At 52.1% G+C, this 282,161-nt stretch overlaps 5 protein-coding genes and 2 non-coding genes across 27 annotated transcripts in view; 5 read left to right on the top strand and 2 right to left on the bottom strand.

Annotated features, from left to right (window-relative positions):
* The window catches only part of PRRC2B (proline rich coiled-coil 2B), an 84,754-nt gene extending 28,312 nt beyond the window's left edge, over window positions 1-56,442 (top strand). Inside the window, 31 exon segments of the mRNA XM_043916570.1 lie at window positions 611-788; window positions 2,812-2,914; window positions 5,185-5,257; window positions 9,244-9,387; window positions 11,248-11,489; window positions 11,947-12,068; window positions 12,513-12,655; window positions 16,292-16,382; window positions 18,741-18,933; window positions 22,972-23,287; window positions 25,301-25,497; window positions 27,891-28,083; window positions 32,523-32,739; window positions 33,376-34,657; window positions 34,659-35,443; window positions 36,732-36,928; window positions 37,495-37,640; window positions 38,127-38,268; window positions 39,751-39,833; window positions 40,139-40,327; window positions 40,471-40,668; window positions 41,222-41,308; window positions 41,884-41,988; window positions 42,139-42,331; window positions 43,084-43,181; window positions 44,101-44,228; window positions 44,625-44,865; window positions 47,375-47,551; window positions 48,004-48,095; window positions 50,778-50,859; window positions 52,076-56,442. Coding sequence (XP_043772505.1) covers window positions 611-788; window positions 2,812-2,914; window positions 5,185-5,257; window positions 9,244-9,387; window positions 11,248-11,489; window positions 11,947-12,068; window positions 12,513-12,655; window positions 16,292-16,382; window positions 18,741-18,933; window positions 22,972-23,287; window positions 25,301-25,497; window positions 27,891-28,083; window positions 32,523-32,739; window positions 33,376-34,657; window positions 34,659-35,443; window positions 36,732-36,928; window positions 37,495-37,640; window positions 38,127-38,268; window positions 39,751-39,833; window positions 40,139-40,327; window positions 40,471-40,668; window positions 41,222-41,308; window positions 41,884-41,988; window positions 42,139-42,331; window positions 43,084-43,181; window positions 44,101-44,228; window positions 44,625-44,865; window positions 47,375-47,551; window positions 48,004-48,095; window positions 50,778-50,859; window positions 52,076-52,210 — 6,572 coding nt within the window. The 3' untranslated portion in view covers window positions 52,211-56,442.
* Window positions 42,797-42,882, top strand: LOC122704150. The gene has a single exon (XR_006343770.1). It is a non-coding gene; the product is annotated as a small nucleolar RNA SNORD62 (small nucleolar RNA).
* LOC122704148 lies at window positions 46,741-46,826 on the top strand. Its single transcript, XR_006343769.1, has one exon. It is a non-coding gene; the product is annotated as a small nucleolar RNA SNORD62 (small nucleolar RNA).
* A 1,517-nt stretch (window positions 56,443-57,959) lies between the features above and the next one.
* POMT1 (protein O-mannosyltransferase 1) lies at window positions 57,960-76,165 on the top strand. 3 transcript variants are annotated; one of them, XM_043916563.1, is made up of 20 exons: window positions 57,960-58,155; window positions 58,810-58,965; window positions 60,072-60,178; window positions 60,560-60,610; window positions 61,164-61,310; window positions 62,036-62,147; window positions 62,481-62,546; window positions 62,633-62,726; window positions 63,008-63,163; window positions 63,942-64,072; window positions 64,552-64,647; window positions 68,146-68,238; window positions 70,323-70,419; window positions 71,767-71,859; window positions 72,073-72,193; window positions 72,485-72,582; window positions 73,096-73,209; window positions 73,890-74,016; window positions 74,759-74,936; window positions 75,410-76,165. In XM_043916563.1, exons 2-20 carry the CDS (start codon window positions 58,844-58,846, stop codon window positions 75,582-75,584), a joined length of 2,178 nt encoding a protein of 725 aa, XP_043772498.1. In that variant the 5' UTR covers window positions 57,960-58,155; window positions 58,810-58,843; the 3' UTR covers window positions 75,585-76,165. The 3 variants fall into 3 exon arrangements, with proteins under 3 accessions (XP_043772498.1, XP_043772499.1, XP_043772500.1); XM_043916564.1 differs by having other exon boundaries at window positions 58,008-58,204; XM_043916565.1 differs by lacking the exons at window positions 57,960-58,155; window positions 60,072-60,178; window positions 60,560-60,610 and having other exon boundaries at window positions 58,830-58,965.
* On the bottom strand, window positions 76,162-81,654 carry UCK1 (uridine-cytidine kinase 1). Of its 3 annotated transcripts, none has more exons than XM_043916566.1 (7): window positions 81,443-81,654; window positions 80,897-81,082; window positions 79,940-80,036; window positions 79,634-79,776; window positions 79,444-79,538; window positions 77,804-77,852; window positions 76,162-77,364 (listed from the first exon to the last, which is right to left on the bottom strand). In XM_043916566.1, exons 1-7 carry the CDS (start codon window positions 81,570-81,572, stop codon window positions 77,183-77,185), a joined length of 882 nt encoding a protein of 293 aa, XP_043772501.1. In that variant the 5' UTR covers window positions 81,573-81,654; the 3' UTR covers window positions 76,162-77,182. The 3 variants fall into 3 exon arrangements, with proteins under 3 accessions (XP_043772501.1, XP_043772503.1, XP_043772502.1); XM_043916568.1 differs by having other exon boundaries at window positions 79,634-79,707; window positions 80,897-81,056; window positions 81,443-81,653; XM_043916567.1 differs by having other exon boundaries at window positions 80,897-81,056; window positions 81,443-81,651.
* A 7,400-nt stretch (window positions 81,655-89,054) lies between these two features.
* Window positions 89,055-109,843, top strand: PRRT1B (proline rich transmembrane protein 1B). The gene is made up of 4 exons (XM_043917963.1): window positions 89,055-89,261; window positions 104,449-104,912; window positions 105,589-105,732; window positions 107,091-109,843. Exons 1-4 carry the CDS (start codon window positions 89,252-89,254, stop codon window positions 107,238-107,240), a joined length of 768 nt encoding a protein of 255 aa, XP_043773898.1. The 5' UTR covers window positions 89,055-89,251; the 3' UTR covers window positions 107,241-109,843.
* Window positions 109,844-126,138: 16,295 nt separating this feature from the next.
* On the bottom strand, window positions 126,139-261,263 carry RAPGEF1 (Rap guanine nucleotide exchange factor 1). Of its 17 annotated transcripts, none has more exons than XM_043916546.1 (27): window positions 260,959-261,263; window positions 192,180-192,319; window positions 191,499-191,612; window positions 186,950-187,128; window positions 182,030-182,186; window positions 169,419-169,507; window positions 168,603-168,755; window positions 168,027-168,150; window positions 167,434-167,617; window positions 165,852-166,352; window positions 161,317-161,519; window positions 158,962-159,261; window positions 147,241-147,513; window positions 145,711-145,791; window positions 144,069-144,157; window positions 140,279-140,387; window positions 138,716-138,791; window positions 135,886-135,970; window positions 133,881-133,973; window positions 132,913-133,098; window positions 132,284-132,368; window positions 132,053-132,147; window positions 130,767-130,845; window positions 130,584-130,685; window positions 129,605-129,702; window positions 128,471-128,599; window positions 126,139-128,287 (listed from the first exon to the last, which is right to left on the bottom strand). In XM_043916546.1, the coding sequence occupies exons 1-27, from the start codon at window positions 261,017-261,019 to the stop codon at window positions 128,137-128,139; spliced, it is 3,936 nt and encodes a 1,311-aa protein (XP_043772481.1). In that variant the 5' UTR covers window positions 261,020-261,263; the 3' UTR covers window positions 126,139-128,136. The 17 variants fall into 17 exon arrangements, with proteins under 17 accessions (XP_043772481.1, XP_043772488.1, XP_043772480.1 ...); XM_043916553.1 differs by having other exon boundaries at window positions 159,103-159,258; XM_043916545.1 differs by lacking the exon at window positions 260,959-261,263 and adding an exon at window positions 236,764-237,170.
* Window positions 261,264-282,161: the final 20,898 nt, after the last annotated feature.

Below are 282,161 nucleotides of genomic sequence, written 5' to 3'. Positions count from 1 at the left end.
GAATGTCGGGGGCCCTGCTCAGGCTTGGCTGAGTCCCCGCAGTCCTGCTGTCACGAGCCCAGAGCAGTCTCCCCTTGCAGAGGGCTGGTGATTGTGTGGGATGGAGGTTTTGGGGCCTGGCTTTCCACTGTGTCCTAAACTTAAACTCCCTGAGCCTACTGCCCACAAGTAACCGGAAGCTCCGCAGTGGCTTCAGCAGCCTGTGTCTCTGAAGTCCTCGGTGAAGAGCTTGTAAATGACTACAAGTGATGACCAAGCACTTTTGTGTGTTTTTGTTTTTTAAATATTTTCATTTATTTGGCTGCACTGGGTGTTAGTTGCCATATGCAGGATCTTTAGTTGCAGAATGCGGGCTCTTAGTTGTAGCATGTGGGATCTAGTTCCCTGCCCAGAGATTGAACCCAGCCCCCTGCATTGGCACTGCAGAGTCTCAAGTCACTGGGCCACCAGGGAAGTTCCTTCTGTGTGTTTTCACGGCAGATCTGTCCCTTGTTTTTGTTTGGTTGCCGATGTCATCATCGCTTAGAATTTAGGCTAGCAGCTGAGTGAACCCAGCATCTCTGCTTCAGTGACTTCTGTGCAACATCTCTTTCCATCCCTCCCCCCGCAGTTATTCCTCGACATGGCTTACAAAGTCTCGGGAAAGTTGCCACGGCCCGGCGCATGCCACCGCCTGCAAACCTGCCAAGCCTGAAGTCTGAAAACAAAGGAAACGACCCCAACATCGTGATAGTACCCAAGGACGGAACAGGATGGGCAAACAAGCAGGACCAGCAAGACCCAAAGAGGTGAGAGCGAGGGGTGGGTGGTAGGCGGGGCTGGAGGACGCCTCTCCCACCTCGACGCCTGCTGCTGAGTTGTTTCTCGCTTCCCGGCTCCTAGAGCCACAGAGGCAGGGCTTCTGTGAGCCACCTTGTCCCCCAGTGATCAGTGTCCCTTGTGCCTTATTAAGAAAGCCCTCATCACTCCCAGAGGAGCTTAGGCAATGACTCGAGCCAGTTCCTGCATGAGCCACTGTGGACAGAGCCGAGCGCTTGATTCTGGTTGGGGTCCCTGGGTGCTGGGCCCCAGGTGGAGGAGGAGGAGCCTTCCGGGCTGTGGGACTGCAGCGCCCCACACAGGTGGCTGCCCTGCTCCCCACGACGGTCACTGGAGAGAGCCACCCCGGGCCCAGGCGCTCCGGGTCAGTGCGCAGCTGCCCTGAATCAGGGAAGGGCAGGAGGGCATCAGGGAAGGACAGGGCCTCACTGACGCCGGCTGGCAGAACCCGGCTGCTGGGGTTTGCTTGTCAGGCAGTGGAAATGGAGCAGTCTGGCCTCGTCCACCTTTGTGCCGTGTGTCCCTGAAGTCTGGCTGCTGATACCCTGGACCCAGAAAGTAAAGGTGACCCAGATCACGGCCTGCCAACAAGGGTCCTTTTCTCTAATTGAAAATAGCCCAAAGCTTCCTGTAGTTACTTCAGACAAGATATAGAGAGTGAACAGATTATTCAGCCAGGTAATCGATCAGTAATAACCAAATATTGTAAACATTTCCTAACAGTCTGTATAGGGATCGTCCCGATTCATGGTATAGTGTGACTTGTGGAATCAGACACTGCTGTGTGATTTCTAGCCAGGCCGTTTATTAGCTTTGTGGATACTGGGGAGCCATTTGACTTCTGACCATCAGTGTCCTCCTGTGAGGTACAAATAACCCCTGGCTCCAGGGCTGGCTCCAGGAGAGGGATGAGAGGACACGGGTCACATGCTTGGCACAGGGCCTGGTGGTTGGCAGATGTCAGTGTTAGTGTCATCATTCCTGTCAATCATAGACACTGCAGCTTCTAATGAAACTGATGCTACACATTTCAGTGTAAGCAGTGAAATGCTTCTGCTACTGCTAGCTCTAGAGAGAGAGGACAAAACCTCACTCCTTGCTTTTATCCGGTCTTAATGCTCCGTCGGCACAGCATCAGGCGGCTTGAACGGGGCTGGTGTGCTGAAGCATGTTTGCCAGCGAGAGGTGAAGAGCGGTGGTAGAGGCAGCAGGTTGCCGGCGCTGCGTCTCTGCCGCCCTCTTCCTGGCCGTCAGGGAGGTGGCCGAGTTGGGGGGGCGGGGCACACCTGCTGGGACTCAGTGTTTGGAGTACACAGAAAAGTTTGTGTGGTTTTATCTGTCATGGAAGAGAATCTGGAGATTGGCACATTCTAGGCCATCCCCCTGTGTCGTTAGAAGAAAGCAGTGGATCCACGTGTGTTGTCATAGAAAGATGTCGGGTATTGAGTAAAACACAAGTTACTGAGGTGTGTGTGTGGTGTTAGCCTACTTGTGTTAAAAAGCACTGTGCTAACATGTGTAGAAAAATGTGTTAAGAGTTTCTCTCTGGAGGATGAGATGGTGACACATTCTGCATTGTATGTATTTATTTTTACCTTGAGCATATATATTTTTTTCATAAACCCAATAGGTTAAAAAAAAAATCTCCTGTTTCAGAGTGGTCAGCCCCTGAGGAGCTGTGAACCCTTGGTCAGGAGTGAGAGGCGGGGGCCCTCCACCCACTGTTGTAGCTGCCCTTGTGGCAGATCCTCGTCTCTTTGTTGTTCTCAGCGGGCTTTCAGTCTTTGCAGGCAGAAGGCTCTGCAGGAAGGCAGAGGACTGGCCGTCCTGTCAGGGGTCGGTGAGCAGACCTCACATGCTGTCCAGTTTCTCATTCTCTTGGCCAGCCTAGGAGTCTGTCGAGGGGGAGGTATTTTTATCCGCCATTGGAATGTGGAGGGACCCTGAGGCCATGGCCTGTCTGATCCTCACGTGTGTCCTGCCTTTGTCCAGTTCCAGTGCGACGGCCTCTCAGCCGCCGGAGTCGCTGCCGCAGCCGGGTTTGCAGAAATCTGTCTCCAATTTGCAGAAGCCGACACAGTCGATCAGTCAGGAGGTAGGTGCTGGGGACCCTGTCGCCAAGAAGGGTGGCTCCATGTGACCTGCCCGTTCCAGAGACCAACCTGAAGAGTGACTTTCAAGAAAGACCCCAGATTCGGGATAGAATGTAGATGCCTAGTTGGATTCCTGTTGGCTTAGCTCAAGGTGAGTCAGTTGGGCAGCTGCATGCTAGATCGGGGCCCCCCAGTGTCTCCCCGGAAGCAGGAGCCATAAGCAGACAGCAAGCATTAGGCCACAGAAGGTTCAGCAGGCTGGTGAGTTTGGAAAACAAAACAAAGCAGGCGCCTTCACTGGGTTTCTCAGCGTCAGACTTTCTGTCTGTGGCTTCAGTGTGCTGATGTGTCCTGGGTCTCCAGGTGAAGGACATTGTGGACAGCAGGCCCCGAATTTACTTGTCCTTGGAAATGTCTTTTAGCAGACTCTCTCTGGGGACTAGTGTTTCTCAGAACACACTTTGTGGATTAATGAGCTATAATCCTTCATTTGTTGATGCATTTCAAACACTTCTTTAAACAGAAAGTCATGATTAATCAAGAGCTCGTATTGTACTTGGTCCGTCAGCGTCTGTGGGTTACAGAGGCCAGCAGCTGGTAGCTGGAAATCTGGACAGATACCTGGCACTCGCTGGCTCTCTTGAAAAGAACCACTCTGTGGGGAACGTTCACGGCTGTGCCAGAGGGACACCCTCCTCCAGCCAACACTGAACTGTGCTTTTAAATCAAAGGAGAAGAAGGAAAAAAAAATCCACATTCATGTGAGATTCCATGTTTACCAGCCTAAGTCCACTGGGCCCTGTTGAACAGTGGGTAGCGTGGAGTTCATGTCTCTTTCCCAGATTTGAGACCGAGTGTGGTTAAGGGGCCTTGGTTGTTTCTGCAGCCCTGGTTCTATGTCAGAGCTGGCTCTGCGAGCCTGTTGGAGATGAACTTGCTGTGTCCCCGCTGCGCAGGGCCTGGGCTTCCATGGAGAACGGGTGCTGTGGGACTGTTGGGGTCGGGCCAGGCCCTGTCCTGGAGCCAGCCTGCGGCCCCTCTGTCCGGTGCTTCCTGGCTTTCCTCTCCTGCAGAGATGGTGAGGGGAAGAGACCCCCAGTGTTTTCTGACTTTGAAACCTCATCTCAGAGGCAGTTCGACTCTGGGCATGCGATTTGCTGCAGCGTTAGTAACCCTTCCTTGGCCGGCCCCATAGGCCTTCTCTTCCAGTTTGGTGCCCTTGGTGGGCGAGGGCCCGGGGCCCTGTGACTGCAGACCCCAAGGGGGCGGCTGTGGGATAGCAGTCACCCGGGGCCTCTGCCTCCTGGTCTGGAGGCCCACCCCCCTCCCCAGCTGTTCAGACCCCCCAGGGCCTGTGGGCATTCCAGGCCACTTGGGGAAAGTCTGTGATAAATGGGTTGTTGGACCTGGTGAGCTCTGCCTTGGAGGCTGGAGAGACCGCCGTCTACCCTGAGCGTGTGTGGAGGTAGCAGCAGGGGAGGACAGGAGGAGGGAATCATTTGATCTGGGATCCAGTCCAGTGGGTGATGAGACGTCACGCTGCATCAACTCGGTTTTGTGTATCTCTACCTTCAGTTGTTAAGGCATGTTGCTGGGAGAGGCAGCTGGCTCAGTGATTGGGGCCCTGACGGGGCTTTGGACCCTGGCAGGGTGGGAACAAGGCCTGGCCTCCCTCCCTAGCTGGGTGTCTAACCCAGGTGACCCTGGTGTGCCTGGCACCTGGCCTGCATGTAGGGAGCTTTCAGCAAAGGTGCACTGAGCCAACGAGCCCAGATGCGGGGGCGCGGAAGGCTGGGCTTGGGGAATCGGTCCTTGGAGGATGACAGTAGCCGTGGGAAGTGGTGCCGGGCCGGCCAGCGACGCAGCTCACTGTGTCGACACAGGCACGTCAGCTTACCCACGTGTGTATTCTCTTAGCAGCGGCACAGTTTTTAAGGCACGCACTGGAGTTGGGGGTTGGTCTTGTCCCTGGAGCAACACACAGGATCTCTGTGTGGGCACGTGTTCCGGGGTGCAGCTCCGGCTCTGCTCTGGGACCCTGGACTGGCTGCTTGCCCTCCGGCCTGCTCCGCATTTGTCATGTGGCCAGTGCTTCCTGAGCCCGGCTGCTTCCTGAGTGGAAGGCTGTGTGGCAAGCACGTGTGCTTGGGTCTGCCCGGGTAGTGGTAGTGGGTGCAGTGATGTAGCCTCAGCGCACCTTGCTGTGATGTGGTCGGGGCGTGGACAGCGGCCCGCTGGGCTGGCCCTGTTCTCATTCTCTTCCTTCTTTCAGAATCCAAATTCAGCTCCAGGTGGACCAAAGTCATGGGCACAGCTGAATGGAAAGCCAGCAGGACACGAAGGTGGTGAGTGTGCGTGTGGTGTCGCACTGGGCCGTGGGAGGGACGCGTACCTTTCCTGGACTGTCCCAGTTCAGTCCAGGCAGTCTTTAGCCTGGAGCTTTGTGGACTCCTCGCCAAGCGAGGTGCTGCCTTTGCGTGGAGGCGCTGATTCTGCAGACCACGTCAACTCTCTGGTCTCACTGAACATTATCGCTGAAGACAATCCCCCTGGTGTGCGAAGGAGACCCCAGTGCTGGCCCTGCACACCCCGGGTGGCTGAGCTAATGGAACAAGTCCTTGCTCAGCAAGCACCTGCCTCCTCCCTCATGGGGCGAGGTGTCGTGTGCGGGTGCGCTGGCTTGCGGCCGCGCTGGCTTGCGGCCTGGGTTTGTAAATCAGCAGGCCTGGGAGCTGAGCTGCTTGCTTTTGGACGGTGTCACCAGAGCCGGCAGAGGTTACGTGGGGTTTGTTGCCATGGTGTCCCTCCTGACACAGGGAGACACACTCAGATACTGTGGCGGTTCAGCCCAGGGACGGTGGAGGGCGCGTGGGAGGAGGAAGTGTCTAGAGCCTTAGGTCAGTGCCGAGTGGCGCGCTGAGATGGCTCCAAGGCAGGCCGGGGTACAGTGGTTGTGTGGTGGTGCCGGGGAACCTGGCTCCCTTGGGTCTGTGGGCCCAGGGTCAGCAGGTGTTTTTGCAGGGAGCCAAACATTTGGATTTCTCTCTGGACTCTCCTGGTTTTCTAGTGTTGGGGGCATGTTTCTAGCATGACGCGGAGACAGCGCCAGGCAGCGCCCCGAGCTGGAAAGAAAGGGACGGAGGTGTGAGCGGCTCGACCACAGTTGCCCTTTCCTCTGCGACCAGCACAGGCCAACGTCTTTACCCTCAGCCCTGTCCCGGCGTTGCCGCTGTCTTCTGCGCATCCGTGCCAGCCGAGGCCTTGCCAGGCCTCACATGTCATGGTTGAGAGTAGATACCAGCTCCACACACCAAGTGCCCTGCACAGCTGGCTGCTCTGATGCCCTGAGCACGGGCCCTTCTGGGTCGGGCTGCCGTGCAGGTGAAGGCTCGCACTTCCTCCGTCTCCAGTGGGGATGTCAGTCAGTGTGGCAGGGGACACGCAGCTCCAGGCGGAAGGGCGAGGTGGAGGGAGCCAGACAAGCAGAGAGCGGTGGGTGGGGGGAGTGACAGGGCCTTTCAGACCTAGACAAGGTCCTTCCAGAGGCTTTGTGGAGACCGTTCACTGGGCTGTTCACAGTGGGTCTTTGCTCTCTGTAGCCTCTTATTTCTGTGAGGTTGAAAAATGTAAATTCAGTATATTTGTTTTTAATTAACAGGAACGGTAGAGGTTATTTGAATTAAAGTTGGCACAGCTCTTATGGAGGGCAGCCTGGCACTGCCTATCAGTACCAGCCTGATACCCTCTGACCTGGCAGTTCCACTGTGGGGGGCAATCACCCTGCAAGTGATACCTGTTACAGCTGAGTGACACAAGATGACTCACTGCCACGTTGTAATCGCAAAAGATTGGAAGTAGCCACTTGACATGTCCATCAAATAATGGTACTTAAATGAAATGTTGTTTGGCTAGAAGGAAAAAAATGCAGTTTTCTACTGATCTGGCAAGCTTTCCAAGACATATTCTTAAGTGAAAAAAGTGTAGAACAGTAAAGAGTATTTTACCATTTGTGCAAAAAATCAGGACGAGAGAAAATATGTTTCTAGAAAATGTATGTGCATTTAAAAAAAAAACCTCTGGAGGGAAACATAAGAGGAAGGAAGGGAGGGAACAAAACAGAAAAGTGTATATTTTGTAAGGACATTTGATGTAGATCAGGGCTTCCCTAGTGGCTCAGACAGTAAAGAGTCTGCCTGGAAAGCTGGAGACCCCAGGTTCGATCCCTGGGTTGGGAAGATCCCCTGGAGAAGGAAATGGCTACTCCAGTATTCTTGCCTGGAAAATCCCATGGACAGAGGAGCCAGGCGGGCTATAGTCCATGGGGTTGCAAAGTCCCACACGACTCACCAACTAACACTTTCACTTTTCTTTGATGTGGATATATGGGGCACCTGGGTGGGAGGAGGGCTTCTGTTGATTTTTCTTTAAGGCTTTTTACCTTTGAACCTTTTGATTTACTTATGGAAATAAAACTTGGTTTAGAAAATAATTCTAAAACACAGTAAAATATCCTGTCAACATGCAGTAGCTTGTCTGGGAGGCGGCAGAACCCAGTAGCCCAAGAGAAAAGAACAGACGTGTGCTGACTGTGACCCCTCCTGCGCGGGGGTTACAGCCTGTGAGGCTTCCAGGGCTGTGCACAGACATTTTCACGACTTTGGAACTGTTGAGGTTCTTCCTGAGTTGACAGACTCTGCGTGTGGAGGGTGGTCCCTGGCCTGTTTCAGCTGGACCAGGCCCAGGCCTGGCTGTGGTTCAGGCAGAGTCTGGAGGTGTGTGACCTGCAGGCTCTGCTGTCTGAACCACCAGCAGCTCCCTCTGGGGCCTTGCAAGAAGCCTCTGATTGTGCTGCCTCCATTCCTCCTGGGAGAAGAGAGGGCAGGAGGGAATGTTGGGTGAGCGTTACAGGGCATCGAAACCTTAGGAATACAACTTTGCTGTGAATGTTTGAGTTCTTCACTTTGTCCTGTTTATCTGTGGAGGGTAAGTTTTATTCATGATTAGAACATCACCTTCATGATTATCAAGACAGGAAAAAAGTATTAGGCTTTTGTTGCTTTTTTGGTTATTACTTTAACTTCAAACTGTCTACCTTTTTTTGTGTGTGCGCCCACACGACATGTGAGATCATTCCCTGACTAGGGATGGAACCTGTAGTCCCCTGCAGTGGGAGCTCGGAGTCTTAACCCCTGGACCACCAGGGAAGCCCGTCTATTCATACTTCTATTAAAATATTGACTTTCATATTTCACTCCTGCCAATGACCTTTTGATACAATGAGGCAACTGTGAGGGCAGTGGTGCTCCTTTGTGACACCTGGCGATTACCTCTCAAGTGAATCATTGGTTAGTAACGTGTCCGTTTACCCCCCCCAGTGGGTTCATTTAATCCCCCTGGACCTTTTTACTAAGGGCGTTGGTGAACGGATGGCCACCTTGAGCTTCTGCACTAACCCTGCTGCCTCTTTCTGACAAAGCCTGCTGTCGTCAGCAGGTCCTCTGATCAGTAATACCTAGGGACAGACTTGGGTGTATTGCCTGGGAGTCAAGGTGAGTCACAGTTGGATATTTTACTGTGTGATGTTGCTGTTGCTAAGTTTGTGTGGTGCTGCACATGTGCTGTGTTCACTGAAGGGACCAGATCCCACTCCAAGCCCTAAAATGCATCACTTGTCAGTACCCGTTCATCGAGAGGTAATGGCAGGGTCCCAGTGCTCCTTGCTCTGAGTGATAGGAGCATGCTCAGGAAAGGCTGCTTCTCTGCAGGGGTTGATAGTGTTGGGGGCTGATTGAGAGAACAAGGAAAGAAGTTGTTCCCAGGATTGTAAGGGTCAAAGTGTTTGGCCTTGCAGGGCTTGAGGAGCTTTGTAGGAAATGGTTTACTGGAGTGGACAGACCAATCCAGGAGGCAGTGTGAGCTGTGAGGTGTTGGGGAGGGACATTACCTCCACCCAAAAGCCACTGACCTCACTGACAGTTTTCCCCAAAGACCATGCTTGTCTCCGCCCGCCCAGGACCACCACTGAAAGGATGGTACTGCCTTCCTCCAGGAGTGGGAAGGGAGGCTCAGACTGCAGTAGTTGCCGTACCCGACCCCTGCCATCTGTGACCAGCTCTGGCAGGGGGCCTGCTGCGGTCTGCGGGCAGCCTCCCATCGTCACCCTCGGGAAACCCTGGTGCTACTCTGTGGGCACAGAAGGCCAGCCCAGACGGCACTGCGGGAAGCAGCGCCCTTCAGGGTGGTGGGGCCGCCAGTGTGCTCCAAGGCTGACGCAGAGAACCATGGACGCCAGTCTCATCTGCCCCCTGAGTCTTTCCGATTCTCTTGACAGGTTTAAGGGCCTCAAGCCGACTGTTATCCTTCTCTCCCGAGGAATTTCCGACGCTGAAAGCAGCTGGAGGGCAGGACAAGGCTGGCAAAGAAAAGGGCGTCTTAGATCTGTCGTATGGGCCAGGACCAAGCCTCCGCCCTCAGAGTAAGTGAGCTTCAGCCCCCGTCTGGAAACAGCAGAGTTTCCCTTCAGCTTCTGCCCCTCTTAGACACAAGCCATCTTTCAAGCAGCCAGGCTCCCTGCCTGGAGAGCACGGCTGGCGATCTTGTACCTGGGTCCTTGTGTCTGTGGACTTACTCCCCGGGCTGAACTGGAGGTCACGCCTCCCTTCCTGTTCTTTGGGTCAGTCCAGACCTGTCCACCTTCCCAGCAGTCACCGGAGGCTGTGCTGTGCCTGGGTGGTCACGGCAGGGACAGCTGGACCAAGGACGAGTTAACTTGATTCCCAGTTCAAGAGCTTATTTTCTAAGCAGTGGTTTCCAGAGTCCTGTCAGAATCACTTGGGCGTTCGTTAAATCTGATTTCCAGCCCTCTCCCACCCCCCAGCCGAATTAGAATCTGTTTTGTAACATGTTTCCCTGGTTGAGTAGCCAGCCCAGCACTCATCTCCATGGCCCCTCATCTGGGGTCTGGCCAAGGGGTAGGCAGGGTTGTGTAGCAATTCTTACTGGTAATACTTTTTTTCATCATGGCCTTGGGTGGTTAAAATTTAAGGTGTTGTTTGGAAATGGGATTTTCCATCAGTTCTAATCACGGATTCTGAAATAGACCTTGGGGTGGGGAGTTGATCAGGTCTTGAAATATGAGAGACTTTTTTATCTGCTTGTTTTGATTAATCCCCAAGGTATCCCAGAGTCAGAACGGATATCCTATAAATGAAATGATCACCGTGCAGCTCTTTAATAAAACATACTGTCTTCTCAGTGGTCTATGCTGGGTTATTTTGTTTGTTCCAAATATATAATCAAATTCCTTAGGCCAGAAACATCAACTTTCTGGGATTAAGTAAGATGAACTGCTGTAGGACTGTAACAATTTAGAACTAGAAGAGGCTTCTGGAATCAGTTCTGTTGCCTTGTTTGAGAAGATGAAGAAGCAGATGACCTCGGGTGACCAGGGCTTGGCCAAGGTCATGTAAAAGGTGGCTGAAGAGTTGGGAGCAGTGTGACTTTGTGGCTTCGATCCTGGGTTCCATTCTCTTAGGGGTCAAGTACTCAGGGACCTTTCATGTTTCAACTTCTCTAACTATAAGTTGAACGAACGAAAAGAGGAGTGTTTTTGGCTCATCTGATTCCTTGTTGGCCTGTAATCCCACCAGGCTTTGCCACGTTGAACAGGAGAAAGTGTCATCTTGAAACGATGGTCAGAGAGGATTGGCAGATTTCAGTCTGTGGCCTGCAGGAGGTCCCCCCAGGCCACTGTGGGAGCAGGTGGGATGAGGCCTGAGCAGGGGGGCCCAGACTCTTCCAGCCCCTACTTGAGGGGGCCAGTAGCTGTTTTCTACATTGCAGCTAGGAAGTCCCTGACTAGAGTTGGCACTGCTGAGCAGGGTTTGAACTTGGGTCAGGAACTCTGGTTCCAACATCAAGTCCAGTGCCAAGCCCGGTACCAGCCCCGATGGGACTGGGTTAGTGTTAGTGGAAACAGTGACCCAAGACTGCTCTTTTGGGGCCTTCTGGGTCTCTTTGGGGTGTTAGGTCTCAGGTTGTGCGGTCTCTTGAGTTGATGAAGGAAGACTTACACTTGCCTTCCCTCTGAGCAGACCATGTTTTGTGTTTCTCTGACAGTCAGACACCCTCAGCAATTTCATACTCATTGGCCAGATGTCTGCCCCCCACCTTCCCTGACAGACTTGACCAGTCAACTCAATTCTTCACTTTTGGGTGTTTTTTTTTTTTTTTTAATTTTTGGTGAGTGAGGGGGGTCCCTTGACCTTCAGAACCTCATAAATCCCTCCTCCCCCCTCCTCTTTCCTCTCCCCTTTTGCCCCCTTTCAATTTCCAGATGTGACAAGCTGGAGGGAGGGCGGTGGGCGAAACATAATTTCTGCCACGTCTCTGAGCGCCTCCCCAACTGAGCTGGGCAGCAGGAACTCGAGTGCGGGAGACGGAGCCCCCTCCTCGGCATGTACCAGCGATTCTAAGGACCCCTCTCTCCGCCCGGCTCAGCCTGTCCGAAAAGGGGCTTCACAGTTCTTGGGGAATGTATACCACCCACCTACATACCATGACATGCTTCCTGCTTTTGTAAGTCTTCAGAGTGTGCATTCTGTCCCCACAGCGTCAGATCGTTCATGTCCGGCAGAACCTACTTCACGTGGTTGAATGTCCACTGTGGGTGTCCCCCCCCCATCCCACCCAGTCTCTTTGCCCTGGTACCTTACCTTGGAGGTTTCCATTACTTTTGCATTTTCACTCCCCCTTTTCAAATTTTAAGGGCCTCTGGCTTCTTCCCTGGTGATGTGGATGTTATCTTAACCTTGGTTCTTTTAGAAGAAGGAGAGGCAGGTATTCCCCAAGACACATGTCCCCAGATTTGTGTACTGATGGCAGGAAAAATGGGGGAGATGGTGCTAGGATTAATTGGGAAAACCCAAGACTTTCCTATTTCTGTTTCCCATTTGCCAGAACAAGTTCTAATGCCAGTGGAACTTAGACTCTGGGCCATTATTGGAAAACCCTATTCATTGATGTTATGTTTCAGATGTGTTCACCACAGTCATCAGAGAATCAGGGTACAGTGGAACGAGGATCTTTTCCCCTTCCTCAGCTCCGTCTTGAACCCCGTGTTCCTTTTAGACAGTTCCAGATGAATGACCAAGACGGGTAAGGCCATTGCATTGTAGTCATGTATGTAGAAGTCACCCTGGTTGGTGATATTGGGACAGTACAGTGGGTTTACATAGGGAAGTGCTTTGACTTCTGGAGACCTCAGAAGCTAGAAACCAGCCTGATAGCCCAGGGTGTGTGGGAGGGCTGGCCTCTGGGGCAGGATGAGAGGAGGGGTTGTGAGTTCAGGTTCTGGTAGCTGTTTATTGATGTCACCATAGATTTAACACCGAGCATCTAAAACTGCAAAAAGAAGCAGAACTTCTCTTGAGGATGTATTTGTTGATTTTATGTTCTTTAAAAGGGGGGGCGGATTATAATATCAAGGGCACATGTGAACCTTTGCAGTGGGGGGACATAGTTTTAGAGAAGTATTTGGGTTTGCTTCCATCTGTGTACGTGACACCAGCTCAGCATCTTTACCCTTCTCTCTGTCATCAGAAAAGAAAATAGACTGGGAGTGAGCCGCCCAATCCGTCCACTGAGGCCACTGGTGGAGCGGGTGCCACGACCCACCATCGTCAACGCAGAAAACCTGAAGGGCCTTGACGACCTGGACACCGACGCCGATGATGGATGGGCAGGTGGGTGGTGCATTTGCCGGTGGGCTCTCAACTGACGGTTCAGCAGGCGGGGACCACACTCTTGTTTCTGCTTCTTGCCAAGGTTGGCAGTTCCTCTGATACAGAGTCTACAGGGACCCCTGGGGGCAGGGAGCAGCAGACAGCCTTGGGCCCTGAGAGATCCTTGCTGGTACCCTCACACAGCCACGTTGTCTTTGTCTTGGTCTTTCGTCTTACTCTTGGAGGGAGAAAGAATTTTTTTTTTTTTAAATTTTTTTTTTTTAGAAAGAATTTTTGTAACGAAAGAGTTAATTAAGCCAGGAGTGTGATGAGCCCCACATAGCGCCCTGTCACTGCATTTCAGCAAGTTCCAACATTGTACATTATCATAATCACCCACACTCTCAATCTGATTATTTTCTTTTAAAATTCTTCTGGACGTTTGTTTCCAAGTAAAAGGCGCACATTTAGTTGTATGGGTTTGATAAACCCACGTGCTTGAGCAGCACAGCCACGTCAAGACACAGTACTGACTCTGTTCCTCCCTAGCCAGTCTTCCTCCCGACTGCCCCAGGCCTCCCCCTTCTGATGAATCCTAACTGCAGATGGATGATGGAGTGGTGCAGCTTTCCTCTGTAAGGTTTGCGAGATCCATCAGTGTTATTACATGTGTCAGTGGTTGCTTTTAATTACTGAGGTATGTGTCATTATATCAAATCCTGTAATTTGCCCGAAAGTTTTATTATGGATGCTGTTCTCATTTCTCTTGAGTTCCTGTCCAATAGTGGAGTCGTTGGTTAAAGCGGAGGGGTGTGATTAGGTTTGTCAGAAGCACCCAGGCCTCCGTGGTGGCTGGCTGGTGTGTACTCCAGCGGCAGTTCTCAGAATTTGGCTCTGCATCCTCACAGTGCTCTGATGTTGGTCTCTTTAATTTTAGCCATTCCGGTGGGTGTGTAGCATTAGCTCATTGTGCTTTTAATTTGCATCTTGCTGATGAGTAATCATACACTCGTTTTCATGCCAATTTGGCTACTGGTATCTTTTTTTGAGTGTTCATATACACATCTTTGGAGACTTAAAAGTTTTTTCCCACTGCCTGCCTGATCCATTTTCTTAGCACTGCATTTTGATGGGCAGAAGTTTTAAATTTTGATGAAGTTTAACTTAAAGATTTGTGTTTTTTATGGTTTTTACTATTGTGTCTTTTATAAAAATCTTTGTCCCTCCTGGTGGCAAAGATACTCCCTTATGTTTTATAATTTTAAGACTGATTCTTAGATGTGTGGTCCATGTTAAATTGTATATGGTGTGAGATGGGAGTTGGGGTTGATTTTAATCCAACAGGATACCCAGTTGTTCTGACCGTTTGTGACAAGACTTCTCTTTGCCTGTGGCATTGCTTTGACACCTTTGCCAACAATTGATTGATCACCTAAGTTTGGGTCTATTTCTGGACCCTGTTTATTCTATTTATTCATCCTTATGCCAGTACCACACTGTACCTTTGTAGTAAGTTAGTGTAAGTTTCCCAGCTTTGTTCATTTTTAAGATTATTTTACTCTTCTAAGTCCATTTTCATATAAATTTAGAATCTTTTTTTTTTAATGATATATGTAAGATTTGTAATGATATAGGTATCACTCTTTTTCATCCCTGATAGTTAGGTAATTTGTATTTTTTTCTCTTTTTCTTGTTTACTTCTGCCAAGGGCTCATTAGTTTTACTCATCTTTACAAAGAACTTTTGGCTTTAATTTTCTCCGTTGTTTGATTGTTTTCTAGTTCACTGATCATTTTAATTGGAACTTTGTAGATTTCTCATTTAATTCCATTGTAGTCACAAGGGCATGTTCTGTGTGACTTCTGTTCTTTCCAGTTTATTAAGGCTGGTTTTATCACTGGGATATGTGGTCTGTTTTGGTGAATAGTCTAAATGCATTTGAAAAGAGTGTATTCTGTAGTTGGATGTCACATTCTGTGTGTATCAGTTTAGTCAAGGTGGTTGGTAGTGTCGTTCAGGTCTTACGTACTAACATTTTTGTCTAGTTCTATCAGTTACTGAAAGTAAGGTATTAGACTCTACTACAATTGCAGGTTTATCTGTTTCTCCCTTTAATTCTGTCAGTGTTTGCTTCATTTATTTTGAAGCTGTTAGACACATTTTTTAATTTTTATGACTGATGTGCTGACCATTTATATTGTTCTCACATACTCTTCATCTCTTCTAACACGTCTTGTCTTGCAGTCTGTTTCGCCCTGTGTCAGGTCATTGTTCAGACAGTGTTTATTGTTGTCGTGCTGTGTTTTCGCATCCACACCCTTCAGCCCATTTGTATCTGTATGCCCTGCGAGGCTCTGGGAGATAGCGTGTGATCACACTTGCTTTGTCGTCAGATCTAACTCTTTAACTGGATTGGGCTTTTAGTCACATCCCTTTTGTGACAGATTTTCGTATTATATAAAATTTGTCCCCTTAAAGTCTACCATTCAGAGACGATTAGTATATTAACAAGTCATCCCCACTGTTGAATTCCAGAACATTTCCATCACCCACAGACGAAGCCCCGTACCCATGAGCACTCACTCCCAGTGACCCCTCCCTCCACACACAACCTCTGGCAAGCGCATCTACTTTCTGTGTCTGTGGATTTGCGTGTTTTGGACATTCTGTACAAATGGAGTAGCACAGTAGGATATGAGGCCTTTCACACCTGGCTCTGTCACTCAGCATGATGTCTTCAGGGGTCATCATGTTGTAGCTTGTGTGTGAACTCTTTTTTTTTTTTTTTAATATGGCTAAATCCTGTTCCATTGTGTGGATCTACCACATTTTGTGTACTCACTCATCAGTTGATGGACACTTTCTGCCACCTGAGCCACTTGGGTTTGGGAGGGCCCTGGGGCAAAGCAGCCACTCACAGATCTCACTGCTCAGGAGAGAGTGTTGGCTGGGAGGCCTCCTGGCTCGTGTCTGCCTGCTTCTGCTCACTCCTCACCTTCTAACATACTTGCAGAAAACTTGGTCTGCACAGATTTAAGGACTGTTCTCTTAACGGAGTTAATCTAACCAGAGAGGCTACTGTGCTGTGACCAAAGCCAGTACTGTCTTTCACTTGTATTTTTGTTGTTGTTTGTTTATTTATTTTTTAATTGAAGGATAATCGCTTTACAGAATTTTGTTGTTTTCTGTCAATCCTCAACTTGAGTCAGCCATAGGTATACATCTATCCCTGCCTTTCTGAACCTCCCTCATCTCCCTCCCCATCCCACCCCTCTGGGTTGATACAGAGCCCCTGTTTGAGTTTCCTGAGCCAGACAACTATTCCCGTTGGCTGTCTATTTTACATATGGTCACTTGTATTTGTTTTAATATGATTTTTATTTATTTATTTGGCTGCATCATGTGTTACTTGTGGGATCCAGATCCCTGAGCAGGGATCAGGCCTGGGCCCCCTGCACTGGGAGTGTGGAGTCTTAGTCCCTGTCCTCCACTTCTCTCTGCAGTGTGTGTTCTGGTGGTGGCAGCCGGGGGTGCCCCTTAGCCAGGTGGGTTGGCGCCCTTCCTGCCTGGAGGCAGCCCTCCCCCCTCCCCCAGCAGTGCTCTTACCACTGTTGGGATGTGCATCTTGTCTCCTCGCTGGCCCTCCTCCTGTTGCAGGCCTCCATGAAGAAGTGGACTACTCCGAGAAGCTGAAGTTCAGTGATGATGATGAGGAGGAGGAAGTGGTAAAGGACGGCAGGCCAAAGTGGTAAGGGCCCCATCCCTGCTCATAGCACTACTCCCGGCGTGGGAGTTGGTGAGGGGGGGCATGTGACATTTAATGGATATAGGTGCACTGGTGTTCTCTATGAGCCATGCGTGTCCTGGTCACCCCGGCGACCTCATGTGGGCAGATACTGTTACCATTTTGCAGATGGAAGGACAGCTGTTTGGGGGCGGGGAGCCAGGGTGGGCATCAGGCATGGCTGGCTGAGTCCTAGCCATTTAGCCACCGTGCCCGCATTTGCCCCCAAGTGTGTCTTGTAGACCGATTGTTCTGCAGATTGCTTTGAGAGTGGTTCCCCTAAAGGTTTCTTTGGCCAAGCAGATTTGGGAAACTGCCTGGGTTCAGCTCTACTCCAAGGGTGCCCAGAGCCTAGGGTGTGGGTGCCACAGCCTGCTGGGAATCTGGGAGTTGGGGGAGAAACCGAAAGCAGGGTATGCCATGTTGCCTAAGCATATTTGACCACTTGAATCTTTTCTCTCTCTTTTTTGGGATCATTTCGTTGGACTGACTCTTGCTCCCAACACCATTTGGAAAATACTTAAATTGTAGTCTAGCTGGTCTAGTTTTCAGCAGAATACCAGTAGCATTGGCTTGTGCTTTTAAAATAGTATCTATGGTCGCTTTAACCCGCGTGCCCACCCCATACCACCCCAGTATTGGCAAATATGGATGCTTCTCTTTGTATGGAATTGCCTGTTTCCTTTGTATATATATCTGTTAGACTTACTGTGCTTTCTGTGAAAATGTGATTACTGTTTTATAGTGCTTAGATAGTAGTGCTTTGGTATTTTTTTTCCCTTTGTCTGTTTTACTGTCCGTAATTGAATGTTTATGTAGTTGGGTCTGCAAGTCTTTGTTGTGTCATCTTCGGCTTCACAGCTCCTTTTCTGCAGGGAGCTGGTAATGATCTTCTGTCACTCCTTCTCAGCTGGCACACAGACAGTTAGCTAATTGAGGCTTCTGTAATTTATTTTAATGCTGCTTGATTTCAACTGAATCTTTGGATGCCCTTGGGAAATAAATATCTATGGGTCAGTTTTTGGAACTAAGCTCAGAAGGAGATGTGATCCAGAATTTAAATCAGTGGAAACGTGAAGCTTTGCAGATTCATTGGAGGAACTCTGTTCCTCTGTCTGAGTTGATGTGACTTGACTGTCCATCTAAAAGAATTAAACTCTGGCTGTAGCGACCAGGGACATACCACACTGAGTCCCCAATCTGGCCACCACTCAGCGTTCTCTGAGCTGGCTGCACGCCCCCACCCATGATGGGCTCCTGAGACTTCCCTGGCTCCATCCCTTTCTGTTCACTGTCTCTGGGGCCACTGGGACCTGCATCCTTTCCTTCATGCACCATCCAGAAGCTGGCTGGCTGGTCCCTCCTTCCCTGTCACCCTCGCCCTGTGGTCTGGTCGTCATCTTTGATAGACTCGGGTCTCTCCTGGCAGATCGGGAACCTTTTGTGGGCACCCCGCCTCCTGGCTTGCTGTCAGGAGGCGCTGGCAGTCATTGCCCTGTCTCTGGTCTCCTGACCCTCCTGCCCTGCCTCACCTCCCCCCACCTGCAGAGCGTGTGTGTGTGCGTGTGTGCGTGTGCATGTGTGTGTGTGTGCGTGAGCATGTGTATTAGCCAGGCCTGGCTCCCGGCTCTCTCTGCACTCCCGCTGGGCTTTTGGGCACCACTTCTGCAGTAGGAGAGGTGCGCGCAGGTGGGCGCGTGTTTTGTCACAGAGCCTCTGTTTGCACTGCAGCGTGTAAGGGTGAGCACTACTCAGCAAGCCTTCCCGTAGCCTCTGCTGAGCGTCTGTCTTCTCCTCCTCAATCCAGTGTGTGCGTTGCTCCTCTTGCCTTTTCTAATGCGTCACTCAGCGAGCCCTCTTCTGCTGTTGTGAGCAGCATTTGTTCATTCCTGGGATGGGGCTTTGGCACAGACAGAAGGGCCTGCGGTGGGAGTCCTGGGTTCAACTCTATCAGCTCTTTCTTGTGAGCAGCTCCCCCACCTCCCGGAGGCTCAGTGACCAGCTCTTTAAAATGGAGGACGTAGAGACATTTTTGATGGACGAAGTAGAGGCGTTTTTGTTTGTTTTTTTTTGCAGTAGATGAAGTAATGGGTGTGAAGCATCCTGCCTGGAGCTGTGTGTTTAGGGCTGACTTGGTAAAATGGGTGCTGGTGTAGGTGCTCTGGGCGTGTTCTCTCACCCATCAAGGGGGTGTGCGGTGGGTCTTTTATGAAGGAAATCGGTTTGTAGAAGCTAACTTTAGAATTCCTAATGGTCTGACCGGGAAGATGAGACCGTGCCTGGGGCGACCAGGAAAACCAACTCTTACACGGTTTGTCCTAGGAACAGTTGGGACCCCAGGAGGCAGCGGCAGTTGTCCTTGAGCTCTGCAGACAGTGCTGATGCCAAGCGCACCCAAGAGGAAGGAAAAGACTGGAGTGAAACAGGAGGCGTGACCCGTGTCGTCCGGAAGGTGCCGGAACCTCAGCCGCCTTCCAGGAAGCTGCACAGCTGGGCTTCGGGCCCTGATTACCAGGTACCGTGGGCGCTGGGGGAGGGCTTCTGTGCCTGCCTGGCTGGGCGACATGCATGTGCGTCAGCGCACACAAGCCCTTTCCAAGTTCAGTTGACCAGAGATCCAAGGCAGAGACTCCAGCAGGTCACCTGAAAGGCTGTTCTGTGCATTTACAATGAACAGGAAGGGATGAAGCCAGGGAGGTTTCAGGAGCCCATCGTGGGTGGGGGCGTGCAGGAGGAGTCTCAGCCAGCTCAGAGAACGCTGAGTGGTGGCCAGCTTGGGGACTCAATGTGGTGTGTCCCTGGTCACTACAGCCAGAGTCTGACTCTTTCAGATGGACATTCAGTTAGGTTTCACTGAGTTCAGTGGTCTGGTTGGTTTTCTGAAAAAGTCTAAGCGGACATTTCTCTCTCTCTTTTTCTAAGTTATTTTAAATTGGAGGATATTTGCTTTACAGTATTATCTTGGTTTCTGCCCTACATTAACACGAATCAGCCATAGGTATACATATGTCACCTCCCTCTTGAACCTCCCTCCCTTTTTGTTTGTTTTTTACTACACTGTGCAGCATGTGGGATCTAGTTCCCTGCCGAGAGACTGAACTCGAGCCCCCTGCATTGAAAACGCAGAGTCTTAACAAATGGACCTCCAGGGAAGTCCCTCATTTTATTTTTTTTTAAAGTTAAAAATTCTTCTTTTTTTAAAAAAAAATTCTTCTTTAAAGATTTTGAGAACAGTCACAACTTACAGAAAAGTTGGTGTAATGCAAAGAATATTTTTTCCTGAGCCATTTGAAGAGTAAGTTGCTAGTCCAATCAGGCTCTGTCACCACAGAACACTTCTTAGGTAAGCACAGTCAAATCCAGGAAGCTTGCATTGACATACCACTGCCTCCTCGTCCGCAGACCCCGTCCCACTGCCCCCACTGTCCAGTTGATGGTCTTGATGCACAGGGATCTGGGTCAGGGTCAGGCATCCTTCAGTGTGAAGCAGACCCTCAGCCTTTGCTCAACTTTCCTGAGGTTGACGGTCTGGAAGATCAGAAGCAACTGCTTTGTACAGTGTGCCGTTCGTCTGGAGCTTCCTCATGGTGGGGTTCAAGGCTTCCCTTTTTTGGCTAGAATCTCTCAGAGCTGGCACTGACTCTTCTCATGGCTCCCGCCTGGGTGACCCTGATCCCTCTCTGCCCGCTGTGACAAGCTTACTTTAATCTCAGGATTGAGGTGCTGGCTACCGGGTTTCATAACATTGAGCTTTCACATGCGCTGCAGATTCGTAATTGATAGCAGTTTTGTGGCTAGTTACTTTAAGACTATGAATATCCTGTTTATCATCAAATTTTTAATTAACTCATATTGTTTCTTTGGATGTTCCAGTTGTCTTTGGTTTGGGAGCTTCAGACTGGCAGCTGTGTGCTTTTCACTGTCTCCATTCTTTTTTTTGAGGGATTCCTTGCTTTCTGGTAGAACAAGCTTTTCCCAGCTCATTTTGTCCTTACCTGGCCTTGGCCCTGGAGTCAGCCTTTAATGACACTTAGAAATCAGTACGTGGGCACCAGGAGTGCCGCTACTTCTGGCCTTTTCCATGGATAGTTGGGGAATGTGTGTGTGTGAGACACGTGTGTGAGAGACAGAGACACACAGACGCACGCACACAGAGTTAGGGAATGTGTGTGTGTGAGAGAGAGACACATAGACACACACACACTTCATTCTGGCTGTTTCCCGTTGTCTCCCTAGTCTCCCTGTTTCTACCCTCACCCTCTCCCTTGCACAGGTGCCCTCTTCAGCTCCTCAGATGTCAGCCCCTCCTCTCCCAGAGACCCTGAATTGCCCTGCTGAGCCCTCTCTTCTCACCCCACTTGATTGGGCTGCACCTTCCTCGTCAGCCACACCTCCATGAGGACGCCCTGCTCACCTGCCTGGGCTCTGACCACCTGCCCTGAGCTGCCTGGCCCCCCGGCACCGGGTGCAGGCCTGCTTCCACCACAGGGTGGAACTGAGCAGGGAGGGCAGAGCTGCAGAGGGGAAGGCATTAATTTAAATAAACTTGGCAGACTTGCCGTTTTCAGTGCACTTTGCTATTTAAAGGACTCCCGTTCCACACCTTCCTCTAAAGTGAAAATACCCTTTATCTTGAGTTTTTTGTGCTGAGCACATATCATATCTTGCTAGGCATTGTGCTCGGTACAGGGGACACAAGAATGAAAATAGCCACAATACAGCTCTTATAAATTATCTTGCGATTAACCCAGATTTCATTCCTGTATTGGGGTTGCTCAGTATTCAAAAGAAGTTTTTTTTACTTTGATCTCCTCATAATAACGCTGAATTATCTTGAGTGTTTTTATTATTATGTAGAGTCAGCAAAGATAAAACCTCTTATCATTTCATGAATCCAAATTTCTGAAAAGATTGTCACAGCTTCAATGTTTTGCAGAATATTTAGTTTATAAAATGATAGCTCACTTCGGGCAGTTTTGAAAGGCACATCTGTAGTTTTCATGATATGCACATATCCTTTGATTCTGGTATTTCATTTCTGGGAAATTGTGAAGGGAATAATCAGGGGTGTGCCTTAGGGATCATCCAGGTGTCTTGAGCATCAGGGGGTGAGACGTGTCCTAGTGGAGACTCGAGGTGAGACAGTACACGGCTGTTATGGTGCCTGGACAGATGGCAGTGGTCGGGGCAAAGTAAAAGGAGAGTGAGTGCACACTTGGCCCCAATTATATTATGTAAAAAGTACCTTTGTGCTTCCAAATTAGACATTTATAATCTTGTAGTAATTGTCTCTGGATTATAAGAAGTTAGTTTTTAGGAGAAAAATCACTCTCTACTGTCACTGCTACTTACTGCTTTTATGGAGGTGTAATTTACATAAAGGGCTTCCCTGGCTTCTCAGTGGTAAAGAACCTGCCTGCCAGTGCAGGAGACATGGGTTCGATTCCTGGGTCAGGACTGTCCTGTGGAGAAGGAAATGGCAGCTCACGCCAGTATTCTTGTTTGGGAAGTCCTGTGGACAGAGCAGCCTGGCGGTCTACAGTCCATGGAGTCACGAGGAGTCAGACACAACTGAGCGACTAAGCTTTATTCTAAACCTGAGGCAGCCTTTTTCTTGAACCTTATAGTCCATGGGGTTGCAGAAGAGTCATACAAGACTTAGCAACTGAACAGTAACAATTAAAATACAAGAAAAGACACAACAGATCTTGGTTTTATATGTCTGATGACTTTTCAACAGTTACATTCATCTGTGTAACTATCCCTCAAAACAAGAAGTTGTCTGTTTTTCTGTCAGTTGTATGTCATTAGACTTCCAGTGGCCGGGGTCCAGGGACCCAGCCCATCCTTTGTACTGCTGGATATTCTGCCTGCAGTCTCTTTTCCTGAAAATCAGTGAGAAATAGTCCCAGAATTGAGAGGTTTTCACACTGCATCTCTGGCACCCTGGTGGTTGTCTAGTAACTTAACAATCAACTTGAGACTTAAAAGTAGATAAAATACCTTAAAGAGATGCTTTTAGAGATGCTGTTTTGTTTTTACATTTAATCAGTTTGAAACCTCACTGTGAGTGTGAGTTCTGGTATCTTGGGGCTCTTTGTGTCAAGAGGTTCATCTGCTGTCGTGGGAGGAGCAGTAGGGCAGTTCTGTGGCTGAGAAGTGATGAGCATGTCGTTTTCTGCTCCTGTTCTTTAGCTGTGGACACCCTGACCTTGCGTGCCCAGAGATGGCTGCAGGAGCGCCCATTCTCTTGAGTGTTTCCTGCATTTCAGTCATGGTGTTAAGAGGTTTGCAAACGATTCCGTGCACCTTTACAACTTGGAGGGCTTCCTTGTTTATCAGCAGTTTCCAAAAGAGAAATTAGGGTTTAGACTGTTGGTGCTTGCCCAGCCCTCTTTCCAAATACAGTGTAGGGCAGAGCAGGATTGAAGCCCAGGTCCTCTTGCCAAAGGCCTCTTGAAGGTACCCAAGGGTCTTGAGAAGGGAGCTGACCCCCTCCAGGGGGTGACCTGTCTCTGAGTTGTGACATCCTCTGACCGTCTTCTCTCAGCAGAAGTCCTCCATGGGCACCGTATTTCGGCAGCAGTCTGCCGAGGACAAAGAGGACAAGCCCCCTCCGCGGCAGAAGTTCGTCCAGTCGGAGATGTCCGAGGCTGTGGAGCGAGCCCGGAAGCGCCGGGAGGAGGAGGAGCGCCGGGCACGTGAGGAGAGGCTGGCTGCCTGTGCCGCCAAACTCAAGCAGCTTGACCAGAAGTGCAAGCAGGCTCAGCGTGCGAATGAGGCCCAGAAGCAGGCAGAGAAGGAAGCTCCCCGCTCTCCGGGGGCTGAGAAGGTGGCTCCCCAGGAGAATGGCCCTGCCGTCCACAAAGGTGAGCCGTGAGCCTGGCCCCTGACTTGGAAACAAGGGCTGTGTCACTGGGCATCTCCTGGCTTCTTAGCACGAACTGTGGCCAATGGGTGGACACACAGGGATCCCAGTTGTTAAGAGTTCAGGCCTGGATCAGGGACCTGGGTTCACATCCTGTTTTCACCACTGAAGCCAGCTGGCCATGTGCCTCCGCTCTGACACCTCCCCTCTGACTCCCCACTTTCCTTGCCCGTGAAGTGGGTTGGAGAGCATTTGTACCCACCCCCGCCCCCTGGGCTCAGGGTCCTGGGAGATGATGTCATGAAGCACGTGGCACATTTCTAGGTGCAGAAGCACCTGCCTTCTCATGGTATCATCACCGTCGTCGTTACCACTGCTGCTCAGCAGTGGGGATGTGGGTGCCGGAGGACCTCCGTAGGAGCACAACGCTCTCTGTGACACTGAAGGAAGCCTGCCCGCTTTTTAGAATACATTTTCCCTGACATTAATCCTAACAGGACTGGGTCACATGGCTGCAGCAGAGACACCGAACAGTGTTCAGTGGTGGAGGGTGTCTCTTGCTCTAGTTTTTAATAACATGATCAGAAGGGTCCATCTGGTCAAGGCTGTGGTTTTTCCCGTGGGCATGTATGGATGTGAAAGTTGGACTGTGAAGAAAGCCGAGTGCCGAAAAATTGATGCTCTTGAACTGTGGTGTTGGAGATGAGAGTGCCTCGGACTGCAAGGAGATCCAACCAGTCCATCCTAAAGGAGATCAGTCCTGGGTGTTCATTGGAAGGACTGATGCTGAAGCTGAAACTCCAATACTTTGACCACCTGATGCAAAGAACTGACTCATTGGAACAGACCCTAATGCTGGGAGGGATTGTGGGCAGGAGGAGAAGGGAGCGACAGAGGATGAGATAGCTGGATGGCATCACTGACTCAATGGACATGAGTTTGAATAAACTCCGGGAGTTGGTGATGGACAGGGAGGCCTGGCATGCTGCGATTCATGGGGTCTCAAAGAGTCGGACATGACTGAGCGACTCAACTGAACTGAACTGACTGATGTTCTTTGTGACTTTGTTAAATGAACTCAAACCAAGTCTCTAAAGTAGAGAAGGGCCTGATGTTAGTTTTAGTTGCTGAAAGCTTCTCAGATGGAGGGCGTACCGGTGACCTGGTGGTCGTCAGCGCCCTTCTGGCCAAGGAACTCAGACCCTGGTCCTTCTGTAAATGTCGTGTCACTGAAGTCTGAGTGAAGCCTGGGCCCAGTGTCAGGGACTTACTGAGGAGGCAGTAGAGAGTCAGGCAGTGGACGGCAGGGTGCAGAGTGGGCCTGGGTGTGGGGTGTGTCCCCAGCTCTTCCATACCCCCCCTGCCCATCAGCATTCCTCTGGGACACTGCCCCCACCCCCAGGCTTTGCACTGATGTTTGTTCTCTGCAGTAGATTTCTTAAGAATGCAAACGTCAGTTATAATAAAGCTGGAAAAAAGAATGCAAAAATGGGATGGGGAAGACAGCAGGGGATTCCAAGGGGCACAATCTTGAAGACCGTGGGGAGCATTTCGTTTGAAGCGCACTCTGTGGACCGGCCCAGTTAATCCTCACAGAAGCCCCATGGGGTAGTTGCAGCTGTCATCCTCAGAGGGGCTGTCTGGCCAGCCTGACTCACATAGCTCTGGGTGGAGGTGGGGGCACGTGGGCTCTCTTTGAGGCCTCGTCCACTCTGTTGCGCTGGGTCCATTTTAATAGACCCTCTCTCACCTGGAATTGTATCCCAGCTCTACTGCCAACCGTGCGACTTCAGGCAGTTCATCTAATCTCTCCACCCTTCGTTTTCTCATCTGTGATGGGGGAGGCTGTGAGCTCGGGCATGGGAGGTGTTAGCCCAGTGCCAGGGTTTGGGGATGCAAGTAGTTTAGCAGTGGAAGGTATGTGCCAACAAGAAAAAGCATTTGCCATTAAATATTCACTCAGCCAAGCTTTCATGAACTCAGCTGGCCGCTTTTCCACTTACTTGTTCTGTAGGCTCCCCTGAGTTCTCTGTCCAGGAGACCGCCAGCACGTTTTCAGAAGAAGTCCCCACAGCTCCTCCAGCAGTGGCTCAGAGCGGTGGCAGTGAGGAGGGGCCCAGGGAGACTGGGTCCCCTGCGCAGGAATTCAACAAGTACCAAAAGTCACTCCCTCCGAGGTTCCAGCGCCAGCAGCAGCAGCAGCAGCAGCAGGTAAACAGGAGACACTTAGCCCATATTGTAAACAGGCCTGCCCCTCCGTCTCCCAGGCCCCTTCAGTTAAAGCAGACAACACCCAGCCTTCTGTACCCCAGTCGCCAGCAGGGATGTGGAGAGTGGGGGCCTTGGAGATCAGCCCTGGCCTTTCATTTCTTCAGGTAATTCATCCTCTGGATGAAAACCTTTGTTGGTAGTTTGTGGACCCTGTTGTCTAGTGTTGAAAGGAATGGTCGGTGGTGTCTGAGTGGTTTTTTCATTGAGAGTTGTACAGTGTGGCCACTCTTCACACTGACAGCAGCCCCGCCGTGGAGCCTCCCCGGGAGGAAGAGGCCTGGGGGCCGTGTGGAGAGCACTGGAGAGGCATGTTGGCTTTGAGTTAAGGGCGGAGGTTTGTAGGTTTTGCGTCTAACAGCTTTGGGTTCTGGTGCTAACGGTGCTGCTTATCTAGCTGTGTGGGGCCTTGGACAGGTCAGTGTAAAGCAGAAGGAATGAAGCCCTGACTCTCCATGGCGGTGAGGGGCCCTGCGATGCCTGTAGACTAGTTTATCGGTAGTCCAGTAGAGTCGTTATTGGTGTTCCCTCAGTGTTCTTAAAATATTGAGTCTCTCTCTGTTTTGGCTGTGCTGGGTCTTCGTGGTGGCAGGTCAGCTTCTCCAGTTGCAGAGCATGGGCTTAGGTGCCCTGTGGCATATGGGATCTTAGTTCCCTGACCAGGGATCAAATCCACATTCCCTGCATTGAAAGGTGGATTCTTAACCACTGGACCCCCAGGAAAGTCTGGTAAATTATTGTTAGTAATTGAAAACGTTCCAAAATGTGGGTGCCCTGGGGAAACAGATCAAATTTTACACCTTTACCCAGAATTTTTTAAAGTTGCCTTTACAACCTTCACCCCAGACCCTATTTTCCCTGGGCTCCTAGGAAGCATTCCAGAAGCCCACCGTGGCCTATTTTCTGGACAGTTAGGTACATTCATGGTGCTACTGTAGTTTTGTACCACGAGCAGGTGCCACTCAGTCACTCCTGGGCTTGGTGAAGATTTACTGCCGACTGGAGAGATCTCTGGAGTCACTCCAGCCAGACACAGTCGTAACAGCTGCTCTAGGGATGTCTTCTGGGGAGGGTGGGCATGGGCAGTGACAGGTAAATCCTTCCTGAAGAGTAGGAGGAAGTCTGAACATGCCAGAGTAGCCTGAGGGAGTCTGGCAAACGGACTGTCTGGTCAGCTTCCCTGGGGACCTGGGGTCTAGACAGGAGGAGGAGCTGTGGGCAGAGCCCTGGAGAGCTCCGCTTACTGAGTGCCGAGCGCTCCTAAGAGGTGCTGGGAGCACCGGCAAGCCGTCCAGGGAACCCAGCCGAGGCTGGAGTTGAGCCAGCCGGCTGGTAGGATAGGGTGTGCCGGGTCAGCTGTCCTGCTTGTTTGACTGCACCTGTGTCCGGCCAGGGTGCTGGTTCGGGATGCACTTGTAAGGGAAGCCCTGGGGGTCATCGGTGCTGTGGAGCAGGGTCTGAGATGAAGTCTCACTGAGTCTAGGTCCTTGATTTTTAATACTCTATTGATGTGTTAGTTCATCCATTCATGCAATGAGCTTTTTCTGTACCATGTCTGATGGTAGAGGTAAGTGGACTGCAGTGAACTTGGCACGCGATCTCCTGATACAGGGAGGGAGGCAAATGCAGGAGAAGCACCAGTGCTGTGAGAGCCGAGAACAGGGGACCTGATCTTCCTTGGAACTTGTGGCAGGCTTCCCAGAGGAAGTGCTCTTTAAGCTGAAACCTGAAGGAGGGGTGTGGGTGAGCAGGTTTGGGGCCCAGGGAACAGATGGCCCAGAGTGTTTGCAAGGCCTGAAGCAGGCGGGCAGGCAGGTGTGTAGACTGGAGGCCAGGGCAGTCGTGGGAGGTGATGCTGGAGAGGCAGATGGGTCAAGACCCGCAGGACCCTGTAGATCACATGCAGCCCTGTGGGATTCCGGCTGTTGGATGGAGAGCTGTGGAGAACCCAGGAAGACTCCGGCCGTAGTCAGGGCATCAGAGTGTGGAGAGTGGATTGAAGGGACAGTAGGGGCTGGGAGTGGGGAGGAGCATCGGGGAGAGGTGCTCTGAGAGGTGTGCTGGTCACGTGTCAGCTCCAGGAGAGCCTTTGATCTGTTGAGCACCTAAGCTGTCGTGTGTAGTGGAGGAGCCCGAGGGCCCCGTGTGACGATGGCATGACTGTGCATCCGTCCTGGGGGAGGGCCCGGGCCTGAACATGGTCATGCATACACTGGGGCCTCCCCTCTCTGGTCTTCTGTCTGGGTGGGTTTTCCCCGGAAGCGTGTGTGTGCGTGCACGCGCAGCCTGTCTGCTCCGCAGCACCTGTGCAGCCAGATCTCTGTCTCTGCCAGGAGCAGCTGTACAAGATGCAGCACTGGCAGCCGGTGTATCCTCCGCCGTCCCACCCGCAGCGCACCTTCTACCCGCACCACCCCCAGATGCTGGGCTTCGACCCCAGGTGGATGATGATGCCCTCTTACATGGACCCACGGATCCCGCCCGCTCGGACCCCAGTGGATTTCTATCCCTCGGCCCTGCATCCCTCGGGTAAGCCCCAAAGTGCAGTTGAAGGCCAGGGTATGTGGTGTGGTCAAGGGCGTTGCCTTGGGAGGTAGACAGACCCCACCTGGATTCCAGTCTGGCCTCTTTGCAAGTCACATATCCAGTCTGAGTTTTAACTTCCTTGTTTACAAAATGAGGGTGTAATAGTACCTCCCACAAAGAATTGTTAGGAAGAGACTTTAAGACTATGAATCATGCTGCTGCTGCTAAGTCGCTTCAGTCGTGTCCGACTCTTTGCGGCCCCATAGACGGCAGCCCACCAGGCTCCCCCATCCCTGGGATTAATTGTCTAAATTTTCCTATCTCTGCCATGTAGTTTTGTCCCTCTTTCCATTCTTTAGTGTTCTTTGTGTTCTCTCTTTTCCTTGATTAGTATTTCCCAAGGTTTGTTGAATGCCATTTTTTAAAAAGTATCTTTTGAGGTTCTTAATTCCTGTCTTTTATTTGCTTTTTATTTCATTAATTTCTGCCCCCCCCCCATTATTTCCACTGAAATTATTTTGTTCTTTTTCTGATTATGTTGGATGCTTAATTAGATGACTAGTTTCTGAGTTTTCTGATGTATTTACATCTCACCTGATTTTATGAGCCACTGAGTTTTAAAATAACATTTTTATTATTATACAGTATTAAATATTAGTCTGATTTTGAGTGATTTTTAATGATATGTGGTAAAATTTCCAAATACAGAGTTTTAATATCATCCATATGTTGTTAATTTCTACTGTGGCTGCCTTTTGGTCATAGATCATGGTCTGTATGATATAGACCAGCAGTCACAATTTTTTTCTATTAATACCAGATAATAAATATTTTAGTCTTTGAACTGCTACTCCAGTTTTGCTGTTGTAGAACAAAAACAGCTATAGACAATAGTAACTGAATGGGTATGGTTGCTTTCCAGTAAAACTTTATTTTTAACAAGTGGCAGATCAAACTTCACTCAGGGGCTTGAAAAGAATATATTTTTCTGTTGGACATGGTCCATTAAAGTGTGCTTGCTAACTGTGCTGTATAAATATATATCATCACAGTTTTTTTTTTAATCCCCTTGATCAGTTTCTAAGAGGTGTGTGAACATTTTCCACCATGATTGTGGATTTGTCAAATCTTGTAAACCTGTCAGTTTTTGTTTTACCTACCTGGAAGCACATATGCTTGGGATGACTGCATCTTGTTTCTTGTATCTTCGTATAGCACCTTTGTTTCTTGGGTTTTCTACCTTTAATGTCTACTTTATCTGATGATAATTTCATTCCAGTTTTCTTTCAACTAGTATTCGTGTGGTATCTTTTTACCCCAACTTTTTATTGTCAGCCTGAGCCCTTTTCAGAGGAGAATATCTTTGTACATTTAAGATGTGTCTGGTGTGGGTAAAACTGTGACTTTAGTTACCAAAGTTGTTCCCTTTAGATTGGGGGAGTGGGTATCAAGTTTTCCGATTCTTTTTGTTTTCCTTCTACATTCTGTTTCTACTGTGAGTGGTTAGGTTAAATTCTAACATGCACCTTTGACTTAACAAAGGCTAATCAGTTTAACCTGAACCTGAGCTCTAATTCAGGAGTCTTGTAATTTTTGCCTAGAATTTTAATTCTTCCCTTGTTTTCATGCTTACCAAATTATTATCTTTGTTGTTTTATTCAATCTATGCTTGTTCAGATCTGCCTGTATGTTTACTAGTGTCTTTGTGGCTTATCCTTCCATCTGGGTTCCATTTATTTTTTCAGAACATATGTTCTGTCAAGGCCTCTACGAAAGTTTTTTAGCAATACATGTTCTTCACATGGGGCTTCCCAGGTGGCACTAGTGGTAAAGAATTCGCCTGCCAGTGCAGGAGACATGGGTTCCACACCTGGGTCTAGAAGATCCCCTGGTGGAGAAAATGGCACCCCACCTCAGTATTCTTGCCTGTGAAATCCCATAGACAGAGGAGCCTGACTGGCTACAGTCCATGGGGCTGCAAAGAGTTTGATGCAACTGAGCACTGTTTCTCACCTATGGCAGCCTTTCTCTTGAACGATAGTGTAGCTGGGTGTAGAACTCTAGGTTTGCAGTTACTTTATTTTGGGACTGTGAAGGTAGTATTCCTTTTCTTCTGGCTCCTGTGTCTGGTTTGTGTTGCTTTAAGATCTCTTTGTCTTTGGTCTCCTGGAGTTCTTCTCAAAATGCTGTGTCTAGGTATATATCTATATCTATCTTTACTTTATTCTGCTTAAAACTCATGGTGCTCAAATCTAAGGTTGTATCGCTTTCATCACTTCTGGGAGTTTCTCTTCTAATTATCGTGTTAACTATTTGCCCTTTTTCATTCTTGGTATCCTTTCTTCCCAGGTCACCCACTTAGATTATTTGTAGTGATTGTGCTGTACAGATGCCCGCATCATCATGATTCTTCTCAGTTTGCCTCCAAGTCTCTTGAATATATGAGAGCTGATTTCTGTGGTGCCTTCTGGGAAAATGCTTGGAATTATTTTCTAATTCCATGTTCTCTCCAACTGTATCTAATCTGTTTTTATTTTACTGTCCAGTGGGTTTTTAATTTCAGTGACTGTATTTTTATTACTAGACTTTCTCTCTCAAATCTTTCTTTTTTCTTGTGTCTTGTATTTTTTGTGAGTTTTCAATTCCTTATTTGCTTTTAATCATGTAAACCGTAATTCTCTGGTGTTTAACATTTTGATCTGTTTCTGAAGTTCTTGGGGACGGTGCATGATCCTGTGGACTTGCTATGGACTTGTGGTGGATTGCTTTCCCCGCCAATGTTCTGGGAGTTTTGACTCATGAGTTCATTTCCGGCAGAGCTATTCTTAACTTGGGGATTTGGTGTAGCTTGGTTTGAGAGCTTATCCCTCCAGTGTCGCTCTGTCTTTTCATCTGCCAGCCTAGAATTACCTTTTATTGTAACTCAGGAAGTTTTTGGAGAATTCTAGGGGTGTAAATCTGAACTCCACTCTGCTACCCCCAAGCCTGTGTGAAAGCTGGCACGTGACCATGAATTCCTCACTGGAGATTGTTTTCCCTGACCTGACCCTGGCCAGGACACTAGCTCAGTCATCTCCCTGTCCTAAAGAGTGTGAGGTTTTTCTGGTCTGCCTTGTAATTGAATGCATAGCCCTTTGAGGGTCTTTGTGTAAGCAGCACCTCAGCTGTAACTCTCTGCCTTGTGCAGAGAAGCCCCATCTCTTTTCGGGAGGGGGTGAGGGGGTGGTGTTTAGGAACACGGCTGTAGGTTACTACATCTGACAGATGTGTCCCTGGCTCGTGCCTCTGGCCCATGGCTCTGGCCCATGGCTGTGGTTTCCGCTCCCTGGGGGTTTCCTGGTTTTGGGGAGCAGAGCTCTGCAAGCGAAGTGTGTGTAATATGTTTTGTGCAGCGTTTTTGTGACAGATTTTTTTCAGGTAATGTGAGCTGCCATATTGCCAAAAACAGGTCTGTGTAGTGCTGAGCAGTCTGCCTACCTCATGATCAATAACTGGGTGTAATTTTAGGATTCCAGAGAGGGTCCTCGCCACCACATGACTCAGACCACCTTTGTGCCGGAGTCATATATTGGTAACCTTTGGACAGAGCATCCACAGCTGAAAGAAAGTATAAAACCACTGGCCTGATGCAGAATCATTTTCCTGATCAGATTATCTCTGCTTTAAAGCACAAAAACATTGGTGGCCAGTAATTAGCTTTGTGAAATATCTGAAAAATCAGACCCTCTTTTCTACACAGACTCTGGCCCAATGGGAGGCGTTTAATGTTGTCTACAACGTCCCATGTGGTAGAAGTGGACGGAGGGGCCCTAGTGAGGGGGTGCCATCTCCCAGGCTGGTTTGTATCTGGTTGGACCGAGATGTCAGCTTATCCCTGTCTCCTCGGGCCAGTTAAGAGTTGAGTGTCATCTGTGTGTTCCCTTCTCCCCTTCCCTGGAGAGAATGTGGATTATCACTATAAGCTCAGGGGCAGAAACAAGCAGAGCTGAAGCCCAGACCCCTTTCTGAATCTTCTTGCAGGGTTTGGAAGCAGGCAGACGCTGGCTCCTTGGTGCCTGTAGGCTCCCTGGAGCGTAGCTTATCTTCCCTGTGTCTGTGCAAGAGACCCTCGGGCACCTCCCGCTGCCAGTTGCCTGGCCTCTTAGCTTTCTGCTGCCAGCCGTGAGCTCTCTAGTTGGTTGTGTCCTGTTTCCATATGCCAGTTTTTTATATCCTTCAGCATAGGGGCTCTTTGTCGGGAACTAAGATTGGACCTCCAGGGTCTTTGAACAGGCCTTTCAGATGGCGTGCCTGTGTGTTTTCAGAGGTTCTGTGAACAGATGATGTGAAGCAGGTGGGGTGCTGCATCCGTGTGATGGTCGGGGCAGCTTGTCTCCTCTGGGCCTGTGGGCGACCCATGGCTTGCTGAACGAGGTGACCGATTGGCTGTTTGCCTTCTTCAGGATTGATGAAACCCTTAATGCCCCCGGATTCCCTCAGTGGGACCGGCTGTCGCTCTGAGGACCAGAGCTGTGTGCCCCCGCTGCCGGAAAGGAAGGTGACCGCCATTGACCCCGCCCCCGTGTGGAGCCCTGAGGGTTACATGGCATTGCAGAGCAAGGGCTACTCGCTGCCCCACCCAAAATCCAGCGACAGTTTGGCCATGGACATGCATGTCAGGTGAGGCGATGCTTGGTCCTGCTGCCCTGCAGCTGAAGGAGGAATCTTGGTCCTCAGTGAGATGGGCTCTGGGAGGAGGCCCTGTCCCAGGAGATACCACCCTTAGGGAAGGGGCACCTTGGGAGGGACCAGTGTGCTCTGGGGAAGGAGATTGAGATGAGGATGGCTGGGTGCTTTCATGTGAGAGGCTCTGATGGTGACTGAAGGCCCAGGAAGAATCCTGGGGTCAGAGGCAAATCCCACAGAACCTTGGGCCAGGGCCATGGGGTGGGGTTGAGCACGTGTGTTATGGCTCCTTCCTGTGAAAGTAAGGCGAGCTGGCTCTGCCAGCCCAGTACCCCAGACTCTTCTCGGACTTCCCGGCTCCAGCGTGTTTGAACCAGAGGATGCCCAGCTGTTCATGGAGTCCACCAGCCACTGATCATCACTCTGGACTCCAGGGGCCGCCACCAGCCCATGGCCCAGCATCTCTGAGGCCCGTTTAAAGATAGAGCGAATGTTCGTGCCTATGTTTTTTTCTTTTTCTTTTTAAAAAAAATTTTTTTTCTTTTCTTTTTTTTTTTTAAACTGTGTTCAGCGTGGAAACCAGGAACCAGGCTCCAATCACATTGACTGATTTTTCTGGTTCCTTTTCAGGAGTGAAAGCTCTTACTCTGCCTCCCCCGGAAGGTCAGGGGGCATGAGTGCCCAGCGCGAGCTCCTTGAGGAGAGAGGGCAGGAGTACTTGAGCGCTTCTGACAAGAAGGCCCCAGCAGACTGTGACTCCCGTGTCTCCTCTCAGAGAGTAGGCCAGGAGCTTTTGTTTCCACCCCAAGAGAATGGTCAGGAAGCAGGCACTCCTGTGAGTCACACCCCAAACCTCAGGTGCTCCCCACTGGAGCCCGACTTTGCCCCCACAGAGAAAAAGCCCGAGTATGGCGACTGGGACGTGAACCACCAGTCAAAGGTCACCGACCCAGATGCTGCGGTTGAGAAGGAGGTACCGCGGGAGGAGCCACCCTTCAGTGTCTCCTCCTGGGAGAAGGAAGGGAGCCCGAGTAAGCCGGCAGCTCTGGAGCCCGAGTGGACGCCAGAAGCCCGGGGCACCAGCAGCCAGCACCCAGAGCAGACCGGCAGGACCCGTAGGTCCGGCCCCATCAAGAAACCTGTCCTGAAGGCCCTCAAGGTGGAGGACAAGGAGAAGGAGCTCGAGAAGGTAAAGCCGGAGCTGGCAGAGGGGAGCACCCGCCTGGCCCGGGGGACGGGGCCTGTCCACGAGGCAGCTGAGGACGAGGACCAAGAGAATGACCCTGCGCTGGCCAATGCGGCTCCGGCCACCTCGGAGGACCAGGGCTCAGCCCGTGCCAGCTTGGGCCGTGAGACCAGCCGTCCTGAGGAGGACAACAAGCCTGATGGGGCCCCAGAGGCCAGACCCTCCAGGGAGGCCAGCCACACACCCCCAACCAAGAGGAATAACTGGATCTTTATTGATGAGGAGCAAGCCTTTGGGAGCCGAGGGCCAGCCCGGGGCCGCGGCCGCGGGTTCCGAGAGTTCACCTTTCGTGGGCGACCCACTGGTAGTGGCCTGTGTGGCGGGGGTGTCCTTGGGGCACGGGGCCTCTACAGCGGCAGCCAGAGGAGTGGCCGGGGCCGGGGGCCACGGGAATTTGGGCCGCCAGATGACTTCCCTCGGGCCAAGCCCCGGCGGAGGATTGCCAGTGAGACCCACAGCGAGGGCTCTGAGTATGAGGAGCTTCCTAAGCGGCGGCGGCAGCGAGGTGCTGAGCCCGGGGATGAGGGTGCACTTCCGGAGCGGAAGGAGGCCACGGGAAGGAAGGGCGACTTCAGGGAGTCCTGGCGGTCTGGCAGGATGCACCCCGAGGACCACGGCGGGCCTGAGGCCAAGAACCGAGGCCCCCGGGCCTTCGGCCGTGCCCTCCCCCCCGCGTCTGAGCAACTGTGCGTACGGCCGGAGAACCTTCGCGGCCAAGGAGGTGGCCCCTTGGCCCAGCCGGGGTCCTAGTGCCTCCTGGCAGGAGCCTGGCCCCCCTGATGCGTGTGGGGCCCGGCGGCCCTTAGACAGAGACTACATCCCAGACACCTACAGACGCCCCGACACCTTGGGCTCCCGGGGCTTCGAGGATGGCCGTGTGGAGGACAAGAGGGCCTTCTTCCAAGATGACCACGCAGCAGATACCGAAAATGCAGAGAACCGGCCCTTCAGGCGAAGGCGGCCTCCACGCCAGGACAAGCCCCCCCGCTTCCGGCGCCTCCGACAGGAAAGGGAGGCCCTGGGCCTGTGGGGGCCGGAGGACGAGCCATCCCTGGCAGCCGGCCAGTGGCCGGGCCGTCCCAGACCCTGCCCTGGGGACAGGAGCAGCGCCACAGGCCGCAGGTCCCCTGAGCTCGCCTATCAGAACTCCTCTGACCACGCCAATGAGGAGTGGGAGACGGCGTCCGAGAGCAGTGACTTCAACGAGAGGCGGGAGCGGCGGGCCGGCCCCGAGCTGGACCCCCAGGCCGATGGCGGCCCCCCCGGGGTGAGCGCAGGCGAGAAGAAGGAGCTGGCCAAGCGGAGCTTCTCGGGCCAGAGACCCCTGGTGGACAGGCAGAGCCGGAAGCTGGAGCCGGGAGGGTTTGGGGAGAAGTCTGTTAGGCCAGGTGGCGGTGACACTTCTCCCCGCTATGAGAGTCATCAGAACGGGACGCCTCTGAAAGCCAAAAGGTAAACCAGAAGCAGAGTCCCGGGTTCTTTTTTGTTGCTGTGGTTCTGTTAGCCGGTGTTTCCGGCAGCACCTCACGCATGCTGTCCCGCCGTGTGTCAGGGCCCCGACTCCTTCCCTCTCGTTGTGCCCCAGGGCAACCGCCTGCCAAGGCCATCACGTGTGAACACCTCCATCATTGCCTCTCACCCTGCTATCTGCTTCTCTTGTGGTGTGTTGTTGTTATTGTGGCTTCAGAACCGAGACTAGAGGCCCCATCTGGTAGTCCCCTATAGTGGCTGTCCCAGTACCACTCAAGAGTTCAGTCTCTGTATGTCTCCTCGGGGTCCAGCCAAGGGGCCACCACCGCAGGGTTGGGGTCGTTCTCTGTGCGTGGCACCTGCTGAGCGCTGGCCTGTTCCCCAGACTCCCTCGCCCTCGACTGTGCCAGGCAGTTTCTTCGCTGGGGCGTTGCTGGCCTCCTGGTCCTGCAGAGAGAGATGCTCCCTGAGTGCCTTTGCTTTTCCATGAAAGACAAGCAATCCCACTCTGAGGATTCCCCCCACACACTTGGTGATAGCCAGGCAGTAAGCAGGGGCTGTGAGTGACTCCTGAGGCCCAAAGGGCGCCTCTCTGGACTCAGAGGCATTGGGGTGGGTGCCCTGTGCTTGCTGCCTGCTCACTGCCCACAGCTGGCCTGGGATCAGGGTAGGGGCAGAGCCTGTGCAGCCCGCATCCCTGATGTGGCTCAGGCCCCCACCAGGTGCCGAGGAAGACAATTATGCTGCTTCCCGGCCTCAAGAGTTCAGAGCACAGAGGCCTGGCCTGTAGTTCAGTATCTCTGAACAAGGCACCACAGGAGAATGTGAGTTCTTGTCGGTGTGGATCTAGAGGAACTTTCTAGGGCCCAGATGGCAAGACCTGTCTTTACTTGAGTTTCTGCCCCAGGGGAGTGGCTGTGGAGCGAGGCCTGGGCTCCCTCTGCGGCCCGGTTCTAAGCCTTGCCCCTTACCTCTTTACCGTAGCCCTACTGGGTGTGGTAGGCAAAGGGAAAGGACAGGAGACGAGCTCGGGGGGGGGGGGGGGGGTGAGGACAGAGCAGCTTCTCAGGGGCTTTGCTGGAGCAGTGGTCTGGGGTGGCCTCCCCACGGGCTCCCGGCAGCATGTAACTAGCCACTCCTTCCGCTGGGTGGAGGGGACACCAGGAGGAAATGACGGAGACGAGGGCTGAGCTTGGTGTGTGCTGGGTGTGTATGCGGCTTCTCCTTCTTGGGCCGCTTCTGAGCTGACGAGATCCTCCTTCCTCTCTAGGTCCCCAGACGAGGCCTTGCCTGGAGGTCTTGGCTGTGGCAATGGGACTGGCCACTACACGCTGGAGCGGGCAGCCCATGCTGCCTCTGATGTCACTGAAGCCTCCTGTGAGAAGGCAGAGAAGGAGGCCAAGCTGGCCACCCAGAGGTCAGGCGAGCAGGGAGAGACCATGAAACCATTTGACCTGAACTACGGACGTGAGTGTCAGCTCACATCTTCAGGGGAAGAAGGATCCAGATAAAATGGGGGGCGAGGGGGGAATGGCCACTGCCATGGGTTGCTGAGTTTGCCCTTTCACTGAATATCTTAGGTTCTGGGCACGTACTGGGTTAAGAGCAAAACAGGAAGGATTCCTGCCCTCGTGTTGCTCACAGCCCTGCTGCACTCCCATAACAGCCCTGCAATGTCTCAGTTTTAAAGATGGGAAGCTGAGCCCCAGAGAAGTTGAGTGGTTTGTCCAGGGTCACACTGCTGGTTAGGAGTGGAGCTGGGACTTAGGTGTGTGTCTCTCTGAGGCCTGTTTTCTTAACTGTGACCTGTTTGGTTTGAGATAACAGTGCATTGCAGGGTTGTGAGAAGGGTGTAGAAATACTCTCTGAGTTTCCTAGACCCTGGTGATGGTGAATATGCTGAGGCCCAAGCCAGCTAAGTGCCTGGCCTTTTGACCTGACTCAGTGCTTAGATATCACGTGTCTGTAGGGTTAGGTTATCCTTAGCTTTCAATAAATGGAGCCATTGCCCTTCCTTGTGAATCTTGGTTCAGACGCCATCATTGAAAATTGCGGATCCAGCCCTGGGGAGGAGAGTGAGGTGGGCTCTCTGGTGGGCGAAGGCTTCATTGAGGTCCTGACCAAGAAGCAGCGTCGCCTGCTGGAGGAGGAGAGGAGAAAGAAGGAGCAAGCTGTGCAGGTACGGGGTGCGCTGTGAGGGGACGTGGGTCTGGGACACAGGGACACCTGTAGCCTGCGGTGTCAAAGTGTTCTGAATTCGGCCCGGGCTGGGAGAGGAAGAAAGGCATGCTTGTAAGCAGGCGCTGCCTCCCAGGGCCCACTGTCGCTATGCTCCATGGGGTAGATGGTGTGATTTCCCTGCTCTCAGAGGGTAACTGATCCTTGGTGACACCAGCTGAAACAGGCTGAGCAGGACCCAGACCTCTGTTAGCCCCTGAAGTCCAGCCTACTCCTACTGTGGTCTCAGATCTCAGCCCACTGGGCACTTGCAGGGTGGTTTGGTTGGCACTGCAGTTCCCGCATGGTTGAGGTCTTAACCGACGGTTGGTGAATTCTCTGGAGCAGTTTCCGTGTGTGGTTTTGGAGCCCACAGTCGTCTGCCTGGGGGGAACTCATTTTTCATGTCTGCTATCGAGGCTGGACCCTATCACCCTCTTCTCCATAGGTTCCTGTCAAAGGCCGGAGTCTTTCCTCTCGAATTCCTCCTCGGTTTGCGAAGAAGCAGAACAACCTGTGCCTGGAGCAGGGTGACGGGCCGGTGCCCGGCAGCAGCCTGGGCACCGAGATCTGGGAGAGCAGCAGCCAGGGTAAGAGCTTGTGTTCGGACCCCGAGGCTCGGGCTGCCTCCCAGGCTTGGGGCCGTGAGCATAGGCACAGCACTGCCTGTCTCCTGGCTTCCTCTGCCGAGTCTAGGGTTAATGCCGTCTGAGCACCACGTGCCGCTGCAGCCTCTGAGCGGATGTCAGAGTTTCCTTGCCTGAAGCGTGGTGGCGGGCAGAGCATTCTGCATCCAGTGACGGGAAAGAGGGGTCCCCACCCCGCCTGGCTGAGGTCGCTCAGGAGTTGGTTTGACTGTTGCCCATGTCAGTTATCCTTCCTTCTTACCCTGAGGGCGAGCAGCAGACGACTGTTTGGGAGAACAGGAGTCCACTGCTTTCCTGTCTGTGCTGTGCGCCCTTTCCTTGCCAAAAGGTTTCTGTCAGCTCCTTCCCAAATGCTGCTTAGACTTTAAAGCAGACTAGGGTGGCCCTTAATTTATAGAACATCTGTTTCCCCGAAGTTAAAAGAATTTCTTATCCAGTGGTATTTTCCTGGTAATTCATTTTAAAATATAAAACCATTTTAACTGAGCAGATTGTTCTTGAGTTCCTGCTTTGGGCAAGGGCCTGCAGGGCGGGCAGCAGGAATTTGGTGAAATCATCCATTGCTAGCTCTTTTATTCAGAGCAGCTGAGGCTTCCAGAGTGAAGTGACAACCCCAGAGCCATGTGACAGACACCCAAGAGCCTGGTTCTGAGCCTGATTCTCTTAGTTCTGCCACAGAGCCTGTCTTCATGTTTCTGATTAAAACCTTGATTCTAACACATTTCAGTGTAATATTGGGAAATTGTCAACTCTGATTGAAAGTACAATAGCCTTTTAGTAAATTTTGGTATCAGTCAGTTTGGTTTTGTGAGAGTGGTGGGTGTCGCAGTGTAAATGTCCAAAAATACGTACTTTCTAGCTTGGTCAAGCAGGGTGGACCAACTCAGGAGTCGCCCCTGGCTATCCAAGGTTTCCCTCCTGGATTGTGCAGTGTCTCGTGGTTGCTCAGACCAGGGGTGTGTGGATGGCTTCAGAAGGGCCCTGGATCTTGGAAAAGAGCTTGGGAGGTTTTGTGCACGCAGAAAGGGTCTGTGACTTTTATTGGATTTTCAAGAATGGTTGAGCTAACAATAGTTGAGTAATAATCAACTTGACTCATTCAAAGACCTGTAGAGAGGTGCCAATTTGCAGAAGTAAATAGTTAGCTTATGTGAAAAATGCTTTATCACAGCAGAGGTAGTGATACGGAGTTCTAATCCCTATGAGTGAGAAGCTGCTGGTGTGTTTACCTGGAGCTCATCGTCCATGAAATCTCAGGAAGCTCATTTATGGAGATGTTTCTGGGAACGTTGGGAAGTCGAGTGAAAGTGTCAGACTGAGGAGGGGGGTGGTTTGAACACTTGAGTTTATGTGAGCTGCCTGTGGTCGTATTTCTGGCTTGGTGGTTCCTCTTTGATGTCCTGACTCTGTCTTCCTCTTTGGCAGCCCTCCCCCTTCAGGCCTCAACCAGTGACTCCTGGACCAAAGCTGCCACTGCCTTCACCAGCACTGAGCCTGGCTCTGCTGAGGTGAGTGGCCCCCAGGCACCAAGCGTGTGCTCATAGTCCAGAGCCGTCCCAGCGGCCTGCCCAGGCTCTCCCTGGCCAGGTGGTGAGCCTGGCTCATCGCTGGTCTTGTCTTGCTTTCAGGTGTGTGGGAGGGAAAAAGAGGGGATGGCCAGGGAGTACCCACTCTGGGTCCTTGGCATCTGGCCGTGCTCACAGTGCAGGGGCCCACATGTACCAGGGATCACGGGCTCGGGCCGGGAGACATGTCATGCCCCAGGTCTTGCTCTGCGAGACTCAGGTGCTGACTGGCCGTGTGTCCTGCACAGCAGGGCTTTAAGAGCAGCCAGGGAGACAGCGGTGTTGACCTGAGCGCCGAGTCCCGAGAGTCCTCAGCGACCTCCTCGCAGCGCAGCTCCCCATATGGCACCCTGAAGCCCGAAGAGGCAAGCGGGCCTGGTCTGGAGCCCAAGGCCGACGGCCACAAGGAGCAGACTCAAAAGCAGTCAGAGCCAAAGGTAACCTGGAGCCTGGCTCTCAGGGGCCAGGCTAGGCAGAAGGGCTGGTGTCTTTTGTCTTCTTTTCCGGCTCCCGGTTCCTTGGAAGCTAGAGGTCAGGGTCACTCCAGACTGTGTCTCAGCCTCTTTGCTTTTCTGTCAAGGATTCAGAACAAGGCTCAGGACAGAGCAAGGAGCACAGACCAGGACCCATCGGCAATGAGCGCTCTCTGAAAAACAGAAAGGGCTCCGAGGGGGCCGAACGGCTGCAGGGGGCTGTGGTTCCCCCTGTTAACGGGGTGGAGATTCACGTCGACTCTGTGCTGCCGGTACCACCCATTGAATTTGGAGTCAATCCGAAGGTGAGGCTTGAAGTGTTTCTTGTACCCACCTCCTCAACCCTCGTTTTTGGTGCTTAGGAAGGAGGGGCCTTTCCTGGAGGAGCGGGGTGGTAGGTGCTGGCAGCACTCCAAGGGATGTTGTGGGATGGCGTCGTGGGTGAAGAGCTGCTGTGGGCTGGTTCCGTCTCCCTGCCAGTGCCAGGCAGGTTCTCAGACCAAGCAGGAAGCCAGGCAGAGAAGGGGGTGGCTGCCTTGCCTGGGGGCTGTCGGGGAACAGCTGGCTGTTTTGTTCACGTGGTGAATACTGCTTACTTATTTATGTGGCTGTGCTAGGTCTTAGTTGCGTCACATGGAGTCTTTGATCTTTGTTGCGGCATATGGCATCTAATTCCCTGACCAGGGATTGAATTCGGGCCCCCTGCATTAGGATCCCAGAGTCTTAGCCTCTGGACCACCAGGGAAGTCCCGTATTGGGTTTTTTGAGTTGCTGAGGCTATGGGTCCCTTTCACATGTGTCTCTGCCAGAAGGTGAACCAGGGTGATTTCTGTGGCTTTGTTCCCCTTTTTCCCCCAGGACTCTGATTTCAGCTTGCAGCCCGGCTCTTCCTCTGGCCCTGTGGGGAACCCAGTTGTCAAACTTCAGGACGCATTGGCCAGTAACGTAAGTCTGTGCTTCTGCCGCCCGGCTTTGTGGCCTCTGTCCCAGCAGGCCCGTGGGAAGAGAGCCTCACCAGTGTGCTCTGGGGTTGGGCCGGGCAGTTTGTGTCTGGGTGCCATTTCTAGTTATACGCCAGTGGCAAGTTGTTCCATGCCCTGGTTTTGTGAACTTAAAACGGAGTGGTGTAGCTCCTAAGGTCTGGTGTATTTGGCACTTTGTGATTCAGAACTTTCCCAATTCCACGGTCACACACGTTTGAGAATGCTGTGCTAAATAAACAAGTGTCTTTACTCTGCAGTTTCTCAGAAATCCTGTAACCTGCAGGTGGGCGCCAGGCATGGCAGGAAGGGGGTCTAGTGCTGTATTTCTGACCAAATTTCCAGGGCCTCTTTTTCACGGTTTGGGGGAAGGGGCTAAGACAGGAACTGGGACCTCCACGCCTTGCAGTGGGGCCTGCCTGCTGGCCGCCAGCCGTGCTTCTGTTGCCAAAACATGGCGGCCCTGCTGGAAGGCTGGGTCCGGGCAGGAGGGGTGTGGCTCCCCCGCCTGCAGGTGTCCCACCGTGTCCTTCCCTCCAGGCCGGGCTGGCCCCCAGCATCCCCATCCTACGGCGGGACCATCACATCCAGAGGGCCATCGGTCTCTCCCACATGTCCTTCCCCACCGCCGACCTCACTCTGAAGGTAACTCGGGGCCCGGTTTGTGAGGGGGCAAGAGCAAGCAGACCCCACCCCAGCACACACACCCCAACCCCACCCCAGGGCCTAGCTTTGTGCCACCTGCTGCCTTCCCGGCAGTAACTTCCATCTCCCCCCACCTCCTTGCTTCCGAAGATGGAGTCTGCACGCAAGGCTTGGGAAAACTCACCCAGCTTGCCGGAGCAGAGCTCGCCAGGAGGCGCCGGCTCAGGCCTGCAGCCCCCATCCTCCGGGGGGGCCTCCAGCGGGGTCAGCTATAGCTCCTTTGGCGGCGTCTCCATGCCCCCCGTGCCTGTGGCCTCAGTCGCACCTTCTGCATCCCTTCCAGGTACCTCTCCCCTGGTCCAGCTCAGAGATCCTTATCCATTCCCTCGAGGGAAATACAGGGTTCATAGCCCTGAGCACCCCCTGTCTTGACCTAAGGAGCATGTTCCTGGCTGGGGGCCACGGGTTCCTGTGTGCTCTGGTCTCTGGCACTTGCTGCTCTCCGCTTCCAGCCCTGGGAGGAGACAGGACTCTGTGACCTCAGCAGGGCTCTCTCATCTCCTGGAGAGAGGCCCCAGCAGAGACTCTGTCACATGAGCAGCTGTCTGAGCTTTGTGAAATAGCACAGGGTCGTGATGGCTGGGTATGGGGTCACCACACCGATGAGATGAGCTCACACCCGGGAAGGGGTTTGTATCAACTGAGCCTCAGTAAGCGGGAACCAGTTTTACCCCAATTGTCACTGTCCTTGTCACGGTATCAGTGCCCGAAGGAGCCTGTGGGGATTCAGGGGGCCCAGCTGCCAGCGTCTCAGTGATGCGATTCCAATAGATCCTTCTGACCCTCCACTGTGGACTCAATAGCAGGGAGATGAAGAGGACCATGACTGAGAGACCATGGCAGCCTCCTTTATGACCGAGCCCTTCCTGGGCGTGTGGGGCGGTGGGTGAGAGGGGAGGCCGGCTGCAGCGGCCCCTCCCCCCAGGCTGCACAGGAGCCCAGGGCCAGCTCTGCCACGTTCCCTCCCCCACCGCTTCGCGGGACCTGGGACAGCGAGACTTGATCCTGTTCCCCTGCCTTCAATTCTGTTTCCAGGCAGTCACCTGCCACCTCTCTACCTGGATGGCCATGTGTTTGCAAGTCAGCCCCGGCTGGTTCCTCAGACCATACCTCAGCAGCAGAGTTACCAACAGGTGATCCCATTGAGACAGGTGACCCAGAGATAGAGGGGAGGGTGCAGCACAGGGCGTGATTGGCTGCTTCATGTACCTGTTCACGGCTTGTCTCGTGTTTTGCACCCCTCACGTTACTGCCCCGTACCTGGCACGTTACGGCAGCCAGTGTTTCCTGAGTGAACGCGCGAGAGCCGAGGAGGAGGGATGGAGCTGAGTGCTCTGGACTGCTTAGCTTTCCTTTCTTGACGCTCTCCCTCCTGCACCCTAGCTGGGGAATTCACTGAAATGGGATTCTCTTTGGTGATCAGGTATCCTTCTGATGAAGAGAAGAAAGGCCTAGACTCCCAGGCATGGATGCGTTAGAAAGAGGTAGTTGTAGAAGTGAGCAGGTGTCTGTGTTCATGCACAGTGGGTACACTGCTGTGCTGCCAGGGGCTGCGTGTGGGAGTCTCCTCCTGAAGCTGGTGCTGGGCCTTCCACGGGGGGTCCTGTACCTGCAGAAACCAGGGTGAAGCGCCGCCCCAGGGGCAGAGGACACGGCCTGTCCTGGTCTTTTCAAAGCGTATTCTTAAACATTATGTCGTTTGGTTCTGCAAGGTCTCATAACTGGGTCGTAGCGCACGTCTTCCTATGTCCGTGGCGTTTCCCATCCACTGTTGGGTTTCTAAACCCACCTCTGTTGGATGTGGAGCTCAGGCTTGTTCGTCCTGCTGTGCCGGGTCAGTGTAGGGACAGTTGTGCTGGTCTGGGGCTGCTGCTAGTTCTCTGTTCTCTCCCGAGAAGGAAGGAAGCGCAGGCAGGCTGTGTTGAGTTTGCTTTGAGGGCGGTGTTGGCTGCCCTGGGGAGAAGGACCGGGTGGGGGTGAGGGGGTGCCGTTGGCGGGCTGGGAGAAGCAGCTTGCAGGACAGCGTGGTGACCGCCCGCCTCCCGTCTGCAGGCTGCCGCTGCCCAGCAAATCCCAATTTCCCTTCACACATCTCTGCAAGCTCAAGCCCAGCTGGGACTGCGGGGCGGGCTGCCCGTCTCCCAGTCTCAGGAGATCTTCAGCTCCTTACAGCCCTTCAGGTGAGGAGCCTGGGTGTGGGGGCCTTGGCGGCCAGTCCCGTGGCCACTGGCGGCTGTGCGTGTGTCTGCGGGGTCTGGGGTCGGGGTTGAGCTGGCCCGCGCGCTCGGCGTGTCTGTCCTGTGCTTTTGGCCCCACAGGTTTTCCTGTGTCTCATACAGCCTGTATGTTTGCTTAATATTGTGATGTTCAAACTGGGGTCCCTAGACCAGCAGCAGCAGCAGCAGCAGCGTCTAGGAGCTTATAAATGCAGGTTCTCAGGTCTCATCCCAGGCCTCTGAGTCATAAACCCTGGGGCTGAGCCAAGGGCCCGTGTGGGAGCGAGTGCTCTGGGGTCTGAGGTGAGTGCAGCCGGTACAGCCACCTGCCTGACCCAACCGTCCATCTGGCTTTTGCAGGTCTCAGGTGTACATGCACCCCAGCCTGTCACCGCCCAGCACCATGATCCTCTCTGGAGGCACAGCCTTGAAGGCCCCCTACTCGGCGTTCCCAGGCATGCAGCCCCTGGAGATGGTGAAGCCCCAGTCCGGCTCGCCCTACCAGCCCATGAGTGGAAGCCAGGCCCTGGTCTATGAGGGCCCGCTCAGCCAGGCGGCCGGGCTCGGCGCCTCCCAGATGTTGGACTCCCAGCTCCCGCAGGTCAGGAATTCAGTCATGCCTGCCTCCAAGCCCCAGATCTCTTTTCTTCGTGACCCTTTTCCCTTGTATCTGCCTCTTGACTCGCCCTGGCTTCCATGTGGCTCGTGGCTGCTGTGATTAGTGTCTGGGCTCAGGCCCGGGCCAGCTCCTCCACCAGCCATGAACAGCCCCGAGACCTGGATTCTCCTGCAGCCTCTCCCCCTACCCAGGCTCAGGGGTGCTGAGTGTCCTCTCTCGTGCTCACTCATGCTTCTAGACCCTCTAACCCTGGTCCCACCACCAGCCCCCATGTGCTGCAAGCACCACGTGACAGGATCTCTGGTTCCACGTCCTCCTGCCCCCTGGGCACATTAAACTGTTCTGAGGGTCACTCCCTTTCTTTGGACCCTGGATCAGTCTTGAGCTCCACTTCCATGTGGTTCTCAGCAGGGTGGACATCTCTGTGGATGACCCTCCCGCAGCCTCCTCACCCCCAGTGCTCCACTCACAAGTCCAGGGTCTGGACTGGTCCCTGCCCACAGCTGCACCTCTCCTATCATCTTGGGCTTAAGGGTCCTACCCAGTCACTACCTTGAACTTTTCACCCCCTCCCTCTAGTGACCAACTACCTCCAAACACCTTTTAACGCTCCCTCCTACTTCCCTACTCCTTGTGAGGTGGGGTGCACTGTGGCTTGTAGGATCTTAGTTCTCTGACCAGGGATTGAACCTGTGTAGTCTGCAGTGGAAGCATGGGGTCCTAACCACTGGACCACCAGGGAACTACCCCCTCCTTGTCATTTGCACTCCGCTTCCCACCCCCACCTCTGTGCTCACCCATGTTAAACCCTGGCTTGCCTCTGCTCATCTGCCTGTGGATGGATTCAGGCTAAATACAGACCCTCCAGATGGCCCTCCACAGATACAGGGCCCTCCCCACCCGACGCACAGCCCCCTGGATGCACAATTCCTGATGGCTGGATTCAGACTGAATACAGATCCCTCCAGATAGCCCCTTGCAGTCACACAGGGCCCTCCCTGCCCGTCGCACAGCCTCCTGCATGCACAGTTCCCGATGGTTTTGGTACCTCGCCTCTTTATTGCCTTCTCCCCCACCTTGATGGTGCCTCCTGTGTCCACAAAGAAATGTGAGTCATAACCAGGAAGAGACCATCTACAAGCTCCCAGCACCATGACTCTGAAGGACGGAAGGGGCCCTGGGGCGAGGGCAGCAGCTGTCCTTATTTACCCGGGTGCTGCGGCAGCACGCGTCAGCGCCTGCCATACTCAGCTATGAGGGTCTTCCACCCTGCGCCTGCATCCCCAGGCAACCCTGTCCTTCCTCTTTCTTCTAAAAAAGGAAACCCTTTAAGGGCATTAGCCCACTCCATATTACTGAACCTGACCTTCATCCTCCTCCTCCTGATCGGTCAGTAGCATCTGACGCAGGGGTCATGCTCGCTGGGCCACGGGGACTCTGCCCCTGGTTCTCCTCCCTCCGTGAGGCCGTCTTTCTCAGTCTCCTTTGCCGTTTCCTCCTCGCCTCCCTGGGCAGTAAGTCACTGTGCCTCCTGGGCTCTGTCTAGACCTGTGCTTCTGAGCCTTATCCCAGCACAGCTCTCCCTGGTTCTGTCTTCAGTCCAGACCTGTCTCTTGGAGTTGAACTCAGGCCCAGTGGGCTGCCCGCCGTCTCTGCTCACAACTCACAGTATCTCAAACTTAAGGGAAGCAAACTTCATGTCCAGCAGAGTCATCTTTGGGTTCCTGTTTCCCCCAAGGCCCTATTGATGCTTAAGCCCAAAAGTATTCAGAGTCTGGGCCTTTCTCGTCCTGTTTACCCCGCTCCCACCCTCACCCCCGTCAAGGCTCTGCACGGCTAACGTGGGACTGCCACTCGTCTCAGTGATGCAATTCCAATAGATCCTTCTGACCCTCCACTGTGGACTCAATAGCAGGGAGATGAAGAGGAATGTGACTGAGAGACGCCACGTGGTGGCCCCCGGCCCCCACTCCTGAGGGTCTCCTGACCCACCTCCTTGCTCTCTCTCACCTCGTTCCAGCATTTAGGAGCATTCCCTTGGGCCTGGTGGTTCCCGCCTCGTCCTGTCATAACAGGCTTCAGGAGGATCCAAAGACACTAGGGACCCTAAGCCCCAGACCCTAGTTTTCTGTCACCTTTGGAGGCAAAGCATAAAGGACTCCTGCCTTTTTATGCCACAAAAAGGGGCACAAAGATACCTTTGCTCTCCAGCTCCCCTCTTTGGGGGACTCACTGGGTCACTACTTAGGAGGAGGTCTCTGGGCCTTGCTGACCTTTCTGTCTTTCCTCTCAACCGCCGCAGCCAGCCTGTGGTTCTTTCTCCCGCTCTCCTGAGAGTGTAAAATTAGGGTGATTTCTGCTGCGGTCTGTCGAGAATCTGTCCTTCTGGGGAAGAGCCTTGCTTCCTCCTCTGGAATGAGAGCCTGAGCGCGACACAGGCTTGCTCTCAGACATGCATGCTGTCCTCCTGACTGTGCCCTTTGCCCAGCAGCTGACGATGCCCCTGCCTGGCTCCCAGCTGCCTCTGCCCCGGTACGGCTCCGGGCAGCAGCCCCTGCTCCTGCCACAGTCCATCCAGCTGCCCCAGGCGCAGAGCCTCTCGGTCGGGGCCCCCCGCAGGATCCTCGCCCCTGGGTCCCAGCCTTCGGTCCTCAACACCAGCAGAGAGGTGAGGCTCACTCCCATCTTGCTGTGATCCTGGGATGCGGGGTGGGGGAGTCTTGGCTTTGGGGGACCCTCCTGGTAAGTCAGGAGCCATAGCTGTCATGCAACGTGGAGGCTCTCGGCCTGACCAGACAGCTGGCTTCCTGCTCTTTGCCAAGTCCTCTCGGTCCCAAGGCAGGAGCTCCTTGCTCACGTGTCACCAACAGCATGGACAGGCCTGGGTGCGTGGATCAGGAGGGCCTTAGGGGGCTGCTGCTGAGGTCCAGGGCCAAAGTCCTCGCCAGCTCCAGGGTTCCACAGAAGGTGGCCTCAGGCTGGTGCGCAGTCCATCCTCCCCATCTCATGGCACCACCACCCCCACCCCGCAGCCCCAGCTCTGCCGAGGGTGGTGGTGTGGGGGCAGCTGTCCCCAGGGCCCTCCTGTGACTCTGTCGCTTCCCTTCCCGGTGTCTGTAGTCCTCTCAGATGGAGATGAAGGGCTTCCACTTTGCCGACAGTAAACAGAATGTTCCTTCAGGAGGCTCTGTGCCGTCGCCGCAGACCTACAGGTAAAGCGCCACCCTGGAGCTGGGTGCCCACGGCCGAGCCCTCAAGGTGCAGTCACGGGCCCCGGGAGAGCAGGGCGAAGGCAGGGCGCTGAGGCGGGGTCGCCTTTGTCAGCCTCCTGTCACCAGGAGGCTGCAGTGCGGGGATGCAGGAGACTTGGGGATGGTTCTGCTTTAATCATTATCATAAGCTGTTCTGATGCCGGAGAACTTTGTGGAGAGATAGGGAAAGGAAAAGCTGATGTTACAGTAACATCAGGGTCGACTCTGGCTACTGGCAACCTTCTCACCAGATTCTTCATAAAAGACTCACTGGCATGGGGGGTGCACACTCTGGAGCAGGGATTCCTCTCCTGGGGCCACATGTCCCCCATGGGCTTCTGACCCACCAGGGCTTGCTGCTCTGGGCTCGTGGGCATGAGTGGACCTCCTTTGGATCCACCTCCACCTCTAGTAAGTGTCCCAGGTCGCTTGCTGGATTCAGAGGGGGCTTGGTGTATGTAAGTCATGGGCTGAGTTATGGCTGACCCTTGAACAATACAGGGGACAGGGGTGCTCACCTCCCACGTGGTTGAGAAGTCAAGTATAACTTCACAGCCCTTCATATCCATGGTTCCATATTTGAGGATTTAGCCAACTGTGGGTTGTGTAGTACATGTATATTAAAAAAAATCTGCATGTAAGTGGACCCCATACAGTTGTTCAAGGGTCAGCGGTTCTTAGTATGTTAGAAAGTTAGGGAGCGTCCAGTTCTGACAGCGTCTGCACTGACCGGGAAGGCCCCACACTCTGGGGTCCGGCCCGAGGGTTGGCACAGCCGACTCTTGTTAACCGTGGAAGGTTCCTGGCATTCCCTCCTATTTGCCCATGAGGAACACAGGTGTGCGTGACCTGCAGTGCCTGTGCGAGGTGACCGCGTAGCTGTGGCTGAGCTCACCTCCAGCACAGCCAGCCGTGTGCCCCCTGACCCGGAGTGTGGAGGCCGAGTCGCCCTCCTTCACGTCAGTCCTTCTCCAGCTGCAGTTCCTGAGAAAGGGGTTTTTGTCAAATCGCCCCGTTCCATTATCTTTCCTGTTCTTGTTTTCACTCTCTTGGCTTGATTTTTTTCTGTTTGTTGTTTTCGAGTATATTTTTCATATAGGCCAAAACTACAGACCTGTAAAAAGTATATATGGGCAGCAGCAGCAGCAAACAATGAGTTTGATTGGGAAGAAAAAAGGAAGCTTCAGGCACAGATTCCCCTGCTGCCACAGGCAGGTTTTACCCCCGTCTGATTGGAGAGCCTTCCTTGGAGGCCAACCCGGAAAAGGCACGCTCACGTAACAAGAGTCGCCTGTGTCCATTCATTGTCGGCATGGCAGCAGCAGCTTTGTTTTTGGGAGAATGCTTAGAAAAGACGAGCGTAGCTGGTAGCCTTTGTTGGTGTCTTAGTGAGGTTGGGAGAATAGGAGTGGTTTACAGTGCAGTGTTGCCCAAATTTTCTGGAGACAGGGCTTTGGATGCATGCCCTGTCAAAGAAGGGTTCCTTGACCAGATACTTGGGCGGGGGGCGGGGGTGATGTGTGAGCCCAGGAGGGCTTGCTAGGGGGTCAGGGTGCACCTCAGCAGATGGCCTGCATTCCCCTGGCCCTCAGGGGGTCTTCTTGAGCTCCTCTCATGACCTTTGACCACAGAATCCTTTTCCACATGTTATTTAGTCACTAAGTGGTGTCCGACTCTGTGGCCCCATGGCCTATAGCCCACCAGGTTCCTCTGTCCATGGGATTTTCTAGACAAGGATACTGGAGTGGGTTGCTATTTCCTTCTCCAAGGAATCATCCCTACGTAGGGATTGAGGCCGCATCCCCTGCATTGGCAGTTGGATTCTTTACCACTGAGCCACCAGGGAGGCCTTTTTTTCCACACGGCACCTGATTAATTAACATCCTTGGAGCTAGTTGTCTGTCAGTGGAATACATGTAGAAAGGTGATTTACATTTTTAATACTTTTGGTATTATTCTTTGCTACCCACCACCCTCTACTTCCCAAATGAAGACTGGAAGGATACTTGGCATAACTCATGTATCAGGCTTTTAGGGGATGGGGGTGGGGCACGCTGTGTAGCTTGCAGGATCTTAGTTTCCCAGCCAGGGGTTGAACCTAGGCCCCAACAGTGTGAGCACCGAGTCCTAACCTCTGGATCACCAGGGAGTTCTCTTCTTTTTAAAGTCTGAACTCCTATTGGAGTTTAAGCTCATTTTTATTTTTTATTTATTTCATCAATTATATATACACATATGTATCTGCCGTGGCACTCAGCTTGTGGGATCTTAATTCCATGACCAAGGATTGAACCCAGATCCACGGCAGTGGAAAGCAGAGTCCTAACCACTGGACCACCAGGGAATCCCTTCATGTGTCAGGTCTTGTAGCCCTTTTGTCTGGAGCATCAAGTTGGTCCAGACCCTCCAAACCTGAGAGACGGTTGGTGACCGTCTGTCCTTTGGTCGGTGTCTGCCCATGGTGGGGACCTGGCCACCGCCCCTCAGGTGCGTCCCTGTGAACTGGGTTGGAGGTGCCAGGGCCCCATGGCGATACCCTCGCCCCCTGTGCCCTGGCTGTCTGGGTCTGTGTCCTCTGATGGAGGCTTGACTCCGTTTCCATGGTGACGCGTGTGTTCTCACCCCCTCCTTTGGTTTTTTCAGGCCTAGCTCTGCTAGCCCCAGTGGGAAGCCCTCTGGATCAGCAGTTAACATGGGCTCTGTGCAGGGACACTACGTTCAACAGGTAGAAGATGGCTTTCCAGACCCTCCAGCCCCGGATGCTTAGGCCCGTCTCCAAGTGCCAAAAGAGGAGGGACTGTCCAGCCCGTTTGCGTGCTCCTCTTAGAAAGAGACATGCCCTGGCGCTTAGAGAGTGGCGCCGGGAGCCCGCGTCCCTCCCGGAGAAGGTGCTTCTCCTTTTGCCGGGCGTCTGGATCCTTCCTTGTCCTGCTGAGAAGGGAGGATGCGGATTCCTCAGAGGAGGTGACGCCGGAAGGGGGACTCTCCCTCCGTAACAATTGGGCTGTGAAGGCGCTGGGACCCGGTTAGGCCCAGGGGTCAGCTCTAGAAGCCGGGGGTATGCAGGCACGTGTGTGCCTGGCGCATGTGCCTGTGCGTGCTGGCCTAGTAAGTGCTGTGTCTCGTCCCTGTTTTGGCCGGGTGGGGTCCAGACGGATTGACATTCTCCCATTTATAACGACAGGGCTCGCTCAGCATCTTTGCCTTCGGCACGATCTCTTCAATCCTCTAAAATGTGACCGAGCTCCAGAGCTCAGACAAGTCAGGTGTGGGATGTTAGCGAGACAGCCTTCCTGGCTGGTGGAGGTAGAGGCTCTGTTGTTCAGTTCACTTCTCCTAACTCAGTTCCCCAAGGGTCACTCTCTGAGTTGCTAGACCTGAGCTTCTAAAGCTTCCTTGAGAACTCACACCACCGTGTGAGGGGCAGAACCAGGCTGCTCACTCGGTGACACCCCTCAGTGTGCAGAGCTGCAGCATAAGGGGGCCCTGGCTGTGACTCTGGAGGTCACACTAGGGGCTTGGAGAACGGCTCCCACAAAATGGGAGTCGGGTGGGTTGAGGATCTGGGAGGCCGAGTTGGACGAGAGGCCCCATGCCCCTGCAGCACGGACGGGGGTGCGTTGATTTGAGAACGTCCCTGGGGCGGCCTTGGGTGGGCCGCTCCTGCAGAGGCCCCCGGGCGGCACAGATGCTTCCCCGGGACCCGGGCCTCCTGCCTCTCCGAATCACTGCACTCAGCGCCCTGGGAGGGAGCAGAGCCTTCTCAAGCCAGGGTCCTGCCCAGGAGAGGCATTTCTGAGTCTGGTCCTTGACTGAAAGATGGGCTTCTTAGGGTAGCTTTCCTCTGACGCAGGAGCAGGAAGCAGGTGGTGGGACCATGGGTCCTGGCAGGTATGTTTGCGCAAGGCTGACTTCCTCTGTCTCCATCCATCTGTCCAAAGGCAAAGCAGCGAGTGGATGAAAAGCCCGGCCTGGGAGCCGTGAAGCTGCAGGAGCCACCCTCAGCCGCTTCCCCGCTGAAGCGAACCGGAGCGATCAAGCCCCGGGCGGTCAAGGTGGAGGAGAGCAAGGCCTGAGGGGCTGGGCCCGTCCTGCCCCGGAGGACTCTGCCCTTGGCCTTGCTGCTGCCCGTCGCTGGGGAGTCTCGCCGAGGGATCCCCCATCCACTCACCTGGCCCAGACTTCGAGGTCTCCCTTCTCTCCTCCATTCCCGAAAGCTCCGTTGTCCAACTGGCTTGCACCCGTGGATCTCTGGCATTGACCTGCTTGCTTTAATACGAAACGAACAAGCAAACGACTCCATTCCCATCTCCTTTCCACCATGACTGCGGACTGACCGAGCGTGGAGTGACTGAGCGTCATGCCGTGCAGACTAACCCCGCCCTCCCCCGCTTCCACCCCTCCCTGCCTCCCGTCCCCGGGGCACCGTGGTCTGGCAGCAGGGCCGTTTTAGTTTGAGGCTTTTTGTTTTAAAAAGCAGCTACAGGTTTTTACAAAAGAGAAAGGAAAAGAAAACAAAAACACAAGCTTTGTATAGCTGGACTTTTATCTGTCCTTTGCCACCCTCTCCCTGACCTCCTCCTGTTGCAGTGGTTTCCTGTCACCTCCCCTGTTCAGTGTGGTAGGTCACTGCGGTACTGGTAGGGGTGATGCTTGGGAGCACGCCTCTCCTGCTCTCTCTCTGCTGGTTACTTGCAGAAAGAAGTGGTTTCAGACACTGCTCCTGAGCTCGGGAAGCGGTGACTTGCGGGGGCGGGGAGTGGGCAGGTGGACTGGCATTTCAATGGCTTCCAGCCTCTGGGCTGATGACCACAGGGAGCTTATGGTCAGTCCATTGACGATGATGATGTTTTTAGCCTAAGAATGACACAGAACTTCTGTCTCAGACTCTCCCTAAAGCTGGTGGGGACACTGCTGGGAACGTGAGGTGAATCATGGAAATAAAAGGCAGTGGTGTGTTCCCGTCTTGACCGGGGCGGTGCGAGCTGACAGCACCACCACCCCCCACCACCCCCCCCATCAGTGCCGGCTGCACCCACAGGGCCTGATGTTTTCTCATGCTCCCTCTTCTCCGAGCTGCCTTGTCTCTCTGGGTCCTCCTGTCCATCCACCTCTCCCGCAGCTCGGCACTGGAAACCCTGCTGTCCTCTGTGGCGACAGGCGGCTGGACCATTGTCACTAGAGATGACGGGTGTGGTCGGGTCTGTTGCTGCGGCCCGAGCTCTGGGAGGAGGCAGGAGGGCTTGCTTCTCTCCCTTTCTCCCCTCCCAGCCACAGGCCCAGGCTGTGGGGCCAGAGAGGCCTGAGCAGGGCAGTGGGGTCTCCGGTCTTTCCAGAGACCAGAGCAGGGCCCAAGGGGAGGTGGGCGACTGCAGGGCTGGCAATGCTGCCAAAACAGCCTGCCTAGCCTTTTAACGTGTGCAGAGCTATTGCTGTCCAAATGTGGGGGCATTTATGCTAAGTCTCTGCTTTTAAAATAAGTACTAGAAGGAAATCATCCTAAACTCCAAGGAAAGGCGAGGGGAAATGTGAAGTTTTGCCTATGCTCTTGAGAGAACTAAGCTGCCATCAGCCTGCTGTTGCTGGCAGGTCTAGGGGAGACTTGGCTGGAAGGATGGGAGGCAGGGAGACGGCACGGCCCACAGAGTCCACCTGCAGTGTCGCCCCAGGTGGTGACGGCTACTCGGGCTGGGACTGTAGGCTCTGGCTAGTGTGGAACACGGAAAGAAGGGCCTTAGGAACCGCTGGGGTCACTCGTTGCTCTTCGCTGCTTTAAGGAAGCATGGGAACAACAGCCTCTGGCAAAAGGTGCAGGGTTTCAACATTTAATCAGTGGTGTCCAGCACTCCCCTCCTTGCCTCCACCCTCAGACCTTCTCACTGGCGTGTGTTTTTGCCTTTTCTTCTCTTTCATCCCCTGGATCTTTACTCTGAAGCCCTTTCTTGCAGGGCTGCCACTGGACAGAGCTCTCTGTGTGCTCACCTGCCCTTGTCCCCCTCCCCCTGTGAGCGCCTGGCTACTGTCCCCACTGACGGGGCTCCCTTCCCCTCCGGTAGCCCCTTCAGGGCCTCACGCTCTCAGATAGAAACGTGGCCAGACCCCTCACACCTGATTCCAGTGCATATTATCAAAAGGAAAAAAGGCTTTCTCGTTTTGAAATTCAGCAGGACAGGCCTGGATGCTGTTACAAACTCTTTTAAGATGTGTCCCTTCAGGTGAACCTGCCCTCAGAGTGACAGTACTTCCTGTTTGAGAAAAAAAAAAGTGAAAGGGTCACCTGTTCTCCCTTTTCTCTACCTACCCCTGTATTCCCCCCACCCCCAATAAAAACAGAAAACACTAGGATTTATTTATATGTATTGATGTCGTAGGTCTAGGTGGAAAAAGAAGTAAATGTTTCACTGCTCTATTTATATATAATGTCTGAATTATTCTGTGCAGGAAAGGCCAGGAAAATTGCATGTGAAGTTCAGTGCGTTTACCACCTTCGTGTGCCCAAACTGCAGTCTCTTTCCGGATAAGACAGATTTTACAATGAACTCTGGAGGCAGAGGGTGGGCCCTGGGCCCACCCAGCACCCCATCCTTTCCTTGGTCTGATGAAATGCAGTAATTACTGCAGAGATGTCTTGGGGGGCAGTCTCTCTCCTGTCATGTGGTTTTGGAGCCAGTCTCCAGGTAATAGGACTTGGGGTCATATTTTGCCTTCATATTCCCATCCTCAGAGTGCAAATCCACACAGAGGCCTCTGCCAGAAAGCCTTGGGTCAACCAGCGGGAGGGAACACGTAAAGACTAGCACTCAACAATTTTCTGCTCCTGGGCAGGGGCAGGGGCAGGGGTCAGAGCCCTCTCACTTTGCCTTCAGCTACTCAGCTTACCCTTCTTTGCCATGCTGGCTGCTCCACCCTGGCCGTTGATGATGCATCCTGTTCCTCGGCAGCCAGTGACCCTGTAGTTACTGTGTGTCGTCCAGCATCAGTTCCTCTGTGGGGTAAAACCCAAGAGCGTGAGCTCATGTACCCGTGAGGCCTCGTCCACCCCTTGAAGGCTTCTTTGCCAGCTGTATTTGGTCTGGTTTTCGTTTCCTGTTTTGAATTAATGTTACTGTTTTCAAACTTGGAATTCCTACACTTTGGGCTCCAGGTTCCTTCAGGGAGAAAACTAAAGAGTGACTGTTACCCAGAAAAATCGGTCGGTCCGGTTCCAAAGCCATGGTCATTGCAGCAACTTCTGGGGACACTGGGGTATCTTGTTACATACCGACATCAGTTCTCTCCAGCTCTGCCCTCACCCTCCTGTCTTGTAGATCTGCCTCCTGGATGGTTGATGAGGTTTGTCAAGGGCTGTGGAGGCTCAGAGTGTGCACTCACAGGCATGGTCTCACTCAGAACTGGCCCGCTGAAGCAGCGTGGGGTCAGCAGCTGAAGCCCCCTCCCTCCTGTGTGGTTCCCCTCCGCTGAGTAGCTGCATGTTACCTCTCAAATCTGTATTTGTCCCATTTTTCTTGCAGAGCTAGCCTGGGTTAGAAGGTCTGCTGGAAATGGCCTTTGAGCACCAAGGACACTAGGGTACTTGAACTTAGTACTATTCTGTGATGACTGGGAAATGCAGACTTCAGAAAGCTGGCTCTTCCAGTTTGAAAAGTGAACCGGACCTAAGACATCACCAGGACAGGAGCGGCTCAGTGTTGGGGTCGGACACTGTTGTCCAGCCATGTCCTCCACCGGGACCACCAGTGCATATCTGGCCAGTGATCTTCCAGGCATATCCAACCTGCAGTTCACCATTTCTCCACCCCAGTTAGGTGACCTCCAAGAGGGAGCAGTGTCTCCGAGGCCCTGCCTTCAGCATGTTACAAAGCCTCAGTGCGGAACTTTCTGTTGAGGCTCTCTGTGGACGACCTTCCGTTGTGAAAAGGGGGCCCTGCACACCAAGCTTTTGACCTCATGCCTTGCATAGTAAAAAGCGTTCGGGTTTTTTGTTGAGAGGGTTGTGGTTTTTGGTTTTTTTTTTTATCTTATTTTGGCCTTTCCTCTCTTTGTCTTTTCATGTAGACCAGATATTTGAAAGGGCAGACGATGGCTAAAAGGTGTAACGTGCAGCTTGTTTCTACGTTGTTTGGGGGAGCTTTTACCTTAGATGGGAAAATGGAACCCTGGATTCACCAGGCCATGGTGGCACCCTCCTCCTTCACCCTTCCCTCCGGTTCAGTACCTGTTGTTTCTCCTTTCAAATATGTGATTGTACTAGCTCTTTCCATATGAAAGAATTCTCCTTATTTAAATAAAAAAAAAGTTTAAAAAAAAAGACCCACTGAAACCAAACATGCTTTGTTAGGCTGTGTGTTCCTCGACCATGTCATTTGAGTAGAAATGGAAGAGTTCCGCTTGTGTAGAAATTAAGAGACTGGGCAACGTGAGGTGAGGAGGGGCTGAAGCCTGGGGTTATTAAGGTGGGTCTTCCCAGTGGGTGGACGTTAGCACTGCCTGCCCCCTGCCCTTCCTCACCCCACTCCCCTTGTGAAATGGCTGGGTCACAGAAGGTAAGTGCTTGACTTGTGTTTTGTTGCCACTTCTAATGTCCCTTTTGTTTTGCTGTAATAGGAGAGGTAATAAAGTACAAAGTTTTGCGGTACTTTGGGCTAGGAAAGCAGAGCAAGCCAGGTGTGGGCCGTGAAGGATGGAGAGCTAGGATCTGGGTTTGAGTGGTAGTCCTCGGTTCTGCCCTCCACTAGATGGTCACCTTGGGAAAGACACCACTGCCCAGAGCCACAATTTTCATAATTATAAAATGTGGGTTGTAAACAGTACCTACTGGGCAGGGTACTGTGGATGCAGAGGCCATGGGAGCGTTCAGCACAGTGCCTGGCCCCAGGTGAGGATGTAGGAAACTTACACATTCAGTAAGTTTAACACTTTCCAAAAAGAAATCCCGGGCAGGCGTGGCCCCTGGGTTCCCTGCTCCCAGGAGCCTGGCCTTGAGGGAGCCTGTGGGCCAACAGGAGGGAGGCCCTGGGTCCTCCGGACCAGAGGGCCCCTACTTTGAGAGCCCAGCCCCACTCCTCTAGGGCCTAGGACGCCCTCTGGCTGCAAGCAGGTGAGCCTGCGCTCCCTCCCTCTACATAGCCCGTGTGAGTCACCTGCACTACCTAATGCTGGGTGACGGGGAAGGCAGGAAAGAATCGTAATTCGTTATTAGACTTGTAGTAAGTACCCTTCCATCTGGGAGTTTAGTCGCTAGGTCGTGTCCGACTCTGCGACCCCCATGGACTGTAGTCCGCCAGGCTCCTCTTGTCCATGGGATTTCCCAGGCAAGAATACTGGAGTGGGTTCCCACTTCTTTCTCCAGGGAATCTTCCCCACCCAAAGGATCGAATCGCCTCTCCTGCATTGGCAGGCCGGGTTCTTTACCGCTGAGGCACAGGAAAGCCCGTCCAGGAGTACTGACTCCCAGATAGAAGAAGGTAGGCTAAAAAGCAGAGCTGCTTTCCTGCCCGTTAATCGTTGGGTCATTCGCTTGACCGGAAGACGCCGTGTCCCGCTGCAGAGCAGGCTCGGAGGGGCCCCTCGGGCCGGAGGGTGGGGGGCACCGCCGGGCCGGGGATGGGCCTCCGCGTCACACCGATCGAAAAGCCGATACGGTCGCACTGTGGCGTTTAACAGATGTAGCCGTGTATCTCGTGGCGCAAAGGAACCTGGACTCCCCAGCCGGGAGTCATAGGCTTAAAAGACTGACAACCCTCCGGGATATCGCACATTCTTTGAGCGCCGATCTCGGCTAGCCCAGTGCGCGCGCGCGCGCGCCGTCTTCGCCCAGTGCGCAGGCGCGCTGCACCCCGCCCCTTCCCGCGCCCCGGCAGGCCCCGCAGGCGCGGCGAGTCGAGCGTCGAGCCGGCCAGTGGGCAGCAAAGAGTGCCGAGCGGCCTCGCCCACTACCAACGGTCGGCCTCACCGCTCACCCCCGCCCCCAGGAAGGTCTGAGGTGCAGGGAGCGGCTCTGCGGGGATCTGAAGAAACAGCAGTACGTTTGTGGCGCCGGGGCCCAGAGCCCAGTCGGGTCCCCCGGGCAGGTGAAACCCTCCGGAGAGAAGCGGAGTGCCGGGCAGAGGAGCGGGGCTCCCAGGGCGCACAGGGTCCCGGGAGAGAACGGGGTGCCCCGGGCCGACGTAGCGGCAGGAGGGAAGCTTGTCGCCCTGAGGATAGAAGGGGGCCGCCGCAGGCCAGAGGCGGCGTTGCTGTGAGAACGCGGGGGAGGGGGTCCCCCACGGCACCGGCAGCCTCCAGAGAAAAGTGGACCCGAGGGATGGGGGGAGCCTCGGGAAAGAAATGGGGTGCCCGATGTAGACGCGCCCTCAGGTGAGAAAGGGGGCGCGACGGGAGGGCGGCCCTTGGCGCAGACGGTAGGCTCTGAGTCTCGGGGGTTGGGGGGCAGACGGAGGTCACCGGCTGTAAGCCGGCCACACTGCTCAGGTGGACAGGGGCCCGGGGGTCCAACGCTGTCACTGACCGGAAGGGCTCCTCAGGTGGTGTGGGAGTGAGGGACTCTTTAGTCCTGAGGCGGCCACCTCACCGCGTGTGACTGCCGGTGAAAGAGGGTCCTGATGTCACAGCCTCCTCCTAGCCTGCAAGGGAGCCACCGGTGTTGTTGATGATAGCTTTTCCTCTGCTTTTCCAGGGCATCCTCCTCCCCCCGCCTGCTTTTCTGCAAGATGTTGGGATTCTTGCAGCACCCTGTGGTGGTGACCGCTGAGGTGAACTTGAATATGGTAGCTCTGACCGCGGTGGGATTGCTGAGCCGACTGTGGCAGCTTGCCTATCCAAGGGCCGTGGTGTAAGTCAAGCAACTCGATTCCGGGGGCTTCCAGAAGGAACTGTAATTTTTTTCAGTGCATTGATGGCTGGAAGTGCCTTTTTGAGCCCCATAAAATGGGAGAGCCAACTTCTGGGCTTCCTTGGTGATGGATGTCTTGGCAGTTAGAGGAGAGACCAGCTTGTCCCCAGGACAGCCCCTGCAGAGTCCACCTGTTCAGTCTTGCCCCGTAGGTCAGTAGTAGGTGCAGTAACCATGATGGGTGACCTTTGACAGTCCGGAGAATGGAGGGCAGAAGACTGAGGAATTTGGAAGCAAGTCCTCACTGATGGTAGAGTATGTGTTCTTTGTCATAATGAGAAATGATTGTTGTTATTACTAAAGGGCTGTTAATGATCTGATTAATATATGTGTTTCTTTTCACTTAACTTTTTATTATGGAAAACATCAAACATATACAAAAGTACAGAGAATGATATATTAGTCACCCAGTTGCAACAGTTACCAGCTCATAGCCAGCTCCCTCCCTGCAGTGGGTTTTTTTGAAGCACATCATAGACACTATATTTCATTCATTGATCAATTTAGTATCTTTAAAAGATCAGGATTCTTGAAAATCACAGGATCACAGTAGCATCATCATGCCTAGGGAACTGACAGCAATTCCTCTGTGTCAGCAAACGTCCCTGATTGTCTGAAAGAGGTTTGCTGCAGTTGGCACCTCTCCCTTTTGCACCTGCGACTGTTTTGTTGGGTCACCAGCTCTGATTCTGACTCTCAGCTGCAGACACGCAGGTAGACAGCCAGATCAGCTTTGTGTCCAGGAGGCCTTTGGTAGCCTGGCTCGTGGTACATCCTAACCTATACGCAGGGAGAGAAGTAGAATCTGTGTCAGAAAAGCCTCCTGAATGCCCAACTTCTGGGGGGCGTTTCCCCCCTATCCTTGTGGATGTGTGGTGCTGCACATGTGTCTTAATATTTAGGGATGCCATGCAGTTGGGGCAAAAGATCCAACCTTGACTGGTCACTCTCCAAAGTCATTTGGAAGCAAAGGTGTACATTGATCCTCATACCTTTTGTGTACAGTTAAGATCTCTAGCTGAACATAACATGGGTTTGCTTTGCAGTTTTGATGAAGTGTATTACGGGCAGTACATCTCTTTTTACATGAAGCGGATCTTCTTTTTGGATGGCAGTGGACCACCGTTTGGCCACATGCTTTTGGCCTTGGGAGGTAGGATTCCTTAGTAAAAGAAGTGGCTCTTTAGCACTTAAACATGGAAGTTCATGACAGCAGAAGCAGTGTCTTATTTTATTTATTTATTTATCTATCTGGGACTGCCCTGGGTCTTCATTGCTTTGCACCGGTTTTCTCTAATTGTGCCGAGACGGGGCTAGTCTTCATTGGTGGCACACAGGCTTCTCATTGCCGAGGCTTCTTGTTGCAGGCTGTACGCTGCACAGGCTTCAGTATTTGCTGCACACAGACACATGGGCTTAGTTGCTCCATGGGTCTTATTTTTTCTTTATCATTGTTCTCCTGATGCCTGCTGCAGTTTGGTGCTTCAGAAGTATTTACTGAACAGGATAGTTATTGATTCATCTTTTGTTTTAGGTTATTTAGGAGGATTTGATGGTAACTTTCTGTGGAACAGAATTGGAGCAGGTAAAATATCATTGTCCTCTCCCTTACTAATGTGCACGTATTAGAATTGAGAGGAGGTAACTATCCTAGAGATTAACAACTACGGTTTATTCATCTGAATCCAGGGTATGATAAATAGTTTGGGTACAAGAGAAAGAATTTCAAAAAGTCCAGTAAATTCCTTAGTGCTTACTTGTAGTAAGTATATTTTCCTTGGTCTTTGGTACACATAACACACTGTACATGGCATCTGTACATGCCACTGTATGTGGCAAGTACCTTTTGTACATAAACGTGTGTTGCCGCAGTGCTTTTGGAAACAGATTGGGTAAATCTGTAAATAAGCGTTAACTCATTTCCGAGTCCTCAGCATCATCGCATACTTACTGAGAACCGGCCCTCGACCACGTGAACCTGTGGCCTGCACACTTGGTCCCTGATGAGACCCATCCTTGCAGACTTGTGCTGTGGTCCATGGGCACGTGTGAGGAGGCTCCGTGTGAGGAGACGCTAAGGTGTAGGGAGGGGGGCTGTGTGCCCTGTGCGCTCAGCCACGCTGTGCTTGCTCTTCCAGAATACAGCAGCAACGTGCCTGTGTGGTCCCTGCGCCTGCTGCCGGCCCTCTCGGGGGCCCTGTCGGTGCCCATGGCCTATGAGATCGTGTGGGAGCTCGGCTTCTCTCACTGTGCCGCCACGGGGGCCGCTCTGCTGATGCTGATCGGTGAGGCCCAGGTGTCTGCCTGCTCCGGGGGGGCCAGGTCGACCCCAGCGCTGACCTCTGTCTGCGTCTCTGTGGCCCAGGAGGGCTCGAGGTTTAGTGGACGTGCCCCCTCCCATGTCTGCTACTCTCAGGACAGAAGGAAGCACGTCTAGGCTGTCCAGATCAGACTCTGGGAGTCACCCCACTCTCAGGCCGGGGGTTGTGCATAGGACATAGTTCAGACTGTGACATTGTGGAGGGGCAGCCAACATGTAGCGGGGTTGCCCAAATGATGCTCCTATGTACGTGCCCCCCACCCCCTGACCATAGCCCCTGGTAACCCAGTCTGTCCTTGAATGAGAACCTCCCCTGCCCCCCTACCCACCTTGACCAGTGGAGACAGAGATTCAGGAATGAGTGGATATACCTCAGAGGGGACTCTCTCAGCCCACGTCTGTGAACAAATGAAGTTAAGTCAGATGAAAATAAACCAAATTCATGTCTGTTGAGTGACAACCCTAACTGGGGCCCATGCCCACAGAGTGTTAGAATGTCCAGGCACCCTGCAGAGGTGGTATTTCTCCTACAGATGAGGAAAACGAAGGTTCAGGAAGGGCCAGTAATTTCCAGCCAGGTCGAGCGCCCACTGCCCACCTGCACACTCTGGGACGTCTGGCAAGGACCATCTTTTGTGGACAGTCACCCTTGTTCCCTGACACCTGATGCCCGTGTCCTTTTCCCAACAGAGAACGCCCTCATCACTCAGTCAAGGTTAATGCTTTTGGAATCAGTGCTGATATTTTTCAATCTGTTGGCTGTGCTGTCTTACCTGAAGTTCTCCAACTCCCAGAAAGACAGGTATGGAGAATGAGGCAGAGGAGTCCAGGGGCTTGTCCACCTGAGCAGGTCTGATACCTTTCCACAGGGGACAGCTGCCCCAGGCACCTCCACTGGCTCTTGGCTCCTGACTTCATGAATAATTCTCATCTCTCTATGATGTAAACCAAGTGGAAACATCTTCTGACCCAAAGGAGAAGTTGTATCAGGAGGACTGCTCTTCGGGGAGATGAGAAATCTTTCCCTTGTACCCGGAGCTTGGCACAGCCAGCTGAGATCTCTGCGGCCGTGCCTTCTCTGACCTTCAGGGGAAACGTTCCGAGGCCTCAGCTCTGCTTCTGTGCTTTGCTCCAGGCCCTTCTCCCCGAGATGGTGGTTTTGGTTGGTGCTGACGGGCATGGCCTGCTCCTGTGCAGTTGGGTGAGTCTGGTGCACTGGGTCTGGGGCGGCAGCCACGCCCCCCACGTGTGTCTCGTCTTGACTTCCTCTTCACCCTGTGTCTTTAGCATCAAGTACGTGGGTGTGTTCACATACTTGCTGGTGCTTGGGGTTGCCGCTGTCCACGCCTGGCACCTGATAGGAGACCAGACGCTGTCAAACGTAGGTGCTGATGCCAAGGGGTGGGGTGGGGCTGGCCTGGGGGCAGGGCTGGTGGGGATCAAGGGTGTAAGTCTGGGGTCGGAGTTAGGCTGATCCTGGGGGCGCAGGAGGCAGAGCTGGGGTGGGGATGGAGCTGAGGGCAGGGCAGAGATATGGTGGGGTCGGGGGTGAGGTGGGGCTGGCTGTTCGGGGGCGGGGAGCAAGATGAGAACCCTGAAAGGACGACTGGCCGGGGCCCACCTTCCCCCGGGTCGGGTGATGTCCCCTCCATCCTCTGGCAGGTCCGTGTGCTCTGCCACCTGCTCGCCCGAGTGGTGGCCCTGGTGGTGCTCCCGGTCCTTGTGTACCTGCTGTTCTTCTACATCCACCTGCTGCTGCTCTACCGCTCCGGGCCCCACGACCAGATCATGTCCAGTGCCTTCCAGGCCAGCTTGGAGGTAAAAGTGCCGTCCTAGAAAGAAGGCCACACTAGACTCAGGGTTTTCTTAACGTAAACCACCCCAAGTGAGCATCAGAGGAAAAACCAAATTGTGGAAGTGAGGCATGTCTTCACTCTCTCTACACTAATTCTGAACGTGCTAGTGGCGTGGGAGGGGACAAGGGGTCCGCTTTCCACAGTGTGACCTGCGGGCAGGTGCCAGGCTGCACGGGACAGACATATTTCTGGTGTTCATGCAACTCACTTTGCAAAAATAAAAACAGGCTTCAAATGAGGTGTCAGGAATGTAGAGCCTGAAGTCGGCAGACCTGCTCTTAAGGGCCGGCTCTGCTGATGGCAAATTCTCTGAGTATTCGGACAGATTTCTTAACTCACCCATGTCTTGAGTTAGTCAGATGTAATTGTTATCACGGGCTACAGGTAAGAAGTAAATGAGGACGAGTGCGCGGAGTTCCCTGGAGGTCCAGTGGTTAGGATTCTGCACTTTAACAGCCAAGGCCTGGGTTCAATCCTTGGTCGGGGAACTAAGATCTCGCATGCCACATGGCATGGCCCCAAAATAAAATAAGGACAAGCAGGGGAGGGTGAGGTGAGCGCCTCCCCAGTGGCCACCTCCAGTCGCTGGTAATGTGTAACGTGCCAGGATTATGTCACACGTGACCATAGCTGATGGTGTGACTGTGGCCCAGATGGGAGGGGCTGTCAGGGGGCTGGCTCGGGTGTCACATCTGTGCTCTCTCTCTCCCTCACTGGCCACCCCTGTGCTCCTGGCTCAGGGTGGGCTGGCAAGGGTCACGCAAGGCCAGCCTCTGGAGGTGGCCTTCGGTTCCCAGGTCACCCTGAAGAACGTCTTCGGCCAACCCGTGCCCTGCTGGCTTCACTCTCACCAGAGCACCTACCCTATGATGTAAGTAAGGAAAGCCATGTTTTCAATCCAGAGGTTATAACATGTTTGTTTGTTTGTTTGTTTTTCACATTTTTGTTGTTACCAAGAGCTTCTGAGATTGAAAGAAATGGAGCGGGGATTTCTCTGGTGGTCCAGTGGCTGAGACTCCACACTCCTAATGCAGGGGGCCTGGGTTCAATCCCTGGTCAGGGAACTGGACCCCACATGCTGCAACTTAGATGGAAGATCCCTCAAGCTACAGCTAGGACCCAGAACAGCCAAACAAATAATAAATAAATAAGATAAACCTTTAAAAAAAAAAAGAAATAGAGCTCTCAGAACCTGGTGTCATTGAGTCTCGTTATATACCATCGCTGGAGGGACCAGCCCCTCTGGGATGGAAACATATCTGACACCTCGCTGGGTGGCATGTGTAGGGACCTTGGGGGGAGGTTGTGGGCCCCTGACTCCCCACCCGCAGGTGCACCCTCTTCTTGCAGATATGAGAACGGCCGTGGCAGCTCCCACCAGCAGCAGGTGACCTGCTACCCCTTCAAGGACGTCAACAACTGGTGGATTGTCAAGGACCCCGGGAGGTGAGTACAGGTCGGGGGACAGCCTGGCCTCAGTCCCTGGCCTCCTCGTAGCTTCGGGACCAGCTCTGTGCCAAGAAGCCCATGGTCAGGGACACAGCAGCGTTCCTAGCAAGTGCAGTACAGTTAAATTCAGTCGCTCAGTCATGTCCGACACTTTGCGACCCCATGGACTGCAGCACGCCAAGCCTCCCTGTCCATCACCAACTCCTGGAGTTTACTCAAATTCATGTCCATTGAGTCACTGATGCCATCCAATCATCTCATCCTCTGTCGTCCCCTTCTCCTCCTGCCCTCAATCTTTCCCAGCATCAGGGTGTTTTCAAATGAGTCAGCTCTTCACATCAGGTGGCCAAAGGATTGGAGTTTCAGCTTCAACATCAGTACTTCCAATGAATACCCAGGACTGATCTCCTTTAGGATGGACTGGTTGGATCTCCCATACAAGGGACTCTCAAGAGTCTTCTCCAGCACCACAATTTGAAAGCATCAATTTTTTGGCCCTCAGCTTTCTTTATAGTCCAACTCTCACATCCATACATGACTATTGGAAAAACCATAGCCTTGACTAGACAGACCTTTGTTGGCAAAGTAATGGCTTTTTAATATGCTGCCTAGTTTGGTCATAACTTTTCTTTTCTTCCAAGGAGTAAGCGTCTTTTAATTTCATGTAGTCACCATCTGCAGTGATTTGGGAACCCAAAAAAGAAAAATCTGCCACTGTTTCCACTGTTTCCCCATCTATTTGCCATGAAGTAATGGGACCGGATGCCATGATCTTAGTTTTCTGAATGTTGAACTTTGAGCCAACTTTTTCACTCTCCTCTCTCACTTTCATCAAGAGGCTCTTTAGTTCTTCTTCACTTTCTGCCATTAAGGTTGGTGTCATCTGCATATCTGAGGTAATATTGATATTTCTCCTGGCAGTCTTGATTCCAGCTTGTGCTTCATCCAGCCCAGCATTCCTCATGATGAGCTCTGCATATAAGTTAAATAAGCAGGGTGACAATATACAGCCTTGACGTACTCCTTTTCCTATTTGGAACCAGTCTGTTGTTTCATGTCCTGTTCTAACTGTTGCTTCCTGACCTGCATACAGGTTTCTCAAGAGGCAGGTCAGGTGGTCTGGTATTCATTCCCATATTGTTCAGAATTTTCCACAGTTTGTTGTGATCCATACAGTCAAAGGCTTTGGCGTAGTCAATAACGCAGAAGTAGATGTTTTTCTGGAACTCTTGCTTTTTCAGTGATCCAATGGATGTTGGCAATTTGATCTCTGGTTCCTCTGCCTTTTCTAAAACCAGCTTGAACATCTGAAAGTTCATGGTTCACATATTGTTGAAGCCTGGCTTGGAGAATTTTGAGCATTACTTTACTAGCGTGTGAGATGAGTGCAATTGTGCAGTAGTTTGAGCATTCTTTGGCATTGCCTTTCTTTGGGATTGGGATGAAAACTGACCTTTTCCAGTCCCGTGGCCACTGCTGAGTTTTCCAGATTTGCTGGCATATTGAGTGCAGCACACTCATAGCATCATCTTTTATTATTTGAAATGGCTCAACTGAAATTCCATCACCTCCACTAGCTTTGATTGTAGTGATGCTTCTTAAGGCCCACTTGACTTCCCATTCCAGGATGTCTGGCTCTAGGTGAATGATCACACCATCGTGATTATTTGGGTCATGAAGATCATTTTTGTGTAGTTCTGTGTATTCTTGCCACCTCTTCTTAATATCGTCTGCTTCTGTTAGGTCCATACCATTTCTATCCTTTATTGAGCCCATCTTTGCATGAAACGTTCCCTTGGTATCTCTAATTTTCTTGAAGAGATCTCTAGTCTTTCCCATTGTATTGTTTTTCTCTATTTCTTTGCATTGATCACTGAGGAAGGCTTTCTTATCTCTCCTTGCTATTCTTTGGAACTCTGCATTCAAATGGGTATATCTTTCCTTTTCTCCTTTGCTTTTCACTTCTGTTCTTTTCACAACTATTTGTAAGGCCTCCTCAGATAGCCATTTTGCCTTTTTGTATTTCTTTTTCTTGGGGATGGTCTTGATCACTGTCTCCTGTATAATGTCATGAACCTCTGTCCATAGTTCATCAGGCACTCTGTCTATCAGATCTAGTCCCTTAAATCTATTTCTCACTTCCACTGTATAATCATAAGGGATTTGATTTAGGTCATACCTGAATGATCTAGTGGTTTTCCCCACTTTCTTCAATTTAAGTCTGAATTTGGCAATAAGGAGTTCATGATCTGAGCCATGCCATGTAGGGCCACCCAAGATGGATGGGTCATGGTGGAGAGTTCTGACAAAATATGGTCCATTGGAGAAGAGAATGGCAAACCACTTCAGTATTTTTGCCTTGAGAACCCCATGAACAGTATGAAAAGGCAAAAAGATAGGACACTGAAAGATGAACTCCCCAGGTCTGTAGGTGCCCAATATGCTACTGGAGATAGTGGAGAAATAACTCCAGAAAGAATGAAGAGATGGAGCCAAAGCAAAAACAACACCCAGTTGTGGTTGTGACTGGTGATGGAAGCAAGGTCCAATGCTGTAAAGAGCAATATTGAGTAGGAACCTGGAATGTTAGGTCCATGAATCAAGGCAAATTCAAAGTGGTCAAACAGGAGATGGCAAGAGTGAATATTGACATTTTAGGAATCAGTGAACTAAAATGGACTGGAATGGGTGAATTTAACTCAGATGACCATTATATCTACTACTGTGGGCAAGAATCCCTTAGAAGAAATGGAGTAGCCATCATGGTCAACAAAAGAGTCTGAAATGCAGTACTTAGAAGCAGTCTCAAAAATGACAGAATGATCTCTTTTCGTTTCCAAGGAAACCATTCAATATCATGGTAATCCAAGTCTATGCCCCAACTGCTAATGCTGAAGAAGCTGAAGTTGAACAGTTCTATGAAGACCTACAAGACCTTTTAGAACTAACACCCCAAAAAGATGTCCTTTTCATTTTAGGGGACTGGAATGCAAAAGTAGGAAGTCAAGAAACACCTGTAGTAACAGGCAAATTTGGCCTTGGAGTACAGAATAAAGCAGGGTAAAGGCTAATAGAGTTAGGCCAAAAGAACACACTCATAGCAAACACCCTCTTCCAACAACACAAGAGAAGACTGTTCACATGGACATCACCAGATGGCCAACACTGAAATCAGATTGATTATATTCTTTGCAGCCGAAGATAGAGAAGCTCTATACAGTCAGCAAAAACAAGACCAGGAGCTGACCGTGGCTCAGATCATGAACTCCTTATTGACAAATTCAGATTTAAATTGAAGTACAGCACAGCTGTAGTCAATGTGATGATGGCAAAGGGTGTCATGCCAGGAAGCGTGGGAAGTGACCCGAAGTTTCAGAAAAGAGTTAAATAAAACGTGTACGTTCACCTTGTACGAGGAACAGGCTGACAGGGTGGCTGTGAGACTCCACAGAGCCTGAGCGAGGAACCCACGAGCCTGGCCACGCTGTCTTCCAGGCATCAGCTGGTGGTGAACAACCCCCCGAGGCCTGTGCGGCACGGCGATGTCGTGCAGCTGGTGCATGGCATGACCACCCGTCTCCTCAACACGTGAGTCCCTGCCGCTGCTCAGAGCAGGCATGCCTGCATCACCGCCTCGGGTCCCGGTCTGCAGTAGGTGTCGAGGGTGGGGAGGGGAGACCTCAGTGATGGCGCATGGGCTGGAAAGGAGAGTCCCATCCAGAGTGATGTGTGGGGTGCCCTGGCAGACAGGGGCACGTGCTGAAAGGAGAAGCGAATTCAAGAAGGCCATGAGTTGGGGGGCAGAGCACCTGACCTCTGGGCCACCTCTGCTGTCCTTCCACCTGGCCTCTTGGGTCAACCACGTGGCCTTAGGGACCCTGCCCTCCCCCCTTGGACACCTGGGCTCTCCACGCCATGTCCACCTTGTCCTCTCCCCCTTCTGCCATCCCTGGGTCGGAAATCCACGGGGCTCCAGTCCCTCCTGCCCTCACTCCCAGTCCCGCTGGGAATCGCCCGCCCTCTGCAGACGGCAGGCACCCTCTGCAAAACAGAGGCAGTTTTCCGTCTGAAAACTCACGCTTGACCAACCTCACGTCTCTGCCAAGAGCCTCCAGGGATATCCAGCATGACTGTCACACTCAGAATAACTCCCCACTCTCCCCTGGCTGCCGGCCCCCCTGGGACCCAGCCCACGAACTCCTTGGTAGACTTCATGCCAGTCACCCTAGCCCCCTGCTGTCCCAAAATGACCCCGTGCAGCCTCCCTGGGGCCTTTGCTCACTCTGTCTGCCTGGAATGTTCTTCAGCTCAGACCCCACTGCCATCCCCACTATGGCCCACTCTTTCACTTTTTTTTTTTTTTTAAATTTTTTTATTAGTTGGAGGCTAATTACTTCACAACATTTCAGTGGGTTTTGTCATACATTGATATGAATCAGCCATAGATTTACACTTATTCCCAATCCCGATCCCCCCTCCCATCTCCCTCTCCACCCGATTCCTCTGGGTCTTCCCAGTGCACCAGGCCCAAGCACTTGTCTCATGCATCCCACCTGGGCTGGTGATCTGTTTCACCATAGATAGTATACATGCTGTTCTTTTGAAACATCCCACCCTCACCTTCTCCCACAGAGTTCAAAAGTCTGTTCTGTATTTCTGTGTCTCTTTTTCTGTTTTGCATATAGGGTTATCGTTACCATCTTTCTAAATTCCATATATATGTGTTAGTATGCTGTAATGTTCTTTATCTTTCACTTTTTTAAAGAATAATTTTATTCATTTATATTTTTGGCTGCACTGGGTCTTCATTGTTGCCTGCAGGCTACTCTCTAGTTGTGGTGCTTGGGCTTCTCATTTCGGTTGCTTCTCTTGTTCCGGAGCACTGGCTCTAGAGCTCAGGCTTCCGCAGTGGTGCCGCATGGGCTCCGTAGTTGCAGTCTCTAAGCTCTAGAGCTTGGGCTCAGTTGCCCTGCAGCATGTGGGATCTTCCTGGAGCAGGGATAGAGCCCGTGTCTCCTGCGTTGGCATGCAGATTCTTTACCACTGAGCCGCCAGGAAAGCCCCCATGTAGTCACTGTATTCAGGGGTCAGCTGAAATGTCCCTGCACCAAAAGCGTTTCTTGTGCACTGTGCCCACCGGGGTCAGTGTTGTTTGTGGTGCTCACAGGGCCTGCAGTCATATTTGACTTTTCCAGTGTCATGAGGGCCTCTTCCTTACTGCTCACTGTGGGTCCTCCCCCAATGTGGTCCCGTGCAAAGTCCGATCAGGCATGGTTTCCCTGAAAGTGAACAAGGGGAACTGATGTCCCTGGGCGCTTGTTTTGCAACAGTATTCTTGGTGCCCTAGCCATTTCCACGACCTGGCGTCAGGGAGCCCCCAGTGGTCAGGCTGTGCGCCCGGCTCAGTTTATCCTCTGCAAAGGGGATGGTAAGCCCGTGGTTTAGATGGACGTACCCCTGCTTCCCCATCACATGCATCCCTGGAGGCATGGTCGCTGCAGGGCCTCTGCCCTCCATGAGGGATTTAGCGCCCTGGGGAATGGCAGCCAAGGTGCTTGAAGGTTGAGCTGGCTTTGTTTCCTGAAAAAAAGTGGTTTTTTTCTCCTTAAAGAACAGTGAGTGCCTTTCAGGAGAGCTTGGGGCGCCCCCAGCAGCGCTGTTTGGTTTTCCAGGCACGACGTTGCAGCCCCCCTGAGCCCCCACGCGCAGGAGGTTTCCTGCTACGTTGACTACAACATCTCCATGCCCCCCCAGAACCTCTGGCGGCTGGTGAGTTCCTGGCCTTCTTGAGCACGGGCATCACGGCTCTTTCCGAACCGCAAGTGGAACAAGTGACCCCCTGTTCTACAGAGAAGGGGAGCCAGGGGGTTTTCCTGTGTCCAGGAAGGAGCTGCAGGGTAGTGGGTGGGTCTCAAAGGGCTGTGGGGAGGAGGCCCCTCCCACAGCTCGGCTCAGACCAGCTGCCTGGGCACCCCGGGAGTCTCTTTAATCAACCCTTCCCTGGGGACAGGCAGGGCCATGGAGGAGCAATTTCTGGCACTGTCCCCCTGGGCCCCGGGCCCTCCTGCGGGTGAACCATCGGCTCTTCTGGGTGGCACACTTCGTCCTGGGCCACGCCGCAGGAGGGAAGTTCCGAGGCTGGGCTGCTGGACCGTCTGAAGTCAGGGTCATGAGTGCAAAACGCAGCAGCAGGGCCGTGATCGCACTGGGCTTACTTTTGGGAGAGGTGTGCTCCCCTTCAGCCTCCATGGCCGCTGCCTCGTACCACCAGCCCCTCAATGAGTTCTCAATGCTGTGATGCAACGCCAGGGGCCCTGAAGGCCGCCTCTGTGTTTGTGCACAGCGGGGCCCGGGTGCTGGGCGCTGCACACGGGTGCGCCGTGCATCTGCCTCTGCCCCTCCCCCGAGGCTGCTCTGATGTGGTTGTCACCCCAGCTCCTTGTCCCCAGGATTGTCCTGAAGGTCCTGCCTGCTCCCCTCTCTGGTGAGGCCCATCGCTGACCCCTTCTCTGTGCCTCAGCCCTTTTCAGCCCCACCTGCCCCTGTTTCAAGGACCTGAAGCTCCATGATGGGCAGAGAGGATGGCCAACCAGAGGGTGTGGCTTCCTTGTCCTGCTCCTGCTCAGCCCCTCGGGTGCTGGCTTGTCAGTAGCCATTGGACCTCCCGGGGTGGTGCCAGGCACCCGTAAGTTAAACCCGGCAGTGCTAAGCTCTTCCAGTGTCAGTTCTTTATTACCCATCACCAGGAGACCCCGCTCAGGGCACAGTCTTGCGGGGACAGTCTCTGACCTTCCTCTGCACTATCTTCATGTTTGGCCCGAGGTCTCAGGGAGTAGGCATCACAGAAGCTCAGGGAGGAGTATCATCCTTAAATCCCCACTGGAAACGGTATCTGCTCTGGGGGAGGGTGGTGTCCCCACCCCCACCCCCCAGCACCTCGCACAGACCTCTGGAATAAAGTCGACGGCACTGTCTGGGACCAGCCGTGTCAGCTTCCCTTGGGGGACTGTCCCCTCATATCAGACCAAACAGTCTCACCGTGGTGACTGGTCTTTATTTTTACATTTAAGGAAATCTGACAAAGAGTGAACTAATGGCCCAGACCTGCTTTTACAGGACATTGTGAACAGGGAGTCAGACACGGATGTCTGGAAAACCATCTTGTCAGAGGTCCGCTTTGTGCATGTGAACACCTCGGCCATCCTCAAGGTCAGCGACACTGCCTCCCTGGTCCTGCCCAGAGGGACGGACTGAAGGGGGTTGTGGGGGGTTGCGGGGTCTCTGTAACTGCTCAGAACTGAACCCTGGCACGAGCTCCCCAGAGGAGAGCTGCTGCCCTTGTGGGTGACCTGGGGTGGGGTCCCCCCAGCTGGGTGGGCCCAGGCCCTCCATCACGATCCCCCCACCATCTTGCTTTGCCAGCTGAGTGGAGTGCCTCTCCCAGACTGGGGCTTTCGGCAGCTGGAAGTGGTCGGGGAGAAGCTGTTTTGGGGCTACCATGAAAGCACCGTGTGGAACGTGGAGGAGCACCGCTACGGCAGGAGTGAGCACTCCTGGGGGCGGGGCAGCCCGCGGGCTCCAGGCCCCACTGCGGACCTTCTCCCTCCCTCCCCCACTCCCTCGCAGGGCTGAAGCGGTGAGAGCTGTCTGGTGGGCGAGGGGGGCAGTGCCACCGGAAGGCAGGGCAAGGAGAGCTTTTGACTGGAAAGATGGCCAGGCGGGTGGGGGACCGCGGACCGTGTCTGGTGGGTTCTTTGGAAAGCAGCGGCGGCTGCCCTGGGCGGCTCCCTGACCGGGTTCTGCTCGCGTCCTCTGGTCCCCGTGTGCCTGCCAGGCCAGGAGCAGAAGGAGAGGGAGCTGGAGCTGCACTCCCCAACCCAGGTGGACATCAGCAGGAACCTCAGCTTCATGGCCAGATTCTCCGAGCTGCAGGTGACGGGCGGGCAGAGGGGCGGGTGACCTTGCCCCTCGCCAGGAAGGCCACGCGGTCTGCTCAGCATCAGCCTTCAAACTGGGACCTGACTCGGCAGGGAGGGCTGCTGCCCTCTGTCCTCTGTCTGTGTCATGCCTGGCACCGTCAGCCCCCGGCCCCCCGGACTTCCTGCCGTGTGGCTTTGCTGGCAGTAACTGTCAAGAGGCGAGGAGACACGCAGCAGTGGCACTGCTCCCAGGTCAGGTCGACACGGCGCAGCCCCAGGGAACTCGGCACTAGGCACTCAGCGTCTCCAGTGTCAAGGCGCCCTTACCGCCCCATCCCATCCCTTAATCCACAAACTAGAGCCCGGCAGAGGCACCTCCTGGGCTGCTTCTGCGGGTGACCTGAGTGAACTTGAGGTTGGACGCCCCCATGAAAGGGGCAGCGGTTTACTCCGCCGCCTGGCAGATCCCTTGCCATGAAGGGCATCTGGCTGTCCGGTGATTCCCGGTGGCCTCTGCTGTCTGCAGTGGCGGATGCTGACGGTGAGAAGTGATGATTCAGAACACAAGTACAGCTCCACGCCGCTGGACTGGGTCATGCTGGACACCAACATCGCTTACTGGCTGCACCCCAGGACCAGTGTAAGCACAGCGTCTGCGGGCAATTGGCCCGCGCCTGAGAGGCCTGTGATGTTAGGAGTAGCCACTGCATCCGCCCAAGCCCCGGCCTTCCTATGCCATCCTGGTGAAAGCCGAGGGCTTGCTGTTCTCCGAGTGCTCTGGCAGCACGGGGCCCGAGCTCCCCCGAGGTGCCGAGGGGTCAGGTCCCCAGGTGTCTGCAGGGAGGGACCCGGCTTTGCTGCTGCCATGGCAGCGTGTGGTTCCCCATGCCCGGCCGACGTGGTTTTTAAAACCATCCCACTTGATTTCCCACCTGGCACCTGGTGTCCAGGCCGGTCAGTGTTCTGCTTCCCTGTCCAGCGTGTCTTCACCTGGAGGGGCAAACACAGCATGTGGTCGGCGCCCAGTAATGACTTAAGCTGGGGGGTGCACTCCCCTTTCCCCCCCCCCGGACGTGGGGGGCCGCGGCTTGCTGAGAAGCGGGCACTTGAGGACATTCTGGTCTCAGCGCCTTGCTACTCTGCATCAGCGTCCCTGTCCCCCTCCTCTCTGCTGTCCAGAAATAACCCTATCTACTCCTGGCTCTGATTCCACTTACAGAGCTGAGCACCTTTGCACGTCCGTCCTGGCTGTGAGGGCTGAGGGTGGGGCAGCGCCCGTGCCTGCCCTGGACCACACCACCCAGCCTCTCCCTTCCACAGGCGCAGATCCACCTGCTCGGAAACATCGTGATCTGGGCCTCGGCCAGCCTCGCCACCCTGGTGTACGCCCTGCTCTTCGTCTGGTACCTGCTCAGACGCAGAAGGAGAGTCTGCGACCTCCCCGAGGGTCTGTGCCGCGGCCCACGCGCCTCTTGCACCCCGTCCCTCTGGTTCAGGCCAGAACTCCGTGTACTTCGGGGCCGCATCAGGAAGTGCGGCCTTGGGGCCACCTCTTGTTTCTGCCCCAAGGGCACTTCTGTCTCTTCCCCAGAGACAGGATGCTACGCTCCAGTCCCCGTGTCACCCTCAAGGCTTCTCCAGGGCCATGCGGGTGTCGGGCCTGAATTGCTCCCTAACCCCAGCACCCCTGGAAGTGGCTGATGGGACAGAGCTGCCAGGAGGCACGGGGGGGAGGGGGCTGGTTTGCAAGAACAGAAACCCCCTAAAAACCATCCTGATACGGGAAAGGAGCCAACGCCGGGGTGGGCCGCAAAGGCCGCCAGGGGCGGGGAGGCGCCCTCTCTGGGCTCAGCTGAGCTGGTCGTTCTCCCCACTAGTCCCGGCTCCTGGGCAGGTGCATGGTGCAGGCCCGCCCCTGCCCCCTGAGGAGTGAGACCGGGAGACCCTCAGGGAACCAGGAGTGAGCTGAGCCTGGCCCAGGGCTGGCGTCTCAGGACGGGCTTGGCAGGGGCAGCGGGAAGTCCAGGGGGTTCTCGGGACACAGTCTGCTCTTCCTCCAGAGGCGGTGGAGGGGCTGGGACAGGAGACAGAAAGCAGGGGCCGCGAGTTCACGGGCTCGCTTGTGGACGACGAGGTGAGCCTGCCCGGCGGCAGAGAGCCTCCTGGCTCAAGACGGCCTTCCCCCGCAGACCGCTGGCTGCGCTGGGTGCTGGCTGGGGCTCTGTGCGCCGGTGGCTGGGCCGTGAACTACCTGCCCTTCTTCCTGATGGAGAAGACACTCTTCCTCTACCACTACCTGCCGGCACTCACCTTCCAGATCCTGCTGCTGCCCGTGGTCCTGGAGCACGTCGGCGACCACCTGTGCAGGTAGGTACCAGGCCTTGGCAGCCACGCGCCCCGGGTCGGGAGGGGGGTGGGGTCCGGGGGAGTCACGAATGGTGATTCCAGCGTGGTGTGGATGGGGTTCCAAGCACGAATCTAAGGCTGGTGGGAGGTGAAGCTGGGGGATACGCGCAGGGAAGGACCTGCGGCCTGGAGGACACCAGAACAGAGAAAGGGAAGGGAGGCGTGGGGCGGCCAGTGGCTGGGTCACGTGGGGCCCAGCAGATACACAGGGGGCCTGTAAACCAGAGGGGGCCTGGAGCAGCTCAGGAGGAGCTCTGTGCTCCTGCTGCTGAGATGGGGCAGGAGCTGGGGTTCAGGAAGCAGAGCGAGTGAGGAGCGGCGCTGAGTGGGTCTGGCAGGACTTGACGAGGGCTGACACTCTGGCCGGGGTGCCGAGGGGACCTCGCATGGGAAGGGCCAGCCCCCCCACACCGTGCTCTGCTCCGGGCCGGCAGGTCCCAGCTCCAGAGGAGCCTCTTCACGGCCCTGGTCGTGGCCTGGTTCACCTCCGCCTGTCACGTGTCCAACATGCTGCGCCCGCTGACCTACGGGGACAGGTCACTGTCACCCAGTGAGCTCAAGGCCCTTCGCTGGAAAGACAGCTGGGACATCCTGATCCGGAAATACTAGCGGGACGTGGACTCACCGACGGGCAGCAGGGCTGGGTGCGGACAAGGTCTTGGACGGGAGTTTCCTGCAGGCAGGCGGAGCCACTCTGAGCTTGGTGGAGACATGGGCTTGGCTGGGATTCTGCTCCGGTCTCGAAGAAACGGCCCTCTGACAGGCACCTCCTTTTCAGCAGAGTCTGTTTTCCCTGATCATAAAGAGCACCTCTTCACTGCCGCCTTCTAAGAGCCCCGTGCGCTCACCGAGTGTGGAGCTGCTGGGTGGGACTCGCCACCGCCGAGAAAAGGCAGGGAGGGGCTGGTTCTAGCGGCCCAGTCTTGCTCACAGAGGCTGGTGGTGGGCTCAACCCGGGCCCCTGCTCCTGCTGACCTAGTGAGGCCCTGGGAACTCCCCCTCATGGTTCAGTGGCCCGTGAGCCCTGGAACGCCAGCCTAAGGGGGCTGGGGGAGGCCGGCCGTGACTCCTCTTGGTGATCCCCAACCCCCACCCAGGGAGCCTGCCGAGAGGTGAGCTGTCATCCACACATTTCCTGGTCCTGATTCTGCCCTTTTTAATGTAATTAAAAAGGGACAAACTGGAATTCACATTTGGTGTTGTTTATTGGTTCTCTCTCCAAAAAGAACAGTAAACTTGACAAAACCATCACAGTCATCAGAAACCAGCCCTGGAGCTCAGCCAAGCGCACCTGACGTCCCTGTGTAACTAGTTAGCACTCGACAGCTGGCGGCAACGGGGAGGGACCACTTACAGGAACAGCTGCCACATGGAAGGGGGACAAACCAGGACAAGACCACCAGCGTCTGGGAGGCAAGGTCACTGGGCAAGCACAAGGGACCGGCCACTGTGGGCCGCCTCCCCGAGCCACACACGCCTTGGCCATGGGCGACACTAGGAAGGGCCTGTCCAGATGGCATCCCGGGCTCTGGGGTGCCGAGCCAGACGCTGTGCTGGCAGGAAAGCAGGCGGGCTGGGCTGGGCTGGGCTTGGCTGGGCCAGGGGGCCCCAGCTATGTGTGTGGTGCTGGTTAAGGAAAAGCTTGCTCCCCAGGGCTCCCTCCTGGCTCTGCCTTCGGAGCACAGGCCAGAAGGAGGGACGCCTCTCCGTGGCTCCTTGCGTACCAGATCAGTGTGTACCAGGATCATGACCCGCCAGTGGGTCATGAAGTTGGGTTACTAGGTCACAGCGAGCATGGTGTTAGGAAACCAGAGTAAACAGAAAACGTGTGGTTGTGTAACAAGTAAAACGGAAGAGGCTTATCTCTTCAAACTTGTGTTCCAGTTACACGTGCGTGAACCAGGTCACGCTAGTCTCTCTCGCCAGGGGTTCACCGTCAAAATCACGGTGACTGGGCTGTTTCTTCATCGTTCCCCCAAACATGGGCCTCGCGTACCACACATTCTGTGGCCATTCTCAGCAGCGAAGAGCACTTCCAGCCCCCGTGACATGAGGAAGCGGGGGAGGAGGTCAGGGCCGCCGGCAGAGAACCTGTCACACGGTCTGGACGACTCGTCCAGGTCTCCCAAGTTAACCAGGACCCCGACAGCGCCCCGTCCTGGCCGCGTGTCCTCTCCGGGCCCGCCGGGCGCCGAGCAGCCCGCTCCTCAGTGGGGCCTGCTGCTGGACTCCAGGTGCGAGCGCTTGCCCGAGGCCAGCACTGCGGGGTGCTCCCCCGGCTCCGGGAACGTCCTCTTGTGGCTGCGCCCGTTGGCCCCCGTGCGATGCCACTTGCAGATGTCGCCGTTGAGGATGTCCTGGATGTGCTGCACGATGAGGTTGATGGCCACTGCGGGGACACGGGCGGGGTCAGCCGCCCGCCCACCCAGCTGCCACCCGCCGTCACCCGCGAGGCGCATGCTTCCCTCCGCGAGGCGTCCGCCTGCCACCGAGCCTCAGCAGGCAGACTGGTGCCCGCTGAGGCTGGCCTGGTGGCGCGGGCTTCTATTAACTGACCCTAGGTGTGATACTTCTGCCAACAAGGGGCTCCCTGTCAAGCAGTCCTCCGTGTTTTTTTTTTCCCTCCTTTACTGAAACTTAATTGACATTGTACGTTGTGTCACTTTAAGGTGTAAAATGTGTTGCGTGTTCTAAGTGTGTTGTAAACCTGCGCCACACATGTATGTGGATGGGCCTACCCTCCGGGGGCGTCTCAGTAACCTGGACGGGCTGGGCCGTGCCTGCTGCATGGCCCTGGGGGGTGGGGGCGGCACAGGCCTGCTCCTTACCCATGTTGTCAACCCCTCGAGGGATGATCACGTCTGCGTACTTCTTTGTCTGCAAGGCAAGAAAAGGAGGGTCTTGTGAGATTCCTTTGGCGTGCCTGGGCCTAGATGCGGGGCGCACGCGCGGGCCACCATGAAGGGTGAGGAGGTGGGGGCAGGGGCTCAGGTGAGAGACCGCAAGCCAAGAAGGGAGGGAAGCCAAGCGGAAGCAGCGGGAAGGGATGGCGCGTGTCTGCCGGCCGCTCCCAGATGCTGGTCTCTGTGAGCACCGCGGTCGGGGCCAATTCTCTGCGCTGACCGCCTGGCGCTCCGGGCCAGCTGAAGTGGGGTGCCCTCCCAGTGCACACAGGGTGCAGAGCCCTGCAAGAGCAGGGCTGCGCCCCAGGCAGGGACGTCGCGGGACCTGCTCCCCTTCCTGCCTCGCCCCTCCTCTGCTCCCCCGCCGACTAGCCCACTCCTGCCGGGCACCTATGGTGCCTTCGAGGAGGGACCCCAAGTGCTGCTGGGGGGGGGTGGGGGGCACCTCTGAATGAGCGGAGGGAGGCCCGCAGACTGCTGAGTGCCGCCGGGGTGTGGACCTGGGCCAAGGAGGCCTGTCTCAAGAGATGAGCCGCGGCGGGGGCGGGAGGAATGGGGACAGACTGGGTCCCCGGGCAGCCCTGTCTGCAGGCAGAGGAGACCCAGGGCCAAACTCCCACGGGGCTGGGCCACTCTGCTGGCTGTGGGGGCAGGCGGGGGGCGACCAGGAAAGGGCTAAGAAAGGTCCTAGGGGGCGGACATGGGTAACTCAGGCACCTCGCCGTGGCTCCCCGTGAAGGGGAGGGGCGGGGAGGGACTGCCCGAGCACACTTCTGCCTCCATCCAGGGGCACCCGGTCACACGTGGCATCCAGAGCTTCACGGTAAATGACCTACTTTTCAAAAGCGTCTTTCTGGGGATAAGAGGCTGCACAACAGTCAATTTCCTAATCATTTTCTAGAAACTCCAAGACCGTGAATGTAAAATAAAATGTTTTCATGAACTAGCAAGAACAGAACTCCTTTGTCCCATTTATCTAAAGCAGGAATCCTGCTTCTAATTCCTCTGTGCCTCACTTTTCCCTTTAGGAATCAAAATATTGTGAAATTTCCCTTTAAATCTCTCCATAATCTTATCCAGTGAAAAGGTGAGGTAGAGGAAAAGACAGATGGCCGCACACAGTGAATTCCTCCTCTGCACGCCAGCCGGACCTTCCCCCATCCCAGAGAAACACACGGTGTGGAGGAAGTTTTTAAGCACCTAGTGTGCACCAGACAGCACTCTGGCAGCTGACAGAGACCCCCACCCCCGTTCAGAAGGGCTGGGGGGAGAAGAGGACAGTGTGGGCAGTGGACGAGCAGTGCCCTGGACAGATGCAGACAAGAGCCTGGGAGGAGGTGATGCCGGTGCATGGGGTGAAGCCTGGCACGGGGAGGAGGGGTGCGAAGGACAGAGGACCCACTCCCAGCTGAGAACCGCTCCCCGGGACCATGAGCACGAGCGGCTAACTTCTCCACGTTTACAGCCGACTGCGTCCGTCCACGACTCGGCTCTCACAGAACGGGCACCGGGGGGCCTTCTGACAAGGGGGGGAAGGAGGTCCCCGGGCAAGCGGAAGGCGGTACCGGCAGGCAGAACTCCTCGAAGGCCGGCTTGACGAAGGTGGTGTACTGCGTCAGGATCTGCTCCAGGTCCCGGCCCCGCTGCACGTCCCGGAGAACTGCAGTGACAGGAGAGAGCAGGGGCCTGCAGACGCCGGGGGGCGGTGCCTGGGGCTGGGCCGGCCAGGGGCAGAGGGGCCCGCGTCTGCCTTACCTCTCCGAGATAGCCTGACGTCGGAGTCGGTGTCCACGAAGAGGCGCAGGTGGAACATGTCCCGGATCTCCTGACTGTAGAAGACAAGGATGCCCTCGAACAGGACCACGTCTGCGGGGTAGACCACCGTGGTCTCTGCGAGCCTGTAGGGCGGGCCAGGGGAGGGGCCTGCCTTTAGTGTGAGACCCTGGCCCCGGATGAGGGGGGCTATCCCGGGAACCAGTGGGGTGCAGCCCCAGGGCGGGGAGAGGTGTCCTCACCAGCCCCTTGCACACAGCCCTCTCCTCCCCAGAACCGCCCACTTACCTTGAGTGGGTCACAAAATCATAGGTGGGGACCTCCACTGTTTTGCCCTCCACAATGTTTTTCAGAGTCCTGTGCATCAAATCGTTATCAAAAGCATCTGCAGGGGTGGAACAGAAGGTAGGACAAGTCCTTGTGCTGAGAACTCACTCTGCCCCTGGGGTCTGCTGGGTGCGGGTGCGGGTGCTGCCAACGACGCTAAGGAACATCTGGCCCAGGGGAGCCCCCATGGCTTCCACCTGCAGGGCCCTCTGCAAACCACAGGCTGGACCTATCCTTGCTGCCTCGGGGCAGTGCCACCACCTGGGCCGCTGTCCCACCCACAAGTCTGAACACACGGATCTCCTGATCAGCCAGTTCCGGCAGGTAGGTGAACTAGGCGTCTTGCTTCTAGTTCTGGGAAATAACAAAGACTAACGCTCCTCGGACCTTCTCCCCATGTGTCCCCTGGAAAGGGATGAGGACCGGAGCCGGCCACTGGGCAGAATCATCTACTAGCAGCAGGGAGGGGCAGCATGGCTATCCCCCTCACCCACCCCCTCTCCACCTGTTCCCCTGGCCCCTGACCAGACCAGGAAAGGGAGCTTCAAGGCCTCTGGTTCTTGTTCACCCACTGCTGGCCTCTCGAGGACCCTGCCCCAGTGGACACGGTCTGCATAGCAGGCCCCTGATAGCAAGAAGACGTTTAGGTTTCTCCACGACCACAACTGTGGCAGAGCAATGGGCCTGAAGGCCCTTCTGAGGTGCACACTTCCTGACCGGCTCCAACCGATGGAGCCTGGAGCTCCTGCAGGGCCCAGAGGGCACAGAAGAGACCCCCCGGCTTAACCCCCAATCCGCTCCACAGAGGTTTAACCAGGGACCAACCAGCCAGGCCTCTTCCCCATCCATGGCCAACTCTGGACCCAGTCTCCGGTCAGCCCTCCTCCCCCACTCCCTCCCCACCTCCACGGCCTCTACCTGGGTGGTCGAAGTTGTACTGTCCCTTCAAGGCCTTGGCCTTCTGCTCCGCGGTCAGGACCTTATAGAACCTGTCTTGGCTCAAGATGACCAGCTTGCGCTGCCGGTGGTCCACTTCCTTCTGTCCCAGCAGCTCCATGATCTTCTCACACACGGTGGACTGGGAAACACAAACAGGAGCCCCGCCTGGAGACGCCCACCCCGGCGCATCAGCTCCCGAGGGGCCGCCAGGTCAGCGGCTGCGCCTGGCGGGGAGGGCGCTGGGCTGCATCAGCGGGGGCAACGCGGACCCGGACCACGAGCGGTCAGGCCAGCCGGGAGCTTGCGGGGGAGCCTCGGAGTCCAGCGACCCGCTCCCCGCCTGGCCCGCCGCGGCCGCAGCCCCTCCGCCCCCGGCCCTGTCCACGCCCGGGAGGTGGGCGGGGGGACACCTCGTGGCAGCTAGAGGCGGGGGCCTCCCTCTGGACTGAGGCCCGACAGGCCGCGCGGAGTCTCGGGGGCGCCCAGGGTGACTCGCAGGCCCTGCCGCGCCGCCCAGCCCCTTACCTTGCCGCTCGCGGTGCCGCCGCTCACGCCGATCAAGAAAGGCCGCTGGTGAGGGCGGTCCGCCTCGGGCCCGGCGCCCTCGCAGTCGCCGCCTCCAGCCGAAGCCATCTCCGGCGTCGCTCGACCGCATCTGGCTCCCGGCTCCCGCCGCCGCCGCCGCTGCGCAAAGGTCGGAGACGCCCCCAGCCCGGGGCTCCACTTCCGGGAGGCACGCGGCGCGGCGGGGGCGGGGCTATGCGCGCGCGTGGCACGGCGGGAGTTGTAGTCCTGGTTGGTGGCTGAGAGCGCCGCGCATGCGTGGGCCTGGCCGGGCTCTCCCGCCGGGCCTGGAAGGCGGCCGAGGCACGTCGACCCGCTGCCGCGACGCCGGGTTGTTTTTTATTATTTGCTGCAAAAGCCAAAAGCCAATCGGTTTCGCAACTGGCTGCAGAAGTCTCCAGATGTCGGGCGGCCTCCGAGAAGGTTCCTTCTGCCCGCATCTCCGCACCTGCCTGCCTGGGGTGGCGGTGGGGGGGGCGTCGGAATGATCCCCCAGGACTGCAAGGTCGGGGTGGGGTGCTTGGGCATAGACGCGGGTCAGACTCCTGAGCCCCGTGACCCGGGTCGGAAACTAGAACCGGTTCTGCAGCCTCGTGTGCGGTCACCTAAGAGCACGCCGTCACCTCCGCACCGGGCCCGGGTGCTCAACCCTTGCCTCCACCGCGTGGGTCCAGTCCTCTTGCCTGGGCACAGGCTGAGCCCTGCCCCTGTTGGCCCTCCACGTTATCCCTCCCTTCCCGAATTTCTTAACACAACCCTCAGCCTTCAGTGGTCCCCCACTGCCTCTGGCCAGCAAGTTCCTGACCTCCTCAACCTGCCCCTTACATGGTGGGCAGAAGTCGTGCGATGACTTTTTGACTGAGCCCTAGAGGAGCTGGGAAGAAGGGACCCTGTCTGCTGGATTCCACCTGTGCCCCTGGTCCAAGAAGGCAGGTACCGACCCATTCCTGTTGTGAAACGCCCTCAAGGCATCAAGTCTCTCTGCAAGCCTAGCTCCTGCTGCACTGTGAGCCCGCTATGAATATTTGATGAAACTGAAATATGATGCAGGAGAGACTAACGTGGAGACGTCAGGCGAAGTCACTGTTTATGTCACTTCCGAAGCATTAACCGATTTCAGCAAGGGTTACAGGACGGTTCTGCTGGGGGGTGGAGCGGAGAGGGGATGATGAGGGGTTGGAGGGGGGTGGTTGGGCCTCCTGGGTCCTGAGGACCTGGGCAGAGGGAAGTGGATGAAGGGCGGCTGGGTCAGCATGAGAAAGCACCGCCCCCCGCCAACTGAGCTTACAGGGAAGCTCAGACTAGGGCAGTCACATGTTCACAGAGGGCGTGACAAGGTTGGGGACCAAGCGCCAGGGCGAGTTAACAGTGACTGACCGCCATGTTTCCCTACTCCCCAGCTGTTAGGGGGGACGTTGTGACTTTGTGAAATTAACGTATGTGAGTGAAGACAGGGCAACTGATGGCCAGTGGAGGGTCAACAACAGAAACGGAAGTAGAGAAATTTATTACTCACAGGTCCCGGAGGAGGTACACCGCACGCCTGGAGGGGTCACGCAGGAGGTCTAGGCAGGGTGCGGAGAAGCGAGAGAGGCAGGTCCTGGGGCGTAGTCCTTTATCAGGATCCCTGGGTGGAGTGCTTTGGGGTTCCCAGACAAGGGCTGGATTGGTTAATTCAAGCCAAAAGAATAGGGTTTGCTCAGCCCTACGGGGGTCTTATCTCTAGGGCACTCAAGACATAGAGGCACTAGAAGGCAGGGGGGAGACTCTTGATCACAAGAGCATGTGTTTGCTGGTGAAGAGGCTGCTATCTAGGGTGTGCGGGTGTGTGAAGGGGCTCGAGTCCGTTTCAGGTCTCTGCAGGCAGTTGGCCAAACACAGTGGCTACCAGGCAGCAGAACGATGGAGTATCTTAATGAACTCTCATCAGGGAAATCCCATGGTGAGGCTGCCATGCTCAAGGCACACAGAGGGCCTGGCATAAGGCCCGGCTCTGAGGAGGTGCCAGTTCTGTTTTCTTCATCTCTGCACTGGCCTATTTGGCATCTGTTTCTCACAGGGCCAGCTATGTTAACTATATTTTTTGTATGTGCATGTGTGCTCAGTCGTGTCCGACTCTTTGCAACCTCATGGACTGTAGCCCACCAGGCTCCCCTGCCCGTAGAATTTTCCAGGCAAGAATACTGAAGTGGGCTGCCATTTCCTCCTCCAGGGGATCTTCCACACCCAGGGATGGAACCCACGTCTCCTGCATTGGCAGAAGGATTTTTACTGCTAGTGCCACCTGGGAAGCCTATTTTTGTGTGTGTATATTTGTATATATTTAATACTGACACTTTTTTTGGGGAGGGGGGCATGCTGTACAGGTTAGGATCTTAGTTCCCTGACCAGGGATTGAACCCTGGCCCTTGGCTGTGAAAGCTCAGAGTCCTAACCACTGGCCTGCCAGGGAATTTCCGTTATTTTTTGTATTCTTCTTTTTAAAAAAGTTATTATTATTATTATTATCTTTTGGCCACGCTGCATGGCATGTGGGATCCTAGTTCCCCAACCAGGGATCAAAGCCACAGCCCCTGTGTTGGCTGCTCAGAGTTGGAACCACTGGTAGTCCCTTCTTCTCTTTTTTAATATTTATTCATTTGACTGTGCCAGTCTTAGTTGTGGCACTCAGGATCTTTGATCTTTGTTGTGGCATGTGGGATCTAGTTCCCTGACCAGGGATTGAACCTGGGCCCCCTGCATTGAGAACTCAAGAGTCTTAGCCACTGGACCACCAGGAAGTCCTTATTTTTGGTATTCTTGTTGCTCTGGCACAAGGCTAGCCACTGGTGAGGGACAGCAAAGGGAGCCCATCTTTCACAAGCAAACCAGCCCACCCCCAACCAGCTCTCATCTAACCGTACATGCTCCCACCAAGCCCCAGGCCCACACGCCCTCCCAGACCTCCCACCCCGCCCTCTGCCCGGCTGACTCTTCCCAGCATGCCCTGGTCCTCTCCCACAGCTGGACCAGGCCAGCTCCTCGATGTTCTCCGTGGAAAGCATGGACCACAACCGCAACTATGGAGCAGGTTTTGCAGTCACCTGCTTGATGTTTGTCTCTAGAGCTGAGCCATGAGCCCAGTGAGGGCAGGGCTGTGGCTGCTTGTTTGGCCGGCTCTGCCATGTGCAGGAAGCATCTGTCGTTGCTGAATGAGCAGTGGGGTTGAGACTCAGCCTCGGTTTTCTCAGAACCAGGTGAGGCAGAACTCTGGGATTCTTGCCCCCATCTTCACCATTGCCCCACCAGGTCAAGTTCACAGGAACACAGGAAACATAGCTTTCCAACGTGGCCCTTCTCCCCCATCCCCTTAGCCAGCCCCACTGCCTGCAAAAATTGTCGGTTCATCCCCGCTTAGGTCTTTAAGCTTTTGTTGAACACAAGTTGGTGCTCAGCACTTGTGACCAGGTGCTTGACATTTTAAGAGTATTTATTGCTAGTTTCCCAATCCCAGGTGTAACCCATGCTCACAAAATATATACACACAAACATGCACACAAAACTAAAATCAACCATAACCCCTCACCCGAGGAAAACCGTGGTATTGTATTCTGGTATTTGCTTTTCTGATCTGATTTGGCCGCAGCTAGATAGTGCAAAGTTAAACAAGGTTTGGTTATATATCTTGAATAGGAGTAAGGCTTTATACAACCTGTCAAAACTGCAGAAATAGCAGGAATAAACCCACGAATCATTAAAAGCGTGTGTGTGTGTGCGCCTGCTCAGCGTGTCCAGCTCTTCGTGACCCTGTGGACTGTAGCCCTCCAGGCTCCTCTGTCCACGGGATTTCCCAGGCAAGAGTACTGGAGTGGGTTGCCATTTCCTACTCCAGGGGATCTTCCTGACCCAGGCATCAAACCTGTGTCTCTTGCATCGGTAGGTGGATTCTTTATCATTGCACCACATGGGAGCCCATGAATAGTTGAAGTGGTAACTGTTAATAGTAAAAATTGATTGTGCAAAAGACAGTTCTTGAACAAAGAGCTCGCAAAGCGTAACACAGAATAAGGCTCAGGGTGTGTTATTATAAAGCAGCTCAGACGGTGAGAGGCTGTATTCTTTGCTGTGATTGGTTATATTAATAATGTTGGGATTTTCTTAAGTGATAGGGAATTGGTTCCTTCACACCAACTCTGGGAAACAGTTTCAGCTATGCTTATGATTTCCAGAGGCAGAAGGAAGGAATGACCCCAGTCAAGCTACTCTTGCAAAATAAGCTACATTAAATTTTGTTTGTGTGGCTGAACTGTCACCAAACCAAACCTGAGTCTGTTTGTCTGAACGTAACAAAGCCAATCTACTGACACCAGGTTGTGGTGAAGGAAAATGGAGCGTTTATTGCAGGTGCCAAGCAAGAAATCCAGGACAAGCAGTGCTTAAAAGTCCTGAACTCCCCAAAGGCTTTCAGGGAAGGGTTTTTAAAGACAGGGTTGAGGGAGGGGGTCGTGCGATGCGTGATCAGCACTCCGACATTCTTCTGATTGGTTGGCGGTGAGGTATCAGGAGTCAACAGCATCAACCTGCCAGTTCTAACTGGCCTGGAGTCTGTGTGCTCATGGGCAGCAGACAGTTAACTTCTTCCACCTGGTGGGGATTTGGGTATCTGCAAAACAGCTCAAAGGACACAGCTCAGAATGTTAACTATAGCCCTGGAGGAGGAACTAAAGGTCCTTGACTTTAATAGCTAAACTATTATTTTGTCTTGCTTGACTGTTTTTCTTTCTGCATTTTCTCACTTCTCTGATTTAATGTACTCTTTAGAACTTGGGGTTCCCTTGTGGCTCAGCTGGTAAAGAATCCGCCTGTAATTGGGAGACCTGGGTTTGCTCCCTGAGTTGGGAAGATCCCCTGGAGAAGGGAAAGGCTACCCACTCCAGTATTCTAACCTGGAGAATTCCATAGACTGTACAGTCCATGCGGTGGCAAAGAGTTGGACACAACTGAGTGACTTTCACTCACATAGGACTTGGGGAAGGCCTAGGATGCTAGTGGTTTTTCTGCAGACAAGAGGCAGGTGGAGGACATGGCGGGGGGGGGGGGGGGTTGGGGTCTGTTCTGGGAAGGCCCCATAGGGTCCTGCTTGGTTACAAAACTGGTTTTGTCTACCCAGGGAACGTTCAAGGCTGGCCTTCATTTGTTTTTTATTTTAACAAACCCATTTTCTTGATGGGGAAATTGAGAAGCAGAGAGATGACATGGTTCACCCAAGGCTTGTGGCTGCCAATGGACCTCCAGTCAAGAGAGCCGAGACAGCACGCTCACACACATACACGCTCCAGACATGGAGGAAGGCGTTGTCCGCCAAGACAAGAAAGGGAAATACGGTATCCAGGCCTTGGGAGAAGGCTCTCATTGCCAATGGTTGAAGCAGAGTTGCCCATGACAGGGCCAGAACCCAGTTGTGCCTTGGGGGCTGGGAGTCAGAGTCACAGCCCCACGCACGGTAGCAGGTTCTAGAACTGGCCCTCTGCATATGGCTGGAGACTGAAAGGGACTGGTGCTTTTGTGAGACTGAAGCAAGCCACTACCCCAATGACTCTGGCAGAGTCCTCCCGCAGGAAGTGGAACGGGCCTTCCACGTGGTGCAGAAATGCCAAGTGGAGAAACAAAAGATGGTTCGCTGGAGGAGCCACCTGACTCGTGTTGCAGGCGCACGTGTGGCTCACGCAGGGCACCTTTGGAAGTTTACTTCTGCTGACCGTGAGCTCGTGATGATGCGGAGGCCCGCGAGGAGACCTGCCTCTTGTACGATAGCAGGTGCGGCAAATGGGCCGATTCGTATCTGAGAAACTAGACATATTACCACAATTTGAAAAGAATTTAAAACCAGGTCTATACAAGTGTTTGCAAACATGGCAACCAAATGCAGCATGTAATCTTGGCCTAGATTCTGTCCTGGCCAAAAAAAAACACACTAGAGAAGACAGGAAAGTCTGGTGTGCTGCAGTCCATGGGGTCTCTGAGTTTGAAATTACTTTCCAATAAAAAGTTTCAAAAACCATTTGAGGAGAAAGCACATGGACTAGAGACTTCTTGTTCAGTCACTCAGTCATGTCCAACTCTTCACGACCCCATGGACTGCAGCATATCAGGCTTTTCTGTCCTTCACTATCTCCCAGAGTGTGCTCAAATTCATGTCCACTGAGTCATGGAAGTGGTGATGCTAGCTAACCATCTCATCTTTTGCCTTCAGTCTTTCCCTGCATCAGGGTCTTTTCCAGTGAGTTGATTCTTCATATCAGGTGGCCAAAGTATTGGAGCTTCAGCATCAACCCTTCCAATGTATATTCAGGGCTGATTTCCTTTAGGATTGACTGGTTTGATCTTGCAGTCCAAGGGACTCTAAAGAATCTTCTCTAGCACCACAATTCGAAAGCATCAATCCTTCAGTGTCCAGCCTTCTTTGTGGTCCAACTCTCACATACGTATATGACTACTGGAAAAACCATAGCTTTGACTATACGGACCTTTGTCAGCAAAGTGATGTCTCTATTTTTTTTTGCATCACCACAGAAAATACATTATGAAAAATGTACAGATTTTAAAAGGACCAGGTGAAAATTCTAACTGCGAAAAGTAAAGACTTGACACATTTTGCAGGGACTCCCCCGGTGATCCTGTGGTTAAGACTCCACACTGCCAACGCAGGGAGAGCATCTGTGTGTAAAACTCAAGCCGTAGACCACTTCCCTGGTAGTTCAGCGGGTAAGGAATCCGCCTGCAATGCAGGAGACCCCGGTTCAATTCCTGGGTCGGGACGATTCCCTGGAGAAGGGATAGGCTACCCACTCCAGTATTCTTGGGCTTCCCTTGCGGCTCAGCTGGTAAGGAATCTGCCTGCAATGCAAGAGACCTAAGTTCGAACCTGGGTTGGGAAGATCCCCTGGAGAAGGGAATGACTTCACCCGTTCCAGTATTCTGGCCTGGAGAATTCCATGGACTATATAGTCCATGGGGTCACAAAGAGTCAGACAGGACTGAGCGACTTTTCACTAATAATGACAGATCACTGAGGCCACTAGTCCACTACAGGGCACAGACAGAAACCACCCTCCTTGGTCCTTCAGGGTTTCCCATCTTCAGGGTTTGCCTCCTCCTCCTTGGTTCCAGGGATCTCTCTTCCCATCTTGGGAGCTCAGCTAGGAATTGAAATTGCTGTCTGGCTTGTGGGTGTAGTTTATCTAGCATTTCTGGATGTTTGGAGTAGACCTGCTTTGAATTCTCCAATCTGGCAAGTCTCAGGGAACAGAAGTGTCACACGCATTGTTTTAAACCCCAGGAGACTTCATATGAAAATCTGCACTGCTGGCTTCCCTTGCTGGGAGACACAGAAGGGGAGACTGGGCACTCCTCGGACCCGCAAGGCTCTTGTCGGCCACCAGGGCATCCGCTGGGCTCTCTGGCCGGCCGGTCTCCCGCGCTCCTTCACCGCCGCCGCCTCCAACCGTTCCCAGCTGGGCCTGGGCTGCGCCCCTCCTCCCACCCGCCTCCGACAAGGCCCGCTTCCCCGGGCCGGCCGGGCGCGGGTCCTGCGGAGGCGGCCAGGCCGCCTGGGTTCGGGCCCCAGCGGCCGGGGCGCGCGAGGAGCCACCTGTTGACCCAGCCGCGGGCAGTCCCGCGGTCAATGATTAACCGGCCGCGCAGCGCGCACCAGGAAACCCGAGCGGTCCGCGAGAGCGGAGCCGGGCCCGACGGCGGCGGCGGGAGGCGTGCAGCCTGGCTGGTCGCGCCATGGACGCAGGTAAGGGCGGCGGTCCCGGGGAAGGCGGGGACGACCCTCACCCCGGGCCCCGAGGCTGGCTCCGCGGGGTCCCAACCTGGCCCTGCTCTGGGACCCCTCTCCCTGCCGCCCGGGGCTGGGGGAACCGGCGGCTGCCGCGGGAAGTTCGGGGACCTTGGCCGTGCCCCCCTCCGCAGGGCGGGCGCCCCCGCGGGAGAGCTGGGGCGGGGCACCCTCGGCTTGGCCCCTGGGCGGGCAGCAGATGCCCCTGCAGTGGCGATCTGGGGGGTCGTGTTCCCCCCCAACCCCCACGCCCCGTCCTTCCTCTAGTAACTTTCTTCGCCCCTCTAGTTAGGCTGAAGTCTTTGGAGCGGGGGAGGGGCGACCCTGGCGGGGTGGGGGGCAGAGACGCGGAGCGATGGGGAGAGCCCCCGCAGACTGAAGCAGGGACCGAGGGGAGCGGGACGGGAGCGCGAGCTAAGAGAGCTAGACGGACTGGGTGGGGGCGCGGGAAGGCCCCGCAACTTTGGCGTCCGCGGCGCAGCCAGCACTGGGGGCGGGGGGGCGCGCTGATCCGAGAATCCCCCGGCCCCGGCCCCAACCTCGGGAGTCCCAAGCTGGCGAGCCAGGGGCTGCTGGTGACGGCGGGGGGACCGGAGCCGCGGACGGTGCGGCCGGCCTAACAACCCCCCCCCCCAACCACCAACCTGGGGCGGGGGCGCCCCTAGGTCTCTTCTGCAAGGGGCTCCCAGGGGGTTGCTGAAGCCAAGAGGGACCGGGCCCGCCTGGCTGTATCTGCCGCCGCCACCCCAGACCTCCAGGAAGCGCCCTCTTCCCCACCTTCGAGCACCTCCCACCCGGCTCCCGCCACCCCCACTTCTGGCTGGAATGTCCCGGCGAGGCTCGGGTGTCAAGAACTCGAGAACCTGAGGCCGCGGCGCGGCAGCCCCGCCAGCAAATGTATTTACTCTGCAGCTCTATCTCCGCGCCATCGGGCCAGGTATTTGTCCAGGCCGCCCGGGACAGCTGCGGTTTTTGTTATGATAACTGGGGCAGGGGCTGGCGTCTCCGCGGGGCGCTCGGTGCCCGAATTCGCGGGGTGGGTAGGTTCAGGTTACTGGCTGTGAACCTCAGAGAATGAGGCCCACCTGGGGCTCCCCTGGGACACTCCTGTAGGAGGCTCTCAAAACAGAGCCTGGCCATGTGTCCCCTAGTGTTATCTTTAAACGATCCTTTTACTGTTCTTGTCCCCATTTACACGTGAGGGAAGGGAGGATGGGGAGTTTAAATCTCTTAAGTTCGCACAGATGACAAAGCTGGCTCTTTTTTTTTTTTTTCTTTAAAGATAACTGAGACACTCAAAAAAATTTTTTTTGGCTGCGCTGGGTCTTCCTTGTGCCGGGGCTCTCCTTGCAGGCGCCTGGGCTCTCTCGTTGTGGCTGGGGGAGGAGGGGATGCTATGCCTTTCTAGTTGTGGGGTGCCAGCTCTCTCTAGTGGTGGTGGCAGGCCCAGATAGTTGCCCTGTGGTGGCATGCGGAATCTAGTTCCCTGACCTGGGATTGAACGTGCAAGCCCTGCGTTGCAAGGCAGATTCTTATTAACCACTGGATCACCCTGGCTCAGGGTCACTGCCGAGGTAATTATTCTCAGGGCCTGGCACCTGACAAATGCTTCAAAACAGTAGATGCTCATTTGAACATCTTCGTGGCAAAGCTTCATCTACTTAGCAGCCGTACAGGCACCTAACCTTGCTGAAATGATGGTATTTTGGTAGGATTTGTTGTACAAAATTGTATTTTTTTCTCAAGTATGGTCGATTTCCTGTGTTGTTAGTTTCAGGTGTAATTCAGGTATATATCCGCTCTTTTTCAGATTCTTTTCCTTTATAGGTTTTTACAAGATACTGACTTTAGTTCCCTGTGCTATAGGTCCTTATTGTTTATCTATTTTATATATTAGTAGTTTGTATCTGCTAATCCCAAACTCCTAATTTATCCCCACCCCCAATTCCCCTTTGGGAATAACAAGTTTGTTTTCTAAGTCTGTGAGTCACTTTCTGTTTGTTGTCTGTTTTTGTAAATAAGTCCATTTGTATCATTTTTTAGATTCCACATGTAAGTGATATATGATATTTGTCTCTGTCTGACTTACTCACCGAGTGTGATCATCTCTCCGTCCATCCCGAGTTGTATTTCTGAGCCTAGAACACAGTCCACTGGAGTTGCCCAGTGACAATGTGTGGGACTGAATGGCTGGCTGGCTGGGTGCCTCCACCTAGTCGCGTATTCAGAAGGTGGTTTGGGGGCTTTGTGTACCAGGGGAGGTGGATTTTGGCTCAGAGCTTGGTAAGTCAGCCAGCCAGTGACCCCTGGGCTGAGAGGACAGCCCTCTGGTGTGGACAGCAAAGGCGGCTTCTCGTCTTCGTCACAGTGTCCCTTTTGTTGTCGTTGCCTTGATTATTTAAAACCTCCAGCCCTTGGCGGGGTGGGTGAGGTTGGGAGCTGCCCTGGTGCCTCCCCCAGGGATATTTGGGCCAGCCCGGCCCTCCAATAGATCAACATCCCTGAAGCGCCCCCCCCCCCCCCCGCCCCAGATCCTTCTGGAAGAGCCCAGCTCTCTGGGTCAAGCTCAGAAGTCACAGGTCTTGCTGACGTTGTGTGACCTCATTTCTCGATGGTTTTCATTTCCCTGCCTCTTGCAGATTCCTCAGACTGGCCAGAATACCTTTCCAGTTTCTTCCAGCTGCTTCCTAACCTCAGATCACAGAGCCCATCTTAGTTGAGGGTCCAAGCACTGCCCACCCGCACACTCATCGCATTCCCACGATGACCCCGAGAGGCAGTGGTGTCCACATTTTAAGGACGAGGAAACCGAGGAGGTGCCGGGAGGGGAAGCAGCCCAGGCAGTATGGCCAGTGAGCCCGAGCTCCTGGTCGTGACGGAGACCTTCATCCAGGGACCTCCCTGGCGGTCCAGTGGTTAGGACTCCACACTTTCACGGCTGGGGCCCGGGTTCAATCCCTGGCCAGGGAACTGAGATCCTGTAAGTTGAGTGGCACTGTTGGAAAAAAAAAGACCCTCATCCCATATCTGGGATGCCACATCTGGGGCCCAGCTCTGCCCCAGGCACTGAGGGAGGAGGGAAAAGAGGCGTGCGTTCTGTGCCTTGTCACTCTTGCCAGCTTACTTCTCCTCCTCCCCTCTGGATGCGGTCGGGCTGGGTGCACCCCCACGGTACCCACCAGCCCCCCAACTTGCCTATACCCGTCTGGCCCTCAGCCGCCTTTCTGGCTCGGGCCACTGCGGCCTCCCCCTTTATTCAGCCTCTGCCTGCCCCCCACTCTCCTGCCCTCATCCCGGTCCTTCCACTGCTCCCAGAGGAAAGCTTCTGTATCAGTTGTCAGCTGGCTTTTGTTGCGGAACAAACCAGCTCAGAACTTAGTGGTCTAATGCAGCAGGCGTGTGTGGTCAGGATTGTGTGGGTCTGCAGGGTGGGGCCGGCTCCCTGGGCCTGAGTGGTCTGGGGGCTGGCAAGGCATTGTCTGTGGGTGCCCCCATTCTCCTCCTTGGGGCCAGCCCAGTGGGTGGCAGAAGGATTCCCAGCGGTGAGAGAGAGCAAGCCCCATTGTGCAAGTGTTCAAAAGCATGTTTTTTTCTTTAAAGAATGCCATCACTTTATTTGGGGTATAATTGAAGTACACCAAGCTGCCCGTATTTAAAATGTGCGTTTTGATCAGTTTTGACATATTGTGCATCTCTTCAGCAATCAGTACATCAAAATAACAATCTTCTTCACCCCCAAAAGTTTCCTTGTGCCCCTGGTTATCCCTTCTTGCAGTTATGAGTGGCTCTCTGTCCATCTCAATGGCACATTATTCTAGGATTTTATATACATGGAATCATATAGCCTGGACATTCTTTGATTGCCTGCTTGTCCGTGGCTTAATGATTTAGGGATCCATCCACATGGGCTTCTGTGCACATCCAGAGTTCATTCCTTTTTACTGCTGAGGAGTTGTAACTGTTAAATTACAGGTGGTCCCCAACTACAAATTACAGATGGTTCAGTGGTCTGGTTTTCAACTTTACAGTCGTGTGAAGGTGATGTGCATTTGGTAGAAACTTGACTTTGCGATTTGAATTCCGATCTCCGCCGCCCTGGCAGCATGCAGTCTGCTTCTCCGTCACAATGCTGGGCGGTGGCAGGGCCGTGGCGCCCCGTCACCCACTGAATCACGAGGGCACATTGCAGCCATTCTGTACCCACTCAGCCATTCTATTTTTCACTTTACAGTGTTCAGTAAGTGACAGGAGATACTCAGGCACTTGACTGTCAAATAGGCTTTGTGTTGTTTTGCCCAACTGTAGCTGCTGTAAGTGTTCTGAGCAGATTTAAAGCAGGCTGGTCTAAGGCTATGATGCTCTGGAGGTCAGTGTACTAAATACACCCCCCCCCCCCGCCCCAACTGCATGGTTTATGGGATCTTAGTTTCTCGACCAGGGATAGAACCCATGTCCTCGGGAGTGAAAGTGCAGAATCCTATTCACTGGGCCACCAGGGAATTCCCCTAAGTGCATTTTTGACTTAACAATATTTTTAACTTTTGATGGATTTATCAGGATATAAGCCCCATTGTGAGTCGAGGAAGATCTGTGCTCTCAACACTTGGGTGTTTTTTTTTTTAATACAATTTTATTTATGTGTTTACTTATTTTTTGGCTGCACCGGGTCGTCTCGCTAGGAGGGCTTTTCCCTGGTTGCGGAGAGCAGGGGCTGCTCGTCATCGCGGTGCAGTCTTCTCATTGCAGTGCCTTCTCGTTGCCGAGCAGCGGCTCTAGGGTGTGTGGGCTTCAATAGCTGTGGCTCCCAGGCTCTAGAGCACAGGCTCAGAAGTTGTGGTACATGGGCTTGCACGGGCGGCACGTGAAATCTTCCCGGAGCAGCGATCAAACCCGTGTCCTCTGCATTGGCAGGCGGACTCCTATCCACTATGCCACCAGGGAAGTCCCCAGCATTTAAAGAAGCCACATTTTAAAGAATCCGTACTTATTGCCGCGCAGTCTGGTGTGGCTGGGCGGGGTGCCTGTGTCTTGAGTGTCTCCTGAGGTTGTAGTCAAGTCATCAGCTAGGATACAGTCACCCCAAGACTCAGCAGAGGCTGAAGGGCTGCCTGCAATCTCAGCTGGTGGTCCGCAGGTTTCGGCGCCTCGTGGGTGGTCGGCTGTTGGATGAGGGCCTCAGCATCCTGCCATGTCACGTGGGCCTCTTCCATCATGGCTCATTTCCTTCTGGAGTCACCAGAGACACAAGGCAACTGTCAAGAAGGCAGGAACTTTTTAAAACATAATCTCAGAAGCGACCGCATCCCTGCTGCCTAGTCTCTTCACTGGAAGTCATGCAGGGGCTTCCCAGGTGGCGCTAGTGGTAAAGAACCCACTTGCAATGCAGGAGACGGAATAGATGGCGGGTTCAATCCCTGGGTCAGGAAGATCCCCTGGAGAAGGAAATGGCAACTCACTCCCGGATTCTTGCCTGGAGAATCTCCATGGACAGAGGAGCCTGGAGGGCTGCAGTCCATGGGATTGAAAGGAGTCGGACTCGACGGAAGGGACTGAGCACGCATGCAGGGACTTGCGTGATGGTCCAGCGGTGACGAGTCTGCCTTGCAAAGTGGGAGACATGGGTTTGATCCCTGGTGGGGAAACTGAGACCTCACGTGCAGCTACTGAGCCTGCGTGCTCTGGAGCCAGTGTACCGCAGAGTTTGTGAGCCACAACGAAAGAACTCCCGTGAGGCAACTATGACCCAATGCATCAGATAAATAAATCAGAGTGTGTGTGTGTGTGTGTGTATTTTTTTTTTAAAGTCACTCAGTGTGGTGGACACTCAAGGGGAGAGAATTATGTATTGGGGGTCAGGGGTCATAGAGGGTGCCTCCTGCAGACATGTTCCAATGTACGGACACAGCACAGTTGCTTTATCCATTCATCGGTTGTGGGCTCTGGGTCGTTTCCAGTTTGGGTCTATTGCAAACAGAGTTTTCTGTAAACATTTGTGTGGTCATACGTTGTTTGTATTTCTCTTGAGTAAATACCTAGGAGTGGAATAGCTAAATCTTAACAGCGTACATACGTTTAACTTTTTAAGACATTGTCAAACTATTTCCCAAAGTGGTTGTTAACTGTTTTATTTTCCTATTTGCAGTGTTTGAAAGTTTCCATTGTTCTACATATTTGCTCAAGCTTGCTAAGGTCACATTGGTTGGTTTTCTTTTCTAATTTTAGCTGTCCTAATGGGTGGTGATAGCTCGTGGCTTTAATTGGCGTTTCTAATTTTTAAACAATTTTACTTATTTGGCTGTGCTGGGTCTTCGCTGCTGCAGGGGCTTTCCCCTAGTTGCGACGAGCGGAGGCTACTCTCTAGTCGTGGCGTGCGGGCTGCTCGTTGCGGTGGCTTCTCGTCGCAGAGCACAGGCTCTGGGGCGCTCAGACTTCAGTAGTTGCTGCTCCCAGGCTCTGAAGCACAGACTCAGTAGCTGTGGCTTAGCTGCTCTGTAGTGTTTTGGATCTTCCCAGATCAGGGATTGAACCTTTGTCTCCTGCGTCTTAACCAGTGACCCAGCAGGGAAAGCCGGCATTTCTAACTTTGATGGCATTTCTGATGACTGAGGACGTGGAGCATCTTTGTATGTGCTTATTGGGCATTTGAATGTCTGCTTGGAAGTGTTTACAAGTATTTAGTCTACTTTCTTATCGGGATATTTGCCTTATTATTGAGTTTGAGTTCTTTATACAGTGTTGATAGAACCCTTTGTCTGATAGATATGTTATATTTTCTTCCACTCTGTGACTTGCCTTTGTAATTCTTCAGTTCAGTTCAGTCGCTCAGTCGTGCTGGACTCTTTGTGACCCCATGGACTGCAGCACGCCAGGCCTCCCTGTCCATCACCAACTCCCAGAGTTTGCTCAAACTCATGCCCATTGAGTCGGTGATGCCATCCAGCCATCTCATCTTCTGTCGTCCCCCTTTCCTCCCACCTTCTGTCTTTCCCAGCATCGGGGTCTTTTCAAATGAGTCAACTCTTCGCATCAGGTGGCTAAAGTATTGTAATTCTTAGCGATGTCTTTAAAAAAAAAATTAGTTGGCTACGTGGGGTCTTGGTTGGGGCCTGCGGGATCTTGCGTTGTGGCACATGGACTTTCTAGCTGTGGTGCGTGGGCTTCATTGCTCCATGGCACGTGGGACCTTAGTTTCCCCCACCAGGGATGGAATCTGTATCCCCCGCATTGCAGGGCGGATTCTTAACCACTGGACCCCCAGGGACGTCTCTGCATCTCACACCTTGATGTGTTCTTTCTTCGTGGTCACCCAGTTCAGAATCACTTTTCAGTTTACCTCGTGACTTTATTTTTGGTCCATGAATTCTTTAAGGTATATTATTTAATTTTCAGATAGTTGATATTTTCCTAGATACATCATTAGTATTGGTTTCTAATTCTGCAGTGGTCAGTAAATGCAGTAGGGATGATTTCAGTTCTTTTCACATTGATTTGTTTTATGGCCCAGTATGTGGTCTCTCTTGGTAAATATACATTGTGTTCTTGAGAAGAACGGTGTCTGCAGTTGCTGGGTACCATACTCTATAAACATCTGCTGGATCAAGATGCTTTATTGTATTGTTCAGATTGTCCGTGTTCTTACTGATGGTTTGTCTGGTTCTGTCAACTGGCGGATGAAGGTATTAACATCTTCTATAACTGTACATCTTGCATGTTTCTCTTTAACTCTACCAACTCTGTTTCATGTAAATTGAAGCTCTATTAGGTACATGTGCATTTATAATTGTTAATGTCCTCCTGGTAAATTATTCCTTTTATTATTAGTGTTTCTCTTTATTGCTGGTAATACATTTTTGTTTGTTTCCATTTTTTGTTTGTTTTGGCCATACCATGCAGCTTGTGAGATTTTAGTTCCCCAAACAGGGATTGAACCCAGGCCCACGGCAGTGAAAACACCGAGTCCTAGCCATGGGGCCACCAGAGAACTACCTGGAGTCTTCTTCGTCTGTCTAATCTGATTAAAAGAGCCCACTCCCGCCTTTTTTGCTTAGTTTGTTTGGCCTATCTTTTCCTACCCATTTATCACCTCTGTGTGTTTTAAGTGTTGTCCGTTGTTATTTGCTTGTAGGTCTTGGTTTTTATTTGTTATGTCAATCTCTGATTTTTAATTGGAAAGTTTAGATCAGCATTTATTGTAATTATTGATATGCTTTTTAATTATTGACATGATGTGTCATAATGTGTTGCTGAGTTGTGTCCAACTCTTTGAGACCCTGTGGACTGTAGCCCGTCAGGCTCCTCTGTCCATGGAGTTCTCCAGGCCAAAACACTGGAGTGGGTTGTCATTCTCTTCTCCAGGGGATCTTCCTGACCCGGGGATCGAACCCAAGTCTCCCGCATTGCAGGTGGATTCTTGACCTTCTGAGCCACCAGGGATGCCCGTTGATACGATATTTAAGACTAATTTTCTTGTTCTCACTTTGTCGCCTCTGTTTTGTTCCTCTGGTTTCTACCCCCTTCACTCCTGTGCTGTGCCCACTCCCCAGCTTTGTTGGGTATTAATTTGAATATTTTTTAGTATTCCATTTTAATTTATCTCTTGGTGTTTTTGCTGCATAGTTTCTGGTTATTTTTTTAGTGGTTGTGCTGTTCCAACCAGGGATCTTGGCCTTCTTCGTCAGTGAAATTGAGTAGAGGTCAGACACAAAATTCAGGCAAGGCTTTACTGAGGGTCCTGTTGCGGCGGGGATGGGGTAGTGAGAGCAAGTAACAGGTTCCCTTGCTTGCTCACTTGTGAAGAGGGGGAACAAGCTGGTTCCTCATGTGGGGTGAGGGTAGGGGTGTCCAGGGGTCGGGCTGGAGGGGTGGCTTATGTGGCTTGCCCACTGCTGAGGTGGTCGTGTGTGCAGAGGGCCTTCACAGGACCATGCTTTTGCTCCCAACCCTCTGCTTTTGCTCCCAGGTTCTTTGAAACTGGCAGTTGGGTTGTTTGGCTTTTTTTTTTTAACCTCTTTGTATCTTTTTGTCCAGAATTTGCCCTAACTGCACATGCGTGCAGTTATTTTTAGTCCCATATGGTCTCTTTGTATTTTGTTGTTGGAGGAGAGGTGTGTCCAGGTGTAAGCATTGAAGCAAAGGCTCCCAGGTTCCAGGCCTGTCTGAGGCTTAAGGATTAAAATACATACCTAACTTCTCACAGTCTCCTTAGAATTAGTATTGCATCACTTTCAGTAAGGTGTAGAATCTTGTAAATTTATAGATCTCTTTACCTTCATCCCCATGCATTAAGCTTTTATAACTTTAATAAGTGTTATAGTTTTCATGTGTACACATTGCAAACTCATCATAATATGTTATAATTTTGGCTTTCAACAGTCATACATTAGAGGACTTAAGAGGAAAAAATTATCTTATATTTACCGCAATTATTATACATCTATTGTTTTTCCTTTATTTCTCAAGTTCCAAGTTCACCTCTGATATTATTTCTTTTCTACCCAGAGAACTTTTTTTAACCTCTCTGTTACTGAAGGTCTCTGGTAAGGAATCCTCTGAGTTTTCTCCCATCTGAGGATGCCTTACTTGCGGTAGGCAGAACTCTAAAGATGGTGCCCATGTTTCCCTTCCCTAGTTATTCTGCCAAACACTAGTATAGGTATTGCTGTGAAGGGATTTTTGCAGATGGAATTAAAGTCTCAAGTCAGTTGATCTTAAAATACAGATTTTTCTGGATGGGTCCGGCTCTAACTGTTGCTTCTTGACCTGCATACAGGTTTCTCAGGAAGTAGGTAAGGTGGTCTGGTATTCCTGTCACTTTAAGAATTTTCCACAGTTTGTTGTGATCCACACAGTCAAAGGTTTTAGCATAGTCAATGAAGCAGAAGTAGATGATTTTCTGGAATTCCCTTGCTTTCTCTATGATCCAGTGGATGTTGGCTATTTGACCTCTGGTTCCTCTGCCTTTTCTAAATCCAAATTATACATCTGGAAGGTCTCGGTTCATGTACTGCTGAAACCTAGCTTGAAGGATTTTGAGCATTACCTTGCTAGATGTGAAATGAGCTCAATTGTGCAGTAGTTTGACTATTCTTTGGCATTGCCCTTCTTTAGGGTTGGAATGAAAACTGACTGTTTGCAGTCTTGTGGCCATTGCTGAGTTCCAAATTTGCTGACATATTTAGTGCAGCACTTTAACAGCATCATCTTTTATGATTTGAAATAGCTCAGCTGGAATTCCATCACCTCCACCAGCTTTGTTTGTAGTAAAGCTTCCTAAGGCCCACTTCGCATTCTAGGTTGTCTGGCTGTAGGTGAGTGGCCACACCATGGTGGTTATCTGGGTCATGAAGATCTTTTTTGTACAGTTCTTCGGTGTATTCTTTCCACCTCTTCTTAATCTTTTCTGCTTCTGTTAGATCCTTGCCATTTCTGTCCTTTATTGAGCCCATCTTTTTATGAAATGTCCCATTGGCATCTCTAATTTTCTTGCAAAGATCTCTAGTCTTTCCCATTCTGTTGTTTTCCTCTCTATCTTTGCACGGTTCACTTAAGAAGGCTTTCTTATCTCTCCCTGCTCTTCTCTGGAACTCTGTATTCAGTTGGGTATATCTTTCCCTTTCTCCTTTACAGTATTATTAGAGATTCACCATGCTATACACTACATCTCCAGGACTTATTTGTTTTATAACTGAATTTATACCTTTTGACCCCCTTCACGGATTTTGCCCACCCCATCCCCATTTCAGACAACCACGGATCTGTTCTCTGTATCCATGAACTTCGGTTTGTGCCGAGGTCCAGCCCCGGCAGGACCAGGTATACCCAAGGGATGAGTGGCGTCGGTGAGGAAGACAGACAGCAGACACACACACAGAAGGTTGTGTAGAAGAGGTAGCTTTTTTTTATTTTTAGGAAAGCTCAGTTTTTATAGAATGAACATTACCTCCCCCTTAAGTCACCACATATTACATCAGATATTGTTTTGTGCTTCTGTCAATATTTTTCTTTCCCATGTTTTTCCCCTATGCATTCATCTAGAACATTTCCGATTACAGGGTTTATTCTTAAATGTCCTGTACATAGTCTTGCCTCAATGGCCTAACATTCTCACTCTAACAAAAACAATGTTCCACAAGTCTCAGGTATAGTGTAAATTCTTTGGACAATAAAACAATACATGGGAAGGGTCACAGTAACATGTTTGACATTTCTGAGAATAGTACCATGAGAAAAACCTGATGTTTTTCTTTACCTGAAACCACAAAATCTCAATTTACAACGATTAACTATTAAACAGCAAAAACACCTCTATTAATAGTGAGATAATGGCAGTGAAGCTGGTTAATATAAATCTTCTATTGAAATCCTATGTACCCCATTTTCTAATTCTACAAAAATACCCATAATCTCCCATGTTGTTTAAAGACAGGGAAACAATGAACAAATAGCGGCAAGGAAATAGCAGTAGTGAAAACCCTCTCAACCAAGGAGCAAGTAAACTGAAGCAGTATATCTACTTCTAAATCTAAATGCATCTACTCTTTTCTATTCTAGAACATTATAATCTTTTAAGCAAGCAGCCAAACTATACCTGCGGCCTTTTCTTTTTTGACTTGATGTTTATGGTCGTGTCCTGAGCCAGAGCAATCATAAGCATTTCCAAAAAGGCTTAGACTTTTCCAGGGAGGCCTTGTTACTATCTATTATATTTCCAAAAATTAATAGAAAGCCCAACAACAGAAAGACAGAAGGAAGAAAGGGACATACCAGGCCCCCAGGACAACCTCGAGGGGAAGAGCTGCCTTGCAGGTTCCCTTCTGGTCCCGGCGGCTCCGGAGGGGACATATTGGGCCCCTGGGGCAGCCCCATGTGAGGAAGAGCTGCCTTGCAGGTTCCTCTCTCGTCCCATGACCTTGTCACGGACTGGGTGCATCCCGGTGGCTCCCGACAGGTTTGTTTTTTCCCGATTCCACATTTGAATGAGATCATGCACTATTTCTCTTTCTCTGTCTGACTTATTTCATTTAACATAATACTCTCAAGGTCCATCCACGTTATTGCACATGGTAAGATTTCATTCTGTCTTAATGGCTGAATAATATTGTAAGTGTGTATAACATATTTCAAGGCAAGATTTTTGTTAATATGTTTACACACACACACACATATCATTTTCTTTATCTGTTCATCTATCAGTGGACACTTAGCTTGTTTCCATGTCTTAACTACTGAAAATAATGCTGCAATGAACATGTTGAGTGCATATAGGTTTTTGAGTTAGTGAATTTTTTTTTTCCTTCAAAGACCCAGATTAGAATTGTTGAGGTATACAGTAGTTCTTGGCTTCCTTGGTGGCTCAGTCAGTGAAGAGTCTGCCTGCAACGTGGGAGACCTGGGTTTGATCCCTGGGTCGGGAAGATCCCCTGGAGAAGGGAATGGCAACCCATTCCAGTATTCTTGCCTGGAGAATCCCATGGACAGAGGAGTCTGGTGGGCTACAGTCCATGGGATCACAAAGAGTCGGACATGACTGAGTGATTAACTTTATTATTATTTTTTTTTACAGTAGTTCTATTTTTAATTTTTTTCAGGAATCTCTATACTGTTTTCCATAGTGGTCACACCAATTTACATTCCCACCAATAGTGGACATGGGTTTTCTTTTTTCTACTTCCTCATCAACACTTGTTATTTCTTTGCTTTTTGATGACAGCCATTCTAACAGGTGTGAGGCGATAGCACATTGTGGTTTTGATTTGCATTTCCCTGACTGAGCATCTTTTCAAGGCACCCTTTTGGCCCTCTGTACGTCTTTGGAAAAGGTCTGCTCAGATCCTCCGCCCGGTTTTTAATTGTAGGTTTATTTTTTGCTATTGGGTTATATGAGTTTTAAAAAAATATACTTTGGATATCAACCCATATAAAATACATGATTTGCAAATATTTTCTCCTATTCAGTAGGTTGCCAGTTCCTTTTGTTGATGGTTTCCCTTGATGTGCAGAAACTTGTTAGTTTGATGTTGTTCCAACTTGTGTGTGGTGGCGTTAGTTGCCTTTGCTTTTGGCTTCAAATCTAAAAAAAAAAAGTCATTGTCAAGACTAATATCAAGAAGCTTACTGCCTATGTTTTCTTTTGGAAATTTTATGGTTTCAGGTCTTACATTCAAGTCTTTAATCCATTTTGAGTTAATTTTGGGGTATTGTGTTCATTTATGGGTATGGTGTAGTGGGCAGAATGTATTGTTGAATTTTGTTTGCTAATATTTCCTTGTTGAGGATTTTTACATCTGTGTTTATCAGGGATACTGGTTTGCACTTTTCTTGGAGCATCCTTTTCTGATTTTGGTATCAAGGTAATGTTGGCTTCATAAAATGAGTTTGGAAGTGTTTCCTCCTCTCTTTTAGTTTTTTGTAGAGTTTGAGGATTGGTATTAATTCTTTGGGTGTTTGGTAGCCATCTGGTCTTAGACTTCTATTTGTTGCCAGGTTTTTGATCACTGATTTGGTCTCCTTAGTTTAGTCCTCAGTCTGTTCAGGTCTTTTTTCTTCGTGATTTGGTGTGGTATGCCGTATGTGTCTAGGAATTTATCTGTCGTCTAGATTGTCGAATCTGTTGGCATGTAATTGGTCATAGTAGTCTGTCATGAGCCACTGTATTTCTGTGGTATTGGTAAATGTGTCCTCTTTCATTTTTAATTTTATTTGAATCTTCTTTTCTTCTTAGTCTATCTAAATATTTGTCCATTTTCTTTATCTTTTCAAAGAAGCAGCTTTTAGTTTTATTAATATTTTCTATTGTCTTTTTAGTCTCCATTTCTACTCTGATCTTTGTTATTTCCTAAATTCTACTAGCTTTGGGCATCATTTGTTCTAGTTCCTTGAGGTGTAAATTTAGAATATTTATGAGATTTCTGATGTTGTATAGGCATCTGTTTTTATGAGCTTTGCTGCAGCTCAAGTTTTGGTGTGTTCTATCCATTTTCATGTGTCTGAAGGTATTTTTAAAAAATTTTTCTTTTGATTTCTTCTTTGACCCATTGGTTGTTCAACAGCATGTTGTTTAATCTCTGAATTTTCCTGTTTTCTTCCTATAGTTGATTTCTTGTTGGCAAAGATGCTTGGTGTGACTTCAATCTTCTAAGGTTTAGAAAGGCTTACTTTGTAGCCTACTATGAATTATCCTGAAGGATGTTCCATATACACTTGATAAGAATATGTATTCTGTTTATTTTGGATATATATTCTGTATAATATGTGTTTGAGTTTATCTGGTCTAACATGTCCTTTAAGGTTGCTGTTTCCTTATTTATTTTTTTTAATCTGGGTGATTTATCCATTGATGTAAGGTGGATATCAAGGTTCCCTATTATTGTATTGCTATCAATTTCTTTAGGTCTGTTATTATTTGCTTTTATATTTAGGTGCGGCCTGGAGGGGCTCAGCTGGTCAGGACACTCTCAGGGGGTGCAGGGGGGCACCTTCAGGACTTCTGGGGCCCGCGGGGGCACCCGCAGGGTTTATTGAGCGGATGCTGGAGGTCCTGCCCAGCCTGGAAGGCAGCCCTTCGGCCTACTGGGTGGTCTTCTCTCCCACCCACTGTTCTTGGCTGCTCCCTTCCCCTCCCCATCTCATCACGTCTGTTCCTTCTCTGCCTCATAGGCTCTTGGCCCTCAGTGACCTGGCTTTTCTGGGTCGTGGGGTAGCCAGGGTCCAGCGACTCCAGAGCGGAGAATCTGATTGGCTTAGACCAGCTCCATTGGACGTGTCTCAGCCTATGAGGGGGCTGCCCTGCGCCGAAGCATCTGCCTTGGTTCCATCTGCTGAGGCATCAGGGCCCTGGGGCCAGGACCACCTCCCCGCAGGTGCAGTGCGGCCTGCCTTCCATCCCGCTGGCCATCTGTACTGGCTGTGTGGCTGCCAGGAAGGCACGTCCGCTCTCTGAGCCCCGTTTTCGTGTCCCCTGGTTGCCCTTTGGATAGAGCTTCAGGGGCGCAGGCTCGGGGAGGCCTGAGTGTGGGGTTCACAGGTCAGGATCAGCACGGTCACTGTGACTGTCCTCGGAGGGGCTGTCTTCTGGGGTCTGTGAGGAGGACTCCCCCCTGGGCCAGCAGCCTTTTGGGGGCTCACTGCCTCTGCTGTTTCTTCCCAGGAGCAGACGCGAAAGGGGGTGGCAGCCCCGCGGTCCCTGAGGACCCCGCACGCCCTAGGCTCCCGCAGCTCCCGCGCCGCCCGCAGCTCCTGGAGGAGGACCAACCGCCCAGCGAGGAAGCGGCCGCCGCGGATGGAGGGGACGCCGCGGCGCCAGAGGGACCCCCGGGCGACCCCGCCGCCGAGGCCTCCGCGGCGCCCCCTGCCCAGGCCCAGGCCGTGGCCGCGGGTGAGGCCCTGCAGATGCCCAAGGCGGCGGCAGGCGGGGTGCCCAACATCGGCTTCGTGGGCGAGCCCCCGCCCTACGCGCCGCCAGACCCCAAGGCCGAGCACCTGCTCTACCCACCGCCCTTCCCGCCGCCGGTGCTCTTCCCGCCGGCGCCCGCCGCCCCGGCCCTGTACCCGCCGCCCGCGCCACTCTTCCCCGCGCCTGCTGCGCAGCCGCTCTTCGCGACCTTCCCGGTGGTGAGTCAGCCCGTGGGGACCCCCTTCCCTCAGCCACCCTTGCAGAGGTTGCGGCTGTGCCCTGGGTCGCAACAGAAAAAGGCTCCCTCCGTCTGGGGCGTGGGCGAGCCTGCGCGACCTCACAAGGGCCGGGTCGTTTGAGCTGGGTTCTGTGGGGTGAACAGGAGAGTTCAGGCAGAGGCGAGGAGGAGCGCCCAGCACAGGCGTTGCAGGGATGCCAAGGCTGGTGCATCCCGGGAGTGAGAGCTGTTGGTCTAACTTATTGGGGAGATGATAAGAAGAGGTGGGGGTTCCGCTGTGAGGGAGACCCCAGGGCCTTTGGTAGCCGATGAGTTGATATAGAGTTCTAGGAAAACCCTGGCTGCCTGTGGAGGAGAGCTTTGAGGTTCGCCCCCTGGTGTGGAACAGTGGAGGACGTGGAGATCCTGGGGGCTGCAGCCTGGACTGAGCGTTCTGTAGGGGACAGAACCGGAGGACTCCAGGGGGCTGTGTGACAGGCGGGGTGCTGAGCGGGCAGGAGTGGGGCCCTGCGCCCCGGGCGGCCTGCAGCCTGGCTGGGAGAGGCTGGACGGTGGCTGGAGTGTCAGCTCCATGGCTGTCGCCGACCGTGTCCTCACCCCGGTGTCTGGGGGCTGCGGCCCGCTCCCTTACCACGCCGTGGCCTCTGCCTCTGCAGTACAACAGCCCCGTGGCGGGCGTGCCGGCCCCGGCCCCGGCGGAACACAGGCCCCTGCCCAAGGACTACATGATGGAGTCCGTGCTGGCGACCCTCTTCTGCTGCCTGCTCACCGGGCTCATCGCCATCGTCTACTCCCACGAGGTAGGAGGGCGGGGTGGGGGTGCCCTGGTGCAGCCTCCCGGCCTGCTGTGCCCGGGTCCGCCGTGTTCCCCCCCACCCCCGAGAAGGCTGGCAGAATTGGGAGATCAGTGCCCAGTTGTCTGGGGTCCTGGCCCCCTTCTCTGTTGTCTCTGCCCCTGCCACTCAAGATCTGCTCTGGAAGATTCCACTGAAACAGTTCACACTGAGGCGTGGACGATCCAGGCCCAGGGAACTGCCCATCCCATGGGGCTTGTGCTTCAACTTAGATTTTTTTAACAATAATTTAATTTGGGCTCTGCTGGGTCTTTGTTGTTGCTTGGGGCTTTCCCTAGTTGCAGCGAGCAGGGGCTCCTCCTAGTTGAGGTGCGTGGGCTTCTCTTGTTACGGAGCACGGGCTCTAGGGCACATGGTCTTCAGTAGTCATGGTTCCCGGGCTCTGGAGCACGGGCCAGTATTTGTGGCGCATGGGCTTAGTTGCTCCATGGCCTGTGGGATCTTCCCAGATCAGGGATCGAACCCACGTCTCCTGCATTGGCAGGCGGATTCTTTACCACGGAACCACCAGGGAAGCAGCAGGGGCTTGTGTTTAATCTGTCCATCTGCTCGTTTATTCTACCCACCCACCTCTGTCTGTCCTTCCCAGCTACCCACCTCTCATCCACCCGCTGCCCGCCTCTCCATCCACCATCTGTCTAGTCTGCATCTATGCATCCACCCACCCCATTCATCCGTTAATGCGCCCGTCTGCCTGTCTGTCCATCCACCATCCACCCACCTGCCATCTCGATAACACCCTTTCTTCTTCCTCCCTCCCCGCCATTCCTGACCTTGACTCAGCCCTGGGGGACTCGGCATGTCACTGTCCTAATAAGAGTAGGAAGGCCCTGGGGCTTCTGCTCAAGGCTGACCTGAGCCCCCCGGAGGTCAGGCTCCCCGGTCATAAGCAAGACGGGACCGGGGCGGGGGAGCTGAGTGAGGACCGGGCCCTCAGAGGTGCGATTCTGGAGGCTGCTGCCTGCCTGTCAGTTCTGGCTCCGCCATCAGCTGCGGGACCCTGGTGTGGGTCGCTTAACCTCTCTGAGCCTCTGTTTCCTCATTTTCAAAGAGGGGCCAACGATGATACTGAAATCGGGGTTGTGTGGATGGTGAGGGATGTGGCCTGGAGTACGGATGTGGGTCAGGCCCGCGGCCAGTGCCCGGGATGGCTGCCACCGCCTTGATGGCTGCTGCTCCCACGTGAGCCGTGGCCTGGACCAGGCCCTGACCGCCTCGCGGGTCAGCTGTCCAGTCTGTGCGCTGGGGCCGGGCTGGCTCCGGGGTGTCTGGGTCCGCTCACCACTCCTCTGGTCTCGTTGCAGACCCGCGCGGCCCTGGCCCGGGGAGATCTGGCCCAGGCTCAGGAGGCCTCTCGCAAGGCCCGCTCGCTGGTGCTCTTCAGCCTGCTCTTCGGGGTCTTCGTGTCCACCAGCTGGGTCATCTACGTGGTGGTCGCGCTCTACCTGCCCTGAGGGCTGCTGGCTCCCCGGCGACTCCGGGTCCTCGGCCAGGCTCCTTCTGTGGATGTGAATTCCTGCCGGCAGCCGCCTGTCACCCAGACGGGACCTGGGCGGGGGGCCGGGAGACGGTGGACTCTGCGGCCCGTGGCACCCCTGTGGCCGGGCCTCAGCGTCCTGGCCCGAGGGGGCCCCAGTGCCCTGGAGGCTCCAGCTGGGGGACGGGGGCCAGCGTCCCCACAGCCTGGCCTTCGCCTGACCCCGAGGGACCAGCGCCCTCCTCTCCTCGGAGCCGCTGGCAAGGACGTTTCCACCTCTGGCTGCCTGTGCCCGCAGGGCCGAGCTGCCTGGCTCTCGCCCTCCCTGTGGGAGCTGAGAGGAGCAGCCTCCCCTCTCCTGGGTTGCCCCCACCCAACCTGGGAGGCAGCCTCTCTCTCTCCTGCTGACCCCTCGCCCTGAAACCAGGCCACGGCGTCCGGTCAGTGGACTTACAGCAACACGCCGGGCGGAGCGTCTCGTGGCTGCTTCGGGGGGTTGCTGGTCCTGGTCCCTTCGGGGGCTCTGGGGTTCCCCCCTCCTGTCCCTCCGGGATGCTGTTCTCTGCCCACGCTGCCGTGGTGTCTGACTGGTGCACGTGGGCTGGAGCAGGGCGGGAATTTCTGTTGGGTCTTTCCTGGCCAAAGGTGACGGGAGGGTGGCGATGTCCACCCGCATGGAGAGGAGGAGGGGACCCCGGCGGAGTCATGAAGGTGGACAGCTCCGGGGGGCTCTCTGAGCGCCCACTGGGTGCTGGTCATCGCGCCGGGACTCACCAGGACTGGGAACTGAAGCAGGATCATGTCCCGTCTCAACCCTTGGGATGCTTCCGGAGCCCCTCAGATGCGGATGCAGAAGCAAGAGAGGCAGTATGCTGCGTGGAGCTTGAGAGGGGGCCTCGTGGTCCAGGCTGCGGGGCTGGCCCAGATTAAGGCTCTCAAACCCTAAAATGCATGATTGTCACGAAAGAGGAGGAGGAAATGGGATTTAGGGGTCCACAGACGCTGGACGGCCACAGCGACTCCTGTCACTAAACTCTTTTAAGTAAAATCAAAATAGAAAGAAAGAAATGTAGACCAGTGTGCCGCTAGCCCGAAAGCCTACAGGAAACACCTGGGAGCCTTGTTAAAGTGCAGATCCTCATTCTGTAAGTAGGGCCCGAGATCCTGCAGTTCTCATTTCTACTCCTAGGTGCCACTGAAGCTGGTAAATGGACCAACTGCACGTGGCTAAAACCATTAAACCAGGACCAAGCCACAGACGCCCCCTACAGTCTCCGTTCAGCACTGTTGTGAGGTTCTAGCTAATGAAACAGCAAAAAATGAAATTTGTAGCATGAAAACTAGAAGAGAAAAAATGATGCTCTGGCTAGAGTATGCAAAAGTCCATGAAAAATTAGAATAAGAGGACTCAGAAAAGTGATGATAGTAGTCAGTAGCCGTATTCAGTTAAAAGTGGAAAAAATTTAAAATTCCACTCAATACTGTGATTAAAAAAACAGTAAAACTTAGGCATAAATTTAACAGGAAGAGAGAGAACAATTTTTTTTGGAAGGAAAGTACAGTGTTATAAGGCGCCATACAAGGAGTCTGGGACAGCTAGTGTTTAAAAAAAAACCCAACACCTCTGAAAAAAGCAAAGAACAAAATATCTGCATAGAAAGATGTAATATATTAAAACATCTAGCTTTCTTAAACAGACTTAATGAAATTCCAAAAAGAAAGCCAGGCTTTTAAAACTGACAAAGATGTTTGTTTAAAAAATTAATATGGAAGGAAAATGTGCAAAAATGATTAATTTTTCAGTTTAATGAGGGAAGACTATCTTCACCAGATTTTGAAACTTACGATAAAGCTACAGTAAATGCAGGGTGCAGCATGGCTTTGCCACAGAACTGGAATGGTGAAACAGAGAAGCCCAGAAAACATTTCAAGTGTATGTGGGACATTAATTTCTGGCCCAGATAGCATTTTAGTTGAGTGAGTCAGGGCAGACAGTAAGGAGAGTTGGCTAACTGGTTGGGAAAAAACTGATTGTCCTCCTGTTATATAAATAAATTCCAGACATGTTACAGAGCTAAGTAGTATGAAATAAAGGTGTACTAATATTATATGAGGCTTAGGGGAGTACTTTTATAACTTCAGGGTATTAGGCAGTGTGGAAGGGGCGGCCTCCTAGAATCTGGAATACTGTCGTGGAAAAGACTGGTAGCTTTGAGTTCTGTGTGTTAGGGAAGAACTTACTTAAACCATCGGATGATTTTTACTTATCAGATTGGAAAATGTTAGAAAGATTCATTCCGGGGTTGGTGAAACCTTGACCCACTCATTTGTTGCTAGGGAGGTGTGCATTGCTACCCTCTTTGTAGAAGATAGACTGTGGTATCTATTAGTTGTATGTGTGTACTAGGTATTAATGTGCACGTACGTGCAAAGACCAGAGTCTGGAAGGATGTGTTCCAAACTGCTGGGAGTGACTGCCCCTGGGGAGGGACTGCACTGGGAGGGTTTGTGCAACACATGGCTGGATTTTAAAATGCGGGTGTGTTCACGTGTTGTGTGATTAAAAAGCAACTGGAAAAATTGTGCGTGCCTTTTGACCCAGTCATTCCAGTTTGGGGATCCTCCGGGGTAGAAGAAGCCGTCCATTTCAACAGACGTTTGTCAGTGTTGTTACTGAAGGGCCCTGAAGGAGAGCTGGCCGGGGCAACTCTGGAATGAAAGCTCTGATGACATTGGGGCGTGTCCTGATTTTGGGGATGTTAAAATACACGTGTCTTAGCGTCACGGCAGTGTGGTGTCGAGGTGTTTGACCTCGGAGAGTGGTAGAGACAGGCCTTCCTGAGAGGGCTGAGTGTGGATGCAGCCGTCCCCAGGTGGTTCCATCATTTTGCGTTCCCACCAGCACCTGTTGGGGGTCCCAGTTGCTCCACAAACTCATCAGTCCCTGGTTTTTGTCAATCTTTTACATTTTAGGGGTTCTGGTTGTTAAAACTATGGTGATATTTTAGTGTGGCTTTAATTTGCATTTTGCTGACTAATGGATGATACTGGGCTTTTTATCATATGCTCATCAGCTATGATGATCTGATGATCTCTTCAGATATGATCTCTTTTAAACTTTTATTTATTTTTGGCTGCTCCGGGTCTTCGCTGCCCTTGAGTGGGTTTTCTCTAGTTGTGGCAAGCGGGGGCGCCTCCTCACTGGGCTGCAGGGGTTTCTCACTGCGGGGGCTTCTCTGGCTGCAGGGCACAGGCTCTGGGGGCGCGGGCTTTGGTAGTTGCAGCTTGCCGGCACAGTCGTTGCAATGCATGGGGCTAGGTGCTCTGCAGCATGCGGGATCTTCCAGGATCAGGGATGGAACCTGTGTCTCCTGAGTTGGCAGGCGGATTCTTCCCCACTCTGCCACCAGGGAAGTCCTGGATCACTTGTGCTTGTTCAAGTCTTATGCCCGTTTCTGGGCTGGATTGTCTTTCTCTTATCAGTTCAGAGGAGTTCTTTGGTGCTTTTTAGGTATGAGTCGTGTTAGATTCAGGGATCGCAAATACCTTCTACTTTTGTAGCTTCCCTTTTTTACTCCCTTAATGGTGTTGTTGGATGAAAAGAAGTTCTCAACTATAACCATGCAGATTTATCTTTTCCTTTATGGATTATGTTCTTTTGGAAAATTTTTAGGAAAATTTTCCTGCTCCTGGGTCATGATCAGATATGCTCTTTTGTTGTCTTCACGATCTAGAAGCTTTATTGGTCTCTTTTCACATTGTTTTCAGATTTCCACCCAGCGGGACTAGATCCTAGAGATCCGTTTGTCTGTTTTGGTTACCACAGTCATACTTCATGTCTGAGACTTGATATAAGTCTTGCCATTGAGTGGGTCAAGTCCTGGCACCATCTTTGAGGGTCTTATCATTTAAAAATCATTTGTATTTACAGTAAATTTTAGAGTTAACCCTTCACCTCCTAAAAGCACTGGGATGTTGACTATGATCACTTTAAGTCTATAGATTCATATGGGGACAACAGACATCTTCACAGCACTGTTTTTCCAACAAACATGATGAATCTCCTTATGTTTAATAGGTTGTTTAAAGAGTTCCCTTGATTTTTTTTGTGTGTGTGTATGCAGAAAATCAGCACATCTTTTGTTAGTATCCATAGGGTATTTGATTTTTTTGCTCCTTTAATAAATATGATCACTTTTATTTCTTTTGTTACTTGTTAGTGTACAAAAATGCAGTTGATTCTTGACTTGGAACCCGGCACCTCTTTCTAAATTCACTTATTCTGGTAACTTATCTGGAGATTCTGTTGGATTTTCATTTTGCACTGTCTCTTCTATACAGAGTATTATAATCTATGTATGCAATGAGTTTTTTGTTTCCTTTCCAGTCCTTACTCTCCTTACACTGGTTGGAACCCCAAGTACAATGCCAGGTAGCAGAGCTGACAGTGGCAGCCTTCTTTTTCCTTGTTTCAAAAGGAAGCCTTCCACACATCCTGTTCTTATGGAAGTACTCTTCTGTTTTGCTAAGAGTTTGTGTGTGTGTGTGTTTGTGTTTAATTATGCTTTCTAATCATGCATGGGGGAATTCCCTGTGGTCCTGTGGTTGGGATGTGAGCCTCCATTGCAGGCAGGATCCCTGGTCAGGAACTAAGATCCCACAAGCCACTCAGCTTAGTGCAAAAAAAAAAAAAAAAAATCCATGCACAGATATTGAATTTTATTTCTTTTACGTGTCTACTGAGAACATTATCTGACTTATTCTGTTAATATGGTGACTTCATGTTGATTTTCAAATATTAAGGTAACATTTCACTCTTGGAACAAACTGTCTTGATCATGACATATCTTTTTTATATTTGATGGACTGTTTCTAGATATTTTGTTTAGGATTTTTGGTACCTGTGTTCATAAGTGAAGTTGATCTGTAATTTCATTCTTATCTGTGACTTTGGTAGCAGGGTTGTTACATGAGTTGGGGAGGGATTTTCCTTCTGGAAGTGTTGTGTAAGACCATTCAGTTTTCAGTGTTCCTGAGAGCTGTAAAGCTTCCCTCTAGCATCATAGATTTGTTCATTTCTACACGTCGGCTCTTGCCTCAGATATTTTGAGGCTACATAGTTAGATGCAGTGTGAAGAGGCATATATATTCAGAAACAGTTAAATCTTTCTGTTGCGTGTACCTTACAGCTTTCCGGGAATCTCTTTAACTCTAGTAGTGTCTTTTGCCCCCCCTTTTTTTTTTAATAGTAATATAGCTATGCTAATCTTTGGGCGGCTGTATTTGAAAGTAAAGTATAGAAAAAGACATACTCTATCTGTCTGAACCTTTATATTTTATTTAGATACATCTTGTTAACAGAACACAGATTTTTGTCTGACAGTCTGCCTTCCAACTAGAGAATGTAGTCCATTTATTTAATGTAGTTAAAAAAAAATATGGGTTTGAATCCACCATCTCACTGTTTGCTTTCTACTGGTCCCACCAGTGCCATGCTTCTGTCTCTTTCCTTCCTTGCCTTTTATTTATTTATTTTTCAGTTCAGTTCAGTCGCTCTGACTCTTTGTGACTCCATGAACTGCAGCACGCCAGGCCTCCCTGTCCATCACCAACTCCCGGAGTTTACTCAAACTCATGTCCATGAGTTGGTGATGCCATCCAGCCATCTCATCCTCTGTCGTCCCCTTCTCCTCCTGCCTTCAATCTTTCCCAGCATCAGGTGGCCAAAATATTGAAGTTTCAGCTTCAGCATCAGTCCTTCCAATGAATATCAGGACTGATTTCCTTTAGGATGGACTGGTTAGATCTCCTTGCAGTCCAAGGGACTCTCAAGAGTCTTCTCCAACACCACAGTTCAAAAGCATCAATTCTTCGGCGCTCAGCTTTCTTCATATTCCAACTCTCACATCCATACATGACTACTGGAAAAACCATAGCTTTGACTAGACGGATCTTTATTGGCAAAGTAATGTCTCTGCATTTTAATATGCTGTCTAGGTTGGTCATAGCTTTTCTTCCAAGGAGCAAGCATCTTTTAATTTCATGGCTGCAGTCATCATCTGCAGTGAGTTTGGAGCCCAAAAATAGTCTGTCACTGTCTCCACTATTTCCCCATCTATTTGGCATGAAGTAATGGGACCAGATGCCAGATCTTAGTTTTCTGAATGTTGAGTTTTAAGCCAACTTTTCCACTCTCCTTTTTCATTTTCATAAAGAGGCTCTTTAGTTCTTCACTTTCTGCCATAAGGGAGGTGTCGTCTGCACATCTGAGGTTATTGATACTTCTCCTGGCAATCTTGATTCCAGTTTGTGCTTCATCCAGTCCAGCATTTCGCATGATGTACTCTGCATAAGTTAAATAAGCAGGGTGACAATGTACAGCCTTGACGTACTCCTTTCCTGATTTGGAACCAGTCTGTTGTTCCATGTCCACTACCAACTGTTGCTTCCTGACCTGCATGCAGATTTCTCAGGAGGCAGGTCAGGTGTTCTGGTATTCCCATCTCTTTCAGAATTTTCCACAGTTCGTTGTGATCCACACAGTCAAAGGCTTTGGCATAGTCAATAAAGCAGACGTATATGTGTTTCTGGAACTCTCTTGATTTTTTGATGATCCAGTGGATGTTGGCAATTTGATATCTGGTTCCTCTGCCTTTTCTAAATCCAGCTTGAACATCTGGAAGTTCACGGTTCATGTACTGTTGAAGCCTGGCTTAGAGAATTTTGAGCATTACTTTACTAGCGTGTGAGATGAGTGTAATTGTGCGGTAGTTTGAGCATTCTTTGGGATTGCCTTTCTTGGGGATTGGAATGAAAACTGACCTTTTCCAATCCTATGGCCACTGCTGAGTTTTCCAGATTTGCTGGCATATTGAGTGCAGCACTTTCACAGCATCATCTTTTAGGATTTGAAATAGCTCTTTTCTGGAATTCCATCACCTCCACTAGCTTTATTCATAGTGATGCTTCCTAAGGCCCACTTGGCTTCACATTCCAGGATGTCTGGCTCTAGGTGAGTGATGACACCATCGTGATTATCTGGGTCATGAAGATCATTTTTGTGTAGTTCTTCTGTGTATTCTTGCCACCTCTTCTTAATATCTTCTGCTTCTGTTAGGTCCATAGCATTTCTGTCCTTTTTTGTGCCCATATTTAAGTTGCCATCTGAAATGTTCCCTTGGTATCTCTAATTTTCTTCAAGAGATCACTAGTGTTTCCCATTCTATTATTTTCCTCTATTTCTTTGCACTGATCACTAAGGAAGTCTTTATCTTTCCTTGCTATTCTTTGGAACTCTGCATTCAGATGGGTATATCTTTCCTTTTGTCCTTTGCCTTTCGCTTTTCTTCTTTTCATAGGTATTTGTAAGGCCTCCTCAGACAGCCATTTTGCCTTTTTGCATTTGGGGATGGTCTTGATCACTGCCTCCTGTACAATGTCATGATACTTCGTCCATAGTTCTTCAGACACTCTGTCAGATCTAATCCCTTGAATCTATTTGTCACTTCCACTGTATAGTCATAAGGGATTTGATTTAGGTCATACGTTAATGGTCTAGTGGTTTTCCCTACTTTCTTCAATTTAAGTCTGAATTTAGCAATAAGGAGTTCATGATCTGAGCCACAGTCAGCCCCCGGTCTTGTTTTTGCTGACTGTATAGAGCTTCTCCATCTTTGGCTGCAAAGAATATAATCAATCTGATTTCGGTGTTGACCATCTGGTGATGTCCAAGTGTAGATTCTTCTCTTGTGTTGTTGGAAGAGGGTGTTTGCTGTGACCAGTGTGTTCTCTTGGCAAAACTCTGTTAGCCTTTGCCCTGCTTCATTCTGTACTCCAAGGTCAAATTTGCCTGTTACTCCAGGTATCTCTTGACTTCCTATTTTTGCATTCCAGTCCCCTCTAATGAAAAGGACGTCTTTTTGGGGTGTTAGTTCTAGAAGGTCTTGTAGGTCTTCATAGAACCGTTCAACTTCAGCTTCCTCAGCATTACTGGTCGGGGCATAGACTTGGATTACCATGATATTGAATGGTTTGCCTTGTAAACGAACAGAAATCATTCTGTCATTTTTGAGACTGCTTCTAAGTACTGCATTTCAGACTCTCTTGTTGACTGTGATGGCTACTCCATTTCTTCTAAGGGATTCTTGCCCACAGTAGTAGATATAATGGTCATCTGAGTTAAATTCACCCATTCCAGTCCATTTTAGTTCACTGATTCCTAAAATGTTGATATTCACTCTTGCCATCTCCTGTTTGACCACTTCGAATTTGCCTTGATTCATGGACCTAACATTCCAGGTTCCTACTCAATATTGCTCTTTACACCATCAGACTTTACTTCCATGACCAGTCACATCCACAACTGGGTGTTGTTTTTGCTTTGGCTCCATCTCTTCATTCTTTCTGGAGTTATTTTTAAACATTATGTATAACTGTTTATTTTAGACACTATTTTTGGCCGTGCTGGGTCTTCCTTGCTGCACAGGCTTTTCTCTGGTTACCGTGAGCTGGGGCTCCTCCTAGTTGTGTGTGTGTCCTTCTCATTGTGGTGTCTTCTCTTGTTGTGGAGCGCGGGCTCCAGGGTAAGCGGGCTTAGTCATTGCGGCTCCTGGGCTCTCCTGCGCAGGCTCAGTAGCTGTGGGACACGGGCTTTATGGCTCTGTGGCACGTGGGATCTTCCTGGAGCAGGGATTGAACCCGTGTCTCCTGCGTTGTCAGGCAGATTCTTCACCACTGAGCCACCAGGGGTACCCCTTGCCTTCTTTTAAATCAATTTTTTTTTTCCTTAGCTGCATTTCATCCTTTCTGCTGGCTTGGCAGTAATGCATTCTTTCCCTCTATAGTGGTTCCCTAGAGAAAACACACCTGCGTTCTTCTGAGAGCCCAGTACTTTTTTCCCTTTCTAGACAATTCAAGAGTCAACTCGAGAATCCTCTGCTTGTGTCTTCTTCCTACATCACACACTGTCAATATGGATTTTAGTTTTCCATATTTGAAACCCTAGGAGACATGCTTATTGTTTGCTACAGTTGATGCTCATTTACTACATGTTGACTTTTTTGCGGCTCTTTCCATCTCTCCTGCATGCCTGATTTTCCATTTGGGATGATTTCTGTTTGGCCTGAAAACACTGTTCCGCCTTGTCTTGATGTAGGTCTGCTGGTGATGAACTGGTTTTGTTCTTCTGACAGTATCTTGATTTTTTGCCTTCATCCTTGAAAGGGATTTAGAGTGAATACAGAAGTGTGACTGGTGATTTTCTTTTCAGTACTGAAGATACACATCGACTTTTATCCCCAGGCGCTTCTGTGGGGGAGTCTCATTCACTGTGCCTTTGAGGGTAAGTGTTTGTTTTTTCCCTCCCTTCTCTACCTACTTAAAGCTATTCTTTTCGTTTCTGTCTTTCAGGAGGTTAGCACCATGCCGTGCTTACGTGTGTACTCACGCCCTCCCTGTCCGCGGGTCCAGCCAGCCTCGGGTCACGTGCTGTGTCTCAGATTTGGGGTGCTGACCCCCTGGGGGCAGAGGGCTGACTCTGGGATGGGAGTTTGGTATCCACAGCAGGTCTTGAATCTAGTCCTCTGTAGGTACTAAGGGACCACTGTATTTCTTTTTAATTATCCTGCTTGGCATTCATAAGGCTTCTTGAATTTAGGGCTTGATGTTTTCCAGTGAAGACCAGTCGGAAGGCACAAACTATGGAGTCATTTGAACAGAGAAAGATGTTAACGGGAAGAATTATTAACTGCAAAGGGAATGCTAACGTTCCCCTGGGGTGAAGGTGAATACCCCAGGAAAGCGGGTAGGCCCTCGGGTAGGCACTTAGGAGGGCCACGCACCCAGGGCCAGGATTCAGAGCTCGTTGGGGAAACTGTGGTCACAGCCCACAGGGGCTGTGCGGGGCGGAGAAACACCAGCTCCCACGGGCCAGAGCTGGTCCAGAGCCGGGTGGGCTGAGGCTGAGGGTGGGCACAGAGGGTCGCGCCTGGCCTGGGGACCACAGTGAGGTGACCAGGTCGGGGCCGCAGGCTTGCCAAGAGACAGCCCGGTTGGGGGGTGGTGGGGCGTGGCTGGGGAAGAAGGTGCTGGACGTCTCCAGACACGTGCCTCTAGTCGCCCTGAGGTCACAGCAGAAAGAAGTGGTCTCTACTCCAGGGGCCGCCACCGCCCGCAGTCTCCCTGCAGTGACAAAACCCCGTGCTTCTCTGCACACTAGAAGTGATCGCGGCCGAGCCGCAAGCGTGAGGAACAGGAAATTGACCACCGGTGCAATCGATTTTGGAAAACTTTTTAAAAAAACAGCTTTATTGAGGTATGATCTGCATGTTTTTGAGTATAATGATACATTTAGGATGTTTGCAGGGCTGTGTAACTACCACCATCGAGCAGTTTTTAAACAGTCCCAGCGCCCCGGAAGCCCCCGTCGTGCGCTGCAGTCCGTCTCTGCTTCCAGGCCCTGCGGGCTGCCCTGCCTTTAGGTTTGCTGTCTGTACACATTTCGTTTAAACAGAAGCAGGAAATGTTTTTGAGGTTCGTGTGTGTTGCGGGTCAGTTCACTCCTTTTCTTTTGAACCGCTGAATGGCGTCCCGTTGTACGGAAACACACTGGCTTGTCCTTTTACCAGCCGATGTTGCGTCATTTCCGTCTTGGGGCTGTTGTGGCCCACGCTGCCGTGGACAGCGCTTCCTCTCTGCTGCTTTTCCTTTGGCCGCTGGCTCTGCAGTCACACGGACGACCTCTCACCCCCACGTCTTCCCGCCTTGGCTTCTGTCATGTCTGTTCATGCTTCATCCGGCCCGCAGTCCCTAAACTACCTCCGGGTCACTAATGCTGTTGAACATGTTCACTGAGTTCCTTGCATCAGCTGATGCGGTTTTTTGGTTCTAGAATTTCCATTTGTCCTCTGTTACCCGACTATTTGCCTCAGCTCTCAATCCTGGCTTACACTGAGAGTAAGCATCCTGCTTCCGCGTCTACACCTGCTAACTGCGGAATCCCCGCCCCTGCAGGTCTGACTCTGTCCGTTGTTTCTGGCCTGGGTCTGTCCGTGTCTCTTGCCCTCTGTGTTCCTGGTTATTTTTGTTGTTTCAGTTCAGTCGCTCAGTCGTGTCTGACTCTTTGAGACCCCACGGACTGCAGCACGCCAGGCCTCCCTGTCCATCACCAACCTCCGGAGCTTGCTCGTTCGTTGTACGTGACACGTGAAGTAACTGCAGGCCGAGGATGACGCCCGCCTCCTCCGGCGAGGCTCTGCTTTTGCCCCGGCAGGTACCCAGCTGCTAGCGTTCCACTTCCAGGGACCGAGATGGTCTGAAGCCGGCTTGGCCCCACGAGGGCTGGGGTATTCATTGTCATGATCTCGCGTACACCTAGAAGCTTCCCTTGAGGAGTCTCAAAATGTAGTCAGTTCTGGACTCTTCTGTTGCTTCAGATCTTCCTCTTGTCAGAAGTGCTGTTGAGTCTCTCAGACACCTCCTCTGGAATTGGCAGGAATGTGACCCCAAATGTCAGCTTCATGGATTTCTGCCCAGTAATTCTTCCTTCTCTTGCTAGCTCTCAGATGGATTCAGGCCTGGATTTAAAAATACTTGGTTCAGCTTTCCCAGCAGGGGAGCTGGTCTGAATTACCTAGCGTGCCATTCCCAGAAGTGGAAATTCCTTCTTAAATATTTTTAGAATAAGCTTGTCAAGAACCATATCAAATCCTGGCAACTATTAAGGTCTTTATTATTTTTAAAAATAATCTATGTACTTACTTTTGGCTGTACTGGGTTTTGCTGCTGCATGGGCTTTTTGCTCCAGTCGCGGTGAGCGGGGCTTCTCGTTGCGGCGGCTCCTCCTGTGTGGAGCACGCGCTCTGGAGCATGCGCTCAGTAGTTGTGGTGCTGGGCTGAGTTGCTCTGCGGCATGTGGGATCTTCCGGGACCAGGGATCAAACCCGCGTCTCCTGCATTGGCAGGTGAATTCTTTACCACTGAGCCACCAGGGAAGCCCCAACTATTAAGGTCTTCATTATTTTTAAATCTTATTTTTTCATTTTATAAAATATATAATTTTCTTGACGCCTAGTTGACATACAGCATTAGTTCCAGGTGTACAATGCGATGATTGATGTTTGTATATATTGTGAAATGATCCAGTTAACATGTGTCACCACAGAGGTCAATATTTTTTTCTTGTGATGGCAACTTTCAAATATGCAATATGGTGTTACTAACCACAGTCACCAGGCTCTACACAGCACCCCCATGACTTACTGTGTAACTGCGAATCCATCACCTTTTGACCCTCTTCACCCGTTTCATTCACCTCTCCTACCTCTGGCAACCACCGGTCTGTTCTCTCTACCTGTGAACTAGGTTGATTTTGTTGTTTTTTCCCCCAAATTCCACCTGTAAGGGAGGTCCTGTGAAAATTGCCTTTCTTTGGCTTCTTTCACTTAGCATAATGCCCTCAAGATCATCTATGTTGTTGCAGACGGCTAAATTTTCTAACATTTCTTTCTCTTTGGCTGCAGTGGGTGTTCGCTGCTGCACACAGCCTCTTTCCGGTTGTAGCAGGTGGCGGCTTCTCAGCGCGGAGGCTTACCTTGTTGCAGAGCAGGGGCGTGCGGGCTTCCGTGGTTGTGGCTCACAGGCTCAGTTGCCATCGGCGTGTAGAGTCTTCCTAGACCAGGGATCAAACCTGTGTCCCCTGCGTTGGCAGACAGATTCTCAACCACTGGAACACCAGGGAATTCTAAAATCTCATTTTTAATGGCTGAATAATATTCCACCATGTGTATATACACCACGTGTATATACATCTTCTTTATCCACTCATCCACCGGTAGACACTTAGGTTGCTTCCCTGTCTTGACTGTTGTAAATAATGGCTGCAGTGGACACTGAGGGTGCTTACAGGGTTTTTTTTTTTTTTTTTTACAGATAAAGATTTATCTGTTCTTGTAACTCCTGCACCCACATACAGCTTTTGGAGTTTGTGTTTTTGTTTGCTTTGGATAAATACCTAGAAGTAGAATTGCTGCGTCATACAGTAGTTCTGTCTTTAATTTTTTTCAGGAGTCTCCACACTGTACGTCTCCCATAGTAGTTGCACCGATTTACATTCCCATCAACAGTGCATTTGTTACGGTTGTTCAGTTGCTGTCATATCTGACTCTTCTATCCTGTGGACTGCAGCACTCCAGGCTTCCCTGTCCTTCACTGTCTCCTGGAGTTTGCTCAGATTCATGTCCCTTGGGTCGGTGATGCCATCCAACCATCTTGTCCTCTGTTGCCCCCTTCTCCTCCTGCCTTCAGTCTTTCCCAGCATCAGGGTCTTCCCCAGTAATGGATTCCCTTTTCTCCACCTCCTCACCAATGCTTGCTTTTTCTTTTCATTCTGATGATAGCCATTCTAACAGGTGTGGGGTGGTATCACATTGTGGTTTTGATTTGTACTTCCCTGCTGGTGAGTGGTGTATCTTTTCAGGTGTCTGTTGGCCATATGTATGTCTTCATTAGAAAAATGTTCAGGTTTTCTGCCCATTTTTTAAAAGCATTTTTTGCTGTTGAGTTGTATTCTTTTGATGAAAGTGAAAGAGGAGAGTGAAAAAGTTGGCTTAAAGCTCAACATTCAGAAAACTAAGATCATGGCATCTGGTCCCATCACTTCATGGCAAATAGATGGGAAAACAGTGGAAACAGTGGCTGACTTTATTTTTCTGGGCTCCAAAATCACTGCAGATGGTGATTGCAGCCATGAAATTAGAAGATGCTTACTCCTTGGAAGGAAAGTTATGACCAACCTAGATAGCATATTGAAAAGCGGACACACTACTTTGTCAACAAAGGTCCGTCTAGTCAAGGCTATGGTTTTTCCAGTGGTCATATATGGATGTGAGAGTTGGACTATAAAGAAAGCCGAGCGCCGAAGAATTGATGCTTTTGCACTGTGGTGTTGGAGAAGACTCTTGAGAGTCTCTTGGCCTATAAGGAGATCTAACCAGTCTATCCTGAAGGAAATCAATCCTGATATTCATTGGAAGGACTGATGCTGAAGCTGAAACCCCAATACTTTGGCCAGCTGATGCAAAGAGCTGACTCGTTTGAAAAGACCCTGATGCTGGGGAAGATTGAGGGCAGGAGGAGAAGGGGACGACAGAGGATGAGATGGTTGGATGGCATCACCGACTCAGTGGACACAGGTTTGGGTGGACTCTGGGAGTTGGTGATGGACAGGGAGGCTGCGGTTCATGGGGTCGCAAAGAGTCGGACACGACTAAGCGACTGAACTGAACTGTATTTCTTTCACATATTTTGGATATCAACCCCTATTAGATATATGACTTGTAGGTATTTTCTCCCATCCAATAGCTTACCAATTTGTTTTGTTGATGGTTTCCGGTGTAGAAACAGTAATTTGATGTAGTCCCCCAACTTGTATGTTTTTGCTCTCATTGCCTTTGCTTTTGGTTTCAGATTTACAAAATCATTGTCATGTGATGTCAAGGGGCTTACTGCCAACGTTTTCTTTTGGGAATTCTGCAGTTTCAGGTCTTAACATTCTTTTACCCATTCTGAGTTGGTTTTTGGGTATGGTGTAATGTGTTTCCCAACACCACTTATTGAAGAGACTTTCCTCATTGTGTTTTTTGGCTCCTTTGTCATACATTGACAGTATATGTGCTGGTCTACTCCTGGGCTCTCTCCTGGTGATCGAAGTGTCTGTTTTTATGTCAGTTCCATACTGTTTTGATCACTGTAGCTTTGTAATATAGTTTGAAGTTGGAGAGCATGATGCCTCCAGCTTTGTTCTCTCTCAAGGTTGCTTTGGTTGTTCAAGGTCTTTTATGATCCCACACAGATCTTAGGATTGTTTCTCCTATTTCTATGAAAAATGCCATTGGAATTTTGATAGGAATTGCACTGCATCTGTACATTGGTTTGGGCACTATGGATATTTTAACATTACTTCTTCTAATCCATGGGCACAGATTTTCTTTCCATTTATTTGTCTTCTTTGATTTCTTTCACTAATATCTTAGAGGTTTCAGTGTACAGGTCTTTCACCTCCTTGGTTAAATTTATCCCTAGATACTTCCTGTTTTTTTTTTTTTTTTAATGCAGTCATGAATCATATATTGTACATGAGATTGTTTTCTTAATTTCTTTCTGATAATTCACTATTAGTCTATAGAAACAATACATTGATTTTGGTGCATTGATTTTGCATTCTGTAATTTTACTGAATTTATCAGTACTGAATTCATTTATTCTGACAGTTTTTTTGGTGGAGTTAGAGGTTGTCTATATATAATATCATTTATCTGCAAATAGTTTTATATATTCCTTTTCAGTATGAATGCCTTTTTTTCTTGCCTAATTGCTCTGGCTAGAACTTCTAATACTTATGTGGAATAAACGTGGTGAGAGTGGGCACCCTTGTCCTGGTCTTTTTTCTGGCTGTGCTGCGCGACTTGCAGGATCTTGGTTCTCTAACCAGGGATTGGACACCCACCCTGGCAGTGAAAGCAGAGTCCTAACCACTGGACCTCCAGAGAAGTTGCTTTTATGTATGTGCGTGTGTGTCTTGTCCTGATCTTTTATCATTTCGCCACTATGATGTTAGCTATGGGCCTGTCACATGTGACTTTATGTTGAGGTATGTTCCCTCTATACCATACCTTTTGTTGAGAGGTTTAATCATAATGATGTTGAATTTTGTCAAATACTTTTTCAGTATCTGCTGATATGATCTTTTGGGTTTTATCCTTCATTTCGTTAATCTGGTGAATCATATTGATTTACAGATGTTGAACCATCCTTGTGTCCCTGGAATAAACCCAACTTGATAATGATGTATGATCCTCTTACTGCATTGTTGAATTTTGTTTCTAATATTTTTTGTTGAGGATTTTTGCACTTATGTTCCTTAGGGATATTGGCCTGTAATTTTCTTGTGGCAGTCTCATCTGGTTTTCATGTCAAGGTAATGCTGGCTTTGTAAAAAAAAACACAATTTGGAAGTGTTTCTTCCTCTAGTTTTTGGAAAAGTTTGAGAACTAACATTATTATTTCTTCTTTGAATGTTAGGTAGTATTCATCAGTGAGGCCACCTGGTCTCAGACTTTCATTGAAAAGTTTTTGATTATTGATTCAATTTCTTTACTAGTAAACAGTTCAGATTTTCTTCGATTTAGCGTTGCTAGGTTGTGTGTGTTTAGGAATTTGTCTTCTAGGTTGTCAAATTTGTTAATTTGTTGGCATATAATTGTTCACAGTAGTCTCTTTTGAGCCTTTGTATTTCTGTGGTATCAGTTGTAATAGCTCCTCTTTCATTTGATTTCGTGTCCTCCGTTTTTTTTCTTGGTGAGTTTAGCTAAAGGTTTATCCATTTTTATCTTTTCAAAGAGCCAGTTCTTAGTTTTATTGATCTTTCCCATTGTCTTTTTGTGTGCATGCTAAGTTGGCTTCAGTTGTGTCCAACTCTTTGTGACCATAGCTATGGACCATATCCCGCCAGGATCTGTCTGTCCATGGGATTTTCCTGGCAAGAACACTGGAGTGGGTTGCCATGCCCTCCTCCAGGGGATCTTCCTGACCCAGGGGTCAAACCAGCATCTCTTACATCTCCTGCATTGGCAGGCAAGTTCTCTACTAGCGCCACATTAATTTGATATTTCCACTCTGATCTGGTGGCTCAGATGGTGAAGCATTTGCCTACAGTGCTTGAGACCCGGGTTCAAGCCCTGGGTCGGGAAGATCTCCTGGAGAAGGAAATGGCAACCCACTCCGGTATTTTTGCCTGGAGAATCCCATGGATGGAGGAGCCTGGTGGGGTACAGTCCATGGGGTCAGAGAGTCAGACACAACTGAGCGACTTCACTTCACTTTCTACTAACTTTAGGTTTCATTCATTCTAGTTCCTTGAAATATAGTGTTTGAGCTTTTTGTTTCTTGATTTAGGTGTTTATTATTATGAATTTTCCTTTTAAAACAGCTCTTGCTGCATCCTGTAAATTGTTGTATGTTGTATTTTCATTCTCCTCAAAGTTACCTTTTATTTTCTTTGAACTCATAGTTTTTCAGCAGTATACTATTTAATTTCCATATGTTTTTGGATTTTCCCATTTTCTTGTAATCTTTAGTTTCATACCCTTGTGCTTGGCAAAAATGCTTGATATGATTTCCATCTTCGTACATTTAAGAAGATTCTGGCCTAATGTGTTATTTGTTCTGGAGAATGTTCCACATGCCTTTACAACAGTGTATTCTATTTTTGGGTGGAATGCCCTGTATGGATCTCTAAGTCCATCTGATCGAATATGTTTAAGGCCAATGTTTTTCCTCATTGATTTTGTCTGGATGATCTAGCCATTGATGTAAGTGTGAGTTATTAAAAGTTCCCTACAACTGTATTGCTGTTTAGTCTCTCTTTAGGTCTGTTAATATTTGCTTTGTATATTTAGGTGCTGTTTGGGTGAGTAAACACTTACAAATCTCTTTTCCCTATAAGGTCTTGCGCATCTTTTATTGGGTTTATTCCTAGTATTTTAGGCGTTGTGGTGTTAGTGTAAGCTGTATATTTGGGGATGTTTTCTAGTGCCTGTGTGCGTGCTCAGTTGCGTCTGACTCTGCGACCTTATGGACTGTAGCCCACCAGGCTCCTGAGTCCATGCAGTTCACTGTACCTAGGGACATGTTTAATTTTTTGACTGTACAGTTAACTGCCTTGGTTTTCTTAGTAGTCTCTTAAATTAGCTAGTATCTGCAGTATAACAATGAAAGACAAAGTGATGGTGGGGTCCTTACCTTGTTCTATTTTAAAGGAACTTGTCTGAATATTTCATCATTAAGTATAATGTTTGCTTAGGATTTTAGAAAGTAACCTTTATCAGACTAAGGAAGTTTCTGATTTCTACTTATTTTAGGAGCTGGTGTGTTAATTCTTTTTAAACCGGTCTTTCTGAGTACTGAAGTGATTATGCGATGTTCCTTCAATCTGTTAATTTATTTATTCAGGAGAGGCTAGGCCATGTTGTGAAAATTTATAAACCCTAAAATCTCAGCAGCTCAATTATTAGCACAAGTTCATTTTTCGATTCATGTAAAGCCCAGTATGGAACAGTGGAAGTGGTTCCTGACTGGGTTGCCTCCAATCAGGGTCCTGCCATCTCCACACTGGGAATCTTGAAGTATGCCATGGTAGAGAAAGTACACGTGGAGAAGGCATACCTGGTCTTACTTCCCCAGGAAGGAAAGGTGTCCCAGGTGGGAATGCCCAGATAAGGGGTCACGTACATTGATCAGTTTCCGATCACTCCATGCATTTGAGATGAGCCCAGCGGGGAGTACGGATTTTAACATACTGCTGGTTTGGGTTGCTAAGATGACCTGTAACTCTCCAGTCCTCGTCTGGATTTGGCGTCCAGGTTGTATTCTACTCATACGAGGTGGTTTCCCCTTCTGTTCTCAAGGGCGTTTGCTTAAGAGTGAAGCTGCCTGTTCAGTATAAAGTAGCCGTTAAGCCTGTCTGGACCTGATGTTTGTGAGTGGATTTCCAACTCAATTTAATTTCTTTCAAGTCGAGCACCTCTCTCTCTTTGTAGTGCTTCTCTGGGTTGTAGTATTTTACTTGTATGGTTTTCAAATTGAGAGCATCTATGAGGTAAAGCCAACTGCAGAGTGCTCGGTAGGCGATACAGGCTCAGGCGTAACATGCCATTCCAGGTGTAACCTGCTGAGTGCGTACAGACCTCGTCAGGTAGAGCTGTCCTTGCTGCCACTTCCAGGTGCAGAAACCGCGGAGGCTGAGAAGGGACCGCAGCGTGGGGACAGAAGGCCCCTCACCCCTCCTGCCCTCAGGGTGATCAAAGAAAGGAGACAGCTCGGATGGTCGCTTTGACACACGCGGCATGCGGTGCACACACGGGCGGCCGCGGCTTTCATCCGTGTTTATTTCCTTTCATATAAAAGTTACAGGTTTGAAATGTCTGCAGGAAGATGCCACGATCAGCCGGTTAGTCTAGTCGGGGATATATTACAATGTAATAACACTGGGAGGTGGTGGGGGAGGCGCTGCTCAGAATCGGGGTGTCTAATTCGGACCTGGCGCATGCCTGCCTTCACCCTGACCCACCCACAGGTGTGGAGGGGCCCCGCAGGGAACCGAATGCTCCCGAGCGTGTCTTCGTCACACAGGCTGCCTCGTACACCTGACTTGGCCCCTAAGCCAGACAAACCACACAGCCAGGCTGGCAGCGCCCAGAGCCAGGGATGGGTCTCCAGGAGGTGGAGGTGGGGAACCCTGAGCCCAATAAGTTAAAACGCACACTGCACCTGCTGTCCTCACACAGGGGGGTCACCTGGCCTCGCCAGCCCCCGGCCCACACAGCAGCGTCAGCAGAGCCGGCCAGGCCAGGAGGGAGGTGGGAGGAAGGCTGAAATGAGAGGACTCGAAAAAGCGGGAACAAACTAAAACCCAACCCCACACAGTACTGTTCGTAAACAGCGACTTCACACACACTCCTTAAATAACAAAGTGACGCGTTCCGCCCAAGGATCGCTGCCGAGGGGTCGTGGCTGACATTTCAGACTCCTCCCCTCTGCATACAGGACAGACGGCTGCTCAATAAAAACCGTTCAGAAACCCACGAAGGACTCGGAGTGACAGGGCTGTTTCTTTAAATAGTTAACAGAGATTGCTTCCACTCTTTTCGTTCTGCTCAAACTGGGCTAAGCCTGGACCAAGCCTGCTGTTTGCCGGCCTGAGTCCCAAACCCGGGAGCGGCGGGCACTCAGTGATGTGAAACCAACCAGGAGGGGGGCAGTGCCCGCACGCCTAGGCCTGGCTGGCATGGAGTCTGGTGGGCGCCTCTGTGAGCCCCCACTGGCCTCGCCTCGGATTGTCAGCCTCAGTAGCGAGAGTGGCTTAGGGGGAAGCGCAGGGTGAAAGCACCTTCCCCTGAAGACGCCGGGCCTCGCGGGCGGGGCTTCGCAGCTGGGACCCTGTCCTCCCACGGGAGAGCCGGCCTCGCGGCAGAAAGGGCTGAAGAGCAGCCCATCTGGCCCCAGCAGGCTGGGGACAAGGCGGGAGGGGAGCCCGAAGGAGCTGGAGTTTAAGGCACACGGCAAGCGACAGAGGTGGGGCCGCTGGCCCGCCCTCCGCTCTCTGAAGGGACTCACCAAGAGCGCTGGCCCCACTTAGCTGGAGTCATCCTTGGGGGGTCACGGCCTGCCTGCCCAGCTCCTGGGGTGAGGGCAGGGGGAGACAAAGGGGCGAAACAGGACTGACACAGTGGCTGCTTGGGCCCGGCCAGGGTGGGCCGGTACCGTGAGCGGAGCCCTAGCTCCGGGCTGCTGAGGGGCCCCCTGTCGTACCTTTCCGGGCCAGGTGAGCAGCGCCCCCATCCTCCGTTGAAAAAGCAGCGCGTGGGAAGTGAGAGGAGTCTGCCCGGTCTCCCTGCCCACCCGCCTGCAGGCCCGGTCATCCACGGTCACCGGGTGGGCAGCCCCGGCCCGCGGGCCCCTGCCCCATGTCACGACAGCAGACTCAGATGGCACCCTGTCCCTCTGTCCCTCAGTCTGCTGACCACGTGCTCTGCGGCTCCCGGGCTCGGGGAGGGGACACAGGCAGAGTGGAAGACGGCGTGGAAGCAGAACCCCAACCAAACCCAGACCACTGGGTCACAGCTCGGCCGTGAGAGCCGCCTGTGGCTCCGCCGCGGCCGTGGGCTCCGGACGCCCGCCCGGCACCGCAGGGGCCCGCCCGGACTGGGGCTCCTCGGCCGGGACATGGGCCGCCGCCACCACACAGGTCCACAGTCCCTTCAGCCTCGGAGCGGCCCTGCGCCTCTCTTGGGCGTTCTCCTCGCCCGTGGCAGCCGCCTCTAGGTCTTCTCTTCTCTGTCTGTCTTCCTCCTGGTTATGTTCCTGGGTTTGATTTTCAGAGAGAGTTCCCATAGGGCCTCCTCGGCCAGGTGGTCACTGAAGTCGTTGAAGAAGTTAATGATGTCATCGTTTCTCCGGATGTCGTAGTGCCTGAGGGAGGAGGGGGCGGCCATGAGGGCCACACAGCCCCGGGATCCCCCACCGCCCAGCGAACTCACGGGGCAGGGGTGCCCCCGCTGGTCCTCAGAGCTAGGGGCTCCCCTCTGCTCGGGCCCCAGGGAGACCCCCCAGCCCTGAGTCAGGAGGGCCGGGACGCCCGGGACGGCCACTCACACTTGCTGGAAGCAGCGCATGCTGTCCAGGATGTTGAACTGCTGCCAGCGCTTGGAGAAGTTCACCTTCCCGTCGACGTGGTCCGGGTTCCCCAGGTGGACGAAGGTGAGGTCCTGCAGGATGAGGCCCCTGGGGGCGGGCACGCCGCTGAGCACCCTGGGGGCGGCTCAGAGGCAGCGGGCGTGTGGGCTGGCGCCCACGAGCGTGTCTGGGTGCTTGTGCTGCTTCTGGCGGGAACTCCTGACTCCCAGGCTCTGGGGCTCCGGGAAGGCGGGCTCAGGCCTGCCTGCTACGTAGGGAGCCCCGCAACCCCTGTGCTGGTCCGGCAGAGCCCCAGTCCACCGGGTACGAGTCACAGGGACGGGAGAACAGAATCCCGAACTCGGTGGTGGCGGCGGTCAATCCCCCGGGTTATGGGTGCGGTCACGTGCTCTCACAGAGGGCGTGAAGCCACCTGACGAGGGGCGGGGCGGCTCTCCCACTGGGGAAGGCGCAGCCCGCAGCTGCCACCGAGCCGGAGGGGGGAAGGGATGTCAGGGTGGGACGGAGGCGAGGAGGGGCTGTGAGCTCTAGGAGCTGCGTTTCTGAGGGCGGAGGCCTGCGGGACGTGCCCCTGGACAGTTGGCCCCAGGTCACTGCGCAGGCTCCTGGCCCTCTCTTAGAAGTCCTCGTTGTCCGCTACCCTACTAAAGGATCTGACATGCACAAGAAACCCACTTAGCTCTGATTTTTCCTGCTGTTTCCCAAGCATACGTGCCATGGATTCTTTTTGGTGAAAACGCCTACCCTCGTCCCGGCCCACAGGGGGACCCATCCAGAGCTGCCTCAGCCAGGCACCCCCAGGGTCCATGGGGAGACTGGAGGGACCTCGGGCTGCTGTGAGGTGCGGCCAGGCCCGGGGCAGCTGGACAGAGCACGGTGCCACACGCCTGTCCACACGTGCGCCCGCACCCGCGCAGGGCCGGGGAGGTGGGGAGACCGAGCCCTTGTCACTGGACCCTCCCTCGTCTCCACCGTCTAACAAAGAGCACGTTTTAAGTTAAACACAAGCAGAGCATCCAGGTTGGAAACCTCTCCCTGCGGGTTTGTCTGCGGGGCAGCGAGCGAGGGGACCCTGGGGGAGGCTGTACTCACAGGTAAGGGATGCAGGGTGGCTCCACCTCCGAGAGGGCAGCCCGGTAGGCACGGAAGGAGGACGAGCTGTCGATAAGCGTGCAGTACTCGGCCAGGCCCTGTCGGGAGGACGTGCCGTCCATGAGCGCGGCAACAACACCGAGAGCCAACCCAGAGCCAGGCCCCCCTGCCCTGGCCGCAGGCAGGCCAGGCCTGCTGTGGACACGGCCGCGGTACTGCTCGGGCTGCTGCTTGGCTGTGCTCAGCACCGCAGGCCGGGCCGTGCTGCTGCCCTGAGCCTGCCTTCCTGCCTCCCGACACACAAGGCAGAGCCCACCGGGGAGGGCGGTGACCTCGCTGCTCTGCACACTGGGTGGGCTGTGCCCCGTCACCTGTCACATGCCTCTCACCTTGATGTGTCACCTCCTCCAGGAAGCCTTCCCTGCCTTCTCAGGCCCTCTTATGTGTTCCTGGAGCAGCTGGGGGTAATGTCCCACTTCTCTAGACACCACTGTCTCATAACTGTCCCTTTATATTGCTGGGAGACGACTCCCAGGGAGCCCGGCTAACACCCAGCCCCGTGGGCCTTGCCTCGCTTCCCCAGGAGCAGCTCCACGCCAGGGTGAAGGTGCCCCAGGACTCCTGTGACGTGGCCACCCTGGCCTCTGTCCTGTGCCCTGTCCCCTCTGAGGGGACTTCCCCTCCCTTCCCAGGACGCTCCTACTCAGGTCTCAGGGTGACCAGCACCACCTCGGTGCTGATCCCAGGCTGGGCCGGGCCACTCGGTCACGTGTTCGCTCAGCACCCCCTCCTTCTCCCTGAAGCGCTCCACCTGACAGCAAGTCTGGCCTGGTCACGGGACACCTGTGCCTTACACGGCCCGCCTGCAGCAGCCCCTGGGGAAGCTGGGCCTGGGCACGGCTCTGCGGGGCGGGCGACCTGGGCACTGCCTCCCGCGCCCCAGGGCCCAGTGCCTGGAGACCAAGCGGCGCCCGCCCACCTCTGAGGTCTGCTTCTGCCACTCCAGCCTGCGGATGGGGGCCGAGTCCAGCGCCGAGAGGATGGCCAGGTAGGAGTTGAAGTTGTTCAGCTTCCGTAAGTGCTGCGAGGAGGGGGGGAGGCGGCCGTGAGGGTGGGCAGGGACAGGCGGGGGGTTGCCGCTGGGGAGGGGGCCCCAAGTTACCTTCATGATCTTGATGAACTTCAAGAGCAGCCGTTCCCTGTCTTGGGCCTTTTCCTGCAACATGATTATCGACCGGACCCTGCGCAGACCGAGGGGAGAAGGACGGCTGAGTGACTCATCTCCGGGCCTCTGGCTGGTCCTGGCGGCCGTGGGAGGTGGGCGCCTGCACCCGCTGGCCGTGAGCCCCTGCCCACCAGGGGGCCAGTGCTGAACTCCAGGATGGGGACCTCTAACTGCACGGATGGGGGCGTTCCTGGTGAGCGCTGACCCTGAGCACCAGGGCAGCTGGAAACACCTCGTGACCGGCCTCAGGATCAGCTCGGGAGGTGAGGGGGCGTGTGGGTTGAGAGGCCACCATGGAGGCCACAAGGAGGCCACCTCCCAGAACCTCAGCTGCAGCCCGAGGCCAGGCTTGCACAAGGACCTCATGGTGGCCTCGACCCTGTGCTGCCCAGAGGAAGTGCCCCTCATCTGACCCGTCGGGGCACGGGCCCTGAAGGGCCCCACACACCCTCTTAGTCAGGACCCAGGGGTGTGTCTGTAGGCCCAGTGCCCAGCAAGGGGCAGCTGGCGGCGGCGCTCAGGGCTGCGTGGACCGGAAACCGCCTGGGTCTCTGCGGGGCAGCTACACTAAGCGTGTGCTGAGGAGCGAGAGGCTTCTGGGGGAGTGGAGGGGAGCGGGCCAAGGGGAGGCCCCGCTTTCCCCAGCACGCTGTCTTCAGAGCGCTTGAAAAGTCCCAGATGCTCCCTGGTGCTGGCGATGGGCTGTGTGTGGGTCAGGACGAGCCTGCCGGCCGCCATGCCCTGACCATCCTCTATCAGAGCCGAGAGGCTGTGGGCACCCTGAGTCCCACTGTGGAGCCCGCGGCTCTGCTGTGTTACATCGTAGATGCTCTGTGGGGCTTCACCCTGCTCTAAGAAGATAAGGCTAAATAAAGTATTAACAGAGCCACTCTGCTGTTCTTCAGGCAGAGTCAGTGTGTGGATCAGCCCTGGGGCCAGGGGGCCATGAGCAGGGCAGGATGACAAAGCTAAGACCCGCTGCCGCCATCGATGGCAGACATTACTAATCAGTCCTGGTCGAGTCCTCCTCAGCTGGTGCCCAGGGGGCCCTTCTCAACGTGCAGAACACGCTCTGTCCTGCCCTGCCTCTGGGGCGCAGTGAATGCCCACGGGGCTCCAGAAGGAGCGGGAGGTATGAAGGGGCTCCCCCTTCCCCCGGCCATGGGCGCGCTCTGAAGGCACCATGGGGCCCGCAGGAGGGTCCGCGCCGAGGCCCGTCTCACCAGTAGGACATGTTGTTGAAGTGCTCCGTGAACTGGGTCAGGTTCGGGCTCTTCTCCTCGTTCTGCTCTTTGGCCCAAAGCAAAACCTCAGGAATCTGAAAAAGCAGGGGAACCAGCTAGAACCTGGGCCCTCCGGCTCGGCTGGGAGCAGCGGCTCCTCTCACTCAGGGCCAAGCAGCAGCGCTCACCCGGGCCAGGGCCGGGCCCCCCCAGCCCCACGCACGGCCGTACCTCTATTTTATAAAAGAGCTCGGCATCTAGCAGAGTCAGCTGCTCGGCTATTTCATGGCTGTGGAAGTCGTGCAAGGTCCCGGGCCTGGAAGACAGAGGCGCTAGATGAGCGGTCGATGGACGGTACGGTGGGGGCCCCCTTGCAGGCCTCAGAGCTGAGGGAACACGACCCGCTTCACAGCCACACAGAGACCGAGATGCCAATGAGGAGGTGATACACCAACAGACTCCCACGGCCGTGGGAGAGAGGCGGGTAGCAGACTGGAACCTGTACACAGATTCTCAGAATGGTCGCGGTGGCATGGGGGCGTTTGAGAATTACTGGTAACAGTTGCTATATTAGCACCAGAAAGAACTCGGTGCTGATCACAGCCTGAAAGGCACTCCTGCCCCCTGTCCTGGGATGCCCACACATGCTCTGCCACCCCACTTCCTGTTAAAATGGGATGGCCCACACAGGCCCAGCCTGGGGCACCCCCGTGGCCAGCCCTGAGGCACCCTGTCACAGGCCCGCTCAGAACCGGCCGTGGGGCCGGGGAGCGGGTGCGCTGAGTGAAACAGGAGCGGCAGCTGCTGGCACCTCTCTGCAGAGGGGGCCAGGAGCAGCTGGGCGCACGGCGGGGGTTCACCTGGCTGCCACGCCCCGGGCCGCCAGGGGCTGGTCGGAGTTGGCACACCGGAGCAGCTTCTTCTGATCGACCTTGTCCAGAATGTTCTTGCGGAGCACGCGTGCCAGGCTGAGCTCCCCGCTGCGCACCAGGCGGAAGACCAGCTCCATCAGCAGCTTCAGGATCTCTTCTGTCAGCTCCACCAGGCTAGAAGCCCAAGGGCCACGCGGGGCGGCGCAGGAGGCAAGCAGAAGGGCTGCTGGCACCAGTCCTGAAACCCCCAAGACCCCGAGGGCCACGGGACACCCCGCAGCAGAGCTGGGAAACCACTGGTGGGAAGGGAGCGGCAGAGACCCCGTGGTGGCAGGTAACTGCCGTCCTCTCGGGAGATGCTGGGAGGCACTGGACTAGCACAAGGGGCCATGCTGGGCCTGGGCTTGGAGACAAATCCTGCCCCAGAGGAGCTCCGGGCCCCATGGGGTGATGGGTCAGGAAGCCGTCCGGGCTCTGCAGACCGGACCCCCCAGGACACCCCCCGCCGCACTTCCTCCACACACAGTGTCCCAGCCCCACCCTGCGGTCACTGAGGTCACCTCCCTGAGGGCAGGGCGGGGGGGGGGGCTCTGGATGCAGGAAAGGGACCTCATGCTCTGTGTGTGTTAAATGAAGGGAAATGGCCAAGTGCCACGCAGCGGAGCAGGGACAGCTGCGGAGGGCAGGAGTAGCTCCCCCCAGACGCTGGTGGCCGAGGGCACGGCCCCCATGAGGAAGTCAGGGCCGGCTGGGTCTGAGGGGATAGGTCATCCTCCTGGGGCTCCTGCTGAAGCTGGCAGGAGTGAACCAGCCAGGACCTCGGGCAGGGCGGTGGGCAGGTGACCCAGAAGATGCAGGTGGAAATGTGACGGGAGGCTTATGTCTCTGGGGAAGCCTGCACCCCAACGGGGACCCCAACACCCACAGCCTGCCCTCATGTGGGCGGAAGGACTCACCAGAGCTCGTCCACCACCCGCACCAGCACGAAAAACGTGTTCTTGCTCACACGCTTCTTGAACGTGTCGGCAAAAGGAGAGAACTTCTCGTACGTGGAACCCGAGTTAAAGAAACAGCCGTCCTCGCGGGCAGCGGTGGCGATGTTGGGGGAGGGCTGCCCTCCTCCGGACCCCTTCCCGAGCAAACTCTGGGAACATGGGGAGGGCGGAGGCCTGTGCGGGGCGGCAGGGCGAGGTGGGGCACCCGTCTGACCCTGAGGAGCGCTCTCGACCACCAGCCTCTCCTGCCTGCAGAGCCGTCCCCTGCATACCGGGGTGGACCCAAGGTCCCTGAGACACACTGACCCACAGCTGCCTCCTGGGCTTAGACAGAGGGAAGCGGCTCCGTGGGGGCAGCGCACAGCCCGGCGGGGCAGGTCGTCCTCCACCCTCGTCATCCATCCCCTGGTCTTCCTCAGCTCTGGAGACCCACCGCCCTGGGGCATCATGGCTTCTGGCTGCCCTCCTGAGTTTGCCATCTCTGGACCCTTCTCGGCTCCCTCCCACCTGCTTTCTAGAAATACACTCAGGAGGAGTCACATCCAGGGGCCGTGCTGGGGCCTGCCACAGTGAGGGCTTGCCAGCCAGCTGTGCTCAGGGGCTTGGTGCTGTGACTTGTCCGCTGAGACGCCTGAAGCGGCCACGCAGGGTAGATGCTGAGAAGCTGGGTTTGGGAGTCCTGGGTGTGGGCGCGTTCCCTCCACACTGCCGCATGGGTCCCACCACCCTCTCTGAATCTCGCTTTCCCTAATTACACATGGTGTGGAACAGTATCAGGACACCGCCTTACAGACAGTGACATTAAGTACATAAAACGGTATCAGAGCGAGTGAGGTCACCCATGCGTCGCTCTGCTCCGTAACCGACACCAGGAGGTTCTCAGCAGGTGTGAGTCACTGTCACTCACTGAGCCAGGATTGTGGCCACTGCAGGTGTGAGGCTGGAAGGCATGAAGTCTGTGTGTGGGCCGGACTGTTCTGAGGGACCGGGACCCCGAGGTGGATCAGGGGAGAGAGGAGGGCCAGAGACAGGGGAGGCAGAGGCAGGGTGGGGGGCGTCTGGGCACCGGGGAGGGAGGGGAGAGCTGAAGGACTCAGGACTGCCCGCCCTGGGCTGGGCTGTCCAGCAGGTGGCAGCCACGGGCTGTGACGCAGGACAAGGCCGGGAGGGGACCCACTCCTGGGACAGGAGCTGCAGGTCAGCCTCAGCAGGAGGGGCAAGACTGCATTGAGAAAGAGGCAACCGAGCGGGTCTCTGCCAGCCTTGGGTCTTCCTCGGCCACTGCCGGTGGGTGTCATATCTAAAGGGCAAGCCCGTGGGGCGGGCGCTGACTGTGGCATGGACGCTGAGCTTCTGTCCACTGCTGGGCCTGCTGGCAGGTGGCAGGGCCAGGCCTGCCCGGGGTTGTTCACTGATGCCCTCACGTCCCGTGCACTCCGCACCTGTCAACCCCGGCGCCCGGGGCTCAGCTCCCAGAGGCCGCACGGGCCAGTGACCTGGGTCCCCCGGGGCCCACACGTTCCCTCTCAGGGTGCACTGTGCTCACTCGTGTCCGACTCTGCGACCCCATGGACTGTGGCCCGCCAGGCTCCTCTGTCCATGGGATTCTCCAGGCAAGAACACTGGAGTGGGTTGCCATGCCCTTCTCCAGGGGAGCTCCCAGACCCAGGGGTGGAGCCCACGTCTCCTGCACTGCAGGTGGGCTCTTTACTGCTGGCTCCACCTGGGAGGCCCTCAGGGTGTATCAGGTCCTTCTGTCTCAGAATCACCCAGTGATCACAACGGCCACCAGGCAGCACCCTCTGTTCAAGCACATCACGCAACGTCACTCGGCCCCCTCAAGACAGGAATGAGGCGCATAGGAGCCTGGCCAGAGGCCCCAAGCCGGGACATGCAGAGCTGGGCTGAGCACTGCCCCTCAGCCTGCAGAGGGCTCTGGGAAGGAGGGTAGGACGGGCAAGGATATCTGTACTGCAGCTTCTTGATGAGCTCCTCGGGCGTGATGAAGGTCCTGTAGGTGGTCAGGAAGGCCTCGCAGTACAACACCAGATCTGGAGGGAGGAACAAGGAACGGATCAGCCAGCCCGCCGCTGGTGCGGGCACCGACGGGCAGCACGCCCGCTGCAGGACGTGCTCCCCTCTCTGACCAGACACTGAGGTCCTCTTCTTTGCCCGAAGACTTGCTGATTCGGGTCTTAACCATCACGGGCAGAGAGAACACAATTCAGAGCCATCAGCAGGGCTCTGCAGCTAAGTGACAGGTAACACTGGGGGCGGCAGCGCCTGGGAGCAACCGCCGTGGGAGTCTCCGCACAGTAAGGCTGAGGGAAAGGCCTGGGGCTCCTCCTGGCATGCCGCTGGACACTCTGGGCTGCAGGCTCTGGTGCCAGGGGAGGGTGGGCCCACTAGGAGGAGCCTGGCCCGGCGGCCGGGTGGGACTCAGGCTGCCACTCCCACCCAACACCTCTCCTTCCCTTTGGAGGGGCTGGTTCTCGCAGGGGAATCCCAACCTTTCCAGATTCACAACAGCCCGTTTATTTAAGCTGTGACACACCCTCCTAACCAGGCAGTCTCCAATACTGAGGGAAAAATCAGGGAGTTTTAAATGCAGGTCCCTCCTGGAGACCAAGGACTTGGTCAAGCTGGTGAACTTCAGGTTAGCCTGTGCTGGAGCAGAGGTTTGAGTCTAGATTTGACTCCCAAGTCTGCGGTCCTCCCCATGAGGCTATGGCCCTCCCTGTGAGGCTGAGCGTGCACTTGCTGGACACAGACCACTGTCCGCTGTCTTCTCTCATCCCACCCCTGACTCACTGGGGGGAGGCCTCAAGGACCCCTTCTCCAGCTGAGCAGCCCCACCTGGTCGAGCCCTGGCTCCTGTCCCCTGCCCTCCCTGATCACCCCCAGGACACTGAGGGGAGAAGCCCCCTCTGCACCCGTGTCTGAGCCGGCTGCGGGGGGGTGGGGGCACCTGGCCAGCGGAGCGGTGACCTGAGGAGGGCTCAGGGCGGGGGCACTGGGCTCGGGCTCCCTCCTGGACTCCAAGCACCACCCCCCCAACACCACCCCACTGCTGTCGAGACTGGGCTTCTGTTCAAAGAGCGATGAGGAAGCAGAGATGGGTCCAGCACCAGCCAAGGCCTGCTTCTGGAAGAAGGGGTCTGGGGCTGCACCCTGAGCCCGGGACCTCCAGCCAGTGGGTGGTCTCTGGTCCGCAGGCGGCCCCTGCCCAAGGAGTTTGCTATGGCCCGGGGCCTTTAACTCAGCGTCCATCCTGGGGACAAATGACTGGAGCCTCAAAACCCCTCCATGGAGAAAAGAGAGCGGAAGCCCCCGGGGGCAGCGGGGCCGCCTCCCCAGGCAGTCGGCACCAGCTGGAAGGTCTCGGGCCGTTCTGCCCGCTGGGCTCCCTTTGGCCTGGGCCGCAGCCCACGGCACCCGGCAGGTCAGCGGCTCCCTGCTCACAGCTGAGGACGGGAGCTGGCCCCCATTCAGCCTCTCACTCCCAGACAGAGACGGGGTGAGGGCGGAGCTCCTGCCAGTGCAGCAGGCGCGGGGGAGGGGGCACTGCAGGGGGCAGAGCAGGGGCTGTCCCGGGGTTGCAAAAGGAGACTCCTCGGGCAGTTCCTATGTGCCAGGCGTGTTTCATCTCAGCTCACGCAACCTTCACACCCACAGGGCACCTAACCCCTTCACAAAGCTGAGTCTGCTGAGGCCAGGAAGAGGTTAGCGGCCGCCCGGCCAGGGTTAAACCCAGGGTCTCCTGGACCATGCTGTGCTTGGGTCAGAAGAAGCCTGGAGGGCAACAGCATGGCTGCGGAGAGTCTGGGAGCTGTTTCTTCTTTTTCTCTGTTTTTCAAATTTTCAGCAATGCAAACAATTACTCTGGTACTTATTTCCTAATTTAAAATTTTCCATCTGGGCGACATACTTGGGGAAACCTGCTGTCAAGATGCAAAGACCAGGTCGAATACAAACATGAAATTGGGGGTTTCAAGACTGAGGTGTTTCAATTCCTCCACTCCTTACTTTAACACTGCTGTTCCATCATCTTTCTGACAATTTAAAAAACGTAAAAAGAAAAAAAAATGTAAAAAGGAAATGGATGTGGGGGGAGGCGGGCCCAGCTGTGGGCATGTGTGCGGCCCCTCCTGCCTGACCAAGGTCACGGGTGCTGGCCTCACAGGCGCCCCCCGCAGAACACAACCTGGAAAGACCGCACCTTCGCCAGCAGACGGACAGGCCCTGCCTCTCCGCCCTCCCGAGGGACCGGGGCGGGAACGTGGTGTCTCTGTGCTGAGGGCGGGGAGCCCTGCCCGGTGTCGGTACCGCTGCTGTGGGACTGGACAGAGTGTCTGCCCACGAAGCTCCCAGAGGAAGAGAGATGCGCCCAGTGCAGCCGTCAGGAAACATCAGGAAAAGTAGAATAAACGCTCCCTGTATGTCAACACGACTTCACCGCCGCGTCAGGCTGTTACTCGGACACTGTCCTTGCAGTGCCCGCAGGTGCTGAGCTCTGCCCCGGAAACTCGCCCCCCGACGAGGCGGGGGCCCCACTACCTGCACACAGAGGACCCACTCAGAGAGACAGCCGGGGTGCCCAGGCGCTGGCTTTGAGTGCGGGCCACCCGTCCCCCAGCGGCGCCCCCTACAGTGAGCCAGCAGCACCGCGACGGCAGCTCCGACCCGCTCAGGGCTGGAGGGGAGGGCACCAGGGCCAAGCGTGTCCAGGCTTCAGTGGGACGGGGGGCTCCCCCCTGCCCCCAGCATCGGCGAGCTCTGCGCAGGGGCAGCCGTACCTTTCCTGTCCGTCTCTGTGGCGTGGACGAGGAGGATGTCGCCTGACCCTCCACGGACGTCTGGCCCGTCGTCGCCCTGCAGGACCACAGCAGAGGAGGGTGTGGGGCCGGGTACAGCCGTGAGAGTCGGTTTAGGGGCGAGCTGACAGACCCCCCAGGTCCTCGCGCACCCCCATGCTCCGGGAGCGGCCCGGCCCGGTGCAGAGGCTGGGGCGCCCCACAGACGGCCGTGGGCGCCGAGGACACCGCTGGGTCAGGGGCCTGGCCCCTGACGGCTCTCCAGCCCACGGGTCAGAGAGGGGAGGAGGGGGCGGGGAGCCCACGGGGAGGCAGGCAGGACTGGAGGCTGCGGGACAAGGCTGCAGACGGCAGGCTGCTTCCGGAGAGCTGCAGCGAGCTGCCGAACCCACACCTGCTCTCGGGGGGAGGGACACTCACGACACACGTTCTTCCCGGGAGCCCTTAGAGGAGTGAGATATGTCACAAAGATGCTCAGTTATAGCCAGTGTGGCTTATACTGACCACAGCTTGTCTATTCAGGGAAAAGTCTTGTTTTCCTAGGAGCTAAAGGAGCGTTCACCCATAAACCTGGCCTGGAGCCAAGAAAGAGCTGTCACAGGCCCAGGAGGCCCAGGCTGCTCTCTGTAATCCTGGAGGAGTCCGCCCCACGCCAGCCTCCGCGTGTCTCCAGTGCTCGCTCTCAGAGACGCGCCTGCCTCTCTAGGGCAGGCTTCAACCCTGGAACCCAAGGTCCTGGGAGCGCCCTGGATTTCCAGCTAAGGCAGGGCAGCAACGCCCAGGACCTGCTTTTTCTCAAGAAATTTCTAGCAAGAGTCACATCATTCTCTCTGCAGAAGAGCCAGCTCCCGCCTTTTGGTTCCTCTGGGCCATGACTGGGCCATGTCTGTGTGTGTAGAACACGGCTACCTCCTTGGGGAGTGGTCAAGGCCGTCACTGGGAGCCGTTCCCCCGAGTCCCCAGGGTTGCTGGGCAGCAGGGAGCGGAAAGCCGTCTCAGCTCAGCTCCTCGGGCAGTGACGGGTTCGGGCACCGTGTTCACCAGTGAGGCGCTTCTGATAAGACACGGGCTGGAGGCAGCCATGTGGCCAGGCCTGAAGTCCCTCAATTCGCTTGTGCCTCCCACGCAGAGACACATGGATGGTTCTGTCACTGACAACATAAAACACCCTGCCCTAAGGAGGCCCAGCACACAGGGCTCCAGGCCAAGCACCCACATGGGTTCGTGCTCACAACAGCCTCCAGAGTCCCGTCACCCGGGGCTTACGGAGGACAGGCCACTTGCCCAAGCTCATTCTCCAAGTGTTGAAGAAGGGGATAGCACACTTCCTCCGGGCAGTCGCCCGTGTGCCCAGCGTCCTGGAGCACCTGCAGTGGCCTAGGCACAGGGCCAGGACAAGAGGGTGCACAGCCCACAGTCCAGGGCCACCAGGGTCAGCACTTGGCTGTGGCCTTTCTGTGTGGGTCACTTCCAGGTTCCCTTCTCAACACCCCCTCATCCTCTCTCTGGGCCAGACGCTGCACGTACGGCCTGTGAGGAACTCACCTCTTGCTTGAGGGTCAGCCTCGCCATGATCTCATTGTGGTCGATGAGGGACAGCTCGTCCACCTCCTCTTCGGACTGAGCCTCTGAAGCGTCTGGCGACTTCAGGGCCCTGGAAAGAGGTGTGATTTGTGTTGGTCAACAGGGCTGGGGCTCCACGTGCCTGGGGCCAAGGCAGCGTGGCCCTGTGTGTGGGGTGTGGGTGGTACCGTTGCTCCCCGAGCAAGTCCTCCCTGGATCGCAGCTCCACATGAAGACCAGACCCGCTCCCACCCCTCCACAGGAGGCCGGGGGTGGATGGACGCCGGGACGCAGCTCAGTTTCCAACTCTGCTGCTGATAAGCTGTGTGACCTCAGGATAGTCCCTGCTCTCTGGGTGCTCCATTGGTTAAGTAGAAGGGATTAAGCACGCAGACCAAGAAGGTTCCACTGAGAGCTCTGAAGGAGTAACGGCCTCACTCATCTGCATCAAGGCCCACCGCACGGACGGCCAGTACTCCAGGAGAGGACGGCCCAGGGCCAGCGGGATGGGGCACAGGCCAGCATGCATCTCAATGCCACTCCAGGTCTTCGCCTGGGGCCACCTCTCTGGGGGACTGAAGGGGAGCAGGAACCAGGCCCTCGTCCTTGGGGTGCTGGTGGGGACAAGGGCCAGGAAGGCCTTAGGGTAGGACGGGCAAGCTGAGGCTGAAGTGCTGAGCAGGAGTTTGGGGAGGAGGAGAGAAGCCCCAGAGAGGCACATGGGGAGTTGGGGTGGGGAACACAGCAGGCAGATGGCCGTGGGGTCTGTAGGCACTGTGCTTTCCCCTAGCATTTTCTCTGGGATTCCCGTCATTCTCATGAAGGACCCCGTGAGCCACTGACTGGCCTTGTGGTCAGAGGCCTCATTTTTAATACTCAGTATCTAAGACATAAAATCTGACCATCTGGAGGGGCCAAGCAAAACCACGCGCAGTCCTCTGGCCTTAACGGAAAGAGGACAGCGTCGCAGGGACGGGTTCCAGCCCATCAACATGTTCATCCCTCTGCTTCTCGTACAAGGGCCACCTGAACTCTGAAAAATGGCATCCCACCCCACCCTCCACTCAGCAGTGGAGCTGCTGAGCTGCTGCTGTTTGGCAAGACACCTCTGCCGCTGGGTGTTAGACTAGGACACCCATCATCCCACAACACTCGGGGAGACCTGAGCCGCTGCGTCACACAGACGGACCCCACGGGCACGACTCTGAGGAGTGGCCAGAGAAGGCTGGGTGGGCAGCCCTCGTCAACGGGCCCCTGGGGAAAGCTTTCCATTTTTTTTTTCTTGTCTATTGCTATTTTCACCGCATCTTTAACTATTTATGCTTAGGCTTGACAAAAACAACAGGTATTGCTGAGCTCTGCACCAGGACTCCAGAAGCAGCCAAACCTTAGCCAAAAGAGGGAGGAAAAACTTGAATGTGTGGAACATCTCACAAAGAAGGGGACGTCAGCATGAAGTCGCAGGTGGCAGAGCTGATTGGCGGGTCCTGCAATTACCCTTTCTACGTGCAAGTTGGAGACTTACTACTTATTTCTACACCTGGTCATGTTTGACTCAGGCTAACACTGAGAATGTTACCAAAGATTACAGAGACATATGGCTAAATGCAAACATGAATCCTGATTGACCTGGTTCCAAAAAAATTAGTCTTACGAGATATATGCTGTCTAGGTTTCTCACAGCTTTTCTTCCAAGGAGCAAGTGTCTTTTAAACTTCATGGCTGTGGTCATTGTCTGCAGTGATTTTGGAGCCTGGGAAGATAAAATCTGCCACAGATTCTGCTTTTCCGCCTTCTATTTGCCATGAGGTGATGGGACCGGATGCCACGATCTTAGTTTTAATGTTGAGTTTCAAGCCAGCTTTTTCACTCTCCTCTTTCACCCTCATCAGGAGGATCTTTGCTTCCTCTTCACTTTCTGCATTTGCATATCAGAAGGAATTTACTATTACTCTTCTTGGGTGTGACAATCATACTGTAATCAGGTTGGCACTTTTGAGGCATGCTGAAATATTTAGGGACTGAGGGTCATGTTCATAACAGTTTCGAATACACGTGACAAAAAACATACACACTACCTCTAGAAACTCACAATAAAAAGTTTGGGGGTGGGAATCTTTTATACTCCTTCATTACACTTGAACTCGTAAGAGGCGCAGGGGAGGTTGGCTTAGGATTTGAAGAAGAAAACACTGTTACGGGTAGTTTCTAAGGTGAACAGTATGTATGCAGATACTCAAGAAGCAGTGGCCGTCTGTGGGCTGGCATGAAGGTCTTTGAGGGGTGGGATTATGTTACGTCAGCAGGCATGGAAACAACGCTGATTTCATCACACATCAATATCACCATCAGAGCTCATGGGTGACCGGGTAAATTTTCCATGGGCAGCACTACTTTGAAAGGCATCTTCTCTTCTGAGCAGCAGGTCTCAACAGTGGGCTTAACGTATTCAGCAAACCATGCTGTGAACAGATGTTCTGTCACCCAGGCTTTGCTGTTCCACGTACAGAGTGCAGGCAGAGCAGAGTTCACATCACTCGTAAGGGCCCTAGGATTTTCAGATGGTGAATGAGCACTGGCTTTAGTTACAAGTCACCAGCTGCGTTAGCCCCTAACAAGAGAGTCAGCCTGTTCTTTGAAGCTTTGAAGCCAGGCACTGACTTCTCCTCTCTGGCTATGAAAGGCCTGGATGGCATCTTCTTCCAGGGGAGGCTGTTTCCTCTACACTGAGCATCTGCTGTCTAGTGAAGCCTCCCCCATGAATGACCTGAGCTGGGTCTTCTCGATGACTTCCTGCAGCTCCTACGTCAGCATTTGCTGCTTCACCTGCACTTGTCCGTTATGAGACGGCTTCTCTCCCGAACCCTCATGAGCCAACCCTGCTATGTTCAGAATTTTCTTCTGCAGCCTCCTCACCCTGCTCAGCCTTCACAGAATTGAAGAGATTAGGGTCTTGCTCTGGATGAGGCTTTGGCTTAAGGGCATGTTGGGCTGGTCTGATCTATCCAGACCACCCAGACTTTCTCTGTACCAGCAGGAAGGCTTTCTCTTTCTTACCATTCATGTGATCTCTGGAGCAGCACTTTTAATTTCCTTCAAGGACTTTCTTCGTTTTCACAACATGCCTAACTGTTTGGTTGGTGCAAGAGGCCTAGCTCTAGGCCTGTCTTGGCTTTCAAAATGCCTTCCTCGCTGAGCCCCATCATTTCTAGCTTTTGATTTGAAGTGAGACAGGAGCAATTCTTCCTTTCACTTGAACACTTAGGGGCCAATGTGGGGTTATTAACTAACCTAACTTCGATACTGTGTGTCTGGGAACAGGGAGGCCTAAGAGGTAGGGGGTGGGGGTGGAGGGGGGGAGACAGCTATTCAGATTGTGTGGAGCAGTCCAAACGCACACCATGTTTATCGATTCAGTCTGCCATCTTCTACGGGCATAGTCTGTGATGCCCCAAAGCAATTACCATAGTAACCTCAAAGATCACAGACTGTCATAATGAATACAGTAATAGTGAAAAAGTTTGAAATCCTGAGAGAATTACCAAACTGTGATGCAGGAACCACGAAGCGAGCAGATGCTGTTGGAAAAACAGTGCCCATAGACTGGCTTGATGCAGGGCTGCTACAAACTTTCTATTTGTAAAAAGCACAGCATCTGTGCAGCCCAAGCGTGAACACAAAGCCACCCAGGCCCTGCGGGCGGGGGTGGTGGTCACCAGACGGCAGACGCTCTGTTCTCAGGGAGCCCACCCCCACGAGGGACTTTTCCTACCTGTCCCCGCTGTCCCTGCCCTCCTTCCCGGGCACACAGCCGGCCGACGTGGTGTCTCTGGAGTGTCCGTCCTTCGCCGCAGGTGACTCCTGGAAAAAGAAGGCAGAGCTGGGTGTTTGACAGCTGCCCCTGCTGGGCCGCTCTCCGCAGAGCACCTGCCTGCATGCGGCTTCGGGGTGCGAGTTCCCAGGGAGCAGCTTGAGATGCAAACATGTCCATCATGACCGGCACACAGGAAGCACGGCCTCTTCTGACTAGCATCCTGCCTTCAAGGAGAGTGAAGGTACCGCTGCTCACGCCTCCGTCAGCTGCCAGCCTAGATGGAGCCATGCCATCACCTCCCGGCAGAAAGGGCCGCCCCGGGGGCTGCCTACCACGCGGCCAACTCAGCCAGTGCATGCCCTTCCTCCGTGGCCCTGACCAACACCCTACCTGCTGGCGGGCATCCCCGTGCCTGGGCACAAGAGAAACAGAGACTGTGGGGAGGGATGGGGCCTGCCCCCGAGCCCAGCGCTGAAGGCTGCGGCCCTGCCGCTGTGCCCGGGGGTGTGCAGCACACCTCTGCTGACAGATGCCCTCTGCACCGCAGTGCTCGCCTGACCCCGTCACGCTTCCCAAGGACCTCGCTGCTCAGGCGCACAAGGCAGCCCCTCCCCTCCTCCAGCGCCCTGGCTCCTTCCCAGGAACCTGGCCCACCCCTCTCAGTGATCACACGGCCCTGGCACCCCTGGTCTGCCGCCCAGGCTGCAACAGAGAAGGGGGGACCCGGGGGGGAACACAAAGATGCAGAAACGTCCTCATGGAGGGTCACAGGGGGAGGGGAGCCCTGGAAGGTCAGCCTGGGACGGGCTCCGTGTACAGAGGCTGGCCTGGAAGATGCAGGGGACACTCGGGGAAAAACAGCTCCCAGGGACCAGGCTGGATCCCATTGGAGTGGGAACTCCACTGCATTCTACAACTTGCTAATTCCTAAAGTGGGGCCTGCTTGTGTGGATATCTGAGGTGCTACGGGGGTCATCACAATGAGAGTGACCATGCTTTCAATGGCTGGGCCCTTTGAGCTGACCCCAGAGGAGGACGGAGTACCCTCAGGGTGCCCCTCTAGGGACTGGACCTGGCTCAGGGTGGGGAGAGTTATTCTGGAAAGTTCTGCACTTGCTCATGTTTTGCTGCAGCAAAACTTGGAGAGCTGACTGGGACTGGGACAGCAGAAGACCAGGGTGATCACGACGGTGTGAGACCTGGGGGGCCCCCCAGCTGCCCTGGGAGCAGGGGTGCAGACGGGGAGCATGCTGGGGGAAAGGTGTTGGTTTGGAAAGCTCGGTGCGGGAGAGAGGAATCCCTGCCTGAGGACGGACAGGAGACAGGCCTCAACACCGGATGATGGGGCGGAAAGAAATCCCTGAGAGTAGCTAGCCAGGACTGAGCCGGCTGCTCTGTGATTTCCAGCAGGCCTGCCGGCCAGGCTGCAGGGGACCCACACGCGGAAGCGAAAGCAAAGAAAGCTCCACCAGAAGCTCCGTCTTCTCCCTGCGGAGCCAAGTCAGCCCCAGGCCGGGCATGAGCGGGAGCCCCAGGCTGACTGGAACAGGGCCGAGCCGCAGGCCTGGCCGCATGCACGAGGCAGCCCGAGGTTACTTACTCCTCGAGGGCGGGCCAGCTCCTCGCCGCTCTGGCCAGAGCAATACAGACTGACGTAGTCCCCCTCATAGGCGTGCTCGCTCTGGGGGAGACAGGGTGAGAGATACCCATCTGTGATGGCCCCGCCAGGCTGGCCCTGACTGGGATGCTCTTTCTCAAGGAGGGGAGGATGGTCCCTGGGGACCCTTCCCAGGGTCAGGGGACAAAGCTGTTTTTGCTACTGCCTGCCTCTGTCAGAGGGGACCCAGGTTTCCTGCTGGAGCTTCTCCAAAGACGTCAAGGGCACTTTGGCCCTCAAAGTGCCCTGGAGGAGGTGTACTCCTCTGTGCTCTGCTGTAGCAGGGACAGTAGGGGCTGCAGCATGGGACAGGGGGCAGTCATGGAGGGCGGGGGGATGGGGGGCAATCACAGAGGGAAAGAGGATGGGGGGCAATCATGGGAGGGAGGGAGGGAGGACGGGGGATGGGGGCAATCACAGAGGGAAAGAGGATGGGGGGCAATCATGGGAGGGAGGGAGGGAGGACGGGGGATGGGGGGCAATCACAGAGGGAAAGAGGGTGGGGGGCAATCATGGGAGGGAGGGAGGACAGGGGATGGGGGGCAATCACAGAGGGAAAGAGGATGGGGGGCAATCATGGGAGGGAGGGAGGGAGGACGGGGGATGGGGGCAATCACAGAGGGCGGCGGACAGGGGGCAGTCACGGAGGGCGGGGGGTGGGGGTGATCATGGAGGGTGGGTGGATGTGGGACGGGGGGTGATCATAGAGGGCAAGAGGACAGGGGATGGGGGCAATCACGGACGGCAGAGGACGGGGGGCAATCATGGAGGATGGGGCACGGGGGACGAAGGGCAGTCATGGAGGATGGGGGGTCGGGGGCAATCACAGAGGGCAGGGGACAGGGGGCAGTCACGGAAGGCAGGGGACAGGGGCAATCATGGAGGGTGGGTGGACATGGGACAGGGACGATCATAGAGGGCAAGAGAACGGGGGTGGGGGGCGATCACGGATGGCAGGAGAGCATCCCCACGCTGGGGGGCCGGCTGCAGGCGCCTGCACTTGTCCTGCCCCGTCCCCCCGTCCCCGTGCACAGCAGCCTTGTCCTGAGCCCGGAGGAGGCACTGAAGCCCGCCTGACCCACGGCAAGCAGGCCCCCATCCTCAGTACCACAGCAACTCAACACGCAACTGCCCCTGGGCCGTCGGAGACCTCTGTGCCCTTCTCTAGAAACCCCTAACCACATGAAAAACCAGTAGCATTTATATCTCATGATTATGACAACAGATCATCTCTAAGTGGCCACTAACCCATCTGTGGAAAATGAGATCCTAGTTTGCTGGGAATCCACACAGAAGGTTTGCTTTCTGCTCTGGAAGCTGACAGGCTACCATCTCAGCGGGGGACCTGCGCACCCCTCAGCCCAGCCACAGCGCGACAGGGCCCACGCCAGCAATGGCCTCGAGAGCGAGGGCGGGTGGAGGCTTTCCTGGAGCGGGCAGCCCCGTGTGGAGGCGTGCGTGTTGAGTTCTCACCGAAGGCGTCTGGGGCGAGTCAGTGAAAGAGGTTTCGGAAGGAAGGCAGACAGTGTTCCCGTGAAAGCTGCTCTCCTGAGAAGACGAGAGAAGCCCGTCCAGGGTGCTGGGAGGCAGACTGGCCACGGGTGGCACGGCTAAATCAGAGCTCTGAGACTGGTGGACAGGTGGGAAGTGTGGAGAGGAAGAGGAGGTAGACGGAAGGAAAGGCTGGACGGAAGCTTGGCTGTGAGGCACGAAATCCTGCGAGTAGGACCTAAACACAGACTTGTACTGCAGGGTCAGAGTGGGACACAGACACGCACACGAGAGGAGGGAAGAAGAAAACAGACAAGAGAAAAAGTCGTTAGATTAACTTGGCTGAGCCGTGACGGGCCGATCACAGTCTTTCAAACGAAGACACCGCTCAGGCCATGCCACCCCTGTGGCCCTCTGGCTGGAGGCCCCCCCACCCTGGCCTGGCGGCCCCTTGAGAAGAGCCTGAAGACCACCCAGAGCTGCCCACAGTGTCCACACAGGGGGATGCAGTGCACCCCACCACACACTGTGGGGGGGGGGTCCCATCCTCTGTCAGAAAATCAAACCTATGTGGTCCTGTCTATGCCGACTGTCCTTCCAGGAACCTCATGACTGAACCAAGCGTGTGCAGACACCTGGTCACATTTACTCATTTTGAGTTTTTTTTGATGAATCTGATTTTAGTCCTTGAAAGTCAAATACCACAAGCCTTTTCAATATGGTAGTCACTTCAAATCCTTTGGAAGGGAAGTGATAGGCTTTAAAAATGGTTGAAAGAATTGTGCTCCCAAAACACTAAAAATTTCTGAGTGCATTTCCTTTTCTGCCCATCTTTTTTCTTTCGTTTTCTTTCTTTAACAGATGAAGTGCAACGCCCTTCTGTTGACGGCCCCCTTAGGACCGCAAGGCTCTGCTCTCCGAGGGTCCCATCACGAGAGAAAAGGCTTAAGTCAGGCTGGGCAGAGAGCAGAGCCCGTGAGCACAGACTCAGGCCCGGGCTCTGCTGTGGAAGGAGGGTCGGAGACCACCAGCTAACAGTCCCCTCGGGTGGCCAGGCCTGCCCACTGTCCTAGAGAAACAGGGACGACTGTGCAGCAGGGGCTGAGTTTGAAGCCCCTGCCAGGCTCACTTCCCACCATAAGGGGCTGGAACTTGACAAAAGCCCGTCCAAAAAACAAACAGGCACACCGCTCGCTCAGCTGTCTTCTCTACATTCTGGCATAGGATTTTTTTTTTTGGTGAGGTGTGTGGGATCTTAGTTCCCTGATCAGGGGTTAAATCTGGGCCCCTGGCAGTGAAAGCAAGGAGTCCTAACCACTGGACCACCAGGAAGTACCCGGCACAGGATTTTTGAAATCCTGAAATGGAGCAAGAAGAAATGAAGTCCTAAACTAACGGGAGGCTAAAGCCACTCATTCCTTTAGGGCTTCTCTAAAGCTGCACTTCAACCTGGAGGGAGAGCTGCTGTCACTCAAGGGACAAGCACACCCCTCTCTGCGCCACCCCCCATCCCCCGGGCTGTAGATCAGAGTTCGGAGCTCCCCGCTCCTTGGTGAGGCCACAAGCCCCATGGTTGTTGGTTTATATCCGACCCAAGGTACCTGCCTAAAAACTGACTGTCCTCACACATTTTACTCCCACCTAATTCAGAAGCTCAAGGCCAACCCAGACACACAGGGGAACACATGAAGAAGCACAGTGCCGACAATGAGGCCTGGGTTCCTGTTGGTCCCATCTGTCCACGTGCCTTCTTTGGGGAAAAGCCTGCAGCGGTGGAGCCCGGGCTCAGCTGTCCTCCCCCCGGGACCGTGGAGCCTGAGCGTCCATGGGGCACCCTCCTCAGGGCCAGGGGCCACCACCTTCCGTCTGACCTCTCAGAGCAGCCGTCCAAGCCAGGGCCTTGCTGGGGGTGACCGAGGTGTGGCGTGTGTCTGGCTTTGGGGGCTGTTTCACCTCTGGAGGATGCTCCCCCCACAGCCACAGGGAGGCGCTCTCACTGGCAGAGAAGTTGCCCGAAGAAGACCAGTGAAATGCATCAGCTGAGGTAGGGGACGGCTCAGCCGGTCCTGGGAGACTGTCTGAGGGACCCCCGTGCCAGCCATTCTGGGGCAGTGGCTGCAGACTCCCGCAGGAGTCCGGCCCCCAGGCCTGCCAGATGCTCACTCCCATGCACAGGGGCCTCTTTCCTGGCCACGACTCTGCCTCGCTCATGATTCACCTCTGGTGCTGCTATGATCGGAATGTTGGTGCCCCCCCCCTGAAATCTATATGTTGAAATCCTCACCCCCAACTCCCCGCCAGATGCTGGGGTCTGTGCTACAGAAAAGAGGCTCTACCCTCTGCCACATGAGGACCAAGAAAAGTCCGCGACCAGGAAAAGGGCCTCGCCCAACCATACTGGGCCCGGATCTTCTGGCCTCTGGAGCTGCGAGAAACACACTTGCTGTTATAAGCCACCCAGGCTGCAGTAATCTGTTACAGCAGCCAGAACGAACCAGGCCAAATGCCGGTTCTGGGGTCCTGAAGTGTGCTGACACCCCCCCATCCCTGAAGCGTGAAAATGCATAGAGCACTGGAGTGGGCCCTGCAGTAACCAAGCCCTAATTTACACACACACACAGCAGGTACCTTTTCTGGGAGCTGAGACAACTGCTGAGAGGGCACGTGCTCAAGTCATATAGACCTGCACCTGGGTCCTGAGCTCTCTACGTGTGACCTCGGGCAGGGGGTGTGAGTTCTGGAGCCTCAGTCTCTTCCTCTTTAAACCGGGGCTGGAAACAGCAGTTCCTCCCTCCCAGGGGCTCTGTGTGCGTTTACTGAGACGCCCTGTAAGTTTGGCTGGGTGACAAGCAATCAGCGTCAGCTCTCCTCTCCTGCCCTCCAAAATACCCTTAGGAGTGCCTCGAAAAACAGAGCCGAGGCGTTTAATTAACTCAGTACATACTTACTGAATGAGGGAATGTTTAGGAACGGATCCTAACGCTGTTATTAACCAAGGTGCCCAGAATGTTGCCCGACTCAGCAGTGTCTCGACAGTGGGTGCGGGGGGTCATGGGCAAGCTGCCCTGGCTGCGCAGGTGCGGGTCTGCAGGGGAGGCCACCGAGGGTGAGGACAGCAGAGGAGCGGGGCGGCCGCCAGGAGAAGGGAAGGAGGGTGGGCGTCTCTGGGACAGAGTGGCTGGCTGCCCTGCCCTCCTTCCCTCAGCAACATAGTTGTTGGTTGAGCTGGGCTCAGCTCTGGTATTCAAGCTATGCGGTCCTGCTGGGACAGCAGCCAGGCCTGAACATCACCTTCAGGGGGCGGTGGGGGCGGGGGGGAACGGGGAAGATGCACGGCTGCTCTCTAATCACCACCAGGCCGGTCCCTCCCTGCCTCTGCAGGCTCATGCCTGTACCGCAGTCAACAAATCCGGTATCCACCACCTCCGCTGAGCAGTGTTTCCAGGCCCTTTAAGATCACATTTATTTCACAAGGGCAGGGAGAACGCAGGGCTGGCCATGGAGCAGAAAACACGCCTTCCCCACAGCCTGGAGTCTATTTTAGGATCTGGCTGGTGCTGGGCTTTGCTGCTGCGCTCTGCGGCAGGAATTTTTATTTATAGCCGGAGTAAGACTGTCTGGGCCCAGGAGTCTATAATGGGACAGGCTGCCTGTTGGGAGGGGGCATGTTTCTGCAGAAGATCTATGCGTGCTGCTCGAGTGACTTCTGAGGAGAAGCAGTTGGAAGAGGGGCACTGGGCCCCCAGCGTCAGCCCTGATCTCAGTCAAAGCGCCAGCAAGAGCCATCTCATGATGGTGGGGATGACAGCTATTCTCACTGAAGGCGTCCCGCTGGGCAGATGAGGTGCTGAAGGTTTTATGTGAACCACCTCATTTACTCTGCACCAAGTTATGATCCTCCTTACAAAGATACAGAGATCTCTTCTCTACGTGTCTGACGTGTATGTCAGGCCTTGGCTCACTGCCTCTTGCAGGCTGGTCATCACTTGGGAGGTCTCTGAGTGGAGTGAGCAGACCAGACCTCGCAGAGCTGCAGGATCGCAAGCTTAGGGCCTGTCACGTGCCCAGAGTGCTCCCTGAGTGTGACGGAGCCGTCCCAGCACCACCTCTGCCGAGGTGAGCCCAGCCATGGCTTACTAGGTCCATGGCTGCCCCTTCCAGCCTGTCTCTGCATCTTCGTAAGGAGGATTGTAACTTGGTACAGAGACATAGGAGCCACCAACCCACTCTTCGACCTACACACCTGAACGAACCACCGAGAGTCTTCTGGATGTAAAGGAGGAGGGCAACTGCCTGGATGTGTGGCCTTGATGTGCTAGGTAGCAGAGCTTCCTGAAGCGGGCCAGGCACCCTTTTCAGTGCCACTTCCTTTCCATTAAATCCTGGCATGAAAGATGACTGGGGACAGGCCCTGCGCTGTGTTGGCAAGAAAGCAGGAAAGTAGATCTTCATAAGGAAACTTCTGATTCCTCAACATGACAGACATTTCATCTAATCCCTGTGATTATCAGAAGGCCAGGGCCCAGGGGAGGCGGTCAGCGTGCCAGCAGCCAAGGGCTGAGGCTGCAGGCCAGAGGACCTTGACTGTTACGGCTACTCCAGGGTGACTTGGGCAGGCCCCAAGCTCTGGAGAACATCCAGCCCTGCCAATCACAGCAACTGCACGGTGACTCGGGCGCCACGCTCTGGAGAACGTCCAGCCCTACCAATCACGGGAAATGCGCTCATCTGAGTGAATGGACTGACTGTCGCCACCAAGTGTTTGTACACTCTTGGCTCCACCAAGGCTCGTGACGCTACTTAGCTTGGACAGCTTGTTTGGGGGCTTAAAGTTTTATCCCTCATTTGTGAGAAAACATATTCAAAGGAGCTGCAATTCAAGGGTGGTTTGGTCCTTCTTCTCCTATAGTGAGCCAGTGGGAACTATAGCCCAGGGCCAGTCCTGGGCTCAGCGGACGTGTCCTTCAAATAGGGCCTGTGAGTGTCCACACAATGTGGGCCTCAGTTATTTCTCTTGGAAGAAAGTAAAGCTTTTAGCCGCTGCAAAACACACAGCCTTGATTTCCTGGGGCAGGATCTCCTGGAAACCACCACACCTGATTCAGTTCTCAGATGGGACATGACCATTCCGAGGTCACCAGGAAGGACCCTTGATAACAGTCCTTCTCGCTCCAAGGGGCAAACTGGCCACAAGACTGCCTGTCTCCTCTCTCCTTCCTGCTCCCAGTTAACTACATGTTTATGAAAGCCGTCTTAGGCCCGGAGGGAACTTCCTTCTTTGAGATGCCTGTGTTAATTTATAATTACTACATGTTAGATAATGTCAAAAGCGGAGTTTCTGAAGCCAAGTGGCAGGGTCGTAGGCCGATACTGTGAGCTCCTGCACCCGAGGCGAGGGGAGACACTGCTGTGGGTCCCATTGTGTGAACAAGGAGACAGCACTCAGCTCGCCCAAGGAAGGCAATGTCGACGTCACGTGTGTCCAAAAAATGCCTTCTCTCTTTTCAAATAAACTTCTTGGTGGAGTCTTTTTAAATTCATTTAAAATTCTAATTTGTAATTCTACAACAAAGGATGTAGAAGAACAAAAATGTTCTGCTCAGGAGAACTTGAGGACAAGTGAAAGCAGAAATTTACTATGCTTCCTCTCATGTTTCATGCTTTTGCATTTGAATCACAAGATTTTCCTTGAAAAACACTATATTTTTGGCCAATGGTTTCATGGCTAATTACATTTTTGTGAGAACCTCCAATACATCTTGAGATGCTCTGTATATTCCTTAAATATTAACCTTAGGGCTTCCCTGGTGGCTCAGTGGTAAAGAATCTGCCTGCCAATGCAGGAGACACGGGTTCTATCCCTGCTCCAGGAAGATCCCACATGCTGCAGAGCAACTGAGCCCATGCTCTAGAGCCCGGGAACCACAACTATGAGCCCACGTGCCACCACTGCTGACGTCTGTGTGTCCTAGAGCCAGTGCAACAAGAGAAGCCACTGCAATGGGAAGCGACAGCACAACTAGAGGGTACCCCCCGCTCACTGCAACTAGAGAAAAGCCTGCACAGCCACGGAGACCCAGCACTGACAAAAAGAAATAAAAAAATAAAATCATTTTAAGAAATGCTTCCCGGCATTAAAAAAAGAAACATTAACCTCGATAACGTCAACTCTTCATAGGAAGATTTAGTACAGATTCCACAGTGATCTGAATTTAGTTCTAGAAATACAACTCCACTATTTTTTTTACTCAGTGTGGCTTTATGCAGCACGACAGGGGCTCTAACTCACACCTACTCTTAGCACTCTACGGAGAGCCTGCGGCTACACTCTGTCCCGCGTCAGAACACTGTCAGGACAAAAAAAGCGCATCTCTTGATGTCTGGCCCGTGCACAGGCTTTTCTTTCTTCTGAGCCTTCTTGGGTCTCAACGCTTACTGGTCAATGAATAATTCATAAATGTCAACCTGACACTGTACTTTTCATGAGGGGGATCTGATTCTAACCTCAGCTCTGACTTAAAACTCTTAGCTAGTGGTTCAGCTTCTCCAGTCTGGTGTCTATCTCCAGGATGTGGGTAAACATTCCATCACAGAGCAGGAGGGAAGGGCCCCTGACAAGTTGACAAGCAGCCTGAAATCACAAGAGTAAAAGCAACCATCAGCGCGTGGCCAGCACCCTCAGGGGTCTTGTCACACAGGACCTTCCCAGGGATCTGGGGGCCTTGTAGTCCCTAACCAGAGGGCTGTCATGGACTGAGTCAGCTGTAGGCATCAGCGAGGGGAGGCAGAGAAGTACCTGTCTGAAGTTAGTCTGCGAGCGCTGACTGCCCACAACGACATGAGCACCAACAAGAGTCAGGGAGTCTTCAGGAGGAGGGACAGAAACAGAGGGGGCGGAGCAGCCGCCTTGGCGGGCCCCCAGGACAAGATCCCTGAGCCGTGGTCCTTGGCCCTTGGGTGTCCACCGCAGGCGAGGTGGGCTCACCCTGGGCTCAGGGTGGGGGCCTGACACAGAGCCAGGCTTCTACCTCTACCTGAGTGGGTTAGAAGCCCCCAAGAGTGCTGGCCCACCCATGCCTCCTTCTTACAAGGCCGTGTCTGGGCTCGGAATGGCAGTGAACTCGGAGGTCACACTTCAGGGAAGCGCTGGCCACACAGGCACCTGGTTATTGAAGAAGGGCAGAAAGGCACGGGGGAACTTTCTGGAGGAGCCACATTAAATTTCAAGGGCCCAGCAGACCGGAAAAGCCTGTGAAGATCTCAGGCCAGACTCAGAGGGGCCTACAAAGACTCCTGCGCGGCTGGCACAACAGCCCTGCTTTTCCTACTGCTGACGGTGCTGGGGGCCACTCTCTAGGAAACCCTGGAAAGTTGGGCAGGCCGACGGAACAAAGTGCCCAAGAGAGGTCAACTCAGAGACAAACCTGCCTGCCTTGGGCCCCCGGTGCTGCCCACAGACCCTCCTCTCTCAGAGTTAAGTTCGCTCTGACCAGGCGGGAAGCCAGTGAGGAAAAGATGATGTCAGGAAGACACAGGGACAGAAGGGGGACGCGGGAGCCTACTTAACCAGCAGGAGGACATACCTGCTGTGGTCCACAGTTTTCCTTCCTACCTCCCTCCCTCCCCTGCTGTGGTCCACAGTCTTTCTTCCTTCCTCCCTCCCTCCCTCACCTGCTGTGGTCCACAGTCTTCCTTCCTATCTCCCTCCCTCCCCTGCTGTGGTCCACAGTCTTCCTTCCTATCTCCCTCTCCTTCCGTTTGGCCTTTCGACCTTTGTCTCAGTGATGGTTGATGACAGGAGGCCAAGGAGCAGGGCGGAAAGAGCGAGCCTCTCCTGGGGCAGGGTCCTAGAAGGGCCTGTGTGCTGCAGCATAGAAGCCTGGCCCAGCTCTCAGAGGATCACGGCCAGCAGCTTCACACGCTGTCCCCCTTTAAACTGAAGTCCTCAACAGGACACACACGACTTTCTTACCCGAAAGATTTTTAAACACAGAAGACAGTTATTATGGGTATTTCTGAAGTTCTTCTTCTGGGTCTTCTAGAAGTTTTGCTTCTCCAGAATCATTTTGGAAGCCAAGATGGTAAAGAAAATATTTCAACAGACTCCTAGCATCCAGCTATATCTCTTGGTGACAGTAAATATCAGTGAGCCAAGAAAGAATAGGCATGGAGGATGGTGGCTTTTGTAACATCAGTGTTGTAATGTCTGGAGGACCAGAAACCCTCATGGTTATTAATAGATTCCCAATAATACCTTGGTCAAGGGTAAAGTGAATATGGACCCAACTCAGAGCTTCCAAGATTTCGCACCACTAGGGATCAGAATGGAGAAAATGCAAGCCCAAGAAGGGCCACAGTGGGAACAGCAGTGGGAATCCAGGGTGGTAGGGGAAGGACTGGTGCTGGAGGGATGGGAGTTTGGGGAGAGGTGGGAGTCGGGCAGCCAGCACGGGCAAGGCTGCAGTGAGGACAGGGCAGACGGCCATGGGTACAAGTGATGGAGGGAATCCAGGGGCAGGAAGAGGACACCAGCACCACATCTGAGAGGTGTATCTCAGGGGGCCCGTCACTCAAACACTTATCCGTGCCGCCAAGGGGCAGGCATACTGCAAGGCATGAGGGGGCCGGCCGTCCATGCCTGGGGGTGGCTGCACCTAGCTCTTCACATCGTTCTGGCCTCACAGTAGCTCATCATTTCCCTGAACACCTTCTTCTACAAAACTGGTCTTAATGTCCCAGATGCCACATGTCTGGGTAGCTGTTCAAGTCTCCTAGAATCATAGCGCATGCCAGGAAGGAAAGGGGGTCTGTGGACTGGGGGCTAAGCAGACCCAGACAAAGATTGTGAAGAGGAGGGTGGGCACCTCCCAGGAACGCAAGCAGGAACACGTCTGGGGACAAGCGGGGAAAGAGCGGTCAAAGCTGGGCCCGAGCCCAGAGGGCAGCACCCAGGAGGGAGCAGCAGGTTTTGACTGAGGGGCAGGATGCGCGAAGGGCTGGCTGTTGTCACCCCTCCAGCCGCTCTCCCTGGACCTCAGTCCTGAGAGTTTATACTTGAGACAAGCTTCTACTCCCCACCTTCAGGCAGGTCCCTCACTGACCTTCATCTCCCTGAAATCTTAACCGGCCTTCAGACCACAACTCAAGCGCCCCCTCCTGACACCGTCCTGCCTCCACTGCCCACAGCCTTCCCCAGACATCTGTGACTCTCACTGCTGTCCATGCCCTGCCTGAATCGGAGTCTCCTTTCCGCCTGACTCACTCTGCCTACTCCCTTGCATGGGCTTCTCAAGGACGACGGGCCGTCCTGCTTGTGCTGGATCCTTCTGGCTGCCTGACCCACACTGGGAGCTGCTCCGTTCTTACCAAAATAAACCTTCCGTGGGATCCCAGGAAAAGTGAATAAGAATGCTTCTTCAGCACCTCCTTCATTTTAAACTGATCAGTGCAGTGCTCTACAATTCCCTTGGCAAGGTTTTCAATCTTCCTGTTACAAGGCAGAAGTAACAGGTCACTGGGCAAAGAACTTCAGATTTGGTACCTGCTATTTTCCTATGAGGCAGCTCTTGGGAATTCCATGCTGGACTGATGACACAAGTCCAGGGATGAAGGAACAAAGACATTTGGCAATGAAGCGCTGCTCCAAGAGCACATCAAAGCCCTCTGTCTGGGGCTCATCTCAAAATGTAAGCAGAGACTATACATGAAAAACGTACTGGTATTATGGTTAAATCATTTCTCCGGGGTTTCTGCATTTCAGATGTCAAGTATTCCATATATTTAGGCCATTACTAACATCTCTGGAGGGCTGGAGGGGCTTCGCTTCAAGTGAAATAAAGCAACCTTCTTAGCTCACTCCCCTCAGGCTCCTTTGTGGAGCTGGTGCTGAGATGCAGGATGCTGTAAGACTCCTCTGTGTGCTGAGGGGAAAACTATGACATACTCATACCCCAGCTTAATTAAAATGTCCTCCAATTCTTCTTAATTCTATAGTACACAGTCCAGTTCATTCAGTCTTCTCCCCAAACTACTCAAAAGGGATATTGTAGACATTCTTAGGAAAACTTACACTTACTTTCTGTTCACAGAGGGGAAGAGGGAAAAAAACACGTCAAGACCTAGGATTGTCTCAAGGCCAAGTTTTGCAAGATCTGTGAAAAGAGCTGCCGGAGGTGGCTGCTGAAGAAACAGAGGGCGCCTGTGCACCAGAGCCAGGGAGGGATGGGGAGTGGTCCTGCCTCACCCGGCGAGGTCTGGGCGCTAAAGGGAAGACTGCATCCCGAGTTCCCCTCAATGGGGAGGACCAGCTTCACCTGGGTGCTGGGTGGCTCCCAAATACGGAGACCGGACAAGACAACACTGGGAACCCACACTTGGCGAGGGCCCTGACGTCACCAGGTCAACCTGGTCACTCAAGAGGGCAAAGGGAGTCCAGGCAGGTGAAGACATCTGCCCAGGCACTCATGCACAGGACCAGAACAAGCCAAGACTAGAACCCAGAGCTCTTAAGACAAGAGCAATAATGACAGACGTTCCAAGCTTACTACCTGCCTGGAAGTTTCCTGTGATTTTACTTAGTCCTCCCATTCACAGAAGAAGAGGCAAGGAAAAGTGCCACCCCAGAGGACTGAACTCAAGGCCTGGGAGGATGTGGGTCACCTCGGGATGGGTCCACTGAGCTCCCTTGGAAAGTCCTTTCCCAAGCCCTGACACCCAGGGTGTCACTGGATAGAGTTAGCAGGAGGTGGGGGTGGTCAGGTTCTTGAGCAGATGAAGATCCCAGAGGAAGACAGCAGACCTGCGTGGCCTCCAAGGCATCAGCGCCTCCGTGTCTGTAGACACCGCGCCAGCCCTTCTCCTGCCGCCCAACCTCCACAGGGTGACCCGTGGAAGGCCCCGCCCAGTGAAGGTTGAGTCCACTCTCCTCCCCAGGCTGCACTGCCTGGGGCCTGACCCAGAGGACGCACGCCAGCCCTATGTTGAGATCTTATGATGCCTGCAAGTTCCCATCTGTCTTCCTGGAGCCCAGCCGATTGCCCTGTGAACAAGTCCAGGCTGGCCTGATGTAGCGGACGGGTCAGGAGGGTCACTGCCAGACTAGTCCCCGCTGGAGTGCCAGGGATGTGGGTGAGTCTAGCTCTTGGCAGCCAGGCCTGCCCTGATCAGCACAGGTGTGCTGCTAAGCTGTGTCAGGCAAGGCTTCCCTGGTGGCTCAGCTGATAAAGAATCCGCCTGCAATGTGGGAGACCTGGGTTCGATCCCTGGGTTGGGAAGATACCCTGGAGAAGGGAAAGGCTACCCACTCCAGTATTCTGGCCTGGATAATTCCATGGACTGTAGAGTCCATGGGGTCACAAACAATTGGACACAATTGAGCAACTCTCACTTTCCGGCAAGGACAAATGGTTACTGCTTTTTAAGCCACAGGTTTTGGGGTGATTTGTTACGTAGCAAGAGGTAGCGAAAGCTAACTGACGCAGCTCCCTTAACTCCAGCTCCATCATACTGGGTACAGCCTGCTCTGCTTCCTACGTGAGGAATATTCCTTTGTAAGCACAGAACACTACACGGCTGACCCAATACTCAGTAGGAGAACAGAATAAAAAGGCCAAAACATCTCTGCCAGCTTATGCCTAAGTGATGATGCTCTGAGTGTGGCTGCTAACAGTCCCATCCCAACCCACCCCAGCCACTCACACCGACCTTCAGGCCACCTTTCCTGTCTGGGGTCTGTGGAGGGCCGGAGCTGGCGACGGGCAGCAGCACGCATGTCGGGAGGCATCGGCCACGAGGGAAAGGTCTCACTCCCCAGGTTCCCGGTAGCGAGTGCAGGGAGCAACTCACCGAGGGCACAGGTAAGCTGCCGTGCCGGCTGAGAAAGGAGTTAGAGACGGACACACTGATGCCCTGACCGGCACTGCCGTCCTCGGGGGTGAAGGCCACTTTAGTTTGCTGGACACAGTAGGAGACAGAGGAGAAGGAAGAAGCAGCATAGGAGGCCTGCTGGACAGAGGAAGGAGGGAGGAGACAGGGCAGGAGGGAGAAAAGCAGAGAACAGTCAGGCATGTACACATAAAGGAGGCAGGCTGCTACCCGATCTGCTGGGACCTTCCGGAGAGGGACGGCTTCTCGGCCCAGCAAGGGGTCAAGGACATCCGTCAAAGGCGAGCTGGGGGGCGGGTGCCCTCTTCACTCCTGTGTCCACTGGAAGTGCACACTGGAAGATGGAAGGAGTCACGTGGACTTGCGTGTGCACCCCAGCTCCTCCGCTTCCTTAGGGCCCCAGCACTCCTCTGTGGGAGCGACTGCACTTCATGGTGCGGAGCAGGAGCCAGGCGGCCTGGGCCCTAATCTTGGCATGGCCATGGGGGACTGGCTTGGCCTCGGGCATCACATGATGCTCTCTGCACCTCAGGTTTCCGGCAGATGGCTGTGTGCACATAAAGCACCTAGAACCGGGCTGCCCTCAGGGCCCGTGGGCCAACAGGTGTACCTGTCATGCTCACTTCTGTCTGGAAAACAGGGTCACACTTCTTGCAGTGGCACTGGAGAAGGGGCGCCCAGTGGTCACATAGGGGGTGTCACACATGTCTGGGCTTCCACTTCTGCTGTGGGCTTTGAGCCCGTCTCTCCAGCTGTCTCAGCCTCACTTTAAAGAGGGGGTGACAGGGACCATGGGGAGGGGACGTTCACAGGATGTCTGCCCACCCTCCAGGGCCCCCTGGCAGCCTCTCTCCAGAGAGCCCCTTGGACCGCCACCCCACTGCGAGGTGAGGCGCTGTGCCAGCTCTCACGGGGGCTGGGACTCAGGCGCGTCCCTCAGGGCTCTGTCCCCAGGGCTCGGCTCCTGTGGGAGACAGGACATGGGACAGACAGGACGCCCAGGGCCAGGCGACGGGTACCTGTGCACCCGGCAGGAGGGGCTGAGAGAACCAGATCTCAATGAAACTGGCCCAGCTGTTTAACCAAACATGTTAGCTCAGGGGTCCCTGGGGCAGGCATCTATGTGTCTGTGGTGAACAACAGACACTCACAATCGGGCATATTCAGCTGTCTGTGGGGAGAGCAGGGCAGGCGAAGAGCTGAGACCTGAGCACAGCCGGGGAGACACAGCTGGTCAGTGCAGGACTGGAACCCAGACCCCGGGCCTGAGCCTGGCCCTCCTTCCATGAGACAGGCTGCCCCAGCCCCAGAGGCAACTGTGTGTGGCAAGGCTCGGCGACTCCGGGACCGGGCATGGGCTCAAGGCCCAGTCGCAGGACTGCTGAGGCCCAGGCAGCTTCCAGGAGTGACCTCAGGACCTTCACCGTCTGGCCATCTGCCTCCCAGAACAGACAGGACAGCGTCCCCTCACAGAGGATGAAGGCGGCCCTCCCTGGTTAAGACACGAGCAGACCGGCCGGCACAAGAGCAAGACAGCACATGCAGCTCTGACGGACTGCCCTCCCGGGTGTACTCTTCCTAGAGAGCTCGGCTGGACGGGGCGCTTGGATTCTAGAGCCTGATCACAGTCCATGCGATTAGTAAACTGGTGGCGGAGAGAAGAGGGTTGAGAGGTGTACCCGAGTGCCCCCCGCTGGTTCCAGCGCCTCTCCAGCCTGCCCACAGCTGGAGGGCCCCTCTTGTGCTGTCTACACCACGTCCTGACGCAGGAGGGGTTTTAAAACAGGAAGGGTGTGCCGGCCCGAAACACAAAGTGGCTCTGTGTCAGCCACCCCGCTTCCACAGAGCTGGTCCTCACTGGGCTGGCCCCGGCTGGGGGGTGCAAGTGGTTGTGCAGTGCTGCCCAGTATGTAAATCGAGTCCACAGATGGCCCCGCACAGAGCCTGCCCTGTGGTTCGATTGACTCCCTCCTTTCAGGGAGGTCTATATTGGAACCACAGAAGAGAGACAGAGGAAAAAAAAGACTGTCCACAGAGAAAGCAAACATTCTGAATACAAGCCAGTCCCAGCTGCAGGGGCCCGCTCTGGAGGAGGAGCCACTCCTGCAGAGCTAGATTCCAGCAGGAGAGCGGGGCCAGCGTCCCGGGCCTCTGGTGGGGGGCGCCCCCACTTACCAGCTGCCGCTGCTTGGGGGGCAGGGCGGGGGGCGGGGCGAGCTCGTTCGGGGCGTCGCCAGCGCTGAAGGAGTCGTTGAAGCCGTACACCTCCATGAGCAGCTTATTCTTCTGCTGATACACGTGCTCCTTCTGTGGCGTCTGGTAGAACATGGAGGGCTGTGGCTCTGAGTAGTCCTCAAGCAGCTGCATGTAGGCCAGCACTGTGGACACAGAGGGGCCAGGCTGGATGGGCCGCGCACAGACCCCCGCCCGCCCCGCAGCGGCCAGGGAGAGGGCCCGGGGTACGTCTGCGTGACCACCACGTGGACAGCCGTGTGGAGGCACCGGGACGCTGGGCACCGCCCACGTGTCACGAAGCCTCTGGAGGAGAGGGGGGCGTGGGGGTGGGGCGGGGGGCAGGCTCTGCGGGAACTCCCTTCTTTTCCACTCAAGGTCCCAGTGAACCCGGAACCATGCTAGGAAGCAGCCTATGTTTAGAGAAGCGCAAGGGCGCACCCACTCCTTGCCGAGAAGCCCTCGGGGTTTTCCAGCCTCTTGAGAGCAGGGCCGTGGCCAGGGTGCAGGCTCCTGGGCGCCCTGCCCAAGCCTCCCGCTCTCCGCTCCTGGACCATCCCTGGGGCTTTCCACACGTCTGTCCCGGTTGCTCTTCCTGCAGCCCTGCGAGCCGGATGCTCCCTCCCGAGAGACTCAGGCCCTGATCAACTGGCGTTCACGGAGGCCCCTCACCGCGTTCCCGCCCCAGAAGCCCCTCTCAGCCTGCGCTTCTTCCCTCCTGAGCCCTCCTCACGGCTCCTCACGAGCTAGCTGGGTTTCTCACATTCATCTGATCGTCACTGAGCACCTGCTCCGGGTCAGGCGCTGACCGAGGTGCTGGCACTCCGCAGAGGCCAGCAATGGCTCTTTAACCCATGGGAGGGCTGACCCCCTCCCCAGGGAGACAGAAAACAGGCTGAGATGGGGGGTGTCCCACAGAGGATGGTGAAACAGGGAGGCGAGGGGAGGCGTCTCCAGAATACGGTGAGGATGGGTGGAAGAGTTCCAAGAGGGGCAGAGGCCCCTGGCTGGGACCATGGTCCACAGGGCAGTGCTCCGCGGGGACCCGCATGGTGTGCGGGGCTGTGCGAACCGGGCAAGGATGGGGCCTGAACCACGGAAGGCCCCACCCCAGGAGCTGCCTGTCTCGAGAAGCCAGGAGAAGACACTTTGGGGGGCTGTTCAGGTGAAAGACCTCCATGGGGGTGGGGATGGCGAGAATGGTCTGGCTCAGGAAGAATCGTCAAATCGGGGACAAGAGAATTTACTGCTTCTCGCTTGAGGGCAGAAGCTGCTGCCCGAGGACGGGACCCTGTGCCTCCCGTCTGCAGCTCTATCACTGGAGCCTCGCACAGCGGTTCCCAGAACCGACGCACGAACAGAACCCGCGGTCCGGCATCCGGCCCTGCAGTGCTGACGCGGCCTGCAGCCCCTGCGGGTCTTGCAGAGCCCGTGCAGGGAGGCAAGAGCCTCCGGTCACCGAGAACGCCGCTCTCCACTTCCGACAAGGCTGTCGGGAAGCTCCTCCTCCAGAGGGACGGACGCTGAGAGCAGAAGTGCTCAGGAGGCGCACAGACCCTCTCCTCCCGAGAAGCCCCTCAGGCAGCCCGAGCCCTGGCCCCTGCCCTCGGACCGGGGAGCCGCCTGCTCCTTCTGCTGGCCCCGTGTGGTGCCACCGCCGGAGCCCTCTCCTCACGCGGGGGCGTCCGTGTGGACCACACTCTCTCATCAAGCGGGGGTGTCCGTGTGGACCGCACCCTTACCTCATGCGGGAGCGTCCATGTGACCGCACCCCCTCTCCTCACGCGGGGGCGTCCGTGTGGACCACACCCCCTCTCCTCACGCAGGGGCGTCCGTGTGGACCGCACCCCCTCTCCTCACGCGGGGGCGTCCGTGTGGACCGCACCCCCTCTCCTCACGCGGGGGCGTCCGTGTGGACCGCACCCCCTCTCCTCACGCGGGGGCGTCCGTGTGGACCACACTCTCACCTCACGTGGCGCGTCCGTGTGGACCGCACTCTGGCTCCTCACACGGGGGCGTCCGCGTGGACCACGACCCCCTCACCTCACGCGGGGTGTCCGTGTGGACCGCACTCTGGCTCCTCACGCGGGGGCGTCCGTGTAGACCACACCCCCTCTCCTCACGCGGGGGCGTCCGTGTGGACCGCACCCCCTCTCCTCACGCGGGGGCGTCCGTGTGGACCGCACCCCCTCTCCTCACGCGGGGGCGTCCGTGTGGACCACACTCTCACCTCACGTGGCGCGTCCGTGTGGACCGCACGCTGGCTCCTCGCGGGGGCGTCCTGTGGACCACACCCCCTCTCCTCACGCGGGGGTGTCCGTGTGGACCGCACTCCCTCTCCTCATTAGGGGCGTCCGTGTGGACCGCACCCCTTCTCCTCACGCGGGGCGTCCGTGTGGACCGCACTCCCTCTCCTCACGCGGGGGGCGTCCGTGTGGACCGCGCTCTCTCCTCACGCAGGGGCGTCCGTGTGGACCGCGCTCTCTCCTCACGCGGGGGCGTCCGTGTGGACCGCACCCCCTGCACCCCCTCTCCTCACGCGTGGGCGTCCGCGTGGACTGCACTCCCTCTCCTCACGCGGGGCGTCTGTGTGGACCGCACTCCCTCTCTTCACGCGGGGGCGTCCGTGTGGACAGCACTGTCTCCTCACGCGGGGCGTCCATGTGGACCGCACCCCTTCTCCTCACGCGGGGGCGTCCGTGTGGACCGCACCCTCTCTCGTCACGCGGGGCGTCCGTGTGGACCGCACTCTTACCTCACGTGGGGGGGGGGGGGGTCCGTGTGGACCACACTGCCTCTCCTCACGCAGGTGCATCAGAATAGACTTCACTTTTGGCTTCCCGTGGTGAGGGACCAGCCCCATCTCAGAGCCAGGCCTTCCTGAAGACCCTGGTGGGTCCTGATGAAGTGACTGCTGGAGCTGACTGAACCTGGGGGCCTTATGAAGCAGGGAGGGCTGGACCAGAGCAGAAGCCCTCTCGGTAACCCCGATCTACTGGAGTGGACCGGACACTCCCACCCTCCCCTCCTCCAGACGGTGGCAGGAGCTCCGGTGTCTGCGGCCTCTGTACATACGTGTGCTTGGCAGGTAAGGTGCTTCTATGCCCTGAGACGCCCCATCAGGAGTAAGTACTGACCTACTTAGTGTGACCATGCATGCCCTGGGAGGGAGCGAAGGGGTGATGGGGCCAGAGAGGAACGCAGGCCGGATCCGAAGCAGAGGAGCCCCGGGTCCCGGGGGGACACAGCCATGTTGGTCTGGAGTGGGGGTGTCCCCCTTAGTCACAGCTCGGCACCACAAGCACCCTGGGTTCAAACATTAAGACCACGGCAAAGACAAGTTTGCAGGGGGGTCTTCTGTGTTTTCAGATAACCAGAAAGTTGGCTTAACTGGAGAGCTAAACCAGTCAGCCTTTCAGGACACCTGGAGAGGCACAGAAGGAAATGCCCTTGGCGCCGCTGTCTGTAGCTCCCTCCATGCCCCCAGCTTCCTGTGAGGGAACTTCCATGACAGACAGGAATGACACCCTCAGCCCCACGAAGCGAGCTCTCCCTTCACACTGAGGCCACTACCCGAGCTGGGGGCATCCAGGGCGGTCACCCCTTCTGGGCACGGGCTGAGAACACATGCTCATCTGGGGTTGGAGCGTGGGTTCCACAGCCAGGTCACAGCAGTCCCCTGCAGGACGCTCCCACCGAGGCCAGGGCATCCTAGGTGGTGGGCTGACGCGGCCGCACACAGAGAGACAGTGGCAGCCAGTCTGCCCATGGAAAACAAGGCAGAACCCTGCAGGTGACGTGGGGAGAGGGTGGGCAGAGAGTCGGGCCATGTGGAGCAGTCAGGGAGTGAGCAGAAAAGCAAATTCCGCACAATGCTGCTTGGGAACTGGATGGCCAATTCACACTTGGGAAATGCTCAGAATACAAAGCCCCAAAGTTCGGCTCTACCCCCAGGCCCTGATCACATCATGTATCAGAGCCTCTGGTCCAACCAGCAACCCCAGACTCAAGTCATCACATGATACTTCAGGGTCTGTGAACAGAAGACAGAGTGGGGCCAGGGGGTTCTCTCTAACAGCTCCCGTGCACTGTCAGGAGCCTCAGAAAGGCCCTGGGGTGGTGTCTGCCCTGCTTTGCCCCGACGCTGCTGTGATGCTGTCCTGAGGCTGCGGTCCCTGTTTCTCTCAGTCACCACATGTTCAGCCCAGGTCAGCTGACTGCCACGTGAAAGGCCAAACACTCTGGAGACCAGGCCTGCGGTTCTGCTGAGACCATGAGGAGAGGTCAGCTCACCAGGCTTGAAGAACGACCCCCGGTACTGACAACACAAGGCTCCCGTAAGTGTCCCTGTATGTGTGGGTCTGCCTTTCATGAAACGATGAGGCCACTGGTTTGACTCTGATCTACTGTTTCAATAAACGCAACACCATTTTAGGGCACAAAAGGCACGACCCCACAATAGCATAACAAAAGCTTACTGTGTTTGTTTTTCTTCTCGGGGAGAGGCGGCGGTTTTTCTGGGTCACCCGTTGATTCAGCAACAGTGAAATCACCCATAAAGTCGACAGAGGCTGAGGAACCTCCTTGCTGAAAGGGAAGAATAGCAGCAAAGGGCGTGAAGGGGACGGACTGGACGGAGGCTGGGTTCTGCAAGTCGTCCTCGGAGATGTTGTCGTACTGCGAGGGGTGTCGCTCGTAGGATGCCCTGCAGCCAGAGCTGTCCAAGGTCTGGGAGGCCGCACTCCTGCGCTTCTTCTCAGGCAGGGCCGGCGGCACGTCCGTCTGCTGCCCGGGGGCTGAGGACCCATCTGGCTGGGGACAACTGCCCAGAGGCAGCTGGAGAGGATGGCCAAGAAATGGAGACCCAGACTCCCCCAAGGACTCCGGCAGCGGGCTGAGGTTACAGGCCACTTGCTGAGGTATCTGGTCTGCATTGGAGAGGTCTTGCTGAAGGAACTCGTAGTCAGGATCGTAATGATCTGCATCCACACAACAGGGAAAGCACACTATGAGCCCCTGACCCCCCACAGAAAGGAAAGACCCTCTCCTCTTCGCTGACCCATCCTATTCATGGGACACATCTCATCCACAGAGACTCCCACTTTACTTTATAGGCTACACTTTTCTACTGCTTATAAAAGTAGAGCAGGAGGGGAGTATGACTGGTAGGTAGCCTATTCTTCACACTTTCCCAGATTTTTAAAAGTTTTACCTAAGAGAGAAAAACATGCATGACCACTGTAGAAAACATGGCCAAAAACCCTATGGTGAAAACAAAAATCACCCACAGTCCCATAACCTAACTATAATTTCTGCTGACCACTAGATGTATTCCCTGCAAAGTTTTTTCCCCCTGGATTCTGTTTTTTAAACTCTGAGGAAACACCACACAAGCAGTGTTGGCTTGGTCCACTGGTTTTTAGCACAGCTGCATACTGTTCCTCCAAGGGGGCATGTCATGAGTCTGCTGATTTCCTACACTGAGTGGTCAGGTTGTTCCCAGTTTACCAGGGCTCTTCATGATGCTGAGATTAATGTCTCTACACAGAAATCCTCCTATAAACCTCTGACTGTGTTCCTAAGACACAAACTCTCAGAAGTGAAATGTCTAGTTCACGGGACATGAACAGTTCAGTGCTCTGTACACCTTCTGCCAAGCTGCCTGCAGACCCTCCTCCGGCCCCACCACCTGAGGTCAGCACATACTGCTCACTCGCCTTTGTCCTCTGTCAGAAGCTGCCCGGGGCTCTCCCCTCCATTTACAGTTCTGAGCACATGGGCCCCCCTTGAGCAAAGGGAGCTGAGTGACACGCTGGCGGACCAACTGTAATAACGTGACCGTTGCCGTGTCTCTGCAGTCTCACAATGTTACTGCAATAAACCTTCAACCCCCTTCGGAGACAGTGTCTGGTATTCTCATTCTGCAGAAGAGGACACCATGGCTCAGATCCTGAGTGACTTAAGGTCAACAGAGCCAGTGACTGGCCTCACCATCTGACCTCACAGGAGCCACCGGGAAGTGCAAAGCTGGCGGTGGTGACTCGCATGCCCGTGGCTCACCTAGCGTTTCACAGCTTGTGTTCCGGGAGCACTGCCCGCTGTCCCTGTCCAGAGAGGACAGCTGCTCATCCGACTTGCTGAGCTTGCCGATGCTGCTGCAGGGCGACAGGTGGGGAGACTCACCGCTGTACGAGTGGCTGCCTCCCGACAGCCGTCTCTGTGCGTAACAGTCCACGTCAAAGTCCTCGTGTGCAAAGTGAGAACAGGCCCAAGTCACTGCTGGGGGTGGCGGCTGAGCCCAGGGGAGGGAGCTGGTGCGTATACTTGGCAAAGGAAATACTGGGATGTGCAGAAACTGGCTGCAGGCAATAAACACCACGCACACGGCGCCTCTGAGAAAAGGGGCCTCTACAGGCGCTCGGAGTGCTCTGATCAAGGGAGGCCCTGGGCTGGGCCCCATCTCCCCACCCTGGGAGGGAACCCCACCATGGCCTGTGGAGGGAAGGACCATTCAGGAACGGGGGCTGCCCAGGGAGAGAGCTCCTCCCTGTGACCAAAGACAGGGACTGAAGACCACGGGGCCTCTTTCAGTTTTAGGAACCAATGCACCAGACCTGAAACCGACCTCTGCCTTTCTGGATGGGGCTAATTACCTGCCTATTAATTCCAACAGGCAAACTGGAGCCGCTGGTGGCTCGACTCATGGGGGCCACAACGGCCACGCGGGTGGGGGATGGAGCCGACTGTCTCTTCTTCGGGGGCAGTGCTGGTGGAGGACTGAAACAGAGCAAGGAACCCCATCAAACCAGACAACCTGAACAAAAATCCTTTATACAGATGCTAGGGTGTGGGATGTGGGATTCTTACATTATTAGACACTGATCCTACTTTCCGCACTTTCAACTCCCATCCCACTCCCCTTCTGCCAAAAGCCTAGCATCTGAAAGTCCCTGCTTTTTCCTTTCCTGACAAATGGTACCAGGTTCTGCTTGGCTAGGGCTAAAAGGCAGCTGCTGGGAGTTCTCAGGGCGAGGGGGCAGGGGAGGGCGAAGGACCGGCACCGGGCCAGACTCCTGTCCTCTGGAGACAGCTGTCCCAAGGAAGGTCAAACCACCAACATGCCTGAAGAGCAAGTTCTTCCCCTAATGGCACCATCTTTTTGGCTGGCACCATCCGTTTGTGAAATTACCACATAAAGACATGAGAGAGCTAGGAAAATAGAAAAGTACCTGTTATCAACCACCCTAATACCAGGTAAGGGGGGCTTGGGGGGTGCAACCTCTTCGTCCATAGAGTCTGGGAGCCCCTCGGTCGACTGTGATAGGCCGGTCGTCTTGTTTAGAATCTCCATCTCTCGATCCGTCAGGGGGAGCTCAGACTGGCTGGAGGGTTGAGGAGAACTCGGGGTTACAGAAGGCCCCAGGACAAACGCAGAGACTGAGAGTGTCAGGATGTGACTGGGGCAGGGAAGTATCCAAGGGGCCCAGGACACAAAGCTGACACTATGCCCTGGGCTCCATGGCAGAGATGGGGTTCCAAGTCCAGTTTGATCACCCATGGAAGCTTGGCCACAGTCCCTGAGTCTGCACTTTCGTCTCATCTATGAGAGGGATCTCTGGACTGCACGATGCTTAAAAATGCCACTAAATGAAGGTGTTATTTTTTTCACTAGGGGCGCGAGTAGAAATTATTGCAAGGCCTTAAACTGTCCACATCACCCTCAGTAATGCTCTCAAGCCAAACCCCTAAAACCCAACCCTTCAAAGTTGTTTCTCATTATGGGAGGAAGCAGGTCAAGAAGAGTGTAGGTGGGATCACTCTGCACATCACACAGTGTCCTGAGAGAAGACCATCTTGAGACCAGACAATCATTCAAGATAGGTGTGAGCTACACACACTTCACGGTGATCTGGGCTCTTACCCAGAAGTCACTGAAAAGGGACCACGGGCCTCACTGGGCACGGTCTGCCTGGCAGGGGCTCCCTTCTTTCTCAAGTGTCCACCAACCGAGACCGCAACCCCTGGAGGGTTTAGTTAGCACTCACCTGTCAGGTTTGCAGGCTGGGGAGCTGGGTTTCACGGGGCTTGTTGGAGACGGATGCCCCTGCTTCTCGATGGTTAGTCTGACCAGCTCCTACCCCACACAAGAGAAACGAGGTGAGACATGAGGAGAGCTCCTCACGCTGAATGTCCTGACAAGGTGGGCCAGCTGTCTGCCCTCCACCGCCTGGAGTCCCCACTCACCCTACGGGTGAGCACTGTTTGACTCAGGTAATCTGCATGACTTCCCAAAGCATGCCCTACCCACCCAAAACACCTCCACAACGTGCAGAGACGTTTCTCATGCATAAAGACACTTCCTCTTGGAAAGGGGAAATGACCAGCCCACTGTCTCAGAATGACTAAATCCATCACACAAACTCCTGGCAGTGACTCCCAGTCGGTTTGTGGAGGAAGACCTGCTCTGAATTCTCTGAAGCCAGGACGCTGCCTACTAATGATCAAGCCTGTGGTCTGGGGGAAGGTGGTTTCCCAGAGTGAGCTGTCTGTGGGTGCAGCATCTGTGGGTACCCAGAGATGATGGGTGGGGATCTTTATCACTGGACAGAAAGTTCAGGGCTTATCACCCAGCAGAGAAATGACTTCAGAAAATAAGTTTCTTTAATGGGAGGAAAAAAAAAAGCAATTAGGGTTTACTTGGTTTTCTTTCAATGAGAATGCATTTCCCCCGACTTTGATGAGTTTTGATGGCTATATATGAGAACCACTCAAAAAATACAGAATGGGAGACTTCCCTGGTGGTCTAGTGGCTAAGACTCTGTGCTCCCAATGCAAGGGACCAGGGTCCGATCCCTGGTCAGGGAACTGGATCCCACATGCGGCAACTAAGACCCAGCAGAGTCAAATAAATAATTTAAAAAAAAAACCCCGAACAAAATGTTTCCACCACTCTCTCTGGTCCATCTGCCCCACCCTAACTGACTACTTTCTCACTTCTGTTTTTTGGATCACTTCTGCCTAGAACTTGATATAAGTGGAACCACACAGTATGTATTCTTTTGTGTCTATCTTCTTTTTCTGAACAGCTTTATGCCATAACATCCAGCCATTTAAAGCGTGCAATCCAGTGGTTTTTAGTCTGTCCACAGTGTTGGGCTCTTTATTACTTCCAAAAGAAACTCTGCACCTTTAGGTGGTCCCTGACAGCCACTAATCCACTCTGTCTCCATTCATTCGTCGTCTTTTGCTCAGTGTAAATGGCTGTGTCTCTGTGTGATCCTTGCTGTTGATGAGTTGTATTCCAGTGTATGGATAAACCCACAATTCCTTCACCCATTCTCCTGTTGATGCACTCCTGGGTAGGACCTACTTGTGTCACATGAGAAGTTCAGGCTTTCACCATGAACAACTATTTCTAAAATTACAGAGGAGAAGGCAATGGAAGAGAGTGGGGCAACATGGCAGTGTGCCCCTAGATCAGATTGCAAAGCCTCTCCAACGCAAAACGCCCTACCCAGCAACCTCAACAAGTATGCTAAGGCAAAGAGTTAATGCCCTTCATGGTATTAACTTCCTTCATGGAACAAGCGTTCTTTGAAAAAACACAAAAACTAGAAAAAAGTGAACACACCAAAAAAAAAAGAAATTCACAAATGTAAAAACCAATGGTCAATAATCATTGGAAGTTCTCCAGTTCTGATGGTAATAAAAGCAGAAACTTTCAGACTTCCATGATGGAGGGAAGCAATGATTTGGGGAATCTTTCTAAAAGATGACTACTTGTCAGTTCACATCCAAAGCCTTAAATACCTGCATACATTTTATAACAATTTAACCCAAGGAAAATAATATGGACATGTAAAAAAATTAAGCCACAAAGAATGGTCACTGCAGCATTCTATGTCACAGATAAAATCAGACTAGTCAATATTCCAGAATTAAATATTCACTACTAGGTACTGATACAGGTCAGGAAGCAACAGTTAGAACTGGACATGGAACAACAGACTGGTTCCAAATAGGAAAAGGAGTATGTCAAGGCTGTATGCTGTCACCCTGCTTATTTAACTTACCTGAAGAGTACATCATGAGAAACACTGGGCTGGAGGAAGCACAAGCTGGAATCAGGATTGCTGGGAGAAATATCAATAACCTCAGATAGGCAGATGACACCACCCTTATGGCAGAAAGTGAAGAACTAAAGAGCCTCTTGATGAAAGTGAAAGAGGAGAGTGAAAAAGTTGGCTTAAAGCTCAACATTCAGAAAACTAAGATCATGGCATCTGGTCCCATCACTTCATGGCAAATAGATGGGGAAACAGTGGAAACAGTGGCTGACTTTATTTTTCAGGGCTCCAAAATCACTGCAGATGGTGATTGCAGCAATGAAATTAAAAGATGCTTACTCCTTGGAAGGAAAGTTATGACCAACCTAGATAGCATATTGAAAAGCGGACACACTACTTTGTCAACAAAGGTCCGTCTAGTCAAGGCTATGGTTTTTCCAGTGGTAATATATGGATGTGAGAGTTGGACTATAAAGAAAGCTGAGTGCCGAAGAATTGATGCTTTTGCACTGTGGTGTTGGAGAAGACTCTTGAGAGTCCCTTGGACTGCAAGGAGATCCAACCAGTCCATCCTAAGGGAGATCAGTCCTGGGTGTTCATTGGAAGGACTGATGTTTAAACTGAAACTCCAATACTTTGGCCACCTGATGCGAAGCGCTGACTCATTTGAAAAGACCCTGATGCTGGGAAAGATTGAGGGCAGAAGGAGAAGGGGACGACAGAGGATGAGATGGTTGGATGGCATCACTGACTCGCTGGACATGAGTTTGGGTAATCTCCGGGAGTTGGTGATGGACAGGGAGGCCTGGCGTGCTGCGCTTCATGGGGTCACAAAGAGTAGGACACGACTGAGTGACTGAACTGAACTAGGTACTGATTATATAAATTATGATAGAATCAAACAATGGGCCATTATACTACTATTAAGAAAACTCAGAATAGGAATATATGATAGTGTGAAAAGACAATACAATGTTAAGTGGAAAAGAACCCACCAGATGGTACATTGGTGTATACATAATATGTTTTGGAAACAAAACACAACCAAGAACACATGTATAGAAAAAAATATGACTATGAAACACCTCTTATTTTCTTGCTTTTGCTTCTCTGCTTTTTCTTAATTTGCTACAGTGAACATACAGTAATTCTGAAATACCAATTAAAAGAGAAAACAGGCATACTCCATATAAGCGGAGTCAGTGTCACTCCACTCTGTCACAGTCGATGCCTGTTCCTGGAGAGATGAGGAGAGTGGCGGTCGCCCACAATCAAGGACTGGGAGACCGGAGGAGAAGGTCAGCCTTGGCTGTTTACCACCATCTACAAGTTAAACATGACCCCCAAACGCTGAAGGAGCAGCTACCTGGCTGGTGATTACAGACGGGGTACAGAGCCAAGAGCTGACGCAATCAGAAGAGGAAGGCTGCCCCCCGCACCCTGTCGCCTGCAGAGGGATGGGGGAGGCAGTTTACCCTGTGGGCGTGGCATCAGGGGGAGTCCTTGGAAGCCCCACACTCACGCTCATGCTCTTTGTGAGCAAGGGAAGACAGAGAAGTGTGTACACTCGCATCTGCCGAGGCAGGAGAACATTCCACTAATTCCTGAGCGACTATAATTAGAATGCCATCTTTCTGGAGAAGCAGCTGTGATAAGTCAACTAATGAACGACAGCAACAGAATCACTGAAGACAGCACACATATGCAAGTGTGCACCCGCATTCCAGACCACGGCAGAGCCCATGCCCCCAGGCCCCACCCCACCAGGCCCAGGCCCAGAGCGGCAGGTGAGGGGCATGGTGACCATGCCCTCCAGCCCAGACTGGCTGGCCAGCACGCCTTCACGGTCACAGGTAGTAAGAGAGCCCTTAGAATGGGCGCATCCTTGGCGACTGTGCCAACACCCTCAACCCCACTGAGAGCGCTACGCCCCCCACTGAAGCCGGATTTCTGGGAGGACGTCAGACTTTCCGGTCCTCCTGCGCACAGGTTAGGAGAGACTTTGAGACGACCGAGACTGGGTCCACAGCCAGCGGCTGTGCATCAGACAACTTCCAGTTCACAGAAAAGCAGTTTTCAGAGGCCAGAAAGGTATTTGGAAAAGTCCCTTTCTAAATGCATAATACTTCATTTCCATGTTTACTTTATTCATACCAAGTGATCACAGAGACGCTTCCATCTGAAATGACCCTCGTCCAGTCAAAGCACAGTTCGGGGCTCAGGTAAGACACACTCCTATCTGTTCTCGCCTTTTTGGTCCCTGCTTGGCAGTGGGCATGCAGGCTGCGTGTGGGGAGGCCCAAGCCCTCGGGGCTCACACAGGAAGAAAACATGTTGTAGCTGGTGAGTGCCCTCCTCTGCAGCCGGGGGCCTGTTGCTCTGCTCAGGCCGTGTCCCGACCTGTCACTATCTATCCTCTGGCCCCGCTGGGCCCTGAGCGTACGGCCACAACACAGCCCTCTACCGGCGACCTGTCTGCTGGATGCAGGCCACTGGGGAGCTTCCTGTAACTACAGAGGTATAATGCAATCACAGGGCTGTCCAGACCCTGTGTGGCTTTCATGGTGACAAAAAGGGACTTTCCTTGGCCCCATCCTAAGTGGGGGTGAGGCAGCAACAGAACAGAGGAAGTGTTTTCCTTCCCGTCTGTGCTCAGAACAAGGCAGAGTGCTGAGTAGGCAAGGTGCCCGCGGGCAGCGGGCTGGCGGGAGACTCCTGAAGGCTGCTTCTGGAGTTCACAGCAGCTTCAACACAAGGCAGCTGGAGGAGAGCTCAGATTCCACCGGCCCAGAGGCGGGGCCGGGCCGGCATGGGGAAGGGGTGTAACTGAGGAACTGAGCACTTGTGTCTTCAATAAAGCTTTCAGGAGCCACCCCAAAAAAGGCCCTGAACGAGCTTACCCTATCACTGAAAGCCCTTCCCCTGACTCTGTAACTGAGCAGAACACATCACGGCCCCAAAGGAGCTGCTGCTGCTACAACTTCTAGCTGGATAGGAAGTCCTTCTACACCCAACATCTGTGAGAAGGAAAAAGCAGTATATGTTCAGTGCAGTGCTTCATGTCAGCAGGTCTACTAGAAAAATACTTGGTGAACTGCTCAGAAAGTGGACTGGGGAGGGCTTATCTTACTTTAAGATACCCTGTAATTTAAAAAACATACCAACAAAACACCCCCAAACCTGGAGTATGTGAACCTGAAATAGCAGCATGATGCCTTTTCTGAATTATGAAAGTACATCCACATAGTTCCTACGCAGCAGTTTCCTTCTACACATACCCTGTCGTCTTCTTCTTTCCCCTACCCTCTCCTTCTCTGCTTGTGTAAAAAGCAATGAATGCTAAGAACACTGCACACAGGAAGTACGCAAATAGAAGGTACATGGGACGGACCATGTGGCCATGTGGCCACACAAAGAAGAACTATTCAAATAACTGCAAAATGATGGATAACCTGAAGGTCAAAAATAACTCTAACACATCTTTAATAATTTCTAATACTTATGCTGATGGAGGAGGTTGCTGTTATTCTGAGACTGCTGTGTTTGCATTCTGAAAAAGACAAATGTGTCATTACGTTGATATTTTTGAAAACTGGGATTTTTCAGGGTGGGAGGAAGGAAATTAAGATATAAGCTTGATGAGGCTAAGTTAAAACTCCAGTGATCCTGGAAGTGAACTGGAACTACCAGAATAAACTCAGGACATGTTTTCTCTTAAACAAAACTAAGCACGTGGTCAATCAGGAGCAATGAGGAACTGTGGAGTGAGGTCTCTGAACACCATTCCCTGAGAAAGGGGACCAGAGCTCCCTTGAGGAATCTGGCTGATGCCAGGTTGGTGGGAAGAAATGTACTAGGTGATTACAACTCAGCAATAATGATAATAAAAAAAAAGATAAATAACACAATTTTAAAATAAGCAAAAGATCTGAATAAACATTTCTCTACAGGCCAGTAAGCACAGGAAAAGATGTTCACCGTCATCAGCCATCAGGGAAATGAAAATCAAAATCACAGTGAGGTACTGCTGCACACCCACTAGGTAGTTGTATCAAAGAAGCCAGTGGTGACACATGCTGGTGAGGACGCGGAGAAACTGGAACCCTCGTGTTTTGCTGGTGGTGACATACAATGGTAGATCTGCTTTAGAGATCAGTATGGTGGTCTGTTACACGATCAAACACAGAGTTACTATATGGCCCAGCACCTGCAGTCTTAGGTGTATACCCAAGAGAGATAAAAACATATATCCAGACAGAGAGTCAGACACGACTGAGCAACAACAACAACCCAAACAAAAACTTATACCTGAGTGTTTGCAGCAGCAGTGTTACCCAAAACTGCCAAAAGGGAGAAACAACCGAGATGTCCACACGTCCATGAATAAATAATATGTGGTATATCCATGCAATGGAGTATCAGTTCCGTTCAGTTCAGTCACTCGGTCATGTCCAACTCTTTGAGACCCCATCAATCGCAGCACGCCAGGCCTCCTTGTCCATCACCGAGTCCTGGAGTTTACTCAAACTCATGCCCATCGAGTCGGTGATACCATCCAGCCATCTCATCCTCTGTCGTCCCCTTCTCTTCCTGCCCTCAATCCCTCCCAGCATCAGGGTCTTTTGCATAGTTTGGCAATAAAGAGAGATAAAGTACTGATACACGCCACAGCATGGATGAACTTCAAAAGTATGATGCTAAGTGACAGAACCAATCACAAAAGGTCAAACAGTATAGTTCATGAGTCCATTTATACATGTAGAGTGTCCAGAAGAGGCAAATGTACAGAGACAGAAAGTAGACTAGCAGTTACCAAACACTGGGGGGATGGAGAGAACAAGGGCAGGGTCTGGGGACAGTACAAAGGGTATGGGGTTCCTTTCTGAAGCTATGAAATGGTCTAAAATCAAGTGTGGAGATGGCTGCACGATGCAGAGAAGGTACTAAAAAATCACTACGTTGTCCGTTCTAAATGGGTGAAGTGTACGGTGGAGGCATTATGTCTCAATAAAGTTATTACCACATTCACACCCAAGTAACTACAAGATGAACCTGGAACATCTTTTCATACCCCAAAGTGAGAAAACTATCAAAGACTTCTGAGGTCATATCAAAATGAACTCAAGAAACAATCTGAAGAAGCTGTCACTGCTCAAAGACGGGACGGGAACATCACTATGGGTCCTACGTGCAATGGACTGGACACAGAGTGTGTTTATACACCTGCATTCAGAATGCTCCATTAAAAATCTCAATCCACGGGTCATGTTAAAGGATGCAAAGAAACACTCATTCTGATAACCTATAAGTAAAGAAAGGAACTGAGCGTTGATCCTGCCTCTTCCCTGGGAATTATAACACAGGGTAACCATGACTAACAAGGGGAGGTCTCTCTCAAAGTATTCCTGCTAAGGAATGAGGAAGGGAAGGCAGAAAGAACTAGAATGCTGCCATTTAGCAACCCCAGGGAATGAACCATTGAAGCAATAACCATCAACGGCTATTAGCATCAAAAAGGGAAAGATGCTTCTAGAAGGAAGTGCAAGGCAGCACCCAGGAAACATTCTTCTAAATACACAAACTTGAATCTGATTCAGCCTAGTTTTCTGGGAAATTCAAGGGACAGAAAGAAAACTGAAGGTTTGGTCGCCCAGTCGTGTCTGACTCTGCAACCCTATGGACTGTAGCTCGTCAGGCTCCCCTGTCCATGGAATTCTCCAGGCAAGAATACTGGAGTGGGTAGCCATTCCCTTCTCCAGGTGAGCTGCCCGATCCAGGGATCTAACCCAAGTCTCCTGAACTGCAGGCAGATTCTTTACCATCTGAGCCACCAGGGATGCCCCAAGAGACAGAGGAACATGTTAATAATACTGTAAAGATGTAATCAGCAAAACCAAAGTATGGGAGACTTTTAGGAGAAACAACCCTTCCTTAAACACACACACACATACACACACACACACACACAAAGAAGTTGCAAGGATAAAACTACAGAGAAGGGAGAATTTTAAACACTATTAATGAATAACAGTGTGTGGAATTTATTTGGATCTGAAATTGAAAAACAAACTGTTTAGAATCAGCAAGTTACTCCCTCCAGGCCAAATCCAGTACAGGGCTTGCTTCTGTTAGGTAGTTAGCATAGGAAAAAGGAGCCCAGAATGGCGGTGGCTAAAAGACAAGGAAGGGAGAAGCCCGTGAAAATAGAACAAAGGAAGGTCCTGGGACCAGAGTGAGGACCTCAGGTAGAACAGCGTTCCTGGCTAGCCCAATTTACATAGGGCGGGCCCGGGGGGATGAAAAAAAAAACATATAAAAAGAGGAGCCAAAGGTCTGGGGGGCGGGGGTTTTCCTCGAGCGCACCCATGCACTTTTTCCTTCTCTCTCTCTCTCTTCCAGTCTTTTGGGTTGGCATGCCTTCATGCCTCGAGGATGTATTTTCCTTTATTTTCTAAATAAAACAGCTGTAACACGGAGCTGTAACACCATTCGAGAGCTGTGACGCACTGAGGGCTTTAACAAAGTCTGTCGCTTCAACTTTTTGTTGTGATGAGACAGAACTGAGGAAATTACACTCCCCTGACACTTCTGTAAGGCCCTCAAGGTAAAAAAGCTTTGTTTTAAAAAATGAAATTAAAACAAAAACAGACTATGCAACAGGCCAATATGCAGCAGAGACCAAGCGTAGCCCCATAAACCTAGAACATCTACTATCTGGCCCTTTGCAGAAAGTGTGCCTTGTTCTGAAGCTATGTGCTAAGGTATTTACAGATGAACGGATGTTAGAATGTCTCAGATTCACTTCCAAATAATCCAGGGGAGCGGGAAGAGGTCTGGAAGCAACGACTGGCCAACTGTGCAAGCTCTGTGATGAGGCTTCATTACACTGTTCTGTTTTTGCAAATGTCTAAAATTTGTCATCATAAAAAATTTTAAAATAGGCTGAACAAGGAATAAAAGTGATGGCTGATCTTAAATGTCAGTGTGGCAGAGACAGCCAGGGGCCCCACAGTATCTGCGCTTCCTTGTTAACAGAATTTTACTCAGTCACGTGACTAAGTTCTGGCCAATAAAATGTGAGAGCTTGTGAGGGCTTGGAATAAGTACTGGCAAATGGAGAAGGGACAACTTCCTATTCTCTTTTCTTCCTTGCTAGTAGTTGTAACTGATGGAGACTGAACAGTCATTCTGCACCACAAAGTGGAACCTGTGTGTTATGATGATGGGAAACCAGGATAGAAGACCACATCCTGGCCAGTCTGTGAAAACGCCACACTGGCCTTGGATTGCCTATTGCTAGGCTTCTTACACATGAAGGAGAAATAAAGTTCTACCTCTTGAAGCCAGGATTATTTTGGATTTACTTGTAGCCAGATCTACCCCTAGCTCATACAGTCAGGAAAATATTTCTTTCAAAATGTTCACCTTATTCAAGGTGAGTCTGGAACACAAGCACAGTTTTGGCTGGTGACTGTTAAAGGACAGAACTGTGGGTATTCCAAAGTTTTTCCCCCAGGTCAGTGCAAGAAGAAGGCTTTTTTTCCCCTCAATCAAAAAACTAAATGTGTGTGTGTGTGTGTGTGTGCTCTTGGAGAAGAAGCTGGAGGGCTCAGCAGGGAGATCCAAGAGGATCTGAAAAGAGGTAGAGTAGAGTCCAGGGAGACAGGTAAGAAGCTCTACACCTGAGAGAAGGAATGATGGAAAGGCGAAATGACGAAGAGCTGGGGTCTTGGTTTTGAAGGACAAACTTGTGTATCTGTCTGACCTCAAGAAACTCAGCCCTCCAACAAACAGCCAAGTCCTGGGCTGGAGGTGGTTCCTACAGCAAATGGGAAGTGAAGGCCTTTGAGTTAAGTGGGGAGTCAATTGTCAGCTGTTATGACAACTCAGACCTTAACAAACGCCAGCACCACGGGGTCTGGATCATCCCTGCTGTCTTGACTGACTCCAACCACAGACATCCCCTAGTGATGCAGGCCAGCTCCTGCTCATCCTATAGGCCTCAGCCTGCCCGTGGGAGCATCCCTGGGGAAGCATCTCTGATCACCCTGAAAAATGAAGGTCCCTCAAGACCCAAGTAAGACCTCGCGCTCATTTTCCTCCATAACCCCAGTCCTGTTATAATTAATTATACAATTATGGGTCTTTGGCTGTTGCCCTTTCCACCTTTGGATTGTAAACTCCATCAGGTCAGGGACTGTGCCAGTTTTATCACTATCTTCCTAATTCCACCAACTGCCCAGCACACAGGAGATTCTCACTAATGGCTTCTTGAATAAAAGAAACAAATGTGAATTTCCCGAGATTCTCACTGAGAGAATCTCTGCTCTGCTTAAAATATTTTAGGGACAATTGTGGAAAAGTTCAGACACTGGGAGGTTCATAATCAACAGGTGTCTCTTTCTTGCTCCCTCCCCCTCTCTCATCCTGGTCAATCTGAAAAAACCTGATAAATTTTCTTTTAGACAACTTTTCAACTGACAGTGGCACGTTAATGATACCACAAAGAAAATCCACTTGGGAACATCACAAAGCTTAATGCCTGGAAACTCCTCTATTTGTGATGTCCTGACTTGTTTTAAACATCTCATTACAATCATGCAGTAGAAGGAAGCCTTAACAACGTCACCTGAGAAATAACACTTGTCAGTGACAGCATTTCCAGAAGCCTGGACAGGGAGAGGCAAGGCAAGGCACAGGTGACAGGCACCCCGACAGGGACGCGTGGCCCCGGTCACGTCTCACCTGTCCTGCTGACCTCAGAGAGTGACCAGAGGCTCGCATGGGAGAATGTGTGGCCAGGTGCCACGTCTGGAAAGCGACCCCAGGCTGCCTCTGCAGGTCTCATGGCCAAAGCTGATGGTGTAGGGCCTCACTGTTCCGGGGATGAAGAGATTGGGAACTCTCAGAGGATGCTGTGATGGCGTCCAGTCCCGCTCGCCTCTGAGTGAGCTCAGGAAGCCCCCAAAGACAGAGCGGCCCTGCTCACACAGAGAGGGAGCCGCCCGGATCAGCCCAGTCCACACGGCTCACTCTGGAGCAGCGTGGGGTGTTAATCAATGCGTTCTCAGCCTTCCGTCTGTCATTTCTATCCATCGGGGGCGGGGAGATCCTTACTCTACTCTCCAGAGCGTCTGGGGAATATATGTCGAAGGAGGCAGCTTTTAGGGGTCTAGTAGCACAGCTGAATGGGGAAGGAAGTCTTTGGACCTAGGGTGAGTATCCCAGCTGCCATTTTGGACAAGAGGGTCTAGAAAGAAGAAGAACACAGTTTTTCAAGCCAAGAGGTCTATCTGCAAAGTGCACCTCTAGCACCACATAATTACTACTAGACAGCAGCTAAGATCTGAGTGCTTTGTATGCCAGACATAATTCTAAAAGCTTTACATGCATTAAATAATTTAATCCTTCCTATAGCCTAAAGGAGATCAGTCCTGGGTGTCACTGGAAGGACTGATGCTGAAGCTGAAACTCCAATACTTTGGCCACCTCATGTGAAGAGTTGACTCATTGGAAAAGACCCTGATGCTGGGAGGGATTGGGGGCAGGAGGAGAAGGGGACGACAGAGGATGAGATGGCTGGATGGTATCACCGACTCGATGGGCATGAGTTTGAGTAAACTCCGGGAGTTTGTGATGGACAGGGAGGCCTGGCGGGCTGCGATTGATGGGGTCGCAAAGAGTCGGACAAGACTGAGCGACTGAAAGAACTGAACTAATGCCCCATGATATAGGGTGCCATAACTGCCTGTGTTTTATAGATGAGTTAACTAAGGTTCAGAGCACTTGAGGAAATTGCTCCAGTTCAGACTGGTAAATAGAGGTGAATGCGGGAGTGAAATCTAGGCTCCAGCCTAGCCCTCCTTCCATGACATCACACAGCATCATCTAACAGCAGGGTCCACACCTGCTCACCGCTTACAGCCCTCGTCCTGACCTGCAGGCTCCCACCTGTTTCCTGCCCTACATTCTGCCTTGCTCCTTATCCACTGGGACTTATTTTCTCAATTAGGGTTTGTCCCTTGGACCCCAATTCCAGAACCATAGAACCTTCCTTAGAAGGACTTTGCTTCCCACCTTAACAATGATTCATAATTTTCTATTATGCCATTTCTGACTTCCCTGGGTAGTAAATTCACAAACTACATCAAAGATTCCAGTTTTACTTCTAACTCATCTCAATTCTGCTTTTCTACTAAGACGTTCTTAGAATATGAAAAGGTAGCAGTTGACATGCTGGGAGTTTTGCTAAGAGTCAATGCAAAAACAGCTTCCATTGGACTTTGTCGAGCTGGCAGGCATGCACAGCCAGAGCTGTAGTATAAAGACTTAGTGCAGATTTAGCACAAGGCCCGGAACAGGCTGACTGCCTCTGGCAGCTTTTCTAACTATGGGCCCAGCCCTCCAAAGGTGAAATGGCTGTAAGAGCATGTGTACCAGAGAGACAGAAACAGCTGGGGGACAGAGTGGCACCCAACAGCAGAGACACCAGAAGACGTTCACTCCGACGTTCAGGAGTTTAGGAACGAGTTCTTGTGAGACAAACAGCTCCAAGTCCCTGCTGAGGACCACTGGGAACCCACACATACCTTTACTCCGTCCAGCACGGCCTTGATGACCCCCTTCACAGTTGTCACCATCTCTTTATCTTCTGAGTTCACGCCTTCCAGCATCACTTGGTCAGACCAACGGATGAGGTTGGCGAGACTTTGGTACACTCGGCTGTAGCAGGAGGAGAGGGCTGAGCTGGAAGCAGGAGGAGAGTTTCAAGAGAATATTAAAACTCCAAAGCACGGCCATCACTTTAAGTCTTCTGTTTAGTACAGACCTAGTTTCTCAGTGACTCAGATTTCTCAGTCCTTTCTATAAAATCTGCACCTTTTAATAAATACACTTTCCCTCCCTGAACCTATTTCATACATCCCATGAAGATTTTGTGGAGCTTTATATTCTGGCCTAAGTTTTTTTTTTTCATTTCTCAACTAAAATGTATAAAAATTCCACCACGAGAATTTATGTGCTTTTTCAAACTTCACATCCTCCATGAGATTCTGATAACATCTCTCAAGGAATGGCCCACCTTCCTCTCCTCCAACTAGGTCAGAGTGTTGTACACTTCTTATTCTGAATTAGATAAAAACTCACAGGTTGCTCTCACCTTCCGAGATGGCCCACACTCTATGGAGTGAGTTTCTCTCTAAATAAATCCACCTCTTACCTATCACTTGGGCTTCCCTGGTAGCTCAGATGGTAAAGTGTCTGCCTGCAATGCGGGAGACCTGGGTTGATCCCTGGGTCGGAAAGAGCCCCTGGAGAAGGAAATAGCAACCCACTCCTGTACTCTTGCCTGGAAAATTCCATGGACGGAGGAGCCTGGTAGCCTACAGTTCATGGGATCACAAAGAGTCGGACACGACTGAGCAACTTCACTTCACCTATCACTTTGTCTCTCACTGAATTCTTTCTGTAATGACACAGCAAGAACCTAAGCTTCAGCCTTGATGGGAGGGGAGTTTGGGGAAGAATGCATACATGTATATGCATGGCTGAGTCCCTTCCTTATTCATCTGAAACTATCACAAATAGTCAGGTATACACCAATATAAAATGTTTTTGGAGTTAAGAAAGTAAAAACTCATATGTGTCATGAGGAGCCAACAGGTTTGTGGGATTTTAGCGGGCAGGGTCTTTTAGAGAACAGCTTTTACTTTGATTAAAAAATTTTTCTTTAATCTTAGTTCCAAGACCAGGGATTGAACCCGTGCCCCCTGTAGTAGAAGAGTAAAGTCTTAACCACTGGACCACCACTTCCAACGAGGGAAGTCCCAAGGAATAACCTTTAAATATGAGTTCAAAGAGACCTGAAATTTACTAGAATTCCTCCTAACATTGGCTTGGCTTTGTCATCCCCTGCAATAAACCATGGTTGAGAAGTCAGAGGAATGCACTAGTGAAGGGTATTTTAAGAAGGATAAGGCAGAGGCGAGGTGACCTGTGGTGGTGGGAGAGGCATCGACTTTGCAACAACACAAAACAAGCCCCAAGTACTTTTGGAGGCCCTAACAGTTGCAGAGTAGAGGCCAAAATGAAGATGTTTTATACCTCACACATATTTTTAAAATAACTAAAGATGATTATTCTGGGGATTTATGGAAAGAATTATTTTTCTATTTTGAATATTATGCATTACAATAGAAGAAGAGCAAAAGTGTAGAAAACTTGCGGGCTGCTATCTCCTCCATTAAAAAAGAAGAAGAAGCTGATATTAAGCAGCCAAAGATACGCTTTTTCTCCATAGATATAATTGTAAGAAAAATACATAATATTGTAAGATGATTAAAACAGGTTCTAAAAATATAGCCATTAAAAAAAAACACCTGAACAAAACAATGCTCTAACAAGAAGCTCTTCAGAATCAGATAAGGAAGAAGAGAATTTCCAGGAGACTGGTCTCTACTCTGCTGTTCACTCTACCCTGTGAGTGTTCCAACAGGGAGAAAAGAAGAGTCAGAAAGACTGAAAGCAAACTCCTCAAGTCCCATTACAAAGAAGAAAAATGTAAGAAAGAAGCCACAAGAAAGCCAGGGTTTGGTTGCTTTAGAGGATGATGTAAATGCAGAGTATTCAATGTCACGCCTATTCTCTTAGGAAGGATGACCAGGAGAATAAAACAAAACTTTTAGACTTTCCTGGGTCCTGGATAGGTGACGTGGTCCTGAAAGGGAAGGTGCTCCTAGCAGTTCTGCCTTCTCCTTCCAGGCAAGGCCAGATGAGGCCTTTTTAAACAAAGACGGGCTTCTCACCCCCGGCCTGAGTGGATGCCACCAAAGCACCTGGCAGTAATTAGATGAAAGAGGTGGGAGGGGTCACTTTTCTGTGACGCTCAATTCCTACCTGCACTGGATGTTAACATTTTCCTGAGAGCACCTAAAAATATCAGTGATTGTGTCCACCCTTCACATGGTTAGCTTGGAGGAAGAACAGTCCTGTGTCTTAATGTCATAGGAAAGACATTAAAAAAGGAAGGAGGGTCCTGTACGATAAAGATGTCCAGAGGACCAGCTCATCTGCTTCCAAAACAGAGCACAGCCGTCTACATGGAGGGCGAGCAGGGATCCTGCTCTCACACCTCCGTTCATTGCCCACAAGGAGCAGCCAGCTGCTTGTTCACAGGCCCGTCACCACTGCCCTGGGAACAGGAGAGAAGGGTAGCCAACAATCTGCCTGCTGGAACCCACCCACAGAGGAGGCAGGATAATACCCTCCCAGCCAACAAACGGGCTTCCCGCGTGGCTCAGCAGTCAAGAATCCACCTGCCAATGCAGGAAATGCAGGTTCGATCCCTGGGTTGGGAAGACCCCCTGGAGGAGGGCATGGCAACCCACTCCAGTATTCTTGCCTGGAGAATCCCATGGACAGAGGAGCCTGTCCACAGGGTCACAAAGAATTGGGACACGACTGAGCAACTAACATACACATAACCAACAAATGTGCCAAGAGAAATGAGATGGTGGAAGTAAGCTAACAGAAACATTTGAGGGAGTATTTTGATCATGTCAGGGAGAGCAATAAAAATATCAATTGGCTTTCGAAAAATTTCAGGAGGAAAAATCCCTTAAATGGTATTAACCAAAGGACTACCAGGAAAAAACAAAAGGGAAAAAACCATTGTTCCTTGTGGCCACACCCAGGCATTTCTCTTTTCCCATCAAGGAAATCGTTATAGATGTTAAGTAATTATAAAACCTCCCCACAGACAAAAAAACACCCCAGACCACTGTCACATTACTTGATCAAGTCTTCCAGAGCTTGTGTGTCTAGAAAGTAGCTTCCCCAGCAGAGCCGTTGGCTGACACTTGGGGACGCGAGGCTGGGCAGCAGTGCGGGGCCAGCACTCTCACGGGACTCAGCGAAGGTGGCCGTGCTGACTCTCCCAGGGAGGGGGGCGTACGAGGTGGTGGGCACGGGGCTCCAGCAGGCGGTGCCCACGTGGTCACACTCTGCTCACACGACTGCACGTCTCTTCCCTCCCGGGACACACCTGCCTGCCTCTGGTCGTCTTCTCCTGCCCCCAGAGCCCATCCAGCGCTTGCCTTGACGTCAGGTCCAGCACCAGCGTCTCCTCCCCCAGGAAGTTTAGTAAGTGTGACTCTCTTGTAACTCGCCCTCCATAAAATTGGCACCTGGTCAGAAACTGGGGGAGTTGGTGTTCTCAACCAGATCCGAACTCTCCCGTCGTGGGCCCAGCCCATGAGATGTCTATCAGAGCATTTCATAGAAAGCCGTCTATGCACCTGAAAAGAGCTTACTGTCAGGCACATTCCCTCCAAGGAGAGCCGCACCAGGCCTGTCCACGAGCTGGGCACTGGGACCTCGTGGGAAAGCACAGCACTTGTCTCACAGAGGCCTCCATGGGCCTCTGAACAAGGCACTGAAGCAACTGGCTGCCCCAGAGGCTTGGGTACATGATGGCAGCCTGCTGTGGAAAGTGAAGACAGAACCGGGCAGAGCCCTATCAATGCTGCATTCTTCCCCACCAACTGGCTCCAGTGAGCTTCCAGCCAGAAGACCACCATCTACAGGGGTCAGCAGAACCTACAGGGGTTGGCAAAAACCCCAGGGCAGGTAGCTTCTTGGAAATGAAGATACTGTTTGCTTTATCTCCCAAAAGAAGAAAACTATGTACTTCATTGCCAAGTTCTGAAAGCGGTTCATAAAAGCTTAGCCCCATGGGGCTACAAGGACACTAAACCATCCTGAGGAACTGAAACAGAGAGATGTTTATCCCGAACATGTGCCAGGGAAGGAAAACAAAGCCAGCAGGCATCTGACAGCCTCTCGTGAGAAAGCTCCTGTGAGGCTCTCACTGAAGATTACATTCAATACTGCTTTTCTTTCTGTGGTTAACAACAAACACAGAGGCAAGCCACTGACTAACCTTTCAGAGGAAAATGAACTCTAGCAAAAAAAAGAAGCTTACCCAACAGAGGCTGACTCCATCCCCGTACCTGGCTTCCAATGAATCCAGCTGCCATCTGGGAGGACCTGGCTTGATACCACTCAACATTTCACTAATCCATGCTCTACTGGGATTCCTCTCTACCTCTTTTGGCTTAATAATGTAAGCGGTCAAGGTCTCTAAGCAGCTAGATACTGGCAGGATTTGGTGTCACAATAAACTATGGTTAACACAGGGAACTGGGGAAAATGTATCCAAATCAATGGGATGATTGCCAATGAGCCAGCTAGTATGAAAAAAGAACCACAGGCTTACCCAGCGGCTACCCCCCAGCAGTGGTGGTGAGCTTCTTCAGTGTCGAGGCCTCATGAGTAACAATGACCTCAACCTTGGGAGAAAACCAAGTGGAGACCATGTGGCAAGTCTGGGGGCAGGGGCTGGGAGGGCTCCTTTTCCTCCTGGTACTCCTCACTGTTCGTAGAAACGTCGGGTGTGAATGGCCCCCAAACCAAGGTGCCGCTATACCTCCACGGCCAGTTGCCCAACTCACCTGTGCTGAATCCGAGGGTCGCTCTGCACCAGGGGTAAGATGGCCTCCAGCACCTTGCTGGCAGACCCCGGGAGCATCTCCAGGACCTTCTTATCAATGGCCATTTTGTCCACAATGGTCTTAAAGTAGCGCAAGGCACTGACAACTTCCTTCTCTTTCTCCTCCAGCCAGCTCAGGTTCTGAAAGGAAATGTTAAGCATAAGGAGGGAGGAGAGAGATTAAAGGGAGTGATTTTAAAATAAAGAAATAACATTTCCTGTAGATCACTTTGAGATTGATGCCACTGGAAAGGGCTTCTTGGTGCAGAAACTAAGTCAAACTGTTTCCCTAAGGACTGCAATCAGGATACAGAGGCCAGACTTGGAGGCGGAAGAAGGGGCTGGATGGAGAAAAGTAGTTTAGGTATTCCTAAGTCCCTTCTTAGACAGAGACAGACTCGCCTGGGGTCTCCTCCTCCACCACACTGAACTATCACCGCTCATCTCAGCAAGTGTAGTGAGGACTGATTTGCTGATGGCTGTAGGATGCTAGGGTACTGTGCACGTCTATCCAGGAAGTCAAATTGGGAAACCCCAGGACTTCCAAGGTCCTGAGGGCAGTGTGAGACTGGCCAGAGGCATTAGTGCTCAAAGCCCATTCTCTAGGGCTCCTTGCTAGATTCCCACATTTGACCTGCAGACCCAGTGCCCTCTCAATAAGATGAGATGGCTCTCCCAAAGGACCTGGAAGCCCTGGGGTTAAAGGGTGAGGAAGCTGGAGAGACAGCAGACATTTAGGCATTGCTCCTGCTGCAACTGCTAACAGCATCCAGAGTATCTCTGCTTCTGAGGAAAGCTCACCAAGGAAGAAAATAAAAATACAGAGCCCTGTACCTCCCAGCATTCACATTCCCACACCCAAGTCTTTCCTCTCTGACTGTGGAGTACCTTGAATCCACTGTCAGTGGGTAAACACACTCCTTACAGTGAACCTAAGGTCAACAACCCAGGTCCCAGCTGGCTGGCAGGGATAGATAGATAAATCCAAAAATGGATAATCCATTCAAGTAGAACCGATTACTTGCCCAGGGCAAATTAAGGGTAGTATGTGTGAGGAAAACTCCCACCCATGGGCTCTTTGAGCTGCAGAGACTAAATAAACAAAACCCACCAAGAACAAGAAGATAATTTCTTAAAAAAGGAGATTTAAAACTATACAAATACATAAAAAAGTGATAAATAATAAAGTGATTACGATTCCGAACATTATTTTAAAATAATGAGGAATGTCATTTTAAATTAAATTTTTAAATAGTGGATTTCATGGGAATATCAAAGAAAAACCATATAAATGGAGTTAAGAAGTAATTAGTTCCTTTAGTGGGACAACTTTCAGAGACTTGATTTAGTTCCTCTCAATGGGTGTACTTCCCCAGTGGTGTTCTGCAGAGCACTAGAATATCATTCTCCCATTCCCAGTATGGGTCTCTCTGCCCTCACTTTATTTTTCTCTTTTTACCAACTGACACCTTTATTTACTGTCCGTTTCCAAGAGTCAGGCACCTGCTTCTCTAACTCAAGGCAAGAGCGCTCTGCTTTGCTAGGCCTACATGGGGCTCAGAGGAACCTCAGTCTGAAGGAATCATGGCGCTGCGCAGACATCAAACCTGAGTAAAACCACACTGGCTGGTTGGGCAAGAGGACAACGGCCACAACACTGCCCTCTCAGCACCTCAGGACTGCTCAGGCGCCAGCATGACGAAACAGGGGGAGGAGGCTGGAAATGTTTTAAGAAAGTGTGTCCCCAGGTTTCCTAGGGAGAAAGGGGCTGACCTGAAGATGGGAGGCCTCCCAAGCGGCAGGCGTTTCACAACAGAGAATTCTCCTGTCATTTGCAGAGAGATCAAACTGGGCTGCCCTGGGCTCCTAACAGAGGCGTGACAACCTCGCAGAGTCGGGTTTCATCCATTAACGCTCCAGCAGATTCCACTCCCTGACTCAGTGGGCTCTGAATGCTGTGCATTCCCTCTGCCCTCCAGCTGTTAAAACTATGGCTTCTCACAAAACGCAGCCAGCAGTCAAGAGTCTACAATGAGACACCCAGAAGAAGCACCCCCAGGAACCAGGAACCTGAGGCCAGGGCCTTGGAGAGGCAGGGGCATCCACCCGCACATCTCCTCGTGCATCAGGGGTTAGGGGCCACCACGGCACAGACAGACCTGGAAACCACCTGAGGCTAGCGGTGCTGGGGCAGGTCGCGATCCAAAGGCACCACTAGGCTTCAGGCTCCTCGTGTGCAAAACGGGAATACTAACGCCTGCTCTGGGTGGGCTAAGGAGGTTTGTGAGGGTGCTGGGGCAAAATATTTGTGGAAGCATTTCATAAAATTAAGGGAATGGCAGATTCTGATTAAGCAAACTTGGCCCAGAGCCCACACTTTCTGTATACCAGGAACAGTGAAGGCTTGTGTGCACGATCAAGGTGAGAAGGAAGACAGTGTGTGATGTCACCCAGGACAGGCCCGGCAAAGGGAGACCCGAGGTAAGCTGTGGGTGAATCCAAATCTATTCCTGTCTACCTGAGCTACAGCTTCCCAGGTAACATCCTGGGAACAATGAGACTATACAGAGAAACACTAAGTTGTGAGAGAGTTAGTAAGTAACAGTTAAGGATGACAGCAGAAGACAGGCTATGGTGAGATATCTCCGACAGAGTCAGCTGCGCTCACACCCTGGCAGGCAGACCCCCAACACTTCCAGTCCTGACTGTGGGCCTCCGTGTGGGTTTGGACTCACTCTGGATCATGCAGGTGACAGGGCACAGTAACGCCACCCTTCTTAAAGGGTGATGACCAGGAACCAGGGTGATGCTCTTCCTTGGGCAAGGATCTATACAGCTCCTTCCTAGAGAACAGTTTCTCAGCCACGGCATGGGCATTTTAGGGCAGACGATTCTTGTGGGTGGTGGGGGGTGGGGGAGGTGCTGTCCTGTGCGTCGTACAACACCTACCAGCACCCCTGGCCTCTACCCACCGGCCGCCAGCCGCACCTGCGTCAGTCTCCGGGTTGTGACAACCAGAAATGTCTCCAGACACTGCCAGCTCTGCCCTGGAGTCTGCAGGAACCCCCACTAAGGAAAGGGTACCTGAACATCAAGTTTCCTCTATCATTTCTCTTGGAATAAGGAGGAAAGGGGGGCGGGAAACGCCAAGAAGTGAGCGGCTGGAAGAGTTTCCTATCAGAGTTCACTAGCAAAACACGGTGCTCAATGCGTCATTTTACTCTGGGCTGCCTGGACAGTGTCAGATGACAACTGACACTCCTCTTGGTGTTCTATATAAAACCCAGCTCCAAGGGATTGCTAAACAGATTGTAATTGAAAAAAAAAAAAAAGAAAAGAATTGTGGTACAGACCAAATCTTGCACTTTATTCCTCTCTTCAATCTGGAATTCAGATCAGTCTGGTAAACAACGTACACGTCATTCTTGCTCTCTAGCCTCTTTTTGTTAACAGATGGGGCAGGAAAAATGATTCAGTGAAAAGACTCTGGACCGAAAACCTTTATTTTCCCTACTTTTAACTAGTATTTTAAGATATTCTGCTGGTCAACACAAAAACATGAGGAAGTACACTGCAAAATTCAACAACTATGTGTTTATGTAACAGGGCAGTGTTTGCTAGTGGCGTTAAATTGACAGCTGAGCTGTGACAACAGTTCTACACTGTGGACAGTTACTAAAGGATTGAGAATCTACTTCTCTGACAGGCTTGTCTTTATTTCACCTCGCTGAGTTTAATTTTGTTTTTATGTTCAGTTATGTGTAGGGGCTAGCATTAGGTTTGCGAGGTATTAAAAAGTAAACTGACTTTCATAAAGAGTAAACATAGCATCGTCAGAATTTCGACTTGATGTCTGGTGGCCTGGGTTTCAATCTCTGGGTCACCGCTCTTTGCATGGCTTTGCCCAAGTGTTTAGTAGCTCCACAGCCCTAGTTTCCTTGTCTGCAAGATTTAAGTTGCCACCTCCCAGGGTTATAATGAGAATTAAGTAAGGGAATGAGTGAAAAGTACTGAGCATGGGGCTAAGAAAACGCTTGGTAAATGTTAGCAGTACAAAAGGAGTCCCTGGCTATGAGACACTGGTTCTGTGCTATCTCATCACGCTTAGGAGTCTCGCGAGACATTTAAAGAGACCTTACACTTTACATGCCCTTCCTCAACTGTCCAGAGCATCTTAGCAGCTCAAGGAAAGAACTGGTCTTAAGAGATGAGACTCACTCGTTCCCCCCAAACCTGTTGGACCCAAGCAGCACACCCAAACCAATCCCCGAATCCCCAAGCTTTGACCGTGGAGCACTGGGCTTGCTCCAAAGACCACAGAGGCCTGGATAAACTCTGACTTTTATCCATGGCTCCTTGGACTGTTTCCTGAACAATTAAGCCCACAGTTGCCACCCAACTGAACACAATGATATTGCAACAGAAATTTTTTTTTCCATCCCCAAAACCATGGGCCAGGATTCTGCAGTAGAAGGCAAGGCAAACCCAATTGTTCTTAGCATCACACTGACCTTCTGCCTTTGAGACCTGGAAGCCACAGCACTGGTGGACATAAACTCTACTGCCTGCTGCTCCAGATCCAAGGGGATAGGGTAGCCCTCTGGTAGAAATCTGTCTGTTGCCTCCTGGAAGAGAGGAAACCTGGATTCCTACAGAGCTTGAAATGGCCGTTTTAAGCTGAAGGAAAGGGGTTGATGAAAATCAACAGCTGTTGCAACACATCTGGCTTGACTGGCCCTGCTGAGGTTCCTGGTGTTTGAGGGCATCTTCAGCTGGGTTTCAAGGGTTTAGCAAGTTTTAGAGCGTGGGCCCTGGAACCAAATGATGGATGTTCTGGACATCACAAACCTACATGTGTGTGTCGGGGGGCAAGAGGGGCCTCTCTAGGGGCATGGAGGCCGCAGCCTGGGTGTGAACTTGATGCGCTGAGCTGTGCTGAATGCCCAGAGGAGGACATCTGGGAAAGAACCATTCTAGCCAACCACGCTGGACTCTGATTAACGGGAGAAACATTCACCGTCCTAAAGGTTCCTATTTCACAAGGACACGGAAGCCCCACCTGGAACCGTGGAGCGCTACAGGAAAGGTGCTCTGTACTGAAAGCTCAGTCCCCAGGGCATGAACTTAGAAACAGCACAAACATATTGCTCCAAGCAGGTGATGGCCAGGAGAAACACCTGGAGTCAGCTTACTTTGTTCATGGGCTTCTCTGGAATCTTCACAGACACCTCGGCTGGTTTTCCCTTCTTTGATGGCGTTCTCTTGATTTTGGGCGAGTGGAATTTGTCCTTCAGCTTCATGGTGAAGGAGGAGAGATGAGAACGCTGAGAGTCTGAAAACAGAGGAGGTACTGAATGTTAGAGGCAGAGTGGGAAGAAGCCGTGGTTCACTCACCTTCTGTGGAAATGAGTGTTGTCCTCAGGCAAATCTTTCCCTTTCACTGTTTGAGGTTACAAAGAAAAGGAAACATGGATCCATTCAAACTCTTCTGCTTACACCTTTCAATTTTTGCAATTTCCTTCTAAGTTAGGGTGAAAGCAGTCAAAATGGGTGTGGAAAACGAATACGCAAATACTTCCATGCATCCCTATAGAGTTCACCCGATGATCTAACCAACGTCCAAGGGAACTGGCTAAGGTGAAAGGACACTGCGGTGGAACCGCAGACGGGCTGGACACGAGAACTGGGAATGAAGGCCCTTCTGAGTGGACCTTCTCACTGTTTGGTTAGGGAACTGCAACAAGTGACATGCGTCAGGCCTCAGAGCTGGCAGTGGAGACTGAAGTAGAACTAAGGTGTTCAAAACCCTCACGGACACAGTGAAAGACAACATGGTTTCTCAACAAAATCAGGAACAAGACGAGGGTGTCCATTTTGATCCCTGTTACTCAATTTTGTACTCCAACACAAGCCATCCAGATTGGAAAGGGAGATATAAAACTAATCTGTTTGTAGATGACATAATTTTGTATATGAAAAATCTAAAGCAATCCACTAAGGAACTAGTACTAACAAACAAATTTAGTAGGCTCACAGGATACAAGATGATATACATCATAAACAAGGTCACAAACAAGAATCACTTCTATTTCTACACAATAGCAAGAAACATTCAAAATGAATGTAAGAAGCTTCCATTCACAATCATCAAAACAAATAAAACACAGGCCAAAAACTACGTTTAAGTGACGTACTGATATGCTACACCATGGATGAATCTCAAAAACATGATGCTAAGAAGCTAGTCATAAAAGACCATATATTGTATAATTCTGTTTATCTGCAATGTCCAGAACTGGCAAATCTCTAGAGACAGAAAGTATTAGTAGATGAGAGGTTGCCTAAGACTAAAGGGGGTGGAGAGGCATGGAGAGTGGCTGCTGGTGACTAAGAGGTTTCTTCTGGTGGGGGAGAAGTGTTCTAAAATTAGAATCTGGTGATCCTTACACAACCCAGTGAATTACTATAAAAAAAAACTTTGAATTCTACACTTTAAAGGAGTCGTGTAGTTATGTATGTGAATTCTATCTCAATGAAACTGTTGGAAAAAAAAAACAAACAACCCAACGAGCAGCCTTCCTTCATTTACCACAGCACTTTCCAGGGTTTGAAACCATCTTATTAAATTAGTTATGTGTTTATCTCCTAACAAGAACACACTCGCTGAAGACTGTACCTGCCCTGCTCAAGACTGCGTCTCCGGTGCTAACACCATATGTGGCCCAGAGAAGATGCTCGGGAAACATTAATTCAACAAATGAACAAATCAACCAAAGAAAAAATACCCCATGAAAAGTACTGCTTCTTTGGGTAATGTCAGAAATTCACAGAAAATACTTGAAAATGGTTGACAGGGAGAACATGATTCTATGCAATGGAAAAAGAAGTATGTGTATTTTAAAAATAAAAAAATACACTCCCTTTCAATTTTTTCAGCAATTTAGTACTAAAAAACAAAAAACAAAAAAAAAACCCTTCCAAATAAATGACATAGCACCTCTATTACAGGCGTGTCACTGTGTCTACTAGTGCTGCACGTGGCTTATCAGGGGCCAAGGCTCAACCCTCTTGTCAAAGACCTTCAGGCTGCAGGCAGGATCAGACACACGATCCGCCCTTTGCTATTATCTAGGAGCCTCCTGCACCCTGGACCAGAGAGAGAAGCCAGGCCTGACCTTCGTTCACAAGGGCAGTCAAACCAAACCCAGCCTTGCAGCTGTCTGTCCGCCAGCCAGAGCTGCGAGAAGCTCTTCTTAGAGCCCAGCGCGGACACAAATCCAGAGGGCTGGCGCGCCTCTCTCCTCAGCTGGAGCCACTCAACACAGAGCTCTGGGGCTCTCGGTACCAGCCCTCTCGGGCGGCGCCAGCCCTGGGATTCACAGCAGGCCAGCAGATGGTGTGATTGCTCCAGCTCCCCTTCTCTTCCCCACACAGGCAGGGGGGCCCACATACAGTTCATACTTGCTTCTTTACAACAACTCTGGTAATTCACACAGTAGTTAAAAGGGTGGGCAGTTGTTGTCAGACTGTTTGCAGTCAACAGACTTCAGCAGCACCTCTTAAGTCTCAAGTTTTGTCTGATAACATTGTTCTACCTGAGACGTCTGATGTGATGTATGTTAAATGAGACACTGGCTGTAGTAACGCAGGAAGGCGCTCGTCCACATGCGGGGCACGTGGCACCTGCTCAGTGCTGGGAGCTAACCTAACTGTGTGATGTGGACTGGCTGCAGGTCGGACCGGGACACTCTGCAGCACTGAACGCGTGACTCAGGATCCCGGGGAACGGCGGGCCTCACACATGCCCCCTCTTCTCCCTTTAGTACTGAGCGGAAGTCTCAACCCGGCTGGAGCCCGCTGGTCTCTGCCCCTCTTTCAGGCTGCTCTGCTTGCTGCCCCCACCTGCTCCTTAGAACGCTGGCCTCAGCATCCCCAAGGTCACAGCACATCCCTCTCCAGACAGGTTCCCAAGTCAGATGCTAGGGTGTGACTTCTACCCTGGTGAGTAAGACCGAAAGCAGGGCAACAGAAGCAGACGCAAATGGGGAAGTATAGGCAGGATGCATGGTTTCTTTGGTGGTCAAAGATCTTCAGAGACACAGACTGGGCAAACCAGCTTCCGCCTCCTACAGTCTGCTACCCTGCATAGCTATTACACATGGGTAGACGTGGGGCTGAGGGATGGCCAGTTTCACTCTGTGCCATCAGGGCCAGGGCAGAACCAGGGTAGGCAAACAGGGTGTGGAGGCCCCCCCCAGGCCCCGATTATGACCGAGGGCCCAGGTAAGGCCACCTTCACTGGAGAGCAGCCAGAGCCGCCCAGGAAGTACAGGGCAACAGGCTCTGGGCTGTCCCGGGGCAGCTGGGGATCCACATCGGCACATAAAGAAAGTGCGCATCTACCAATAAACCTCTCTCCTTGGAGTACTGAACAGCCGCAGCCAGCCAGCTTAGCACAAGACGCAATACATCAAGTGGGGAGAAAAGGTTCCTTGTCATGACAACCAGCCTCCTCAAGTTTGGAAATCAAGGGCAGCACAAACTAGGACAGGCTTCGACTTGGAGGCTGCTTGTCGTCTCTTCCTTGAAACAACAACTTAGCAACAAAGCCTTCAGCACACGTTTCAGGATTTTTGGAAGGTCACTCAAACTATGCAACTGAGAGCAGATAAAGCACCATGATGACCAGGGACGGCAGAGTCGGGGCACACAGAGGTGGCGGCTATGTTAGGGTAACCCTGCCAACACACCACCCACAGACGTGTGTGTGCACATGCGCACCCGCACACACACTTCGGACCCCTTCTCACGTCCCTTGTGTGTGTCACTCAACTCCGGTGGGGGGCAGTGCCAAAGAGATGGTCACACGACGGCAGAATTTCAGGTAACTTTACCAACCACTCCGATTTTTCACTTGGGAAGTTACACTTCAGATTTTCTAAATGTGTGTGCTTAGAGATTTTCTAGCACTGAAATTAAAACAAAATTTTGAAAGACTGCATACATGAGTCTATACAACTTACAGAGAATGAATGAAATCTATGCATCCTAATGTGAAACGCCCCAACATTCGAATCATAGGAGTTCCAGAAGAAGAAGACAAAAAGAAAGGCCATGAGAAAATACTCGAGGAGATAATAGCTGAAAACTTCCCTAAAATGGGGAAGGAAATAGCCACCCAAGTCCATGAAATCTATGCATCCAGTGACCTCACCCACCAAACGGAACTTCGAGCAATGACGGACATGTTGCATGTCCACACCGTCCAACACGACAGCCACTTGAGGTTACCAAGCACTTGCAATGTGCCTCGTGTGACCAAGAAACTGAGTTTTTATTGGAATGTAGAGAAACAGCCACGAGAGGCTGGCGGCCGCCCCACTGGACAGCTCGGCTCAAGAAGCAGAACCCTGGCAACCCCCCCACCGCCCCCACAGGCCCCGTCATGATGGTGTCTTCCCGCCCGACAGCAGGGAGCTGTGGTGCGGAATTTTGTGCTCGTCACTCCTTACTTTTTACGCTAGTTTAGATCTGTGAGTAGAGTTTAATGAGTAGGTTTGTGACGCTAACTTGAATGATGTTACACTGTAAAAGCTCCTCTGTTCCTGCTTTTTCCCTCAATGGTAGGTCTGACACTTAACCAGGTGACGTGTACAGAAGTGCTTTTGTTTTCAGTCCTGTGCAATTCCACGTCTTCTGTAACGCCGGTTTCGTTTATCCACTCTCCCGTCAGTGAACGCTGGGTCATTTTTGGCGTGTCTGCTTCTATAAACAGCACTGCTCTGACCTTTCTTGTGCATGCCTCCTGGAACACACGCGAGAGCCTCCGTGACAAGAGCCGCTGGACTAGAGTGCACACCACATCCATCCGAGGGCTGCTGCCCAGTGACCTCTTGAGGGTCTGGGCCTCTCTGCGGCCCCACGAGCACGGCCGAGCCCCCACGCAGGGCCACACCCACCAGGACCTGGGCTGGCCAGACCTGCGCGCCTTGTGACAGGGCACGCCTAACTGAAGAAACAAAAGCCCTCCTGCACGTGGAGGCGCCTGCTGGTGTGTCTTACTGTGCTCTATCAAATTGGCTGGAACAACCTCAAAGGTCACCGCCAGAACTTAAGAAAACAAACCCTCAGCCACCGCTCGTGTATGCGTGTGCTCAGTCGTGTCCGACTCTTGCAACCCTATGGACTGCAGCCCGCCAGGCTCCTCTCCATGGGATTTTCCCGGCAAGAACACTGGAGGGGGTTGCCATTCCCTCCTCCAGGGGATCTTCCTGACCCAGGGATCAAACCTGCATCTCTTGCATTGCAGGCGCTAAGCCACTGGGGAAGCCCAACCACTGCTCGGTATGGCATGTACACCAAGGAGGGTCAGGAACTCCCAATGACCAACCTGTGAGTCATTTCTTCCAGAGGAAGAATGCTTACATGACCTCACAGTCAATTTCCACAGAGACGGCGTGACGTGACCGAGAGCAGCGCTGTCCTGAGGGGCTGCCACGAGCTGCAGGCGGGCTGCGAGCCAGACGCCCTTCTCCATCCAGAGGGAGGCAGAGAAGCTGGAGGGCACGAGCCTGTTCAGAGAATCACATCCCAACCCAAACGCACACCAGAGCCAAACCAGCTTCTTCCAAGCAGTCTGCCAGGCGTCACTGTATCATCCTTGAACTTTCAATGTGCCCCTCGGCCATGCTGAACGGCCGTCTCTGCTTGTTGCTGACAAATGCACTTGCCCAGTGGCCTTTCAGATGTCATCTGTAGCAGCAGCTGGGATCCCAACTTAGCAGCGTCCCTGTCAGGGCTTAAGTCTGCCTTGGATGGGGGAGTCTACATGGCAACCACAGAGGACCACACAAGGTCTAACCTGCACCACGCGGGGTCCACCCAGGACCACAAAGTCAGGGTCAGCGTGGATGACACTTTGAGGCAGCTGCAAGGTCATACAGCCAACCCTGAGAGACACGGCAGCGGCTCCCCCTTGCACGATGGCGCAGGGTGCAGAGCTGGGCAGCGGGGAGCGCCCCTGTGCGTCCCACACATGAGCTCGGGCACCCACACCCCCGGTTCCCAGATGGGTTGAAAGGACAATCAGAGGGCAGAAGTACACGAGGACATTAGGAAGAACCATTTTAAACGTGAGGATTTCCCATTTTTCAGAGGTCTGCCTGCTTATCTAGAATCGTACAGACGGACTGCACAGGCAAAGACACATGTGAGAGTGAGCGGGAAAGGGGCACGGCCGGTAGGACGGGGCTCTGGAGTCAGGCAGCCGGGGCTTTAACTCACGCTCGGCCTCCCTGCGCTGAGGGCTCCTCGCCTGTAGAGCCGGCATGACCACAGGCCCCACCTGCCCGGGGTGCTGTGCGGGTTAAGCGTGATCCTTGCGTCACGCGTTTAGCAGAGGACCTGATACAGAGCAGACGCTCAATCCACAGCACCCGCTGCTGTTACGTGACAACACCGCCGACGCTCTGCCAGCATGCAGTAAGCAAAGGCTAAAAATAATCCCAGCCTAGCAGGTGCAAAGTAACCTGATGTTTTATTTCTTCCAGCAGTTTCATAGTAAAAGATCCTCTCTCTTACGTAACATAGGATTATTCACGTTCAGACACAGGGAAAATAATTTCTGGAGTGCTGCAATACCATAGGCTCTTATGAGAATCGGTTCATATGACCCCCTGGTTTAGGAAGTCAACGGATAGCTATGATGTTGCTGGGGGTACTAATGGAAGTAGCAAGCATCTCCTTTTTCCTTTTTTCAGCGACAAAACTAAAACAACCTCATTATAAAAATCCGAGCACTGCAAAAATATATAACACAGAAGGTGAAAATCCCTCATAACTCCCCATCTCTGTCATACAGAGCTGAAGTATTCTTGTGACTGGCTTTTTTAGCTGGGTGATACGCTGCGGGCATTTTTCCACGTGAGCACAGTAAAAGCGTGAATAATGTCCTGCTGGAAGGCAAACCACAACACGGTCAAACGGTCTCCTGACTGAAGGTTCCCAACTCCTACTCTTCCAACGACAGCACAGGAATAAACACTCTCCCGCTCAGCCGGCTGAGCACCTGCCTGAGACCGGCCCCCAGAAAAGGCGCTGCCAGGCCAAGGGGCGCAAGCACTGGACACCTGCCAAGACACTGCCCAGCCGCCCGGAGCTGGGCGCAGGCCTGCGGGGGCTACGCCGCGGAGCGAGGCCAGGGGTGCAGGCAGGAGGTCAGGCCTGGGGGCCACCCCTGCAGGCTTCACTGCAGATTCGACAGAGCTACCGGTTTTGCTTTACTTGTGTAACCATCAGGATTAAAAACAGATTTGGAAATGAACAGATACTTCAGAAGAGATGAAATTCAAATGACCAACAAGCGGATGATAAGGTGCTCAGTCCCACTGGTTATCAGGAAACAATAAATTAAAAGCATATAGCAATGCTACGACATACACACCAGGAGGGATACAAAGAAAAAGGCGCAAACACTCTGCGCCAGCGAGGGTGAAAAGCACGGGGCTCAGCCTCCCTCCACGGCTGCAGGGACGAGGCGGGACGGGCACCCGGTGCGCGCTTCCCTGAGGCTGAAGGCTAAGTCCTCCTCGCTTTGGAGCCTGGCACTCAGCCCCAAGACTGGCACACAGCGAAAGTGAATAAACGACTGTTAGTGAACACAAAGACAGAAGAAGCAAGGACTGAGCTCTGCAACAGCTAATAACTACTGCATTCAACCAACACCAGACAGTAGTATCTGATTAGTGATGTCAATGGGATGGTTTATTCCGATTTTTAATGTAATTGAGGAACACCAGCACACGAGTCAGACACAACTGACTCATGTCAGGTGAGTCAGAGACAACCAAGAACTTTCTCTGCTGTGCTGGTTTGGCTTGGGTCACCCAGGTTGAGAGAATGCAGTTCAAGCTACTTCCAGAGAAAATATGAGAGAAAAACCAGACGTTTTGCTCTCCCCCTCGAGGTCTCCAGAGGACAACAGACTCTCCAACAGAAACACAAGAGCCACATGTGGTTTCAAATTAAATTATCCACAATGTTATAATTTCAATATACAACTAAATAAAAATTATTGGGCGAGACACTCTACTCTTTCTTTCATACTGAGTCTTCAGAACGTGGTCTCTGGCTGGACCAGACAGTTTTCCAGCACCCTCCGCAGCTCGAGGCCCTGGGAGTGACCAGCCCTCCCCGTCTCTGCGAGGAGGGCTGGTCCACTGGCCTCCTGACAGGAGGCAGCTTGGGCAGGCTGGATTCAAGGGCTTCCGAAACGTGCCCTGAGGTGGACCTGCTGGACTGACCGCGGGGGGACCTCTCGCCCCCAGCCTGGGTGTTCCAGACTCTGAGGCCCTCTGCCCACATGGCGGGGCTGCAGATCTCACTGGCGCCCCCACCTGGCACAGGGCCAGAGAGCCTGTGGAAACCCGCTGTGCAGGGTGAGAGGAGGGGGGCAGAGGAGGGAGACTTTCAACAGAAGACACTTCTGACCATCGCAGCTTCCCAACAACGCAGGCTGATTATCTCCGGCGGCAGGGAGCAAGGACAGACATACACGGTGGCAGTCACATCATGTCCTCTGCTTTGCAATGTGGGCAAAGGAGCGACATGGACCACCACATGGCCATGGGCAGCCCTGTGAACTCACTCCCACACCACCTGCAGCTCTGACATAAGTGAAACCCCCTCAATGTGTGCAGCTGTGAGTAAGCTGCCCACTGGGGCCTCACTGTTCTCATCTGTAAGATGAGAATAACAGTCCTTGTCTCACCTCTTAGGGCTGTTATGAGGATGTGATAAATACTCCATGTAAGGTCACTTAGCACAGTCCTGACACCTAGTAAACATCAGATAAATGTCATCTGCTGTTACCCAAATGTTCTGAGATAAATGCCACCACTCTGAATGGGCAATTACTATTTTTTAAACACAGCAGATTTTTCAAAATTAATAAATGCCCCTACCGCCGTGGGATGTGCAACTTCCCCAACCAGGGATCAAACCCATTCCCCCTGTGTTGGAAGTGTGAAGTCTTAACCCCTGGCCCACCAGAGAAGTCTGTTTTAACACAGCAGAATTTTTAAATGGAGGAGATAACTCACTGAGCCGGGGCTCTTATGATTTGAGTATTTTTCTACATGTGTGTTTCCCTTTAATTTTAAAAAGCTGTATTCAAAAAAAAAAAAAAGTAGAGCAGAGATGAGAAGAGGAACTGGATTCTTGGTGACATCGTCTGAGCTGTTAGTTTTATTTGTCTGAGGCTCAACTTCCAGCAACTTGGGGGGCAGAAAAAAGAGGCGAATTCAGTAACTAAGGGTCCTTCAGGATTTAAACAGAAGCCACAGCCTCCACTAGGTAAACCTGTGCATGTGAACATAGCCTGGGGAGGACATTCGGGGTTGGGGGGCCTCCTGCCAGCGACCTATCAGAGAGGGCGCTGAACAGTTTCCCCCACACCTACTCCTATTATAAAAAAACTGGTCAAATAACGGATGAATCCCATGAGATGAAAAGGGACCCTCTGGGATTTAGAGCAGCTTCCCTCCCCGGAGCCCAACATCAGCAGCTCGTGCATTTAAACACCCTACTGGAAGCCGGGTGATCATCACATTAACTCTGGAAGGGACAGGTTCTCAGCACCATTTGGCAGATGCGGAGACCCAGTCCCAGGGGCCTGATCCCCTGCCCCCTACCCCCAGAATATGCACGTACACATCCCAGACAAGGCAACTGCAACCCGTCACCAAGTACCAAGGAAGGATTTCTTTTCTATGACTGACTATTTATTTGGAATTGACTCCGAGATTCTTAAAGCCACAGACTCCAGAGACTTCCAGAGACGTAAGTGAGTCACTTCTCCAGAGTGTGTTCCTTCCAGAGAAGACAGAAGGGAGAGAGAGGGAGAGCAAACATGCCACCATGCCAGGCCAAGAGCAAGCTGGCCAAAGCCCATCACACCGTCGGGATCCCGGCTGCACCCGGAAGTGGGTCCACCCTCACCTTTGTCCTTTAGGTGGAGTTGTGTGGAGCAGCCTCTGCCCCTCAGAGGAACTTGCATGTTAGGACTGGTGCCAGCGCAGAACTAAACAACGCTCCTCCAGGGCCGCAGAGGCTACCGTGCGGCTCTGTGTGGCCTACCCAGCAGCCCGAGCAGGGGTCAGCAGTGGGGGACGGGAGCACCCACAGGTGGCCAGCGCCCCCGCCCACTGCCCCGGCTGCCCCAGGCCCTGCTCAGGGGCCCACAGGAACGCAGGATTTGTCAGGCCACCCTCTGGGCTTCCAGAGGAAACACGTTTTCACTTGTCAGCCAGCACATGTTCCTTTTTTTTTACTTCGCAGACAACAAGAGGAGCTGGGAGTCACAAGCGCCCGTGGTTTGGGACGCTGCCGGAGTCGCTTGCTGGCAGAGACGGAAGAAAGCGAAGGGACAGGGTCCCCTGGAATGCCGCCTTCCGTTCCCATCACCGCAGAGAGACAGGGTGCATCAGAGGGTGTGGGGCGGGCACACAGGCCTCCTCCTTCAGCCACTCACCTGCTCATTCCACACATACCTACACGCTGAGGAGCAGGACCCCCTCCTCCCCTCCAGAGAGCCCCCAGCCTCGTGGGGGAGAGCCAGGAGAGTCCTCAGTGCGGTCAGCGAGGGGCCCTGGGATGGAGACACAACCGGTACAGGCAGGGCCCTTTGGGCCGCTCAGAGCCTGCTCGGGAGGAGGGCAGCTCCCGCTGCCAGCAGGAGCACCTTGGTACCTGGGGACCCTGCATAACAACCCAGCGGGCTCCTCAGGGCAGGAGAAAGGGGTGCCCCTACAGGCTTCGGACACTTCACAAGGGAATGGAGGGAAGACATCAGAGGCAGCAGACGGGGCTGATTTGGAAGAGGCCTCAGAGACCTCTGAGGGACGCCTACGTCTCCGAAGGCGCACTTCTGGCTTCCTGGGCGCGGACAGAAGAGAAGGTCGTCACTCTCACCCCCCGGGGCAGCGCCTTTTCTTTGGAACAAAAGGGCCCCAGGGACTCACTGGCCACAGGGACGAGCACCCCGGGACAGACCTGCCCCCCGCTCCTGCCCCTCAGGCTGCGTCCGGGGCCCTGTTCCCACAAGAAGGTCGATCATGTCCGTTCATACACACGGGGGACGAAAGCCAGAGCCTACTCTGCTCCACACGCTCAGAATCAAGCTCAGATCAACCCCAGCCTCTCGGGGATGGGGACCAAGGTGGTCCCTGCTGCCCCGCCTCAGAGGCCCCGCTCCCCACCCGCTGAGGGATGGGCTCTCGGCTTCCAGGAAGTGTGGGCGCCAGAAAGGATCCAAGTACTGACAGAGACCGCCGAGGCCTGGGAACTGCTCTCCCTCAGCCTAGGGTCCAGGCCTCGCGAACAAAGGCAGTCCAGGGTCCCTCCTCAGCAGCGGCTGGAAAAGTATTAACTGCTTCCAGTCATTTCTCTTCCTCAGGGGACAACTTCAGCACAGCAGGTAAACATGCAAAGAAGCCTAGAATGGAAGACAGGTCCAGTGCTTGGGACACCCCCCTACTCTCTGCTTCTGAGCCACTTCAGCTGCAGATGGTCTAACCGCCCACTGGAGGCTCTGAGCGGCCTCGATAATCTGAAGTCAGGCTGGTCTAGTCAAAGCCAGAATTTCATCAGCTCAGAGCCTGAAGACCAACCCAATCCGTGTCCGGTCAAATGTACAGGTGCCCGTGTACAAGGGACTGTAAACACCACGGGAGGCTGACAACAGCAGCCGCTGGGACCACTTCCTGTACCCGAGTGTGCGCATGACTGAGGTGCTTCACGGATCTCAGCTAATCGACACAAGGACCCTCCAGGGTGGGAGACGGAGGCTGAGGATCAAGGGACAGACTCGATGTGATCCGAGTGCAGCTTCACGGTCTCCAAACTCAGACAGAGAGAGAAGTAAGAACCCCCAAGACAGCCTGGAGGAAGCAGAGCCCAGTTCAGAGGAAGGAGGGCGCGTGTGCCCCACGGGGAACAAGCGGGTGCCCACAGGTGCAGGACCCCGGGCTCGCCGCCACGCACCACTCTCCACCACACCCTCCCCACCCCCGTCCCCCACCCGGCTTCCGACTCAGATGGCACATCTCAGCGTGGGCTCCTCTTCCTCTTTTTTAAGCCAGAGCCTAGCAAATATGCTGTTTATTAGATGTGTTCACAGCTTTGATCACCAGGGAAGCAAGTCACCACAAGAGCAGAAGAAAAGACTTTCAGGCCAGCCAGCTCTGCTTGTAAAAGTGAGTCACACCCTCTGGAAGAGACCAGGACCCAGGCAGCTCACTCGGAGCATAGCATCAAAGGGCTCCTGGCCGTGCCAGCTCTTGGGCTAAAATGCCCTCGGTGAGGTGGTCTCGGGCACGGTCTCTTAGCCCAAGTCATACACTAACTCTTTCCTCTTGGGAGGTGGGATTATGGGTGGAAGTGAGACGCTGTTTTTAACCACGAGCTACTGAAGAACTCATACTTCAGTGATTGCTGGAGTTGCCAACACTTGGCTAGAAAGTGTAGCAAGGGGATTTTCTGAAGTCAAGAAGGCGTCCCAGTTCTCACGGAGTTATACCTTTACGGTCTGTGATAAATAACAGATGGCCTCACAATATGTACTTTTAAAGAGCTCTTCAGTGGCGCCGGCCCCTTTCCTGGATCTTGGACGCAGCCAAACGACATTCCTCTCTCTCCAAATTCTCTCTCTTACTCAGAACTCTACCAAACCTACCCCACCCTAGTGAGTGCCTTAAGGAAAAATCCAGTTGTCTCATTCTAGAATCCTCAGGGCAGGAGACAGTGTGCATTTTTTGAGAAGGAATCTCATTTTCCCCTGTTCTCCCTCAGCAGCCGTATCCTTGAAGTCTCCTAGAACTGAAGCTCTTTTGAAAGGACCAAATCTTGCACAGGAGGCAGCTTCCTGCCGATTGTCTGCAGGCCTCTATCTTGGCAGCCTGGGAGGAAGAGCACACACAGGCCATATGGGGAGGAGAAGGCAGAGACCTGTGGTCTCAAAGTCAGCTGCTTGCAAGCAGAACTCACTTTTCCGTCGAAACCAGGCTGAACACCAAGTCCAGGCCCTGGCCCTGCGCACAGCGCACTCCTCCCACCAGCCAGATGCTGGGCATTTGGTCCCACAGCGGGTCTGTGGTTTAACAGGAATGGAGGCCCTGCCCTCAAGTAGTTTACAAGCAAACAAGGAAGTAAAGCCATACATCCAGGGCTCCAACACACAGCAGAGGGAGACAACTGCTGAAGAAACAAAGGTTTACTTCCTAAGAGACCCATAAAACTCTTAGGAAGGAAGCCCTAGGGCTGTAAGCCTAGAAGACACTGCAGACTTCAGCTGTGAAAAGTGCAAAGGGATGAGGGCTGATTTGGGTGAGAGATGAACTGAGTAAGCCCTGGGCACATGGGGTGGGGGGCAGACACGTGGCCGATCCCTCCTGCTGATGATTACTCAGATCACAACCCATTGGGAGGTCCCCAAACCAATTTCCTGGATGAAAAGCATAAAATGTGATACAAACCATCAGAGGGCACTGCAGCCAGCAAGGCTAAACACTTCTTGAGACTTATTTCGGTTACGACCAACTTGAGATGCTAAAGATCCCACTCCCTGGGGAGCACGGGGCGGGAAAACCCTCTAACTAGGACAAAGAGGAGCTACGGCTCGGGGTCCTGCATGGGCCATCAAGACCACAAAGCCAGTCTTGACCAGAAGTGGCCAGGACCCTGGCTGAGCCCTGACCTCGGTCTAGAACTAAGATCAGGCACAGGGGCAGCGCCAACAGGTGCGTCACTTCTGAGGCGGAGGGAGTCAGCAGCGCCCACGGCTTTTCTGACCACATAGCACGGTAAGAAACGTTTTATTTTGTGATCAAGTACACAAAGTATATTAAACAAAACCTGAACGTGTTCAATTCTTTTTCACTTTTCAATTCCCCGAGGTGATTCTCAGCCTCCCCTGAGGGTGAGGGACTGGGAGGAGGACAGTGGGGCAGATGGCGGCACCGCCCTGACCTGGAGCTGCTCAGAAGGTGGGCTCTGCACCCAGCCCTGACCCCGTGAGGCAGGCTCTCTGGGGAAGGGACCCAGGGACTAGGGCTCAGCCAGTCCTCCAGGCAACTCTGCAGCATGTTCAAGTTTGAGAAGCACGGTGTTTGAGGATGAAAGTCTGGGGGAAAGCAGTAAAACCATTAAAAAACTCCAAACGTGTGGGCCAAAGAGTGGGAGGGGTGGACGCAAGCCCAGCAGGGACAAGTGCACACAGGCAGTGACACAAGCAGGTGGACCCTTGACTCTGACAGAAGGGGAGGGTCTCATCTCAGAACATGCCTCAGGACAAGCCCCTCCGGATGGGGAGAAAGATTCATAAATGCTCTATCAACGTTAGCACAGCCGCGAGGCCTGGGGGAGGGGGCGGACCACCAGTCTCAGCTGACGAATCCCAACCAGCTCCCCCAAGCAAGAAACTCGGGCTGAGCCAGGTCTCCTTGGCTACACGCGACTCAGACCACGAGTAAGACAGTGAATAAAGCAGGGCCAACCATGTGCAGAGTTCTTGGGACAACGTATTTCACCCAGAACTGGTGGACCAAAGTGATGCACCATTGCTCTTCCTTCTGTTAACAATGCCGTGCTTCCTTACAGGGGGCATCTACTTTGGCTGATGTCACTCTGTCCTCAAGTAAACTGTTCTATGACAGTGATTCTCAAGAGGGCAGAGAGGTGGGCCGACGACAGGGTACTGGCCTAAAAAGGTATAAATGAGACACCTATACATGTCCACATCTGCAGTCAGAAACAAGCTGAAAGGAGAGAGGCCGAGGTGTCTGAGTGACAGTTAGGGCTGGGGGTGACAGGCCCCCACGCTGCTTGGCCCTTGAGGCCAGAGGTCAGGTCCTCACTCCACACTGCCCCCAGCCCGTGAATGCATTGTTTCTTTCATGGAAAGTGAAGAATCTTTAGTCTCTTTAAAGTGCAGGCACATTCTAAGGCGAAAGCCACATATTACATTTAAGATGGGAAACCTGCTATTTCCCAGAGAGCAAGGAAAAGAGTGTGCCCAGGACCAGCCTCCCCAAACACGGGTCCTCCCGATGTGACAGCGAGCAGGGTGCTCCCGCCACCCAGTCTCTGGGTCTACAAAACCTGCGCCACGGAGTGAAGGGGGTGGAAGGAAGTCTGCTGGTGTTCAACCAAAGCTTCTGAGAGCCACCAAGTGACCGCAGAGAAGCACACGTCACTTCACTTCTTGCAGGACGTGTGGGTCCATCATTCACCCATCATGACTGAAACCTCCTAAAAGACAGCTTTTGTTCTGCAACTGGGGTCTGACAGCCATGACATCCTCAGAACTAAGCACCGTAGTAAAAATACAAAGCTTCCAAAAAGCTTGTGGATATGTTTGCAAACTGTGCAAAAATCAGTGGACTGAATCTGTAAATGGGTCTACATGCTGCAAAGTTTGGCACATTTTTAAGGCCACCTTTTCAAATGTTTTTGGTTCCAACTTTCTCTACAAACTGAAACACCACCACAGAGAAGGGATCAAAATAGGTTTAGTTTCTTTGCAATAACAGTATTTTTGTATTCTTTGTGTAGAGGCTGAGAATAGTGTTTTTAAATTTCTCATCAAAACAAAAATACTAGCGTGGAACTGTGTGTCCTGAAGCTCGGCTGAAGGCCGAGCAGTACGGGGCTCGCACGTTATCTCCAACGTTCATTTCTGAGGCGGTGAGCCAAAACCAACCACAGAGAGGCCAGTTCTGGAACGCTGAAGCAGGCAGCCTCCTGCATCCACTCTCACGGCGCACTGCTCAGCTTTAAAACTGATCTCCTACTTAGAGAAGTCCGCCTCCTAGAGCCCAGCTCACACCTCTGTGCAGTGCAGCTGGCCCTGGGCCAGCTCCCCACAGCCCGAGAGGCTGCCCTCTGGGCCTCTGCCCAGGGACGAAGACTCTGGAGCTCCACACGTGGGTCAGGAAACACTTCTCTTCTGCGTCATGTCCCCCTTCTAGGGCCCGAGCCACGCGTGGCCCGTGGCACTAACGTGGCTCTGCTGGCTCGGGCATGGCCGGAGCTTGGGGAGGTGTGAACTGACAGCAGACATCTGGTGAGGGTCAATGTCCCCCGACATGGCCCCTCCTGCTCCCGCCGTAAGACCCCAAGCCAAAGAGTGCTCCCGCGAAGTGAAGTCCAGCCTGAGCTGGCTGCCGGCAGAACCCCAGCCCACCCCCTGGCTCCTCCTCAGAGGGAGAGGAGCCCCGTGGAGATGACAACCGTGTGAGGGGAACAAGGCACAGAGAGCTTTTCAAACCCCTGACTCCTCGGGGCCTGGGGTGCAGCGGTGTCAGACAGGGCACCAGGGCCGAAGGGGAATGGGAAGTTTGAGACACCGCTACAAGGGTGGCAAGTGCTACAAAAATCGGGCCCCAGCCCCGAGCCACTGAGTGGAGGGTGGTGAACGATGGCCCCTCGGCCTGGGTCTCCCAGACGTGGACTGAGGCTGGGTTCAGGTGCAGCGGTTTCTGTGGGAGGTGCAGGGGACGCGGGTGGAAGACGGGGAAGCAGAGGGTGCCATGGAAAGTGTGCATCAAAGCCCTCTGTCACGGTGGGCAGCTACGCTCAGTGGGCACCAACTCCAGCAAACTCCGGGAGGCGGTGGAGGACAGAGGAGCGTGGCGTGCTGCAGTCCGTGGGGTGGCAAAGCGTCAGACACGACTTAGTGACCGAACAACAGTCACAACCACGTTCAATCCTGCAAGGAATCCGGTTTACACCGAAGCCTGAAAGATTCAATGCGGTTGGCCAGATTTTCCTTTTCTTTCTGGGGAGAAGTGCTCCTGGCAGAGGGCAGGGCATGTTTAGAAGGCCGGGGTTGGCAGGGTCAAGGTAAATCAGGAGACCTGACAGAAGGTCAATACGTAGAGGTGGGTCCTGCCGGATCAGGGAGCCCAAAGGCCCCGAGGCTGCTGGGAAATGTGTTTCCCAGCAGGTGACTCAGCAGAGGGCCCTGCGCGTGCTTTCTTCACTGGCTACAGAAGCTAAACATGGTCCCCAACAGGGTGAGACGCCAGCCACCCTGAGACCACCTTCCTTTCCACGAAGAGATTCATTACCAAGGGACTGGCGGTCTTGCTGTCTAGACAAAGTGAATTCCCCCAACCCTGTCTTAAATTGCCACCTGGCAAAATCCAAGCCCGCAGCACAGCCGACCGGTCCTTAGGCCGGCGGAGAGCACAGGAAGCGGGAGTAAACAGGAACTGGAGGCAGCTGTGAACCCAGCCTGCTTCACACCACACTCGCTGAAAATAGCCCATAGTTCATGAGCACTCGCTGTGCCAGAAATTAATGTGAAAACCACTACAGATGAAGAAACTAAGGCTCAGAGAAAATAACTAGGCCCAGAGTCACTCCGCGACTGGGGAAGTGGCCTGAACGCAGACTCTTGCTCACTTTGCGGCCAGCTGACTCAATCACGACACCAAAGTGTCCTCCTTAAGCATTATCAGTGACTGAGTCTTTCTGAGTGGGAAGCTACTAGGAAGGAGGTGGCAGGGCGATGGAAAATGAAAAAGTGTGCACAGGAAACACCGACCATAACCTCTTTCTGCCCAAACTGAAGAGCTTCTGCTCCAAGAGCTTCCTGGCTGCCCGCAGACATCCTTACCCATCCCGGCCAGAGGAGGCAGAGAAGGGCTGTGCATCACAGAGCCCTGGAGCTCCCAGGTCCATCCAGAGTGCTCCTCCAGAAAAGGGAGCCTTCCCACAGTTGACGGTTCTGTAAGTCAGCACAGCCACTGTGGAAAACAGCCTGGAGGGTCCTCAAAAAAACTGAAAAAGAGAGTTGCTGTATGGTCCAAGACCCCACTCCTGGATACATCTGAGCAGAACTATCTGAAAAGGTACATGCGCTCCTGTGTTCACAGCAACAATGTTTAACATCCTATTACACGCTGTACACAGCTTATTTATGGTAGCTAGGCACGGAAACAACCTAGATGTCCATCGAGAGATGGACGGATAAGGAAGATGTGGCACATACACAATGGACTATTACTCAGCCATAAAAAGAATAAAATAATGCCATTTGCAGCAACAAAGATGGTTCTAGAGATTATCACACTGAATCCAGAAAGAGAAAGACAAATACCGTATTTGTCTACATATTTGTGCAATCTAAAATATGACACCAATGAACTTACCTATGAAACAGAAACAGACTCCCAGATGTAAAGAAGAGAAAGAGACTTGTGGTTGCCAAGGAGGAGGGGGTGGGGGAGGGATGGACTGAGAGTTTGAAATTAACAGATGCAAACTATCATATATAGGATGGATAAACAACAAGGTCCTATAGTACAGCACAGAGAACTATACTCAACATTCTGTGATAAACCGTAATAGCAGAGAATATGAAAAAGAATGTACAGAAAAAGATATATGTATAACTGAATCACTTCAGCAGAAATCAACATAACACTGTAAATCAACTATACTTCAATAATTTTATTTTTTGTAAATTATAATTTAAAATTTACAAAATTATTCTTAAAATAATTCAAACTTTTGTAGTTTAATAAATTACAAAAAAAGTGCACCACTCTTCCAACTTCAGTACCAGCCACACAGCATGGAAATCATCTGTGTGGGCGGCCAACTTTCCTGGGAGGCAGTGTCCCATCCACAGCTGACCAGGCACCAGGGCTGTGCTAACATCTCTTAGACCCTCAAGGGACATCAGGGACACACCCGGCAATGATGCGAGGCCTCTCCTCAGCTCCCAAACAAACCACCCTTTTGATGGGCAGCAGATACTGCCATAAACGGGCACTTGCCACAGGCACTTTTGCAAGAGTAACTAACAAATATCTGGAACAACATCTCTTGGCCTCTGGTTCTGCCCAGAGTTGTCTTTCTCCCTTAGAAAGAAACTGGGGAATGTGGTCCCCAGAGCAGTCTGCCGATTTAGAGACATCAGAGTACATTTCTCTTTCCTGGAAGTCAGAAAGTGGGAGGAAAGGTTTGGCTTTTAATGCCAGTTCTGCCACTAATTAGTTTTGTCAGTGAGGTAAGGTGCAGCTTCTTCAAATCTCCTGTCTCATCTGGAAAACAAGGGCAATCCGCCTAGATGACGGTTCTCAAAAGCATGGCCCTGCCCCACCAGGCGCAGCAGCCCCGCCCAGGATCTCCCGGCCCCCCAGGCCACGCCCACTGAAGGGGGGCTCTCGGGGTGGGGCCCACCGTGTGCTTTAAGCGCCTTCCAAGGGATCCTGGTGCACACCAAAGTCTGAGAACCACAGGCCCAGCTGATTCCCCTTCGTTCTTCATCGTTTCATGAGACCACTCTTCTTTACCTTTTCCCCACGTGCCATGCTACTGACTTCATGGATCCAAAAACCACTCACGAAGCATCTCCTGTGTGCTGGGCGCCGCCTGGGGAACAAGGCCAAGTGCACTCCGGGGCCGGCAGGCAGGTGAGCAGGCTCTACGACGTGCACGATGGATACGCACAGGGTTTCTTCCCAGTACTTGGCTGGATCAGCAGCACAACCCTATTTTCCAGCAACTTTCCTCTTTAACCACAATATTCCTCCAAAACTTACTACACTTTAAAAAATAAAGTGCCGTGCATGCAAGCAGAGATGCAAGGTGCCAGCAAATAAAATGTTATTATATGGCTACTGATGAAAGAACTGGATTATGTAATGTCCAATTTCAAAATAAGCACGAGAAATCCACTGGAAAATTGCTTGAGGGAAATATAGAAAAGAGTGACAGAGATAACATTTCTCCCCTCCTAAAACTATTTTAGTGACTCACAGTGTTTACAAGTCTTTAGTTTATTTTAGGCACAAATAAACACCAAGTGACATTTTTAGCAGTCCATTTTGCTTCAGGAGGTATACGCAGGAAATGCAAAAGCAAAAACAAAAGCTAAAATACTCTACCCTAACGGGAAAGACGAAACCCAACTACCATAACATTAAAAACAACTAAAATAAGCTTCCTCCCTTATGCCTAGCGAAAGTCGCTCAGTCGTGTCCGACTCTTTGTGACCCCATGGACTATATAGTCCATGGAATTCTCGAGGCCAGGATACTGGAGTGGGTAGCTGTTCCCTTCTCCAGGGGATCTTCCCAACCAAGGGATCAAACCCAGGTCTCCCACACTGCAGGCAGATTCTTTACCAGCTGAGCCACAAGGGAAGCACCCCTCACGTCTAAGGGTCCCGCTAAAAGCACGTGCCAAGAGCTTTTTTCCCTTCCCGCTTGGCCCAAGGGACCGGGGAGGTGGAATGAAACCTGGTCAGAAGGCAGACAAACAGCCCAGAGGCTGCAGAGCTTGTCTTCAACACTGCTGCACCAAGCCCACAGACGCGCTCCAGGTCAGAATGGAGGGCTCCTCAGTCAAAATTACATCTCAGGACTTGATCCCCCAGCAGAAGCAGAAACCAGAGATCTCACGCAGGGTGTGCACGGGTCAACAAACTCTCCTCTCCATCAGTTAAAACCTGTTCCTAATAATTAACACCCACAGCGGCTTCTACTCAGAAGCAGGAACAAAGCAACTCTTCCCAGGCAGGTGTTTATTTAGGCAACACTAAACACGTAACTAATAAGACAGTTTAAAAGAGAACATACTCAAAAGCTTGGAACACAGTATTTTCTGTGACTGAGCCAAGATCATTTGGTTCTTAAATCTCCTAGTAGCAAAGGTAAAAAGGCAAAAAAGCTGGGTTTACTTTGGACCATCCAGAGAAAGTCAACCAACTCAACAGACACGGGGTTCTTTTCCTGGTACAACATTTTAGAAAGAATTTTAAAGGGGATGTAAAGGAACACCGTGACTTGAGTCTTCAATCCTGGATTTACAAGATCTACAATGCTCTTCATACAACCACTTAATATCTGCTATCTACTAAAAAATCAATAACCCAGTAACTTTTTATCAGTGAAGACACTTCTGAGGAATGTAAGCTACTAACATAGCCTGGTGTGTTGTTTCCAGGAGCTCCGGCTTAATATAGAAATAACCTTAGAAAACTTAATGGAAATGGGGTCTTTCCTCACCTATTTTTGGCAGAAATGAGATGGCAGTCCGAGGCCTACACTCTGCGCGGTCCCAGTCCTGATGACTAAGGCCTGCCCCAGGACTCTCAGCACTACCGGGGCGAGCTGGGACTTTGGGTGAAAAGAAACCCAATCAGATGGTGCACCTGCAGGCCGGCCCCCACGGAGGTGGGGGAGGAGAACCGGCCACCCACTTCCTCCTCCGAGAAGCTCTCTTCAAAGTGCCCCACATTCAGGCAGGTGGCCAAGATGACACAGAGGCTGGAGGTTTGGCTTTACCATTCTCCCCCGTTTTCGGCAGGTGAAATGGATAAGGCCTAGAAGGGCAGGAGCAGGGCAAAGAGGGCAACAGGCAAAAGACAGATCCAGACGTTGGGAGTCCTTCAGGTGGGGGAATGGCACTGATAGAAAGGAGTGGACACGAATGGGGCCCCAAGTGTGGGGAGTGGGAACCCCACTGCGGCTCAAGGGAGAAGTCAGGCCCAAACCTCACCACTGGACAAGAAGCGGGCACGCAGGCAGCGGCAGGATGGATTGTGACGCCCCGGAAGCTGAGGTGGACTCCAGGAAGGACATGCAAGGGGACAGCCCGTGCGAAGTGCCCATCCCTTCCACTGTGACCACAGCAACCTCCTGAGCAGGACATCTCTTACTGGGGTCCTGCCAGAAATACCTCGTTAGACCGCAGAAATGACTGCGGGACCACTTCTGGATTTGCCGGGTGAGGCAAGAAGGGGACTGGAGACAAAGCTCCCTGGGCTGAGCTCAGACGTGCCCTCAGGAGGTGAACTGCTGCTGGGGTCTTGTGATCCTGCCCCGCCATCCGGACCACCTGAGGAGCAGAGCAGCAGGAGGCGCCCTCGGGCTGGTCTGGGGGTAACCAGGCAGAGACAAGGCTGCAGTCAAGCCTGGCTCCACCACTAAGGAGCTCTGCAAACCTGGACGTTAGTTTAACATCCTTGCTAGCAAAAGGGAGACAAGCAACAGCAGCCCCTGCAGAGGGCGACAGCTCTGAAGGGAAGAGCGCGCTGGGTAGGAGGGGGTCAGACTCCTTATACAGTAACCACAGCCCGCGGGGGCCTGCAGCCTCTGGCCTCTTCGGCTTGGGCAAAACTGTAACAAACACCAAGCGACATTTTTAGCAGGCATTTTGCCTCAGGAGGTATTACACACAGGAAATGCAAAAGCAAAAATAAACGGTAAAATGCTGTACCCTAAGAGGGAAGGCCTTCTAGAGCTTCTCTGACTTCATGTTTAAAAAGCAGGGCAGAGGGGCTCCCCTGGTGACTCAGTGGTTAAGAATCCGCCTGCCAACGCAGGGGACACCAGTTTGATCCCCGAGCCAGGAGGATCCCACGTGCCACGTGGCACCCGGCCCCGTGCACAGCTACTGAGCCCGCGCTCCAGAGCCCGGAGCTGCAACGACTGGGCCCTTGAGCCGTGCTCTGCAAGGAGAGGAGCCACGGCAGCGCCGCGGAGAGCAGCCGTGCTCACCGTAACTAAGGCAAGCCTGCGCAGCGGCGAAGGCTCGGCGCAGCCATAAATAAACCTTAAAGCAAGCAAGCAAGCAGGCAGGGGGAAATACAACTTAAACACATCTATTCCCTTGACACGTATGCAAATGTTTCTGAACCATCTGAGTGTCACGCTTCAGTGGGCTCCCTTAAATACTTCAGTGGGTAGTTCCTGAGAACAGGGGTATATTCCACATCACCACAGTGCAGGGACCAACTTCGTACAATTTAACACAGATACAACACGGTTATCTAAGTCACCATTCCCAATTCTGTCAAGTGACCCAATAATTTAAGGACAGCTTCTGAGGAGGAAAAAACCCACTGCAGATTCCCAGGATTCATCTGGATTTTTATAAGGCTAGGATGAAGCAATAAAAAGCAGTGTACACTCCTACGTTTTGTAGTATAATACTTTCCTATTGCTCTGTAACCAAAAGCATGCACATATATTCCTGCGTCGTTTCTGTCGGTCAGGGTCCAGGCACAGCTCAGACGGGTCCTCTGCCAGCCGCAGTCGAGGTGTGGGCAGCGCTGATGTCTCACCTGGAGCCCTGACCTGGGAAGGGCCTGTGTCCCGTCTCCCTCAGGCGGCAGGCAGAAGTCGTTTCCCTGCAGCCACGGACGAAGGGCCACAGCTTCTGGCTGAGTGCAGGCTGGAGGCCACCCTCAGCTCCTTGACACACACGGCCTCTGACTTCTCCAAAGCTCGCAAGGGAAGACGTCTCTAGTCTGTCTTAGAAAGACAGTCTCCTGTAACAGAACGGTCGTCGGGGAGGGACAGCCCAGTACCTCTGCCACACTTTCTCGGTTAGAACTGAGCTGTAGGGCCGTTCACACGTAAGGATTAGACAAAAGCTGTGAACACCAGGTGACACTCACGAGGGCCACCTGAGGGACCGTCTGCCACGTGCGTGTAGCTCCTATACAATCAGAGAATCAAATTAAATTTATAATTAAAAACATTTATGTTAACAACACTGGTTTAACACCTGGGCAATGGTTTCTTAATAATGGTTTCTTAATGCATCACCAGCTACAACATGAACACGGTATGGAAAGTCAGGGTAGTGTTCTGGGTTCAAGACGTTTAACCAGGTCAAAATGATGACACGTGCTTACCACTGTTCTCCACTGAAACCAAAATGACATCATTTTAGGGCTTCCCCAGGGGCTCAGTGGTAAAGAATCCACCTGCAATGCAGGAGACCCCGGTTCGATTGTAGTTCCCTGACCAGGTATTGAACTGGGGCCCCCTGCACTGGGAGTGCAAAGCCTTAGCCACTGGACCACCAGGGAAGTCCCAAGAAGTTGTTAGTTTTGATATAAATAGAAAAGTGTCAGCCCTGATACTCCGTCACGGGTCCCAACCACTGGCCCACCATACCCTTTCAGCTGCTTGTACAAGCGTTAGCCACCCACATGAGCACACTCAACACAGCAGTTCTCCCAATAAATCACGTGAGGCCCTCGTGGAGGGAGGCTTCCTGGGACCTCCAAATGGAAAATACTCTCACTGGGAGCCCAAGTCGGAGAAGGCAATGGGATCCCACTCCAGTACTCTTGCCTGGAAAATCCCATGGATGGAGGAGCCTGGTAGGCTGCAGTCCATGGGGTCGCCAAGAGTTGGACACGACTGAGCGACTTCACTTTCTCTTTTCACTTTCATGCACTGGAGAAGGAAATGGCAACCCACTCCAGTGTTCTTGCCTGGAGAATCCCAGGGACAGGGGAGCAGTCTATGGGGTCGCACAGAGTCAGACACGACAGAAGCGATTTAGCAGCAGCAGCAGGAGCCCAACTGTCCATGAAAAGAAGTAAAAATGACCCACAGCCAGGTGTCTTCTCCCCTCTGAAGGTCAGGACGTGTGCGGTTACATCCCGGGGCAGAGCTACCTTGAGGAGATGGTGCTGGCGACGCCGTGCCAGGCAAAAGGCAGGCCCTTCAAGATGGACTTGGAACACTGTCCCTCCAAGTCAGTCCCTTTGAAAGCTCCCAAATCCCGTAAGTCAAGAACTTTGGGGAGAACTGGGTCAATTATTCTGAGTTTGCAAACACCTGCAATCAGTGGTTTAGACTCCTATGGTAATAAAAATAGAGAAAGTCCTGAAAGGACCCCAGTTCACTGTTTATATGTAAACCAAGTAAACAACAGTGGTTTTCCTCCTGTGCTCATTTCAGTGAATGGCGACCACTCGTGAACATGAGCCAAAAACCTGGCTGTCCCTCAACTGCTTCCACCCTGCTATCCCCAGACCCCCGCCACCGCCAAGGCCTGTGTATCTCACTTCCCGAGCATCCAGGGGCTCTGAGACGCTGCCACCACCCTCGCCCAGCAGCCACCGCCTGCGGGGACAACTGACTCAGCCTCCGAGTCCACTCCTGCCCTTTCCGGTCCTTTCTCCCACCAAGTCAGGGTCATCTTCAAGCACAGAGCTGATCTCTCGTTATCTCTTTCACAGATACACACCACTTGACACAACAAATGTCTTTTCAACTTGTCAGTGCTCTTCAACTCAAGGCTTTGGCTGCTCAGGTACAGGTGAGTGGCCCCCTCGCCATCCCCAGACCGTAGCCTCGGGGCCTTTTCATGGTGCTTCCTCATCTACAGGGTTGTGTCCCCACCCACCCCCACCCACAGGCCCTGCTTGTTTCAGCTGGCTAACTCTGACTTAACCCTCCAGACCTCAGCTCTACTAATTTTCATAGCATTTGTCAGTCTGCAATTAGAATTCAGGTTTGGAAAGATTTGTGCCTCACAGCATCTCACATAGCAGGTGCTCAAACATCTATTAGAAAGTGAAAAAAGAAATTAATCAGTGAACTATCCACTCAATGCTTCAATTCCTTTCACTGCATTGGGACTCCTGAGATTTAACTCAAGCCAATGTCAATCCCAGCCTGGAGCGGGGTGGGGGGGTTCATCCCACCTCCTAATTTGCAAGAGACAATTTAAACCATTCAAATCACACCAATCAATGCCCACAGCGCAGTAGCCATCAGCAGTAGCCCGGGAACGACAATGGGATCCCACACACTTTGCACACACTGGAGCCAGAGGGATGCAGACAACACTCCCAGTTAGGCCACTGGGTGAAACCAGGAGCAAGTTAACTTCTGGGTCGGTTTCCTTCCTGTAGAGGGGGCTGATACCACCTTCAGCCCTGACTCTTTTGGTAGCAAGGGACAGAAACCACATGAAACACGTTCAAGTAAAAAGAAAGGTTTAAGGGAAACAAAGGCTTCCCAGGTGGTGCCAGTGGTAAAGAACCCACCTGCCAACGCAGGTGAGATGTAAGAGACAAGGGTTCCCTCCCCGGGTCAGGAAGATCCCCTGGAGGAGGGCACAGCAACCCATTCCAGCATTTTTGCCTGGAGAATCCCCAGGGACAGGAGCCTGGCAAGCTGCAGTCCACAGGGTTGCACAGAGTCAACTCAGCACACAAGGTAAATAAGAGTAGGGAGACTCCTGGGAATCCAAGGCAAGCTCACCCAACTGTCAGCAAGGGTGAGAACTGTTAGGTGGTTAGAACAGGGAAAAGGAGTCCAGAATGGCGGTGGCTGAAAGACCTGGAAGGGGAAAGCCCGCGAAAATAGAACAAAGGAAGGTCCGAGGACCGGAGTGAGAACCTCAGGTAAAACAACACTCCTGGCTGGCCCAATTTACATAAGATAGGCCCAGGGACAGAGAAACATATAAAAAGAGGAGCCAAAGCCCTCCTCTCTCTGCTCTCTCTCTCTCTCTCCCCCGTGCGATGGGGCGCTCTTCTCTTCGCATCTTTGGATCGACGTGCCCTCACACCTCGAAGATGGATTTTCCTGCTATTATCTAAATAAATAGAGCTGTAACACTGAGCTGTAACACTGATTTATTTAAGAGCTATAACACGGTCTGTCCTCCGAGAGCTGTGACCCGCCAAGGGGCTTTAATGTCCATCACTCCAAATCTTTGTGACGAGACAAAGAACTGAGGAGCACACACTCGCGTGACAGAACCAAGAAGGCGGCCTGAGGACCAGCATCCTCCACCTCTGCCTCTGCCCCGGCTCCATGTCCCATCGAGCCTCACTCCCTTCAGAAGCTCACCTACTCTGGCAGCTTTAGATACCATCTTTATGTCAAAACTCCAAGTTCACACCTCTAATCCAGCTCTGTCTCCTTTTGAGACTGTCATACTTAACTCTCCATTCAGTATCTCCAATTGGAGATCTAAAAGGTACTTCTGCGTGAACTCCTGACCATCCCCCATAGCAACTCCATTCTCAAAGTTAGGGGTTCAGGCAAGAAACCGTGAAGTCCCCCTTGACTCCCCCTTTTCTCCTACAACTCTTATCCAAGCAGTCAGGAAACCCTGTTAGTCCTAATCTTCGAAATCCCTCAGAACCCCCGCCCTCCATCGTCGCACGGCAGCTCTCTGGACCCTGCTCCAGTGCCTAGCAAGGCTTCTCTATCCCCCTATGTGCACAGTGGAGTGATCCTGTGTGTGTGTGCACTCAGTCGCGTCCGACTCTTCTGCAACCCCATGGGCTGGAGCCCGCTAGGCTCCTCTGTCCATGGGATTTTTCAGGCATGAACACTAGAATGGCTGCCATTTCCTCCTTCAGGGATGTTCCCAACCCAGCAACTGAACCCACATCCATGTGTCCTGCGTTGTGGGTGGATTCTTTACCTGCTGAGCCATCGGGAAAGCCTAGGAAAACTGAAGTCAGATGGGTTCACTGCTCAGCTCAGAACTCTCCAACACCTGCTGTTGCCCTCAGGATGAAAGTCAAAATCCTTACAATGGTCCTCAAAGCCTGAGACATCTTCCCTCTCTGGCCAGTCATCCCAGCCTCTCACACCTCCGTGAACACACACACCTAACATCCCGCCTCCCGGAATGTCTGTCCCCCAGGTACGCACCCGGCCAACCCCCTTTCTCTACGTCCTGATGCAAACCTCACCCTCCCAACAAGGCCACCTGTCTGCCCACTTTAACTCTGCAAGCTGACCCTTGGGAGCTGGACCTCCTGGTGCCCATTCCTCTGCTTCCTACAGCACTCCTCACACACCCTGTAATTCACCAGTGTGCCTGCTTCCTCTGAGCCACTCCTCATAAAATGGGAGCGCACGGCTGCCCACCTCCAGTTCATTAGGACTCTTTAGCTCAAATGCCCACCAGTGATTAGACTGTCGCTGAGTCCTGGTTCAAATTCCTGAGCCAGAACCAACTGGCCCAGCTCATCCTTCCAAGGCGGGTCACAAGACAGGTCAACGGCCAGCTGCTTGTGGGAGAGCCATTAAGGGCAGAAGGTCCTCTGGGCAAAGCTGAAAAAGAGCAAAGCCAGCTGGAGCTATCTGGTGGGGGAGCGTGAGCTCCGCGCAGACCACAAATGGAGTGCTGTATTATAGCAGAGTGCCATCACGAATGTTAGAGCGCCTAGAAGGCGTCAGATCCAAGCAGACGTTTGGCTCCCAGTACTGACCTCACCGAGAGCTGCCGTGGATTGAGTGGTCCCCTCAGTGTCTGGTCCACCCAGAAGAGCTTCATCATCCTCTCAGGTAACTTAGGCATCTTAGCCATAAACAGAGTTTGTTAACATGGATAATTGGTAAAAACACTAAATAGTAAAAGGAATGGATTAAACTCTGCAGGCAAGCAGGCTTTTTTTTTTTTTAAACCTCTCACTGTTCCCCCTTTCACTGCTGAGGATTTTATAATCATCAAAAGACAGAACGATCTGAGCGAGCTGGGTGGCTCTGGTTCACGGTCTCGGGTGTAGCCAGGGCTGCATCACCTGGGCTTTGACCAGGGCCATCTCCAAGCTCACCCCCATGCTGGGAGCTGGAGGGAGCCTCAGCTCCTTACCCGGGAGCCTCTCCTCACGAAAGGGCAGCTCGTCTCTCCCAGAGCAGCAGATCCGAGAGAGAGAGGCACGGGGCAGAACCCACTGACATTCAGGAGTGACAACCATGGCTTTGTGCTTGTGCCATAGTCTGCTGGTCACGTGATCAACCTTGATACCAGATGGGATGGACTGCACCTGGGCTTGTGAGCGCCAAGAGACAGGGTCCCTGGGGCTGCCTCGGAGGCTGCTAACCACAGGTGACTCGTGCAGACCAAGGCCTGTTTTAAAAAGGCCCAGAGTTGAGATGATTTTTTACGTTATTGTTGTTGTTCAGTCACTAAGTCCTGTCCAATCTTTGTGACCCCGTGGACTGCAGCACGCCAGGCTTCCCTATCCTTCACTATCTCCCAGAGTTTTGTGCTTTTTTTAAAAACACTATAAAGGACTGTAAAAAAAAAAAAAAGAAGAAGAAGAATATGTGACAGAGACCATACACAACCTGCAAAGCCCAAATTATTTATTATATGGCTCTTTATAGAAAACATTTGATGACTCCCCTAATGTAGACTGCGTATTACAGATGACTGAAGGGGTTTTCAAGGGTAATTTTGACTACAGGCAATGTTTCCCTTATGACCTGACTTCAGAAACTAGCCCCCAGGTAAGCAACTTCACCGAAGTATGTACTCAGCAAACTGCAGCTCTGAATATGGTGATGCCAACCACTGGGAAATGAACAGGTGATCATAACCTGAGCAGAGAGAAAATAGCATGCCGTGCCCCTAAATAGGAAGTAGAGAAATACCAACTCGGTGAATGAACGAGTAAGAAATACTACAAGGACACATCTTGGAAGTACAGAGTGACCATAAACTATGAAAAATCTTCACTCAATGATTTATAACATAAGGCAAAGGGGAATTTTACAGAGTCATTATCATAGCTAAATCCATCCTTTGTTCACGCCTCCTTGTGCTCTATGAGATAGGGGTTATTAGCTGTCTTCATTTTTACAGATGAGCAAATTGAGGCTGACAGAAATTACATAATTTCCCCCAAGGTTTCATGAGAAGTAGCAGGATGATTTCCTCTTACAGCAAAGCACGTGAGAGTATAGACCATCTCTGCATCAGGAATCCGGGCTGACAGGTGGGCCCTCCCCGCTGCCCCAGGCCCCCTCCAGGGAGGCTCTCCCTCTCACTCCGCTGGAGGAAGCCCAGCCCAGGGACTTCACAGCAGAGCGAGGCTCCTGGACTCCCTGTAAGCAAGGTTACTGAGACCTGCAGTGCTTGGTTTAACCTAATTACTCACTGAGGTGCTCCCTTTATCCAAAGAGAGCTTTAAAAAAGTATCTTCCCTGGGGTCTTTGCTTTCCAACCAAATATCTTCTGAGACTGTGGAATAGCACCCAGACCGACTCCAGCTGCCTCCCCAATGAGCTAAGTGGAGGGCAGCTGCTGGAGCCCCGGGGCCCACAGAGGCCGGGCACTGGCGTGACGGCAGGGCTGAGGGAAGGTTGCTGCTCTTGCCGCAGACAGAGGGCTGTCAGATACGCAGGACCCAGGACGCCCTGGCAGCCACTGCGCCGGGAGCTGAGCCCTAGGCCGAGGGCTTCCTCCGTGAACGCAAGCAGACCTCATGCTCCCTGAGAGGTCTCTGAGATGCCTTAGCTTGTCCACTCAAGTCTCAGGTTCAGGCACCTCAGGGGAAATGACTTGTTGGAGGCTACCCAACCAGCAGCAGAGCCGAAGTTCCCTGAAGCTAAGGCTAATTTTTCTACCTTCTGGAAAGCGTGAAGTCCAGCTGGGTGAGGAGACAAATGCTGACCACAACGGGTTCTGGAGGGAGGCAGACTTGAGCAGAGGCAGCTGACCTTGGACCAGAAGCAGGGTGTCTGTGTCACGGACAGAGGGGAGAGGCAGGGATAAAGGTACACACAGGAAGTCAGAAGGCCTGGAGGCATAGGGGGTGTGAAGCGGGTCTTGAGGACAGTGGTAACTATGTGGACAACTGCTACAAGGAACAGGACAGTCAGCTGAGCAATGACACGCACCCAGTCTGTCAAAGGGCAGTGAGGGTCCGGCTGAGAGTGGAGACACACGTTTTGTGTCAATCAAGGTCCTAATTACATACACCACTGTGACCTCAATGGGATTCTAATAAACACAGCTGGCCAATCCCCACAGCAAACATGCAAACCACAACAATATAATTGCCTCCCTCAGTCCATCTTAATTATGAGATAATCATCATCTTCAAAAATGTTATTCCCGTGCCCAACAAAGAGAGGAAGCAGCACTCCAGTCTGCTTGTGCACCCACACTCTCAGGACAGTGGGGCAAAGAGAAGATCGAAGAAAGCGAGGTTCAGGCCCCAACTCCGCCCCCGACCAGCTGCGTGATCCTGAGCAAGTCACCAGACCCTCACTGACGCCGTGTTCCCATCTGTGAAATGAAGATAAAACACTATGCCCATCACATAAAACTCTCGGGAGGCGCAAATGCAATAGACTTGGCTCCCAGACCTATTTGCAAAGATGGCCACTGTCATCCCTCTTGACTTCAGGGGCCTTCCATCCAGAGGTGGCTCTCTCTCTTACCTTGAATCTGGGCTGTCTTGAGACGTGCTTTTACCAACAAGATGAAGCGGAGGCAACACCATGCCAGTTCTGACCCTGGGCCTCAGGAGGCCATGTGCACCTTGCTCTCCAGGAAGCCTACAGCTGCCAGGTGACTGACCTTGGGCCCTGGCAGGGGCAGAGGTGAGCCTCCCGGCAGCTGACCACAGACACAAGAGGGACCCCAGCTGAGATCAGGACTCCAGCCTAAACTGCCCCTTTCAGAAGCGTGAACTAAATTAAGGCACTGCTGGGTCACTAAACACTGGGGTCATTTGTTAGCACTGAGTGAGTGCTAGAGTGGTACTCAAAACACACAGCTGCTATAGCCTCTCTCTCTCTGCCAGGAATTCCCCCAGTCTTCCATTTTTCCTTCTCTACTGGATTATCCTCAAAGATGGTGGAGTAGATGGACATGTGCTCATCTTCTCCTGCGAGAACTCCAAAATTACAACTTGCTGCTGAACAACCATCGACAGGAGAATGTTGGATCCCACCAAAAAAAGATACCCTACGTCCGAGGGCAAAGGAGAAGCCCCAGCAAGACGGTAGCAGGGGGGGAAATCATGTTTAGAATCAAACCCCATACCCGCCAGAGGTGCTTGGAGGGCTCAAACAAAACCTTGTGCCCACCAGGACCCTGAGACCCCACAGAGACTAAGCCAGACTTCTGTTTGAGTCTCCTGTGGAGGTTGGGATCAGCAGTGGCCTGCCACTTGGGGTGCGGGCTCTGAGTGCAGCTACCTGGGTTAAACAGCCTGTGGCCTACGTCCTCTTGGAGGAGGTCGCAATTAACCCCATCATGGAGCCACTGAGCAGATGACCCACAAACTGCAGAACGATTTTACCAAAGAAATTCTCACACTGCTAAGAAATTTCTAGGACCCACAACAGATTTCCCAACCTGGATCTGGCAAAGGGACTGAGAATCCCCAGAGAATTTGACTTTGGAGGCCAGTGGGATTTGATTATAGAACTTACACAGGCCTGGGGAAACAGACTCTTAGAGGGCACAAACAAAACCGTGTGCACACCAGGACCCAGGAGAAAGGCGCGGTGAGCCCACAAGAGGCTGACCCAGACTTGCCCGTGAGTGTCCGGGAGTCTCCGGTGGAGGCGTGTGTTGGCGGTGGCCTGCTGCAGGGTCAGGGGCACTGAGTGTGGCAGCGCATGCACGGGGCCTTTGGAAGGAGGTCGCAGTTACCTTCATCACCTCCACCAGAGTTTGGTCTCAGATCAAACAACAGGGAGAGAACACAGCCCTGCCCATCAACAGAAAATTGGACTAGAGATTTATTGAGCATGGCCCCGCCCATCAGAACAAGACCCAGTCTCCCCCACAGTCAGTCTCTCCCATCAGGAAGCTTCCGTAAGCCTCTTATCCTTCTCCAACAGAGGGCAGACAGACTGAAAACCACAATCACAGAAAACTAAGCAAACTTATCACATGCACAGCCTTGTCTAACTCAGTGAAACTATGAGCCATGCCATGTAGGGCCACCCAAGATGGACGGGTCACGGTGGGGAGTTCTGACAAAATGTGGCCCACTGGAGAAGGGAATGGCAAACCACTTCAGTATTCTTGCCTTGAGAACCCCATGAACAGGATGAAAAGGCAAAAGGATAGGACACTGAAAGATGAACTCCCCACATCGGTAGGTGCCCATTATGCTACTGGAGAAAAATTGAGAAATAACTCCAGAAAGAATGAAGAGACGGAGCCAAAGTGAAAACAACGCCCAGTTGTGGATGCGACTGGTGACAGAAGTAAAGTCTGATGCTGTAAACAGCAATACTGTTTACAGCAATACGTAGGAACCAAGAATGTTAGGTCCATGGATCAAGGAAAATTAGAAGTGGTCAAACAGGAGACGGCAAGAGTGACCATTGACGTTTTAGAAATCAGTGAACTAAAATGGACTGGAATGGGTTAATTTAATTCAGATGACCATTATATCCACTACCATCGGCAAGAATCCCTTAGAAGAAATGGAGTAGCCATCATAGTCAACAAAAGAGTCCAAAATGCAATCTGGACTTGGGTGCAATCTCAAAAATGACAGAATGAGCTCTGTTCATTTCCAAGGCAAACCATTCAATATCATAGTAATCCAAGTCTATGCCCCGACCAGTAATGCTGAAGAAGCTGAAATTGAATGGCTCTATGAAGACCTATAAGACCTTCTAGAGCTAACCCCCCCCCCCCCCAAAAATGTCCTTTTCATCATAGGGGACTGGAATGCAAAAGGAGGAAATTAAGAAATACTTGGATTAACAAGAAAAGTTGGCTTTGGAGTACAGAATGAAGCAGGGCAAAGGCTAATATAGTTTTGCCAAGAGAATGCATTGGTCATAGCAAACACCCTCTTCCAACAACAAAAGAGAAGACTCTACACATGGACATCACCAGATGGTCAACACCGATATCAGACTGATTATATTCTTTGCAGCCAAAGATGATGAAGCTCTATACAGTCAGCAAAAACAAGACTAGGAGCTGACTGTGGCTGATCATGACCTCCTTATAGTCAAATTCAGACTTAAATTGAAGAAAGTAAGGAAAACCACTAGACCATTCAGGTATGACCTAAATCAAATCCCTTACAATTATATAGTAGAAGTGACAAATAGATTCAAGGGACTAGATCTGATAGACAGAGTACCTGAGGAACTATGGACGGAGGTTGGTGACACTGTATAGGAGGCAGTGATCAAGATCATTCCCAAGAAAAAGAAATGCAAGAAAGGCAAAATGGTTGTCTGAGGAGGCCATACAAATAGCTGAGAAGAAAAGAGAAGCTAAAGGCAAAGCAGAAAAGGAAAGATATACCCATCTGAATGCAGAGTTCCAAAGAATAACAAGGAGAGATATGAAAGCCTTCCTCAGTGATCAATGCAAAGAAATAGAGGAAAACAATAGAATGGGAAAGACTAGAGATCTCTTTAAAAAAATTAGAGATACCAAGGGAACATTTCATGCAAAGATGGGCACAATAAAGGACAGAAATGGTATGGGCCTAATGGAAGCAGAAGATATTAAGAAGAGGTGGCAACAATACATAGAAGAACTATACAAAAATGATCTTCATGACCCAGATAATCACGATGGTGTCATCACTCACCTAGAGCCCGACATCCTGGACTGCAAAGTCAAGGGGACCTTAGGGAGCATTACTATGAACAAACCTCGTGCAGGTGATGGAATTCCAGTTGAGCTATTTCAAATCCTAAAAGATGATGCTGTGAAAGTGCTGCACTCAACATGTCAGCAAATTTGGAAAACTCAGCAGTGGCCACAGGACTGGAAAAGGTCAGTTTTCATTCCAATCCCAAAGAAAAGCAATGCCGAAGAATGTTCAAACTACTGCACAGTTGCACTCATCTCACATGCTAGCTAAGTAATGCTCAAAATTCTCCAAGCCAGGCTTCAACACTATGTGAACCGTGAACTTCCAGATATTCAAGTTGGATTTAGAAAAGGCAGAGGAACCAGAGATCAAATTGCCAACATCTGTTGGATCGTAGAAAAAGCAATAGAATACATAGGAAAACAACAGAAAAACATCTACTTCTGCTTTATTGATTACTCCAAAGCCTTTGACTGTGTGGATCACAACAAACTGTGGAAAATTCTTAAAGAGATGGGAATATCAGACCACCTGACCTGACCTCTTGAGAAATCTGTGTGCAGGTCAGGAAGCAACAGTTAGAACCAGACATAGAACAACAGACTGGCTCCTAATTGGGAAAGGAGTACGTCAAGGCTGTATATTATCACCCTGCTCATTTAACTTATATGAAGAGTACATCATGCGAAATGTTGGGCTGGATGAAGCACAAGTTGGAATCAAGATTGCTGGGAGAAATATCAATAACCTCAGATACATAGATGACACCACCCTTACGGCAGAAAGTGAAGAGGAACTAGAGCCTCTTGATGAAAGTGAAAGAGGAGAATGAAAAAGCTGGCTTAAAACTCAACATTCAAAAAACTAAGATCATGGCATCCAGTCCCATCCCTTCATGGCAAAGAGATGGGGAAACAGTGAGAGACTTTCTATCTTGGGCTCCAAAGTCACTGCAGATGGTGACTGCAGCCATGAAATTAAAAGATGCTTACTCCTTGGAAGAAAAGCTATGACCGACCTAGACAGCATATTAAAAAGCAGGGACATCACTTTGCCAACAAAGGTCTGTCTAGTCAAAGCTATGGTTTTTCCAGTCGTCATGTATGGATGTGAGAGTTGGACTATAAAGAAAGCTGAGCACTGAAGAGTTGATGCTTTTAAATTGTGGTGTTGGAGAAGACTCTTGAGAGTCCCTTGGACTGCAAGATCAAACCAGTCAATCCTAAAGGAAATCAGTCCTGAATATTCGTTGGAAGAACTGATGCTGAAGCTGAAACTCCAATACTTTGGCCACCTGATGCGAAGAACTGACTCATTGGAAAAGACCCTGATGTTGGAAAAGATTGAAGGCGGGAGGAGAAGGGGATGACAGAGGATGAGGTGGTTGAATGGCATCACCGACTTGAGTCTGAGCATGGACCGAGTCTGAGCAAGCTCTGGGAGTTGGTGATGGACAGGGAAGCCCAGCATGCTGCAGTCCAAGGGGTCGCAGAGTCGGACACGAGTGAGCGTCTGAACGGAACTGGATTATTCACATCTGCATTCAATCACGCCTTTATTTCTCGCTTTAAAAAATCTCTCCCTTGGGACTTCCCTGGTGGTCCAGAAGATAAGAACCTGCTTTCCAATTCAGGGGACACAGGATCAATCCCTGGTCTAGGAAGATTCCATATGACGCAGAGCAACTAGGCCTGGGCACTACAACTATTGAGCCCGTGCTCCTCAGCAAGAGAAGCCTCCACAATGAGAAGCCCGTGCGTCGCAGCTATAGAGTAGCTCCCACTCTCTAACTAGAGAAAGTCCTTTCACAGCAATGAAGACCCAGTGCAACCAAAAATAAAACCATGAAAAAAAAAAAAAAAAGCTCTCCCTTGACCCCGCTACCCTCAACAACTACCAACCTGTCTTTGCTCTGTCTTGCAGCCAAAGCCCTCAGGGAGCTGCTCATGCCCACTGTGTCTGCGTCCTCTCTGGCCCTTCTCTCTCACATCCCCTTTCACCTCCAGCACCGCCCTGAAACTGGCCCTGGTCTCCAGTGAGCGCCATGGCCCTGAGTCCCGTGCTCAAGTCTCAGTCCTTACGTGACTTGCCCCAGTCAGCACTGTCTCTCAACCCTCGTCCTCTGCCCTGACACTGTCTGCACCCGGTTCTCAGGACAACACAGTCTCCGAGCCTCCTCCTGCCTCACCGCAGGGCCTTGCTCATCACCCCAAACTCCTGATTCTGGGGTGCCTCAGCGCTCAGTCCCTGGTTTCTTCTCTAACTCACTTCCTCGGTAATCTCTCTCTTCCAGTCTCAAAAGTCAAAGACCCAAAAAGGCCCAGATTTGTTTTCTGAAATCCAGACTCCAACCCTCAACCTGCCTAGTGACCACCTCTTTTAGGTCTCTAAGAGGCATGCCAAACTCAACTCCCGACCCCTTCCCCAACCCCCGGGTCCCCATCTGCTCCTCGGCCCTCCTCCATTTATAAGACAAAATGCTCAGACCAAAACACCTCTTCTTCTCTCACACCTGACACGTCACCCCTGAGCAAGTCCCACTGGCTCTCCCTTCAAACCCCATCACAGACAAGGCTCTGCTTTTCCCTGACTTCAGTCTCGCCGGTCCCTCCCAAGTCTGCTCCAGCCATGCGGGCCTCACGTCATCCTGTTGGCCCAGGCCCTCTGCACCAGCCCCCCGTCCTCCAGAGCGCACGCCCACCCGGCTCCCGCCCAACTGCTCACAGCTGAGCCCTGCCCCCTCTCCAGCCTCTGCAATACTACCAGCCCCTCCCCCAGTCCGACATCCCCTCCCTGCCTTCTTTCTGTGATGCCTGGCATCTAACAGATTATATACATTTTACTATTCATATTAAACTATACACATCAGAAGCCAATGATGTCTTAATTTTTCATTAGATGTCTCTTGTGCCTAGAACAGTGCCTGACACAGGAGCCATTCAATGAATGTTTGTTGAGTGGATGGAAGTCTGTCAATCAATGAATGAGTATAGAAACTGTGGGATGTTTTTACTATAGTGCCCCATTTAACGGTAAAGGAAAGCCGTTTAAGGCCTCCATGTTCAAAGTACCAAGTTCTTCAAACCTTCCACACTCTCTCTTGTTGTATTTTTATAGATTAAGACCTGACTGGTGTGATAGGCTAGAAAACAGAAGGTTCAGCTTAAGTAATCTCAATTTTTAAAATGAGGCTGTTGGAGGGTGATATTTAAGTCCTTTCTCTGGCTTGAAATGTGAATAGTTCTGGTGACTGACAAGTGACCTGCTTCTGAGTTCCCCAGTGATAATGATAGCAGAGAGCACCAAGCCAAAAAGACCCCGCAGGTCAGGGGTCAGCACACTCCTGTGGCAGCCCGAAGCCTGTCAGCCTCTCAGCCGCATGTTCCTTGTATACAGCCTGCAAGGGAAGAAGGGTTTTCCCATCTGCCATAAAATGGTTTCACCTCAGCTGGTCACGTAAGTACCTACAGGACAGTCTTGATTTTGCCACCTGCCCTGCAAAGCCTACAATACTCACTACCTGGCTCTTTAAATTTACCCACTCCTGACAAAGACTATCAAAGCTATCCTGGGGCAGATTCCTCAGCTGCAGACCACAACGTCCCCAGGCACAGGGACCTAGGTATTTCAGCAAGATGTGACTTCCAAAACTAAGTGCCCTAACGTAACTGCCAAAAGGTAATTAGAGATAAAGTGGCCAGTGGCCACTGCTATTATCTTAAAAACTGGTAACACCCTCCATGTGGCTGGAAAAGAAACAGCCAAACACGGAAATGTATTTTACGCATGTTCCCAGGGTAAAGCATATCCTAAAACCAATGGCTCGGGGTAGATATTGTTCTAAATTTGGAAATATCTGATGACAAAGTGAAGTTTCCTTCCCTTTTCTTATCCACACCCAAAACAACACCCCATGTTTCTCATGAGAAAAATTCCATCACACTTATGGCTTCCATTTCCTACATTTGATCTTTCACTTAACAACAACAACAAAAGATTAATGGAAGGCCATAATGTATCCAGATCTCTTAGTACCAAATCTGGCATACAAGAAGCTACCAGCATTATTGTAATATTATACCCAATATGTTATTACTGTATTATCATTACATCTATTATTGTATCACGTTATATACTTTGTATATGGTAGATACAATATATAACATATTATATACACAATGTATTGAACATATATTCTGTAACATGTAAATACATTTTATGAATACAAAATATATAATCATATATATACAATATGCTGTATCATTATGTATCTTTAGTACATACATTATATCACTGTTATATTACTATCCTAACACTAAGCCACAAAGTAGTTGCAAGACTTCAGACAAGTCACTTCACTTTTTCTCCCTCTTTTTTTGGCTGCACCTTGCACCATGGGAACTCTCAGTTCCCCAACCAGAGACCGAACCTGTGCCCCTGCCGTGGGAGCACCGCATCTTAACCACTGGACGGCCAGGTGAGTCCCACTTCACTTCTTTACAAGCCTCGATTTCTTCACTGGCAAAATTAGGGAATCATTTTAGAGTTTTACCACTCTTTTCTAGCCCAAGACTAATTCCAAAAGCATGCTAAATAACCTTTGCTTTGAAAACTTCTCCTGCCCGGAAGCCTGCGCATGGTCACACCCAATCACGACTTGGAACCCCACAGTGAACGGGCGTGGACATCATCTTTGTCCATCACAGTAATATCCTGATGTTCTGCGCTTTTGACCCAAACCACCCTTGCAGGAAGGTTTGAAGCAAGTAGTCTAACAGCATATCTATTTTAATAACAATTGGGCTAGTGCCCAATCACGTAGGAGCATTTGGGGAATAATGGTAACGAACCGTCCCCCAACAGGAACGGGAAAGAGGAAGAGTTGGTCCCTCGTCACCCTGCCGAACAGCGAGAGTCACACTAACGATGCTAGCGTATCACTTCTGGGCTCACTCTGTCCCTTTCATGTGAGGAAGTCAAAAGTGTTTAATAATCACTGCTCCCTGGGAGGCAAAAGACAAAAAGTTGTGATGGTAAATGAGAATCCCTGAAATTTTATGCCTTTGCTCTGTGAAACTCAACACTTAAATGAGACTGAGCCAAGTCCAATGCAAAAGTCCACGGGAAAACAGAAATTTGAAACAAAAATAGATTCTTTTTTTTTAGCCCTGATAACGGCTTCTGAACTTCCCATCCCCTTCTTTGAGCCCCTTGCCTGCATCATGGTGGCACTAGTAAAACCAGTTTAAGTTTTACAAGGAAAACAATTTCAAAATGACAATACTGAGCGCAGATGTGCTTGTGGCTATCTGATAAATTTATGCATCGCTCATGAAAATATTAACAGATACATGTCTTTTGGAAAAACAACATGGCAGTAGCCCATGGCAGGTTCCTGTACTGGGAACTTTACCTTGAGAACTCATGCTAAGGAGCTCATCCAGCAAATCACAAACATATGAATACAGCTGCTTATTATTACCTTACCTCTTAGAGCAAAAAGAGGAAACAATTTCAATATCCAGCAGCTAGTGCATGATCTAATAAGTTATGGAGGAGCAACATGATAGATTGTCACAGTCCTTACGGTAGCTCTGAAGACCACATATGAAAAACACGCACGTGAGTGCAGCAGCTCTGGAAAAGATGACTAGCAAACAGCTCGTCCTTCGGCTCACCTACTAGCTTTCAGGCCCTTTAGATCCAGACACGCAAGATGCATTTTCCTCTTGGCATTTTGTCAATTTTTTTCCAATTTCTTCTTTAATAACATAAAATATTTTCACCTAAGAGAAAATGTAATTTCCCTGTACTTAACTTAAAATTTACAATAATAAACTCTTACTGGATGTATACTACGTGTCTGGTACTGTTCTAATTATTTTACATGCATAAACCCCTTGGTCCTCACCCCATGAGGTAGGTACTATCTACAAATGAGAAAACTGAGGCCCAAGAGTTACGGAACTTGCCGACCATCAGTCAGCTAGAAGTGGGAGACCAAGGCATCAACCCTGGCACCTGGGCTCCAGTGTACAGGCTCTTAACCACTTTGCAACTAGGAAAAAGACATTTCAACATTATTCAGGATGGGAAAATGGATTCTCCTGGTTAGTAACATATTCCAGTTAACTAGGAACAGCTCAACTATGCCGAGTCCTGCAGTAACTACTTTCAGAGAAATTTAGCACGATACCGCAGCACCCGTGCCTTCTGCAGGCACTGAACACCAGGGGAGCTCGCAGACGCGGACAGCAGGGATCGGCGCGGGTGGTCACTGATTCACAGCTCACCAGGCACCTCTGAGATCATCTGGCATGTGATCCCTTCAACCAAGGGAAGGAAGTGGGTAGTTAGCCAAGCTCCCACTGCTAGCTGGCCTGTGTAAAACCAGGGTTTGCTCTATTACGCAACGTGTGATAACAAGAATGACTACGATTCATCAAGTGCCTGAGTATGCTAAGGGCTATGACCCCTTTACATGAATTATCTCATTTAATTGTGCACAACAGTCCTTCGAGGCATGCGTTATTATTAATGTCATACAGAAATTAGGAAACAGGTTGGGATATGTAAAGTCGTGTGGCTGGCCTCTCAGCGGGAAGGCCCTGAGCGGGGTGCCGGGAGCGCATCACCCAGCCCTGCACGTTCTGGAGCACGTTCCAGAGCATGGCAGCCCCCCAAAGCGGTGGAGTGAGGGCAGACAACGGGTGGGGGTGGGGGTGGGGTGGGGGAAGGAGGCCGGCTCCAGCTGCGGCCAGAAAAGCCATCAATGGTAATGATCTGGCACAAAACTAGCCAGCTTGGGACAAGCTTGTAGAGGCAAGTCTAAACACTGCTGCTGAATGGAATCCAGACAATTATAAATCTGCCCCTGTGGCAGAGGAACCAGAGAGCATGCTGAATTTATGCAAATCCGTGACTCCCCACCCCCACCCCGGCCAGGCACCTCCTTCTCGGGGCTGCAAAGCCCACAGGCACCCCGGCCTGGCAAGGACAGTTTTTATAGTCAGCGCTTCCACTGAGGGTATTCGTTTCACCTTCTCACACCCAGCTGTGTACAAACATGCAAATCATTAATATTTCCACTTGCCACGGCAGTGTGGCCTCGCGCTGGGGGGCTTTCTGAGGGAGATAATTCAGTGTGCTACTACAGCCACAATGTTTAATTCCCAAGGAAACGTCTGCTCATGCTGTATTCCCCAAAGCCAGAATAACCACTGTCAGCCACCCTTCAGGTTATTCCTGGGGGGGGGGGGGGGGGGGGGCGGGGAAGGACCAGAAGAAATAAGGAAGTCTTCTGAGAGCAGGGGATAGCAGGCATATTTCAGAGAAGTTCAGTGCAGCTCTAGGCCAGAGGTTTCCCCGGGTGTCTGGGTCAAGAATCAACAACCAAACGCTGACTAAATGATTTAAGTACCTTTAGTGAAGCGATTTTTTGCAGTGTGAACAACTGTTGATAAATTTAGTCTTCATGAATTCAGAACTGCTGTGGGATACAGGAGGTTGTACCTGTTTTCATCCCCCGATGACTCTACTTTGGGCAGAGAACTGCAAAGCGGAAGGCCAGCACCGGTAGCATCCACCACGCACCAGGAACCAGGCAGCGCCCTTCATACCCCAGGTATACCTGTGGCAGAACCGGGAGCCAGGCAGCACTCAGCTCGGTCACCGAGAGCCATACGCTGGGTGAGTGTGGAGGGCAGAGCCACGACCCCGACAGACAGCCCTCAGGTTTTTAATCAGGTCATGCAGTAACCAGAATTCACTTGTTCAAGGTCAGACAGCCAGACACGGCAGAGCTCTGGGTAATTGGACCACGTAGGATCATAGAAGCTACTGCCTTATCCCATCTCCCATCCTATATTTTTGGGCAGGGACCTGCTAGAACTCACCATGATAATACAAATGATTCCAATTTATCAACGACGCCAAGCATTTGTTAGTGTAAAAACCAAAAAATGGCTGTATTGTCTCTTTCTTAAGTCTTGGGTTTTGTGAGCTGTAAGAAAAACTAGGATTGTAAGAGTCAGAGAGTACAACGATGGTCCCTTCAAAGGGTCTACGTCTCACACTGTTTAAAATCATGAGAGAGACATTCCGGCGTGTAAAATGCTCTTTTAGGGTGACAGCAAGCAGAGACAGTGAGATTCACGTTTTTCAAACTAGTATTCTGTCACCTCAGTTTTTTAACCTCCCAGATCTACAACATGGGAGCAGAAACATAAATGATCTAAAAGGGAGATAATGATTTCCTTTAAATGTCCCTTCAGAATTTATTCTGGATCTGACCTTCCTAATCACGACTGTCCGGCTCTGGTTAAAGTCTGCCATGGCAGGTCAACAGACAGGCTGGACAGCAGTCAGAGGCAGCCGGGGCTGTTGCAGCCGCCCGCAGCAACCACGCGCGAGGACAAGACCCAGTTTCACTTGCCCCTAAAGCAAGGCACTGATCCCACGCTGCCTGCCCTCCAGCCTGGAGCCATCAAGTCATTCCCTGTGATTTCATGTTCGTGCTGAGCCTGGACTTCAGATCAGGCTCAGGGTGGTGACGGGGATTCACGATATCATTCCTGAACACTGTTCTGAAATTCCTGTTTCAAAACATCAATGGCCTTTACTCACAAACTGTGAAGAACAGATAAACTCCACACCCCTGTTATCATGGGTCCTTGGCAGAGCATCCATAGATGTTGGATCGGAGAACAAACTGTAGGTGTGGGGTCTCCCGTGTGCAAAGCAAATCCCTGGACTGGCAGAGACGTACCCCTGGTCTACAGGATCTGTGAAGACCCAGAAATCAGCGGCAGTTAATTGTTCTTTTTACCCCCAATTCACTGTGGATTCTGAAATCCCTGCCACCAGCCCCTCTCATTTACATTTCTGAACACAACTGAACAACACAACACAACAGCTTTCACTTTTGTCTGTAAGCCCAGCTGCTTCCAGTGGAAATATCAAGAAGCTTTCATTCATATGCTTTCCTAAGGAAAACCAGAGACAACTTGAAAGTAAGTAAAATGTTAAATTCCTGTTATAACACCGGTGATTTGCGCTATTGGATCATGTGGCTTTTCTTCTCGGTAGCTGGAGACACCAGCCCACACGGCAGTGACAGACAGTATTGCATCCCAGCCCACATGTGAATAACCATGTCTGCCAAGAGTCATTCTTTTGAAGGACAAAGTATTATGACATAAAAAGCAACTGCCTTTTTAAAAAAATGTTTCTCTCCCCCAAGTGAGTAAAGTACATTAAAGAAAATATAACAAATCATTATATATTCATTATAACAAATCAATATATTCATTACCTGGATTCTAACAGTTGTTAAAATGATCCTGTTTTTCTTACCTATATGCAAGTGTTCACTCACTCACCTGAACCATTTTAGAGTAAAATTATAGCCAGTATAACCCTTTCCTCCTAAATACTTCAGCATGACAACACCAAAGTGGACCTTCTCCTACATGACTCATTACCACCATCACACAATGGTTTTAGCAACAGTTCCCAAATACCATCTACCACCCAGTTCATATTCAAATTTCCTGGTCTGTCCCTCAAATGTCTTTTATTGTTTTTTTATTCAAAGCAGGATTTGATAAAGGACCAGAAAGGAGTGCCTTTTCCAAACTAACTTGTTGACTGATGGAAACTTAGAGGGGGAATGGTAAGTTAGCATCCCACTGACTGTTTTCAAGAAGAAGAAAAAAAAAATTGTCCATAACCTGACCACAAGACAACTATTACTGACAGTTCCATGCGTTTTCTCCCAGTTTATTTTTTCTGCTCATAAACACACACCTGTGCGCACACCTGTGATCAAACTGTCTTGCTACAGGTCAGGTGCTACCTCCCTCCTTTTTTGGCAAGTGGAGGTAAGAGAGTCCTTACCTAATGGAGCCCTGTGGGCACTACCTTTGGTATTTTGGTGCCTGCTGGGTCTGCAAACTGCTGGTCTGCTAGGTTAATAACAGTGAAAAAGGGCAGCAAGTGCCCTGGGACCCTGCTCAAGGGTCCTCCAGTTCCAGGCACACCACAGCACACTGCTGTGTGGTCCCTCTGGCTTCTTCCTTCTCAGAGTTAACATTAATACAAGCCTGAGTGACACGGAAGTAATGGTAATAGGTGCTTCTATCCTGTATCATGGACATCGAGGATAGACAAATACAAGGTTGTCCTTTTTTTTTTTTTAATAGGAGGTACTTTGAACTCTTTGGAAGAGAGGTGCTATATAGTTAAAAGCTATTATTAACATTCTCTAAACCAAACTGTCACTAAAAATGCAAACTCCTGGATATCAAAATTTTTCTTTGGGACATTTTTTAAAGCTGAAAAATTTCAACCAGCGACATGTGCTGCACTAAATAAAAATATCTCAACGTGAACTAAGTTCTCAGCCAAGTCAGGCCATCACAGAGCTGCAAATCATTTCACTCCTTAGCAGAACTGTCTGTCCATTTTCTTTAAACTACTCTGAGCTGGAAGCAGGGTCTGATCTGAAGGTGCCCCCCGCCCCCCCAAGCAGGCTCAGGTCCGGTTTACACCGAAGTACCCTCACAGAAGGCGGCCAGACCCTCCTTCCAGGACAGAGCACAGGGTCGTCTTACCTTGCTTCCAGGGACACAGGTGGCTTCGTCTCAGGGGCTTCTGTTTTTCAATAGCATTGCCCATTCTAAATAAAGCCAGAGGATCACAGAGCCCTTCCAAGCCCAAGTGTCTTTGCTGAAGAGCAAACGTGGACCAAGTCACCAGCTGGACGGGGATTCATCTCTCAGACATCCCCATCACCCGGCGGCGAGCCCGTGCAAGAAAAACTTGAACTCTGCTCTGAAAGGTCTTTGCCTCCTGCCTCTCAAACTCTCTTCACTTCCAGGAAGGAAATCAGAATACAAGGCTTGTTACCGCCCTGGCGGTGGGTCTCCAGACCCGTCTATTCTAGGAGCTCCTCCTCGGCCTTCCTGACACTCCAATGCTCATCGGCACAGCAGCAGCCTCGGAGACTGAACTTCATTTCCAAACTCCATCAACGCTGCTTTTCCTTGGGGGAGGAGTGGGAAATCACATGATCAAGAAGCTGAAAGCTAAAAATAGACCAGTTTGGGGGTGTGCCACAAGAAACACTGTCACAGAGACCCCTGGGTCACACCTTCTTTTTAAGGTTCTAGCCCTTAGACCAGTGTGCATCAGAGGACAAGTTCCATTGGCGAAAACAAACTGACTTCACTATGACTGTGTTTCCAAGGGGAAAAGTAAGCAAACATCAAAATGCAAGCTGCACTTCAATTTCCAAAGAAGAGCTCAGAGGACAAATAGGAGTTTGCAACCTCAAGCTCCAGTCGTCCACTCTACGTTGAAATTAACCTTTCTGGAGAAAATGCTGCACCACCTAAATTCTGAACAACAGATTTCCTGGAAGAAAGGGTATGAAATCATACACTTTTTTGTGGGGGAAAAAATTAAAGAAAAAAAAAATGTCAAGGTACACAGAAAGATTTCACTGAGATCCCAGAGCTTGAGGGTAGAAAAGCTCTTCAGGAATCTCTGGAGTGCAGGCAGTGGGGAGACTGACTGAGGCCCCACGCCCGGGGCCAGATTCTGCCCTGCCCACCCAGCACAGCAGAGTCGGATTCCTCATCCGTTAGCTGCGCAGAATGCCGCAGTCCCACCTCCTCGGCTGTGATGAGGACCAAATCAGACAGGCACTTAGGAGTTCCCTCGGGAAATCATTACCACCATCAGGTCACACAGTTTGACTGTGAAACCACAGTAGGTCGGAAGGCAGATATCTGGCTTCAGCCAATTTGGCCAAAGGCACGCAATCAAAGGGACTGGAGGGTAGGATTGGGGAGCCAGAGTAAAACTTAAAGACAAAAAAAGGCCCACGGAGCCAAAGAGACGGCGTCGAAGTGGCACTCGGTGCACTAGGGCTTCCACGCTCAGCGTGCTGCACCACTGCCGCGGCCACGACCAGGGTCCAGGCCGGCCACGGCCCCTTCCGAGGGAGCGAGAGAGAATCCTGCCGCTGTACGCAGGACCAAAGAAGCCAAATCCAGATCGCTACAGGAGCCTGAGGTTCCGACTCCCATCTACCAAGACAGAAGTCATTTTCACATGATCGTGGCCCAAGAGGCCAGACTTCTCAAAGCCAACAGCACGTGTCCGTCCCACCCTCGCAGGGACCGGGCGGAAGGAGAGTGGGCGCTTCAGGGCCGGCACTGCCACCCGCCAACCTCACACTGCGCACGGAGCGCTCCTTCCAGTCAAACCGCAACCACGAACCAGGAGAGTGCAGACCCGAGCCCCAGCTGCCCGGAGGGGCCGCGACACCCGGGCGCGACTCAGACACCCACAGCACACCCATCAGGGACCGCCCCACCCTTCTGACACATTCTGAAGGGCCCTCAGTTTCCTTCCCCAAACCGTAATAATTGTCCTTAGGCCAGTGTTCAGTGCCAGATATGTCCAACCTCATTTCTTCCACAAGACATTTAGTTCAATTTATCTATAGAAGCACAATAGATCAAAGAAGTTCTACTTCCGAACCCGCATCGTAATGTCTCTTTTCACCTAAAGAAAGCTTTAACGTATCAGATGCTCTGTACACAGTGCTGCCCAGCACCAGCGAGTACCCGGACACGGGAGATGCCTGATGACCAATGAACAGACGGGCAGACAGGAGGGCTAAACAAATGCAGACTTCTCCCCCGCCCCAACAAATACATCCTACACTGGGTTAGCCAGAGCTTCTAATCCACAAACAAACTCTCCTTCCGGCAAGAGCCAGGGCGCGGGCCCACCAGAGTACTGTTCCATCCGCCTTCCCACGCCTCAGCTCAGGCCAAGTCCTCGACGGGGAGTGTCACTCGCATCTTTTTCATCCCCGTTAGTCTGGAGAGCCCCTGACGTCAGGACCTGACTGGGTCTGGGTCAGTTCCCCACGAGCCGGTGTGCGCCCAAGACAGCAGGTCACCGCTGGAAGCTGGGCTTGAGGCCGACTCTGCCACGTCTGAGCTGGGGGCTGGCACGTTCAAACCGTGAGGAAAAGACCCCCAGCTCCAGACAGCTTGGTTACTGTCGAACCTTCCAAAGCACCTGCAGATGTCCCTGAGAGCAGCTCTGAAGGGAGGACCCTGTGGGTCAGCTGCGTCTCAGGTGACTGCGGCCTCCCAAAAGGATTCCCTGTGAACTGCAAGGGGGCTAGGGACAGGGAAAAATGAATCCGACAGCCTTTTTTCTTAGAAAGCATCTCCAGGACTTGTCCCAGGAAGGGCAGGCGACCACCTAACCCACACCTCAGGGGGCCAGGGGGCTCTCAGGTGGGAGCGGTCAGAAGGGAGGCGCCGCCCGAATGGCGAGCGCGCGGCCAGCATCCCGCCTCCCTGTCCTGCACAGACGCCCCGAGGACACCGCGGAGGTGAGGCTGCTGTCAGAGGCCCCGGAGCGTGCGCCCCCAGGTGACTCCCTGAAGCGTGACTACCACAAGCCCCAGGTCGCCGACAAAACCCTCTCCTCCTGAGAGCTTGTGGGGGGCGGGGGGCAGAGCTGGGGTCAAGGCGCCACCCTCAGTGACACAGCCAGATCCAGGCCCCAGAATCTCCACTTTTGGCCGGCAACCTGCCACCTCTCCGTCCTGACCACAGCGGGGAGGCAGGGAAGGAGCAGCAAACGCTGGCTTTGGAAGAGAGCTGGCCCAATCTGGATCTCTAGCTGGGCACCTCCCAGCTGGGTGACTTTGAGACAGGAGCTTGACCTCCCTGGACCTCATTTTTTTCATATGGAAAATATGTACCAGCAGATTGCCTACCTCATAGGGCAGTCTAAAGCTTCAACATAATATTTTAAAGGTGCCTGGCACACTTAAATAGTTACTGGGTTTAATATTCTTTTATTATCTATGAATATCCAACTTTAGAGACAATACATTAAAGAAAAATTATTTGCCATCGTGAGGGATATTTTCCTTCTGTATCAGTAAGATTCGCTGGAACATTCTGGTAAACAACCTACTCCCTTAGCGCAAATAAAGTTTCACTTACAAGCATTTGTATCATCAGAAAAATGCAGGCAACATAAGCTGGGGAGGTAGCATTGCCTCTGTTGACGTCTGAAGTGTTTTACAGAGTCGTCTCCTCAATGCAGGGATTCCCTGGTGACTCAGTGGTAAAGAACCTGTCTGCCAAGCAGAAAGCATGGCTTCGATCCCTGGGTTGAGAAGATCCCCTGGAGAAGGGAATGGCAACCAGCTCCAGTATTCTTGTCTGGGAAACCACATGGACAGAGAAGCCTGGCTACAGCCCACAGGGTGGCAAAAAGAGCTGGACGTGACTTAGGGACCAAACAACAATAACAACATCCTCGAGGCAAGGTGCAACTGGATTCAGAAGAAACCTGCGTCAGGAGTCCTGCACGGCACCGCCCACTGCTCAGCAGAGAGAGGTCTGCCACGGCTGTCATGCACAACCCCCACGCCACGGGCAGGAGGCGGAAGCCGGGCTCGCCAGCAGGCGCCCAGAAGCTGACGTGTAGCTTTGTGCATGGAATTTGTCTGCTGGGAGGAAAGGCTGATGTTGGTCACTTCCCCTCCAGAGGAAAACACAACAATACAAGGAAGCACCGAGCGCTGTGGGAATGTTCCAAAGTGGGAGCTGCGGCTCCATCCAGAGCGCGGACAGAGGGGAGGCCAGCCTGGAGGTCAGGCCAGCGGAGCGCCGAGGCAGAGAGTCTGGAAGCCAGTCTTCTGGGTGCCCTCGCCCCTGCTTTGAAGTGATGTCTCTGCCCAGCGCCACGGAAACCACTGATGGCGAAGGCGCGTCTCCAGCAGTGCGTCATCGGAAACGCAGACCGGGGCTCTCTTACGACACACACATGCACACTCACAGGTCAGTCTCAGACTGTTATGGCCTGAGTGGCCTGAGACTCACCCCACAAATGGGGAGGCTCAGACAAGGCAAGTGAAGAATCACTTAATTACCACTGTAAGCAGCACTGAGATGCTCAGGGCAGGGGAAGCAAGTCTAGCAGGGCCACCTAATCTAATCTGGGCAGTCAGGGAAGGGTGAGACTGGGAGGAGGAGCTGCCCAAGCACACGGGGAAGCACCTCCTGGGCTGGAAGAGCATGTGCAAAGGCCCTGTGCAGCTGGAGGTATGCGAATGGGGGAGGCGGGTGGGGGTCAGCTGGGGCAGAGCCTTCGAGGTCCAGGGTTTCATGTCACAGGCTTCAGGGGGTGTCCAAAGTGTTGACCAACGCACGTGCATTCATTTTCCTGGGAAGAGAAGTCCTTGGCATTCATTAAAGTCTCAAAGACTTCCAAAAGGTTGAAATCCACAGAGCTACTCCAATGCTCTCATTCCAAAACAAGAAAACTCAGGTCCTCATTTTGAGGGAAGGACATCTTCCCAAGAGTTCACAGACAACCCTCATCACTGGATCTCAGGCTGGTGTTTTTCCACAGTTAGCCAGCTGCCTTACTCCGGGAGGGGCATGTCAACAACAACAAAGTGCTAATCCTCACTGAACACGATACTGCATCCCACACAAGACGGCTTTGTTTCTGTCCAGGCAGGCCCAGAAGTGACACTCGACAGAATGAACTGTGAAGTCCTCCAGTCCATCTTTCTTGGGGTCTGACCTAACCTGCAAAATACTGGGGGCAGAACCTCCAATTCCAAGGCACCCCCACAATAAAGCTCCTGGGTTTTTGCAGACCCTGACAGATGGTGCTGGCTCACGAAGGAAGGGCAATAGGGGCAGAGTCTCACTCTGCAGCATCTAGCCCTTTAAAGAAGCTGCTGCTTGTTCGCTGTTCTTTCTGAAGTCATGACGAACCAGGAACGAGACTGGAGGACATGGAAGGGAGGAAGCCCACACCCTCAACTTTATCAAATCCACCTGGAACTGAGAGAAATAAACTATTTTTTTAAGTGAACAAAAACAGTAATTTTCTCCTTGTGACTTATTTCACAATTACATGGACTACTCAAGGGAAAATCTAAGTATGTGCGGAGAACACCTCCTGAGCTTTGATGCTTCCTGGAAGACCCAAAAGAGGAAGTTACCTCCCGGAGTGACAGGCACTTGAGGCCTTTGGGAGTCCAGCCCCCCAACTTCCTCTCCCACATCCCCTCTCAGGAGCCTTTTCTTTAGCCGCAGACTCAGTGCCCAGTGAGAACCTGCTCCTGTGAGCCTGCCTGCGCTGAGTCCCACCTCCTTCCTCTGCAGTAAAGCAGGGGAGACTGAATGGTCAACATCTGGCAGACTGTCAATGGGTATCCATCAAGGGGACCCACAATCTCTGCTTCGGCTGGAATGTGACAGGGTCAGAAGAGGCAACGCCCTCACTGGGGAAAGGCTCCCATCACCTTCCTCCCACCCTCGAAGCCCCCAGGATCTGTGGGCTCCTGCCCTGCACAGCGGCCCACCGGGAGATGTCACCCACCGTGAGCAGGCAGCCTCAGCACCGGCGGGCTGGCGGGAGCCACGGCAGCGGCCTCCAGGGAGGGCCCTTCCGGGTTTAGAGAGGCACAGCCTGCCCCACTGAGGCGGAAGCCACGCCCAGCGCGCGCTCGGCGAGCTCTGAGCGTCCCCTGTGCCTCCTGAGCGCGGGGGACAAAGCAGCCAACAGGAGCTCGGCTCCCGACAAGCGGGAAGAGCACGCGAAGCAGCAAAGGAACCTCACGTTAGACAACAGAACAGAGACAGGCCCCGGGGCCCTGGGAATGGAGGCTCGCGGGGCGGGAGGGGCGCCGCCAGTCACCCCGGCAGCTCTGCGAGGAGCTGCGCGCTCCCTGCGCGAAGCCCACCACCCCCACCCCGGGGCCACGTGCCCCAGGAGCGAGGGGCGGGGGCAGCACCTGAAGCCAGGCTCTGAGCCCCGCTCTTGGCTCCCTGGGGGGTGGGAGGCATCACTCCCATGCCTGGGGCAGGGGCGCGCCAGGCAGAGGGAGGAGCAAGCGCAGGGCCGGAGGCAGGCGTGGGATCCTCCAAAAACACCCACGGGAGAAGCTCAGGCCGCCGAGCCGTGGGGGAGAATGCCAGGGACAGGGGTGCGGGCGGGCCAGGGAGGACTCTGGCTTTCAGTCACAGTGCAGAGGGGAGCCACAGACGGCCTGGACCTGGCCCGGTTCAATCTAATTCACGCTCTGGCTGCTGAACGAAGACTGGACAGCCATGGCGGGGGCGGCAGAAACCAGTCAGGAGGGCACCTGGGCGGCGCCGGCTGGAGCACAAGTCAGCAGAGATGGTGAGAGCCGGGAGGCCGGGTACACCTGGGGGAAGCCCAGGGGACCCGCGGGTGGTCAGGTGTGGGCGACGAGAGTCCGAGAGGACGCTGGATTTTATGGGCCTGGTCAGTTAGGCCAAAAATGTCATTATTTAGTGACTTCTCTGTGGTCCGTCGGCTGAGACTCCGCGGTCCCAACGCAGGGGGCCTGGGTTCCAACCCCTGGTCAGGGAACTAGATCCCGCGTGCCAGAACTAAAGCTCCTGCCTGCTGCGATGAAGACTCAAGATCCCATGTGCGACGACTAAGACCCGGCAAAGCCAAATAAACATTTAAACAAACAAAAAACCTCTTTTAAAAAATGACATTATGCACTGTCATGGATACCCTGGGAGGAGCCAGTGAGGCGGGAAGTCAAGGTGGTGAAGCACCACCTAAACTAAGCCCTGGTTTAGTTTAGACACATTGAGTCTGATGCTGACAAGACATCTAAGTGGAGATGTGAGTGGGCAGTCTGCAGGTCAGGGGACAGTCGGGGGCTGCACACGCACATTTGGGGATGACCAGTATTTAGATGGCACTTACAGACACGGGACTAGCACAGACGTAGAGAGCAAACTTATGGTTACCAAGAAGGGGAGAGGAGATAGGATGAATTGGGATATAAGGACCGACATACACAATACTATGTGTGAACAGGTTAACTAATGAGAAACTGCTGTATATATAGCTCAGGGAACTCTACTCCACCATCTGTGGTGACCTAAAAGAGAATGCAATCTAAAAAAAGGAGTGGGGATATGTATACATATGACTGATTCAGGCTTCCCTTGTGGCTCAGCTGGTAAAGAATCTGCCTGCAATGCGGGGAGACTTGGGTTCGATCCTGGGTTGGGAAGATCCCCTGTAGAAGGAAAAGGCTACCCACTCCAGTATTCTGGCCTGGAGAATTCCATTGACTCTATGTCCATGGAGTGAAAAGAGTCAGACATGACTGAGCGACTTTCACTTTCATGACTGATTCATTCTGCTGTCAGCAATAAACTAACAACATTGTAGATTATACTCCAATAAAAATTTTAAAACAAACAAACAAAAAAAAGATATGGGACTAAATTGCTGAGGAAGAGACTGGAGGACTCAGCCCTAGGATATTCCAAAACTGAGAGTCTGGAAGAGCAGAGAATCCAGAAAAGGAGGGCTGAAACGGATGTGTCTATGTGTAACCACAACACTTACACATTAAGACAAGTCAGAAGCTTGTTTAAAAAAAAAAAATTACCATAATGTTTTTAAAGTACTAAAGTTGACTACTGTGTGACTTTAAACAAAATTTCAGTTTTAGAGTCTGGTTCTCAAGTCCTAGATGCTTAGTTTTATTTTTTTTTAATTTTTTTTTTTTTTAGATGCTTAGTTTTAAACTGTCTTGCTAATCACGGTGACAAATAAATGAAACTAATCAATTAGCTAATATCTCAGGGCACAATATACGCTGAGTGTGAGATTCATCAGAGTTTTCCTCATAGCTGCCAACCTTCTGGGCATCTTCTTGTCAGAGCTAATTAGAGCACTGCTTTTCACCTCACGAGCTGCGGAAAAACACACGCTGGAAGAGGAAGAACTGTGAACATCGTCCTTCTCCTGCTGTTCTCCTGCGCTAATCTTCTTCACTCTGAGGTGTCTGTGCTGCTCATCCATTTAAAAAGGATTCGTTTCAGTACTGGGCAATGGTTTACCCTAGTTCCTCCACATGCCAACCGGTAAGTCACGTAAACCTCAGTTTTCTCATCTGTAAAATGAAGTCACTCTCAGCTGCCCACAGTGCTGCTAGTGGGATTAAATACACACAGCACAGTTCCTGGCATCGGCGCTCATAAACTGTTCCCTCCTCACCCTCCAGGAGCCGCTTTTCAGGTCAGGTCCCCAGGAGCCTTTTCATTCCTCTCTGTACTTAACTTTAAGTAGTCATCCCCAAGTGCCCGCATCCCAACACCTACCCACCAGCAGCACCTGGGTGGTTCTGTCGCTCAGTCATGTCTGACTCTGTGCAACCCATGGGCTGGAGCACTCCAGGCTTCCCGGTCCATCACCATCTCTTGGAGTTTACTCAAACTCAGGTCCATTGAGTTGGTGATGCCATCCAACCATCTCATCCTCTGTCGTCCCCTTCTCTTCCTGCCTTCAATCTTGCCCAGCATCAGGGTCTTTTCCAATGAGTCAGCTCTTTGCATCAGGTGGCCAAAGGATTGGAGCTTCAGCATCAGCCCTTCCAATGAATATTCAGGGTTGATTTCCTTTAGGATTCACTGGTTTGATCTCCTTCCTGTCCAAGAGACTTTCAAGAGTTTTCTCCAACACCACAGTTCTAAAGCATCAATTCTTCAGGGCTCAGTTTTCTTTATGGTCCAACTCTCACATCCATACATGACTACTGGAAAAACCATACCTTTGACTATACTGACCTTTGTCGACAAAGCAATGTCTCTGCCTTCTAATACACTTGTCTAGGATCACCTGGGAACTTGTTAGAAATGCCAACTCGCAGCTCAACTCCAGAACTGCTGAAGCAGAAACCGGGGGCTAGAATGAGCACAGCAACCTCCAGGTGCTACAGTCTGAGATGTACCGGAGAAGGTGGGTCACATTCCGGGGCACCTAGCAGGTCCTCAGAACAGGGACCCCTGACCTGTCCTCAACACCTGCTAACATAACAGGCTGTAAACTACCAATCTGTCGTAAACACAAACTTCCTACCTTTCTGGTTGTTTTCTTTGAACATCAACTGTAGCACTTGAATAAAAATTCTTACAAAAATTCAACCTCCATCCTCCTTTCTATGGCAACAGGGAAAAGAAAATCCCTAACTTAACCCAAGAATGCTGTCCCCATATAATTTTTTTTTCCAATTCTCTCCATAAGACTTGACACAAACACTAAGATCCCTCCCATCCATCCCAAAGAATATGAATTTAAGATCTGGTGAATCTAACTTTTCTCATAAGGTAAATACATTCTGGTTGTTGTATGTACATGTTTATTGTTGCTGTTGTTTTAAAACCAAATTGTCCCAGGTTTTGATGCGTCCATGAGTTGAGCGATCGGAACGTAAGAAGTGGCAGATGCCCACAGGGAGAACGGGACCAAAGCCGAACTCAGCTGACCCTCCAGGGACTCTACCGCTCTGATCCCGCCCCGGAACAGGCTGTGTTTCTGAAACAGCTGTCTCACTGCAAAACCAAGACCCTCTCCAGCACAAACGTGTGGCACTCAGGAGCTGTAAATGATTCCTCCCCCAGTGTCTTCCAGATCAGAACACTTCTGAGAGTGACAGGGAGGGTGCTATTAATAACCCTGCCAGGACGGCAGGTGGAGCCGGGACGTGAGACTGTCACCCCATCTGTCACATCGGCCTGAGCCCAGCGATCTTCAGGCTCCTTTTCCTGAGGTGTCCAGACGTCTAACTGCGAGACGAGGCAAGAGTGATGTTTATAAGCAGAACTCTAGAGTCTGATTCTTCAATCAAAGGCTAGACCTCGTGTGGAGGGGAGCCCTGGACAGGCTCAGTGTGGACCGGGAGAGCAGGTGCCTGGCTCATGTATCACTGTGCCCCAGCATCTCTCGTCAGGAACTAAGGGCAATAGGTGCTCAAGAAAGCAGCTCAGAGACTGAATCAAGGCTTCCTGCTGTATTTCCCTGACTCTAAAAGGTATACTTCTTCATAGTTTCACATTTGGAATCAGAGTGTGTTGTCTTATAATCAACCCTGCTAATGTAATTTTATTTCCTGAGAAGTATTACTGTATTACTAGTACGTCTTACATGCATTGGTGCCATAGGATCGAAAGACGCAGTGACTGCCTATCACCCCAGATTCATAGACGCGTTCACAGTGCTCGTGGGACAGAGACTTGTCGTGACCACCTAAAGGCGACAACTTCCAAAGGGACGCACTGTTTCATCTAACACTACCAGCGCTTCCCTGGCCTTAAAATCTTAAGAGAAAGACTGGACCTTGCTTCTGTAGGCCATCCTCTCTCGGCCCCTCCCCCAAGTCAGTGATGCCTTCTTATGAGTGCGGCCAAGAGCCTGGAATCCCATCAAGCAGAGCTAGTGCAAATCCCATCTGTGCCGTCAACTCAGTGGGTGCAACGAGGACAGTCTCCAGGCAGAAGCTTGGATGGAGGTCCCTGCCGGGGTTGTGAGGATCTTACTAATAGCCTTTACCGTGTGCCAGACTACTGCACCCACCGAGCTCTGGGCTCACCTCGACCTCTGCACCTCCAGGACGTCTCTCCCACTCACAGCACTGCCCTCCTCAGACCAATGAAGGATGAAGGACGGGAACCAAAGGCTGCCACAGGGCAGCAGTGGGTAGTCCCCTCGAGGAGGGCCCTTAAGGAGTCCAGCACAGCTGAGGAGCATCGTGTAAGGGGGTGGGGGGAGGGGGTCCAGGAGGCCCCTTAAGGAGCCCAGAGCAGCCGCAGAGTGTCCTGTAAGGGGAGGGGGGTCCACCCTGGCCAAGCAGCTTCCAGCTCCACAGAAACCCATGTTTCATGATCACACAGGCTCGCCCAGTTATAAAAGCGGCTGCTCTCAGGAAGCCCAGAGAATCATGTCCCACAGGTACCTGTAGTTCACCTAGAGGTCCTCCCAGCCCAGATGTAATTCATTAAACCAGAGGTCATTTTTAACATGAGCACTGCTCCCTAGTATTATATCTGGCATACTGTACCATTTAAAAAATGTTTTAATATAACTTACTATATTTAAGATTGAATAATTATAATACAAATAAATATTAAAAAATAATTGGTATCCACAGTACTTTTTTAAACCTATTGTCATAAAACTTATTGCCTTCACTGTCTTTAAGTGTACAGGTCAGTGGTCAGAAGTACATGCACACTGCTGGGCTACTATCACTACCATCTACTCACAGGACTCTCTTTGTCCTGTAAAACTGGACTTAAACACTAATTAAATGTTAAACAGTAATTCCCCATTCTCCCTTCTCCTAGCCCCTGGCAACCGCTATTCCACTTACTTTCTGTCTCGACTATTTGATTACTCTAGGTAGGCCATACAAGTGGAACTATACAGTAGTCGTCCTTCTGCGTCTGACATTTCCCCTAGCGCAATGTCCTCCAGGTCCATCCATGCTGACGGGATGCCCGTCCTTTTTGAGGCTGGATAAGGTCTCACTGTGCGCACACGCATCACACTTTGCTTGTCCATCCTCTGATGACGGGCACCTTTTGGCTATCGTGTAAATAATGCTGCTATGAAACTGGGTGTACAGATACCTTTTTGAGTCCCTTCCTTCATTTCTTTTGGGTCTATTACTCAGAAGCAGAATTCTTGAATCATACGGTTACTCTATTTTTAATTTTTTGAGAAACTGCCACTGTTTTCCATAATGGGTGCACCATTTTACGTTCTCACCAAGAATGCATAAGGGTTCCGATTTCTAAATATCCTGGCCAACCCCTGTTATTTTCTCATGTTTTAATAAAGCAGACATCCTGATGGGCGTGAGGTGGTGTCTCACTGTGGTTGTGGCATACACGTCACTAATGGTTAGCAATGCTGAGTAATTTTTCATGTGTTTATTGGCCATCTGCATATCTTCTTCTTTGGAGATGTCTACTCAAGTTTTTTAATTAGGTTGTTTGATATTTTCTGTTTGTCAAATGCCAGGAAACAGAGCTAGTTAACCAAAGTAAATTCTATGCAGATAAATAATGATGATGTCCATGCAATGGAATACTACTCAGCTATAAAAAGGAATAAACTAAATAAAAACAGTAGCTTCATGTACCTCACAGGCAGTATGCTAAGTAAAAGAAGCCAATTTCCAAAATTACATGCTGTATGACATTCCGGAAAAGACAAAACTATAAGGACAGAAAACAGACCAACGGACTGCCAGCAGCCAGAAGTGGAGGAAGGGTTTGGCAACAAAAGGACAGCAAAAAGTCTTTGTTTTTTCCCCTCCTGGGGCGATGGAACTGTTCTCAATCCTGATGGTGGTGTGTGCGTGTATTCAGTCACTCAGTTGTGTCCTTCTCTTTCAGACCCCAGGGACTGCAGCCCACCAGGCTCCTCTGTCCTGGGATTTCCCAGGTCAGAATACTGGAGTGGGTGGCCACTTCCCCCCCCAGGGGATCTTCCAGACCAGGGATCAGACCTGTTTCCTGTGCCTCCTGCACTGCAGGTGGATTCTTTACCGCTGACTCACCGAGGTTACACAAATTTACAGATGAGTTAAAACCCAAAGAGCCACAAACTCAAAAAAGGGTCAGTTTTACTACAGGTAAAATTTTAAGAAATTCACATGCAGAAGGGGAAAGAGGTCTCCTTTTATCCACAGAGTCACTGTGCTAACCAGTTTACAAGCATCATCTCATGGAATCCTTACAAAACTTCAGGGATGTATAAATACTGTCACTCAAGCCCAGGTCTGACTAAACTAGGAGAAACTAAGTCCTGATTATTCAGACACCCAAGATTCCATTTGATCTTTCCAAGATCCGGGGTGTTTGCAAATTATTATTTATCATTTAGTAGCAGCAGCAGTAGCAGGAATTCAGGGTTGACAGGACCACGTACACACGTCATCTTTCTCTCTGGGCACTGGGTCCACAGGGCACCTAGCAGATCCTTAGCGGCACTTAAGGATCTTAAGAAGCTCAAGAACCACTGCTCCATATCGAGGTCCAAGGAGGGTCTGAGGCCGGCCCCAGAGGACACGGCAGATGTGTGACAGTGTCAGGCCTGACACTCAGGCTGGCTCTCTCTCCATGGTCCCCAAATGCCACAGCTCCAAGCAGCGCTGGCGACAGTGACTCATGTTCCCATGATAATCTGAGTCTACAGGACTTCCCTGGCAGGAGGTGCCCCGCACAACCAGGCTGGGACCAGGCCACATAGGCCTGAAATGGAGCAGCCCAGGTTCCTAGTCCAAGTCCCAGCTTGGTCAAATATAAAAACTGCATTCTACAAGCCTGCACATTTAGGGTAATTAATAGACAGCTCCCCCGAAACAGACAAGGAAAAAAAAAAGCAAGGATAGCTCTTACAGGAAAGCATGCTTCTGATCTGTGCCTTGGGTTTCTGATGAGCTCAGAGAAATAGTATTTGTAAGGTACCCTCTGACAAGCTGAGGCAGAAGCACAAATTAGTTTGGTGATGGTAATTAAATGAGAGGTTTTTTAGCTCCTGGACCGAATGGTTGGAGAAAGTGAAAAGGGCTGACTGGGCTTTAGCCTCTCTGCAAACAGCCCTGCGCCAGCTGAACTGACAAGCCTGCAGGCAGACGACACGCATTCACCCTCACTTACCAGTAAGGCCTGGGAGAGAAGGGTTAAGGAAGCAAGCCTCAGAACAATACATCCGAATTTCCAAATCTATTTTAAACTGTGAAAATTAATCAAGGAGGAGAAACAATGGGTATGAAACCAACCCACTTGCCGATTCAGAGCAATTTGTAAGTTACCTGCACATAAGGCCCTTGAAGAGCTTGCGGGGTTTCGGCTATCACAAAACAAAGGCAACACCCTGTGATCATTTCACGTTCAGTGTTGAACAAAGATGGCCGAGTTAACCCTGAGAGTCTCCCCGACAATGAGAAACTGAGGTGCTGTCTAAGGGATGGAGCAAAAACGTACCTGCGGGTGACCAGCCCTGCTCCGGCTGAGACGAGCCGCTGCCCACAAGCACAGGCCCAGCCCTTTTGGGCAGACTTGCAGACAGAAGCAGGGCTTTCCTCCCCTGCTGCATGTGACAGGGCACTTGTGTAGCTGAAGTGAAATGCCGTCTCCTCTTCCCATACATTATCTCTTTGGAGGTCTATTACTTAGTTGTAAAAACTTATCTCCTGGAATTCAACTTTGACAGTGACAGACACAGACACAGCCTACAAGGAAACACCTGAAGAGCCAGAGAACTCCCCTCCTTCTGGGAGTGTTGAGGTCTGAACTTCACTTACCACATGGCCGTACTAAAGGAAATGGTCGTTTCAGAGCAGAAGGGGACATGGGGTAGGGACAAAACTAATGTTTATTGTGTCAACACTCTGCTACATGCTTCATGGGCATCATCTCATTTAATCTTCTCTCAACACCATAAGGTAGGCCCTGTTAGAATTTTCTTTCCCTTTTGCAGATAAAGCACTGAGGCTTAGACAGGCAAAGCCACCTGCCCACAATCCCACTGTTCCGTGGAGAGCTGGGATGCGGAACTGCAGCAGGAGGACTCAGCCGAAGGCCGCACACCACCCCCCCCCCCCAACCCCCGACCTGTGCCGGGAGTCTGTCCTCTCATCTCCTGAGGTTGGGGGGGAGACAGGCTCAGAGGGCACTGATCCAGGCCACAGTGCAGACCCAGGGGCCATGAAGCAGGTCTCCTGAGCTCTAGCCCCAGGCTCACGCTGCCTCTAATATGCATGAATGTTAAGAGAACTGTGAAAGCCTAGATCAAAGGTCTCCTGCACGGAGTGTAGACCGGATCATCAGCTTCCCAAGGCCGCAGATTTCCCCTAAACTTCTCAGTACCTGGTGCCACAACAGGCAGCTGGACGCTGGGTGAACAGTCACTGGCGCTGAATGGACGGAGACGTGCTGAATGGACGGAGGGGTGAGTGAGTGGGTGGCTGAGTAGGGTGGCTGAGTCTGCAGGTGGGTGGGCAGAGCTACGCTGACTAAGGCCCACTTTTCACTGTTTACATCCAAAGTAGATTCCCCTGCAGTATTTTCAGCAAACCAAGCCGCCTCCATACCCCAGAGACCAGAAGCTGCTTCATAAATCTGTAGGCAGATGTGACGCCACCTTGACAGTCCTGGAGAGGAGCTGGAAAGCCCCAGGGGGAATCCCAGAGCAGGTTCCAACCAAAGACAACGACAGCGCCCTCGAGCCAGCTGCCCTGCGGCGGAGGAGCAGAGAGCCCAGCTCCAGGCTCTTGGGGGCCCAGGGGAGCACATGCCCTGCAGGGAAGGGAAGGATGATGAACCCAAGCTCCCCAGTGAGCCCCACCTCTCCCTCAGCTCATGACCCGCCTCCCTCTCCTCAACTGTCACATGGCACAATACTCGCCACTTCTCTCTCTATAACAACAGACCCAATTAAATCATACAAGGATCAGAAGGTAAAACTCTAAAGCACACAGGAAGTAGTCAATAATCCTGAGTGGTCACTCTTCTCATCTGGGAGAAAGGCTGTGTTACTCTAACACCATTTAATAAAAAACCAGACAAACAAAACCTAAAACAACAGCCGAAAAACCCACGAATGCCTATCAAAGGGTTCTGAAAGCTATAAAGGAGTATGTTTTATCGTGATGATGAATGGTTACAGTGCCCTGCAACACCAGTGTCATTAAAAACCAACGACCCTAACTCACATCCCCCTTGATACTGCAGATGACTCACAAAGAATCAGTGTCAAAAAGGGCGTGGAGATGGGTCTGTCCTCCCCATCAGGTGACAACAGAAGCACAAGAGGCTCAGAAAGATTAAGCCGTCTGCCCAAGGTTGCTCAGCAAGAAGGAGGGATTCCTGCTCACCTCCCCCTGCCAGAGCTGGAGCAGGAGAGCCAGGGGAGCAGTCATCTCAAGCACCCCAAAACTGTCAAGTGGCCCTTTAAGTGCAGCAGCCTCCTCACTGGTGGAAAAGTCCCTGGAAATGTGGACGCTCATTTCGCCCCAAGTTACAACAGCCAAGAGAACAATGCCGTCACAGCCAATGGAAATATGGGAAAAATAAGATGCAGCCAAATGAACCTTAGTCCTATCTTGCCCCCAACGCAGGACGACCACAGGCAAATCTGAGCTATTCAAGGACCTCAGGATCCCAGGCACAAAGAGAAGCTCCGCGTGGAGTTTCGTCCTCAATAGTGCCTCGCTCCTGCTGTGAGGACTAGTGGAGACCACGTGTGTGCAGCACACACAACGGAGCCTGGTCCCGGCACGTGGGAAGAGCTCAAGGACTGCCAGCTACTGCCACTACTTGTATTTATCACTGAAAGGAGGGGCTGAGAGCAGCCAATTCCAAGACCATGCACAATCCCCCATCTATTTATTCACAGTCACTCGAAGAGAGAGGGCACACATGATTATCCACAACCAGAAAATAAATACAACCTCTGTCTCCAAGCCAGAGGTTTTGTTTGTTTTTCTGTTTGCTTGTTTGGGGCCAATTAAGTGGCTACTCGGTGCCATCTCATCCTCCTGTTCTCTCATTCCACGTCCACACTTTCCTTCTCTCAAAGGCTGGAAGCACCGCACTTCTGCTTGGGGGACCACGGGCTGGCTCCCAGTGGTAACAGTAAGCATGTCACTGGGAGCCACCCCTGTCGAGTCCACACCAACGCCTGCAGCCTGCCCACTGTCCCCAGCCCAGGAAGCGCCACACACCATCCTGGGCCTCACAGCTGCATTTCTTCTACGCTTGAAAAGGAGGGCAGAGGGTCCTGATCACCAAAGTTAACCTGCAGTAAAATGACCGTCTGAAACCATCCAGCCAATGAAAAGTAAGCAAGGAGAAAGGGCATCTTTAAGAGACCAACGGGAACCGGGGATCTGAGCTGCTATGACACAGGAACTGCATTTTAGGAAGACAGGGTCCAGATTGTAGCACAGGACAGTCAGAGAACCATCATCTGTCTTCCAAACCGCAGCCTGGAAGAAACCAGTGGGGAGAAAGAGGAATTGAGACCATCTGAGGCCACTGCATCTTCGCTCAGAAAAGAAGAAGTAGCAGGAGAGACTCTGCTTAAACCCCTGACCCAGAAGAAAGAGGAGCTGGCAGAAGACCATCTGGAAGAGACCGGCAGAAGACCAGCAGCCCAGCTCTCTAGCCCCTCAAAGACGGCATGTACTGTACAACCACTCCATACAGAGTCAGCAGAGCACGCAGCGAGTCCGAAATCCTGCTCAGAGGCCAAAGGAAACAGATAACAAGAGCAGACAGGGCCTCCCATCATGGCTCGTCACGGAGGCAGGCTGGGCAGAGCAGGCACATGCTGGCTGCAGGCTGCAAATGAAAGGCAAAACTGTGACTGCCTGACACGAAGGAGCACAGCCTGAGAGCGCTGGATCCCGGCGCCCCAGAACCATGCGCGGCCGCGGTCGCCGACGGCCCGGAGCCTCAGGCTGCGCCACGCCCTCGAGCTCTCCCGAAAGGGCCTCGGGGCACTGAGCTCAGCCTCCTCACCCATCCCTGGAAGGACACACTGAAACACTGATCCACGCATGTGGTTAACCCAGAACCCCAACTAACTGCACACCCGTATCAGAGCACTGGTCCAACTAGCGCACCGAGGACCATCCTAGCTGGCGATTCAAGCCCAGAAAGAGCTCATTCAAAGAGGATTTCGAGACTTGGAATCAGAAACCTGAGTTCATCCTTTGACAACATTAAACTAAATTCACAACGAAGAGTCTTTGAGCACCTACTGTCTTCTAGACACAGTGATGCCAACACCATGGTAGACCCGGCAGACACTCTGCCTCAAGAGGCTAACAGTCTACTTAGGACTGTATCTGCTGGTTTTTAACTTGAGGAAAGGAAACTGGGGCTTTGGTTTCTGAATGAGCTAAACAGTATCCTCCTATCCAGAAGGTTCCTCTGGGGCCCTCCTAGGGAATGCACTGTCTCTGCTAGAGGAAGAGGAGGCACGAAGAGCCTAAAGGCAGTCAGCTCTGGCAGAGGCGGCTGAGCACGTCCAGGAAGCGGGTTTTCACACCGAGCTGGCAGAGGGCCCATGGAGGGGCCTCGCAGTGCCCAACAGTCAGCAAGCAGCATTCCTAGGAACTAAAGAGTTCCTTCTCCTGCTGCTCGGAGAACCCTGCTCAACGTTACATCGCGGCCTGGACGGGAGGGGAGCGGGGGGCAGAAAGGACACATGTATGAAGTATGTATGGCTGAGTCCCTGTGCCGTCCACCTGAAGCCATCACAACACTGTTAATCAACTGGACTTCAATATCAAATAAAAAGTAAAATAAATAAATAAGTAATTTTTAAAAGTTAAAAAAAAAAACCTCACAAGTAAACTTTTGAAAAAGAATACAGGCCTGCTTTAAAACAAAACAAGGATGCACTAATTTTAGATTCCCTCTTCTCCCCTTTCATGGCACAGATGGAGAAAACGAGACCCAAAAAGAAAGACTCTCCCGAGGTCACAACGGTCAAACGGCCTAAGACAGATGACCACAAACTCAGATGACAGATCCCTCGGTAATTCACAAACTGGTTTTCTTGTTTGTTTGGTTTTAAATCCTACAGCAGCCTCCGGGCAAGGTGGGAGCCGAACCAGGAGAACACCTGTCGGGCGGCAGGGCCCTGGGGGCCTCGGGGGGTGCGGAGCGGGGGCCCTGCCAGGCAGCTCTTCTGTGCAGTGCGTCATCTTGTTATGGCAACAGGAACGCAGTCAACTGGCCGGAGGTAAGACCCAGCCCTGTGCTCAAGGCGTGCTCCAATCCAGGCCGGCCTGGGACATGGTTTTTCTGCAAGCTCATACATGACTCATCTTTACAGGCCTCCTATCAGGGCTGCTGGCTGCAAGGAGTCCCATTCAAACCGCCTCTGCCAACAGCTGCTCAGGAGACCAGGCAACAGGGGGTTGCTGCAGTTGATTTTGTAAAACATGGTTAGCTTGCGTCTGTGCTATTTCTTATGTCTTATGCTATTTCTTACGATACAGCTGATAAAATTGTTATTAGTATCTAGGCAGCCTGAAGACTGCGTTGTATGCCATGTGCTTGGTCGTGACCGCCTCCTTGCTTCCCCATGGACTGCGGCCCGCCAGGCTTCTCTGTCCATGGGGATTCTTCAGGCAAGAATACCAAGTGGGTTGCCATGCCCTCTTCCAAGGGATCTTCCCAATCCAGGGATCGAGCCTAGGTCTCCCGCATTGCAGGTGGATTCTTTACTGACTCAGTCACCAGGGAAGCCCAAAGACTGCATTGGGCCTACCCTAATGCAACAGGATTTAAAAAAAAAAACCAGAAAAGAAACTTAGAAACATGAACAATCAGATTAAGCTACTGTGTCTCCAGCAATTAGGAAGCTCTAAGCAATGCTCCCTAAAGGGGCTGGTGGAGCTGGGGCACAGACGCGCTGTGACCCTGGGCAAATCATCAGCCTTCCCGGGCCTCAGCCGCCCTCAGGGGGGGAAGCGGGGCTCACTGGCCCTGCTCTGGCCCCCAGGACTCATGGGGATCACTGAAATGAGGTCATCTATCGATGCACTCTGGACAGAGACTACAGAAACTGTACGCAGGTTCAAGACCATTTTGATGTTATCCCTGGCCCGGGAACCAGGAAGGCCAGGCCCAGCGGGGTCCAGGCCACTTCGAGGGGCACATGGCGTCTCCCATGTGGAGGGCCGTGGGAGGGAGGCAGTCAATGACCGCAGGTGCCCTGAAAGTGTTGCTATTTATGGACTGGATACATTTTGAGCACAAGAATCAATACTGGAGGGGGTAAAGGAAGTATTAAGATTTGAGGACTTTTAAAACTGATCTAGGAGGACACTCTCCTGGCCAAAAGTTGCAGCCTCCTGTGAGAGCCTGGGCTTGTACTTTTCATCTGTTCTGAGAAAATACACAGTCACAAGTTACTATGACTGCAAACAAGGTAAAGTTTCTTTTTAAGGAAAGCATCTTGGCACATCTGAAAAACTCAACACCTGAGTCTGAGACACTGTACTTACTCTGCCCTGAGGCAGGGTGCTGGCCGAGTCCACCACCGCTTCAGTCAGCGCCCCACAGAGCAGCCTGAAGCCACAAGGAGCCGAAAGAGCAGCCAGAGGGCTTGGTGATGCATGAAGGTCCTGGACAGACCCCCGTGGTCTGCTAGGAGTACACGGCAGGGAAAGAACCACCCGCCTTTAAAAAAAAAAAAAAACCGAGAAACCCCTGCAAAATTTACATCTACTCCAGATGGATCCTATGGCCCTGGAGACAGAAATCCTTCTTGCATCCCGAACACTAGAACAACGTCAGGCCTCTAGGAGGTTCTGGATAAACTACCCAACCTGGAACTGAGGAACAAGCCCAGAGATTCTGAGGAGTACAGTTGGTGAAACTGAAGCCCCCTTCTTCCTGCCCCCTCGGCTGGGCCCACTTAACTGCCCACCCCTCACAGTTCCACCAAAAGTCTGATGCGATCCCTGGTAACACCCCAGCACCCCCAACTCTGCCAGAGCTAAGGCCTGTGTGACCGCAAAGTGTCCCCTGAGGTCACCCCCATTCCCCAGAGTCCAGCACAGCACCAGACCCCAGGCGCTGACCCCTCGATCAGTGCCGAGCAAAGGGATGGAGGAACGAATCTGTGAAGGAATGGAGCAAAGACTTCAAAGTCCAGATAAAAAGCAAACAAACACGAGTGGTGGTTTCTGCAAGGAAAGGGACGCACACTGGAATGCTGCCAGTCTGAGTGGGAAGCGGGCGTGGGTGCTAGGGTGGCAGCGAGGGGGGTGGCCCCGCCAGAGTGGCTCGCAGCAGCAGGGCTCAGGGTTACCAGGGCTGTTTGCTTTTCAAAAGAACCAGGAACCCGAGATTGGTGAATGATCTCCTGATTTTTAAATACGGACCATCAATTCGTTTTTCTCCAAGAACACACGTGGCTCACACACATCTATGGCCTGACTCCAGCCCACCGCCACCAGCCTGTCACTTCCGCTCATCAGGCAAGAGGGGTGTCTGGCCTCCAGGAAGGTTAAGGCTTCAGCTCCCCCCATGCGGTGTGCCTGCTGGGAGGAAGCACGCGCGCGCTGACCCCCGGAACTGCAGACGCGCCGGAATCAGGCTCACTGCTCCCCAAAGCAGCCCAGCACTGCACACCCCACGGCGCAAGTCCTCACAACAGGCCCCTCTCAGCTCCCCTGCAAGGCCTCTTCTCCGAGCCTGCCCTGCCCACAGCTCACCCCGGGAGCTCCCTAAGCCCTCTGGCTCCGCTTGCTCCCTGCCTTCCCATTACATCTGGAAGACACCGAGGAGCCTCCCCGTACCCCGACTCCAGCAGCCTTCCTGGCCTTCCAGGTTCAACCCTTCTCCACCGAGCCTAAGTGGTCAGCTCCAACCAGTCAGCAAGCTGACCCTGCGCCCCCCCTCTGGAACCCAGACTGTGCTGACCCCCACTGGGCCCGGAGCAGATGACTGCAGACAGCCTGATCTGGTCCCGACGAAGGGTCTACCCTCAGAGGAGGGGGGTATCTGTGACCCCGACGCCAGGCAGGCACTGTGAGGAAGTAAAAAGGCAGACAGAATCAAAGATCTCCCTGGCGGCTGAAGGGGCTGCAGGTCCCAAGAGGGATTCGGTGGGGAGGGCTGCAGGGTTCCTGGGCTGCATCAAGCTTCTCTAACACTCGGAAAACCCTGGCTGCCTTAAGTCCCAAGAAGTCAGAGCACTGGTCCTATTTTCTGAGTCGAGATTACAAACACGTGGAAGCAACTCTCCTGCTCAAGTCAACAGAAAATAGCAAAACGTGACAACAATGGTCATTGGCTGGGTGTCAGGCTCTATAATTTTCCAGAGCCTGCTAAGAGGAGGCACCACTTCACCTGAGGGCCTTTCCTTTAAACAAAACACCCTGGTGGTGACCTCACGGGTAGGTCCATTTAGGAAAAAACGCCAACAGAAACCCAAACGGAAATCTTGTTGAAATGCAAAGTTGACGGCCACCTACGATGACCAGCAGAAACCACCCGGAAGGCTTACCCTTCATTCCGGAGTGTCCCAGTCTGCCTTGACAGCTGTGCCTGCATCCCAGCAGAGGACCTGAGGTTAGAAGGACGGACCTCCCGCCAGCTCCACGTGAGGGGCCAACCTCAGCATTCCCTGCTCAGCCACCTCCCACCACAGGCACCTTCCTGCGGAGCTTTCCACACCCCCGTCAGCCTCGCCCCCCATCTCCACGGGGGCACCCTCACCCGATTTTCAGAGCCTTCCCCTCACCTGTGCCCACAGGCCCGCCACCTGGCGGCCTGGGGTAATGCCGGGGTCGGCTTGCCCACCCTCAGATGAGCTTCTCTGAAGGCAGGCACCGCTTGCTTCTGCATCTACTAGAGCTCCTGGCAGAGGGGAAGGCCCAGGGGTAATCTGTGCGGAGAAGACCTGGCCTCAGACCTCCTTTCTCCCGGGAGCAGTGCATGCGAGAGGGCTGAGCCTGGAAAGCAGCCTGTGGGGCTGGGGGCGGGGGAGGGGAGGAGGTGCTTTTCATTGTGTTCTTTTGACTTTTCCATGACTTTCAAAATTTTCAATTACCCTTATAATGAGAGAAAACCCTGTTGATGCTGTTTTTGAAAAAAAAAACAAAAACAAAAACAGCCAAATTTCCCCGAACACTGTCCAGAGACACGCCACATCCTGAGGAACACTGCACAGACTAACGGAGGTGCTTCTGAAACAGCATGCGTGCTGGCAGGGAACTCGTGGTCTCGTGGTCAGCGGCCTGGGCCCTGGGCTGGAGAACAATGAGACGGACACCCAAGAAACAGCACCTGAGGCCAAGGGCCCTGCCCCAAGGAAAGCACCGGGACCTCGGCTCCGGGGGAGGGGGGAGGCCTGCAAGAAAGCACTGAGCTGTCAAGCCGGGACCACATTTGCTCTCACAGACAATCGGTAAGGATTTAACAAGCCCGATGTTTAAGGCGCTCGGCACAGAGCCGGATACACAGAAAACCCTCAAGAAAGGCGATGAAAATGTCCTTCCTGTGCTCAAGCCACAGCCTGCAAGTTACACGGCCTTCTGGGTCCACTTCCGAGGCGCTTCTCAGAAAAGTGTCCTGGTTCAACCTGGGAAACCAGCAACGTCCAAAATCAGTGTAACCTGCCCCATTTCCAGCCCCCGAAGAGCCCACCTTCCAGAGCTCAGGTGCCAAGGGGATGACAGGGTATCCGGTTATGACAACCAGTGGTGTCCCGGCTGGAAGCCCTGGACCCAGGGATGTGTCCTGCAAGGTGTCGCCGGCTTAATTAAGTCCTGCGCCCCAGGTGCACCGCCCCCGAGTTGCGTCTTTGGAGACAACTATTTCCCAGCCCGGGGAAAACCCAGGTAACCGGAAGGCGAGGTTCTGAGATCTCTAGGAAGACACAAAGAGATGAGGCTGGCAACGAGATTTCTAACCGAACCCCAGACCCAACCGGCTCCCCGTACGCCCCCGCTTCCAAGGGCTCAGCCTGAAACCGAAGGAAAGCTCGCCCGCGCCCTGAAAACGCCGAGAGGCACATCCTGCCCCGCTGCCTTTGAAGCCTCCGAAGTGGAGACGTCTGGTTCAATTTAAACTCGAGGCTCCTCAGAAATGACACATACATTGTGGCTCGCCTCCGTTCACCGCCTGAAGGACGGCCGCCCGCCGCCGGGCCACTGGGACACGCGGTCCCTGCCCAGGTCCCCGGCCCCTTGTCTCAAAGTTCACGCCGCAGGCCGAGCGGCGCGCACCGGCCCGGCCCCCGCCCCCCGCCCCAGCCCCGCCGGCCTGTGGCCCCGGGAGCGCCGCGCGGCCCGGCCCCGCCGCCCGAGACGCGCCCCGCGGGCCTGGCGGCGCCTTTGCCCCCGGAGCCCGGCCGCCCGCCCGCCTCACCTGCTTTCTCGATCTTGCCGGACATTTCCGGGCTGCGCCGGAGGCCGAGGCCGCCGCTCATCGGGCCCGGGCCGGGCCGCTGCGGGCGCCACAGGCCGGCGCGGCCGCCGCTCGCCTCGGCCCTGGCTCGCCTCGCCTCAGGCCCGCGCCGGCATGGCGGGCTCCGCGGGCCGCGGCCTGTGAGCTCGGCCAGCGGCGCCCCAGCCCGCCCGGGGGTACCCGCCGCCGCTCCGCCTCCTCCGCTCCCGCCGCCGCCGCCGCTTCTCCGGGCCCGCGAGCCGGCCGCAGCGCCGCGCCGCCGCCCGCCCGCCGGCCTCGGCCGCGGCCAGAGCGCCACCTGCCGGGCGCGGCCTCCGCGCCGCCAAGGAAGCAGCGCCCCCTGCCGACCCGGAGCCGGCCGGAACTTCCCGCCCGGGACGCAGCGCCCCCTGCCGTCCCGGAGTCTCCACGCCAGGGCGAAGGACCGCCCCCGGCCACCAACCCACACCTGGGCCTCCGCGTTCGCTGCCCGCACGCACCGACCCTCGAAGCCAGGGCGAGGGTTTGCATGGACCACCCGGAACTCAGCATCCTCTGCTGTAGAACCTGACTCCCCAGCTCAAGGCCTGAGTCTGATCCCAACCAGGACTCAGCTTGCCCTGCTGACTTGCCCCCCATCACTTGGAACACAGGGCTCCCACCCAAACTCTCGTCTCCATGCCAGGGCCTGTGACTGACCCTACCTGATCCAGAGCCCACTGCTGGCCCATAGCCCATAGGGGCACAGTGCCCCCCTGCCTGCTCTATTCACTTGACCCCCAAATGTGGACCAGGGTCCCTTCCAGCCTGGACCTCTGCTGGACCTTTTCTAAGCACAGTGGTGAGTTCAGTAAAAGTCATTGACTTAAGAATCAAAGATCTTATTAGGCCTACAAAGATGTGCACAATCACTTATTCCCGCAAAGAGTTTATAATTTGGAGAAGCAAAGTTAAATCAGATAATGCAAGTATAAAATAACAGATTTTAGTAACACAAAGGGTGTTCACATGTGGAAAAATCTCCAGCACCTCGCTAACTGTCCTTAGCCCAAGATGGAGTACAAGAAAGGATGAACTCAGCTTTCCCCCATTTCCCTCAGGTACACAGAATAATCTGGAGATGGGGACAGAGTCTGGAAGGGGAGCACAGAGAAGAAATGGTATTAATAATCGACATTGCAAAGAGTCTTGTTCACCGCTCCCTGCACCCTCTGGCGGGCTTGCTGATTCTGTAACTGAGAGCCGGCCTTAGGTAGCAGCCAAATTTCCGGAGTTGTCAATGCCAGTTCTCTAGGGGTCAAAGGCAAAGCCAAAGATTAACACATTCATCTCTCTTTTCCAGCTAATGAATGGCTGCTCTGAGCCAGGGTGGGTCGACTCTGCTCTCTTGGCAGCTGTAACACTGGGCAAAACTGACCCTTGGCCCCAGACCCCCTTCCCCAAGCTCCCAAACCTGTCACCAATCCTTCTAGGTTTCTGAGTCAGTCTTTTAGGTCCAAAAGTCTGTGTGCAAAGCAGAAAATTAGTCTGAATAGTAAGCCTGGTCAGGTTCATGAGAGTGGAACCAAATATTAACTTTTAATAAATCGACACACCAAACAACAAAAGATTTTCAAACAATAAAGTGCTTTATAAATGGACATGACTGTAAATAAGGGTCATGGAGCTTATTTAATAAAGGTTATTCATCAAAGGTGTTTATAGGGACTTCCCTGCTGGTCCAGGGGCTAAGATTCCGTGCTCCCAACGCAGCTATCCCAGGTTCCATTCCTGGTCAGGAAACTAGAACTCACATGTTGCAACTAAGAGTTTGCATGCCTCAGCCTAAAAGATTCCACATGCTGCAACTGGTCAGGGAGCTACATCCCACACGCTGCAACAAAGATCCAGGATTTTGCGTGCCACAACTATGACCCGTCACAGTCAAATAAATAAAATAAATTTACAGCTGAGCCACCAAGGAAGCCCAAAAAATTTTAAAAAGGTGTTTATAATAGGACACACGCAAGGTGATGAAGCAAACACATTCCTACAGCTTTGTTCTTCCTACCCTAAGGCCTTCTCTCCTGCCGCTCTTTCTGCCTAGAATATTCCCTCTTCCTCTTCTCCACCTGGCTGACCCCTAGTCATCTTCACTTCTTGATTTAACTGCCACCTCTACAGGAAATCCTCCCCTGACGCCCCCAGTGGGGGCAGCTCCCTATACTGGTCAAGATGCTTGATTTCACTGCCAGAAACCCAGCTCAGCTTGGTTAGGGCAAAAAGGGAATTTGTCGGACATCACAGCTAGCAAACCAAGGATACAGCCAGGACCAACAGCTACCTCTAGGCTCTGAACCTGCACCACCGCTCCTCTGGGTTGGCTCTATTTCCAAGTGATCTCTCTCCACCCAGTGGCTGAGTTGGGTACCAGCTGACTGTCCTTAGCCTAGTTTAAGTCCCACGCCTGCTCCCCAGGCCAGTGACTGGCAGGTAGGGGATGGGGGGTGGGGGAGGATGCATAAACTGGCCAGGCCTAAGAATTGCACCGATTACAAGAAAGCTTGGGAGTGAATGCCATAGAACCAGCAACTGGGAGCAGGGAAGGGTGATGCTCAAACAGTGCCTGGGTTGGCAGTGGGGAGACTTCCCTGATGGTTCAGTGGCTAAACTCCATGCTCCCAATGCAGGGGGCCTGGGTTTGATCCCTGGTCAGTGAACTAGATCCCCCATGCTGCAACTAAAAAAGACCCCACATGCCACAAGAAAGACCGAAAATCCCATGTGCTGCAAGACCCAGTGCAGCTGAATTAATTAAATTATTTTAAAAAGCAGTGTCTTGGGAACAGATGCTAATGTAGCAAAATCCGTGGACATCCATCTCAGCATCTCAGAGGGTTAAGACCCTTGCAGTTTCCCATATATCTTCTTGATAGCACACACCTCCACATATTCAATTTCTCGTTATCTGTTTAATGTCTGTCCCGTTCAGGACACTGTGAGCTCCTACAGGCAGGGACTGTCTCATCTGTACCCTTGGGATTTTAATTTATGGTGGTGACTGAGTGCCAAGGAGAGGCCAATGCCATTGAGAGAAGGATTCAGTACTTAGACTTCTTGAGAGAAGGAGGCACACCATACCATGCAGGGCCATGTGGGGAGCATCAGGGTGGTCAGGAGGCAGAAACTGGGGTGAGAGGAACACTCAGGATAGGGTTGTTTTTTTTTTCCCAGGAAAGGCTAGGAAGGGTAGGGTAAACAGTTCGGGATTGACTAGTGTGAGCAATTCCAATGGGCTCTGGGCAGAAGGGGTGAGCTCTAGTTGCCTCGAGTGTGTGCTCAGTCATGTCGGACTCTTTACAACCTCATGGACTGTAGCCTACCAGGCTCCTCTGTCCATGAAATGGTCCAGGCAAGAATCCTGGAGTGGGTTGCCATTTCCTACTCTACAGAATCTTCTCAACACAGGGATCAAACCTGAGTCTCTTGCATCTCCCGCACTGGCAGGCAGATTCTTCACCGCTGTGCTGCCTAGGTAGTGCGGTTGCCTAAGGGCAGAGGAAATATTGGCGTGGTGTGTGAGAGTTATGTGACAGATAAGAGAAATTTGAGAACCACATGGAAGCAGGTGTGTCTTCTTATAAAATGGTTGGGGCTGAAGATTCAGATGGGGTGGTTTGTGTACGAAAGGTGTTCTCCCTTCCACATATCTGAGAATTGGCTAGCCTCTCCCAGGTCAGAAAAACTTTGAAGATGTCGAAATATCATGAGATAGACATGAAAAACAAACTTACGTTTACCAAAAGGGATGGGGGGGTGGGTGGGGAGGGATAAATCAGGAGTTTGGGATTAACATAGGCACATGACTGTATATAAAATAATCAACGAAGACCTACCATATAGCACAGGGAACTGTACTCAATAACCTATAATAATCTATTAGGGAAAGGAATCTGAAAAGGAATATATATATAATATATATGTATGTGTGTGTGTGGGTGTGTATAACCGAATCACTTCTCTGTATGCCTGAAACTGACACAACATTATAGTATGGATGTGGGAGTTGGACTATAAAGAAAGCTGAGCACTGAAGAATTGATGCTTTTGAACTGTGGTGTTGGAGAAGACTCTTGAAAGTCCCTAGGACCGCAAGAAGATTCAACCAGTCCATCCTAAAGGAGATCAGTCCTGGGTGTTCATTGGAAGGACTGATGCTGAAGCTGAAACGCCAATACTTTGGCCACCTGGTGTGAAGAGCTGACTCATTGGAAAAGACCCTGATGCTGGGAAATATGGGAGAAGGGGACGACAGAGGATGAGATGGTTGGATGGCATCACCGACTCAACAGACATGCGTTTGGGTAACTCCAGGAGTTGGTGATGAACAGGGAGGCCTGGCATGCTGCAGTTCATGGGGTCGCAAAGAGTTGGACATGACTGAGAGACTGAACTGAACTGATACTTCAATTAGAAAATATAAAAAGAAAATTTCAATGTAAAAAAACAGCATGAGATACAGATAATGAAAATCATTATTGGTGCCGAGCCCACGTCTGGCTTGTACATGCGGCAGCAGCCCAGGGAAGCGGCTGTCAGTACCTGCATGGGTGTGGCTGGGCCCTCTTCCAACAATCCAGGGAGGGGTGGCCCAGATGACCACTACACAGCTCTGCAGGCTCCACCGTGGAAGGGACAGTGAGGTGGCCAGCAGCTCCCTGAGAGAGTCTTTTTAAGACTGGGGCCTTTTCCAAAAGGGTAACATCCCCTTCTTGGCACTTGCGGACAACAGTCACCTATTGGAACAGCAGGAGTTCATGAGACTGGGGTAGAAAACAACCAAAGAGAGTCTGCTGGCTCCAGAGCTTATGTCATCTTGGCTTGTTGACAGTCATTTCACAGGTGCGTGCCTGAACTCCCAACTGCGTTGTCAGTTCAGGGATGATCTCATCACTATATCTGATTGCAGATCAGAGGGGAGGTGGATTCCATACTGTTTAATAGTATGCAATAGTATGAGGGCTGCCTGGGGCTTGCGTGAGTTCAGTCACTGCTTCAGCCCTCACAGTGATCCTGGGAGGATGGGGTCTAGATCAGGGAGTATTTATTTGATCATGTGTCGCTAAGTCCTGTTTGACTGTTTCTGACCCCATGGACTGCAGCATGCCAGTTTTCTCCGTCTTCCACTATCTTCCAGAGTTTGCTCAGATTCATTTCCATTGAGTTGGTGATGCAATCTAGCCATCTATCTCATCCTCTGTCGTCCGCTTCTCCTCCTTCCCTCTATCTTTTCCAGCATCAGGGTCTTTTCCAGTGAGTCAGCTCTTCCCATCAGGTGGCCAAAGTATTGGAGCTTCAGCTTCAGCAACAGTCCTTCCAATGAATATTCAGGCTTCCTTTAGGATTGACAGGTTTGTGGTCCAATAGATACAAGTTTCATAAGGGCTTAGCAAAAAGAATTTATTAGAAAGCATTGGGGGGGTGGTGTCTCACAGATAGAACTGAAGGGCAGGAAGTGCAATGCCTCCCTGGCACCTGACCTGCACATGTGGCCCCTTATCCACCCACCACCAGGTCCCCTCCTCTCCCACCTCAGCAGGCAGGTGGGACTGCTGAAGCATGCTCATTCCCAAACCTGAGTTCCAAGACAGATGATCTGATTGGCCCAGCTCCAGTCAGAGGCCATCCTCTGGTCCAATTGGCCAGGTGGGCAGGGTTACACCTTCCAAACATCACCTAGGGTCTAACCTTGCTGGTTGGGTAAAGATAGGCACATGCATCTTCTACAGTGAAAGTTAACTGTCTTGGCTGAGTGGCTTACACAAAGACACATTTCTAGTACGTGGTCAGCCTGCTCCAGGCTCATGTCTTAACCTCTGCTGCTATAATAGGGAAGAGCCTTTGTATTCTATTACAAGTTAATCACTAAAGGGATGTTGCCTATAAGCTTAAATTACACATAATGGCCCATCTCTGGGAACTCTGTCTCCCAGGTAATGAGCATTGAGCTAAAATACCTTTTTTTTTAGTTCACAGGAAGCCTCCTGACCAGACCCAGTTGGTTAATGACTGCAGAAAGGAAGACATGAACACATCCCCTTGGGAGGCTGACTGGAAGGAACCAGGAAAAGTTTTCTACTTCCTCCCTTTTTAGTATAAAAGAAGCCTGAGTTCTAACTCAGGCAAGATGGTTCTTTGGGGTACAAGTCCATCATCTTCTCGGTTTGCTAGCTTTCCAAATAAAATCATTATTCCTTGCCCCAACAAATTGTGTCTGTTTTTCAGCCTGTCGTGTGGCGAGCAGTATGAGCGTGGACTCAGTAACACTTCAACTTCCCAAACCCAGACTTCTCCTCCAGTGTCTCACAGTACATTCCACGATGCTCCAACTGTGTTCAGTTCAATTCACAGAGACGGCATGTCCTTGGTGTACTGGCCTCATGAGAGAAACAAAGATGAACAAGACCTGGGTCCTGGTCTCCGGGAGCTCCAAGGGAGCTGGGGGTGGAACTCTCAGTCCCTCCAAAACTCTATGAGCCTAGCTGTGATGGACGTTCCAGCGAGGGGCGGGGGGTGGGGGTGTGTGCCCACCATGCTGTCTGGGTGTGAGGGTATTCATCTCAACCCAGAGCATCAGTGAAGTTCAAATAGAGGAGACACATGCTTTCATGGCTTTGAAGGGCCCTGGGGATCTGTTTTCACTGAGATTTTGCTCATCATGCCTGCCTGTGAGTCCCCCACAGCCCCCTTCCCCCCAGGTGGCTTCATTCCCCATCTGGTTGCAGGGCTCAGGAAACTGGCGAAATGTCCGCAGACATCCTCTAAAAGGTGGGGACAGATGTCTGGGTCAGCTCTGCCCTATCTAAATGTGGCACCACCCAGAGACTTCCCTGGTGGTCTAGGGGATAAGAATCCGCCTGCCAATGCAAGGGACACATGTTTGGTCCCTGGTCTGGGAAGATTCTACATGCCGAGTAGCAACTAAGACCGTGTGCCCCAACTACCGAGCCTGCGCCCCAGAGTCTGTGCTCTACAACAAGGGAAGCTACCACAGTGAGAAATCTGTGCACTGCAATGAAGAGGAGCCCCTGTCTGCCTCAGCTAGAGAAAGCCCATGCAAAAGCAATGAAGACCCAGCGCAGCCGTAAAAAAAAAAGTGGCATCTCCCAGAGTGATCCCAGCAGAGCAGGCAGGACAGGCTTCATGGTACTTTGGCTTTTTCTCAGCCAAGTTGGGGCTTCCCTGATAGCTCAGCTGGTAGAGAATCCACCTGCAATGCAGGAGACCTGGGTTCGATCCCCAGGTTGGGAAGATCCCCTGGAGAAGGTAATGGCTACTCACTCAGTATTCTTGGATTTCCCTTGTGGCTCAGCTGGTAAAGAATCCACCCACAGTGTGGGAGACCTGGGTTGGATCCCTGGGTTGGGAAGGTCCCCTGGAGAAGGGAATGACTACCCACTCACAGTATTCTGGCCTGGAGATTTCCACAGACTATAGTCCATGGGGTCACAAAGAGTCGGACACGACTGAGCAGCTTTCACTTTCAGATAAGTTACCAGACTTCTTGTTCTGGATACTCAAAAGCTGATGTGAAACATGGGATTTCCCTGGTGGTTCAGTGCTTAAGACTTCTTGCTCCTGATGCAGGGGGCCTGGGGTTGATCCCTGGTCAGGTAACTAGAGCCTGCATACTGCAATTAAGACCCGGCATGGCACAAAAAAAGGCTGGGTATGAAATAGACACATTTTAGTCCTGACACGTAAGGTGACTACAGCCCTGACAACTGATGAAAATGGGATGGTTGAGCCCGCAGGTGAAGCCTGCCAGTGTGAGAGGCCTGGGCGCTGTCTTCTCAAACAGCCCAGTGAACCTCACAGTCTGCTGAAGGAGGAAGTTATGCAAGAGATGTAGTAAACGGTGATTATCAAATAGCAGAAGCACAGAAACGCGCATCTCTCCTGCCCCCTAGTGAACATTTAGAATTCTAAACTCTGTTGGCTCAAAGCCATTTTTAGAAAAGTACTGTACTGTCATTTTACAAATCTTTGAGAAAATACATGCCATCATTGTGCAAAATAACAGACATACAGAAGTGACGGTCTCTCTTTCACTCATGAGAGGAAACAACTTCATGTATATAATTTCAGATTTCTCCATATTAAAAATATTGAGTTGGCCAAAAAGTTCATTCAGGTTTTTCCATAAGATGGAATGGAATGGTATGGAAAAACCTGAACGAACTTTTTGGCCAATCCAATATATCCATTCCATCACCTGGAATTCCATCACCTGGTCCCATCACTTTATGGCAAATAGATGGATAAACAATGGACACAGTGACAGACTATTTTGTGGGGGCTCCAAAATCACCGCCTATGGTGACTGCAGCCATGAAATTAAAAGATGCTTGCTCCTTGGAAGAAAAGCTATGACCAATCTAGATGGCATATTAAAAAGCAGAGACATTACTTTGCTAACAAAGGTCCATCTAGTCAAAGCTATGGTTTTTCCAGTAGTCACATATGCATAGAGTTGGACTATAAAGAAAGCTGAGCACCGAAGAATTGATGCTTTTGAAATGTGGTGTTGGATAAGACTCTTGAGAGTCCCTTGGACAGCAAGGAGGCCCAACCAGTCCATCCTAAAGGAAATCAGTCCTGAATATTCATTGGAAGGACTGATGCTGAAGCTGAAACTCCAATACTTTGGCCACCTGATGTGAAGAGCTGACTCATTGGAAAAGATGCTAGGAAAGATTGAAGGCGGGAGGAGAAGCGGATGACAGAGGATCACCAACTCAATGGACATGAGTTTGAGTAAACTCTGGGAGCTGGTAATGGACAGGGAGGCCTGGTGTGCTGCAGTCAATGGGGTCGCAAAGAGCTGGACACGACTGAGTGGCTGAACTGAACTGAACTGAATATACCCATGCACACACTTTAGGGTTCTTTTATGAACTGGTTTAAAAGGTACAAATCATTTGGAGTGACCAAAGCTGGCCAGATGCTCACCAAGACCGTTGCTGCCACATGGCCAGCCTCCTCTTGCTGTGAAGAGTGGCCATATAGGTTCAAGGTCAGATAATGGCATGTGGTTAAAGTAATGATTGCCACTTCCATGCCCAGCCCATAAAAACCTCCCACACCTGATTCTCTGCTCTCTCTCTCTTCTCTTTCTGCTGTGGGGAAGGTGGAAGATGGAAGAAGGCTGTCCTCTAATGGTTGCCTGGAGCAGAGCATTGCTCCTTCTCATGGACCTGCATGGGACTGAAGATATCGATAGATAGATAGATAGATATTTTAAAGCAATGTACTATCATTTACATATACGTGTATGTATAATACACACACATGGGCTTCCCAGGTGGCTCAGTGGTGAAGAAACTGCTTGCCAATGCAGAACACGTAGGAGATGGGGGTTCTATCCCTGGGTCGGGAAGATCCCCTGGTAGAGGGAATGGCAATCCATTCCAGTATTCTTGCCTGGGAAATCCCATGGACAAAGGAGCCTGGTGGACTACAGTCCAAAAGGGTCCCAGAGAATCCGACACGACTGAGCACCTCTGCACAATAAAAAAAAGCTAGAAATAGCTTTTCTCGACTAGGAGGCTGGAGAACACACATAGGCCATCAAGTAAATCACTAATGAAAATAAAGATGTACATTAAGTCCCCCATGAAGTCCATGAGATCGCAAAGAGTTGGACTGGACTGAGCGATTGAGTGTGCATGCATACGTACATAGAAAGACTGAACATCTTTCATGCTAATACATATAAATCTTCCTGATACTTTGTAAAAGCTGTGTAGCATTCCACTGTATGAATGTATAAGAATGTATTTAAGTGTCCTCTTCTTGATGAACACTTATGTTTCCAATTTTTTAAAATTATAAACAAAGCTGCAATAAACACCAAAGTCAGTATATCTCGTGTGCATGCGTGCTGTCGCTCAGTTGTGTCCGACTCTTTACGACCCTGTGGACTGTAGCCCGCCAGACTCCTCTGTCCATGGGGATTCTCCAGGCCAGAGTGCTGGAGTGGGTTGCCATGCCCTCCTCCAGGGGATCTTCCCAACCCAGGGCCTGAACTCGGATCTCTTACATCTCCTGCACTGGCAGGCAAGCTCTTTACCACTAGTGCCACCTGGGAAGCCCCTATCTTGCACATTCATGTTATTATTTCTGCAGGGCAGGTTCTTATTCCCTATTGTTTAAGATAAGGACACAGATACACGAGAACTTGAGCAGTGGAGAACAACATGGAATAGTTATACTTGGTTATGGAATGCACTTGGAGAGGTAGTAGAAAGCAATGTTTAAGATCCTTGAAGTAATAAAGAACCAGGTCCCAGTTCTGCTCCTGCTGCTTGCTAAGCAGCCTTGTACAAGTGACTTAACCTCTCTAAGCCCCAGTTTACTCACCTGTGACGTGAGGGTAATGCTCGTGGGGTCATGAGAACCTATCTCATAAACTGACCAAGGTTCAATGTTGAAGAAAGGAAGGAAGAAAGGACAGTGATCCCTGAAGGATGGAAACACACGAGGAAGCCTTATGAGTGTCCCGGCTTAATGCCTGGAGAGTTTCCAGGCCATAGACCAGGGAGAGGGACCCAGGCAGAGCTTCAGGGACCCCCTGAGTTGAGGTGACAGTGCTGAGTCTAAGGAGAGCAAGGCAGACAGTTCACAAGACAGAGGGGAGATGAACAGGGAACTGCAGGGTGACCTTGTAAAACTCGGCATCAGGGGGACAGGGCAGACTGTGCTTCCTGCTCTGGAGGAAGACAGAGGAAGTGGCTGCGTCTCACGTGTCCGTTTCCCCTTCTAAACTCACCAACCAGGGGGCTTCCCTGGTGGGCCAATGGTTGAGTCAGCTTTGCAATACAGGGGACACTGGTTCCATCACTGGTCCAGGAGGATCCCACACCTCGAGGCACCTGAGCCGGAGCCTCACCACTACTGAACCTGAGCACCCTAGAACCTGTGCTTTGCAACAAGAGATGACACCACAGTTAGAAGCCAGGGCACCACAACTAGAGAGGTGCCTGGATCAGCCAAAACTAGAGAAAGCCCGTAGGCAGCAATGAAGACCCAGGGCAGCCTAAATAAATAAATGAATGAACAAACAGAAACTCACCAATCAGATTGAGCAACTCCTCCCCAGGGGGGGAGTGCAGGCAGGGGCAGAGAGGCACTAGGAGTTTATGCAATCAGAGCTCTGTCTAGAAGGAAGAGTGTGAAAGAAGACAGGAGAAGCAGCCGTACTATTGACCACGGACCCTTCAACACGCTCTCCTCCCGGCTCTGGGATTATTATTATTATTCTGAGAGCTGGGTCTGGATCCTCGGTTCCTCTCCCCACCTCCCTGTCACAGGATCTGCTCAGTGGACCCATTTGCTGCTGTCTTGGTTAATTATTTATCTTGCTGGATAACAAACTGTCTCTGCATTTCGTGGCCTAAACCAGTGCAGCTCTTGGGTACCAGTAAGAGTTCACCTGGGTGGCCAGCATCTGATCTTGATGGCATCCCCCAGGGACCACTTACCAAGGGCCTTCTTCAGGAACCTGCTAGGCCTCTCTCTGTGTCTCCACAAGGCTTGGGTTTCTTGCAGAACAGGGGGCATAGGGAAGATGCACTTGGAACATGGTGGCTGACCCCAGAGAGGCTGGAAGCAGAAGCTCCTAGGACAGTTAAAAGCCACTCCCATCCCTGCCATTCTATTGGTCAAGCCTTCCATCCCTATGTTCCATTGGTCAAAGCTGTCCCAAGATCTGCCCAGATTCAAGTGGGTGGAGGAACGGAATACACCTCCTGATGGGGGTTGGCAAGGTCACTAAAAAGGACAATGTGGGACAGAAGATGATGTCCTGATCATCTTGGGGAGGTTCATCTGCCACAGCCCTTGCTTCCAACCCTGTGTGGACACCACTTCCAGCTCAGACTTCCTCCTGAGCCCCCCATGGCCTGCTGAACATCTGCCCAAGGCTGTCTTGTAGGCAGCTCAGACTCAAAATGTTCAAACCTGGACCCAGACTTTCAGCCCCTGAACCTGCTTCTCCTCCAGGGGTTTCCTATTCAGGAAGTGCTATCTTGCTCCATGGGTTGCCAAATTCAGAAGCCTGGGCATCCATCTCACCTCTGCCTTCTTTCAGCCCCCCACCCCACAATTACACATGCCCAGAGGCTCTGCTTTCCCCTCTCATCCCGCCTCACCACTCTCCTTGCTCCTCATCTGGGCCTCCATCTCACACCAGTGTAATTCCAGCAGTGCCCTAATGCACCCCCTTCATGCTCATCCTTCTCACAATTGTTCTCTACCCTGAGGCCAGAAAAATCTTCCTGCTAAGCTGATGGTGTCAGTCTCCCAATTAAAAAGCCTCAGCCCATCATCCTTAGCATAAAGTACCACTGCCCACTCTCATCTTCAACCTCAACGCTCCTTCACCAGGCCCGCCAGGCCCACCCAGGACCCCTGGCCACCCTCAACCACTTGAGCTTTCCAGGTGTGCCAGGCTCTCCTGCTGTCTCTTGACCTTGGCAATTTCTGTCCCCTTCACCGAGGACTCTGCCCCCCACATCCTTGTTGAGATGGTTCCATCCCTTCCTTCCAGTCCCACTTGAAATGTGACCTTTGAGAAATCCACTACTTTGGAGCTTATCACTCAACTAAAACAATATTTTACCAGGCAGGATAGGATGTATGCACAGTAAACAGCATACATTTAAAGTGTATGAGTTTTGACAGATGTACACACCCGTGAAATCACCATCAATAATCAAGATATAAAACATTGCCACCACTCCTAGAGCTTTCCTCATGCCCTTGGCATTGACCCCCTTCATCCACCACTGGCCCCAGGCAATCAGCGACCTGCTTCCTATCACTCTAGATTCTTCTCCATTTTCTAGAATGTGATCTAATGGAATCATACGTGTGTGTCCTTTCTGGTGATATCTCAGTTTTATACTTTCTTGTTTGCTTTGGGGGCATCTCCCCCTAAAAGAGTGCAAGATACACAAGGACAGGGTTTGTGCCACACATGTTTACACTGTGCACAAGGCCTGGAGCCCCATGAATATTTGCTGACTAAATCAACAGACACCAAGACCTCAGGTAGCCTCTCTGGGGTAGGAGCTATTTTGGTTAAGGAGATCTTGAGTCTCTCTAGCCAACCAAGAGAGCAGGAGCATGCTAACACAAAATCGCCTTCTTGGGGGCTTCTCTGGTGGTGCAGTGGAGAAGAATCCGCCTGCCAACGCAGGGGATGTGGGTTTGATCTCTGGTTCAGGAAGATTCTACACGCCGTGGAGCAACCAAGCCAGTGGGCCACAACTGTGGAGTTTGAGCTCTAGAGCCTGCAAGCTGCAACTACTGAAGCCAGAGCGCCTTAGGGCCGTGCTCTGAAACGAGAGAAGGCAGCACAAGCAGAAGCCCTCGAGCCGCAAAGAAGAGTATCACCCGCTCGCCACAACTAGGGAAGAGCCCGGGCAACGGTGAAGACCTGGGGCAACCAAACACACACGTACATTAAAAAAAAAGTCCTAGCTCTTTGGTGCAAAAACAGAGAATTGTCTTCCTGGAAATCCCCAGCCTGTTCTGGCATTCCCATACCCCTGCTCCCCCACCCCCACCAACAAAACCCCCAACGGGACATCTGGTAGACCTACAGTTCTCAGCTCACAGCTTCCTTTTGGAAGTCACCTTCTTTTAACTGTTTTTTTTTTTTGTGGTAAAATATACACAACATGACATTTACCACCTTAACCATTTCAAGTGCATAGTTCAGGGCCATGAAATACATTCACCTTGCTATGCGACCCTCCCCACTGTCCATTTCCGGAGCTCTTACGTCTCGCCAAACTGAAACTCTGTCCCTATTAAACACTAACTCCCCATTCTACCCATTCTACTCCACCCCTTCCCCCAGCCCCTGGCAAACACCATTCTACTTCCCGTCTCCATGAACTTGACTACTCTGTGTATCTAAGTAGAATCATACGGTATTCGTCCTTTTGTGTCTGGCTTCTTTCACTTAGCATGATGTCCTCAAGGTTAGTTCATCCATGTTGTGGCATGTGTAACGTCTAATGAATTTCCTTTTTAAGGTTGAATAATAATAATACAGTTACTTATTATATAATTAAATGTATAATCAATGTTAAATTATATAATAATAAATATAATCAACAGAAAATAAAATGCAATAAAAATGCAATATAATTAATATATAGTTGTGTGATAATAAATATAATTAATAAGTGCAATATTTTATATAATATAATTACAATATTATATGTACTTTAATACTTATATATAATGGGCTTCCCTGGTGGCTCAGATGATAAAGAGTCTGCCTGCAATGCAGGAGACCCAGGTTCAACCCCTGGGTCAAGAAGATGCTCTGGAGAAGTGAATGGCTACCTATTCCAGTATTTTTGAATGGACAATTCCATGGACAGAGGAGCCTGGCATTAGTATATAATTATATAATAAATATATGTTATACTTAATATTAATTTGGGCTTCCCTGGTGGCTTAGAGAGTAAAGCATCTGCCTACAATGTGGGAGACCTGGGTTTGATCCCTGGGAAGGGAAGAGCCCCTGGAGAAGGAAATGGCAACCCACTCCAGTACTCTTGCCTGGAAAATCCAATGGACTATAGCCTATCAGGTTCCTCCGTCCATGGGGTTGTGAAGAGTCAGACATGACTGACCGACTTCACTTCTTCTTAATATTAATTATATTTATTATTATGTATTATATTTATAATAATTATTATAATATATTACACTTAATAACATGATATTTAACATGACATTTAATGTATTTGCTATATTAATGTTTAATATATTTAATTATATAATAATTATATATTTGTTGTTATGATTATATGTTTTTGTTCCTTTGTTTTTTGTTTACCCATTCATCCACTGATGGACTTGGGTCCATCAGTTGGGTTGCTTCCACCTTTTGACTATTGTGTATAATGCTTCTATGAACATGAGTGCACAAATATGTCTCAGTCTCTCTGCTTTCAACTCTTTTGGGTATTACCCAGAAGGAGAATTGTTGGATCATATGGTAATTCTATTTTTAATTTTTTGAGGAACCACTATACTGTTTTCCATAGTGGCTGGACCATTTGACATTCTCACCATCAGTGCCCAGGGGTTCCAATTCTTTCATATCCCTTCACCAACACTTGTTATTTTCTGTTTTGTTCTTTTCTTTTCATAACGGCTGTGAGGGAAAGTCAGCTTCTGAGAGCTGAATTGTTCCTCTTCAAGGTCTTCTCCCAAGAGAACCCTGATCTCTGAGCCACACAGATCTCAATCCTGGGAAATCTCAGCTCTGTTCCAACAGTGATCCCACAACTTGAGAGTCACCAGTGGAAACCTGAGGCAGTTTTGACTTTTTGATGTCGAATGGGTATTCACTCAACAGATATGTATTACGAGCGTAACTCAGACAGGGTCGGGGCCCATGGTGGGATCTGGGACCCCAGCTCAGGCTGGCCCTCCCCTTGGCTACGCTGTAAGGAATTCCATGGAGACATCTTGTTCCCCTGGACAATGAGGACTGGACCAAGAATAAACCTCCCGGCTGGCTCCTTTTGGCACCCATCCTTGTTCTCCTCTCTGCTTCCATCTGCTTTTCACTCTACACTATCTTGTCTTATTTTATGAACCCTGTAAGCCAGTTTTAATTAGGTTTTCCTCCCAGAACAAGGCAGAACATAAATATAAATAAATGAGAAATTGAAACAAGAGTGGCCTGTGGATATAATTAGCAGGAGTCTAATTTTAAGCTGACTTAATCAAAATACTCTGTTAGGAAGTCTTGGAGATATAATAGTCCCAAGCATCACACCTCCCTTCATGCTCATGACCCCCGGGAGTGGCGTCAGGACCAGCTCTTCCCAGCAGCCCCCTGCAAGGTCTTCCCGCGGGCATGCTGGGATTGTCCACGGATGACGACAGTGTTCCCCATCACCACACGGCACTGCTGCATCTGTGCAGATCCTGGCCCCCATCTCGCCCTCTTCCCCTCCTGTAGGTGACCGGCAGTATTGTGTGTGTTTCCTGCTTCTCCCGTCCTCCCAGGGACCCTTGCCAGCCTGGCTTTCCTGCTTCTGCCAACCAGTTCTTATCTGCCTCCCTGTTCCAGTCCTCTGGCGCCTGGTTGCTCCCCTAGGACCCCCAAACATCTTTATTGCTTTCTTGGTTTATAGAACGAACACATGTTTGTTGTAATATTTTTCAGCTAACAGAACTTAGGAGAACGGGAAAAGGAGAAAACCATCCTAAACTCCACAATTCTGTGACCATCACTATTAATATTTTGGCAGGCAACCTTTCAGACCTGTTTCCCAAAGTGTGTTCCTTTGAACAATAGCCCCGAGAAATGCTCCTTAGGGAATAAAAGAGATTCCATAGTCAAAAGTCCCTAGGAAAGGGACTTCCCTGGTGGTCCGGGGGTTAAGATCTCACCTTCCAATCAGGGGGTGTGGGTTTGATCCCTGGGGGAGCTGAGATCCCACATGCCTCTCGCGGAAAAACCAAAATAGCACAGAAACAATATTGCAGCAAATTCAATAAAGACTTAGAAAATGATAAATTAAAAAAGAAACTCCCCAGGAAGAGCAACATTGTACTCACAGAGCATCACAGTTCATAAGCAAGGTAAAGACACTGAATTTGGCGTTCTTAAAATCCTTCAGGATAACCCCAGGAACCCAGATTGGAAAACATTATTTCAGGGTCTTTCCTATGAGCTGACTCCACGTACTGGCATAAAAGCACTTTTAAAAAAAGCATTACAAAAAATCAGAATATACTAAATTGCCCTTTTGTAAGATTTTATCATTTATTTTCCTGTGTTAATAAGGATATATCATCAGTGAAATTTGATAGATAATAAATGCACATGAATTGAGAACCCAGACATAGATCCCACAAGTATGCCCACCTGAGTTTTGACAAGTGTGCAAAAAAGAATTCAATGGAAGAAATATAGCCTTTTAAACAAATGGTCCTGGGGCAAGCGACCATTCGTATGCCAAAATATGAACATCAACTTCAATCTCATACCTTGTACAATATTAGCTCAAAATGGATCACAGACTCAGACCAAAAATGTGGAACTATAGAACTTTTAGAGGAAATAAAGCGAAAACCATTTGGATCTAAAGGCCATTTTAAGGGAAGGAAAATATAAGCCATAAACTGAGAGAAAACATTTGCAAACCATATATCTAGTAAAGGACTAGTATGTAAAATACATAACACTCTAAAATCAACTTAAAAAAAAAGTGAACAATCCAGTTAGAAAAATGGGCAAAAGACATGAAAAGAGGATATACTAATGACAAGAAAGCAAATGAAAAGGTGTTCGACATCATTAGTCATTAGGGAATGCAAATTAAAACTACCATTCAGTATCACTACATGCCTATCAGAATGGCAAAAATGAAAAAGCTGAGAACCCCCAATTCTGGTGAGCACGCAGACAAACTGGCTCACTTACACACTGCTGGTGGGGATGGAACGTGGCATAGCCCTCCGGAGAAGAGTTGGGCAGTTTCTTTCAAAACTAAACCATCAAAAAAAAAAAAAAAAACTAAACCATCACATCATTGGGCAGCTACACCCCTGGGCACATGCCCCAGAAAAATGAAAACGAGTGTTGACACAAAGACCTGTGCACCATGGAACAGGACTCGGCAATAAAAAGGAATGAACTCGATGCGCACAACAGCTGGTTTGATCTCCAGAGAACTACACTGAATGTTAAAGAGCCGGGGCCCCAAAGCTGTGTATTGTATGATTCCATGTCTATGAAGTTTGTGGAATACAATTCTTATAAGGGTGAAGAACAGACAAGTGGTTGCCAGCAGTTAAACAGGGATTGGGAGTAGGAGGGAAGAGGATGTGACTGTAGAAGGGAAACAGGTAGAATCGGTGTTGTGATGGGAACGTTGTGCATCTTGTCTGTGTGGATGTCAGCATCGTGGTTAACATACTGCACTCGAGTCGGCCTACTGCACAAGACGTTAACCATTTGGTAAAGGATACTCGGGCTCTCTCTGTATTATTTCTTATAATTACAGGTGAATCTAGTTATTTCTAAATAAAATATTAAAAAGAAACCAATGTATTTAGACAATGAAAAGTAGGTTCCCGCCTTCCCCAGGAGCACCCACTGATCAGTTCCTGCACCTCTGTGTTTCACTGGATGTGCCATGTTTCATTGCAGTGGTCCCCAACCTTTTTGGCACCAGGAACCAATTTCATGGAAGACAATTTTTCCATGGACTGCTGGGGTGGGGGGTGGTTTCGGGATGATTCAAGCTGCTTTATGTTTATTGTGTCCTTTATTTCTAAAGGGCTTCCCTGGTGGCTCAGATGGTGAAGAATCTGCCTGCAATGCAGGAGACCCGGGTTCGATTCCTGGGTCAGGAAGATCCCCTAGAGAAGGAAATGGCTAGCTACTCTGGTATTCTTGCCTGGAGAATTCCATGGACAGAGGAGCCTGGCGGGCTATAATCCATGGGTCAACAGAGTCAGACACGACTGAGCGACTATCACTTTCACTTCACTTATTTCTAACCTAATGCTGCCACTGATCTGACAGGAGATACCAGTCCGTGGCCCAGAGGTTGGGGATCCCCGCTTTATTGGGCCAATTCCATGTTGTTAGAGCTTACATTGTTTCTAAATTTACCATTACAAGCCATGTTATTATGAGCATCCTCGTGTATATATCTTTGCTAGAAGTGACATTTCTGGGTCAGGAAATACCCATATGTGAAATGTTGATACACGTTGCCATATTGTCCTCTAGAAAGATTGTATCAATTTACACTTTCCCTTGATGGGTTCATCCTCTGACTGCACAATCCCTCTCTCTCCTCATTAATCCACACTTTAAGAAAAGGCACAGCCAATAAAAATTGCAGTTAAACTTTATTTCTGCATTACATACAACCCAGGATGTCAGAATGAAAAAGAAAGGCACATCTTCCTTATTTACAAACTCCCACGAGGCAAAGGCATCAACTCATCACTTGGGCTGTTGTTTTTTTTTTAATGAAAAGACAATGCTCTAGATTTTAAAAAGATCAACCATTCCTAGCTTTGATATGACATTTCCTTTAGTCTTCACCTGTGATGTCTTCTTGAAATCCTTTCTACCCTCACTTTCGCTGCTCTGAAAAGCAAACCGTGTAGCCTCTCATTTGCCAGAGGGGCAAAAGTTAGTTGTCACAGTTGTCGGTGCCCAGAAAGGTTGGATAAGACAACGCGAAGGTCAGTGCCGGAGGGAACATCCTCTTGGCTTGACAAAGTTGGTCCTGGGCCAGAGAGAGGTCACCGGCCACTCCCTGTGCTGTCTCTTATGGATTGGGAGGGCTTGGTCAAGCTACTTATCCGTAAACGTGTCCTTGAGAGTAAAATGGGTGCACTAATAGTGACCATGCTTCTAAGGCAGGGAGTGATACCTACCGTTGCTTGATGCCTTCACAGGAAGGATGGAGAAAGGAAGTTCCAAGTAACAGAGATGATTCATAGAACATCAACTCATCAAGGGAGAGGGCAGGGCCGGAAGACAGTGCTCCTGACTCCCACACAGCTGTCGGGACCTCCCTGCTGGTCTAGTGGTTAAAGAATCCGCCTTGCGATGCAAGGGATGTGGGTTCGATCCCTGGTGGGGTGACCAAGATTCCACATGTCAAGAGCAACTAAGCCCGAGCACTGCAAGTACTGAAGTCCATGCAGCCCCAAGCCCGTGATCCACAACTAGAGAGCCCGTGTGCCGCAACGAACGATCCCGCATGATGCAATCAAGATCCGATACAGGGAAAAAAAGTTTAAAAAAAAAGCCAACTGTCCCCCAAGCCACTCCGAGCCTTCCAACTTGTAAAGTGAAAGGAGGGAAGGTAAGTTGCTGAGTAAGCGCTCAAGAAACGACACAGCATGGGGATTCACGGAGGCGTGCCGTGCTTCTGCCTTTGTATCCACAAGTAGCCTGCTGCCTGGTAGTCAGCAGGCTCAAAAACCCCACATCCTTTTCCCAACCTGTGTGACTTCGGTGCTCTTAGTGTCTGACCCCGCTACCAAATGTGCCTTTGTGCAAAATCTGCAAACCAGAATCTGCACTCACAGCTTTTTTTCTTTAATTAAAATAGCTTTTATTGCCTTCCCCCCCCCCATATTGCAAAAACTATAACACTTTTATTATAGGGGGAAAATCATGAAAATTACAGAGAAGCAAAAAGAAAGGGGGCAAAAAGCCACCATTCTATTCTGCAGCTTTGAACTAGGAAATCAATTAAGTACGTTTCAGGAAAGGAAGCCATCTAGGAGGATCCTCTGGGGTTTTCAAAACAGTGAATAAAGGCCAGCCTCCCCAGGATCTGTCTGTGCTTCACACGGGTGGTCTCTGTGGGGCCCCACAGCCGTCCCCAGGCTCCTCTGGCCTCAGAGGCCAACCAACACTGCCCGGCTCCTCCCCTCCCTCCGTGTCTCTTGGCTTTCATTAATGAAGCAGGATAATCTTAAGTGTACAGCTTGATGACTTTTTACGTGTGGGGACACCAGTATAGCCATCATCCAGAACAAAATCTAGAGCACAGACAGCCCCCCACTCACAGGCTCCCCCAACTTCTTGGAGGCAACCGCTATTCTGACCCCTACCATCATAGATTCACTTAGCCTGGTTTTGAATTTCATATAAGTGGGAAGCTTGGGTCTTCCCATTGCTCAACAGTATGCCTACGAGATTGACTTATGCTATACACGTAGCCCCCTTTTCATTGCTGCCTAATATTCCAGCACAGGAACCGTTTCTGACCGCCACAACGTAACTCATCCATTTTACTGTTGATGAACATCTGGGTTGTTTCCAGGGTCGAGCTACTACAGCTAAATCAGTTATGGACACTGTGCTTGTCTGTCTGTGGACAGAGGGTGTGTGCTTCCTGAGGCCAGGTGCTGACACAGGAATGGACGTGCTGGGGGTATGTATGTATTCCGAGCTTTGGCAGGCACTGTCAAACGTCGTCCCCAGATGGTGCGTCGGTTAACACTCCTGTCTGTCTCTCAGCTTTTAGGATGTGCCCTGACGATGCAGGTAATCATAAAGCATACACTATAAAGAGTTCCCCTGCTACTCTAGACTCCATTTAAGGGACAGAGACACCATATGC

The sequence above is a fragment of the Cervus elaphus genome, chromosome 11, assembly GCF_910594005.1.
Source record: "Cervus elaphus chromosome 11, mCerEla1.1, whole genome shotgun sequence".
Lineage (NCBI taxonomy): Eukaryota > Metazoa > Chordata > Mammalia > Artiodactyla > Cervidae > Cervus > Cervus elaphus.
This window is presented reverse-complemented; position numbering and strand designations above follow the sequence as displayed.

What these genes read in the sequence shown, in the direction of transcription:
- POMT1 (XM_043916563.1), top strand. Translation starts at nt 58,844, where the DNA reads ATGTTGGGATTCTTGCAGCACCCTGTGGTGGTGACCGCTGAGGTGAAC. An exon ending in GCCTGCTCCTGTGCAGTTGG is followed by an intron (nt 62,547 to 62,632) that starts GTGAGTCTGGTG and finishes CTGTGTCTTTAG; the next exon opens with CATCAAGTACGTGGGTGTGT. An exon ending in CCTTCCAGGCCAGCTTGGAG is followed by an intron (nt 63,164 to 63,941) that starts GTAAAAGTGCCG and finishes CTCCTGGCTCAG; the next exon opens with GGTGGGCTGGCAAGGGTCAC.
- UCK1 (XM_043916566.1), bottom strand. Translation starts at nt 81,572, where the DNA reads ATGCGGTCGAGCGACGCCGGAGATGGCTTCGGCTGGAGGCGGCGACTG. An exon ending in CGTCAGGCTATCTCGGAGAG is followed by an intron (nt 79,539 to 79,633) that starts GTAAGGCAGACG and finishes CTGTCACTGCAG; the next exon opens with TTCTCCGGGACGTGCAGCGG. An exon ending in TCGAGGGGTTGACAACATGG is followed by an intron (nt 77,365 to 77,803) that starts GTAAGGAGCAGG and finishes GTGTCCCCGCAG; the next exon opens with TGGCCATCAACCTCATCGTG.
- PRRT1B (XM_043917963.1), top strand. An exon ending in TCTTCGCGACCTTCCCGGTG is followed by an intron (nt 104,913 to 105,588) that starts GTGAGTCAGCCC and finishes CTGCCTCTGCAG; the next exon opens with TACAACAGCCCCGTGGCGGG. An exon ending in CCATCGTCTACTCCCACGAG is followed by an intron (nt 105,733 to 107,090) that starts GTAGGAGGGCGG and finishes GTCTCGTTGCAG; the next exon opens with ACCCGCGCGGCCCTGGCCCG.
- RAPGEF1 (XM_043916545.1), bottom strand. Translation starts at nt 236,827, where the DNA reads ATGGGCAATGCTATTGAAAAACAGAAGCCCCTGAGACGAAGCCACCTG. An exon ending in ATTAGGGTGGTTGATAACAG is followed by an intron (nt 168,151 to 168,602) that starts GTACTTTTCTAT and finishes GCTCTGTTTCAG; the next exon opens with TCCTCCACCAGCACTGCCCC. An exon ending in CACAGAGACGGACAGGAAAG is followed by an intron (nt 135,971 to 138,715) that starts GTACGGCTGCCC and finishes TCCTCCCTCCAG; the next exon opens with ATCTGGTGTTGTACTGCGAG.